Genomic DNA, 221,474 nt, shown 5'->3' with positions numbered 1-221,474 from the left:
ATGTCTTTCACTTTCTTTCCCTTTTTTTTTTCCTTGTTAAAATAAATGTAATTTGTTTTATTTTACTATTAACCTAGTGGTCAAACAAACATACTCAAAAACACAAAGAGAGAAGAAGTGTGGAGACCTGGAATCAAACTTAAGCACCATTTACTTGAAACCACTAGATTGTATTGTATCAACTAGAGACAAATGTAAATGAAATACTAATGTGTAAGAATAAATTGTGGGATTGATCACAAATCGCAATGTCTCAACCTCAACAATTGTACATTCATTAGCCCTTTCGGGTCATGCTAACATGTTACATGTGTCCTAAGGAAGCCATTACTTTATTTAGATTTTTAGTATGTGTCCTATTTTTCCTATAGGAGGATTATATTGACTCTAAGGATAAGTTATAAAAGTTACTCCAAATCATGGTCTTTGATTTTAATATTCATTAATGGCTAAGATTGATTTATCATAAAACACAAAGTGGGACTTATACATGTTCTTATAAAAATACTAGCACAAGATGAACCAAGGCTAAGTGGAAAGAGAACCAAGAACCTGCATATAGCAAAAAACCAACATACTAGCTACACAACTCATTCTACCACCAATCAACCGAAAAGAAAAAACATTAACTATTCTTGCTCTGATCTTTCTCTTTTTCAACCGTTTTGAATGATCCATCTCAATATAAGGTTCACTATTTAATTCCTCGCTAGCATTAGGATCAGAACCTGTTGAAATATTTTCATGAGATGTTTCCACTTCTACTGACATAGTATTCCTTTTATCCCAAAATAATTGTCACATTTTACTACTGCACACTTGTTGATGCACAATTTTAATCATTAATATCTTTAATTGTGTATTATTAAAAATTATGAAAAATTTATATTTTGATAGTAGTCATTGAGACAAATATAACAAGATCTCATAGACTAATATTTATCTTTATACATTAGTAAAAAAATGTGGTCAAAATATCTTGTATGAATAGTACATACAATCAAATTGTGACAATAATTTTGAGACGGAGGGAGTACATGGAACCTCTTCAAAAGCATTGACATCCATTACTAGAAACCTGTTTGTTTCTTCAACAAAATCATTACAAATTAAATTATTAAATTAACCTATTGTTCAAATTTGTAAAAAAAGAAAACAAAAAAAATTGAACTAACAAAAAAAAAGTACTGTAATAAAATAGAAAAGAAAAGAAGCATACCGTAAAAAATCCTTGTTTTTCGGTGTGATCAAAAAATAAATTTTTGCTTAATAATTATTATAAATTCATTCTCTTCTATTTAAAGTATGTTTTGATAATTTTCCAATACAATAAAAAAATAAGTCTCACTTTGTGTTTTATGATCGGCCAATCTTAGCCATTAATGAATATTAAAATCAAAGGTCATGATTTGACAATAATTTTGAGACGGAGGGAGTACATGGAACCTCTTCAAAAGCATTGACATCCATTACTAGAAACCTGTTTGTTTCTTCAACAAAATCATTACAAATTAAATTATTAAATTAACCTATTGTTCAAATTTGTAAAAAAAGAAAACAAAAAAAATTGAACTAACAAAAAAAAAGTACTGTAATAAAATAGAAAAGAAAAGAAGCATACCGTAAAAAATCCTTGTTTTTCGGTGTGATCAAAAAATAAATTTTTGCTTAATAATTATTATAAATTCATTCTCTTCTATTTAAAGTATGTTTTGATAATTTTCCAATACAATAAAAAAATAAGTCTCACTTTGTGTTTTATGATCGGCCAATCTTAGCCATTAATGAATATTAAAATCAAAGGTCATGATTTGGAGTAGCTTTTATAACTTACTCTTGGAGTTAATATAACCCCTTCATTTTTCCTATTCATATTACATTAAGGTCCATTTGGTTCAGGGGTTTTGGAGGGAAGGGGAGGTGAGGTGATATTTTCAATTTTTTATGAGGGGAGGGGAGGGAAGAGGAGGGATTCAAAACACATTTTAGACCACTTTTTGCTTCCCCTCAAATTAGGGGGATTTGGAGGGGAGGAAAGGGGAGGGGAGGCATTATATGTTATTACAATTTTAATTATATTGACATAATTATCCTCATATTTACTTTTAAATACCAAAATCATCCTTACTTGCATTTTTAATGTTGTTAACTTGCTATTTTTTTATTATAAAAAGAGAACTTGCTATTTGTTTACGTTCATTATTATCCATATATATAATTTGTTTTCAAGTTTTTTTTTTGGATTCATTGATATTTCTTATTTCCACACAATTTTCGTCTGTTGCATCGAATGAACAATTTTGTCATATAATTGTTTTGCCTATTACATTTATATTTTGTTACATGTGATTAATTTGTTTTATATAACTTTTTCACCTATTACGTTAAATGTATATATATAATTTTAAAATTTTTTTATAAGATTAAATTTTAAAATTTTGTGTACAGTTTAATTTTATAAATTATATTTATTAGATTAGATCAACCATCAAAATAAAAAAAAATTAATATCAACAAATAATTACATTTGTAGAGTTTCATGTTTATTGAGTTTTTATATTTAAATATTTATAAAGTGAATATTTTTAAAATTATGAGACTCTTATAGATTATAAGGATAAAAAAATATTTTAATTATATTATCACTCCTCTCCCCTCGTGAACCAAACATATTTACAATTAAAATCACTCCCCTCCCCTCCTCTTCACTCTTTTGAACCAAACACATCTGCAATTAAAAATTTTCCCTCCTCTTCACTCTTTTGAACCAAACACATCTGCAATTAAAAAATTTCCCTCCCCTCCCCTTTGCTTGATTTCATCATAGTGCGATGTATATTGGAGTATTTTATTTTCCCGTTTTATGCTATTACACAGTGAATTTGTTCCCGGATTCATTGTTTTTGTTTTTTAGCAATTTTAAATTTATATTGCATCGATATACTCTATCAATTTGTTTCAATTTGAATAAAAAATTTTAGTTAAAAATAATGACAAATAATGTAGTCACTTAAGCCAACTAAATTGATTGAAAGATTAAATTTCATAGTAAAATTGTTTAAAACAACATAACTTGGAACTAGAAAAATCAACTCAAAAGCTATGTGGATTGTTAAAAATAAGAAACAAACACTTGTACAAGTTGTCCATAATCAAATTGAACCATATAAATTCTTCCTAACTTCAATCGAGAGTCATGTTACCCCATGCAATTCTTCCTACTACTGGTATTGTACTTGTTGCTGGTGGCACACCTGCATATGAATCCGAGATTTTCTTTCAATGATCCTAAACTATTCCAAGGTCTTCATCATGAAAGTCAATTAACAGGTACCATTGTTTCAGATCAATTTTACACTAAGCAATACATAATTCTACAAAACTTAAAAGATACTACTAGTCTCAGACATCCAAGGAAGGATAAAAGCAGCACTAGCTCTCAAGCCTGGCGAAGGCGAAAGCTCTTAGGCGGCCACTGCGAATGTTTTGAGAAACAAGCCTTTGGATTTGTCATCATTGAACAATTGAAAACAACATGAAGCAATTCTACAAATGTTAATTACATTGTTGGATTATATACGAATGAGTCATCAGATCCGACGATCCGACGATCAGTATTTAAAGATCCGACGATCAGTATTTAAAGATGTTAAACTTGAGGATACAGCAAAAAAAGTATAATACATAGAAAACACAACAAAATCTCATCATTGTATGATTAATATAAAAGAGAAAATGTGTCTCAGACATCCAAGGAAGGATAAAAGCAGCATTAGCTCTCAAGCCTGGCGAAGGCGAAAGCTCTTAGACGGCCACTGCGAATGTTTTGAGAAACAAGCCTTAAATGATATCATCACAGACAACATTAATTTAAACTAGCAAAACAATAATGTCAAAAACAAAAACTATAAATCAAAATAGACACGTTGATCAGGCTAAAAATATTTGATGAACACACAAATAACTAAAAACAATTCAAAAAATCCAACGAGTCATCAGATAGGAGCGAAAGACTAAGAAATTGTATAATCATGAATTGGTCATTTGAACTATGCTACTAATCATCATATGACTCTCCAAAAAAAACAAACAACCTAGTAATTAAAACATCAATGTTCATAAAAATTACATTTTTATGCTTGTCTAGGAAAACTAAGATCAAAATATAAACGAGAGAAAAATGGCCTCATAAAAATTATATTTTTCCACATGAATTAATTCAGACATATGCTTGTCTATTGATTAAATTATAATCATTGGCCATCAATGAGAAATTTGAAAAAATGAAAGAAAAATTGAAAAATGAAATTGAAAAAATGTGGATAAATATGAAGGGACTCAGAAGAATATGAGGAAGATCGGCAAGGCCAATTTGGCCAATTACGACGAACGAGACCTAATCAATTCATCACTGTCACCTACAAATTCAATTTTGTTTTAAACATAAAGATGAAATAAAATTTGAAAGAACAATATTGTAAACGAATAGAGAAAATTGGGATAATGAAAAAATTTGGAAATTAGGGTAATGGTGATTGGGGCGGCGGTGAGTAACCCTAATGGAAGGATGACAGGAAGAATGACAGGATACAATGGAAAGCTGCTGGGTATAAATAGCAGGGAGTGAGGGAGAGGAATGACAATTTCTACCTTTTTTTTTTTATTTTATTATTGTGATTTATTTTTACATCATTAAAATACATTTTTTTAAAAAAAAAAATTCATACACATTAGACTCAATTGCATTGCATATAATTTTTTAGTGGCTGATGAAATACAAAAGCAAGTATTTTCGTTATATCGTATCCACAGGGACTAGTGTGATATCAATTGTAAATGCACAAATTCCATGATTCTAAGTATGGGTTTGTTTCGATTTGGTTTCGTAACATAAAATTGCAATAAAAGTGCGTGATAAACTTTTGAGATAAAAACTTGTTGGAATTGGATTCCATCAAATCATTTACATGTATCAGTTAACTATTGATATATATATTTCATTTACCAATCAATATCGTCACGTATTACTCGTAGATCATATCCGTGTCCGGAATATGTCTTGAAATCTATTGTATCTATCAACTTTCCGATGTCTCGAATCATTAATCGATAAAATAGCATTAGGCTCTAATACTTTAAGTGACAGTTAAAGCTCAAGATCTATGTCTAAACTTTGAATTTTAACAAATGATTATCCTACCTTTGATTCAAATAACATATGTCTATATCATTTAAATCTTTTAATAAAAGCATGAAAACAAGGACATCACTAATATTGATTGATAAATAAAACACATATAGCAAAGTTAAACTAGATTCATGATCATAATTCAATTACATCCAATCCCAACAAAAGAGATTTAGCTATGAATAGCCATGATAAACTTACAAAAGAGTGAAGATGAGAAGGATTGAAAAACCATTGGGCTTGATCTCTCAAGTTGTGTGGAATCCACCTTCAAAACCTCACTAACAGGATATATCTATGAAAATAGTGTTTTTCTATCTGATATTAACTAACTTGATATTTTACAAAATGATCTGAAATGCTATTTATAGACTTCTGGAAAAAGCCTATTCGCTACGCGAATCCTTGTTCGCTGCGCGAAGAAGTTGCTTAGTTGAAGAGGTTTGCTGACACGTGTATTTAGCTGTGACTCATCCTTTGCTCGCTAGATGCTCGCTACAGCGAGCTTATTCGCTGCATGCTCGCTGCGTGTTCGCTAAGTACCTTGGACTCCCTGCCTTCGTTCGCTGTGTGTTCGCTGTGGCTTCGCTGTAGCGAGTTTGTTCGCTGCGTGTTCGCTGGGTGTTCGCCAAGTACTATGAACTCTCTGCCTTTGTTCGCTGAATGTTCGCTGCAGCGAATGCTTCAGGATTTTGTTTCTTTTCTTTCATATCAGCATGAACCTAACAAAATGGTTGGATTTGATAATTCTTGCGCAATTTCTTAGTACACACTATATTTACATCAAAAGTGATTTATATTCCAAGGATTTGTATTCAATAAGTGCCTTTTAAAAATGCATTTTAACCAATATTTAGCACTTATCAAATCTCCCCAACTTAGGACTTTGTTTGTCCTCAAACAAAAGGTATTTTAACTAGCTCACAATTCATTCAAAAGAGTGGGTTTGTAATCAATCAAAGTTTTCAAAATCTCAGAGCACAAGTAAAGCAATGTCATCTCAAAGACTAGTTCCCAAAACATTCAAAGAAAACAAAGCATGATCATGAAATGATTCCTATGCCTAAGCAAAATTCTCAACATTCTTATCAAACAATCAAGACTCAAGTGTTATCTCAAATTTCTCACCATTATTTCTCTCAAGGGTAAGTGTTTAACTCAATCCAAGCAATGTGCATGCAACAATTCAATTCAAACATTTATCCAAGCAAAATCACAAAACATGCTATCAGTTGTGGATCACTAAGGACTTTATCAAGCTTGTAATGGGGCTGGGCTACAAAAAATCATTGTTTTTCTATGGATTCAAAAAAAGCCTCAAGGATAAGAGAGCACAAAATCTGCAAAATTCATCTCATGATTCATTCACTCCCTTTCTTTTTCCCCCTATTTCCATTTGTGGTGATTCTTTTGTTTTGACACTTTTCACAAAATTTTGTTTTCTTTTCTCATTTCCTTTTGACTTTCAATTGTGTCAAGCAACTCTTTTATTTTTTTATTTTTTTTCACATATTTTCTTTTTCTTTTTCAATCACCACAACACTACCTTTTTCAACCAATTTATTTATCTATTTTTCAACCTACTTCTCCCCAACTTGAATCTTATCAAATAACCCTTATAAAAATACACTTGCTCTCCTATCCTAAGACAAGGGTAGAGTAGTTGTTTTTCTTTTCTTTCGGTTTCAGGGTTCATAAAACAAACAAATTTCAATTTTTACGGCTCAAATGGGGACACAAAAGATCACTATCTCACAGGGTAGGTTAAATTTGGCTAAGTGGTTATCACTCAAAAAGAAACAAGGCCTTGATCATATCCACAACATCAAACACATTAGTGACAGCAAGATTAAGCTAAAATCAAATGAGCATACACAATTGCCGGCACTCTCATATTTATGTAAACAATGGAAAGTTCACACATTCTCACCTGGCTAGATTGGATAACACAAGTTTCAATCATGTTCAACAAAAATAATGAGAATCATCTTAGGACAAGTAACACATTTCAAAAACATGTTAAGTTTCTAAGCCTATTTTGAACACTAATCAAAGAAGATTGACATATATCTCTACAAATCAACTATCATGCTCAACACATTGATTTATCACAAACCTATCTTTCAATTTCAAACATATGTGAGCTAGTTCTTCAAAATGCTAATCACAATATTTCACATTACTAGACTACCATACTACTATATTAAATTACTAATTATCATGCATTAAACTTCAAACATTCATCATATGTTCACAACAAAACACAAAACAAGTGACACATATTCATGCTTCCACATGTTCCACATAGTTAATACAAAAGATAAACTACTAAAACTTAAACATTAAATGACTGAAAGCTTTTAAAGTTCACTCATTTTGGCGTGCTTTTCAGCCAACTCCTTGCTTTCTTCACTCGGATTCAGAACCGGCCTCCGAACCAGATTCGGAGCCAGCATCACTTTCATCTCCTTCTTGCATAGATGCATCAGAACCAGCTTCTCCTTCACTTGCATTATCTCCTTCATTAGCAGCTTCAGCATCTGCTGCATCACCCCCTCCGAGAAAAGTAGGCCTGACCTCAGGCCATGCAACATAGGCCTCGAAATCTTGTGGTGTCATCACCGACTGCCCGGTGTGCTGATTATAAAAAGATTGCTGCATTGCACTCATGGCTCTATACCCTGCATCATTCTGATCATACAAATAAGTAAAATGGTTATAAAAGTTCTGATCATGAACAGCAGAGGTGGAGGCCTGGGGTGGTGGGGGTGGTGGTGGTTGTTGTGCAGCTCTTCTTCTCTTCGGTTTGCAGTACCGATCCACATAATTATCATCAATCTTCCCAATCTCCTCACGTCCAATTTCAGGAATGTGTATCCTATTAGCCGTACACAATCCCATAATTAAGCACGGGAAACCCAAAGGACTGTCGGATCTCACAGCAGTGGACTTAAGGTTTTTGTCAGGGTGGCCACACAAGGTAATCTCTTTCATCCAACCAGAGATGATACCGGCCAAATCCACTTCAAGGCCTTCATTTATGTAATGAATGAGGCCAAGTATATTCATGACAGCATCAGAAGTGTGAGAATTAGGTTGGATGTTATATAAAACAAGTAGGAAAAGGAGTAGGGTGAAGGTGCGCATATCATCTCGAAGGGCCCTCAAAGGTCTGTTGGTTGTGCCATATACGAAGTCATGGTTAGGCCTAAGGAGTTTTCTTCGCATGGTGTCAACGTCCCAAGTCTTGCGGGCTCTTAGCTTCTGAAAATCACACAAGGTTTCATGGGCGGGTAGGGTGAAAGGGTTGCCAAGATATTCATTGATGGCATTTCGGTCAAAACGGATGGTTTTTCCGCGTACCATAGTGGTAAAAGAGAATGGCTCACCCTCAGATGGGTAAGCATTTGCATAAAATTCTCTCACAAAGGTAGAATTGAAATATTTTGGTGGGTCAATAATTCTACCCCAACGCCTATCATTGATGATTGTTGCAAACCTCTCATAGCTGCCATGCTCAAAAATCTCGAATTTCCTTTCATTCCAAATCTTTTTCTTTTCAAGAATTTGGTACCGCTCAAATTGTTCCGGTCCACGAAACCTGCTGGGATCAAAGGCTGTGTGCGATGAACTTGCACCAGTCTTTTGCTTCTTTCTGGTGCTTGCTGCGGGTCTTTTTGGTGCCATTCCTGAAATTACTTCGAAAAACCACATAAGTCTGTTGCTCAGTATTTTAGATAATTCATATGACAGAGCATGAATTTCAACTTTTCACAGTTCAATTGATCGAAAATTTTCGGGTTTTTGAAGTAAAATATAACACAAGGATTTTCATTTTGGCAAACCACAACTATGCACACACAAAGGGTTGGAGTTAGGGTTGACAAATTCAATCTTTTGAAACAAATTTGTAGCATGAGTGAACAAATTTACACAAAAGAAATTCAAAAGCAACTTATTTATTCACAATTGTTCACAATTTTGTCAAGAAGAATTTCAACATGAAGAGATTTACATTTGTGTACCCTAATTCATTGAAGAACATACATGGCTACCCACAATTTCATCAAAATTTTCAAACTATCTATACAATTATGCATCTTTCTACCTATAATATCATGCATCTTTCACTTATGAACAAAAATGATAAAAATTGAAAATTGAAGTTTAAAATTCTGCATACCTGAGTGATGGAGATGCACAAACTGAAAGTAGAAATGAATGGGGTAGTGGGTGTTGTCTTAGATTTGAGATGGTGAAGGATGGAGATGGTGGTTTTGAGAATTTTGTGAGAAGAAGGAGTTTAGAAAAGTGATTTTAGGGTTGAAAAGGGGGAGATTCGTACTCCCCTCTGATTTTGTGGAAGTGGGGTGTGAGGTGGCATGTGAGGTGGCCAAAAATGGCCAGCTGTCACTGAAATATAAAACTGCAGATTTCGCACTGTTCGCTTAGCGAATGGATTATTCGCTTAGCGAATACACACCAGAAAAATTTTTTCTGCATAATTGGCCTGCTGTGTCTGGCCAACTTGCTTCCTTCAAAACAAAAGTGTTTAATGCATGCTAAAACTCATAAATACTTACAAAATTGGGTTGCCTCCCAACAAGCGCTTGTTTTACGTCATTAGCTCGACGTTCTTTTTGGAGCTTCAAGGATCGGAAAGTGGGATTTTGGTAGTGCCACGATCAAATTCACCACCAAAATAGAGCTTCAATCTTTGACCATTCACAGTCCATGTGTCATTGGTAGCTGGATCTTCCAACACAACTGCACCATATGGTTTCACTTCACGGATTTTGAAAGGACCGGACCATTTGGATTTAAGCTTTCCCGGAAATAACTTCAATCTTGAGTTGAAAAGCAAAACCATTTGGCCTGGCCTGAATTCTTTGTTGACAAGCCGTTTATCATGATAGCTTTTGACCTTCTCTTTGTACAGCTTAGAAGATTCATAAGCTTGGCATCTCAATTCATCCAACTGTTGAAGCTGAACTTTTCTTTGCTCTCCGGCTTGGCTTTCATCAAAATTTAAAAATTTCAAAGCCCAATAGGCTTTATGTTCAAGTTCAACCGGGAGATGACATGCCTTACCATATACCATTTGAAAAGGTGTAAGGCCTATTGGTGCTTTGAAAGCAGTACGATATGCCCATAATGCCTCGTCTAACTTCAATGACCAATCTTTTCTTGATGCAGACACAGTTTTTTCAAGAATTTTCTTTATTTCACGATTCGAAACTTCTGCTTGTCCGTTGGTCTGAGGATGGTATGGTGATGCTACTTTGTGCTTGACTCCATAATGCTCAAGTGCTTTGGCTAGTTGAGAATTGCAGAAATGTGACCCTCCATCACTAATAAGCACACGAGGAGTTCCAAAACGAGTGAAAATGTTTCTTTTTAGAAATTTTATCACCGTTTTGCCATCGGCTTTTGGTGACGCAATTGCTTCCACCCACTTAGACACATAATCTACTGCCACAAGAATGTATTCATTTGAAAATGATGATGGAAAAGGGCCAACAAAATCAATACCCCAGCAATCAAATACTTCAACAACATGCATGTTTTGAAGTGGCATTTCATTGCGCCTTGAAATTCCACCAATTCTTTGACAGTTATCACATCTCCGAGCATGTTCATAAGTGTCTTTGAACAAACTCGGCCAAAAGAATCCTGACTGCAAAATTTTTGCTGCTGTTCTCTCTCCATTATAGTGACCTCCATATGGTGAGTTATGACAATGCCACATGATGCTTGTGGCTTCCTCTTTGGTAACACATCTCCTCAACAAGTTGTCAGCGCCAATTTTAAACAGATAAGGATCATCCCAAACATATTGATTTGCTTCACGGAGGAACTTTTTCTTTTGGTGCCAATTGAAATCATCCGGTATTAATCCGGATGCTTTGAAATTAGCCATATCAGCAAACCATGGCCTTTCTTGCACCATAAGCAGTTTTTCATCGGGGAATTCTTCAAGAACCTCACGTTCATGTTTGGTCACCTCATTGTTTACAAGTCTTGATAAGTGATCAGCTACCAAGTTTTCTGTTCCCTTTTTATCTTTTATCTCAAGATCAAACTCTTGTAATAAAAGCATCCACCGAATGAGTCTCGGCTTAGAATCAGCTTTTGTAATCAGATACTTGATAGCTGCATGGTCAGTATACACAACAATTTTTGAACCAATCAAATAAGAACGAAATTTCTCAAATGCATATACTATAGCAAGCAATTCTTTCTCGGTTGTTGCATAGTTAACTTGTGCATCATTTAATACTTTGCTTGCATAATGTATAGCATGAAAAATTTTGTTCTTTCGTTGTCCAAGGACTGCACCAACTGCATAATCACTAGCATCACACATCAATTCAAATTCGAGTTTCCAATCGGGTGCTATGATTATGGGTGCAGTCACCAATCTTTCTTTCAATTCAGTAAAAGCAATTAAACATTCATCATCAAATTTAAAAGACGTACCTTTATTAAGCAAATTGCTCAATGGTTTGGCAATTTTTGAGAAATCCTTGATGAATCTTCGGTAGAAACCGGCATGACCTAGAAAACTTCTGATTCCTTTGACATTGACTGGAGGAGGAAGCTTTTCAATGACCTCCACCTTTGCTCTATCCACCTCAATACCTTTGGAAGAGATCTTGTGACCAAGAACAATGCCTTCGGTCACCATAAAATGACACTTCTCCCAATTAAGAACCAGATTTGTTTCAACACACCGCTTCAGTACGGTGTCCAAATTCTTCAAGCAATGTTGGAATGACGGACCGAACACGGAGAAATCATCCATGAACACTTCGATGCATTTCTCTATCAAGTCAGAAAAAATTGCTTGCATACACCGTTGAAATGTTGCCGGTGCATTGCACAATCCGAAAGGCATTCTTCTATAAGCAAAAACACCGAAAGGACATGTGAAAGCTGTTTTTTCATGATCTTCGGGGTTGACTGAAATCTGATTGTACCCCGAATATCCATCTAGAAAGCAATAGAACTTCTGACCGGATAATCTCTCAAGCATTTGATCCATAAATGGTAATGGAAAATGATCTTTTCTGGTTGCTTTGTTGAGTCTCCGGTAATCTATACACATCCGCCACCCGGTGACGGTTCTTGATGGAATTAATTCATTTTTGTCATTCGCAATCACTGTCATCCCTCCTTTCTTTGGAACCACCTGGACTGGACTAACCCAAGTACTGTCGGAAATCGGATAGATCATACCAGCTTCAAGTAACTTTACCACTTCTTTTCTTACAACCTCCTTCATTGTTGGATTCAATCGACGTTGAGGTTGTGCAACTGGCTTATAATCATCCTCCATCATAATACTATGCATACAATAAGATGGACTAATACCTTTTAAGTCGGATAATGCCCATCCTATTGCTTCTTTGTTGTTCTTTAGCACTTGGATCAGACTTTCTTCTTCACCTTTTGATAGAGAACTGCTGATTATTACTGGTTTTTGATCATCATCTCCAAGGAAAACATACTTGAGGTGTGATGGTAGTGTCTTCAGCTCAAGCTTGATTTCTACCGGCTTTTCATCCTCCTTTAACTTTTCAATCTCAACTTCAGGTTGAGGTACTTCTTTAAGAGCATCAAGTTGCTTCAAGAAGTCCTCAATCTCTTCTTCTTTCTCAGGGTCTAGTGTTTCAAAAGTATCGGTCAAGGCTTGTTCAAGAGATGAAGGCCTATGTGCTTGCTTCCTCACATCTAATATGGCTTCTTCAGTTGCATCAAGTTTGAAACACATATCTTTCTCATGTGGATGCTTCATAGCTTCCCACAAGTTAAAACTAACCTCCTCATCTTGAACTCGAACTTTCATCACCCCGTCATCAATATCAATCATCATACGAGCTGTTTTCATGAACGGCCTTCCAAGAATTAACGGAACATCATCATCCTCTTCAATGTCCATCACCACAAAGTCTATAGGGAACATAAACTTATCAACTTTTACAAGAACATCTTCAGCCATTCCCGACGGACGAGTGATGGATTTATCAGCAAGTTGCAACGTCATTCTTGTACGGGTGATGTCAAGACCACCAACCCGTTGAATCACTGATAAAGGAATAAGATTGATGCTTGACCCTAAATCAATAAGGGCTTTTCCAACATTCACATTACCAATGGTAACCGGCAACGTGACTCTCCCCGGATCTTTTTCTTTTGTCGGAAGAGTTCGTTGAATAATGGCACTACAGCTTGCATCAAGTTGAATAACTTCATCATCATTGTACTTTCTCTTCTTGGTAAGGATTTCTTTCATGAATTTTGCATATGTTGGCATCTGCTCCAAGGCTTCGGAAAATGGAATGTTGATTTGCAATCTTTTAAAGATATCCATAAACCTTGCATATTGCCTTTCTTTATCCTTCTTTGATGGAGCATGTGGATATGGTAGATGTTGAGGTAAACTACTCTTTTCTTTTCTCACTTCAACCTCCTTCTCTCCCTTTTCTGCATTTTTTTCATTTTTTTCTGTTTTTTCATTTTTTTCTTTTTCAACTAATTCTTCCTTTTTATTCTCTTCTGCTTCATTCTCACTTTCTCCTTCCTCCTCTTCATCTGCTCGTCTCATAACCTCCTCTTCCTTCCTCAAATTATCACCTATTCCCTTGCCAACTTCCTTACCGCTTCTTGTTGTAATTGACTTGCATTGTTCTTTTGGATTCGGTTCGGTGTTGGCTGCAAATGATCCTCCTTGATTTTTGTTATTGGCCATTTCTTTTGCTATTTGACCAATCTGAGTCTCGAGATTTCTTAACACCGCATCATTTCCTCTTTGGTAGACTTGAGTTTCTTGCACAAACTGATTTTGTTGTTGATTCATCACATTTTGTTGTTGATTCTGTTTGGTCTGCATCTCTATGAATGATCTCAAAGCTTCTTCCAAATTTGAATTATGAGTTTGTTGTACCGGTGGTTGACTGTAGCTTTCATATTGTCTTTGCCTATTTGCTGAGCCACCATCTTGTTTCCAACCTTGACCATAGTTTGAGTTGTTTCCCCTTTGATAGCCAGCATTATTCGGATACTGACTTTGTCTTTGTTGATTTGCCATGAAGTTCACCTCTTCATGAGATGGAGGACAATGACCAGTTGGATGATTTCCGGTGCATAATTCACATGATGCTACTTGCTTTGCTTTCCCCGATCCTTCTTGAAGAGTCATCAATTTTGACATTTGTTTGGATAACTCCTCCACTGTGTTGGTAAGAAGTTTATTTTGAGCCAATACAGCATCTGACGGATCAAGTTCAAGAATCCCAGGCTTCCTTTGAGTTTTGCTGCGTTCACTTTGTCGATCACTAAGTGACATTTTCTCAATGATAGTCGTAGCATCTGCAGCACTTAATGATAAGAGAGAACCACCTGCTGTTGCATCTAAAAGGAGCTTTGAATCCTGCAAAAGACCATTTCTAAAAATATGAATTTGGGTTAGTTCATCAAATCCATGATTAGGACATTTACGCAGCATTGCTTTGTATCGATCCCATGCTTCACATAGAGTCTCATTGGAGCCTTGAGAAAACACCGCAATTGATGTCTTTGACTCCATGAATTTATGATGTGGAAAGAACCGATCAAGAAACTTCTCTTCCAAAGTATTCCAATTTGTCATGACTTGAGCTGGTAAATCAAGGTACCAATCTTTGGCCTTTCCTATCAATGAATGTGGAAACATTCTCATGAACACCGCTTCCTCCTCCGCTTCAGGAGCACCAAGTGAACCGGCTATTTCATAGAACTTCACCAAATGATTGTATGGATCTTCATGTGATAAACCTGTAAAAGGGTTAGCATAAATCAGTTGCAAGAGACCGGTTTTCATCTCCGTCTGTCTTGCACCTCTGGGAGGTCTTGCAAGATGAGCAAGCCTTCGTGGACTGTTGTGACAAGGCCTCATACCGGCACCTTCGTTACGTGGCGGATCTTCAGCCATCTCTTCGGCTATTGAGGATGTTGAAGAAATAGAAGCAGAATTTTCTTCTTGCAGCCTCTTTTGTTTGGCTAATTGTTTCCTTTTCTTTCTTTGACTGTTATTCCTTCGAGCTGTTCTTTCGATTTCTGGATCAAACAGTAAATTCTCTGCAGAAATCTTTCCTCGCATAAACAGGATAACAACCTAACCAGACAAGTTAGCGTGCACAAAAGATAACGAATAGTAACTGAAATTAAAAAGTACAAAATTGCTTAAAACGATAGAAATTGCGATTAAACAACTAATATCAAACGCCAGTCCCCGGCAACGGCGCCATTTGATGAAATACAAAAGCAAGTATTTTCGTTATATCGTATCCACAGGGACTAGTGTGATATCAATTGTAAATGCACAAATTCCATGATTCTAAGTATGGGTTTGTTTCGATTTGGTTTCGTAACATAAAATTGCAATAAAAGTGCGTGATAAACTTTTGAGATAAAAACTTGTTGGAATTGGATTCCATCAAATCATTTACATGTATCAGTTAACTATTGATATATATATTTCATTTACCAATCAATATCGTCACGTATTACTCGTAGATCATATCCGTGTCCGGAATATGTCTTGAAATCTATTGTATCTATCAACTTTCCGATGTCTCGAATCATTAATCGATAAAATAGCATTAGGCTCTAATACTTTAAGTGACAGTTAAAGCTCAAGATCTATGTCTAAACTTTGAATTTTAACAAATGATTATCCTACCTTTGATTCAAATAACATATGTCTATATCATTTAAATCTTTTAATAAAAGCATGAAAACAAGGACATCACTAATATTGATTGATAAATAAAACACATATAGCAAAGTTAAACTAGATTCATGATCATAATTCAATTACATCCAATCCCAACAAAAGAGATTTAGCTATGAATAGCCATGATAAACTTACAAAAGAGTGAAGATGAGAAGGATTGAAAAACCATTGGGCTTGATCTCTCAAGTTGTGTGGAATCCACCTTCAAAACCTCACTAACAGGATATATCTATGAAAATAGTGTTTTTCTATCTGATATTAACTAACTTGATATTTTACAAAATGATCTGAAATGCTATTTATAGACTTCTGGAAAAAGCCTATTCGCTACGCGAATCCTTGTTCGCTGCGCGAAGAAGTTGCTTAGTTGAAGAGGTTTGCTGACACGTGTATTTAGCTGTGACTCATCCTTTGCTCGCTAGATGCTCGCTACAGCGAGCTTATTCGCTGCATGCTCGCTGCGTGTTCGCTAAGTACCTTGGACTCCCTGCCTTCGTTCGCTGTGTGTTCGCTGTGGCTTCGCTGTAGCGAGTTTGTTCGCTGCGTGTTCGCTGGGTGTTCGCCAAGTACTATGAACTCTCTGCCTTTGTTCGCTGAATGTTCGCTGCAGCGAATGCTTCAGGATTTTGTTTCTTTTCTTTCATATCAGCATGAACCTAACAAAATGGTTGGATTTGATAATTCTTGCGCAATTTCTTAGTACACACTATATTTACATCAAAAGTGATTTATATTCCAAGGATTTGTATTCAATAAGTGCCTTTTAAAAATGCATTTTAACCAATATTTAGCACTTATCAGTGGCTAGAAATTTCATTCTTAAATTAGATAAATAAAATATTCGGGATTAATAAAACATATTGAGATGTTCAGGTTCTTTCATGTGGGAAATAACTTGTTGATAGCTTCAACTAGCTTGCTTCCATCGAATAAATGTTATTTGAATATGATTTCACATGTTGAACTCTAGATGAGTTTTAATTTCTTACATAAAAATCAAGCAAATTTAGAAGTGATACATGAATAATTAAGCATCTTATATGGCCACACTGTGCAAAACAACAGTCTCAATGGTAAGTCCAGGTCCAAAGCCGAACAACACACCCCAGTCAAGTCCTTCTCCTGTGGTTTTGAGTCCATTTTGAGCTGATTTCTTCCGCATCTCATCTAAGATGAACAATACACATGCACTTGACATGTTACCATATTCACTTAGAACTTCCCTAGTGGCCCTCATCTTTTCAGGCTTCAATGCTAACTTTTGTTCTACTTGATCTAGGATTGCAGGTCCACCCGGGTGTGCAATCCAAAAGATTGAGTTGTAATCAGAAATGCCTAACGGTTGAAAAGCCTCAACCAATGCCTTATCAATGTTCTTTGAGACAATCCCAGGAACATCTTTAAGAAGATGAAATGTTAGCCCAGCTTCACGAAGGTGACCATCAATGGCACCTTCACTGTCTGGAGCAATTGTTTGTGCGGTCCAAACCATCTCAAATATAGGCTTCTCAATTTCTGGCACTGGATCAGAACCAACGATAAGTGCAGCAGCTCCATCTCCAAATAATGCTTGTCCAACAAGACTGTCCAAGTGAGTGTCACTAGGGCCGCGAAATGTGACAGCGGTGACTTCAGAACAAACAACAAGCACACGAGCACCCTTGTTGTTCTCAGCCAAATCTTTAGCCAAACGAAGCACCGTGCCTCCTGCAAAACAACCTTGTTGGTACATCATATACCTTTTTACATACGGGCGAAGACCTAAGAGTTTTGTGAGTTGGTAATCGGCACCAGGCATGTCAACACCACTTGTGGTGCAAAAGATTAAGTGAGTAATCTTTGACTTTGGTTGACCCCATTCTTTAATAGCTTTCACTGCAGCCTCCTTCCCTAGTCTAGGTACCTCTACCACAACCATGTCTTGCCTAGCATCCAATGAAGGTGCCATGTATTCACAAAGACTAGGATTTTCTTTCAAAATCTCTTCTGTTAGATACATGTATCTACTCTTGATCATAGATTTATCACCTGAATTAGTTATAAGAAAAATGACATTAATACAACAATTTTTGGATAATAGTAATACCAAAGCCAATCACAATGACATATATAATATGTAGTTTGATGCAAATAATTTGCATAAATATCAAGAGTTGCTTCAACAAAGAATACTTACACATGCGCTGGAATTTCTCTTTGAGTTCAACCTTATGCTCACTGTTTGTGATTTTGAAGTAAAAATCAGGATATGTACTCTGATCAACCTTGTTAGGTGGATTAGCAGTACCAATGGCCAAAATGGTAGCAGGGCCTTCAGCCCTTTGAGCCTTACGAATTTCAGACACACTAACCATCTTGATAGATTTAGTAGTTTCTATGTAGAAAAACAAATGTTGAAGTGTGTTGTGGTGGAAAGATGTGTGGGTTGAGATGGTTTTATAGGAAGGGAAGAGTGGAAGAAGAGTTGATAATGACTATGAGTCTATGAGTATTGGAGGGTAGCTGAATGAACATCACGTGCTTTCAACTATGGTTGCTTGGTTGTGTTTGTGACAAGTTGTAGGGAGTTTTGTGGAAAATAGCAGCATGACTTCGAAGACCCTCTAAGTCCAATCCCCTTTTATTTTTGTAAACAATTTGACTAGTATTTTGTTTTATTTAAGCACTTATTTTTCTGAAATCTAAGTCACATGCAACACAATCGGGATGCAATTAATTAAGGAAAACGTTTATTGGACACTCTGAGGATGGAAAAAATGGCTACAGATCAGTGCCTATGCCTACTACTTAATTTAGTCACCAATGCTGCTTAATTACTGAACAACGACATTAATTCAGTCACCAAAGCTGTCATAGTCAAACTGTTAAAAAAAATCCTACAAAACATTTTCAATGGCAACTACTTAGAACTAGAAGAATCAACTCAAAAACTACGCGCCTTATTAAAAATACTAGTACAAGTTTATACTCGAATCGAAGACCATATAACTTATTCCTAGTTTCATAATCAATTGAGGACCATAATTCTTCCTGCTACTGGTATAACAGCTGCAGTTGGTGGTACTCCTGCATATTTGGCAGATTTCCTTGCAACTATTTCACAACATATAGAGCAATTATCAAGGTTGACACATCTTGAGACATTTATCTCTGCATAAATAAAAAAGATATAAATTTCACAACATATAGAGGAATTATCAGTATGCAAAAACAATATGACGCGTTATGTTTCAAATTTCAATGCACCACCAACCAATAGCTAATTACTCAATAAACGATGTTATGCGAAAGCACAATTAGTGCCAAAGTAATGCAATAAACGATGTTATGATAAACTAGTTTCAACGTTCCACAACATCATCTTATTTCAGTAAACTATAGTAGAAACATTTTATTTCAAATATTAGTGTTCCATTCCAAGCAGCCATACATTCTGCGCATATAACATTTGTGTGAACATTTGAAGCAAGTTCACTGTTAGAAAACAATGAACACATTCACAATAGTCAGCTCATCTAGGAATAGCATAATGCTGCCCGAAAATGGCAAGCAGGAACACATGAGCTTGACTAATCTATATATGCTTTTGATAATTTGAACAATACTTTGAGGGAATGGAACACTAGTTAAATGCAGAAACAAAGATAACAGCTCATGAGAATGCAATGAACAGGCACGGTTGCAGAAACGAGCTCATGAGAATGGTTAACACAAATGCAAAACAAGCTTATCAACAAAAATAAGCAACATTGTCTACTGTCAAAAATGGCCAACCACTAATAACAAATCAATAAGCTATTGACTCTACTGTTTGGAGCATAACATTATAGCAACTAAGCAATTTTAAGACTATTGGGAAATTTAAGCAACTAAGCAAAATCGTTGGTCCCCTTTACATCTCCGCAGCTACAGTTCGAGCAACAATTGCTCTTATCGCAGCTTCACAAGCCTGTTTTTACACCTTAGCTTTCTCCCACAAACCAGGAACATATCAATCCCTGAGCTATCTCAGCCTCACAAAGAGTAAGAACTGGTTTGACAAAAGCACATCCCCAATCAATAGAGTTAAAAGAGCACATTACATTATTGCATAATATAGTAACTCACTGGTTACAATCATATTCATCGTCTTTAATATGTTAGCACAATTTTCTTACTAATAAAAATAAAAAAAATATATATTTTATCACATAAATAACAATCTTAGAATACAAAGTTAATCGAAATATTATGTTCATATGATTTTACATGTTAAACTCTAAATGAGTTTTTTCATGCTTACATAAAAATCAAGCAAATTTAAAGTGATACACATGAAAATGAAATAATTAAGCATCTCAAATGGCCACACTGTGCAAAACAACAGTCTCAATGGTAAGTCCAGGTCCAAAGCCGAATAACACACCCCAATCAAGTCCTTCTCATGTGGTTTTAAGTCCATTTTGAGCCGATTTCTTTCGCATCTCATCTAAGATGAACAATACACAAAGCACTTGACAGGAGAAACTCACTTTATATTTTCAACTTGTTTCCGAGGATGGACAAATGACGGTACAAAATATGTACCTATAACATGATATAAAAAAATAATACTCCATCCGTCTCAATTTATAAGTAAAAAGAATAATTTTTTCATGTTCCAAATTATAAACAAAAAAGAACAATATTATTTTCAAAATCTAATTCTCGTGAAATTAAATGCAACTTATACTCTATCTTATTTTCCCTATAATTTTTTTTCCTGTTTGCTAGTTGCTTCATGACATTGACCGGATTTATGGCCATACTTGCCACAAGCAAAGCAAATTATATGGAGTCCCTCATATAACAATGTGAGGAGCCAAAACTTTTTCTAGATCAATCTCAACACATATACGTGCATATTGTCCTCTAGATCGTGGATGGAAGTTAGACGATCAATCTTTAGCATGGTTCCCAATGCCGACCCTATCCTCCATAAGAACCTACTATTGTAAAGTTCTAGCGGGAGTCTAGGAATACGGATTCAAACTGCCACTTTCTTAATATCATCAATATTCTTAGAAAATAGATGTCTCCATATTTTGGATAATTAAATAATGGTCAGAAACACACCATATCGGAATAAGTTGATATTACGTCTTTTAGACCAAGACATGATGTAATCTACTTCATCTGTAAAGTGAATGGAAAAGAAACCATCCGCCATATCGGAGATATTGATATTACCTCTTTTAGACCAATTTTGCCGCAAATAATTTTCCAAGACCTTGTAGTGGATCTTCTTCCCTAAAGTATTAACAATTAATGTCTTTTTTTTTCATGGTTGAGCTCATTGTTTCTTCTAAGGAGAAAGTGTTAGATAGGCACAACACTAAATGACACATGTTGGGCACATACACACAAATGAAGAAAAAATAAAAATAAAACAATTTAGTCACATCACTTAATATTAACCCATCACTTTATCTTTAAATTTTTTGAACTCGTGTGTGTGCTCAACATGTGTCATTTAGTGTTGTGCCTAGGTAAGTGTTGCTCTTCTTCCATGATGCATGTTTTGAGATTATCGTTAACATCATCACAAAAAACGTTAAGTAGTTTTGTCGTGCATGAGCTTAAGCCGTTAAGCATCTCTTTATCACTCTCGGTTCATCATGTTAGCATTTTCACTTGCCCTAGGAGACTTTAACCATAGTGTTTTTTTCTAAATTGAGAGTGGCTTATCATTAATAACTAATAAATTTTATCTACATATTCTCATTCTCATGGAAACTTGTTTCAAGAAAAACACAAAATATTATATTACAAATTATTATATTTTACATTTTTTTAATAAATGTAAATTTTTTCATCTAATAATCACAAGCAAAAAAAACAAGTTTAACATCTTCACATTTTATAAAATCTCCAATCAATACCAAGATCCAAATTCAAAAATCTAAACTAAAATTGTAAGGGGGCGACTACCCTTGCTTTAGGGTAATGCATGGCAAAACACAACCCATTCAACTAATTAATTTAAAATATTTTGTTTCAACACACCAAAAAAAATTAAGGGTCATGTTAACTTGTGCCCTAAGGGCACATGTTAAACTACCTAAAAATAGAAATATAACATTTAATGATACAAAGAATTTAATGTTTAGATAATTAAATAGGAGTACACCACAAGTTCAATAAATTTTTTTCACATTTATCTTCTTAACATGTGCACTTAAGAACATAAGTTAACATTCTCCAAAAATTAATCAACTAAAATACTATGAATCAATTTCTATTGGAGTAAGAAACAAACTATTTTAATTTAATATCATGTAATCATATCATATTATTAAATTAAACTAATAAAAGAGGTATGTTTTTAACGCATAGCCTTGTCTTGTCCTTTATACCCAACACATAGGAGTGTAAGTTTCTCTATAGGCGATGTGGGACATTATATGTAGAGGCGCTACATAATGAAAAAAAAGCAGAAGCAGTGACAAAAATCAATGGTTAGTCCACAAGTATATTTAATCCTTTTAGCTCTTTATTGTTATCTCTAATTTTCTCTTCTCATCTAATTTAAGCAAATCTTAATTGTTTTTTACACACCAAATTAAAGACTCGGAGCTTCAGCTTCTTTGAGACACCAGTGTCTTTCATGTGTGAAATAACTTGTTGATAGCTTCAACTAGCTTGCTTCCATCCAATAAATGTTATTTGAATATGATTTCACATGTTGAACTCTAGATAAGTTTTAATTTCTTACATAAAAATCAAGCAAATTTAGAAGTGATACATGAATAATTAAGCATCTTATATGGCCACACTGTGCAAAACAACAGTCTCAATGGTAAGTCCAGGTCCAAAGCCGAACAACACACCCCAATCAAGTCCTTCTCCGGTGGTTTTGAGTCCATTTTGAGCCGATTTCTTTCGCATCTCATCTAAGATGAACAATACACATGCACTTGACATGTTACCATATTCACTAAGTACATCCCTAGTAGCCTTCATCTTTTCAGGCTTCAAAGATAACTTTTGCTCAACTTGGTCTAGAATTGCAGGTCCACCTGGATGAGCAATCCAAAAGATTGAATTGTAATCAGAGATGTTTAATGGTTGGAATGCCTCAACAAGTGCTTTATCAATATTCTTAGAGACAATCCCAGGAACATCCTTTAGAAGGTGAAATGTTAGTCCAGCTTCTCGAAGGTGACCATCAATGGCACCTTCACTGTCTGGAGCAATTGTTTGTGCAGTCCAAACCATCTCAAATATTGGTTTTTCAATTTCTGGCACTGGATCAGAACCAACAATGAGAGCAGCAGCTCCATCTCCAAACAATGCTTGTCCAACAAGACTGTCCAAGTGAGTGTCGCTAGGGCCACGGAATGTGACTGCAGTGACTTCAGAACAAACAACAAGCACACGAGCGCCCTTGTTGTTCTCAGCCAAATCCTTGGCCAAACGAAGCACCGTGCCTCCTGCAAAGCAACCTTGTTGATACATCATATACCTTTTCACATATGGGCGAAGGCCTAAGAGTTTTGTGAGTTGGTAATCAGCTCCTGGCATATCTACACCACTTGTGGTACAAAAGATCAAATGAGTAATCTTTGATTTTGGTTGGCCCCATTCTTTAATAGCCTTCACTGCAGCCTCCTTCCCTAGTCTAGGTACCTCTACCACCACCATGTCTTGTCTAGCATCCAATGAAGGTGCCATGTACTCACAAAGACTAGGATTTTCTTTCAAAATCTCTTCTGTTAGATACATGTATCTACTCTTGATCATCGATTTATCACCTGAATTATATATGAAAAAAATGACATTAGTACAACAATTTTTGGATAATAGTAATACCAAAGCCAATCACAATGACATATATAATATCAGAAGTTGCTTAATACTTACACATGCGCTGGAATTTCTCTTTGAGCTCAGCCTTGTGCTCACTGTTAGTGATTTTGAAGTAAAAATCAGGATATGTACTCTGATCAACCTTGTTAGGTGGATTAGCAGTACCAATGGCTAAAATTGTTGCAGGGCCTTCTGCCCTTTGAGCCTTGCGAATTTCAGACACACTAACCATGTTGATATCTTTAGTAGTTTCTATGTAACTTGAACTCAAATAAATAATGGTTTATTAAGGAAGTTGTTGTAGAAAAGTAAATGTTGAAGTGTGTTGTGGTGGAAAGATGTGAGGGGTGAGATGGTTTTATATGAAGGGAAGAGTGGAGGGTTGATAATGACTGTGAGTATTGGAGGGTAGCTGAATGAAAATCACGTGCTTTCAACTATGGCTGCTTGGTTGTGTTTGTGACATGTTGTAGGGATAGGGAGTTTGGTGGAAAATACCAGCATGACTTCGAAGACCCTCTAAGTCCAACCCCTTTTCTTTAATTATTATTTTGTAAACAATTTGACTAGTATTTTGTTTTATTTATTCACTTAATTTTGTGAAATCTTAAGTCACATGCAACACAACCGGGCTGCAAATAATTGCAATTAATTAGGGAAAATGTTTATTTCTGAGGAGGGCAAAAAGGGGTTCGGATTGGTGCGTACCGTACAAGTATTGTACGTGTACCCGGTTACGGCTACTTCGCCATTTTAAGAGTATCTATGTTTCTTAGGTTGCAGTATATGGGTGATGTTGATAAGAAAGAAAAGAAAGAAAGAATGAGTGTTGAAAATTACGAGTGTCCAAATATCATTGTTGATTAAAGGTCTGTTTGAATTTACTTATTTAAATTTTTTTAGTGAGATAAACATTTTGACACTATTCTATAGAACATATAATTTTGGATTATTGGTATGTTTGGATATGCGGTTTGAGTTACATTTTCGTGTCCCGAGGACCGAGGTAATATTGACGTGTTCTAGTACCAAACATCCTATATAACATGTTCATAAATTGTTTTCAACTTATTTCCATAAACTACCATTAATAGTAGAATCTCCATAAAGCAAACCAATGTTGGTTTCCATTCAATTAATTTCAAGCAATTTAAACAACGAAGTGAAAAGATTAACATGGACAAGGACATTAATTTAGTCACTAAAGCTGTCATATTCAAATTGTAAAAAACAACATACTACAAAACATTTTGTATGGCAACTACTTAGAACTAGAAGAATCAACTCAAAAACTATGTGCCTTGTTAAAAAAGCTATAGGACACGTTTATATTCAAATCGAAGACCATATAACTTATTCCTAGTTTCATAATCAATTGACGGCCATGTAATTCTTCCTGCTACTGGTATAGCAGCTGAAGCCGGTGGTACTCCTATATATTCGGCAGATTTCCTTGCAACTATTTCAAGGTCCATGATCCTAAATTAGTTCAAGGTCTTCATTATCAAGTTTGACGCATCTTGAGACATTTATCTCTGCATAAATAAAACCGATATAAGTTTTCACAACATATAGAGAATATTTATCAGTATACAAAAACAATCTGGCGCGTTATCTTTCAATGCACCACCAACCAATATCTAATTACTCAATAAACGATGCTACGCGAAAGCACAAGTAGTGAATATAACATTTATGTGAACATTTGGAATAAGTTCACTGCGAGAAAGCAATTAACAGAACCACAATATTCAGCTCATCTAGGAATAGCATAATGCTGCCCGAAAATGGCAAGCAAGAATACCTAAGCTTGACTAATGTGTCCTACAACTGATAGGTACACCAATATATGCTTTTGATAGTTTGAACAATACTTTGAGGGAATGGAATGGAACACTAGTTAAATGCAGAAACAAAGAAATGAGCTCATGAGAATGCAATGAACACAAGTTTATCAATTTTGTACCTTAGTTCCTTTGGTGAGAATGCAGAAGCGAGCTCGTGAGAATGGTTAACACAAATGCAAAACAAGCGTTCGACTTATGTGACTTAAAACTGCTCCCTAACACTTTATTATAAAAGAATAGCTTATCAACAAAGAATAAGCAACATTGTCTACTGTCAAAAATGGCCAACCACTAATAACAAATCAATAAGCTATTGACTCTACTGTTTGGAGCAAAACATTATAGCAACTAAGCAATTTTAAGACTATTGGGAAATTTAAGCCACTAAGCAAAATCGTTGGTCCCCTTTGCATCTCCGCAGCTACAGTTCGAGCAACAATTGCTCTTATCGCAGCTTCACAAGCCTGTTTTTACACCTTAGCTTTCTCCCACAAACCAGGAACATATCAATCCCTGAGCTATCTCAGCCTCACAAAGAGTAAGAATTGGTTTGACAAAAGCACATCCCCAATCAATAGAGTTAAAAGAGCACATTACATTATTGCATAATATAGTAATTCACTGGTTACAATCATATTCATCGTCTTTAATATGTTAACACAATTTTGTTATTAATTATAAAATATATTTATCACATAAATAACAATCTTATAATATAAAGTTAATCGACCAACAGTGAAGAGTTTTTCATGCTTACATAAAAATCAAGCAAATTTAAAAGTGATACATGAAAATAAAATAATTAAGCATATCAAATGGCCACACTGTGCAAAACAACAGTCTCAATGGTAAGTCCTGGTCCAAAGCCGAACAACACACCCCAATCAAGTCCTTCTCCCGTGGTTTTAAGTCCATTTTGAGCCGATTTCTTTCGCATCTCATCTAAGATGAACAATACACAAGCACTTGACATGTTACCATATTCACTAAGTACATCTCTAGTAGCCTTCATCTTTTCAGGCTTCAAGGCTAACTTTTGCTCAACTTGGTCTAAAATTGCAGGTCCACCTGGATGAGCAATCCAAAAGATTGAATTGTAGTCGGAGATGTTTAACGGTTGGAATGCCTCAACCAATGCTTTATCAATGTTCTTGGAGACAATCCCAGGAACATCTTTAAGAAGATGAAATGTTAGCCCAGCTTCACGAAGATGACCATCAATGGCACCTTCACTGTCTGGAGCAATTGTTTGTGCAGTCCAAACCATCTCAAATATAGGTTTCTCAATTTCTGGCACTGGATCAGAACCAACGATAAGTGCAGCTGCTCCATCTCCGAATAGTGCTTGTCCAACAAGACTGTCCAAGTGAGTGTCACTAGGGCCACGGAATGTGACAGCAGTTACTTCAGAACAAACAACCAAAACACGAGCACCTTTGTTGTTCTCAGCCAAATCCTTGGCCAAACGAAGCACCGTCCCACCTGCAAAGCAACCTTGTTGGTACATCATGTACCTCTTCACATACGGGCGAAGACCTAAGAGTTTTGTGAGTTGGTAATCAGCACCAGGCATGTCTACACCACTTGTGGTACAGAAGATCAAATGTGTAATCTTAGATTTTGGTTGACCCCATTCTTTAATGGCCTTCACAGCAGCTTCCTTCCCTAATCTAGGTACCTCTACCACCACCATGTCTTGTCTTGCATCCAATGAAGGTGCCATGTACTCACAAAGACTAGGATTTTCTTTCAAAATCTCTTCTGTTAGATACATGTATCTGCTCTTGATCATAGATTTATCACCTGAATTAGTCATAAAAAAATGATATTAGTACTACTATACAATATTTGGATAATAATAAAGTCAATCACATAATAGTAATGCAAATAATTTGTAACAATTTGGTAGGCAAATACTTACACATGCGCTGGAATTTCTCTTTGAGCTCAGCCTTATGCTCACTGTTAGTGATTTTGAAGTAAAAATCAGGATATGTGCTCTGATCAACCTTGTTAGGTGGATTAGCAGTGCCAATGGCCAGAATGGTAGCAGGGCCTTCAGCCCTTTGAGCCTTGCGAATTTCAGAAACACTAACCATGTTGATAGATTTAGTAGTTAGTTCCTGCTATGTATGTAAATATCACAGGAAGTTTTGTTGTTGTGGAAATATGTTAGAGGTGAGATGGTTATATAATATATGAAGGGTCAGAAGGGAAGAGTGGAAGATGAAAAGGTGATAGTGAATATTGGAGGGTAGCTGAAGGGACTTCACATCACGTGCATCAAACACAACAACTTGGCTGGCTGGTAGTAAGTGGTAGTGTTTGTGACATGTAGGAGTTTGGTGGCAAATACCCGCATGATTTTGAAGACCCTATGTAGTCTTCTAAACCCACTTATTTTGAATATTTTATAAGCAATTTGACTAGTATTTTGTTTTATTTATGTACTTATTTTTGTGAAATCTCAAGTTACATGTATCACAGCCGGCTGCAAATAATTTGCCATTAATTAAGAAAATTTTAAATATAAAAATATAGCAAATTTTAAAAAAAAATTCTTCTTAAAATGAAAACTGAATATATTTTTCGTCTTCTCAAAATTTTCGGTTTCATTTTTTGTCCATAATGACCAAGTTATAATCATATTAATGTTAAAGTTATGACATTTTTATACTTAAGATGTGTTCATATTATGTCCTTAAACTATTGTACGTATATATTATGTTAAAAAAATATATAAGACATATCAACATTATGTCTTAAAAAATATGTCAATTAAGAATCAACAACAAAACAGAAAATTTGATGAAAACAGAAACATCTTATTTTTATTTTTAGGGATTAAAATTCACTATATATTTTAAAACAAAAAACTTATTTAATGTTTGATGGGTGTTTAAAAATTAAGTATCCAAATATTCTTGTTGATTAATGGTCTTGTTGAATTTAACTTGTTTAAATTCATCTACTGACATAAACGTAACAGTTTAGAACATGTTCATAAATTATGTACCAAAGATAAATAAATCACCATAGTAGAATTCAACTTCCATGAAGCAATCAAATGCTGATTTCCATTTTAATTAAATTTCAAGCAATTTAAACAACAAAGTGGAAAGATTAAAAGGGATCAACAAAGACAAATAATATAGTCACTAAAGCTGTCACAATCAAATTGTTAAAAACAACATACTATAAAACATTTTGTATGCCAACTACTTAGAATTAGAAGAATCAACTCAAAAACTATGTGCCTTGTTAAAAATACACTTGTAAACGCGTTCATACTCAAATTGAAGACCAATATAAACTCTTCCTGGCCAAATAATCGAGAGGTATGTAATCCTTCCAGCTACTTGTATTGTAGCTGCCGCTGGTGGTACTCCTGCATATGAAACGGGAGATTTTCATGCAACTATTTCAAGGTTTGTGATCCTAAATTATTTCAAGGTCTTCATCATAATGGGTGACACATCTTGAGATGTTATCTCTGCGCAAATACAAAAGATATAAATTTCCGCAACATATAGAGAATAACTAACAGTATGCAAAAACAATATGGCCCGTATTATTTCCATGCACCAGCCAATATTTAATTATTCCATAAAAGATGCTAAGCTATAGCACAAGGAATACCAAGGTAAAACAATACAGAGCTTAGTTCAGTAAAACTATAGTACTAACCAACGCACTCTAAAAACATACCAAACCGCCACATTCAAACAATAGCAAGCCTGTATTTAAGACAGTAAGATTAATTCAACCCCAAATCTCCTTGCTATCACACATCAAATATTTAGTGTCCCAAACAGACACACATTTTGTTAATGAAAGACTAGATTTGCATATTACTTTAAAATAAAAAAGACCAAACACACCAATGGGACATGCAGTATCAAAGAAAAACTGAAACTAGATTTTACTAACACGTCTATTTGAAACTGAAATTCTGCTACTGGCAGAATTCTGAAAAACTAAAACCGGATTTTAAAATAGCAACAAGTTCTCCGTTCTACCAATTCTGCTAGCAGCAGTAGCTAGGGCAGTGTATGGTTGGATATTTTTAAAAACCTAACCATATCCATTTATAAACCACTTATGAAGATTAGGATTTATAATCAAGTCCAATTTTTTTGTTTAAAAACAGTTAAATAACCAATTATTTCCCAAATCCAGTTTTTAAGACCACTTCTAAAAAATAAAAACCCTAGATCTTTAGTCTAACAGAACAAACAAAAATAGCATAGCATAACGGAACAAACACAGATTTTTCCATTGAGCAACACATATCCAAACACACTTTAGATACATACATGGTTGCACAAAGTAACTATAGTTAGTAAAGAAACAAGTTCACTGAGAAACCAATGAACTGCCACAATAGTCAGCTAACCTAGGATAGCATAATGCTGCCATAAAATGGCAAGTAAGAATACATAAGCTTGATTAATGTGCCCTACAACTGATAGGTATACCAATCTATATTATATATGTTTTGGATAATTTCAACAATACTTGATTGAATGGAACACTAGTTAAATGCATAAACAAAGAAACGAGATTATCAATTTTGTACCTTAGTTCCTTTGCTGACAGGCACAGTTGCAGAAACAAGTTCGTGAGAATGGTTCGCATAAATTCAACAAGAATTCGACTCATGTGACTTACAAGTTACAACTGCTCCCTTTACCCTTTTTAGAAGAATAGCTTATCAACAAGAAATAAGCAATGTAGCCTAATTGTCAAAAATGGCCATGCCAATAACAAAACAATAGCGCTATTGACTCTGCTGCTTGAGCAAAACATTATAATTATAAGTATAACAATAAAAACTAAGCAAATTTAAGACTATTGTGAAACGACATTATTAGCAACAGAAGTTACAGAAATTTTCCTAGCAGGACGACTAGACTTTTTCACATAAGAGGAATTCCAGTCTCCTCCATCTTGAGCATAATAGTCCATCGGATAATCCCCACCAAAATCTTGAGTGCCCTTTGCATCTCCGCAGCTACTGTTAGAGCAACAGTCACTCTTATTGCAACCTGTAAAATCTTCACAACTCTGTTTCTGCACTTGAGTTTTCTCCCACCAACCAGGTATCAATCCGAGTGCTATCTCGGCCTCGAAAGGAGTAAGAACTGGTTTGAGAAAAGCCTCCCCCCAATCAATAGAAAGTCTAGGACAAGCAATCTGAATCCAAGCATCCACAGAATCTTCAAACAAAGAGATCCTCGTAGGGCTTAACTCAGACATTAAAACCACAGTATATTCAAATCCTTTATCCCTCATTTTCTTTTCCAATCTCTCCAAAATCTTAGGATTCCCTTGCCTACCCAAAGTCCCTAAAACAACACCCCAATTCCTAGCCTCCCCCGCTTTCAAAATCGCATCTTTCCTCGACCCCTTCATACCCACATGATCATATTCCTCCAAAATCAACTTCCCCACATAAGGGTCATACCTAAAAGCCTTAATCCCCGGATTCGCTATCATAAACGCTTCAAGATGAAACCTTCCATCCGATACAAAAACCAAAACACTCTCTCCAATATCATCCACCGATTTCACCACCTTCGGCGCAGTACACCCTAAAACCTCACCAGCCGACAACGGCTTCGACTGAGGAATCAAAACCCTAAACCCTAATTTCTCTAATTCCGGCTTCACAGCCCGAATCCCAGACGCAAACTGAATCGTCCCAGCAATAATCAAATTCTTACCAAGAAACCCTTCATTCAACCTAACAGTATCAACTAAATGATCAACATCAATCTTAATATCAACAAAAACATAAAGACAAGGAATCGTAGTTGAATCAATCGGAACCAAACAACTATGACCATAATGAATAAGCAAATCAGCACCAAGTGCAAGAGCAGAGAAATCATCAATACAACAAGCACCATAAGTCACATCACCGAGAACGTAACAGTGAGTAACGCCGGCGAATTTGGTGAAGATATCGGAAAGAACAAGAGAATACATAAGAAGACCTTCAGGGAATTGAAGTGCGACGCGTTTAGCGGCGGTGGAACGGACGCGCCAAACACATTTGTGAACTTCGAAATTGTAGTTTGAAGGAAGAATTGAAATTGCGGCGTTGAGAAGTGGGTCGTTTAGGATTGAATCTGGGATTTGACTTTTGATGAATCGTTTTGGTTTTGGTTTTTCTTGTTGTTTTGTGACAGTAACAGTGACAGTGTTTGTGTTGTTTGGTTGTTTTTCAGATTGATTCAACAACTCCATGGTTTGAATTTATCAATGTTTTTTGTTTCGTGACAGTGTTTGTGTTTTTGTGTTCCAAGTTTGCATCGAAGAAGAAGAATAGTGTTTGAAACGCAAATATATAAACCCTAACCCCTAAATCAGTTTTTCTGTTTTGTTTTTTGTTTTTTTAATTGTTCTCTTTTGTTTGGTTCGAAATAGAAGGAGGGGAGGGGAGGGAAGGGGAGGAATTTTAATGGAGGGGAGGGGAAGTGAGGGGAGGGGAGGATAATATTTATGTTTGGTTCAAAAGAGGGGGAGGGGAGGTGAGGTGAGAGATTTTTACTAAATATGTGTTTGGTTCACAAGGGGAGGAGAGGGATTCTAAAATTAATTTACTTTTTTATCCTTGTCATCTTTACAAAATCTCAACATTTTAAAATTATTCAGTATTCACTACATAAACAATTAAATATGAAAACTCAATAACCGAAAACTCCAAAAATAATCAAATGCAAAATTCTAACAAAATTTTTTATGTTCAAAAATATTAGAGCACTTCTAAAATATAATGTGTAGAATATGAAAATATGTATAAAACAATTTATTGATAGTTAATTTTCCTAAAAAAACTTGTTGATAGTTTATATATATATATATATATATATATATATATATATATATATATATATATATGTATGTATGTACGTACAGTGCAACGAATTAAAAAGTGTTCATTTTATTATATATAAAAAAAAAGTATTCATTCCAAAAATGTTGTAGGATAGGTAAAAAATAAAAACAAGTATCTTGTAAAAAAAAAGTACATTAAAACAAAAAAATAAAAATAGTACAGGTAAAAAAATAAACACAGGATGTTGGCAACGTAAAAAAAATGGCAACAAGCAAATAACTTAGTATGATTTAATATAAATTTTAAAAGGAAAGTTTTGGTATTTTCAAAATTTAATATAAATTTTAAAAGGATAGTTTTGGTATTTTCAAATAAATATGAGGATAATTATGTCAATGTAATTAATATTATAATAACTCATCTCTCCTCACCTCCCCTCCCCTCCAAATCCCCCCAATTTGGGGGAAGCAAAAATTGGTCATTGGAGGGATTTTGCTCACCTCCCCTCCCCTCCTCTCCCCTCATAAAATTTGAACCAAACACAAAACATTTAAAATATTCCCTCACCTCCCCTCCCCTCCCCTCCAAAAACCCCGAACCAAACATACCCTTAAATTATCTAAAAAGGATTACGATTTCAAGCAAAAAATAAAAAGGATTATGATTCTATGTAGTTACAATGTTTTCTAATTTACTTGATCTCTCTTTATTAGTTGTTCGATTAAAATTAGACGATCTTAATTTAATTTTGATATTTTAATCGTTAAATTTGGTATTTTAGTCGTTCGAAATTCTCTACTTATCCTTTTTAAGAGGTGAAAATTTCCTACTAAATTATTTGGAAAAAAATAAACAATTTCTTTCAACTTGAACGAATGAATGTGAGAGGAGCGAAAAAAGGCCAGCTCCCTAACCTAATGCAGCACCAGGTTCAGACCACTGGGAACTGTAGCATGAGAGGATAAAGTGGACTATGAAATTGATAAACATAAATATTTGTGCAATTGCAACAAAACATCGATAGATTTTCTTATTGGCTATTGGTGATGGTATTTAAACTCATGCTTGATAGAGTTGTCGGATAGAACCTGTACTAAGAATATGTGAGTTAGATGTGAATATTCCTATTACTTTAATACATGTTTTTGTTAATAATTTGTGCATAGCTGAACATGAGTGGAATTGGGATCTGTTGAGAGGGTGGCTACCTGAAAGTATTTTGTAGAAACTATATGTCATTTCGCCTTCATCTATTGATCACAGTATAGATAAAAAGTCGTGGCCAACAAGTAAGAATGGTGGTTTCTCTGTAGCATCAACATACAACTTGTTGTCGCGGATGAGCATCAAATGTGTGATGTAGTGTGGAGTAAGATATGGAAACTGCAAGTGCCGGAGCAAGTTAGGAGTTTTGTTTGGTTAATGAAACATGATCTTTTATGCAGCTAGGCTCCCCAAATTGCTTATTTTGTGGAAATATTATAGAAACAGAACTACATGTGTTAAGGGATTGTGTCCGAAATGCATGGTAGTATGGTTGCACAGTGTGGATCCGCTGGCGTGACTTATTTTTTAATTCTAGTCTCCACTAGTGGATAATGTTAAACATCACTAGAGCTATTGGTGGTATTGGTATTGAGAATTGGCCAAGTTTCTGGGTTGTAGCGTGTCACTCAATTTGGAAGTGGCATAACTTCAACAGACCAAGCAATCCTCATATGATTATAGTCAAATATACTCAAGAGTATGAATTGTCCAAGAAGGCGGATAGGACAATACACGTCCGAAATAGCATTGAACATCGAGTTGGTTGGCAACCTCCAAGAATTGACTAGGTTACAGATAAAGCAAGGATGAGAGCAGATAGATGTGGTTGTAGTGGAATTGTGCGAGGAAGTACTGGCAACTAGATGGGTGGATATGCAAGAGGACTAGGGGACTATAATGTTATAACTACTATGCTTTAAGAGTTTGGGATTTCGAGATGTGAAGTTAAGGAGTGATTCCAAGAGTGTGGTGAGCATGTTGAAAAATGAAGAAAGAGCTTGTAGTAAAGGATGGAGTGTGTTGCAGCAAATTAGAAGACTTTTGCAATATTGGATTCGGAGGAGATAGTTACACACACATATCATGAAGCAAACTGTTGTGTTGATGCCCTTACGCATATTATGAGTCAAGCCCGACTTAAATTATGCATTTTTTTTTATGACAAAGCTGAGATTAGTATTGCCAGACTAGTTTTGGTGTAATCCTTCTTTGGGCTTAGGCCCTACATTATATCAACAACAAAAAAAATATGTAAAAGTTTATTTATTTGACTTAAAAGCGGCAATACTAATGAATTGTAAATATAAAGTAATATTTAGAAAATAAACTTTAAACTTTTTATAGTTGTTCCTTATTTGGGCCTTTAGGATCATTTTCAATCCAATCTAGCCCATAACTTTTAGGTTTTCAGTATATAAATATCGAATTTAGGGTTTTCTTTGCTTCGTTGTCTCGGGTTCTTTGGATTTGGTATGTGCGGCGGAGGCTACTAGTTTCGATTTCACCAACTATGTAATGTCTAGATCTCGCTCCAGGTCAAATTATTTTGTTCAATGCATGTTAATTAATTCAGTGATTGATTTGCTTTTATTGTTGATCTTGTGTTGTTCCTCTTTGCTTGCGCATTATTAAAGAAATATTTTCATATCGACAATGAATTGGTATAAGTGATAAGGGTCTTGGACTTATTATGCAGGTGGTCAAGGGTAGGGGTTCGATTTCCAACACATGTGTAGAGAAATAGTTCAGTTGAAAGGGGAGACTCCACCTAGGGTGCTCCACAGATTTCCCGGTGGAGATTAATTATTAATCACGGTGGAAACTCCATATCTTTATCATGGTAACCAAAAAAAATATTTATTATTTTCTTTTAAGAAAAATCTGAATTCGATAAAGAAATGTTGTCTCTTTCATTATCTTAAAGCGACAAGATAAAAAAAAATGTGTATTTTTGTTTTGTTTTTGTTTTATTATTGTGACCCGTCATTTTTCTTATGTCAGTGATTTAAAATAGTTGTCTTGTTTTGTCTTCATGTTAATTATATAAATATTAAAAATATGTTTGTTTAACTCATATGATTGTAAGACGACTTAAATACGCGGCGGAGTATTGTAAGTGGTAGAGTGGTCTTGCTACCACGATCTACTAAGATTCAGCCCTTATCGCTTCAAGTCGTCCCTCAAAAAAATAAAAACTCATATGATTGTAAATTTTAACATTCATGCATCGCTTTATAAGCATGGGCGGAGCCAAGTCCTAGGAAGTCTGGACAGTTGCTCGGGCTCTGACTAAAATTTTGGTATTTTTAGAGGTTAGTTTAGAGTAAAATTAAATTTTTGGGGTTAGTTTTGGCAAAACTAAAATTTTTTGTTTGACTGTTTATATATCATATCACATATGAAATTTTGCTAAGACTCCATAATTTTTCTGGATAGCATTAACTTCAACATAGACTATATTAAAAAAAAATCAACATAGACATTAATTTTTTAAAGTTTATCTTTGATATATTTTTTCCTGTATAAATGTTAATGTAGTGTTGATGAAATTGATTCTGATTGGGATTTTTTTTTTTTTTTTTTGTGTAGATTTTAACCGTAACGAAGCTGATGAAAGTAAAGATGTATTTAGTGATGAAATTGATGGACCTAATCTAACCAAATTGGAAAATGTTGAAGTGTATTTTTGGGAGTCTAAGATTAATGAAATTGTTGTTAATGGGGAAAGAAATGTTTTGGTAAGTATATATTGATTTATTATGTGAAACATTTTAATTTATTGGCAATATATATTATGAACTTACTTTTTGTTAATGGTTTTTGTAGCATTCTCACAACGAATTACTCAAGATTACTTGTATAAAATCTACAAGTAATCTTGAGTATCAATGGTGAATTCTTAATACAAGTGGTGAGGACAAGGAGAACAAAAAAAATGAACAGCGATAAAAACAGGTGAACAAAATTCAAATCTATGGTTCAATCGCATATTATTTTCCTAGATTAGATAAACTAAAGCTTGTTAAATTTTTGCTTAATTTTGTTGTTGTTGTTGTTGTCCGAAACTAATACAACTGCAATGTTACAAATTTGAACTCGGATGAAAGTGTCTACCCTACTTAATAATATCAGCATTGTCGGTTAAGCAAGATCTTTTTAACTAAAAACAAGACCTTTTTTTCAACTTATGGTGCATTTAACTTAACAAAGTTATCAGCAACATTTTGGTTTGTAGATGATATCAACAGTGATATTAATCCTTCAAGTATGATCCTATGTTGCTAATTGCACAAAATTGAGTTTCTGCAATACAACTTTTGTCAAACAATCTCATTTCTGTAGAGTATAGAAAGTAGGAGACAGGAATGTTAGTTTGAAGAGGAAAAAAAATACATAATTTAAATTGCTGATGTTTTATACCAAAAATTTTTTATCAACACAAACCAAGATAAAAACTACAATACCTATCAATCATAAAATATAAGTTGCATTTAGGGTCCAACAAAAATGGTTTTTGCATAAAGTATTGCCACAGAAAAACAACATCCTGAGAATTGTACACTACAAAAGAACAAAATAACTTCATGCATCTTCTGTTTATGTATCTACAAGGACGAATTTGAGGTCTATACATCAAATTCATCCTCAAAATACCAACAATCAATTGAATAAGTTTTCTATTTTGCTGGAAACAAGAAAACCAGCAACTTGGTGTGCCACCACTGCAAGATTATTACTCTAATAATATAACAATGTACATGTAACCTATGATCTTTTCTCCACGCCAGTATTCAACACATTAGTAACCTAAGATCTTTTCTCCACGCCAGTATTCAACACATCCGCATTAGTAGATGCTTTTAAAGGTGGCCTATTAATCTTCTCAAGTAATCTACTAAATACTAATTTAACTGGTATGCAAGCCACAGTAGTGATCCCTGAGACCTCTGGTTTAGTCAACTTACCTGTCCGATTAAAACTTCTAGTAAGTGATGATTTTCTATTAAGATTATCTTCAATAGATAAAGAGGAAAGGGTTCTTGTTTTCTGACTAGATGTCAGGTTCAGTTTTTTTGCACCCTTTTTAGAGGCCTTTTTGTCAATTGAAGGCCCAGCATTGTTAAGGCCACTCTTCTTCCAAAGGCTTGCATTGTGACCGGAACTTCCACCATTTAATTTCTTATAATCAATATTTTTTTCTTGATCTAATGAGAAGTCCTCATCAACATTTGATGACAATATATGTGGTCGAGGGACACGAAAGTTAGCTGTTCTCCTTGCAGCTGTTCTCCTTCCAGTCGTTCTCCTTGCAGTCCCCCAAGCTAGTGGAATTGGAAGCACACTTTTTCCCTCATATCCAACCGCATCGTTACTGAAGTCATCAATCGCAGAAAATAGATTGTCAGTTGAGCCTTCCTTAAGGGCTTCAATTTTGATTGGGTGCCCAATTATAGACCTCCCATCTATCTTGCTCATAACAGATACAATAGGGACAGGCTCTTTCCGGTAACTTGTTTGAACCTTTATGTCTACATCTACCAGCATTGACCCATTCCCCCCATCATAATGATAGAGATCACTATCTAATGGATCAAACTCTTTAAAATTCGAATATCCTTTCAAACCAGGCTGATCCTCCCAAGGCCATTCATCCCAATCAACACCATGGCAAGTTTTATTTTGACCTTTTGCAACTGCTTCAGGAGTTAAAGAGTATTCATCTTCCGATCCAAACATTTGATCACTATCATCGGGAGCAACAACAGACCTTCTTGCAAGGTTAAAGCTATTCCTCTTTTCTTTGAATTGCCATTTGGGTAATGCTTCACCCACTGTTCTAGGTTCCCGCCGATAGAGGTGAGGCATGTCACCGGAAATTGCTAACACGCCAGGCTCCTCACCGCTAGTGCTTTCTTGTTCCTCAGCATCATGACTACTGTCTGCAGTTATTGTAAAGTTACATCAGAAGAACAAAAGAAAAATGATGTGATATAGAACTAAAACTAAACAGTCCAACACAAAACTCAGAACAAATTCAATACAGAAATATTCACCAGGAGCAAAAGAATAATAAGCCCAAAAATATAAGACATTCTAAAATCTAAATGATGACCAAAACGAGAGGGAGGAGGAATAGACTATAGCCATAGGGATTTTAAAAATGGATTCACGAATACAAATTCCTAACGCCAAATTTATGGCCACAGAAATTCACATTACAAGTTATAAAGGAAACCATATATGAATTCCAACCCACATAGATTATAGAACTGGGTAACTTTAAAGCTTACTCCATTGTATCTATGTCAAGCTTTTCAACTCTGTCTCTCTGTGATATTCAAGTTGTCTGTAATATTAGGTGAGTTTATGTTATCTATGTTATGTTTTTTAAGAGTACCCTTGATCCTCCAGCTATGTACTTATTGTATTTTAGAAAGGATCCTTCTCAACTGAAAACCATAAATGGAACGAAAGTAGCCATCTTCATACAAATTTGACGAAAAACAGAATCTTCAAAACTGTCACCTAAAATTTTCTTTATACACAATTGTCCTAATTTTAACCTCTAATATTTTTTTTTGAGTAAACAACCTCTACTACATTGACTAGACACATTGTTGAAGTATCACTACATGATGCAACAAGGAACACAAATATACCATCCATGAATTCACATATAACATTTGAGAAATGATCGGATTAATATATAATATCCTGAGTTCACATATATACCATCCATGAGTTCACATATATAATTTCTTTAAAATTTAAATATGCTAACCAGATTGGCTGTGGATCCGGTTTTTAAAACACTATTCATAATATCATTTAGTTAAGATATATAAGGATAGAAGAAGTACAGTAAATGCTAAACCTGAAAATGTATTCATTTCTTCGTCATTGTCTGTTTCAGAAGAATCTGATTCAGAATCCATAGAAGCAGTTTCAGAAGAATCAGATTCGCTCTCCTCATCAAATGAACTTTGATAAGGATACTCCCCTCCAAGTTGGGAAGATGTTACTGGAATATTGGGTGGAGTTTCGTTGTAATCCAGAGAATCACTAGACTCAGCTGGTAAGTACACACATCTGCTCCTCTTCGCTCTGAATGCTGCGCTCATTTGCCCAGGTCCTGAAAACAAAACACACCAGGTTATAAGATACACCTAATTTTCACTAGTTTAAAATTCAATATACATACACAAACGACTTCATTACATATTTCTCAATATTCCTCAACTACTTTTTCCCTAAATTCCTAATAATTTCCTAAAGTTTCTGAAGACGTGTGACTAAGCCCTTCATAACAGTATTATATGATCGAAAATTGGTTTAGTCAGAAGCAATACCTGATTTATACTGCTTCTTCAGCATTTCCCTCTCGAGCATAAGAGCGTGGAGAATAGCATCTTCTCTCCGGGCATACTTCTCCCTTTTCTTCAAGGGCATACCCTGGGCGCACTCCGCCCTTTCAATTAAACCATCAAATTCGCCGCATCGGAATGCCTTCACCCGCTTGGATTTCTCCAAATTATACCATTCTCTGTAAAAAAATAATACCAACACAAACAATGAGAAAAATCAACACAGACATCAGTAATATCAGTCAACAATCACTTCATTCCATATTCACAAAATTAAGTCTTCATAATTTCATGACAGAAAAATCAAATTTTTTTTGACAAATATCTACTCTGCAGTGTGAAATGAACTAAAATGAAACCAAAAAAATTGAATTTTGAAAAAATAACTAGTAAACAGATTAAAACGAAAAGCACTTACACAATAGCATCTTCTCTTCCGAGAAGCTTAACCGGAGTTCCGGATCTAGAAGAGGTCGGGTTATCAGAACCGGTGACGTCGTCGGAGCAGAGTATCTGACCCGGCCACCAGGAACCATTTCTTCGTTGGACCCAAACGAGGGATCCAACGGCGCTATCCAACGGGCTTAACCCTTCCATCTCCTCCTCCTCCTCCCCTCTCCTCTTCACTTTCTTACGGTTCCCCAGTTTTGCTTTCGTTTTTTCCGCTGAAAAAATGTATAGAGACGGTGGCTCAGCTGCCGCCGGTGCAGAGAAATGATGATGAACGGAAGAGCTTGTCAGTGAGATAGTGGTGAAAATGAGATGTGGATTAGGGCACAGAATTTTATTTAGATTTGGGGAATTTCGTTTCTAGGGTTTTTAATTTTGACTTTGGTAAGTAGGGTTTTCAATTTTGACTTAGGTAAGGTGAATGAATGAATATTCTAGTAGGAGCGTGGTTTTTGTTTTTTAATGATGTGGGACCCATGCCCGCGGGTAAGACATGACGATAAAACTCATACCCGCGGGTATCCGTTCAAATCATACCTACTTTGATGGAGAAAACTTGAGTTGACTGAGTTTGAGTTCGGGTTTGCGTTTTCATCGATTTCAAAAGATGGGGTTGGGGTGGGTAATGAGTACATTTATACCCGTCCCATTTATACTAAAAATTAGATTTCACATATTTTAAATTAGAAACGCTTAAACAATCTCTTAAATTACATTCATATGTTTATTTGTTATTTTTAATTTTACTATTAAACAAACTATTTTTTCTATTTTTTTTCTTTATTTTAAAAAAGAAATTATTGAGAGAAAATAATTTTGGACATTTAAATTCTAAAATACTCAACCCCCCGTTGGGTATGAGTTTGGGGTTATATTTTTTATCCCCGCTCGAATTTAGGATGAGTTTGGGAAAACCCAAACTTTATGGGTTTGGATTTTGAGAGAGCAAAATTCGTCTCCGCCCCGTCCCATTGTCATGCCTAGGAGCGTGGTTTCTATTGATTAAGTAAAATATATATATATATATATATATATATATATATATATGGTATATTTTTTTTATAGAGAAAAAATATATAAATGTTAAATAATTGAATTTTTTTTGACACATTAAATAATTGATTATACTATGGGCATGGTTGGATATTTGTAAAACCTACTCATATATTATATGAACAATTTTCTATGGACAATTTTCAAAAAAAAATCTATGGATAAAAAGACGACAACTTAATGTCCTGAAATGTGGAAGGATTATTTTAGGTGAGTAATGCTTATAAAACTATAACAATAAATTATAAGTTGTCGTATAATATATGAGAATATGAAAGTATATATTATTATCAATTTCTTCCTCTAAGTAAAATAAAAAAACATTTGGCTTTTTGGATTGTTCTTTTATGGAAATATAGTATTAAATTACAAACATTTAAAGTTATTTTTCTTACTAAATATTTTTTTTGATATAATTTTTGACTAAATATTTCGAGTAAAGTTATATATACTAAATATTTTATTAAATAGATTTATAAATTGAGGTAACGATGAAATACAGAATAACAAATTAACAATCTATAGGCTAATCCTCCTCAAATATAATACGCTCCCCTCCTCTTGGCTTAAATAAACCACACATTCTCTTTCTTTTGCCAATATGAATATTGAAAAATTGCGTGAATGGGCGTTTCGTCACAACATAGTCACAAATACACACAACCATTCTTCATCCAACGTTAAATCTTCATCATCGTTGTCATCATTAATAAACAGTAATATGGATAATGTCACCGATCGTTTGTTGCTACAAATGGTGATGAATATCGGATATGATGTTGGCTCTAGTGAGTGTGATACTAAGCCTCCAAGGAGATCTGGATGAATAGAAGCAACATAAGCATTTGTCATCATCATGTTTTTGTTGGTGACATTATCCATATTATTGTTTATTAATGATAATGACGACGATGATGAAGATTCAACATTGGATGAAGAATGGTTGTGTGTATTTGTGACTGTGTTGTGGCCAAATGCTCATTCACGCAGTTTTTCGATATTCATATTGGCAAAAGAAGGAAACGGTGTGGTTTATTTAAGTCAAGAGGAGGGGATTATATTTGAGGAGGGTTGATCTTTAGATTGTTAATTTGTTATTTTGTGTTTCATCGTTCCCTCAATTTATAAATCTATTTAATAAAATATTTAGTATATTTACTTGAAATATTTAGTCAAAAATTGTATATAAAAAATATTTAGTAAAAAAAAAACACTTCAAATGTTTGTAATTTAATACTATATTTCCATAAAAGAACAATCCAAAAAAGCCAAATGTTTTTTGATTTTACTTAGAAGAAGAACTTATAATGTTTCGATAATAATATATACTTTTGCACCTATAAATTTCGGGTTTCCATCATCATGTCCTATCATTTACCGTATTCTATCTTTCTTTATGTATGGTTCCTGAAATGTGCAAAAATTATTTAAAAAAATTTAAAAGTGACATGAATATATAAATTGTCGTATTTTTATTTGAAAGTTATTGTTCAAATAACATTTTCCTTTTATAAATAAATAAATAAACCACTTATGTAAATTATGATTTATAACCAAATTCACCTTTTGTTTAAAACTTTGTTACAAAATGGGATATAAGTCTACGGGTAGAGAAACCATGGATTAAGACATAGGTGGAGCTTACATTATGTGAACATGAATGCATAATGTTTTACTAACTTACCATTTGGTGTATAATGGATAATAACTCAATATTAATGGATTAATCTAAGATATAGGTGGAGCTTATTAGGGTCTTGAACTATCCATTGAGGAGCCTCTCTCATCTACATTTTTAGATATTGTGAGTTTGTTAAGGAGATTGTGACTCTAATCCACATCTTATTTTATGAACTATCCATTGAGGAGCCTCTTTCGTTCATGATCGTTGTTAATGGTAGTTGAGCTACCGTATCTATTCATTTTTTCGATGAATAAATATAGCAAAATCTAGGAAGCGAATGAAAGTGATGAGGAGAGGGCAGGAGGAGGAGGAGATGGATGGTTTAAGCGCATTGGTTAGCGTTGTTTGATCCCTCGTTTGGTTTCAAAGAAGCAACGGTTCGTGGTGGCCTGGTTAAATACTCTGCTCCGACGACCTTGCCAGTTCTTATAATCCAACCTCTTCTCGATCTGAAACTCCGGTTAAGTTGCTCGGAAGAGAAGATGCTATCGTGTAAGTGCTTTACATTTTAATCTGTCAAAATTCAATTTTTTTGGTTTCAACTTTTAGTTCAATTCACACTGCAGAGTAGATATTTGTCAAAAGAAAAAAATATTTTTTCTGTCATGAAATTATGAAGGCTTGTTAATTTTGTGATTATCAAATGAAGTGATTGTTGACTGTTATTAGTGGTATTTGTGTTGATTTTTCTTGTTATTTGTGTTGGTATATTTTTTAACTGAGAATGGTATAATTTGGAGAAATCAAAGTGTGTGAAGTTGTTTTGATGCGGTGAATTTGATGGATGCATTGAAAGATTAGAGTCTGCCAAGGGTATGCCATTGAAGAAAAGAGAGAAGTATGCATGTAGAGAAGATGTTATTCTCCACGCTCTTGAACTCGAGAGGCAAATGTTGAAGAAGCAATATAAATTAGGTATTGCTTATGATTAAACCAATTTTGGATCCTATAATACTGTTATGAAGGGCTTAGTCATACATCTTTAGAAACTTCAAATACTTTGCTCCGACGACCTCATTTTCACATCATCTGACCTCTCCTCGATTTGAAACTCTGGTCAAACTGCTTGGAAGGGAAGATGCTAGCATGCAAGTGCTTTTCATTGTAATCTCTATACTAGTTTTGGTTTCAATATCCAATAGTTTTGGTTTACGCCAACCCCGCTTCCACTTGGTCTACCAAATTAAGGATCTTCTCCGACAGTTATCTTTTGCCACTAAGACAAAGTGATGAAGATGGACAGAGTGACTTTCAATGCTTATCAGCCCTTAGATTTGTTGAATCCCCAATGGGACAAAGTGATGAAGGAACAAAATGACTTAATGTGTCATCCTCAAAAATACCAACAATCAAATAACAAAATAAATTCTACTTCTAAATTATTTTATTAACTACCACCTAATAATTATTTAATTAACTACTATCTAATCCTCTATCAGAATTTTTATCAAAAACAATGGATTTCACAACCACCTATCATTTTTATTTACTCGAGGGTTTATTTTCTCATCATTTTCATTTACTTAAGTTTCAATTGACAGTTTATTCCAAATTTTTACCATGACCATAAGATCTAATTGTCAATCACAAATAGTTCAGACTCAGCAAGCAGAAAAAAATAAGCAAGAAGACCGATATACGTGGTTCATCACAAGTGGTGTGACTACTCCACGGGCAAATGAAGTGTTGTTTTCCACTATTATATGTTACATACAATGTACATTCAAGTCTCATAAAAACAACTCCATCCTCTATATTTACACATTTGCTTTTGCGGCTACTGTGGAGTAGATGTATTCAACCAGAAAAAAACAACTTGGTTTTCCAAACTGTTTCAAATATTGCTGCTTATCGAATGCGATTAATATGTGAAAATGGCTCAGCTCTCGCTTTTGGCGCAGCTTTGGCAACTACTTTTGGAGTGCCAAAAGCATTCCAAAACCTCAATGTTTCGTCTGCGGCTGCTGTTGCCACTGTGCAACCATCCGGGCTCTGCGCCATATAAAGAACTCTTGAAGTGTGACCATTGAGCTCTCCCATCTTCACCATTGAAGGATATTTCCAAAGTGTTAGCTGATTCTGTGTAAATCCATGAGAGCTGAGCAACTCCCTCTCATTCTTGTTCCACAACAGGGAACATACCTGAGACCCAGTGTCAACTGAGTTCAAGCATGCACCTGTGTGTGTATTCCAAAACTTGATGCTTCGATCGCCACTACCTCCACCAGTAGCTAGCAAATTCCCTTGGAAAGGACACCAAGCAAGTGCCTTTACTGCAGATGTATGATCCTCAAGCCTGTGAAGCCACTGTGTTGGGGAACTAGAAGATGCTGTACCTCTATCCCAGATATAAAGTAGATTATCATTCCCTCCACTGGCTAATTGTTGACCTGAAGCAGACCATTTCAACCCACAAACTTCTTGCTCATGCCCTCTGTATGTTTCAACAATGGGTGATCTAATTCTTACATCATTATTGATGATTCTACCATCCATCCCTCCAGTTGTTAGTATGTGATTGTTCCATGCCAAAGACCCCACACGCTGCCTATGCCCACCTCTTAAAGTTCTCAACTGTAGAAACATAACAAGAATAACAAACGACATTAGTAAACTAGTATGAACTGGATAATCAATCAATATAGTTCAAAATGTTGATTTTTAAGGATAACACTAGACAAGTATAAAATACCTGCTTATCCGAAGCAGTATCCCACAGTTGAACTTCAGAGTTGTTCAAACCAACAGCAATATGACGCCCATCAGGAGCCCAGCTTACGGATGTGATCGGGCCGTTTTCGTCATCCACGGTAACGAGTTCTGAAGTGGAACCGTTTGATGCATCCCACAAATACACTGTGTTTCCAAGTGCTATAGCAAGAACATTGGCACTTCCCCAATCCAATAAATTGAGGTAATAATCATCCACAAGGTCAGGAGCATCCAATGTCCTCTCAGAAGTCTGAAAAACCAACAAATCAATTAGCACAAAGTTGCATAAAATTGTGGTTTCACACCAAACAAACTACTAAGAATTAAGAAAACAATTCAGATCCATATGAATTTCAAAAATTTCAAATCAAATTGGAGTACATTCATGCAATCAAAGAACCAAAATGAATAACTATAACTAATAATGACATAATATGGGGAATATCAATCAGATTTCAATAATGCACCTGAGGAATAATTCGCCTTGGCTTGGCGGTTCTATCTTGTTGATGAGTTGATAAAGTAATCTCATGAGGGATCAAATCAACTGGTGTAGGCGGCTTGTTCTTGAAAGCTAGAATTCTGGTCCGGTTCATGTTCAAAGATTCTGCAAGTAGCTTCCTGTAAGCCTCTCTGGAAGGGGAGCACACAACTGGGTTTTCCTTACCTTTAGCCCCTTCTGTTAGCATGTAGTGAGCATAATCGAAGTCCATTGCGGATCTATTCGGTATAAATCTGTCCAACTGGTGACAAAACAATCAATCAATAAAGGATCAAATACATGATTTTTATAAACAAATTCAGAAAGTAAAGATCTTGTTTATTCTATGAAAAATGTTTTTAAAATATTCCCAGTTTCAGTTTTCAAAAAAATATTCCCAGTTTCTTCTAGATTCTTGGTGCTTACTTATCCAATTACTGACAAAACCCCCAATTTGTTATTAAAATCTGGATTTACAAACCCTAATCGTGAAAGATTTGCATAATTAGATTAGATTATTTACTTATCCAATTACTGACAAAAGCCCTAATTTATTTTAGAATTAAAACCCTAATTATGAAAGATTTGCAAAATGGTGACAAACAAATCAAACATTTAAAGGGTCAAAAACTTGATTTTTATAAACAAAAATTCAGAAAGTAAATTATCAGTTTATCATGTAGATGTTTGAAAATCCATCGACAATCTGTAGACTAGTTAGTTATACAAATAGTGAGAAAACCCCCAATTTGATTATTAAAATCTGAATTTAGATTGAAACCCTAATCGCAAAAGATCTGCATAATTAAATCCGTAAATTGATGATTAAAAGCGTAATTAAGAAAGATTTGGAGGCAGAAGGAGAAAAGGTTGGTTTGTTACATTATCTTTGGAAGTCTTTCTCTGAAGAGGATAGCGTGATCCAATTTTGACGGCGGAAGAACTCAAAGATCCTGAATCCATTGTTAGATGAAAAACAAAAGAAACAAACAATATACAAAATAGAATAATAACAAATGAAACAATAAAGAAATTAAAATATTGAAATGAAATAAAGAATCAAAAAACGAAACCCTGCAAAAGAAATGAATTAGACAAAATGAAAATCAAATTGAATCGGTTGTTACGATAGCGATTAGCGACTAGATAGATTGTAAGAGAGAGAGATTAGAATGAATGATGTTAGAAAAATGAGAGAGATGTATTGTATATATATAGCATAGAGGAATTGGGGAATTAGGGTTAAAACTCGCAACGGCTATTTCTAGATTTGTACGTTATTAAGAAAACTCTTACCAAGATTTCACTCGCAACGGCTATCACTAGTTTTGGTATTTCGATACAATTACTATGCACACCGTCACCAAGTCAACAATTATATAATTAGTAAAAAAAAAAGTCAACAATTATTATTTACTATGTACGTAAGTTTTTTTTATCACACGATAGTGATACGAAGTTTCCACATCGTCGTTAGCGATGATTAAATTTTATCAGAGAACCTGTGAGACATATAAAGTGGATTCTCCTCTCTCAACCGAATTTTCTCCATACACATAAATTAGAAATCAAACCTCTACCCAGATAAGGGGACCAAAATTCTTACAACTTCAACCAATTCTTTGTTGGTTTATGTGCGTAAGTTCTAGTTTAACCAATAAAAATTCGACATTATTAGGTCGGACGTTATAACCGGGCTTCGAATTTCGGCTTTCTTATTTGTGGGTGAGTTTATTATGACTTTACCGTTTCGTCTACCTATAAAAAGAAAAATTATATTAATTTATAATATACTACAAATATTTATATTGTGAGATGTCATGTTTCAAAAATTAGGCTTAAATGCAGTTTTAATCTTTAAGTTTTATAATTGTGCAATTTTGACCTCCAAATTTTAATTGTACGATTTTAACCCCATGAGTTTCACAATTGTTTAATTTTAGCCCCTCAAATTTACCCCTTTTGTATTTACTAAAGTTACATGTAAGTTAAATCTTTAATTTTTATTAAATTTCATTAATTTATAAGTTTATTTTTTTAAAGTTATCTTCATACATTTTTTTTACACTGAAGTTTTCTTCATACATATATATACTTAGAAAATAAACTCAATTTAATTGTACTATTTATCAAATAAAATTTTTGATTAAGAGAGAGGCATCTATAAAAAATGGGGAAGAATTGTCCTACTCGTTACATACTAATGAATCTTAAACTTTAAATCAAGTTGTTGATAACTTGTTTTCATTATGTTAAATTACTAAAATAGTAATAATAATAATAATTAGTAGTAGTAGTGAAGGTTGTTGGAAGTCAACAATAGTAAGGGCATCACATTTTTGTTCAAGTTCTTCAAGGTCTCTTGGTAAAATGGATCCATGGCAATGAGAAAGTAATGCAATACTATCAGAATCAGTTTTTCATTTGTGTTCCATGTTAGTAATATTATGGATGCATACATTAAAAACTTGAAAAATATTACCATAAAGACAATTGAAGTGTTTGTAAGAATTTCATATCCTCAAATACAAAAAAAAAACCACGCAACTAATGTTCAAAGCATATAGGATAAAACCTTAACTAATGTTCAAAACTTGTTTAACCGAGAAATGGATAGTCGGTATAACCAAGAGCCGGATCAGATGTGTAGAACGTCTTCCGGTTATAATTGTTGAGAGGAGCATCGAGTGCAAATCTCTTTGGTAAATCCGGATTAGCTATGAACAAACGACCATACGCAACAAGATCTGCCCTATTTTCAGCTATGGCATTGATCCCATCTTGTCGCGTATATCCTCCGGCAACTATAAAAGTGCCATTGAAGGCCTTTCTCATTGGTAACAAGCTATGAGAGCATTCAAATTTTTCAGTCATGGTTTTCATTCTTGGTTCCACCATATGACAGTAAAGAATATTGAATTTATTGAGAGCATTAACCATATAAAGTCCCAATTCTTCGGGATTTGAGTCTCCGCATTCTCCATATTCTGCGAAAGGTGATAGTCTAATTCCAACTCTTTCTGCGCCTATCTCATTCACAACGGCTTCAACAACTTCCAAAGCAAATCGACAACGATTCTCAAGGGTTCCACCATATTTATCAGTTCGGTCATTCACTTTATCTTTCATAAATTGTTCAATTAGGTAGCCATGAGCCCCATGGATCTCAACACCATCAAAACCTGCAATTTGTGCACCACCACAAGCATGTTACATGATTTGCAAAATGCACCCCTTAAAGAACAAACATTGTATTATGATTGAACAATTCTAACCAGCTTGAATAGCATTCCTTGCAGCAAGTCTGAAGTCATTGACAATATGAGGAATTTCATCGGTCTTAAGCTGCCTTGGTGGTGTGAACCGTGCTATATCGATGCCATTACTTCGAGTTTGTGGTTTGAGTGACTTGTTAGTAGAAGATATTGGTGCTTGCCCATTTGGTTGATAACCTGTTCAAAATAATATGTCAATAAACTGACAGATACATTATTGTCCAATTTCTTGTTCCCATAAATTGGCATATAAAACGATCCAACTAGATCGCCTATAGTCACAATCCCATGCATTCACATAGCCAATATATCCGTTGTTATTGGATCGCGATGAGGCGGTCATAAGCTCGGTACTTTTATCTAAAAAAAATCAAAATTGTATTGAAACCTTGACCATTTGATCTCGACCCAACAACCACTGATGTTCTGACTGCATGAATGCGTTAAATTGTTGAGCATAAGCAAATTAACCCCGAACAATATCAGCTACTTATAAAGGACTAACTTAAGACAGACACAACTCATAGAAATCACAGACTAACTAATATAGGTTTGAACCAATAGAAACATGTTAAGATATTTTGGCCTAAATTGCAAATAAGAATAGGTTAATAGCTATTTTGATTTGGTGAGGAACAAATTAACAAACCTGAATTAGAAGCCCTTCCTCCATGCCAAATCTGACAAAAGAAGATACCTTCTTTGGCATGAACAGCATCTACAATGGGTTTCCAAGTTTCCACTTGATCTTTTCTCCAAATGCCCGGCGTGTTTGGATACCTTCATTCACATCATAATCCAAACTCAACTACTAATGTGATGTCTTTAAATTATATTTTTTTACTTAAAAAAGTTCATTGATTCACAAAGATAATAATTAGTTTTTTTTTCCTTTAACCACCAGTATCCGGTCTATTTGGTCAAGTCTATAATACACAAGTCTTTTATCATACAAAACACAGAAAAATAGGAAGAAAAGAGGAAGTAGAAACATGAAGATGTACCCTAGAGAGGTTTCAGAAACACCAGAAGATTCAGCTATGAGAAGTCCTCCTTGAGAAGTCCTCTGAGAGTAGTAAAGGATAGTATGGGGTTGAGGAGCATTGTGGTAGAATCTCTGTCTAGTCAACGGTGCCAAAACAACTCTGAAATCGGAACGGTGAGGAGACCAAACATTCAAAACAAAAATGTTTCGTAGATATTATTTTCCATACACGCGCAACATCTAGTTAATTACGGGCAAAAATGTGCTTAATTCAAATGACTGATTCAATTCACGTTAAAAATTGAGATGAATTCATTCAATTGTATTAACTACAATTTTGGCCGTGAATTAAATTAACCATATACTCAACTAAATTAATCATATTTTTAAACGTGAATAATGAAGTGTCTTGCGGACGTAAAAAAGTGGATGTGCATATGTATCAAAATTTGAAATAGAATGGAATAGTAAGTATAGTAGTGTGTGTGAAATTTGCATATATACCTATGAGATAGATTGAATTTTCCCATCTTGTAAGGAGTAAGAAGAGGAATGGGATCAACTATGGATGCACCACCCATTTCCATTTCTTGGTTGCTTATTATGTTCAAAGATACAATAGAACAATCCACTATAATGGGGTTGAATTTATACTAAAAAGTAAGAAATTGGTACCATATATATTTTTCTTAGTAGTCATTATTATTTTTCTTTGAAAATTTTAAAAAACAATTAGCCTCTATGTAGGTGTCTCTTGCAAGGTGCCTCTTGCAAGGTGCCTCAATGCACTTACTTGGCTTCGAAAGTTTAAAAGGACAATTAGCTTGCATAGTGCCTCTTTGTAAATAATGTTCATCTCATCAAAATATAACTAAATTTAAAAGATGTGTTCATGCATTTGCAAGTTAAATATAATGTTTTATGATATTTTGCAATAAGTGTCAATTTAAAAAATAATAATTCAAGTCATCTTATTTAACCTGATTTAATATAAAGACAACTTTTTTTTCTATATAAAAATTGTGTTATATAACTGAGTCATTCGATTCAATCACAACTCTCATTGTCATGCACCAACAATCGCGCGCACAAACAACCCAAAAAATAGCTTCTTGATGGCACGAATGGAGTGTCTTGTGTGACACTATAAGAATCGATTGGGGTGTACATATTCAGTATAATTACGTGTGTGAGTGTGTGGCTTTTTAAGGAGGACAAAAGATATGCTTCTCAAATAAGCTAATTATAATCGTAATGATATTATTTCTTTTCTAGGCAATTATAATTATATTACTATTTAACATAGTCAATATTAATTTGCTTTAGTTTTTTATTAGAAAATTTAGTTGACACAATGCCTCTATGTAGTTGTTTGTGCTTGATTTTTTAATTGCAATTAAGGTGCCTCTATGTACACTACTTACTCTCCCGTGAGTATATTTCATATGAGGTGGTCCAATTGATGTATCCACCATTTAGTCTTTCTTTTTAGATTAAAATTGCAGCTCTTAAAATAAAACAAGGGTTGAGATTTTCATTGTATAAAAATGTCATGGGTAGATGATAATTATCGATACTTTACTTGTTGCTTTTATTTTTGGGGTGCATTTGATCTGCTAAAAAATAAGGACCGGACATGACAACTTCAACGGTATTGTATTTGATTGGAAAATGTTGATGACATTCGGACAAAGAATGGCACAAAAACCGAGGTGTGAGGAAAAAGATATTTAAAAACTTCTAAACCCTATGGTTACAATACATTATACGATGTCTAGTGTTAAAATTTGTGTTCCTAAATCATTCCCACAAGCCTTAATTTACACAATTGTCTTCTAACACAACACCATGCTTCACTACATCTAAACCCTACACAAAATAAACAAACAAGTGAAATCTAAGTCTAACAAGTAATAGCATCTAACTAACACAAACTCTACTATTTATTAACAACTCAAGTAAGAACTAAAAAGGACTTAGATACCTCTTATTTCATAAGCTATCACATGTATTAAGAAAATTGGCAGTGTAATTTATCTATAGATGTATTTAATTTTGATTTTTCATCTTTTAAGATAAATTTTTAGTATTAATTACATTAGACATATATTTGAAAAAAAATATATTAAATACATCTAATAATGTAATCGAATGTCTATATTTGAGAAAATAATATTGATTAGAGTTGTGTTAATTAAACACAAATTTGGTCAACACGTATTTGAAATCATATAAATACAAGAGGAAATAAGTATACACGCAAATCTATAAAGAACATTACTATATTATTTATAAAATAGAAAGGTGTATATTTGTTTGGTTTGTGTATAAAATTTGTGTTGATATATAGTATTGATTATAGCTTTGTTTAACAAGTTTATAATATTTGAGTAAAAAAAATTATTATTATCTTTGGTGTACAAAACAGAAGGGCTTGAGGCCATATGGTGAGGTTCATGTCATGTGTCTTCATATCATCCACCAGAAAAATATTATCTTTTGAAATTAAAAATAAAAATATGTCTCTCCCAACACTACCAACTCAACCAAGCTTGTGGCTACCACAGATCATCACACAAGAGATCACTGCAAGGAAGAACCATGTCAGCTATGGTTGCAGGTACTTCTTCTTCATGCTCTGCCACCTTCACCACAAGGAGTAATCATTCCATCAAAAACTCTCACCTCACACCTTCCAAGACACTCACTCTTCCATGCCAGGTACTCTTCTTTTCTTTGCATGGTTAGCAGAGAATGACTCTAGTAATCCAGAGTTCGTCGAGATATAAATAAAATATTATTTCAGTCAGAAAATTTAAACTCAGACTCTTCCGAACAATTTATTTTTAACTGAATTTATTAACCATTTGAACTCGATGATTTAGTTAATTACTAGTTACAATTTAGAATTGTGTCTTTAATACTTTTTGTTCTTGCTCTTGCAATTGTAAGTGCAGAAAACATCTTTGCTAGGCCTTTCACTTCATGAAGCCAAAAGGGGTATTTCAGGATCCTTCTTAAATGTCAACAAAAATGGTTCTTCCTCCATTGCTAGAAGGAGACTTGAGATCACTGCAAAAACTGCTGGAGCTTCAAAGACAATTGAGGCTGAAGTTGACAAGCCACTTGGTCTCACTTTAGGCCAAAAGAGTAATGGCGTTGTTGTCATAACAGTAAGTATCTTGCATTCAACGTTATCGATACTTCAAATTACAGATGTGTCTGGTGTCTCACATGTGTGATGTGTCAGTGTCCAACATGATGCTGATACATATGGTTACATTCCAATGTTTTACTTTCTCAAAATGTTATTGGTGTCGATGTGTCAGTGTCAGTTGTATGAGTCGGTGCTTCATAGATCTATTTTGAAGGGAATTATTTCAATTTGTTAATGAAGATGGTTATTATCTTGTTTAGGCTGTTGAAGGTGGGGGGAATGCCGCAAAAGCAGGGTTAAAGTCAGGGGACCAAGTTCTTTATACTAGCAGTTTCTTTGGAGATGAATTATGGCCAGCAGATAAGCTTGGATTCACTAAAACTGCAATCCAAGCTAAGCCTGATTCTGTCTACTTTGTTGTTAGCAGGTATTTTCTTGCCTTTTGCTATCAAGCTTTGTTCCATTTTCTTTAATTGCATCAGTTATGTTACTGACATAGCCGGGCCTAGCCACAATGCATTTGCTGGATGTGCGACGACATCTTGAGCCCTATAATAATAGTTATATATTATCAATGTTCACAAATTATCAAATGTGCATCAGTAGATTAGTGGTAGACTGTGATGTTTGTGTATACAAGGTCTTAGGTTCGAATCTCAACATTGTTGTCATTTCATGTTTAATACTCAAGCAGGGCCTCCAAATATTTGGGGCCAGCCCTGGACATAGGTCATTTTCCCCTTAAAACACTACCTTTTATACAAATGTGAAATAATTGGTACTTTTAAAGTTGTCACTGGTCTGCAAGGTATCTTGCACAAGTAATTAGAATAAGATATCAAAAAGTGAAGAATATATCGTAGCACTTAATCTGTTTATCAGTTACTTAAGAGATCATGTTTTTGTTATGAAGAGGTGTTGAGGTAGATACTAAAAGGCTTCCAAAGCGTCCTGCTCCTCCTCGCTTCGGGAGAAAATTGACCGAGACTCAAAAGGCAAGAATTGTTATTCATTTTCGATCGTGAATTTAATTCCTGCCTGCCTTTTTTTCCAAGTAGTATTTAATCGTCATCAAAGCTAAAGATGTTTATTTTACACGATTCAATGGTTAATCAAAATCATGCAGGCTAGAGCTACTCACATTTGTCTTGACTGTGGATACATATACTTCTTACCAAAATCTTTTGATGAACAGGTAAGTCCATCATATATGTAAAAAGTTACTTAAAAGTATATCCATGTTTGAATTTCAAATCAACTGCCAAGATACATTATCTTCTTGATCTATATAGCACACATCGACACTTCAAATTGAAAGTGTATCTGGTGTCTGACACGTGTTAGTGTCGTATTTAGTGTTTTGTGATTTGAACATTATTTATGTATGCTATTACAGCCGGATACATATAGTTGTCCACAATGTCAAGCACCAAAGAAGAGATTTGCTGAATATGATGTTAACACTGGAAGAGCTATTGGTGGTGGAGGCTTGCCTCCTATTGGAGTTATTATTGGACTTGTGGCTGGTTTAGGTGCTGTTGGAGCTTTGCTTGTTTTTGGTCTTCAGTAATATACATTGATTTTCTGTACTCCAAAGTTGTCCAGTGTAATAATCTTGGGAGTTTGTATCTCAGAAACTTATTGTATGAGATTGAACATGTGCTGCAAAAAGAATTCCAACTATTAGCAGTTTTCAAAGCTACGTGTATATTGAAACACAACTCTATTTTGTTCATGTTCCGCGTAGGTAGCTCGGTTGATGATCTACGGATATTGAAAGAGTTTTGAGGAGGAAGTTCTAGGTTCGATTCCAAAAACTAACATAACCACTAACTTTACTGATATTTGTCTATAAAAACATCTCTTTTATGTTCATATCGTTTTTATTTATCAGCTTTCGACGATTTTCGTCAATTTATGCACAAGGGTTATTTAATCGGAAGAAAAGTTTAAAAGAGCTTGTTTCACATAACTCTTATATTTAACTTATAAAATGATTTGTGATTAAGTTCAAATGAATTTCTGAGCATTCTAAGTTATATAGATGTTGAAAATAATAAATCAATGATAAAGACCATTACCATTTACAATTATTTAACCATACTACAAGTGTCTTCATCTTGTGCCTTCATATTTTTCTTTTACGATGTGAGATTGTTATCATCGAAACCATAAGAAACCAACTATGAAATTAATTAATTAATTAATTAATAGGTAAAAATTCAAGAACTAAATTACTTATTTACTCGAAGTTAGATATGTAAAATAGGTTTCAAGACCAAAAGAAAACAAAAACAATAATAAATTAAATGTGAACATAATTAATAAACAAAATAAGATGTGAAACTTTTAAAAAATAAAGCGATTTCGGTAGGGATGGCAATTTGACCCATACCCAAAGGGTACCCGCAAAAATTACCCACAACGGGTAGGGTAAAAACCCGCATTTTGGGTACGGGCACGGGTATGGGTAATTACCCGCAAAAATGAACGGGTATGGGTGCGGGTACGGGTACCTTAGTACCCAACCCGCCCCATACCCGCATAATATATATGTATTTATTTTATTTATATTATTATATTATAATATATGTAAATCAATTTAAAACAATACAACTCTACTAAACTATTACATATTTTTAATAAAAATATTTATTTATAACACAATATAAAAATAATGTGAATATTTAACATAAATATGAACTTTAACATAAAGTTAGTAATAATTTTGTTTATAATTTTCATTAGTCAATATTAAAATCTTTGAAATTTTTTTAATTCTATTAAAATTATATGATATTTTATAATTGATCAATTTAATTTTAGTAAAAATGCGGGTAACGGGTACGGGTATGGGTACCTAGGTACCCATAGGGTATGGGGACGGGGGCAAAAGTTGTTACCCACGCGGGTATGGGGATGGGTACGGGTATTTTTTCAATCCGCGGGTATGGGGATGGGTACTATAGTACCCTACCCATACCCTACCATTGCCATCCCTAGATTTCGGCACGTATCTTCCGAAACTTTTAAATTTTTTTTAAAAAAAACCTTTCCAAAATAGACCTATTTTGGATTGTATGATCCCATTAAGGCCTTTATTTCGGACCCTATCTTTCAATCGCATTCAAAGAACATTTTCGTCGATTTGGGGGCATAGGAGCAATTCAGGGGGCCTTAAAAGCAATTTTCCTCTTCTTATTCATATAGAAATTGGGCAAAATCGGACTAGTCCGTTAAACTTTGGGCCAGACCACTATCAATAAACTTTTATTAATAAATTTTAGGCAAATGCTAAATAGTGCCCCCGGGGCACTCTTTAAGCCCTTAAATAGTAAGTTTTTTATAGAATTTTTATGGGAATGCGTAAAGTCAACGCATTGGAAATTGTAGTGTTTAACTTTTTGAATAAAAAGTTTCTTTAAATAGAATGTTTAAAGAGTGCCCCGGGGGCACTCGTTAGCAAGACCCTAAATTTTAATTTCATCTAGATTAAAATTTATTAATAAAAGTTTATTTAAGCCTAATGTTGTTTCTTATTTAAGTAGGAAAACTTAATAAAAAGAGAGTATCATTTGCCGAACTAAATGATCAAGAGAGTTAGGATATCTTCCAGATTAAAAAAATAGTGATTTTGATGTAAAATAATTTAGAAATTAGTTTTTAGAGAATAGAAAAGTTGAATTTACTTGTGTTTGTTTATGATAATAAAAATCACTTTTTTAAAATAAAATAATTTTTAGTTTGTTTCGATACAACATGTAAAAGTGGTTTTTTTAATTACAAAATAACTTTCTTCTTTTAACATTTCGTTTCTCCTCTAAAAAAAACTATTATTTTAGAAGCTACTGTAGTAGCTTCTCATTTTTAGCTGTTTTCTGATTATTTTTAACTTCGGATTATTTTAAAAATTTGTAACAAACATATGCAAAACATTTAAAAGTGATTATTTTTATAAAAAAAAAAGTAATTTTTTTTCTAAAATAAGCTATAACAAATAGTCTTGTAAACCAAACAACTATCTATTTTATAATCTAAGTTTGTTATCCATTTTGAGTTGTGTAAACAACTTGTTGTACATTTCAAATATTTTTGTTAAAATAGTAATATTGAAATAATATGAGTCGGGCTGCGAGATTAGTGGAACGGTCTTACTTTCATTTAGTACATTCAAAATCAATTGACTTTAGATTGACATATCAAAGTTCGTCATATTTAGATGGAGGACAATCATTGTGTTAAATGACTTATTTTCTGGTAATTTTAAACTTTTTATGGGTTCTTGAAAGACTCCTTCTAGCAAACTAAGTAATTTTATTTTTTTTGTCAAGTGACACCGTAATTAGAAATTTTACCCTTAAGCTAAATAAGTGAGCTGTTTCGAATTCAAATTATTCTCACGTATATACAATGTAATGTCTATATCAAATTAAGTGGACAGGAAGTTAGGAACAACCAAGTAAGGGTCTCGGTCTCCTTAAACTTGTGGTCAGAAGTTCGATTTTTGACTTAAAAAAAAATCGATTGAAAATAGAGAATCCACATCATATGTCCTAATTTGGTAACCCGACTTTATTTATGATATTTTTGAGAGTTATATGACTAGAAAATTATAAAGAAAAGAGTTATTTCAATTGATTTGAAACGGCAAAGTATGGTGGCTGGCTGCTTAGCCTGCATTGGTCAAAAACTGTCTTAGTCGATTCAAATGAGTAGTGATGATGACAAACATTAACAAACAACGGTTACTTCACTATTTTTGTGGACCATTTTTATTCATTTCATATAATTTCTCATTCTATTTTTTGCTTAATACTTATAAACCTTAATAGTTAATATATCACTATTTTTCTTCATCATATAATAAATCTAACTTCATCAACCACACATCAAAAATCCACAACAAGGTATCATATCACTCACTCAAATCTTTCATTTTCTGCTCATTTATTATTTTTTCAAACTTAGAAAAATATCAACTCAAATTTCAAAATTTTATGTGTGTGGAAATTTACCTAGTCAATTTTCAAATTTCTTTTTGACGAAAAGTCAATTTTGAATTATTCAAAATTAATAATTCCGTATTATTAACGTTTAATCTACATAATTAATCCTTTTTTAATACATATTGAATTTGTTTTATTTTAAGAATGACGATTTAATTAAATTTTAAATTTAATATAAAACTATGACATAGAGAGATTATAAAATACTCCGAATAATGAATGCATTATAATTTGACTTTTAGTGATGATTACTTACACATGACAATTTTTTAAAAAAATTCTTAAAAACTCTGGCATGATTTGGGTGTTCCTTGAAACAGATCTCTGTGTTCCAAATTGATGATAATGATGAATTCATGATGAAGATTGTAACTGAAATTTAGCAAAATTAATAGTAATTGGGTTGCTTAATTTGTTCATATATAAAGTGTACCCAAACAACAACGATTCAGTAATCACTTTTCACTCAAACGCGCTTTTCAACTTCAACTTTTTCATCATAGATTCTCGGTTTCAGGTAAAGAATCGTTTTTTGTAATACCCTTTAATAGTAATTAAGTTAAAGATTGTTTCTTTATTTTGTTGCTCTTTATCTGTTTGATGAAATGCCCAATTTTGTTAGTTCAATTATGGTTTTTGATTTTCTTCAATTTGGGAATTAAATGGGTTCCTTCATATGTGATATGTTTGAGATAAATTTTATATCTTTGTTGCACCTTGAGATAAATTGATGGTATTTTACTATTTTATAGAAAATTAATTGGTTAGTACTTGAGGATAATATAAAAGGAAACTGTATTGATGTCTTAATCTGAAAATCTATGGAAGTTGATATTACCATAAAGTAGGATATCCGTAATAAAGAGGATTCCATTTTCCATTTCAACTTTTTTTTTTTCCTTTTCTTTTGATTGTAAAGTAATTATTTGAGGTGGCTTAACTTATTCATGTACAATTGTTGTATAGATTTTAGATGTTTAAGTTCCAACTGAATTTGTTCTAAAGAAACAGTTGATAGTGACTGCATAACTAGGTGGCAGTGTTATTATGCTCTTTCTTGTTCTGGGTCTGCTCACAAATTCTGTTTTAATACTTACTTTCTCTGTTTTTTGTTTTTTAATTTTTTTTAATATATTCTGCAATGATTTCTCTTGATGTACATGGTTTTAGTAATTGAACTTTAGGTTTAATCTAATAACTTTCAAACACTTTTTAATGGTCCAGAGTGGTTATTTGAGGGCTGCTGCTTCATGTTGCTCTATTTTCTTGTGTTATTGAAATTTGGAAGATCATATGATTAGTTAAATTCATATTACTAGATATTAGGGGAGGAAATTGAATAAAAAATAAAAGGATTCTTTGTCTGCCCCCGTGCAGACTTATTAATAAAACCTTACTGTTTTGATAATTAACTTCGACATAGTTTATGGAAAGGTTAACTTTTAAGTCCCACAGCGGATAAACTTGCCGCATGAACTTTTAACAATCACCACTTATCCTTGGTCATAAAGCAACCCCCAGTTATTGTTGCTTAACCACAATTTCTATTTGATACTCAAGTGATTAGATTAGATTAGATTAGATTAGATTAGCTGTAGTTGTATGTTTTAGGCATAAATATGTTTTCATTCTTATGAGACTGGTTGAGAGATGTGAATGCATTAAAAACAGCAATGGACTTTCTCTCTAGAAAGTCTATATAAATATTAATTGTAACATTTTCCTGTTTATTTTCACATTTGGTTAGGTAAAAACAAGTTTGTTTGGAGTGTGTGTTGCCATTGCTGTTCTCCTGTTACTCCTCTATATAATATATAGATTGATCCTCTGTCCTGTTTACATCTCTTATGGTGGCTGGAAGGTAGACATGCACTTGGAGTGATGGCGATTATGACTCAACCAGTGAAAACAATAATTTCATCCTATCGTGACCACGACAAGAATTCCCGTCTTTCTCCTTTGTCTCCTTGTCGACACGGGAGCCGTCAGTGGCGCAAGATTCGTACTGGTAGCTTGGCTGTTGCTATAGCAGCACTTCTCTTGTTTACTACTGCTTGGCTTTCCCTTGTCTTCTCTGATGCAACTACTTGTTGCTTTCATCGCATAAAAGATTGGGAAGGTAGACACCACTTTTTCCCTTGGAACAAGTGCACTCCGCTCCGCCTTTCAAAAGTAGTAACTTCACCTCCCGTCTTCCAACTTGTGACAACGAAAGATCATCTTCAAAATGGTAGCAGTACCATTGAACAAGGAGGCTTGTCTGTTCAACATATTGTTTTTGGCATAGCAGGATCATCTCAGCTTTGGAAACGGAGGAAGGAATATATTAGACTATGGTGGCGTCCCAATGACATGCGTGGCCATGTGTGGTTAGAGGAAAAAGTGGTTGAAGAACAAGGTGATGAGTTATTGCCCCCTACCATGATTTCTGGAGACATCTCGTATTTCCGCTACACTAATCCCATAGGTCACCCTTCTGGCCTCCGGATTTCTCGCATTATCAAAGAAAGCTTTCGCCTTGGCCTCTCAGATGTGCGTTGGTTTGTCCTATGTGATGATGATACCATCTTCAACGTGAATAACCTAGTTGACGTTCTCAGCAAGTATAATTCCTCCGAAATGATTTACATAGGTAGCCCTTCAGAGAGCCATTCAGCTAATACCTATTTTAGCCACTCAATGGCCTATGGTGGTGGCGGGATTGCAATAAGTTATCCACTTGCAAAGGCTCTATATGAGATTCTTGATGAATGCATTGAGAGGTACCCTGGGCTTTATGGTAGTGATGATAGACTGCATGCCTGCATCACTGAACTTGGCATTCCGCTGACCCGGGAACATGGTTTTCACCAGGTACTTTGTAGATATCCATTCTTTTGGGCTTAGGCCCCTTTCATTTTAAAAAAAAGTTCACTTTCTTCTTTTCTTTATGAAAATTTCTTTCTATTTTCAGGGAAAAGAAACATTTATCATATGTATTACATGATTATTATAATGCAGCCATTTCATCACTTAGAATTTGTAATTGATCAGAACCACTTTTTTCTTTTAATCTTTCAGTGGGATATAAAGGGTGATGCTCACGGTCTTCTATCCTCTCACCCAATAGCACCATTTGTGTCAATTCATCATGTTGAAGCTGTTAATCCCTTTTATCCTGGTTTGAGCTCTTTAGATAGCCTGAAACTTTTTACAAAGGCCATGAGAGCTGAACCCAAAAGCTTTTTGCAACGTTCAATATGTTACGACCATTCCCAGCATCTAACATTTTCAGTGTCACTTGGTTATGCCATTCAAGTCCTGCCTAACATTGTTTTTCCCCGTGAGCTGGAGCGCTCCGAACGAACCTATTCTGCTTGGAATGGTATTACTCAAAGGAATGAATTTGATTTTGATGCTAGGGACCCACACAAATCTGTGTGTAAAAAACCCATTCGCTTCTTCTTGAAAGATACTGGAAGAGATAGTAACACTTCTTGGGGTTCATATGTTCGGAGTAAAGATAAAGATGATTTCAAAAGGAAACTTTTCTGCTTTCCCAACTCTCCCCCTCTGCTCAATGTGCGAAAGATCCAAGTAGTGGCTCAACCTTTGAGCAAGAATTGGCATCTGGTATGTTTCATAGCTCTTGAACATTTCTTATGATCTTATTGCCTGTTTTCATTCATAGTGACATTTCTGGATTCAACTGTTTGGTTGTCCTAGGTACCGCGTCGTCTCTGTTGCAAGCAAATCCAAAGTAGCAAGGAAATGCTCCAAATCTCAGTTGGACAATGTGGGAATTGGGAAGGGGCCTTTTAGCTCTGTATACTGATTGTGTAGGTTGGTTGTGAAATGGCAGTTTAGGATTACTCTATTGTGTTTTTCACATGATTTGGCCTTCTGAGTGGAGAGCTAGTTCCATGCGGCATTTTTTTCACCTTGAATTGAGCTTTCTTGAACTTCTAATTTCTATGTAGAGAAAGGTTTCTAACACCAAGATGTGAGTATTCAATTTTTTCCATATATCTTCTCATTTTGTCCTTTAATTTTTTTTTCTCTTCAGAATTTAGAACAGTTTACTAGGGATTTGAGTAGGATACCTACCAACCTAGGTATATGCTATAGGAGAAAAACAAGGTTCTAAATTCTAATACACCTTCTGTAAAGTCACAATACCGTTATAATTCAGTGATAGCAAATGTGTGCAAAGTTGCAGGAAAATGGAGGTTTGTTTGGTTATTCCTAAAAAGTTTCATATTGAATACTTAGTCACTGAAGAAAGTTCAATGTTTATAATTTGAAGATTGTAATATTTTATCCAAGTTAGGAAAAAAGGATTAGACTTCAAATTAAGACAGTCATTTATGACATAAGATGTGGCTTCAATAAAAGTACATATAATTTTTTGTGCACAATTTTATATTTCTGATATTTCTCTTGATCCCAACCAACCCTAACCACAAATTATAGATATCAGTAACACTAAAAATTACATTAAAATTATATCTACTGATTGGTGCAATCAGTTGGTTTAAAAGAGACGGTCTTTCTGTCTAAATCAAATCCAATCAAAATGTTAGATTGAGCAAAATTGCCAAATATATACTCTCCATCAGTAGTGCCTGCCATTGCAAAGCAAAATACCCCATCTTTCGGTGGAATGAAGGTTTGTATTGGCATCAATTGCACATCTGCCCCCTCAAAATGAGCGGTCAAGATTGGCCCTTCTAAATTTGTCTCATGTCTGTAACAAAGTTGTGTGCCTAAATCCGGGTCATCGTCAATTGGTATCAGGTTACTCTGTACTTTCAGTTCCTCTACCAAACGGCCATAAAATTCTTGTGGTATATATGTTGCTGGTGTACCTGAATCAATCATTATATTCCCCTTGGAAAGTGTCTCGGAAGAATTAAATGTAATAAATGTGTCTCCAACACTTATGCCTTCGAGTGTGACTAAATAAGAAGTTTGACCTTCCTCAGAGACCAAAGGAGTTGTAACTACTCCTTCACCTGAAACATCACTGTCTTCACCAAAACTGATTGATCCTGAAGTGTGTGTATCTGTATGGAAAGGAACCAGGCACTGGGAGAATCTCTTGCTCCCATAAAGTGTGCCGATTTGTGAAACAAGTGACAGAGGCCCTCCACCCATTCCAATGATTCCCATATCGTTTTCATTGAAAGTTCCTGAGTTGCTGTGTCCGCACCCGAATATAATGTCTCCGACAACAACAGGGTTGTCGTCTGTAGAACCAAAGGTGATTGTTTCCCTTGCAAGCACCCCATTTGTTACTGATGAATCTGCATAACTATAACTATAAGCACATATCTTTTGAGGAGAGCAGGAGTAACCAAAGAATGAACACTGCTCTGAATCACATGGAATAGGACTATAAGTTTTGGACCTTAGTGGCTCGAACATCGGACTTTTCTGCTGATAACATCCGCGACAAGGTGCGCATTGTGCCCACACTAGGTCACTTCCAGTGTCAACCAAACCATATATGTCCACCGGTGGTGATCCCAATGTGACCTTCATGAGATAGTCACCATTGTTGGATGTCACTCTAGTGTGAGGACCTTTCTGGACAAGTGATTTCCTAGGTCCTTGGTAAAATGAGCGAGGTTTGTTTCTATGGTATTTATCCAATTTGTAGAAGGGAGAATTGGGTGAGTTCTTATGGATTAGTTTAAAACTGAACCCTGTGTTGTAAGCTTCAATTGGTGTTTGAAATAAGAACATACACAGAACAAAAAGGAATAAATGGAAGCAGATAATGTTGGCCATGGAATTTAGCAAGGGATAAGGTCATGTGAGAACTGAGAAGTATATGAAATTATGTCCTACATATATATAATATATATAGCCGCAGCATGTGAGTGTTGAATTTGACAGGTTAGTCACAGGACATAAACAATATCAGCATGTGAATGATTTTCTGTCTGATACACAAAATTCAGAGAATGTTATTCCCTTCCTTTATACTTTCAATAAGAAAAGGGTTCAAATACCTTTCAATACACTATAGGGATAGCTCCATAGAACAAGTCCCGTGTTAATTGCCTTTCAAAGATCTCCAACTTACAACAGCATTGTTGAAAAAACTGAGGAAACGTCATTTACACTATAAAGTAACAGGAAATAACAACAAAGTTGTTAATAGTAAATGGATTTGTATATGGAAGATACATAAAGTCAAAGTTAGAAATACCAACCAAACCAAAACAACAAAAATATACCTAAGATGTGTTTTTTTTCTTTCTAAAATATAATAACTTCTCATTCTAACTAAGAACATGAAAAGTGAAGATGCAGTACTGTCTTTTATTTACCCTTTTTTTTTCCTACCCCACTGAAATGACATTTTTACCCTCAATATGCGCCCAAGTATCCCGGCTTGGAAGCAAGTTGGTCAATCTTGTAAGTAGACTTTCCTTTTCCTATACAGCTAGTAGGCGGAAAAATTTACTTGCCTGCGGCTTGAGGTTTTTGTGTATCCTGACCTGAGGCCTATCATTGAGTCGATAGTGGGACATTTGATTTATTTTACATGGAGTTGGACTGTTTTTCACATGAATGATTCTAGAAATCAAATTATTTACTCTTTTTTAGGTCAAATCAAGAATCAACATTACAAATTTGCAATCATAATAAAAACAACATATTTAAAAAAGTAGCATGAATTGTTTATGGGTGAGGTTCCTCTCCGGTAAAATTTCGTGGGAGAGAATCCCCTCCCATTATTTATGTGGTTTGGTAATACATTTCCTATTTCTTTACCTAATTCAAGTTTCTAAAGTAATCAAAGGTAGGTCATTGTTGGCTTCTATTTCTTTGTCTATTCGTTTATCATAGTCCTTTTCTTATATAAATTAAATTGGGTATTCTCTGCACGTAACTACAAATAAGCGACAAACTTTTCACTTCTATCATAGTCATTTTCTTATATAAATTGGGTATTCTCTGCACGTAAGTACATAAACTAATCTCTCAATTGTAAGACACAAATAAGCGATAAGTTTTCCCTAGGAGTTTTATCTCTGCTGCATGTGCAAATCAATGATCGAACTCAGAACATTGGTTGAGGTGAAAAAGATTTACATAATCACATCGCTCTTGAGTTAGTCAAAAGCTATTCAGATTTTCTTTTAAAACGTTATACATTAATTACCAAAAGAAAAAGTTCTACATTTGGCTACTATACTATGATTCATTAGGATTTAGCACTACAATAAACAAGAACGTTTAGCTCACCAAAACCATAATGTGACACAATGTTTTGACGTTTTTTCTCCAACATGATAATGCATAAGACATTATTAGACACTGTATATGATTCACGGATGAACAAAGTCCGTGAATGATTTGGCATACACTATACAATCAAAAATTACTCCTATAATAATAATATAATGTTAGTGAACAAAGCCTCAAATACACATGGAATACGTTATTTTGATTTTCTTTCTCCCCTCTACGGTCAGGATCTTGTTTTGTTGGTGAAATTTGAACCTTCAAAATTGAATGTTAATGTTATATATCCTCTTTAATTAATCTTAAGCCATAATTTATTATTGAAAAGTTGTTATACAAATACATGGCTTAAATTTGATTAGACTCTAATGTTTGATGCAATCCGTTGGCTTGAAAGATACTACTTGTTTTTCTAGATCAAATCCAATTAAGTAATTTGATTGCGCAAAATTACCATAAATTCCACGATCACTACTAGTATTATTGGTTAATGCCAAGCAGAAAACACCGTCTTTTGGTGGAATGAAGATTTGGGTTGGCGTTAAAAGTACATCTGCATCTTCAAAATGGAATGTTAGTGTTGGCCCATCAAGATTATTTTTTGTACGATAACAAAGTTGAGTACCAATACTAGGATCATCTGAAATAGGTTTCAATGGAACCCTATTTCTGACTTCAGTAACCACACTATCATATAGTTTTTGTGGTAATATAGTTGGTGGTGTTCCTGAATCAACCAACATGTTACCCTTTATAATAGGCTCTAGAGAAGAAATATTAAAGGGTAAATATGTATTTTCCACACTAATACCTAATAATGTAACTAAATATGGTGTTGGATCATGTTCAGGAATAACCATAGGTGTAGTAACCACACCATCTCCTAATAGTTCACTCCCTTTACCAAAACTCATTTTGCTTGAAATGCTAACATCAGTGTTAAATGGAACCAAACATTGTGACATTTTTTTACCTCCAAATAAAGGGCCTATTTGAGAAACAAGTGACAATGGTCCTCTTCCAAGACCAACTATACCCATCTCATGATCATTAAAACCACCTGTGTTGTTATGTCCACAACCAAAAAAAAAACCTTGAAGGGAAACATCTTTTCTTGTATTCGATGTTAAGGTAATTGTTTCTTGTGCAAGAACGCCATGTGTTGTGGAACTATCTCCATAACCATAAGTGTAATTGCAACGCTTCTCAATAGAACACCCGCGTGTTTCAAGTTTGTTACACGCGGGTGAATCACATGAGATATTTTTGTAAGTGGAAGATTTTATAGGATCGAACATAGGATTGATTTGTTTGTAGCAACCAAAACAAGGTACACATTGGACCCATATAAGGTCACTTCCTGTGTCAGCAATACCTAATATTTGTATTGGTGGAGTTCCAATATACAACTCCATGAGATATTGACCTTGCATATATAGATGCTTGTACAATATTGTCATTTTGGGCTTCAATGGATGAAAAATGTAAAATATGGAACAATAGAAAAATGATGGCTAAGTATGTATAAAATGATTGTGGAAAAATCATGTTATCTTATTCTCTATACGTGATAGAAGAGAAAGAGATTTTCAACATGAATTAATTTGGACAAAGCAAAGCAATGAGGTTTTTATATATGGTCAATATTTTTGTTGTTGTGTGCATTGATGACCTAACCAAATGTATAAATTGTTATAATAGTTTTTTTGTTGACTAAAAGATTGCTATAATATGTGTCAAAAAATAAATAAAGATTGTTATAATAGTTTTATTGTTTTTAGTAAAAATAAAATAAAATAGTTTTGTTGTTTCAACATTGAAATATAAAATTTGATCAAAAACAACATTGAAATATAAAAATACCATGTGTGAATATATCTATTTCATTAATATTTGTTATATTTATTTTTCATTAATATTTGTTACTATAAAATTAATCATTATTTTCCTTTTTATTTTTTTGACCAGAATAATTGTTTCCGATTGTAGAATATTTGGTTAGATTTGTACCAAAAAAAAAAGGATAAAAATCAAGAATATTTTTTTGATGACTTTGCTTATCATGTGTTATGACCAAAAAAGGTAACTACATATAATATCCGACACGCCTCAAATAGACTTACCTTCGATGAAAAAAATTCCATGATAATTTATATATACTATGAAATTAATATATCTTACTATATTTTTAAAAATAAATAAATTGTAAAACGAAGAAAAAATCAAGAATTTGTTTCCATGATAATTTATATAGGGGTTTTCTAACTTAGACCCTAGTTAGGTTTAAGTTAGCAAGGTGCACCTTTTTAACTGGACTAAAATACCCATTCTTTTTAATTAATTAACCAAAATACCCATTAATAGACGCGGATCCAGTGTCGCGCGCGTACCGAAGGACCATGGTTACAGACCGTTGATTTCCATCAGACAGCCAAGATCTGATCTCATCAAGACTGTCTGATCAATCAGACAGCCCAGATCATCCTGATCCATCAGATTCCAGCGCGTGCGCCACACTGGATTACACCCTGGAGAGAGAAAAATTTGCTTTTTAAAAGTAGGACACGTGTCACACAATGGTTGGCTGGACGTAATTTTTGTTCATTTAATACTTTGAACTCAATTATTTCGTTGTAAATTAATTTTTTATTTTTTTATTTTTTTATTTTTATACCAAAATTCATAATTTTTTTTTTTCTACAAATAGAGACTTGGTTCGTTTGATTTGAACACCGAAAAAAAAATACAATTTTTCACTACCTTAATCTCATTTTTTGTCTACTAAATACGTTACTTGTGTGTTGTAATTTAACACGCACCACTCAACCAACTCACTGAAACCATTATACCAGGAAAATAATAGATAATATTCTGGAACTTTTGGTATATTTTATGAAATTTTTGGAGACCTGAAACTATTTTTAGTTAATTAAATGAGATAAAACGGTAATTAAAAACTAATGTTTGCTTCTGAAACCATTTTACTGGTAGAATGGTTGCACATAGTTGTATTCTGAAACCATTTTACTGGTAGAATGGTTTCAATGAGTAATTTATTAATTATGTTTTCTTCTGAAACCATTTATCTGGTACAATGGTTTCAGAGAGTTGTAATCTGAAACCATTTTGCTGGTAGAATGATTTCAGTAAGTTGATTATTAGTTATTTGCTTCTGAAACCATTTAGCTTGTAGAATGGTTGCACATAGTTGTACTCTGAAACTATTTTACTGGTAGAATGATTTCAGTGAGTAATTTATTAATTGTGTTTGCTTCTGAAACCATTTTGCTGGTAGAATGGTTTCAGTAAGTTGATTCTTAGTTATTTGCTTCTGAAACCATTTAGCTGGTAGAATGGTTTCAGAGATTTGTACTCTGAAACCATTTTCCTGGTAGAATGGTTTCAGTGAGTTGATGTAAGGTAGTGAAAAATGAGATTAAGGTAGTGAAAAATTGGGTTTTTTTTTTCTGTGTCCAAATCAAACGAACCAAGTCTCTATTTGTAGAGAAAAAAAAATTATGAATTTTGGTATAAAAATAAAAAATAAAAAATTAATTTACAACGAAATAATTGAGTTCAAAGTATTAAATGGAAAAAAATCACGCCCAGCCAATCAGACAGCGACACGTGTCCTGCTTTTAAAAAGTAGATTATTCTCTCTCCAGGGTGTAATCCAGTGTGGTGCACGCGCTGGAATCTGATGGATTCGGATGATCTGGGCTGTCTGATTGATCAGACAGTCTTGATGAGATCAGAGCTTGGCTGTCTGATGGAAATCAACGGTCTGTAACCATGGTCCTGCGGTACGCGCGCGACACTGGATCCGCCTCCATTGATGGTAATTTGGTTAATTAATTAAAAAGAATGGGTATTTTGGTCCAACTGAAAAGGTGCACCTTGCTAACTTAGACCCAACTGGGTCTAAGTTAGCAGCCCCCGTATATAGGGTTGGGAACAGGCCAGGCCAGGCCTTGACAGGCCTGAGCCTGGCCTACGATTTTTTTTCAGGCCTGAGCCTGGCCTGTGGCCTATCAAATGTTATTTTTTTTGGCCTGGCCTTGTAGCCTGTTTAAAAGCCTGTGTTACATTAAAGCTTCTCTATATAGTTTTTTTAAATAGGCTAAACAGGCCTTCAAAAGTTCACATTTAAATTTTTATAATTTCTACAACATTAAGAAAAAGCTAATAATATGATTAACACAATAATTAAAAACTAATAAAATAACAAATACGATTACGAAAAGTCGCAATAATTAAAAGCTAATAATATTTATATAAATAATATTTTTTTATAAGATATAAATAATAATATTATATAAATAATAATTATTATAAACAGGCCGGCCTATCAGGCTTCGTAGGCCTTTTTAGAAGCCTAAGCCTGACCTATTTATGTAAACAGGCCGTTTTCAAAGCCTAAGCCTGACATTTTTAATAACCAGGCCAGGCCAGGCTTATACAGGCCAGGCCGAAGGCCCCTGTAGGCCGCCTGGCCTATTCCCAACCCTACCCATATATACTATGAAATTAATATCTCTTACTATATTTTTTAAAATAAATAAATTGTAAAACGAAGAAAAAATCAAGAATTTGAAGACTAAAATATGTTCAATTTTTTCCTTCTGATAACACCATTTTAGTATCCTAGTAGTTACATCCTAAACCCTATATGAAATTAAATTCTCAAAACCAAACCATTTGACCCATTTTTATTTTCATGTTTTTCTCCCATTCTTTTAATTCCTCTTCACTTTCTCTATATAATTAAATAGAATTTTCACACATAAAAAGTTTTATGGATTGCACAAAGAGACATAGAGGAAGGGAAAATTTTGATGCTTCATTTCGAATTCTGTTTTCCACTTTCCATCACCACCCCCTTATCAACACAATCTTCATCTCAAAACTTATTTGCAAAACCCACAAGTTATAGAGGAGAAATAAAAAAGAAAAAATGGAAAAGTTGTTACATAATAAAATGTAAAAAAGTTGTTAAATATTATTCTCTTTAGTCTTAAACCATATAATTCATATCATTGAAACAACATCAAACAAATTACAAATAGTATAAAAAGCTCATATAATGATAAATCACTTGAATTTTTCTGGACTCTAATGTTTGGTGCAATCTGTTGGCTTGAAAGAGACCACTTGTTTTTCCAGATCAAATCCAATTAAATAATTTGACTGTGCAAAATTACCATAAATGCTTGGATCATTACCACTATTTTTAGCTAATGCCAAGCAAAAAACACCGTCTTTTGGTGGAATGAAGATTTGGACCGGCGTTAAAGTTACATTTGCACCTTCAAAATGAAACGTTAGTGTTGGCCCATTAAGATTATTTTGTGTACGATAACAAAGTTGATCACCAATACTAGGATCGTCCAAAATAGGTTTCAATGAAACCCTATTTCTAACTTCAGTAGCCACTCTATCATACAATGCTTGCGGTAAATAAGTCGGTGGTGTCCCTGAATCAATCATAATGTTACCCTTTGCAATATTAGTATCAAAGGGCAAAAATGTCTCTTCCACACTAATGCCTAGTAATGTAACAGAATATTGTATGTCTTGTTCCGTAGAAACCAGAGGTGTAGTAACCACATCAACCCCTAATACTTCACTCCCTTTTCCAAAACTCATTTTGCTTGAAATGCTAATATCAGTATGGAATGGAACTAAACATTGAGAAAACTTTTTTCCTCCAGATAAAGGACCTAATTGAGAAATGAGTGACATTGGTCCATTTCCGAGACCAATGATACCCATCTCATGATCATTAAAATTCCCAGTGTCGTTATGTCCGCAACCAAAAAGAATTTTTGGAACGCCAACCGATTTTCCTGTGTTTGATGTTAAGGTAATTGTTTCTTGTGCAAGAAGGCCATTTGTTACTGAATTATCTGCATAGCCGTAGTTGTAATTGCAAATATTCTCGGGAGAACACCCATGTGAGTAAAGTTGTTGACACAAAGGCGAATCACATGAGATATTATTGTAAGTAGAAGATTTTAGAGGATCGAACATGGGATTAATTTGTTCGTAACACCCAGGGCATGGTACACATTGGACCCATACAAGGTCACTTCCTGTGTCTACCTCCGCCAATATTTTTATCGGCGGAGTTCCAATATACAACTCCATAAGATACTGACCAAGGTAGGCCTTTGTAGGTGCTTGTACACCATTTGTAATAATATTGTTAGGCCTTTTTCGAATCAGGTTGACGGTGAATCCGTCATTCTGAGCTTCAATGTATGAAAAGTGAAAAAGATTGAACAATAGAGAAATGATGGTTAAGTATGTATAAAATGATTTTGAAAAAACCATATTGTCTTGTTCTCTATATGTGATAGAACAGGAAGAGATTTTCAATAAAATTAGAATTTTGGACTGAGCAATATGGTTTTTATATAAGCTCAATAAATGTTTCCTTGTTAAAATTAGCAAATTAATCAGATACGCTTTTAAGGGGATATATGATCTAATATATATGAGCATAGTTATTACTTAAAAAAAAAGTTGTTACCAAAAAAAAAATGTTACTATATAGTTTTTATTTTCTAAAATCTTGTTTTGAATAATGAATTAATGATTAATAATGGTATTACTATATAGTTTTTATTTTCTAAAATCTTCATTATAAAAAAAATTCCTTTTTCGTGTTTTCACCAGAATAATTATTTCCATTTTTTTTAAAATAAATTTCCAATTATATAATATTTGGTTGAATTTCACAATCATATTCTCCCTCTAGTCCTTAATATAAGAGGAATCTAATATATATGAGCATAGTTATTACTTAAAAAAAAAGTTGTTACCAAAAAAAAAATTGTTACTATATAGTTTTTATTTTCTAAAATCTTGTTTTGAATAATGAATTAATTAATGATTAATAATGGTATTACTATATAGTTTTTATTTTCTAAAATCTTCATTATAAAAAAAAATTTCCTTTTTCGTGTTTTGACCAGAATAATTATTTTCATTTTTTTAAAATAAATTTCCAATTATATAATATTTGGTTGAATTTCACAATCATATTCTCCCTCCGGTCCTTAATATAAGAGGAAGTTTGCTTTTTAGATTCATTAAAAATTTAATGTATCTAGCTTGTAATATAACTAGATATATTATATTTTCGATGGATCTTAAAAGTAAAATTCTTTTTATATTAAGAACTGGAGGGAGTATTATTAGATTATTAGATGACTTAAAATATATAAGCATTCATCCCGACAAAAAAAAAAAAGTACTCATTTTATCAATAAAAAAACTAGGTGTAATTACTTTCATAATTTCAAATAAATATTATTTTATTATATTTTATTCTATATTTTCTATGAGTTTAAAGAATATGCACATACAATGTAAAATGAGATTATACAGACGTCTAATAACATTCCATTATTCCATGTCATTATCACCACACCAACACCACTTGTACAAGCCATTTGTTCTCCACCATACATACACCATTTTCTTCATATCACCACGTTTGACATATCCTTACCCCCGTTCTAGTCGGTGGCCCATCTCATCACCACCACCCCCATAATTTCTAGTCACCACTAAACATATTAAATTCACCGTAAGAATCATTAATGAGGAAATGAAATGGCGAGTTTGAGGAAGATTAATTCTCATGGATTGTGATGAGTGATGATTTCAGAGAAACAATGATGGAAGAAGATGAAAGTGAAGGATCGAGCTATTAAGCATAACTGAGTTTTGATTTGCGCAAAGAACTAGATGACTTCGATGATGAAATCTGAAACAGTTACGTTGGTGATAGACTTTGGGTACAGTGCCTCATGGTAGAGAAGGTAACATGCAAGACACGTTAACACTCTAATACTCAAGTTAGTATGTGATCAGTGTGGAGCGAAAGTGAAAAGCAATTGAACTGTGTACCTTGGCGTCAAAGTTTGTCTTTATATATGGGGAGATGTTCTTAATCGTCTGTGCCCGCTGGAAACAATTGTCATTAGGGGTGACGATGGGCATTAAGATGAATCTAACGGTCATGCGGGCGTGTAAGGATGCGTATTCGCTGCAGGAGATATACAATAGTTGTTATATTCGTCATTGTTGGCTTGCATGAGAAGCCTCATTGAAGGAAAGAATTGGGCTAGATCTGGAGCGATTGGGCAACATGTATTAGGTCTTGGCCCGGTCCAGAACAAGTTTCAATTATCAAGTTGAACCGAGTTGCTCGTGAGCTTTAAACAAGTTGAGTTCAAACTGGAAAAAAAGTATGTGGCAAACTAAAATCGAATTTTGAGCTGATCAATATTTTATCAAGTCGTGGCAAATTTGACTAAGTTTAATTCAGCTCGACTCATTTTCAACCTACATATAAATCTAAAGGTTCTCAATTTGTTATTGCCAACTAGAATCATAGAGAACTACAAGGCTGAAAATGAAAATACTTTCTTGGCTTCGACCAATAAAGCCCATTTCATATGCATATAGAACTGAGCTAGCTGGATTGGGCTCGGACAGCTAACATAATTGAAGGAGCTTTACTTTTGCCACCTTATTAATTCTGTCGCGCGCTTTATGAATTTATCAAAATATCTTCGTCCGCTATTTAAGTAGCGGACGGTATTTTTCAAAATAATTCATTTTTATAACGTCCGTTACTTAAGTAACAAAAGGGTAGCATGGGAAAATCGTAGGGCGCGCGAGTAACCGGTTGGACGGCAAATGTAAAGCTCTAATTTCATCTTAAATGTGGATGAGTGAAATGTCTGGGGTTCGAACTCCGACTCCTACATAATATATGCGATGTCCCTGCCAACTGAACTAAATTCACAAAGACTGATCAACATATTTAACTTAATTTAATGTTTTAAACAATCTATTTTCTTTTAGCAAATTCATCGAATATTATATTTGAAGTTATAAAGTTTTTATTGTGAAATTGATGTTAACACTTCATATTTTTTTTTATACACTCAAATTTATTATTCAACTCACTTTTACATGAATGTATCCAAATATAAATTGTAGCCTTTTTTTAAGCAAAGGAAATATATATTAAATAAAACAAAAAGATACAAATATTGGGGGACATTAAACCTGACCCAAGTAAAAGAAATACATTGTGATAAATCAAAACAATCCTAAAACAATCATAACAAACGTTCACTCTTCTCAAGCGCAATCCAGCGAACCTAGCACAATCCTAAATCCAAATATAAATTATCTTACATTCAACTCAATTTTAATCAGAATCAATTATACAAAATTAATTTGTCTAAATTCAGAACCAAACATACACAATGTCGGGTTATATCACAATTTTTAAGCAAAAGTTTATTATTTAATGGTCAATCAATAGAATAACTTAATTTGTAAGAGATTTAGATTTCTTAAGTTTTTTTTTTTTTTTATAATCATTTAGATTTCTTAAGTGATGGTTAGAGATTTTTCATTTTTCTATAGAATTAATTAATCACACTTAAATAGAGAGGTAGAAATGTATTAAAAAAGTTTTAAAACAAATACTACTATTCACATATCAAAACGATAATTTAATGACCAATTGATAGAGTTAATAATTTTTAAAAACTCATTAATTTTTTTGTGCTGATCATGGTGTTAGTCATGCACTTTGCATGCCCAACCAATGAGGTAATGTAAATTTCAATGGGACATAGGAAGGAATATTCCGAATTTCATTCCCGTGTTCAAAACGCGTGTTCCTTGAGTTTTTATTTTTTTAATACTCCAGTTCAAACATAATTTGAAAAATAAAAAAAATAACAGAACCTTGAATTTGAATATACTTTTGACGAATATTTTCTGAAAGAATGATTAAAATGTGCTGATCTTTTTTTAATAATATGTATTGATTTTTCTTTTGTTCAGTTAAGTTTAAGAAATACTCTATCCATCCCAAAATATAAGTAAAAATTGGTCAATAAAAGTGGATGTATTTGATCTAAATCTTTAACTAAATACATCAAGTTTTTTCAACCCACTTTTACTTATATTTTGAGACGGAAGAAATATGTAATCCTCGTTTGTTTTAGTGTTGTAAAACTAAGTTAGAAGTTTATCTCTCAAAACGAGACTTTAAGCTAGGCAGGTGTTTTAGCTAGTAAGATCATGTTAGTGTCACACAATAAACCAAATAAATATTTTATGCAATTTATCCCTTTATCTTTTTGTTTTACTTTATATTTATGCATTTATTATCCGAATAGCTCGAAAACACCTAAAATTTGTACTTAATACATTTTGGAAGAGGTAACAAAAAAATCCAAAAATGAGGGACAAATTTCCTTCATTAGTGTAATCACTTGAAATAAAATCACCTCGTTGTCATGCCTATTTTTCAAGTTATTGTGGAATTTATTAATTTAATAGAAATGCATTGTTGATAAAAATTCAATGACAATTCAATATATTACCACAAAATCCATTTAAAACCTAAAAGTCATGCTAATAAGTGTTTCCAGAATTTATGTCAAGGGAAAAAAAATTGAGTAGAAAATATTCTATTTTAAATATTCTATCAAATACTACTTTCGTCCCTAATTATAAGACTCTGTTTGACCACTGCATGTACGCCAATACACAATTTTGATCACTAATATCTTTAATTGTCTATTAGTAAAAATTATAAAAATTTAATATTTTGAAAGTACTCATCAAAACAAATTGAACAAGATTTTATATGCTACTACCTCTGTCCCAAAACAATGGTCCTTTACGCATACCAATGCATAATTTAAATCATTAATATATTTAGTTTTCTTTCATGAAAATTATAAAAATTTAATATTGTGAAAATATTCATTGAGACAAATTAAACAAGATCTTATTTGATAATATTTGTCTTTATACATTAGGAAAAAAAATACGGTAAAAAATAAATGTCAACAATCAACAGGGACAATTGTTTTTGGACGGAGGGAGTAATATTTACATTTATATATTATTAAAAAAATACAGTCAAAACAAAGTAAATAAATAATACATTTTTGTCAAACAGTATCTTATAATTAAGGTCTTAAAAATGTAGTACTTATTTTTATTGAGTAAAAAAAATAGTTATTTTTATTGATTGTCCGTGTTAAATATACATAATTAATGAGTACATTTTTTAAATATATATATTTGACGCAATTTGTTTTTGTCAATATACTTTTTTAGGTCCTAAATATAAAAGAAAGTTTGTTTTTATTTTTTTATACAAAAGTTTACTTTTTTAGATTTATTAAAAATCTAATGTATTTAATATATATTATCTATTAGATACATTAGATTCTTAATGAATTTAAAAATTAAATATTCTCTTATATTTAGGATCGAAGAATATTATACTATTTCTTCTAGATACATTATAAAAATGATGTATTTAGACTATAACATTGTCTATATACATCAATTCAACAATGAATCTCGAAACATGTAACCAAAGAATCTAGAAACTAAATTTTGTCTTATATATAAGAGAGGAGGAAATACTTGTTTAAGTCATCATCTATTAATATTTTTTTTTTGTCTTAGATGAAGTGATAATCCTCTTAAATTAAACTCATATAATTGTGAGATTCCAGGTTCGAACCCTAGTCACGACGTCCGACCTAACAATTTCATTATTTTTTACTAGTTGAGCTAGGACTTATGGAACTCATTTATTAATTTTTTAAATATAGATAAAAAAATTAATTAGAAAATAAAAAAAATCAGTTAAGAAAAATAGTTGAGTCAAGAATTGCCAAAATAGTTACTTTACCAAAGAAAATGATTGGCTGGTTGTCGATTTATTTTACCAAATTATCCACATCTGTTACAAGTAAGAGTCATTGAGTCAAAACAAAGAAAGAAAGAAAGAAAATCCGTTAGCTAGAAGTAACGGCGTGGGTAAAGAAATTAGAAATGAACAACGTGACGTTAACGAAGACTGTTAGTTCTGTTAAATCGTACGTGTTAGGTACGAAAAAAACAAACGGAAAATTGCGCACCATCTTTTCATTTCATTCATCACACACAGTACTGTCACCTCTACCTTCCCACTATTCCTCCTAACCAATTTTGTGTATAAATATATCCATTCACAAATCACAACTACTCATTTTTCATCACACAAAAACAAATCTCTATTCTCTCTCTCTCTCTTTTTCTCTCTCTGTTTCTTCATCTTCTTCTCTTCGTTGATATCATTGTATGGCAGCCAATTCGAATGTCCGATCGATCACTGGCTTCGGAAAGCAACTCATCAACCAGATCTGGAGGAATAACTCTGCATCTCCTCCTCTTTCACTTGCATCTAGGTATCATTTCAATTTCCCTTAATTTACTCTGTTTTTGCTAATTTTGTTGTTTATTGTTAGTAATTAATATTGTGCTACTATAAATTGAACTCTAATTGAATACTTTTGCTAATTAATGAAGCTGTTATTTCAATCTATGAAGAATTTACTGTGATCTGTTCGGTTTAATTAGTTTGATATTGTTTATGGAGTTAATTTGTGATTAGTGAAGATTTTTCTTGTTTAGTAGTACTAGTTCGTTGCGATATTAGTGCATGATTTTCGGAGATCACTATGCGATTTTGTAATATTCCGATTCGCGTTCATTTCTAGGGGGAAATTCTCCAAACAGTGTGAATTCGAGTTGTGGAGATTATAGATTTTCTAGAAAGATTCTTTCGTAATTGAGTAGTACTACTACGAGTACCTTTGTTATTATATTTGATTCCTTTTTTGCTGAAAAAATTGAGCTCTAGGTTGAACGTTGAAAACAATATTCCGTTAATTTGTTTATTAGCTTCACTGGATTTCCTTACCGGAACTTTTTCCTTTTTCGTATACTCCTCTTTTTCTGTGAAGCACGGAGACAATTTAAGAAAATGACACAATTCAATGTAATTATAAATGTCGTGTAGGTGTCTGATAGTGTTTGACATCTGTATCTGACTGATATTGAGAGATGCCTAATTCGAGAAATGTCCTTGCTTCAATACTTTTTTCTTGGTGCCGTTCTTTTTTTTTGTGATCTTTCTTTCCTAACCTTATCTGATTCCTCTTTAACCTTTTTCTTTTCACTGACATCATGGCTAGTGTGTAGCATTGCCTTTCTGATTTTGGATGCTTTCACTTTGTTTTTTTTTATATAGTTTATTATTTTATGAATAATTAATGCTCATAAGTCATACTAGTATCCTTCAATCTTGGAGCATCTGCATAGGAATTAACTTTCCAATCAATAAAAATCGATGTATCTATTTTATATTTTGAATCAGATACATTAATTTTTTTTTTTATCTAATTTTAATTTTATATATTTACAATGGGAAGGAATACTTTTCCGATGAAATGTTGTAGTCATCCTTTGCATTATTAAGCAACAAGTAAAATGAATAAATAAAAGGTACTATGCTCCTTGATTGCTTTTTATCTTATTGATAATGTACGTCAAAGTTTGATTTGACAACGGCAAATACCATCCCTTGCTTCCTTTGTCGGAGACGAAAGAGAGGGATTTGGGTATCTTTTTTCCTACTCATCCATCCAACTTAACCCACCATGTCACTTTCCATAGTATATGACCCTTTGTACCCTGGCAGTGGGAACCGGTTGTATTCAATCAAGGCTATTATGCTTTTCATATTACTGTTCCAAATTTGACCTTTTTTCAAAAAAGTCTATAATTTTCATTTCGGTCCTTAATTATAATTATAAGTAAATATTAATTTTTTAGATATATTCCGTATTAAATAACTGTGTATGATGTGTTGTTTTTTTTGTTAAATAGTTTAGTGACTAAAAATTTCACTCTTAACTAAGAAAAAAAGTTTGAGTTGTGTGTATGATCTATTTTTTAATTTGAGTTTAAACTTTTTTTGGTCAAGTAGTTAACTACCTGATTTGTCAAAAAATCCTTGGTTAATGAATAAGAATTTCTTTTTATATACAAAATAAAAAATTCTTCAAAAAAAAAATTGACCGCATTTTTTTTTCTTGCAAGCGATTTAGTTCACAATCACAAAGTTAAATGTCAATTTTTTTTTAGGCAAATGCTAAATAGTGCCCTCGAGGTACTCTTTAAGCCCTTAAATAGTAAGTTTTTTATAGAATTTTTATGAAAATGCGTAAAGTCAACGCATTGAAAATTTATAAGACTTTTTTTTTATTACAGCTAAATGTCAATTTTTGACCTCACTTAGTCAACATGGATAAAAAATCTTATTGGTAGACAGCCGTTATTTTCTTATTTGGCCTGAGAGTTTTGCCAACGTGGAAATTATGTATACTATTATGGATAAGACCTATACATGCGGGGTCCAAGTTATTTCCTTTATTGCTTTTTAGCTACACATGGGATGGGACTATGGGAATTTGTTTTTATCTGATCAGAATTTTTTATGGTCCGTTTGTTTGAGTATAAAGAAAATGAGAGAAAATAAAATTACGAAAATTATTGAATGAATTTAGACACATTTTAGTCCAAGTTCATTCATTGATTTTCGTAATTTTATTTCTTCATATTTCTTTTCACTCAACCAAACAAATCCTTACGAATCAACAAAACTCTCTTCGTGCTGCTGTTTGTTAGAGGTTTTTTTAGTAATTTTTCTAAGATTGAAAAATATACTATGGCTCTAGCCTCTAAGCCCATCCAACGAGTGTAGACTATGCTCTATATTCAACTTTGAACTATATTCAACTTTGAAGTTTTAAAAAATTAAATTCAAATTTTGGTAAAAAAAATTTAAATTCAAATGTTTTCCCTTATTTTGGGTCTATTCTGAATGATTTTTCTCTTATAATAACTCCAATCTTTGAAATTGGTTTCGTGTAAAATAAGTAAAGTGATGAAACTAAATATTGTTAGTTCAAAAATCTATATTTGATATTATTGACTTTATATTTTAAAGTAAGTTATTAAGAGTGAATCTCAAATATTGGTACAGGCATATGTTTACACCGTAGCTTTTTATTTTACACTTTAGTTACATATATACAATTTTAATGGACAGATCTATACTTTTCTCAAAATTTGTAATTATAACTATAAAAGGTTTTTTTAAGTAAGGTAAACTCGTACGAGAAACACCTAAATTTTGTAGTTATTTGTATTTATAAATTGTAAACATACATTGAATAGCTTATATATGTTATTTAAAAGTGATATGCTTATTCTGGAATATATACAATTTTATTTCTTTTTGAACATCTTTAGAATACATATTCGTGTGATCAATTAATTTTTGAATGGCTAGCTTTAATGGAGGCACAATGTCCATCAAAGGTGCCATAAGTTGTTTGCCAATGTACATGAAATAAGTAAATTATTAGTAGGATTATTAGTATATATTAAAATCAAATATGTTCATTGACCAAATTAATAACAGTAATGGTACCAGTGCCCGCCCTGTTTGTTTTATTTGTTTACTTGCATGCATCAAAGCACTCCAAAGACGCGTGTTCCATGCTCTCAATAAACTTGTAGCATTCAACCCTTGGAGTTTGAAAATTCATTTACCTAAATGAAACTCCACCAGTTGGTTATGGCCATAAGCTATTTTAAAATTATTTATCTTGTTTCAATCAAATGTATGGGGATGGTGGGATGGGCCGGTGGGGATAAGGTGGTCACGGCGGTGTGATATGCTTGCATTGTAAGTTTTATTAACAATCACATTTTCATCTAGATAAGGTGTTGTTTAAGACGTATCTCTCTCTATCTTTTTCTTATAGTTACATTACATGTGTGCGAATAATGTCATATATGGGATGAAAGGTAAGACTTTCTTATCCATGTGTATTTATTAAGATTTTTAAATAAGTTTGTTTTTAAAAATTATGATATATAAAAACATTTCTTTTTATATATAGATAAAGCATATTTGTTTCAAACTGTTAAAAAGAATATGTAGAATAATATATATTTAAAACCTTAATTGTCGTTTTTGTCCAAAAAATAGAAGTTAATTGACTTAATATTTTAATTGGTAATTATATATTAAAAAAATTAAACTTCGTGTTATTCGTTCTAAATCGATGGGCCAGGAAAGATGAGAGCGTGGAAAATGCGGGCAGAATTTTTAATTGCGAAAAGTTGGTGGACCGGTGGGTGGTCCAAATCCAAACCTTATTAAGGTCATATATACCCATCACGTGATCACTAATCTTTGCCTTGACAACTAACCATCTTATCTGTATATGCCATGTTGCGGATGACTCATTTATTATTCATACCCAGCCGTTAACAGTATTGTTTATCATGTGATGATCTCTAAGTCAAAGATGATTTGTTTTTTATAAACCAAAAAAAAAAAAAAGATGATTTGTTTTTTGATGCAGTACACGGTTTAATATAATTTTTATTTGATTGGGAAAAAATAAAAAAATTTAAGGTTATTTTTTTTATTTTTTTTTAGACTTTTAAGGTTATTCCTTTTGTTTAAATTGATTAACATTATGATATAAAATCACTGTGATTGGTCAATTTTGTCTAGTAATAAGGCTTGAGTATAGTGAAGTCTTAGTTTAAACCTAGTTATTTCCATTTTACACTAATGTTCCCATTATTCTTATTGTATATAGTATTAAACTTTCAAAATGTTTCAATGATGATATAATAATTTATTGAAAACAATATCCTAATGTTGATGAAATTTTATTGGAATACAGGAGGGCAGCATACAGTTCAGTGTATGACAAGAACGCTGATGATCATATCCGCTCTGAGCCAGTCCCTGATGATGTGATCCAGTCAACTCAATCCACCAAATACTGGGCTCCACACCCACACACTGGTGTATTTGGGCCCCCAGGAGAGCATTCCACTGATGCAAGTGCTGCTGCTGCAAGTTCAGTGCTGGAGGAAAAGGCTTGGTTTCGTCCCTCCAGTCTTGAGGACTTGGAGAAGCCCCACCCTACTCACCCTCAATAGTTTACTACTATCCCTTTCCTTTAGAACATAATATATCATATGTATATGTGTGCGTATAAATAAGGGCAGTACTTGTGACCGGCCGAGTTGAAGTGGTTGTGTGTGGTAATTATAGCTTGTGTATATTTTGTGCTGAACTTCAAAGTGTGCACAGACTGCACTGCAGCCTGCAGGTTTATGCTTGTTGAAGAGTGTGGAACCAGAGCTTTTGTTATACATAAATAGCTAGACATGAACTGCGTTCATATGCATGTAAGCTTCTTGTTTCTGTTTTCATGCAGCTTTAATATTAGACCTATGGTTGTGCTAGCTTATTCTGTTGGCTCTTTAATTTTCTTCTTAGCAGTAGCACTAGAGAGAATTCTAATTCGTGTTTTTAAAATAGCCAAAGTTAGTGGATGACGATCGACTCAACACCTTATATCTTATATCTCCCAATTCCCAAGTTCTTTACCCAATACCAGGAAACTATCTTATTATGACATGAAAAATAGAGGTACTAAAAGCAAAAAGTTGTTTCAAAATAAATTGTTTTATTGTTGGATTTGAACAAAACAAACATAAAATCAAATATTTTAATAAAAAAAATCAAAATTAAAATAAAGAAATTGGATTGAATTACATCTCAAATTCAATATTGGGATTTTATACTCTACCCAGTACATTCCCATTCCTAGGAAACACCAACTCCAGTAAAAATGTCAATAGTTAAATTTATTCAAACGATCAAAAAACTAAAAGAGAATGCTCACAAAATTGTTAGTCAAGTGAGAGTGATGGGAACAAAAGAGGGGAACTTTGATGACTCAGCCTCTGATAGGGGTGGCATAGGTCTCCTTGAGCTTCTTTGATGGTGCTAAAGGTGCTAGTGGAGGATGGAATATTTGAGGTAGAAATGGTCGGGTTGGCAGAGCTACCGGTGTTGTTGGGAGGTGACGACGAAGGTATGGTAGCAACCAAATTGTCAAGCAATGTTGTTCAGAGGTGATGAGTAAGGCATGCATTTGGGGCGACAAAGAAGTTCATGGTGTAAAAACTTGAATGGAGGGAGTGACGAGGGAGGATTGGATAATTTATTATTTACACACAATATTCAAACAAATGTTCACACATGTGCCCCCTTTTCTGGAATTTGTTGTTTGTAGTGATTTAAGGAGTGAGTTAATATAGTATAGTTTCAAACTTTCAATCGGCCAACATTAACAACAACACATGCCTTCCAGTGTTTTGCATAGTGGTGGTTTCCAATTTCAATCCTACAAAATCATTTAATTACTTTGGCCTTGGCAAAATAATTGGTGAACCTCCGCCGCTGATCTCGTTAAACAAAACTGGTTAACTACAAGGCAAATGAAAATGGCACCTTTAATATGAGCTGAACACCACCCATGAAAAGGATATATGATCATAACACAACAACATTCAGGTAACAAGCTATACTTTATTAAAGACTAATCAGACAGGTTTACATACAGACATGAAACTTGTGTGAATCTTCACGTTTCGTTGATGTTGAAGATCTGAAAATGCACGTATCTATTAGATTATTGCTTGTTCCTCTCTTCATCATCACCATCTATGACATCATTCAAGCGTTGTTGGTGTTCTAAAGGCCTTTGAGAATCTTCCCAACCCCTAATGTCTCTTGATTGTTCTTCGGCAGATAGTAGGTTTTTATTTTCATCCTTGCTTCCCTAAATCACAATTTACAACAATCGAGATCCATGAAATCTAACTGATGGACAGAAATACACATCATGCACTACTTTAAGTTAACTTTAAGTTAACACAGTGAGAAAAGTACCTTAGACATTTCTTGATGCCGATTCAAATGGTTTTTCTTCTTCGTACTTGATGACTGCTGACCCAGTACGTTCCTAAATAGTTGAAACCCCTGAATATCTCCATTTCTTAAGCTTGCTTCCAGCTGCAATGTACATTATTCCAACATTACCAAGAGTTCCAAAACAATAAAAGCTTCACTTCAAAAGGATTGGTCTTAGACAAACAGCTTGATACTTAATATTTTCAAGTCTCATGATCAAGCAGTAAGAATTTTTTTGTTTCTTTCAGTTAAGCAATACATCAGCTAATCATATACCAACTAGGATCGGTCATCTCAGAGACCAAATATAGTCGATTTTTTGCGCGAACATGTGCAAATATCTTTTTTCCGGAGTTGGATGCCATCAAAGACTGTGGATCTCAAATTACTATTGACCTTCGGTCATATGTTGAAGAATTTAGTCAGGTTGTTAAGATTTAGATTTTGGTTTGTTAACGCTATATTGTCGGATGAAAGTTTTATATGTATCTTTAGTGAGTATTTAGCTATCTCCATCTCTTGTATTGTTGCTATTTTAACATATGAATGAATGAATTTTATTGTAAAAAAAAAAAAAAGAATACATCAGCTAATCAAAGTTCAAAAGTAGAAAATACCAATACTTGTAAATGAGCATAGCAAGGGAAATGTAACTACAAAAACAGTGTGATAAGCTAAGCTTAAACCTGAATGTGAACAATGCAGAAGAGAATGCTAGCAACTGGCAACCAGCTATCCTCGGGCGAAATTGATAGATTTGACCTGAAAGTGAATCAATACATCACATGTCACAAATACAAGTAAAAACCCATTTATTTACACATTAAATTCAAATACTCTTCGGGTGAAGGCAAGAAGAAACTTGGCCTATTATTCTTCAGTCATCACGCATAAAATGAAAGGTATAAAAACTTGAACTTATACTAGAATGTAGTAATAAAAAAGTAACTTGGCTTTTTTGGCACATAAATGAAAATCTCGGATTCCATGCAGTAAAAAAATCTTACTGTCACACAGTCGGAAGAATATGCACACTTCACGATGGCTGCACTCATCATAAATTTGTCAAATCAATTTTTATCGTACAAATTTGTGAACAATCATGATCACAATTCACAATTGCAATCAAAAGCAATTGAAGGGAATCCATTTCCATAAATGAAAAGGATCTCCCAAGAAAACTAGCACCAAACAAACACAATGAGATATAGATTTTTACAGCTAATGTCCCAAATGTTTCATTAACCAAATAGGAAAACAAAATTCAGTTTACAATGCAATCCAAACAAACACAAAAAAACAGTTAAGGAATCAAATCACCAGTCCACATCAGCATGGGATAAGTAGGACAAAAAAGATCAAACACTGAGACTGCAATTGTAAGAAAAATGAAAGCAGATAATAAAGGTACATCAAAATGCAGACACAATATATGACATTGTATGTGTTAATCTCCATCTCTACCTCTCTTACTAGTACCTGTTAATCTCTATGAAGCACAGACACTCCTCGGATTTGGCATGTCCGGGTGTCAGACACCGACACTTATAATTCATTGAATTGTGTCATTTTCTCAAATTATTATCGGTGCCGACGTGTCAGTTATCAGTGTCGACGTGTTAGTGTCATGTCCGTGTCTTACTTCATAGTTTTTTTTTATCTTCTGTATTTTAAAAAAAATTGATCATTTCTCATAAAAAAAATTGAAAGATTTTTAATCTTCCGAGTACAAAGCAATAGATAAATCAAGTGATAGTGTCTGACATAAAAAAATTGATCATTTCTCATAAAGAATAGAAATACTACCTGAGGTAAGGAGCCAAATAAACAAGTGAGTAAACAGCATAACGTCGATTACCAGTATCAAGCCAAGCAAAAACCCAACTCTACAATTAATCAAATAATCAACAAAAATTCAAACTTGTTGCAAAAGGGTAAGTGAATATGAACAACAAATTGCAAAAAAAAAAAACTTTTACTTACAAGCCAATTAAAATAAGGTATGAAACTCATTATCCCCATAACTGCCAACCTTGTATCAGTTGAAGTGATTGCAGATTCTTCCTCTTCTTCGGTGGCGACAGGTACTGGAAAAACTAATGAAGTGAGCATACAAGCACCGATTGCGGCGGCGAACGGTGCATCATCGGCGAATACTGCTTTGCAGGAACTTTGTCTATGATCGCTTTTGAATTTGAAGTTGGGTTTGTGTTTGATTACGAAGGAGGAAGGTGAATTGGTGAGAAATGGTTTGAATTTGAAACAAGGGCGTGAATCGAAGAGGATCATAGTTGAAGAACAAGAACAAGAATTCATGGGTATGAGGTACGAGGTTTTTGTGTCTTACTAGTTTTGAGCTCAATTTGATTTGATTGAAGTGAGTCAAAGTAGAGACAAAAGGCACCGAAAATTTGTTCTTTGGAAAACCAAACGTAGAATACACAAATACTGGTCACAGTACACTTAACAGTATACTCACTCTGTCCCAAAAAGAATGACCCATTTTGAATATATGCACTATTCATATATATTGTTTTGACCATATTTTTCTACTAATAAATAAAAATAAATATTAACATATAAGATGTTGTTAGATTCGTCTCGATGAGTATTTTCAAAATATCAATTTTTTATAATTTTTACTATTATACAATTAAAAATATTAGTCACCAAAGTTATGCATTGGCATGCGTGTTTCGGTCAACTGGGTCATTCTTTTCGGGACGGAGGGAGTAGTATAGTACTCTTACTTTTTTTTTTCTTTCTTTTCCACCACTTGTATCCGGTATTCCGAACTGTATAATCTGGTTTTGGAGATCAGTTATGACATCAAATGATTTCAGTCATTTTCAATCGCATTTGTGGGGATTAAACTGTGGTCCTCCCACCAATTCTAGCGAGATCGCTAGTCTGTATAATGGCTAATGTTCTAGTATTGAAGTCGATTAGGCAATAACAACCTTTGGTGAATCACATGTAGTTCAGCATGTTGGATATCATAAAATTCGAAAAGGAACCTAGAGAAGCCTATGATCCAAGCTCCGAAAGTGTAATGAATAAGTCCTCCAAAACCGAGTCAAATAGGGTCACCGATATGATTGCCATCAACGTTCAAAAAGTAAAAAGTTGATTGAAGGAGTTTCATTTGACCTGTCTATCCACAAGTCTCGCGATATTAGAGTTTTAGAAGCAAGAAAAGAAGGTGCAAGTCAAATTGCAAGTTTCCATAGCAAGACGATAGTTAAAGATCGAAGTATTAGAGAAGCATAAAGAGTTGCGATTGCGCCAAGTCATCAAATACCCACTGTAAAAAAAAAATTGACAAAAGTAAACAATTTTTTTATTTTTAACAATAGTAAACAAATTTATTTAAACACACATAATAGTACATATTATTTAAAATAAACAATTAAATAAATACTACTAATATTTATCCCTGAAAATGTATGTATTGAATAGAAAAGATTGATTTTAGAAACGGAGAAAGATTTTGTCAAAAACAAAAGAAAACTCAGTCATTCTTCGTTCTTCATCATCCTAAACCATCCATTCAATTCAAGGTTAATCAATCTCATTTACTATGCTTTTATCATCGATTCTTCTTTTATGTAACATTAATTAATTATCAACATTTTAATTTCACCTTGGTTTCGCTTAATTTAATTTCCAATCCATTTGATTTCAAGATCGTGTGTTTGATAATTTCGCATTTATCAGCAAAAAAAAACATTATCAAGATTTTAATTTCAGCTTGGTTTGGTTAAATTTCATTTTTTTCAGATTTATGGGTTTCATGATTTTGTGTTTGATAATAATTGCTTGTAAGTAATTAATCTGAAAAAGTTTTTTCTTTTCTTTTTCCATTGTTGTAATAATAACTAAGAATTATTTGTTTTTGTTTTGTAGAAAGAAACAATTTCATTATTGTTGCAATATGAAGAAGAACCAAGGTGGTTATGTGCCACCTGCATACATTCCATTGGGGCAATCCGATTCGGAGGAAATGAGTGTCCCCTTGCATCATGGTAGTAGGAGCAGCAGCAGCAGCAGCAATGAATCCAACCAAATGCAGCAGCAGCAGCAGCAGGCTCAATGGTCTTCTGGAATCTGTGCTTGTTGCGATGATATGCCAAGCTGTATGCTACTTCCTTTTATCCTGTCTGTCACACTCATTTAATACCAAAGGTGCTTCTTGTTTGTTTGTTTGTTTGATTGAGAATATTTGCTTGTGTTCTTGTTCTTCTTTTAATCCTAAATCTGTTAAGTATCACTGTTTTTAAGAATATTAACTAATATAGACCTCGTGCGCATTTAGGAAGAAAATGACGGGAATTTTAAGTTTTAACTAGTATGGAGCATGTGTGAAATTTCATCATGTATCTTTATGAGAAAAATTTCCTAGATTAGATAGATGGATAATCGTGTTATTGTGTTAACTATCTTAAGAATATTAACTAAAATAGCTTGTGCAAGATTGCATGAATGTAGTAGGTAGAAAATGCCGGGAATCAGATGTGTGAAATTTCAATACATATCTTTAGGAGAAGAATTTTCGTATATTAGATAGATATATGAGCGGATAAGTTCATTGGTTGGTTGAAAATTGAAACTACTTTATAATGTATATCTTAATAACAAAAAAGAAAATGGAATTGAAGTTGTGGGTCACAAGTTGTAGTAGTTATGGAATCAGTCCTTTGAAGATGAATTGGGAGACTGGCTGCCATAGACCCCACAGCAAAATCAAAAGGAATGTGTGCCGTCACACCACTCAAAATGCTATTTTTAGGATAGGTGGTGTGGGAAAATATCCTATCCCACCGATCTTATGTGTAAAATCTCCGATTGCACGTGATCTTACCAGTAGGATCAATATTTTGACTGCCTTGATAATGAGGATTATAACAAGAAGTTCTGAATTTTTGGCACTGGCTTTTGATAAACTTTGGCCTTTATCTTGCGTTAAACTTTATCAACTACGTGAATTCTTAACTCATTGAATGAATTTATGGTCAGTGGCTAATTTTTTTTAATAACTTTATTCCCCTACTCATATCAGCAGTTATTTTATGTACATACGAAGGCATGGATTAAACAAAATGAATCAATATTTAACCCCTTAATTGTAAAATGTTTTTTTAGCTTGTTGATTAAAACATTAAAATTTTGGTAAAACAAGCTCTTTTTTTTCTTTTTCCTTTATGTTACAAAATGTTTGTTTTGTTCTTTTTTGATAAACTTGCTACTGAATAGATTGGTTACAAACTTTTGGCATCTGTGCAGGCTGTATAGGTTGTCTTTGTCCTTGCTACGTTTTTGGGAAGAATGCAGAATTTCTGGGTTCTGGCACGTTCATGGGATCATGTGTTACCCATTTTATATTGTGGAGTCTTTTTAATACAGCCTGCTGCTTATTAACCGACGGCCTGTTTTGGGGATTACCTGGATGCCTTGTTTCGTGTTATGCTTGTGGCTACCGCGGGATCTTAAGATCAAAGTATAATTTGCCGGTAATATATTACAATCATGCTTTACATCAAGTTTTATAACATGGTTTTTCACTTTTTCCTTCTATTTTCCATTCCGAAAAAACTTTAGACACTTTCTAATGATAAAACAACTGTTTAGATATGGTAATAGGGAAATAGCAAGAAATCCCTAGCTTTTCACTTCCTATAAACAGCATGTAGCAACCTTGATCCTTGCACGTCATTTGAGACCAGTGAATTTAAAACATGTCTAAAATTTAGATGAGATAAAAACGAAAGAAATGAGATCAACCTTGATGTCTATACCAATGTAGCCAGGTTCGGGATCCTACGTAGGATCGGTAGGCTGGTGGAGGGTCGTAAGGTCGGGATCGTAGCTCGATTCGTAAGAACCTACTTAAGGGTAAAATGGTAACTTCACATATATACATATACACAGAACCACAAAATAATAATAATAATAATACATGAACACAATAAACTTAATTAATATTTCATAAATATCATTCCAAATGTTCATAACCAATGTAGTTAGGTTCGAGATCCTACGTAGGATCGGTAGGCTGGTTGAGAATTGTAAGATCGAGATCGTAGCTGGATTCGTAAGATCCTACTAAGGGTAAAATTGTAACTTCACATATATATACATATACACATAAACACACAAAATATATAATACATAAACAAAATAAACATAATTAATTAATATTTCATAGAGATCATTCCAAATCTTCATAAATTCATAACAGAGGGTTGGAAGAAGCAACAACAAGGTTAAAAAAACAAAATGAAAACCGAGGGGTTTCATGTAGGACAGAGGTTTGAGCGAAAGAGATGGTTGAAAGTGAGAGAGGAATGAACCAAAGTGAGAAAGGAGTGAGAACAAACATACACTAACCGCCGTCGAGGTTCACAACGACGCCGTCTAGAGCTCAGGTAAAGAAAAACCTTTGGGATCGTAAGAACCTATGACCCGGTGCGAGAACCTGACTACAGACAGGTCAAAAAAGGAACCTACATGGGTTCTAAGCTCGTTTGGCCTTCACGAGCTCGTAGGATCGTAAGAACCTAAGACCCGGTGCGAGAACCTGACTACATTGGTCTATACCACCAATTTTCACAAAATAGAGTATATCTGTCATGTTGCAGAGTTAGATAATGTACGTTGAAGGATGTTTTTGAAGTACAGTTGTTCATGCTTATTTAGAAGAAAAACGAAATGTACATGTAGGACATGCTCTTCATTCATAATTCAGAATCCTTTTAAGTAGTTCAAGGGAAGTTCTCAGACTTTAGGGAATGCAAATTTCTCTTGAAAGCGTTCCCGATACAGTGGAACATTTCTCAACTGGTCTTCGCCTAAAGTATTTGCCTTTAATAGAGAAATTTTAGCACTTCATATGAATTTCCTCACCTAAAATTTGTAGATGTAATAATAGTGAAAAGAAACTTTGCAATCATGCGATGCATAATGATATTTTTTTCTTCTTTTTCTAAGGAAGCACCGTGTGGAGATTTTGTTACCCATTGTTGCTGTCATCTGTGTGCCATTTGTCAAGAGTACCGTGAAATACGAGAACGAGCTGGGGATTCTGAAGCTACAGATATGAAGCTGGCAGTAGTTACAGCTCCACCAGTCCAGACAATGAAATCAGATTCCGGGCTGTAATGCCACAACCCTGCTCCCCCTATCCCTACACTATGCATGGTTTGAGGATTGTAAACATGGGGAAGAATGTGGTTCACACTATAAGTCAATGTAGTTATACTCTAGATTATCGCATTTTCTCACATCAAATTTTTCAATTATTTTTGAGAAAAACTAGAAGAATATCAAATACTCAGCTGTAAATAAAAATTTAGCATGTTTAATATTACTTCATCAATCCATCTTTACTACTTTATTTTCCTCTTTCAAAATTAATGAAACTACTTATCCCCGTAGGATTACTTCATTATTTCTATCGGGTAATTCCAACGTGTAATTTTACTTGGTGATTTGCCTCTCCTGGAGCAGGATTCATGTTTGATATTTATGTTATTGGTTACCAACATAGAAGTCATGCCTTTAGCGGTAGTATAATGATGATCGTATGCCTTTGGGGAGGATGTTGTTTGTGGTTGCTTGCCTGCATGGTACAGCTTTTGTAAAATCAAAATGCACGAATCATCTAAGTTCACACTGTTAATTATTTTTCTGTACTCAGACAAATAAAGGATTGGAACATGCAAGAGAGGAAGCTTTAAAGTTGATAAACAAAGTTGCAAAAATTCGTAGTATATGAAGCTAATCTAAGAGGTTTGAACCAAAGAGAATCTATGACAAGGAATATACAAGACTTGGAACTTGAATTCTGATACCAAAATTTATGAATATCATCAGTGTCTTTGTGATTCATCATTGTCTCTTCTAATGTCATTTTTTAACATAATTTTGAACTGTCAGGTTTAACTCTGTTGATTGAAAAGTTATGAATATCATAATCCTTGTATGGGGGAAACTGTTGAATCAGCTGTTACAATATTATTTACATTTTCTCCATTGAAAGGACAATGTAAATTTATGTGCCCAATGAATGGGATAACCATACTGGATACATATGGAATAACCATAGTAAATGAAGAAATATTGTTATTTCTTAGTTTTTACCTAATCTTCACATCCCACAAACTCAACAAGTTGCAAACACAGTGTCTTTGCACTATCCTTTAACAAGCTGTGAGCTAAAGCAACTTGACCAAAGGTATGTTAATACATTCAACAATAGGTGGAATAGAATGAAATGAGATAAGATTAAATACAACTAAGTAAAACTATCATTTCATTGATTCTATATTTTAATGTTATGATGAAATTGAAATAGATGGAATAAAAATAAAGATTCCATCTCATATTCCCAAATGGGGGAATGCAGGTGGTATGTTACCAATAGTCATTACAAGAACAAGCTGTGTATTTGAAATGGTGAAAGCGATTCGAATCTCTTACAACAATCTCCTTCTGAAATAGTTTTGATGCTAATTTCATGAAGTTATGACAATCCACGCAAATACGGATATTCTTCATTATTTTAATGACATTTCCACCACTGGTAAGACTTGCTTCATTCATTATAGCAAATACCAATGCCATCTTCTCACTATGATGAAACAATTGGTCTTCTATGTGCTCCAGTTCAATGTCATGCAATGGTGAGCTAATCTCTGGAGCATAGCCCATTTCTTTCAATTGTCCGATCAATGTCTCGAGCCGGGTCAATATGGCCGCTCTTTGTGGATGATGTTGGCAACCAGATGTGAACTCATGAACTTGCTTCCCAACTTCGACCCAGCTTAAACCTGGTCTTTTTCTCACTTTTGAGTCTCTCATTTCCTTCCTCATAAGGCCAGCTTCAATGAAACTACCTCCAGAGGAATATATGTTTGACATTTGTATATATGCCAACGAGTTTTTAGGATCTAACTCTTTAAATTTATCAGCTGCCAATTTGGCCAAGTCAGCCTTGCCATGCTTCCTGCAAGATCCGAGTAATGAACTCCAAATCACAGAATCAGGTTTCATTGGAATTTCGCGTATCAACTCTTCAGCCTCAAATATCTTCCCAGCTCGTCCGTAAAGGTCAACCATGCAGGCAAAGTGATCTAGTTGCGGAGAAATACCGTGAATTTCAGTCATAGAGTTGAAAATTTTCACTCCTTCATCAACTAGTCCAGCGTGACTGCAAGCTGCGAGAAGCGCAACAAAGGTTGCAGAATCTGGACGGACATCCATTTGCTTGAAGAGCTCCAATGCATCTTTAGCTCGACCGTGCATGGCATAAGACTTGAGCATTGAATTCCAAGAAACTAAATCATGGCAACGCATTTCATCAAATGCTTGTTTAGACAAAGCTAAGGAGCCAGACCTCCCATAAGCATGTATCAAGGCATTTGAAACAACCGTGTCTTCCCGAAATCCTTGTTTAATTACTTGTGAGTGAACTGCCATTGCATTTTTCTCAGTCACAAAGTATGCGCAAGCTTTTAAGGCGATTGAGAATGTATACCGGTCCAACACAAAATTTTCCCGATGAAGTTGACAGAAAAGAAGGAAAGCTTGCTCAGGATCTCGCTCTGCAAACACAGAAATAATAGCAGTCCATGACACAATATCATGTTGGCCACTTGTATCACGGAACAGCCTATAACAGTCAGAAATGTGACCCCCTAGATTTGCATAGGATTTTACCAATGCAGTTGCCACTTCAACTTCTGAAATAAGACCACTTTTAATAGTGAGACAGTGCAATTGAGTACAGTTCCTCAGATATGTGTTGTTGATATCATCTAAAGTACTACTGCATTGATTCAAAGAAGAGAAAACACCAAGTAACGTGGCACTATTAAACCCAATTCCATTGCAATACATGTGTGCAAACAGACCAATAGCTTTGTCCCCAAGTCCACGGAATTGAAAACCTGAAATCATTGAATTCCAAGATATAAGATTTCTATACTCCATTGACTTGAACAAAGCCCACGCATCATCCGAAGTTTGATCACAACATCTACTGAAACCACCAGAACACTTGCTATACATTGTAATAAGAGCATTTGCAACATATACATTGAAATCCAATGACATTTTACAAGCAACAGCATGTACCTGCAAGCCATATTTGATATCACACTCCTCACAAGCACTAAGCACGCTTGCAAAAGCAAATTCATTGGGGCGAAACCAAGCCAACATACCCGAAAATAAAGCAAAACACTCTCTGATTAAGCCAAATTGAGCATACCCAGAAACAAGAACAGTCCAAGAAACAAAATTTCTTCTTGGCATTTGATCAAACACGTAGCGAGCATAATCAAGTTGACCACACTTGCAGTACATGTTCAAGAGGTTATTAGTGATAAAAAGATCATTTTGAATTGTGGGGTGTTTTTCAAGTATGTAATTGTGCAATGCCATGCCTTGTTGCAGATATTTTTTCTGAGCACAAGCATGGAACAAAAAGGCATAGTCTTGAAGGGATAGAGAAGGGTTGGTGTAAGCAAATGAAAGTGCTTCTTCAAGTTTTCCTTGTAAGGAAAGATTGTGGATTTGTGTGTTTACATTTCTAGCTATGGTTTTTGTTTCTGGTTGTGCAATTGAAGTGTAAAGATTCTGCAATATACAAAATTTTGGTAATGCATAGTGCATAAACTTTTTGGATTTCAACATCAATGTAGTGAAGTTATTTGCACCAACAAGTATCATATTCATAGGGAACAAGATTACAATTGATAAATAGAAACCTCCCACATTTCCAATTGATAAATGTTATTTTGACACCATTTTATGATGTAGATACAAATTCATTTTTAATTAGTTTTTTTTTCGCTAGTAGGGAGGCCGTTAGGCCAAATTACAAACGAACACTACATTAAAGTAAATATTGGCAACATCTAGTCAAAGAAGGTTCACACAATCGAGGGCGGATGACTAAAAAGAGGGAACCCGTAGGTATAGAAAAAGCAAAATTTGCAATTCAGTCTGCGACTTGGTTTGTCTGCCTGTAAATGTGAGAGATTTTAACATGTTGGCCCTTCATCTTAAGACGATTGATGAGGGCGACAATGGAAGCACAAGGATGAGAGGGAGGACTGGCCGAGTCTAATTGGAGAGTCGCGAGAATTCCCACAATCCAGCCATAAGTAATGTACACGTCCTGAGATTGCACGCCACACCACCAAGCCAAGCCCCCAAATCATCACCGTCATCGTAGGGACCAATGTTAAAAACGGCAAAAACATGGAGACTCAAAATATAATATAAAAAATATAGGGACGTTTTTAGAAATCTGCTAAAATGTGAAACTAAAGACTTATTTTTTATTTTTATTTTTTTAGTGATTATCTTATCTTTCTTAACCTTCATGAATTGAACTTGGGTTCTCTCTCACCCCGCCTAGCAAAATATCTATACTCACACAGTTGTGTTGAACTGAGCTTGTAATTGTATCCTCTCATTCCACATTTTCTTCACTCCTTTCCTTACACAATCTCAAAACCAAACCTTTTAACATACAACAAATTTCATCCAAATGTTGTTGTTGTAACCAAACATGAAAAGAGGATACACCAAACCCAAACAACAATCATGTCTCTCTCTGTCTCCACAGGATTACTAACTCTTACACCCTCCTCCACACCCACACCCTCCTCATTTTCAATTTCAAAGAGACACACTCTTAACATCACCGCTTCTTCCTCTTCAAATTCTTCTTCAACCCAACAAGACACAACAAATTCCTCTCCACAACAACTCAACAACAACAATGACAATAAAACTGTCACTGTTGCTAAATTCACCTATAGCAGAGCATCACCTTCAATTCGATGGCCCAATTCAAAACTCACTGATATGTACCCTTCTACAGAGACCCAATTGTCTCAAAACGATGTTTTTGTCAAAAAGACTCCAACTTTGGAAACCCCAGATGAAACCCACAAAGGGGAAGAAGAAAAAGAAACAGGTGAAAATTTTATAGGAAACCGTAGTAGGAAGATGAAGGTGAAAAGGATGAACAATTTGGCGCTGAAAAAAGAGATGGATTGGAGGGAAAGAGTGAAGTTTTTAACTGATAGGATTTTGGGTTTGAAATCTGATGAGTTAGTTAGTAATGTGTTGGCACAACATAGAGTTGTGATGAGACCAAGTGATTTTTGTTTTGTGGTTAAATCGGTTGGTCAAACTCGTTGGCAACTCGCGCTTGAGCTTTATGAATGTTTGAATATGCAGCAATGGTATGCACCTAATGCAAAGATGGTTGCTACTATTTTGGCTGTGCTTGGAAAGGCTAATCAAGAAGCAATTGCTGTTGAAATTTTCGCGAAAGCTGAGCCAAATATAGAAGATAATGTTCAGGTGTATAATGCTATGATGGGTGTTTATGCAAGGAATGGTAATTTTGATAAGGTAATTGAGATGTTTGATTTAATGCGTGATAGAGGGTGTGAACCTGATATTGTTAGGTTCAATACTTTGATAAATGCAAAAGTTAAGTCTTGTGCTATGGTGTCTGGTTTAGCTATGCAGCTTTTGGATGAAGTAGGGAAGTTTGGTCTTAGACCGGATATAATAACTTATAATACTCTTATAAGTGCTTGTTCAAGAGAGTCTAATTTGAAGGAAGCAGTTTGTGTTTATAGTGACATGGAGAGGAACCATTGCCAACCGGATCTTTGGACTTACAATGCTATGATTTCGGTTTATGGTAGATGCGGGATTGCTTTGAAAGCAGAACGTCTTTTTGAAGAACTGAAGTCTAAAGGATTTTCACCTGATGCAGTCACTTATAACTCTTTGTTGTATGCTTTTTCAAAAGAGGGAAATACAGAAAAGGTAAGGGATATTTGTCGTGAAATGGTGCAAATGGGGTTTGGCAAGGATGAGATGACATACAACACTATCATACACATGCACGGAAAGCATGGCCGGCTTGATGAGGCATTGCAGCTTTATGGAGACATGAAGTCATCTAAAAGGACCCCAGATGCGGTTACATATACTGTTTTGATCGATTTGCTTGGGAAAGCAAGTAAGATTGAGGAAGCTGCAAAAGTAATGTCGGAAATGTTGAATGCAGGTGTTAAGCCCACTTTGCACACATACAGCGCTTTAATTTGTGCATATGCAAAGGTTGGGAAGCGAGTAGAGGCCGAAGAGACATTTAACCGCATGCGTCAGTCAGGGATCAAAGCTGATCATCTAGCATACTCAGTTATGTTGGATATCTTTTTGAGATTCAACGAGATAAAAAAGGCTATGGTGTTGTATCAGGAAATGATACAGGAAGGCTTCACGCCGGATAACGGTCTTTATGAAGTCATGCTACCTGCACTTGTGAGGGAAAACATGGGGGATGTTGTTGAAAGAATTGTTCAAGATATGGAAAAACTGAGTGGTATGAATCCACGTGATATTTCATCGGTTCTTGTTAAGGGGGGATGTTATGATCACGGTGCTAAAATGTTGAAAGTTGCCATCAACAATGGCTATGAATTAGACTGTGAGATTTTTTTATCCATTATAAGCTCATATAGCTCATCTGGTAAATATTCCGAAGCTCGTGAACTTCTTGAATTATTTATAGAACACACTCCCGAGGACTCCCAAACGATCGCAGAAGCACACATCATTATACTTTGCAAGGCTGTAAAGTTAGATGCAGCCTTGGAGGAATACAGAAGTAGAGGAGAACTTGGTACTTTTAGAAGTTGTACTATGTATGAAACCCTCATTCAGGAATGCGTGCAAAGTGAACAATTTGACATAGCTTCTCAGCTTTTCTCTGACATGAGATTCAATGGTGTTGAGTCATCTGAATGTCTGTACCAGAGTATGGTGTCTGTCTACTGCAGGATCGGCTTCCCCGAGACAGCACAACATTTGTTGTTTCATGCAGAGCAAAATGACATTATACTGGATAATGTAACTTTTCATATTACTGATATCATTGAAACATATGGAAAGTTAAAGATGTGGCAAAATGCAGAAAGTATAGTGGAGGATCTTAGGCAAAAATGCTCAAAAGTTAACAGAACGGTTTGGAATGCTTTAATAAATGCTTATGCGATCAGTGGTTGTTACGAACGAGCTAGAGCTATTTTTAATACAATGATGAGAGGTGGTCCTTTCCCGAACGTTGAATCCGTAAATGGTCTCTTACAGGCTTTAATTGTTGATGGGAGACTGAATGAGCTTTATGTGGTAATTCAGGAGTTGCAAGACATGGATTTCAAGATAAGTAAAAGTTCTATTCTTTTGATGCTTGAAGCATTTGCTCAAGCAGGAAACTTATTTGAGGTGCAGAAAGTATACAATGGAATGAAAGCTGCTGGTTATTTTCCTAACATGCATCTTTACAGAATTATGATTGGATTGCTGTGCAGATTCAAAAGAGTAAGGGATGTAAGAGTCATGTTGTCTGAGATGCAAGAGGCGGGGTTGAAGCTGGATCTTCAAATTTACAATTCTATACTTAAACTATATTCTAGTATCGAAGAATTTCAAAAAATGGGTGTCATCTACCAGATGATACAAGATGCTGGTCTTTCACCAGACGAGGAAACTTATAATACATTAATTATAATGTACTGCAGAGACCATAGACCAGAAGAAGGTTTATCGCTTATGCATAAAATGAAGAGTCTTGGTTTGGAACCTAAGCGAGACTCATACAGAAGCTTGATTGCAGCATTTAGTAAACAACAACTGTATGACCAGGCTGAGGAACTTTTTGAAGAACTTAGGTCGAATGGTTATAAACTGGATCGCTCCTTTTTTCATTTAATGATGAAAATGTATAGAACTTCCGGGGATCATCAGAAAGCTGAAAATCTGGTAGCCATTATGAGAGAAGCAGGGATAGAGCCCACTACTGCCACCATGCATTTGCTAATGGTTTCTTATGGTACATCTGGACACCCTGAAGAAGCTGACAAAGTCCTTCAAAACTTGAGAACAATGGGAGCAGTTCTGGATACCTTACCTTATAGTTCTGTTATTGATGCGTATCTCAAAAAAGGAGATGCGAAAGCTGGAATTGAAAAGCTCAGAGAAATGAAGGAAGCAGCCATTGAACCAGATCATCGAATATGGACGTGCTTTATCAGAGCTGCAAGCTTGTCTGAGGGAGTAAACGATGCTATTAATCTTTTAAATGCACTCCAAGGTGTCGGATTTGATCTCCCAATCAGGTATTGATTAGTATTTTTCACGCAAAAGGATTAGCTTTTTCTAAAGTTGTTGAGAGGAAGATTTGCTCTTTCATATTTCTCCTATTAATTTATTATACTAATTGTTATATAGGCTTCTAAGAGAAAAATCTGAGTTGTTGGTTTCCGAAGTTGATCAATTTCTTGAGAAACTGGAACATGTGGAAGATAATGCAGCTTTTAACTTTGTAAATGCTTTGGTGGATCTCTTGTGGGCATTTGAACTGCGAGCCACTGCATCATGGGTTTTTCAATTAGCAATCAAGAGGACCATTTATCGTCATGATGTATTTAGGTAAGCATCATTAGTCCTTCCTTATAGTTCTTAATAGTAATATACTTTTATTAAAGTTGTAAACTACTAAGACACGGTTTATACTACTTTGGTCTTCAATATAAGAAACAAAAAAACTTATGCTTGATTGTCTAAAATATAAGTAAATGTTAACTAATTTCACCCTATTTAAAGATGTCCTTCCTAAAATATCGTTCAATTAATCTGTTTTCCAATAACTCTTTTATTTCGATAGAACAAGTTTCCATGAAGAGCAGTTTAGAAAATGAAATTTAGTTTTTGATCATATTAAGAAATAAAATGAGAATAACCAACATTCTTAATTTGTGAAAATTTTGTTATTTTTTCTTATATATGGATAGGAGGGTGTATCTTAATGACATTTTCGACTGAAATGTTACTGCCTCTGTTAGGTTACTTATTGCTTGTATCTTATCAATTGCAGAGTTGCTCAGAATGACTGGGGAGCTGATTTTAGAAAGCTATCTGCTGGCTCAGCACTTGTTGGTCTTACATTATGGCTTGACAATATGCAGGTGAATTCTCTTTCCCTTCTAAGTTTCATTCAAAATTGTCTATGGTTTTTCGCTTATAACTTCTAAGGTTCAACGTTTTAAGACAACATGCTCATAATTATGCTGTGTTATTTTCATGGTGATAATACTTCGTTCGCCATTTATTTTTCTCTAGCTTGTCTATGTTTGACCTTAGCATTTGGATTTCAATGCCATCGCAGGATGCCTCGTTGCAGGGCTATCCAGAATCGCCGAAATCAGTCGTACTTACAACAGGAACAGCAGAATATAACATGGTATCACTCGATAGCACATTAAAGGCATGTCTTTGGGAGATGGGATCGCCTTTTCTTCCTTGTAAGACTCGACATGGTGTTCTTGTAGCCAAGGCTCACTCCCTCAGGATGTGGCTAAAAGACTCTTCATTTTGCTTGGATCTCGAGTTAAAAGATTCTCCAAATCTCCCTGAATTAAATTCAATGCAACTTATCAATGGATGCTTTATAAGGCGTGGCCTTGTTCCAGCGTTCAACGAAATTACCGAGAAACTAAAAGTTGTGAGTCCCAAGAAATTTTCTAGATTGGCTTTATTGCCTGATGATAAGAGAAGTAAAGTCATGCAAGCTGATATCGATGGAAGGAAAGAGAAGTTAGAAAAACTTAAAAATTCTGACCCTCGACGTTTTACGAAGATCAAGAAGATTAAGAAAAAGAAGTTTATTCGGGAAGCTATGGTGTACCAAGGAAATTCAATTGGGAAACAAAGAACTTTCAAACCAATTGCTGCAGATAAATCAATTGAAAGAGATAAAAACGACAGGTAAGTTAAGATGGCGAAGTTCAAAGTTAGGTTGTCTGCAATCTTGCTGTGTTACAGAAGAAGCTTTCCCAAAACAATGCTATAACAGAAGCACTATAGCCAAATATTGTAAGCTTATGTTGTACAGATAGGAATCTGCCATAGAAAAATTACTTTGTGTTTTAGTAGTGTTGGTTTAAGATTCTTGGCAAATTACTTTTCGTGTATTAGTTATGCATGTGTTTTAAGGTTTTTTTTTTTAAAAAAAATAAATTATTTTGATATAAATAATTTATTGATTATTTGTTAAGAGATTTTTAAGAAAAGTATGATATTTTGTGTTTTTGAAAATTATAAAGAGGTTTTGTATTTCTTCCTTCTACAGTTCTACTATTAAAAATGAATTTCTTCAAAAGGTAATTAGATTAACGTTTCATTTTCAACATGAAAATAATTTTGTTACAAAAGTTGCTTTTAAAAAAAAGTTTATGCATTGTTGAGTTTTCATAACCATGAAGGAAATTGGATTTCAAAAGTTTGAGAGCTTGAAAATAACAGAATATTCTAGGCTTAAATGCAATATTACCCCTCCAGTTTTGAAAAATGCGGAATTTTACCCCTCCTATTTTAAAATGCGGAATTTTACCCCCCCTATTTTATAATTTGTTGGATTTTGCCCCCCACCAAAATTCTGCACAAAATCTGCTTCTGAGCATCAAGTTCAAAGTTTTGCACAGAACTCAATTTGGATCAATAATTCACCAAACTGGTACTGAAATGACCGCAATCGAGTTATTTTTTCACAGAATCAAACTCCACTAAATTTGGAGTTACAGAGAGAAATTAATTATCATTTTAGTGAAGGTCTATCCAAATTAATTATTGTATGGAACTACTACTGGTATTTTTGTCATGTCTCTCCGTGTAGCTCATTTTTTACTATTATTTACATGTCCAGAAAGCTAACGAAATTACCCTTGTTGTCATTTAAATTTCCTCAAATTTGGAGTTACGATGTGTTTGGTAGACGTCGTTGAATTTGAAAGTCAAAAGTAGATTTCTGCAAAATTAGTAATTGGACAGACCTTCACTAAAATGATAATTAATCTCTCTCTGTAACTCCAAATTTATTGGAGTTTGATTCTGTGGAAAACTAACTCGATTTCGGTCATTTCGGTACCAGTTTGGTGAATTATGGATCCAAATGGAATTCTGTGCGAAGTTTTGAAGTTGTAACTCGAAAGCAGATTTTGTGCAGAATTTTGGGAGACATATCTTCACTAAAATGATAATTAATCTCTCTCTGTAACTCCAAATTTATTGGAGTTTGATTCTGTGAAAAACTAACTCGATTGCGGTCATTTCGGTACCAGTTTGGTGAATTATGGATCCAAATGGAATTCTGTGCGAAGTTTTGAAGTTGTGACTCGAAAGCAGATTTTGTGCAGAATTTTGGGAGACATACCTTCACTAAAACGGTAATTAATTTCTCTTTGTAACTCCAAATTTAGTGGGGTTTGATTTTGTGGAAATATAACTCGATTACGGTCATTTCGGTATACGTTTGGTGAATTATTGATCCAAATTGAGTTGTGTGCGAAGCTTTGAAGTTGTGACTCGAAAGCAGAATTTTAGGGGGGCAAAATCCAAAAAATTATAAAATGGTGGTAAAAGTCCGCGTTTTAAAATAGGGGGTAAAATTCCAATTTAATCAAAACAGGGGGGCAAAACTGCATTTAAGCCAATATTCTAAAAAAGAATCATATTCAAAAGATGCTGAAAAATGAGTACAATGACTTATTTATAGGAGAAATTCTTAGGTGAGTACTCACCTAAGCATTAATGTTTAGACACAACCAATAAATTTTTTACAACTCATTAATATATTATATAATTAAAAATAATTAATAGAGTATTAACAACAATAAATAAACTTTCTTAAAAAAAAACAATAAATAAACTAATTAATAAAATAATTAATAGAGCTAATTTGGAACTTGATAGTTATCAATCTAACTAAATATTTCACCAAAAAAAAACTAACTAAAATTTTGTCAAAAAAAAAAAAAAAAAAAAAAAACTAACTAAAATCCTAAACTAGTAACAAAATTTTATTCTCCTAACTCTTAGCTATCATTATTCTGAACACATGAAAATAACTAAAACATAAAAAAAATGATTTTATTTTTAAGAATCTTAAACAAACAAGTCCTTAATTAAAGAATTTGAGAGACACTTTTTCCACCCCTTAAATTTTGGACAGACAAATATGCAGAAAACAACATTTATTTGTCTAGATTTTTTTTTTCACCACCAATATCCGGCCCACTAAACCACCTCATCAGATTTTGAAGTTAGTTTTGGCATCTAAGTGGTTCCAACCCCTACCAATCGCAATTGTGAGTAATTGAACCGTGGTTCTCCCTACCAAGTTCAACTCCAAATGTATAGGTTTTTAGTACAACACAATACATTATGTCAACAAAAGGTGTGAGTTTTAGGGGGGTGTATTGGATTGGGATTTCATGAGACAATTTTGGCAAAAAAAGTCTTGATGATTTTATGAGATTTTGTTGGACTATATTGATTTTGTGAGATTTTAAAGACTTTTTTACAGAGACTTTTTTACAATCAAGATTTTTAAAACATGATTTGAATGGATTTTGAGAGATTTTTTTCAAAAAACTTTTTACAATCAAGATTTCATAATACTTTATATATTAAGAAACTTTTGTATATTAGGCAAATTTTAAAAGAATCAATAAATTTTAATAAAAGAAATTATATTTTTTTGGGAATCCAAATTTTTAAACAAAAAAAAAGCCTTACATTTTTTTCACGTATATGTTTCTAATCACAAATAAAAACCATTATCACCATTGATGGGAAAAGAAGCAGATGAAGGTAACGAAAAAAAAATTGGCGTAAAAAGTTGTATTGAATCAAAAGTTTGTAAAAAAGATGTAGAATTTGTTAAAATATTTTTTTGCAAAAAAACATATTTGATAGAAGAAGAAGAAGAAGAAGAAGAAGAAGAAGAACTGATATAATGATGATGAAAGTAAAAAATCTTGGAGAGTTTGAAAAAGTCTCAAGTCTTTTGGTGAGATTCTTGAACAAGTGAACAAAGAAAAGAAGAAGGAGTGCAGTGATGATGAACTATGAAAAAATAAAGAAAAAAAAATTTGATACAGTGATGATGAAAATAAAAAGTCTTGAAGATTTCAAAAAAGTCTCAAGGCTTTTGGTGAGATTGTTGAAAAAGTCTATCAAGTGTATTTTCAACTAAAAAGTCTCTCAAAATCCATTCCATAGAAGAATCCATCAAAATCGGTAGACTTTTGAATACCAGTAGACATTTTAAAAGTAGTACCAAATCTCAATTGAATACCAACGGATTTTATTGCCCTGAAAAAAAAATCATGTTTGTCTTAATTGAATACCACAAGATTTATTTAACTTTTGTAAAAGTCTTGATTGAATACCTCAAGATTTTTTTGTCATAAAAAAGTCTTTTAAAATCCCATGAAATCTCAATCCAATACACCCTCCTTAGAAAATTGGAGGATTGAAAAGTAGACCCGAAGAATTTAGTTTTTTCAGTTTCCATTTCCGAGCCCATGCCCAATAAGCCCAAATACTCCTGAGCCCATTTCAAATTCCCTTTCTCAATTCTTCTTCCAGAACAACACCACCACCACAAAGCTAAGCACCTAACGAATCTGCATCCAACTTCATTGCTATAAGGTAAAGCAAATTTCCTCCTACAATTTCAATTTTCAAATCGTGTATTTATTTTTCCCGTTCTGAACAGAATAGAAATCACTGAAAAAATATTTGTTTGTGGCAGAGAAAAGAAGAAGAAGAAGATGAAATGGGAGGAACCAAAGTGCAAAGACTTTCTGGAATGCAAAAACAAGTACTTAGTTTATACAGAGGATTTCTACGTGTAGCACGTTCCAAATCTGAGGAAGAACGCCGCAACATTGAATCGGTAGTGAATCAAGAGTTTCGGCGAAATTCGAAGGAAGTGGATCGGAAGAATTTTCAATATATTGAATATTTACTTCGCCGTGGTAATAAACAGCTTGATCAGCTTCGGAAACCTGGTACAATTGGGTTATCTTCCTTGCAAATTGATTTCTCAAAGATTAGCTAATTAAATATAGCTCTTCAAATAAATAAGATAAACATACTTTGTTGTTAGCTATTATTATTATACTTTTCATTGACATGTTGTTCTCAATTTTTTATTATTATTATTATTATTATTATTAATATTGTTCACAATATTGAGATGCTTGCTTTTTTTTTTTTTTATAATATAGTGAGAAATAAATATATCGGATTTTTTTTGAAAAAACTAAATTAGCCCACTCAAATTGGTACCGGCGAGAATCGAACCTCAGACCTCACTCTCAGGCTCCAAGTCAATGATGTTTTCTCTCCCCACCCCCGTGATTCTTTTATACCCCTGAATTTCCAATTTTACCCTTGCAAAAAACTTCGGTTTATAGAAACCGAAGTTTTTTTGCCTTGAAAACCGAAATTTACTCAAAATTTGTACTAGAAAAAATTCGGTTTCTGCGAACCGAAGTTTTTTGCAAGGGCAAAATCGGAATATTGGGGGGTATAAAAGAATCACGGGGGTCGGGAGAGAAAACATCCAAGTCAATACCACAATACCAAACCAAATAGGTTAAATATATTGGATATTGACTTGTCTCTTTCTTGTTTTGTACAACTTGTAAACTTTCAAATTGATAAAATACATGATGCAATACAAATTCAAATTTACTAAAAATAAAAAGGATGAATCTACGAACAAACTCACACATCCATTCATATTAATAGCATAAAACGACAAATTACGTTTTTGCTTGTTGATGCTGCTAAGCTGCTTTGTCGTCTCACTCAGTGAGATAGACCTACACTAATATCATGAGTATTGCAATACATCATAATGCTTGAGACATGGATTTATTTCTAATGCCAATTTTTCCAAAAAAACTCTTTCATTCATGTCTCGTTTGTCAAAAAATTGGATATATAAGGAAAAAAAGAATAGGACTTCCACATTTTTCTTAATAAATTCCTACTTTTATAGATATTACGGTTTGCAACTGCAATACAAAATTCCGCTGATATGATAGTCTAACATAATTATATGGACTAGAAACAATTAGTTGGCAAAAGACACCTGTTAGAACACAAAATGAAGTTGAAACTGTTACTTAAATATAACATGACTTGTTATCAGTATTCACAGATTTAATAATATATAACTTGCTTAATACCAGTGTAGTTAACATTGGAAGAATTACGTAATATCTCAACATGAGAATACGGATTTCCGCAAAGCATAAACCTTAGGTTACAGGTCAATTATAAAGCATAAATGTTATGGGTCGATTTTGTAAAGAATTTTGTAAAAAGAAAAATCTCTCCGCCACATTAAATGAATCTCTAGAAACTGCAACATCAGTACATTCAACGGAAGAAAAATTAATTTAAGTTCACAATAATAAAAAGCAGTACATGTTACAAGAAAATGAAAAACAAGTTACATGAAAGGGGACAATGAACTAGAACACGCTAATACTAAAATATTGTAGTTAATACCAAAAAAACAAATCATCGAGGAGCACCATAAACTTGGGTGGAGTCATACTGGGCATAAGCGGCGGGCTGAGGTGATACGGTCTTGCCATACGCAGCTTGAGCACTTGCTGCTGCTGGTACGGCCGCATAAGCTGCTGGTTGTGGGTTAGATTGGTCATAACCAGTTTGAGTTGGCGTGGGTTGAACATAACCTGGCTGCACAGTTGGAGCTGCACTATATGCTTGTGCAGCGCCACTGCTGTAAGCAGGATCTTGGGGTGCTTGGTAGCCATAAACTGCATTGTTAGAGGCTGGTTGTTCAGGGTAAGTCTGCTGAGATGGGTATGATCCGTAACCGGTGGGTTGTGCATAACTTGTCGCGGCCTGGGCACCTGGCTGCCCATAACTGGGCTGTCCACCAGGCTGGGCATAAACTTGTCCAGGTGCAGACTGCTGGTGATTATAACCATCTGCAGCTGGTGCAGACCCGTATGTGGGATACGCTGCTTGTGATGGCCCAGATGATGCATATGGATATGGTTGCTGCATTGTGCCATATGATTGTGCTGGAGTAGAACCCTGATATGGAATCTCACCTGGTTGAGTAGCTCTAGGGTGGCCATAAGATTGTGGATGTTGTCCTTGTGAAGGTGGCATGCCATACAATGGTGGCTTGCCATACTGCTGTGGCGGTGCATAATTTGCTTGAGCATTGGCTTGAGGGTAGGTTGGCTGAGAATTTTGATGTCCTCCATATGGGTATTGTGCAGGGGCACGGTTTTCGTACTTTGATTCATCATAACCTTGTCCATAACCTTGTTGAGGATGTCCTGCCTGCTGATATGATGCCTGATGGCCATAATCCTGGCCTTGAGGCTGTCCATAATTGTAATTCATCTGGGCTGGGGATGGGCCTGTGGGGGGGAAAGGAGAAGGACCGGTACCATGTTGGGGGACTGAACTGGGATGCTGGGCAGATGATGGAGCCTCAGATGAATGACCCCCTTGTCCACCATAATAATCATAACCACCATTGTGTGACGGTGGCCCCTGCAAACTCTGGTGAGGCCTTTGCTCCCAACCAGAACCATAACTGCTTCTTGGAGCCATATGTTGAGGATAATTTCCATAAGGAGCAGGTGCATATGATTGATTATGAGAAGGATATTGCCCACGCTGCTGATAGTCATATGATGGCGGGGGGCCATAATGTGAACCTCTCTGACCCCATTGGGCTGGACCACCAGAACTTCGAGGCGGACGGTAGGCCTGCTGGCCAAAACCACCGCTTGATGACCTGACAGGCTATACAAGCACAGCATACAAAAGTAAGTAAACAGGGAAAAATCTAATAACAAGAATAATATCAGAATAAACTCGGTCAATAACAAGGATGCATCTATTGTGAACCAATTAAATATTAAATCAAGTTGCCATGATAGTGAAGAGAAAAATTTATTAACCCTGCGCACCCATTTAATTGTGATGATAATCAAGTCCAGTTGAAGGACATACTCCACCAAAAACAGTAGAAAGGTACAAATAATTTTCTCAGGACAAATTCGAAGGAATGCAAACATTAAAAATATGTGGCATATAAACTATGACATCAAAACTTCTACTGAATGTCAAGTGGCAAAATAACAAGCCGCAAGCTAGATAATGCAATATCAATAGCATGTCATATCATCTCAGAGCTCAACTGCAGTACATAATGAAGTAAATGGCTACACAAGAAATTGTTTGATATTATCACAGAAAAAATACCTCACCTCAGCAAATAAAGGAAAATGAAAGAAGCCTGACAATGCAAAAGCAAAACTAAAACTAAGCTAAATTTCAATCAATCAATTCAACAATGACTAGACAAAGATGGTGAATCTTACAAGAGATGACAGGTTGATATAATACTTCTGCTGCTTTCAACATACCAACATGTTCTATAAAAAATATATTTAAAGATAGAATAAAGTGAAAACTGAACCAGGTTGATACAGCAGTGATCACTAAACGTACAGAACTTGTCAAATTTGTCTATAATCACCAATCAGTCAAGTTTTATTTAGCCAAAGGTGATTGACCAGGTTTCTTTTATCTGTTGCACTTAAAACATCAACTTATCATTCATCAAATATATGCTAGTCTTTGCAACCAATAGTTTCATCAGGTCATAGATATGTTTGAAAGCAGGTAAATCAACACAAACATATTTGTACTGGCCCTTTATCATATGGCTACCATAGTCTTTTCAACCAATAGTATCATCAGGTCAAAGATATGTTAGAAAGCAGGTAAATCAACACAACATATTTGTACTAGTCCCGGATCACATGACTGCCTTAATTAAAATTTCCCCAACATCAAAACAGACCAAACGACAAGAATTACTTATTATGGTTTTTCTCATTACTGAACTAGAGATAGAGGAATACAGTTAAAATCATCAGACGACATGACTTCACCAGGTATGACTCTTTTCTTCTAAAAGGTCTCATACAAATCATACAGCTGCTCTTTTTGAGCGCCAAGGCCAGCACAATATAGTCTTACTGAATCATTATTTTTAAGTCTTGAAGCAATCTTACCAACCATTAAACATCCTGCAATCGGAAGTTTTAATGCCTGCCACCTCTCTTCAGAGCATGAAAGTGAATATGTTGTCTATGGCTCTATGCTACATCAAGAAAGCAATGCTGACCCCAGGGAAAAAGGCAATGGCCAAATCTGCATTTTTAAAGCCAACCAATTCGAAATTGGCACCTCAAGATAAATAAATCATTGCAACTGTCATCTTGGTTTACATATACGATCTTCCTATAAGATTTAATTGACCTTGGCATGGATTATTGTTCAATTTCCAAACTTATGAACACTGATTCAGGTGATCTATCTCACTTGCATGGCAACAATTGATACAATACTTCCATAAATTAATCAAACAGGCATCAAATACATGGATACTCCCGTGCACACAATCACGTTTTGTATTGCTTTCACAATTGCAACTGTAGAGCAACACTGAACCCAAATAGAGCAAACATATAAAGTTTGTCCAAAACTCTATTTTATGCATGCAAACAAGGGAAATGTCTACAGCTTATTAAAAAAAAACGGAAATGTCTAGATCACTATTGCAAGAGATCATTATTCCAAACTATTATTTCTTTGCATGATGGAGAATCAAATGAAGCAATAAATAGAACTCATAATTACAAGAACAATGTCAAAATCAGTCACCAATTAAAAATCTTAACCGGTGATTCATACTTTCAAGCAGCTGCAAAACATGGATAAACCTTCCATATACTACTCCAAATATCTTACCCAATACCATGATACTAATTAAGAACGACAGCACATATCAATCAATTTAAGCTATGCAACCCAGTCTCTCCCCAATCAGCATGACATATAAACCTCAGTCTACCATAGAGAATAAGCATAAATTGACATAAATATGGGTACAGGATGCATACATGCAAAAACTTAGTGCAATTTACTACAGAAAATTCAATGAGTGGCTAAATGAGTTTAGGCAGCATTTTTTAACATGAAACTACAATAGAAAAACCACAGCATAAAAAGAGATATCGATAATACATTGAAAACGCAAAATGTTAGTATTGCTATAATAACAGTATCAACACAAAAATAAGCACATATAATATCTAAAGTATCAAATTGCAAACTTTATCATCACAAAATATGTTTAGCCAAACAGACCTGACTCAAGACTTCTTTTATCAGATCTTGAGCAATTTCAATTTGCCTCTTATCACCAGTAACTTGGACGGTCCTTTCTTTAGAATCATCGCCTTCCGGAAGATGTTGAGGTATCAACTAAAACAGTCAAAATAGCATCATCAGCGTCCATGCTTTCAGATTAGGAAAAAGATAACACCGTTGTAATTAAATGAATTGGATTGGGAGCAATGAGCAAACACTTCTCTTAAAAAAATATGCTTTTAGACGTAGTGATATGCAAACAACTTTATGTCAACATTGTTTTCTTTAATATAAAATCTGCTACAATCATATTTATTGATCTTTTAGCAGGTTAATTCATTTCTAATTTAGTTACCATATGCATCGACTGTTTAATATAAGGTAAACAATAACAACTACCTGGATGCGTGCCCCAGTTCTGGTCTGCAGGCTCTTGATTGTTTCCCCACCTTTACCAATGATTAACCCCACCTGTGTCAAATTAATGTGACTCAAAGCTCATTAACATAAAACATAAATAATGTAAAACATAAATAGACTGATATTATCAGTCTATCACCTTCTCATTTGGAACTTGTATCTGAATTTGATCGGATCCCACAATAGCCTGAGCAGGGGAGAGGCCTCGAGCTACAAGTGCAGGAGAACCTCCAGCATCAGCCTGAGCAATTTCAAAAGGAAAACAGCATAAGAACTTTATAATAATAGCAAGAGAAGGAACAAGAAGGCTTATATAAAGATTGGATATGGTATATAACCTCTGCGATTACGGCATTAATTAGCTTTTCTGCCTTATCTATACTTTCCAAAGTTCCTATTAGTTCCACAGGCCTTGTTGAAGAGTGAGGGTCAGCTTCAGCATCCCTTGTGATCTGGATCTTTGCGCCCGAGTTATACTGCAGGTACCGTATAGTGTCACCAGACTTGCCAATAAGAACGCCAACCTGAACATAAATGGCATACATCTATGAAGTTAAACTGCTTCCAACCCAATAAGAACGCAGCGTTTAGTGAGGATGTAAGAAACAAATATGCCTGTCTGAAGTTTCATTATTAGCAATGGTTTCATAGGAACCAAAATTATGGACAAAAAAAAAAATCATTCAAAAGAAGTCATTAAAGAACCAGGGACAAAAAGAAGGAATGCGATCACCCGTTATCGATAACATCAGGGACAGAACCATGCATAGAAACCAAATAATCAAAACTTAGGATGTGTAGATGACCTGCTAAATGGGGTTTAAGCTACGAGAGATACATCCACAAAGACAATTTCGACATAGTGAGGTCATCAACGTTGATCAAACTATCAATGCCCTATTATGAAGAAAAGCGATATAAATTTAGATCTTCATTAATTATTTGGTATTTTTTTTATTGATCTCCCTCTACCTCTATTAGACTATCATCTATGTGATCTAGTGTATGTTTGATTTTCAGTTTGGAGCCCCTATATGTAGGTTGAAAAAGTAAAACTGAAAAAAGGTGGAAATATCTGAAGTGCATCATATTCTTCAAAGTTACATTGTAAATAAGCCTATAATCCTAAGAAAATGAACATACCTTATTGCTAGGAACCTCAATTTTTCGAGTTGTTGTGTCAGATGCAGATATAGGTTGCTTTTGCCCAGAAGAAGCATCTTGCTGAAAGCAAGTTTGAAAATTCAAAGATATAAGCAATGGTAAAACTTCAGAGCTAATGTAAATGAATGAGTACAAATAAGCAAGGTCTCAGTATCTATAAATCTATGGTAAGATATCCTATAAGAAATAAACCGAGCTTCATAATCAAGTATCAACACCTTATTATCAGGAACCTCCTCATTTTGCGAGGCAGGATCAACAGAAGCATCTTGCTCAGTTGACTCCTTAGATGGTTGTTGAGTTTCTTTAGAAAACTCCTTGTCATTTTCCTGTTCTGAATCCTCAATAGGAATCTCTTTAGCCTCCTTGACAGGAACCTCTTTTGAATCCTCAATAGGAACCTCTTTGGCATCCGCAGGTTCAGCAATTTCACTAGAAGTGTGTTCCTTTGCAGATTCTTCTAAATTCTCCGCCGGCTCGGCATTTTCCTCCGTTTCTTTTTCTGGCTCATCAACCTTCTTTTCCTGATGTCCATTAGTACCAGCTGCAACACCAAATACATAACATCAACAACACAAAATTCCTTAGAATTATTAAATCATATTGTATATTATATATATCAAAGCATTTTCAACAAACTTTAGCACTGATTATTTAGAATGATAGTGCATGTCAAGTGCAATGATGATAAATTAATCAGCAACAATAATATCAAGAAAAAATGTAGTACCTAGGTCAAATGATTATAGAGAATGAAAAAATGGAATAATTAGTAATTAGGAAGATTTAAGAGCATGAATGCAGTACCTAGGTCATTCTGGTTATCTTCATCGAGACGAGGACGTTTGTTCTCACCCTCGTCGGCGTCGGTTTCAACACCGTCGATGTTAGATTCAATAGGTTGGTGTTCAGAGTGCAGATCTTCGAACTTGCGCTTGCAATCGGAGGAGGGAACGGGGCTTGTGGCGGTTGCAACAGCAACTTCTTCTTCGGCCATGATTAGGTGTGAAAATCGAAGCGCGGGAGTGAGGTGAGTGGGTGATGATGAAATGAATGAGACGCGAGTTCGATCGAGATGAAAGGATATTTTATCTGTACTACTGGTTCAGATTTTAGGGTTACGACCTTGGCTCGCCGGTCAAATCTGTGGGCTTAAAATCCCTTTCTTTCTTCATGGGCTATTGGGCTTCTTCCAAAATTATGAGATTCATCAATCGACAGTTTCTCAACGCACCCACCATTTTCTCCCGCACTCCCCAAAAAATTCGGAAAACATTTCCCGAATTTTTTATAGTGTAAATTTTACACTAAAAAACAGTTCAGAACGTATTTTCCGAATTTTTTTGGTTGCGCTAGGGAGTGCGGGAAAAAGTGGGTGGGTGCGTTGAGAAATTTTCCCATCAATCGTTCAATTACTTTGGGAGTAAACATAGGGAGAATTACTTTTTACCTCTAACGTGTTTCTTGCGCGCCTTCCGCTATTTAAATAAATATTGAATGTTATAAAAATAAAAAAATTTATCTATGCACTGTTTGGTAAGTCCAATAAGCTAGCTTATAACTTATTGAACTAGTTTATAAGCTTGTTTGGAAAAAATGTAAAGTGTTTGGTAACGAGATTCTCTAACTAGCTTATAGCGTTTTTTTAGGGCTCTGTTTGGTAACACAAATAAGCTAGCTTATAGCTTATTATATGAGCTTATAAGCTTGTTTCAAAAAATTAGAGGTGTTTGGCAACAAACTTTTTGTACTAGCTTATAGCTTTTTCTCAGATGCTATTTCAAGTAGCATTTGAGCTTATAGCTTTTTACACTTTATTCCATTTTTACCCTTTAATTTAATAACTACCCACTATAAAAAATAAACTACCCACTATCAATTATGTAATTTTATATTTAATAACCACTTTAAAAGTTAATTTTACCAAACACTTTAATTTCAATAAGCTAGCTTTTCAGCTATCAGCTATAAGCTAGCTTTTCAGCTATCAGCTATCAGCTAGCTTATAGCTTATTTTTACCAAACAGACCCTAGATGTTATTTCAAGTAGCGTATGAGCTTATATCTAATAGTTTTTTCATTTTATTCCATATTTACCCTCATTAATTTTATTTATTTATTTTTTAAAAAATATAATAACTACCCACTAATACTTAAAAAAAAAAACTACCCACTAACCATGTATTTTTATGTCATTTTGTACTTACAACAGCTAAATTTGCCAAACATTTTAATTTTATTCTACTAGCTTTTCAGCTATAATCTACCAGCCATCAGCTATCAGCTATAAGCTAGCTTATCAGCTAGTTTATAGCTTATTTTTACCAAACAGAGCCCTAATAACTTTGGAATAAGCCTGGTATATTTTCAAGGTGAATGAATCTTAAATTTAGTCTCTAAGGCTATGTTTGGATTGATAGTACATAACAGAATGAAGCAAATGGAACATAATGGAATTGAGAGGAGCGAGACGAAGTGAAAGTGTGGAACACAAATTCCGTTCAATTATTTGGATATTCAAAGATGGAATGAAACAAAATTATCATTCTATCGTTTGGGGTGTGAACGAAATGAAATAAATTATAACATTTTTATTCCAATTTTTTCGGGAAATAACTCAAATGCTAAAACACACAAAATATATGAGCATTATATGCACACCACTACAATTAATTAGCATATATAGACAAATATCCAATAAGAAGGAAATAAAATGAATTCATCGAGATCATACAAAAATTGAACTATAGCTTCAAAGACCTACACAGAGACGCCAAAGTTTGCAATGTTACTTAGCCACTAGCAAATTTGCATCCAAAACAATATCTCTCTAACAATAAAAAAAAAAAAAAACAAAACAAGATATCCGAAGATATAATATTGAACTATTAAAGTACAACAATAATATGTTGTGTGTTCAATATACATATAAGCACAAAAGAGTAATTGTACACTTGATTCTTATCACATAAAAATTGCGTCCTACTATACATAAAAATAATGCGTTGCAAAATACTACTCACTATTTATAATATTAAATTAAATAAATTATCTAATATGATTATGATTGACAACCTTACAACAACGTATTGAGCTCAATTTTATCTCAATATTAACCCACGTCATCTTTTTTTTTTTTTAAAATTAAATATTAGTTTTTTTAAAAAAATTACTACTAAAATTAAATCCTTACAGGATACATGAAACTAGGAGTAAATAGAAAAGTAAGTTTGGTGGTTTTACAAAAAAGAAAAAGAAAAAGAAAATATAGAAGTGTTGTCGTGCTTCCGTTTCACAACACATTCTACAATCTGCAATAGTAGTGAATTCAACCTCGTAGATCAATCGATCGATTGATACGTCTAATAGAAAGAGATTGCGATGGATTCTTCTCACATGACATCACTTCCCGAAGACATCACCGACGATCAACCTCCACAACCAGCTTCCGTTTTCGCTTCCGTCCCTCAACGTCCACCAACTAAGTAACCTTCTTCCACTTCGATCTTCGTTTTTTTCTCACACGCGACGTCGTTTTGATGCTTATTTATTTTGTAGGAGTTCTTCGGAAAAATACATACCCTTAGATTGGTCTGTTTATTTTGATAAAGAAGATGATGTTGCTATTCCTGAATCAAATGATGTTAGTTTTTGTAAAATCAACCATCTATTTTTTCATTCATTTTTTAGATTTTTTTTCTTCTAACGTTTTCATTTTACTTATATTCAGGTTTTTCATGTTTACATGGCAGGAACTGAGGGTCCTGTTGTTTTCTGTTTACATGGTGGTGGTTATTCTGGGTATGTATGCTGCTCAATTATCACCTCTAATGTTTCTCTTTTTCCTTAATTTATCTCATTTATAATATTTAATTATTATACACCATCAATCGATCATAGTCGTAAGTCGTAACTGGTAGATCATTACAAACGTTTGACTGTCATTCATTTGATTGATCTTGATTTGCTAACAGTGTAAAATGACGGTGTAAAACACGTCACTGACCCTGTATACAAATTAAATTCATTTGTAATGTTGTCCATGAAGTGACATGGAAATTGGAACATTGTCACTTATTAAAGTTATCATAATGCTAACCAAGTGATTGAGCTCAAGTGGTTAATGAACTCCCTCTAAGGACAAATCGTTCGGGAGAACCCGAGTTTGACTCATGGGTGGGACAAATTTTAGTCGGACTTTACTTACCTCATAGCCGAATTCCGGACTACTAGGGTCCCCTTCCCCTGAGAACCGGAGGGTTAACAAAAAGAAGTTATCATAATGCAAATAGAAAAACTTTTAGAACTTCAGAGTTATAAACTCTTCTTCCGATCTAGAACACAAACCTTGGAGGCAATCTTCAATGAGAGGAGGAGCTCTAGGGTTTATAGTGCTAGAAGCTTAGTCTCCTTTTTATAGTGCTCCATGCTAGGGTCTTTAGTGGCCTTTGGGCCCTTCAGAGTTCAGACATTGCTAGGCTCAAATCCAAATGAGGTGCGGATTAATGTCCCTCCTGGTCGTCCCTGCGTGCTCGCTCGGTAAGCACTTGGGCCCATCCGGCCAGTTGTCAAGACCATATGCATGTGCTTTTAGGGTACCAACCTAACGGTATTGTACAACTCTATAGGGGTTTCACATTAAAAAAATAAGAATGAAGGCATGCATGGTTAAATACATTGATATTAATCATCAAAAACTAGTAACTAAAAGCTATTAACTAAAAACTAGGAAGTAGTAACTAACATCAAACCAAATAAGTAAATAACATAATCAGAAAACTAACATCTAACAAGATGTTAGTGATGGATTTCCACCATCACCAGCTTGATTTTCATCACACATGAAAGATCTGTGCTAAACCAGTAATAGCAGAATTGTAGAACACCACACCAGCATTCTATTGTTAGTTAGTATTACGCTCTGAACTTGCTTTCTGCAACTCAAGTGTGCACACATAGTATAGATACTATATATTCATGTACAATCGCAAATGTTTTCAACAATTATTGCAAGTAAGCAGTCTGATAAAAGTCTCCAATTATTTCACAGACTTTCGTTTGCTGTGTCAACTGGTATAATTAAGGAGAAAGCTAGGGTGGTTGCGATGGACTTGAGAGGTCATGGAAAATCAGTGACAGATAATGATGTTGACTTATCTGTTGAGGTACAAAGTAATAAATAGACTAAAGTGAACTGCATTGTTCATTTGTTTGTGAAAATGTGTGCCATGACCATGTTCAGTTTGCCGGTTTTTGTTATTTTCTCATGTGATTGCAGTGGTGATCATTATTTTGTTGTGCAGACCATGTGCAATGATGTATTGGCTGTTATAAAGGAATTATATGGCGATTCTCCTCCTGCCATTATCCTCGTTGGTCACAGGTGATTTAAATCGACTGAACTTATGTTATTTTATAGTCTATGTTTTTGCATACACAAAGAGGTCCACTTTATTGACAGGCTCGAATCTCTGTGAAGCATGTTGGTCTCTTAAAGTAACCTTGGATTCTTTTGCAGATTAAATGCACAAAATCTTCAATTCTGCTGTTGATTAAATGATGATATAATATAACTCTTGGTAACTGTGTCAAAGTTTGGTGTTGTATATTTGTTTTAGCACTGAATGGGGACAAATTTCAGGGTCTTTTAGTTATTTTGTGGTGTAGAGTCCTGTTTAATGACAATACTATTAATGCTGAATTTTTCGTGGGAGGGGGGGGATGGATGAATAACCACTAGAACAGACTAAGTTGACAAAAGAAGAGAACTTTTAATGTTTTGTCTGATGTGAAGAAGCCATACAGCTTCCCTTTATCTGAATAGATTTATCTTCCTTCAATCATTACACGTTTTTTCATAATCAAAATGTATCGGCTGTAGAACTGCAAGGCATAGCTGTAGAAATGTTTTGATTTTGTTGTATGTGATTGTTCAACTTGGTATCAACTCAAAAGATATTTGTATAATGAGGCTAGTTTTACATTTGCTGTTGCAGATAGTAATTTGTCTCTATTTAATTTAATTGTGTTTTTATCATGCGGCCTTTATTTTTCACTTATAATTTCTTTCTTCAATGAATTTAATTCCTATAGAAATATTTGGTGAATCTAACCTGACTAAATTATCACTTTCCCTTATATAACTGATGATTACTTTTGGTGTATAATATTAACTATTAACTATTAACTACTATTGATTAAAATTTTATTCATCATCAAAGCATGGGGGGGTCGATTGCTGTGCATGTTGCGGCAAGGAGATCATTGTCAAATTTGGCTGGGTTGATTGTTGTGGACGTTGTAGAGGTTGGTTTTTAACTTTCTAATAGTTAAGTTCCTTATAGCTTTTACTACTACTTACTCATCACGGGTGGGCACTGAAATGTTGATTGTCACAAGAATTTCAGGGAACAGCAATGGCTTCACTAATTCACATGCAGAAAATCCTATCAAATAGGATGCAACATTTTTCAAGCATCGAAAAAGCTGTAAGCTCTGTATCCTTACTTAACTGTTTTCATTTTCATTTTAAGTTATCTTTTACATGGTTGACATTACTGTTTTTCATTTAGATCTTATTTATTTTCTTAACCTTTTTTGTTGTTTGTTAGATTTTTTATTATTCTTAAAAAAGCTTTTTCTATGTCATCCTAATTTAATATGCACCGCTTGAACATCAGTGCTTGCGTGTTGTTTCATTTGTATTGGTGAAGTTTGAACGGAGTTGAAATTGCTTGTATGCAGATTGAATGGAGTGTCAGAGCTGGCACTTTAAGAAATGTTGATTCTGCTCGCGTATCAGTCCCTGCCACAATAAAATATGATGATTCAAGGAAATGGTTGGTACTTCTCTCCTTGCCTTTCATAACACCAGTAGAATAATCCAAAATATAATCCTTTATCCAGCCTGAACAAGCTGGTTAAAAAGACTTCGTTTTACACTTAATTGACATGCTCTTTATTTGATGCTGCAGTTATGTTTATCGAACAGAGCTGGAAAAGACTGAACAATATTGGAAAGGCTGGTATGTCTTGTCTTAATCTTTTCATGCTTACTACGTTTAAGAATATATATCTATCCACATTATTAATCATGATTATATCATAGGATATGTTGAATATCTTATATTATCTTTTAGGATTGGTTGCCATGTTTCGTTAAATATAATAATGATTTGTTTCCTTATTTAATAGTGAGGGATCAAGAGTCTAGTTCTAGAACCAATAAGGATTTTTGTTGTCTTCTGTAATAAGGTCTCATTCACATCAAATCTTGAAGTCACTACCACACTAAATCCCACCACCGCTCCAAGATTGGAGCTCTGATTCACATTGAAAGGAGCCAGCTCAGATTATAGTAGACACGTGTTTATTGATAAAAAATAATAGTAAACTCCAGTTATTCAAGAGACCGGGTTCTCTCCTCCCCTCTCTAAGCCCCGTACAAAACCAAAGATCCTCTATCTAGTCTCTCCTTTCTATTATTTATTGTAGCCTTTCATCTCACACTAGCTAATTGACTAAGTAATTCTCTAAGCCCTTTACAAAACCAGAGAACCTCTATCTAATCTCTCATTTCTATTATCTATTATTTATTATAGCTTTTCATCTCACCCTAACTAACTGACCAAGTAATTCATTATCATTAATTAACAAACCAACTAAGAGTTACCTATCATTTAATTCCTTTATCACTTTAAATATCACCGTATCTTTCCTTGTTTACTGAGGATCAAGAGTTCAATAAGTATAAATAAGGAATACTGCTTTGTCTTCTTTCTTCTGTAATTTGGTACACAATATAATTTTATTAATCTGAGTTTTTCTTTTTCTCCCTCAATACCTAAAAGACAATATAATTTTATTAATCTGAGTATTTCTTTTTTTTCCTCAATACCTAAAAGACTAATTCTACAACTTCCAGTCCTATCCAATGTAGTCAGGTTCGCGCACCGGTGCGTAGGATCGTAGGAACCTACGAGCTCGTCAAGGCCAAACGAGCTTAGAACCTGTTCTGGTTCGTTTTTGGGGCATTTTGTAGTCAGGATCGCGAATTTTGGGTGGGTGCGTAAAGAAAAAACGATCCTAGGCCATTTACTTGAAAAAAATGAGTTGGGCTTGCAAAACAGTTCGGGTCCGGGTCGGGTTATCCAAAATAAACAAAAGAAAAGAAGGAAACACGTGTTTTCATTCAAACCTAAAACAAAATCACGCAGCTTTCCTCACTAATTACCAGTCACCACCGCTTCCTCACTTCTCCACAGTCGCTGTCGCCAACAATGAAAGCTGTAGACGGCGAAACCTAGTGGACCGTCACTGTTTCCTTCCTAACCTTCGGTTTCGTTTCAAACCCTAGACTTTCTCTGTTTCAAACATAACCTCTCCTTTGTTTCCTTCACTTTCGTTTGTTTTCATCTCATCTCTGTTACTCTGTCCTTCATCTCATCTCTCTGTTTTCATTTTTGTTCTGTGTCTTTCTTTTGTGAATGATGCATTGCATAGGCCTTTAATTGTGAATGATAAATAGGCCTTTAGTTACTTGTTTTATGAACTTAGTACTTGGTTGGTTATGAAGTTATGAACATTTGGAATGATGTCTATGAAATATTAATTTAGTTTATTTTATTCATGTATTATTATTATTATTATTATTATTATTATTATTATTATTATTGTGTTTTTGTGTATATGTATATATGTGAAGTTACCATTTTACCCTTGAGTAGGTTCTTACGAATCGAGCTACGATCCCGACCTTACGACTCTCCACCAGCCTACCGATCCTACGTAGGATCCCGAACCTGACTACATTGGTCCTATCCACAGTTTTTAACAAATACTATTCATGAAACCAATGGCTCTTTTACAAATCCTGGACTAGTTGTTTGACCTTGCATCTGTACTTCAGATGGAGGTTATCGTCGATTATTGTTGGCTAACTGCCTAATATTGCATGGATTGGCACTATAACACTTTCCATCAAACATTTTCATCTTTATTTTCCCCCCTTCCATTGACAAGTTATATGTTGATATACATCCTTACTGTGCAAAATATGATAACTTGATTCTAAACAGATAAAACTAAGCTAAAAAATTTATCGAGTTGAAATGAAAGTAAATCGTATGGTATTTTTATCATCAGATTATACATTATATATTTTTTTCTTACAGGTACGAAGGTCTCTCTGATAAATTTTTGTCAAGTCCTGTTCCGAAGATGTTGTTATTAGCAGGAACAGATAGATTGGACAAGTAAGTTTTTGGTTGTGCTTTATATTTTATTTGTTGGTTCCCGGAAAACCTATTTTTATTGTGGTTTATCAATTTTAATAGTTAGAATGGAATTAAACAATTGGATGCAATTATTTTTCTAACTTAATATCTTATATACAAAAAATGTTTTTCTAACTTAATATCTTATATACAAAAAATGTTGACGATAACTGTCTGTTCCAAGTAATAGAGCAGATTGTGATCAAAGGTGTAATGAGTTCAATTTTATTTTGCTTTACTAATAGCTGCAATTCAAATTCATAATCTGGAAATGATAATTATCTAAATGTTCCTTTAATGCTGTACACAATGATAGCATTTTATGTGAAAAATCCTGAATTCATATTGTAATTACTTCAGCTTTAGATGAAAGGCAACGTCATTTATGTTGTTCATTGAAATTAAAATTTAGTTCTCCTTAGATTGAAACTTTTTTTATGTGTTTAATGAATAAGATGGATTGATGAAAGCTTTAATATGAAGGTACCATACATTATTGAGATACTAATATGAACTTTTCACATGAATAACTCCGGTAGAAATAGCTTTTTATATAGTTTTATTCTATTTCTTTTCTTATTTCTTTCCCGCGTTTATGAGAAAACAGATTTGTTCAAGTGGAGTTCTGATTTTTTTTATTGGCTCTGTTTCTGTAACAGGTCTCTCACAATTGGTCAAATGCAAGGAAAGTTTCAGATGATTGTTGTCCGACACACAGGGCATGCTATTCAGGAAGATGTACCTGATGAATTTGCAACTCTGGTTATCAACTTTATTTCTCGTAACCAAATAGGCCCTAATGGAGTTGTGGTATGTATCTTTTTCATTTCTTATCAATGCTGTTTATAAATGTTCTGCAGACTGTACCAATTCTATTACAGTATTAAACTAACCAGAGAGTTTTGTGGCTCTGTTTTTATTGTATCAATACTATAATTATTAATTACACATACCGGACCATATGCTATACATTTAAGTATATCTTTTAGATTTAAAATGATTGTCACACTACTTGCCCTTTTGGTTCACATAATTTTTGATAAATTATTTTGCAGATACCTGGCCTCCGCAAGGCTGCCTTTTCAAAACCATGAATTGGGTGTAGATAAAACCAAGAATGGCTACTGCTGCAGGGTGATAATGGTTTTCTTATCTGACATTTCTTTAGTTCTAGTGTTATTATGAATGCTTACATGTTTTGGTAGGTGGAGCTAGTATATGTTTTAGATTATGATATGGTGAATGTATTATTACCCCAATTAATCTAGGCATCTCATATCAAGGTACAATGGAAGAAAAGCTTAATTTGTATTAGGTTCTAGATTATAAGGTACAATGGAAAAAAGGCTTGGTTTCTGGCAGGTTCTAGATTATAAGAGTTATTTAATTACAATAACTTATGGTTCTTTATTTATGAAAACTCTTATTGCTTAAAAAAAAATCTTTACTATTTGATTTGCAAAACCGATAATATAAACACACTTTCACCTCGACATCAATAAAATTACACCAAATAGATATGCGTAGAGATATTTTATCAACTACTGTTAAGAAATGTCATGATAATATGATTTGATGCAACTGTAATTTTTTTTTTTACAATGTTGATGTATAAAAATTAATTCCATAATATTCTAGTAATATCAATAACTATGCTTGAACTTGAAGTGTTTTTTTTTTTGTATAACAAGGGAAGTTAATATTATGTAGTTATTCCATAACAAAAATTGCTGGAGCAAGCTTAACTTAATGTGTTTGATCACATCACCAATTCATCATATCTATCACACATCTCTATTTCTTCCTCTTTCAATGTGTTGATGAGATGTATAAATATTCAAATCATAATTTTACCGTGTCGCTACCACATTTTATAATTGGCCCCCTTCAAATATATTCTTGTAATGTTAAATATATATATTTTTTCATAAGCTCCTTTTATTTGAGATAATCATATTTAAAACGTATTTTTTATGTTATTAATATATTTTTTTTTGTGAACAAGTTTATGCTATTAATATTATTTACAATTTACACGAAGATCATTCTTTTTTGAATTTTCTATATATTTTTTAATTAAAGAATCAAATTTTAACATTGAATTTGTCTAATAACGAGAGATTTAGGTAGTATACATGAAGTCCTAAATTCGATCTCCATTATCAAAAATAAAATAAAATTGTGAACCTACCTCTAAATAATTGGAGTATGTATGTCCTACTATGGACCCATCTCAAATAACCCAAAGGAATATTGTGATCACCACCTTTAGCATGCAGAATCAGATACTACGAATATTAAAAGCTTAACAAGATTCACCTAAAATCACATGCCAACCATGAACCACCAAACTTGACTTTTGCCTCAAACTAACGCTATTTTTATTTTTTTTATATAAATAAAATAAATTAAAAATTAAAAATTGAAGAGCCAAAAACGATCCACGTCAGCGAAAAAAGTTAGGGCATTCTAGAAAGTACCGTGGCGACCGCGTTCAATTTTCCCGCACTATAAATACTCTCAACACTCCAAATTTTCCTTCGCTTCTAATAACCTAACAAACCTTAATTTTCTTTGCCGAGAAAAATCAATCAATCAATTCAATGGCGTCGTTTGAACAAGCACCTCCCGGTGATGCCAAATCCGGAGATAAAATCTTCAGAACCAAATGCGCTCAATGTCACACCGCAGAAAAAGGCGCCGGCCACAAACAAGGTTATTAGATCTCCATTTATTTTTTCATTTCAATTTCAATTTTATTTGGATCTCTATAATAATTCTTAGATCTATAATTAATCGCTGATTTTGCATTGTTTTAACCTAAATTTATGTGTATATGTACTATACTTGTTGTTATTGTTATTGTTATTTTTCATTGTTCATGTGTTGATGATTAAATCTGTTTTGATCCTTGTTTATAATGTAATTATTTAGTCCTAATTCAATTTAGAATAATCTATTGATGCTGTTGATTTCGACATATGGTTTCATTTCATCGAATAATGTTTTCTAGGAGAATATTTGATGGATTTATTTGTGTAATTTTTCCAAAACAGAATTGAAATTTGATCAAAGCTTTTGTATGTAGGGACAGTATTGTAAATACATTGATTTCAAATTTTCAGTGCATATTGATTGCGTTTATTAAGCAATTGGGTTGGTCCGGTGGTATTGGCTTAGGGGCTAGGGCCTTAGAGTGTGATCCTCCTTAAGGTCTCAGGTTCGATTCTCGCTGGTGCCAATTTGAGTGGGCTAATTTAGCTTCATTAAAAAAAATCAGTATTTAAAGATGTATTTTGTCATTTACTAGTTTACTACATTAGCATTATGATTAATCAATAGTTATTTCAGTATTTGATTCATTGATTTATTGACGCTGTAAAGGTCCTTGCAATATTGTTGATATTGATGTATAAAGACTGATAATATCATAAGTTCATTGTTCCCAAAATATATATATGTATACCTTTTGATTATGCTTTTGCTGGCTCTGAGTTTGATCATAGTTTCTTGTATCGAAGTTAGTTATTTCTGTGTTGCATGTATGAACTTATTGAATAATGTGATTATCTATTAAGTCTAAAATATTTGCCTTATTGTTGATAATCCCAGGACCCAATCTGAATGGTTTGTTTGGAAGGCAATCAGGCACTACTCCCGGATATTCCTACTCAGCAGCTAACAAGAACATGGCTGTGACTTGGGAGGAAAAGACTTTATATGATTACTTGCTTAACCCCAAAAAGGTACAATACAATCTAGTATCTCCATATTGATCGGCTATTAGTCATTGTATCTGAAATGAAATTTACAGCTAATTTGGATAAACTTTTCGATGAACACTTTCAGGAAAATAAAATTGAGATAATATTATTAATTTTGTAACTTAGAGGACAGAGCATCATCTTGCATAAATTGAAATGAAATTTTTATCTCACATTTTTAGACGCTCTGTTCCATTACTACCTATAACAAACAAAGACTTTTTTGTTGGTTAAATATCTTTTACTTATTTCAGTTGAGAAGTTCTCAGAAATTGTAAGCTAATCCAAACTGGCCATATACATGTTCACCCTGCTTTATATGATTTTAATTACGGGATTTAACGTTTTCAAATGGTTTCCATACATGCATACATATAATGGTAATATGCTAATACTGCTTAGTAATAGTGAGAAACTTGCTTCCACCACAATGTCACTGATCTATCTATGTTATGCTCTTGTGCAGTATATTCCAGGGACCAAGATGGTGTTTCCGGGTCTTAAGAAACCCCAAGAACGTGCTGATCTTATTGCATATCTGAAGGAAGCCACTGCATAGTGGCTATTTATTTATACACATTCAATTTTTACAGTGATTTTGAAGTTCTGGAGGTTTAATTTTCAGACATTTAGTTGTGCGGAGCAGTTAGTACTGTATCTTTGGCAAATAATGTAGGCTACATTGGTTTGCAATGCTATTTTGTTCATTTTGCATTGCTTCTCAAAAAGCTGCCAAATATTGGTTGGCTGAAGCTACACTCAATCAAATTATCAATTGAGAGTTGAAACATTCTTATTTTTTTTTTTTTTTTTTTTTTTTTTGGTCGAAGAGTTGAAACATTCTTATTAATTTGGTTAATTGGAAGCATAATTCAATTATTTGCTTGGCTTTATATATTGTCTTGTAATGTTTTAATGTTTTAATGTTTTAACATTCATTCGCTTAGCTAAATAATTAGTATAACGGGAAAGGTAAAAGTGGTATGCTATATTCAACCTTGTGATTATCTTGAGACTTTGGCAGAACTATTCTTACATTTTGTGTTATATTCATCAACTTTTAGCATTTTTTGGTCCTATATCTTGTCATCTTGCAAAGACAAATTAGATTTGTTTTGGTGGCAACAATGATTGCGAAAGTGTATTTTGGAATGGGAAACACGGGAGGTAACTGTAGATGCATACTTTTGTGTGTATTTTGAATGTATAACTGACCACAAAATTATTGGTGTAGGTATCTTAATTAGTTCCCAACTGCCACATATTTTTCACAAGGGCAAAATTAGTTCATATCATTAGCAACAATACAATCATAAATATCGCACTACTCTCGTACATCCTTCCAAAGAACATTGAAACGGAGAGACACCTTTGTTTTCCATTCGGGCGAAAAAGAAAATAAAAAAAAAGTGATTGATAATGTAAAATTTCTTTACATTTACGGTGGTGCATATTAAATTATTATAGAAAGACTTTAAATAGTGTAGTCACCAAGACTATTTAAATAGTTTGCACAAAGATTTTAAATAGTCATTTTAAACTCTTTTATATATTGACGGTGTAAATTTTTGTTAGTACATCAAAACCATCTTAAAAATGATGAAAATGCTTAAAACACTTATCAAAGAATTTTTTTTAGAAAGATAATCTAAAAAATAACACATTAAATATCTTAAAATTTCTTTAATTTTGAGACAAAATAGGCAACATGCATATATTGTTGGTGATCGAGTGAAGGAGATGGTAGAGAGAATAAAAAACAGGAAATATGTCGGTTACCATGTATTATAAAAAAATTGGAATCAATTTATTTAATTTTACAACTTAAGAAAAGCGTGATGGTGAGAAAATATATAAGTAAAAAACATGCCTTTTTTAACCGACATTTATCATATGTTACTTGGATCCCAAGGTTCTCTCTTTTTATCATATGTTACTTGGTTACCAAGGTTTCTCTATTTTATATAAATAAACTCAAGAGTCGTCAAAAATTCAGAAGACACGAATTTTATTCTTCTTCTACCGTACAAACAACTTCTCTGTGCCGACAAGACAAGGTACTTGTCTCTTTGTTTCTTCACCGCTGTTAATGGTTTAAACTTGTGTGATGTTGTCAAAGTTAATTAATACTTGAAAATGTTTGTCTAGATTGATACACATAGTCTTTTTTTTTTATAAGAGACAACTTAATATGAATTGGATACATCGGAGAAGGTATCTCACGAATTCTCAACATCATTTCTTAATTATTTGAGAGTAACAAATTATGAAACACGGACACATACACATTGATTGATACTCTCTCCGTCTCAAATTATAAGGAAAAAACAAAAATCACAATTATTAAAAAAAGTAAAACATAATAATTTGAAATATGTTTTTGTAAATTTTCCTTGGAATAAGTTGCATGAGAAGATGTAAAAGTAATTTTTATTGGTTGTTGTATAAACAATTAGATGATTGAATGTTGAATATCATATAAAAAAAAACTTTAAGATATGGCAGTGTTCATATTTTTACATTTTTTCCAAAAAATAAAAAACATTTATTTTGATGTTGGAACTTTTGGTTGTTCAACTATAAACATATTTTTAATATAAAACTATTTTAATATATAGTGCCAAATATAATATAATTATTTTGTCGGAATCTTATTTCATATATATGTTCAATTTTTTTGAATCACATAAAGTCAATACCTTAAAATTGTGAGAAAATTTACACACACTTTTTTTTTTTTATAAAAATCTTTTTTATATATTTTATTCATTATTCAAGATTATTTAAAAAGATTGATTCAGACATAAATTCGTCACAAAAAAAAAAAAAAAGATATGACATAGATTATTTTAATTGATTACCTATATATAAAGAAATCATGGAATATTTGGTTCTTGTACATACTTGAGAAAAAAAAGGAAAGTGAACATTCAAAAGACACGCTGGTTTATGTGTGTGTGTCCCTAACTCATTTTAATTAATTAGTTGTGTTTGTTGTAGATTTTTAATCTTGGTTTGCAAAACTTCAAACCGAAAGTGTGGTAAAATTCTCTCAAATGGATATCAAGGTTCATCTTTTTGTTCTTGTATTGCTCTCTTCATCATTAAGATGTGAATCATGGGGATGGTTTTCATCATCTAAGGAGAGTCACTCTAATGGCAATGAAGGAAGCTTTAAAGGTTCAAGTGCTGAATTCTCGATCGAGGCTTTTAATAATCCGAAAGGAATGAAGCTTATAGAGAATGCTAAGAATAAAATGGTTGGCTCAAATAGTTGTTGGCAAAATGCTTATCAAAATCTTTTTGCTGGATGTTCCGAGATTTTGGTCGCCAATGAGAAACGGTCTAGATTTGCTTGGCATTTAAGTGATTGTTTTCAAAAAGATTCTGGAAGAGCTTCGTTTCCTCATTGTGACTCAAAAACATCAATTTCTTCATGTCTAAGAAACTTAGATGATCTTGCTCATAAGGTTTACCTTGAATTCTACCTTGAAACCAACTCCCTTTGCTATCAATTACAGTTAAGTGTTCACTTTTTTTTTTTCCTTCCAAATCTTTTGTTAATTATTTACTCCCTTCGGTTTTATATATAAGCACCTATTCCTTTTTCAAGTTACTTGAATAACTAATGTATCAGATCCATAAGTTATTCAATGGACCTGAAAAAGAATCTTTGCTTATATATGAGACCAGAGTCGATATTTGACTCTTAAGGGGTGATGTTTTTGCCTAAACTTGAACTAAGTTTTGTATATTTGTGTAGGAACCATGCATTTAAACATGAAACCGAGAGACTTGTGACCGAACTAAAAAGTTCGGCTCAATATGTCGAGGACAAGTTAGATAGTATTGAAGAGAAATCAGATCATCTATTACAAGACTCAAAACAGATTTCTGATTCTCTTGAAATTGTTAATAGTCACACACAACTAGTAGCTCAAAATGTTAAGAATGTGGAAGGTTATATTGATGTGGTATTAAGGCATTCCGAGAGTGTTTATGATCAAACTACGAAAATTGCAACTTCACAATCACAACTAAAAGAAAGCCAAGATGACATGAAGAGGACTTTAGAAGACGGCGTAGCATTAGTCAAGGAATCTTATAGTCATTTCGGCAACGAAATAGAAAAGTTAAGAGAGGAAGCCATTGTGATCGAGAATGAAGTAATCAAAGTTGGAGATGCTATGTCATCAAAGATGAACACTTTGCAAAGTAAAGCTGAAGATATTGAGAATAAGGCAGGAATTTCCTTAGATAAACAGCAACAACTTTTAGATGGACAATCCACGGCCCTCGAGGGCCTAAATTCGTTGAACGAGGTTCAATCCAAAGCGCTAGAGGAAAGCAGGTAATATTTGATTAAATGTCAGAAATTTGTAGTCAGCAATTTAATTTAGCAAAATATATATTAGTTAACCACATAATCGGTGAAATGCGCAGGAAAAGCCTACAATATTTTGCTGAATTTGGACATAAGCAACAAGAAGAGTTTATACGGCGACAAGAAGAAATGAAAGGAAATCATGATCGACTAATGGAGAATTTGAATAAATTAAGTTCTTCTCAGGTTTGCAACTTCTCGTGAGCTATTGCTTTTTCGTGTTTATTCTAATATACACATCCTTGATGATTTTCATAATGTTTGTATATTCTATAGGAATCCTTTGAAGCAAAACAGGCTAACATGTTTATAGCTTTGGATAAACTTCATACTTTGCAAAATACCATTTTGTTTGAATCAAGATGGGTTAAAGCTTTTGTCATTTACTTCGTGTTGATTTCAATCATCTTTCTGTTGACTAGCACAAAACTAACCTACAATGCTAGACCTCCACTTTACATAGGTAAGTATACTGATTAATGCTTTTAGTTTCTAAATCTCAAAAGTGATTATTGGTTAAACATAACATGTTATAAGTTGTTTATCTGCAGGGGCATGTGCTTCTCTTTTCGTGGAATTTATCGTTATTCGTTTAACGAATGACAACATGGAGCGACAAACATGGATAATAAACAACGTCCGATTAACTTTCTTGATAGCTGTTTTAGTTAAAATTGTATATGCAATCTGCACATACAAGTAAGTGTACAACTATTAATAATTGGATATTTAATATCTAAATTTTCTATCCAATATCGATTGAGAACATGGAAAATAATAATTTGTTTGTTAATATTGATGTAGGGACTTAGAAAAGTTGAACTATCAAATGTTACTAACATTGGTTAACATTAACAACAAACAAAAACTAGAAGAATCATCGTCATGGGATATTGATGATGCTGATGACGACGAGGTGGATTGGTCTCGATGGATAGATACTGATTTACCTGATGACTTGGATTGCCTTGATGATCCGAACTTTATAATTCCAGAAGACGTTGCAAAGAATTCGATCATAACCTCAACAACTACAAAAAGTTATAATCTACGCTCGCGCAACCGTTTACAATGATTTTTTCTCATCATTACACTCACTATACTATTTTTGTAGTAATTAGTTTTTATTTTCTTAATCTATTTCATGATTTTCTGGATTATATACTAGTACTATTTCATGATTTTCTGGAGTATGTAACTATTAATGAAACTGTAGCTGAAGGTTGGTATGCTAGAGAAAAAGATTGATATAAATTTATTTTTGTATATTTATGCAATTAACATTGTTGAATTAGAATAAATTCAATGATTCATGTACTAAAGTTTAGTTTTTGCATGATCCATTATTATAATTCTTTTTTGCAAGTGCTCGTACCAAAAATTCAGTATATTGAGTGTTCTATGAATATAATGATGATGATGATTGGAAAGCCTTGATGAGCCGTTAATGCTCATCATTCCGGTGAAATCTGCCGTTACAAGTGATCCAGGAATATAACCGTTAGAACGTCGAGCATCCGTTATATGTCAGCACATTAGGGGCTATCTCGGCTATATAAGCTCGTAGTGATTGGGTTTCCGAGCTTATAAGCTCGGTCCAGAACACTATCCAAAATGACATTTTGGGACTTACTCAGCTTATAGCAGCACAAGAATTGAGAAAATACTTTGATATTCAAATGATATAAAAAAATTGTATTTATTTTCTGTGTGAGATGGGGGTGTATGTTAAGTCAAAGATGCTTATCTTATAAGGTTTGATGCTTAGCTATTAATCCTCTGGTTTTGGGCCTTATCAAAGGTTAGATTGTGGAAAGAGTGTTTCTTTTTGCACCCTTATATTTCTGGTATGTTCTCTAGATTTTCAGAAATATGCCCTCACATAATAATTAGTGAAGGGGGCGTAAAATTTGGAAAATATAATTCGCTACTTAAAATGCAAATTTACTTAGCACTTTAATTATTTAACCTTATAAAAATTTAATATTTTTGTCCTATCATTCCTTCACCCCTTCTTGTACGCCCTATTCGTTTTTATTTTTATCATTTTCGCTATTTAAGTAGTAGAAACGAACACGGCGCACGGGAAGGATGGGCGTTGTCAAAAGAAATTCTCCGAAAAGTGTCATCTTTCTAACAATTTTGGTGTCCTCGAAATTGTGAAGCCTTGTGCTACGGGTCTAGTTGCACAGCCCATTAGCCGGCTATGTTAATGTACATCCGATTTTGTGTGTGTAACACGTTTCTTTTTATGGTTACCGTCCAAAGTAACTTGAATTATCTCTTATACTTTGCGTACATTAATTCTACATTTCAACGAGTCAAACACACGTTTTAAACCTTCAACGTAGTTCCAATCTTATGTGTTGCCGATGACGTTTCGAAATTGATTCTCTCTTCTGAAATTAATCGACTAAAAGTTAGGAATCATGAATTTTGCGGTGAACCCCAAATCAAATATATGATTTCTTTTATTTCTTCATTATCTTTTATTGTTGGTTGATAATTACGGATCTGGATTCCCTGCTGTTGGGAATCACACAGTTTCACGCTGTTTTGCATCTCAGCCATCCATTATCAGATCGGACGGATCAGAACAATTCATTTACAAAATTACTCAAAACGATCACAGCCACACGATTATGATCGGACGGTCCCTAGCTGTTACAGCGTCCTGCTGTAACAGCAGGAAATCCATTTCCGATAATTACTAAGCATCATTTACAAATTTCCTTGTAAACCTTCTTTGCTCCTGCCCCTCTCAAGGGTTAGGGATGAAGGAGGAACCATGCTCTAAAAGTCATTAATTAAGTAATTGGATGATTATAAAACAAACATATTCAGAAACAAAGTAGCAAATGAGAAAAAACATGTGACAAATAATATGTAAGAAAAATTGACCAAAAAATTAATTAAATCAATCCTTGCCTTCATTGAATCAGTCATACTTATATATGGTGGTTTCATATAATGGTCCCTAAATGGAGGGTACAATAATTATTAATTGATTATTATAATTAAATAAATCTAGTACTACTATTATATGATTCATGACTAATCACTAGTCCCACAATGAGTCATACTGAATTTCTTCCCATTCACTCAACTCTAAAACATTATTATCATCATAAAACATCATCCTAGATTCATCATATTCAAATCCAAACATCTTTGGTGAATCAAAAGGAAACTCATTAATCGCTTGAATTTGAGAAGGTGAAAGCCCAACTCTCACAGAAGGAACAACATTTCCATTACCATTGCTATCGCTATTGCCACCCCCTTCGGAACCTGAAGCAGAGGATATTCGTGACAATGTTCTTGTCTTGAACTGCAATGCGGCTTGTTGAGCTGCTACACGAATATCCTCTGCTTCAGAACTTGAAGGCATAGGAAGTTTCTCAACCAATTCAGGAAAATTTAGCCTCGCGGCACGACCTTTGAGATGAAATGCTGCTACATCATAAGCTGCTGCTGCCATTTGTGGTTCTTCATAGCTTCCTAACCAAATTCTACTTTTCTTACCTGGTTCTCTTATTTCTGATACAAATTTCCCCCATTTTCTTTTCCTAACTCCTATATAAGATGTTGTAGTTGGTGTTGGAGGAACAATTTGAACATGTTCTTGATGCATGCTGTTTGATTCTTGCATATTGGTTGATTGTATTTGATTGGAGAAAACAGTGAGAGAGTGAAGATTATATAAATAACAAAGATTGTGTTTGTGTTTTTAAATAAAAGAGATGTAAGCTTCGTAGGTACTTACATGAGTGGAAAGTGGAAACATGCTGTCAATGATAGAGCAATATAAGGTAAGGCCACGTTTACTTGGTTTTTGCATTATTAATTGAATATACTAGTATATAGTACATTAATATTGTGATGTCACATATAAATTTGTATTTTTGTTTTGTTTTGTTTGAGACTTCAATTTTGTTGTGATATTAGCTATTTAAATCATCATATAATATATGTCAATTTAGATATTTAAATTAAGACGATTAATCAATTCTCCATAGGACGAATCGTTTGAATTTTGGTAAGAACAATCTTAATTACTTACTTTGCGGCTTAACTCTAGATCGAGGTCCCCTTTCTCAATATATGACATTTAATTTTGGACAATTTTATCTATGATTATATTCTTACTCTCTCTTCTTTTCTTTCCCCCGCCCCAAAATAAGAATAAAAAAGAAGAAAAACTTGCTTAGACACAACATCAAATAAGATGTGTTAGACACATATACATGACTTCAAAAAATATAAAAATAAATAAATTAATTAATATTAAATTATTTGACTAAGTTATTAAACATTTTTTTTCTTCACTTTTGTTTGTGTGCGTCTAAATATTTTATTTGAAGTTGTGTTCAACTAAGAATTTCTCATGAAAAGAGTTGTCCCAATAATTATCCCAAAATTTATCGCGCAAATACTCTTTATAAAGTTGAGTCAGAAGAAACTCAAATTCTAACAAAAATGAATTTTTGTGATGTCACAATCACTTAAAGAGTAATATTTTTTTCATCCAAGACTTCGATTTTGGTGGTATATTAATTAATTAATAAATTATATCCTGAAATTTCACTTGGGTTGAACATGTAGGGAAAATGTACGTAATTTAATATTATATTATTATATTTTCTTAAAAAATTATTATTTTAGCTTTTAAAAAAGACCGATATCTTTATGTATAGTATTTCATGTTTGTGGTCAAGGTTTTGGTGAGTGCATGAAGCTAGATATTAATTTAATTAATCGAATTCAATCATATTATCATACACGTACGCGTGTCAAGTTCACAAAACCTAGATCGATCGATCGATCGATCAATCGATTTGTCTTTCGTCCATCTGCATGGCTCCACGCGCATATAATTCTCTTGTGTTAACTCAACTCAACCAAGACAATGTAACCAATTAATAAATCTCATTATATTATGGGTATGGGTATATTAAACTCTTCAAATTATATTTGTATTTGTACGTAGTACGTACCTGTAAGGAAATGAGGTGCAGATGAGACCTTTAATACTTAAGAGTTAGAGGAGACATAAAATCTGATCTAGTGAATGCAAAACAAATTTCAAATGTGTAATACTTAGTTCATCTTTGTTTTTTCTTTTTTCGAAGCACTTAGTTGATCTAAATGATAAAGACTTCTGGATGAGGTTAATTTAGTTGAGATCTTATCTTGTGTGTTCCATAAATTTTCTGATAAATTTTAGTCACCACTAAACAACGGTGATTTGGATATGTTAAATAGAAATATAGAAAGGTGTACTATTAACTTTTTATTTAATTTAGCAAAGTCCTATATGTACATGTGTGTGTGTTTTTTTTTTATCAATAAGAAAATAAACAAGAAAAAACTAAGGTCTAATTCTCATGAGACCAATAGCATCACTCGAAAGGGTAATAGATAGAGCAGGAGGACAAGATTCACAAATCATTAAACCTTGGTCCATATTAAAGTCATACTTGACAAGCCAATCTACACAAAAATTATCTTCTCTCAAGGTATGTTAAAAATGGAGACCAAACATGATTCTTGTAATTTCGAATACGGTTCACCACATGGGCATAAGAGTGGATATTCGGAACCCTCGATCATGCATAATATGTACATGTGTGTGTAAACAGGGAGGAGGCTTTGGTACTAAAGTAAATGGCGGTGTTCATGATGCATTTAATTACCTACCACTCAACAACACGGTGGATATTTTGTGGTCGTTATGGTTTTAGTATTTAGTAGTAATAGTAACATACTAACATTTGTTGGATATATAAAACTTTGTTCATTGTCAAATTAATAATTAGTCAATCGCTGAATTAGTAAAAGTAAAACCATGTATTATGGTCATGGTGCATGCCAATCACTTCAATTCAACTAAAGTATATAGTAAGTAAGTAGCTGTTAAAACTCGTTTAAAGACTTTATTGCCTGTTTGGTTGCACACGTTTGGTAGTGCCGCGCGTTTGCTAGCTGCAACTCAACTTAACTTCATTCTAAATTACTACTCATTATTATGTTTTGCTTTAAAATTCAACTCAACCTCATAATCCCAACTATAGTATATGAGTATATGGTTTTGGAATTGAACTTGTTTTATGGCTTGTATTATTTTTGTATTTCTGTGCCATTTCTTTAATAAATTCTTTTTTGCCCCTTAAAGAAAATATTCAAACCGACAAATTTCTACTCCAGTTTGATTTTCTACAGTTATTTTAGAAGTAGAACCAAATTAAACTAAACCAATTACAAGAGAATAGAGATTATATAAAATTAAAAAGACATTAACATAAATTTAAATAAATCATATGATATGATGAAAATAAGAAGACACTGAGATAAATTTATGTTGGGTCATCGAGAGGAGGTCTCACTGAGTTAGAAGGACATTGAGCAATCACAAAAGTGATTTTGACATCATACTTTCACTTAACATATTAAGGCATTGAGTTTATGGATCATTGCACTTATGTGTTGCTCAATTTCAATTCTTCCAATACTAATGTGAGACTTTTTACTCACACTTGACAACATCTTAACAATTTAATTAAATAGATTAGAAAACTTGGTCCTTGACAAGAGAGCTAAACCTCAAAGGATTCTTCCGAGAGATGACATCGAAAATCTTGCTAGGGTGTGAGATTCTTGGGCCTCCTCCAAAGTGATTGTTTTTTCGTGGCAAATCCTTCAGGATAGGGTTCCAACTAGGCAGAACCTCCGCGGGCGAAGGGTGTTGTTATAGAGACTATTGATACCTCATTTTGTATTTTGTGGGGCGGTTGAGGAGTCAGTCGACCACCTTTTTGTTTCCCGTGAATGGATTTCTCCGATTTGGTATCATATTACTAGGTGGTTAGGGATCGAGTATGTGTGTCCGAATAGAATAATGCAAGTTTTTGAAAGCTTCTTTGGGATGTGTGTGGGGCGTCGCGTACGGTTAGATATAGTTCTATTGTGGCATGTTGTTGTGTTGTCTATCCGGACCTCCCAAAATGATATTATCTTTGTCGGTGGGTCTTCAACGATTGATAATTTGGTGGATAAGGTGAAACTTTCCTTCTGAAAATTGTTTCTAGGTAAAAATCTTGATAGCCCCTACTCTTTCTACGAGTGGAAAGTGCAACCTCTTTTGTGCTTCTGGTTCCTGTTAAGTGATATCTCTTGCGATGTTCGCTTAGCTTTTGACATTAACACTCATATAAGAACATGATAGAGTGAACTCGTCCCTATTGTATATTGAACGGTGGATATGAAGCCCGTTTTAGGATGGGCCTTGGCCCAGTCCAAAATCACAAATATTATTATTTTTTTCAAGAACACACACCTATTTTAAGGATATAAACTATAAAGTTCCTTTTTGAATTAGCAGGATCATGTGGAAAAACACCAAAATTTCACATTGACCATACATTCATGAACAAATTAACACAAGTACAGAAGTACTAGTATTTCCCTTTGTCAAGCTTTGTACGACCGACGTCAAATGTTGTTTATGGAGACTTCTGTAAAGGACAAGTTTTAATCCAAACACCGTCATATCCTTAACTAAGGCCCACATGATCCTGTACATATGACCACCGGCGAGAGTGCTGTATGGAGTCAAAAGCAAAATAATGTCGTCTATCATCCAAACTTAAACTACTATTAATCTCTTACTAATCACGCAGTCAATGCTGAAGATGTGTTTTGCAGCTGTTTCCCTCAGGACAAATATATTGATTACTGATTAGGCATCACACTTCAAGTCGAGTAGGACAAGAGTGATCTATTCTGTCCCAAACCTATTAATCGTAGGGTATGTTTCATCGGTTTAAAGGTTAAGTACCGAACATAACAACACAAGACAAATTAAAATAACACACGAATCTTGGTAGAATAATATTTAAGAAATTTTTATAATATTGAATAATTTTTTGTCTTATAAGATATTTGATGAATAAAATAGTATTTTATAAAACTTGTATTTTTGGATAAGAAGTTGTGATGTGGTTTAATGAGGGACAAACAAATTTGTTTTTATTCGTCTCTTATTTTTTAGCAGATCAAATGCACTTGCAGAGTGATATTAGCAACACTTTTTTTTAACGCTCTCTTTAACGAACATTTATTTTCTAATCGATTGAAATATATGGGGTTTCTCACAAGAGGTTTTGGAGGGTGTACAAAAGGAGCGACCACATAAGATATCAAAATTTTAGAGAACCAAATTTTTATCTTAGTGTGTGTGCACGCTCGTGTGTGTGCAGAGCCTTTTATGAGATTTTGGACCTGTTCGAATTTTGATTGATCCAATCTAACTCGCAAACACTCCTGTTCATTCACACATATTAAAAAAAAATGTATAAATAAAAAAGAGAAAAATATTTTTAGTAAAATATCCGTATCATAGGGTAGTCACATATTAATAGTACAAATACAAAGTGAATCTTAAGTGAAAGACATTAAACTTGAAGTGATGCAATTATGCGAATAATATTAATTAGACAATACTATAATTAGAGAGAAAAGATGATGTTGTATTGAAAATTGAATGAGACATATATTAAGCCAATTTAATCAAGGATCAGTTAATGTTGAACAGATAGACAATAATATAGTTAGGATAATATTATAAGAGCTTGTGTACAAACATACTTTAATAAAAGATACTTCTTAGTTCTTATGTCTTTGAATTCACTGAATGTTGGAGATTCAGTATGGATATCATCCCAGGTGGGGTTCTGTTTTCATCTTTTTGTTTTTAAAGACTTCAATAAAAAATTAAGAATTGTTTTAAGAATCTATAGTTAAAGTTAATGACTTAATTCATATATTCCACATAAGAGTCCAAAAGCAAAACAAGTCGGTGAAACCAAAGATTTGAACAATATAGGTGACAAATTTTGAATTTTTTTTTTTTTAAAAAAAATTCAATATCCAGTCCAAGGGTTGACTAATCCGAGAGAATCAATCTCACTGTTCACTTACGCGGTCCCGTTAGAGCCAGAGTATTTTTTACTCTGTATGGACTAGCTCACCGAAATTGACATAAGGAGGAATCGAACTTAAGACCTTAAGATGAGCACCCTCCAATGTCCCAATATTCAAATATTTTGAAAATATTTGAATATTTTTATAATTTATAATTGAACTTTAATAAACTTTTTTTGACAAAATTGAACGTTTATAATTATATTGTAGTTTTCTCTACCATTAAATAGTAAATTACAGGGTCTTGAATAAAAAGTTTAACTACAATGAATCTTTTTTATTGGTTTTTAAATTATAAAAATTATGAATAAAAGTTTAACTACAATGAATCTTTTTTACAGGGTCTTGAATAAAAAGTTTAACTACAATAAAAAGTTTAACTACATTGAAAATATGAATTTAGAATGATTAAAATTTATTTATATATTAACCAATGTCTTAGGTTCAAGTGATTAAAGAGCTCCTCTTAGGATGAATCATTCGAAAGAACCCGAGTTCGATTTCTGGTGAGAACAATTCTTGATAAGAAAAATAAAAAATGATTATCATTCTATAGTTATATACCCATTGAGCATAGTAGCAACTAGTATCCTTTAGAATAATATGAGGCTTCGATGGTTAAAACACATCCATCACAACTCAAATATTTAGTGTAATAGAGAATTAGGGGAAAACAATATGTGAGTCAAAGAAAATCTAAGGAAAAACGCGGAATTCGTACGGTATACTATAATTTAAATGAAGCATAAGAGTTCATATCATAGCTCTCAAATTAATTCTATCTAGTATGTGCTAATAGTTTGAAAAGTACGTTTTGTGTAAGTAAGTTCTTCTGATAATGAAGTGCCTATTAATTTATTAGACGGGATTTTGTTGAATCTTAGCATAATCCAGCTGTTCTCAAACTTAAGAGAAACCACCATTCATCTTGATTTTCTTATTAAGCATGGGCACCAATTATATGGAAAATTAGTATTGATCATTAGCTACATATATAAAATGTCGATACCTCTTAAAAATTAAGGCATTGACTTTAATTTATTGCTATTGGTAGCATATGGAGCCCTCTATTTTTATAGTATGATAGATTCACTTAATTCTGGTTTCACGTTGAGAAGTGAGCATTATTAAAGCTTTTCTATTAACTTTGTATGAGACAAGGGTACATGAATTTAGATGAGATATTTTCTATTATGAAGATGAGATAAAACTAGCAAAGGGTACCCTTTGCAAAATCGTTCTATATATATAAAACCACTTGAGCGCACCATAGCCTACCATGTCTTGTCTTGTGTTTCTCTAATTCAATTTGGTGTGTCGTAAAAGCGCATCACTGAATGTGTTTTACTCGTTTATTCTCTCGTTTACCTGTTCTTATAACGTGACCACTATACCCTCATTGTCCCATGAGCTTAACTCAGTTAGCAAAGACATTGCATTAGACTATTCGAATCTTGGTGATTCCACTTATCCACCTTAAGGGTGAAATTTCTAGTCAGTAAACTATTTGACCTAAAAAAAACCTATACACTCATTTTCTTTAGAAAAAAACAAAAAAACTATACCACTATATATGATCATTTGTTGTAGTCCACTAAATTCAGTGCGTTGTACTGCGTTTATTCACTTTTAAGTTCACTCTTAACATAAGTTACATTCAAAAGCATAAATAATCTTAAAAGTTGACATTCTTAGAAACCAATCACAGTTAGGGAAACATATGCGACCATTAGTTGCTGTAATCATTTTTTTGGGTTACAAAGTTGTTCTCATCATTTGAAGCATAGTAGATGTCTACATGTCAAAATAAAAATTGAAGCATAAATGTCTAGGATGCATTATTAATTGTATAATTAATTTGGACATGTAAAAATATATTTTATTAGTGAATTATTTGTTTATAAAAAATTGATCAGTGAACGATTTCCATATTAAAATATTGGACGTGGACTTAGGGTTAGAGAGGAGTGCTCGAACTGAGTCAAATTTAAGCTCGATAAGAATTGGTTCGACTTGAAATTTGATTTCCGTTTAATATGAACTATTTGTTTAGTTTAAAGTCGATTAGTTTGATTTTATAACAACTCGATTCAATCTATTGACTCCAATCACACATGATTCAAAAGTTTTTTTTTTTGGTTTACAATGAATAGGGGATCGAACCCAGAACCTCTAACATACTACTTAGACCTTTCACTACTATATAAAACCTAATAGCTTAAAAAGAACTAACATTTACTTGATAAGTTATATCCGTCGTTATTTTATAAATCTTAATTTGACCTTTTTAAAATTAGGGTTAAATATGGTTTTAGCCCCTATAAATATCTCAAATTTTATTTTCCATAAAAAATTTCAGCAAGTTTTCATGTCATGATTTTTCGTCCATACTTTTCGGTCAACTCGTACATATCATTTGAAATTTAATTTTTTTTCTTGCGGTCATCTTTAGTACATTGTAGGAATCTCTTTTGTAAAAGTTTAATTATTTGTTAACAAGGGGTGAATTAAATATCAATTTTTTATTTTTTTTGCACATAAAAATTCATACATAATTCATCTTATGTTAAAAAGCTCTAAATTTTTGTGGGAGAGGTTCTTATAATATTTTAAACATGAATACAAAAAATCATTGAAAAATATAAAAGTACACAAGAATTTGATTAAAGGTATTGACCAAAAGTCGTGATGAAAAATATTCGAGGGACCAAAGACATAAAGTACATGATTATTTTATGTTAGTGGATAATTATTTTATTTTAAATAAAAATAAAGAAATAATAAAATTAAAATAATAAGGTTAAATTTGGAATATGTAAGTAAAAAAACTATAAACTATAAGTTCAAATGCTACTTAAAATAGCATCTCAAAAAAAGTTTTAAGCCAGAAAGAAAAACTCTTTGGCAAACACATTTTATTTTATTAAACAAGCTTATAAGTTAATCTAATAAATTATAAGCTAACTTATTTGTGTTACCAAACAAACACTAAATGTAAATATGGAACTTGAGAGAACAAACAACCAGAGAAGAGAAACAACTCAAAAAAAAAAAAAAACAGTATAAATAAGGCAAGAAATTTGACTCAAGTGATTAATGAGTTTCTCCTAATAGTTCGGAAGAACCTAAGTTTGATTTTTGGTGGGAACAATTTTTTGTAAGGTTTTACTTATCACACGGTCGAACAATGGATTACCGTGGTCAGACTTTACTTATTTCATGATCGAATTATGAATTATTGTAGTCAAATTTTACTTATCTTGCGGTTGAATTCTGAATTACCAAGACTCTTTCTTCGAGAACTGTAGGGTTAAAAAAAACAGTATAAATACACATAATCGTATCAAAATTTGTGTATAAAAAAATGTTTCTCTTTAATATTACATATCCTCCCTTTTTGTTTGTTTACAACGAAGCAGATAATAAACTCAGAATCTCATGCATATTACCTCTCTTACGATTAGGCTTAATGTTATATATCCCCCTTATGAATAAGATAATTTTCATTTCTCTATTGTGATTAATTAATGATAAAAATCTAGATCACTATTAGTAAATGATTTCATAATATCACATCGTTACGTCATCCATAAAGTTTGTTTGTATCTGCATCTAGGGCTGGGCATCGGTTCGGTTCGGTTCGGTTTCGGGCTCAAACCTTAGAACCAGTCGAACCGATGGGTGACATATGCATAACCATATCGAACCAATTAAATACTCGGTTTGGTCGGTTTATGGTTTTTCGGATTGACTCGGTTTCGGTTCGGTTCAACGGTTTAAACCATTTTTTAAAAATTTTGTTTTTCTCAAATTTTTAATTAAAATTGGCCCAATATAATTGCAGGTTACTTGTGTCATTTTTTGTCCAAACGTTTTTTCCCCAATTTCATGGCCTTTAAACTTAGCCATATTCTTAGCCCATTATTTTCTATTTTTTTATCCAATTATCTTGTCTAAATCTTTGGTCTAAATTTTTAATTACTTATTTTTTTAAATGATTATGCTGTTAGTAGCTATATGCTTGATAATAATTAATAATTAATAATAATAATAAATTAATAACGGTTCGGTTTCGGTTTGCAATGGGCCGAAACCTTCCAACCGTAAACCACCCATTCAATGCCTTAATATCCACGGTTTACACAATTCCAATCCGCGGTTCCACAGAAACCGACCCGAATGCTCTGTTTCGGTTTGGGCCGAACGTTTTCAATCGGATTGGGTCGGTTGTGCCCAGCCCTATCAGCATCCAGTCAAAAAACAAAAATGGTATCTGCAAGAAAATCTTGGGTCTCACAAGACAGTACATGAATGAATCTTATAGTTTGTATTAACAAATAAATACTATAGAGTAATACACATACATAATTAACAAAAAAAAAAAGTAATACACATATATCTCTTTTTGCTGATATAAGATTTCCAAATTAAAACCTTAATTATATAAGATTCCATGAATTTAGATTAGTGGTGTTTCAAAAAGCCCATGACACCTAAGTTCTCAAAACGCGTTCTTAAACAGAGAACTTACTCACTTGTCACTTAATCCATTCCTCAAATTTCATCTTCAAAAGTGGTCACACTCACTCACACATGTCACTCTTACATTAATTACCATGTTTCCAATTTCACTTTCAATCAACATTAAAATAATCTCATCCGTGCTATTGCATATAAGCATTTCCTCAATTAATTAATTAAACTATGTAGATTAAAATTTAATCAAAATTAAAAAATGTAGCAGCATACAAACATAGATTTTTTTTTGCACCTACTAGGAAGGTCACTTCCAAAATCACCTGAAAGCTAGGCACACGCACAAAATCACATTATCAACATCTATAAATACCTTCTATAGCTTAGACAAAATTTCACATTAGAAAGTAACAATATTAAGTACCAACTATAACATTGACATTTATATATTTCAAAAAAAAAAAAACTATAGTATATAATTTGCATTAAGAATGTCTTCAAGTGGTGCTGCTAGTTCTGCATACAGAGGAGTCCGCAAGAGAAAATGGGGGAAATGGGTATCCGAAATCCGCGAGCCAGGTACCAAAACAAGAATTTGGTTAGGAAGTTTCGAGACACCGGAGATGGCTGCGGCTGCATACGACGTCGCTGCTTTGCATTTTCGAGGACGTGAAGCTAGACTCAATTTCCCCGAACTCGCAACTAGTCTTCCTCGTCCGATAAGCAACAATGCCGACCACATTCGAATGGCAGCGCACGAAGCTGCTTTGAGGTTAAGAGCCAACATGATGGCGCCACCGGATAACAATGGAACAGGCTCTGCCAGTTCCACTAGTTCAGTGGCGCCTTTGACCGTGAGACTCTCTCCGAGTCAAATTCAGGCGATTAATGATTCGCCGATGGATTCACCTCCTACATGGATGCAAATGTCACACCCCTTTATGACTGATGATCCAACCATGTTGTATGGTAATCATGGCTATGAATTTGATGAGAATTATGAGTGGGAGGATATGCAGCAGAATGATTCTCTTTGGGATCCTTAATTGATTAACTGGGTAACGTACGTAATGTACAATAACTATGCTGATCATATCATATATTTAATATATGCATCATCAATTTCGTATTTTAGTATTTTAATGTTAATTAATTAATTGGATTTATACATTTACGTATTTAATGTATAATGTAAAAATTCAATTAATTATTATATGGTTGTGATAAATTGATATTATTAGAGGGGGGTGGTGACACCAATTCCACTTAACTCTTGTCCTGTTTTTTGAAAATTACTAGCAAAGGATGAAGCAATATAGTTTGGTTTTATTAATTTTCTTTCTTTCAAGATGAAAGAAACAAGAAAAGGACGGTGGTGATGAGGTTTGATAATTATTCATGATCACTTCATATTCAGAAGTGGTATACAGCAATATTGAATTGTGGAGATATATATATGCAAGTTATTATTGGCATAAAATTCCATTTGTTATAGGGAGGTATATTACCATATGTGTTGTTTAGATAAGGCAGTATTTTTTTGGAGGGGTCCATTAATTTAACTATTTTTGGGTATGTGTATGGCTAGATTTAATTAGTTAATTTATTTAATTATAGTGGGTGGTGTTACTACTCATATTCATTTGTATTCCCAAATGGGGCACCAAGTCTGTTTTTTATAGGCTGTGGGGAAGGGAAGTGTGTGCTGTGTGGTGTGATTTATTTTATTAATATTAATTAAATAATTAATTTTGTTATTATTAAATTAGTGTTGTAACCAAAAAAAATTTAAAAATTAGTGTATTAGAACTTAGAAGTCCATTTGTCAAAAAGATGAAGCTATATGATCTTTGCTATGACCTCTGAGATGATTTCTGGTTTGATTATTTGATCTCCTTACTCTTTGTTACTTTTAATTATTAGTATTAAATTCTATAGAATAGAAGATACTCCGTTTTTTTTTTTGTTAAAGGAGAGAAAACTAAATGAAAAAGAAAAAGAAATTAAGATTTAGAGATAGAGATATAAATTTCATCAAACACTACTTATATAATGTTACATAAAAAAACTTTTTTTTTACAAACATAAAAAAGAGATTTTATTCATATAATTTTACGCAAAAGAAGTAATTTTATTTAGTTATCCTTTAACCAACAATTCGTCCAATTAAGTAGATGAAATTAGCTATGATTAATGACGAGGGAAATTCTGTACATATAAGGTAACTAAAAAATACTTTCAAACTAAGTAAAAACACTCTCTTCAATAACCAAATTATCCTCAAACAACTTTCAAAGCAATACTCTACTTATAACATTTATTTTATAAATAAATATTAGTTATGATTTATTAATTTAATTCTTGAATGGTACATAACAAGTTTTTAAACTGAATATAGAAACTGAATAGTTCATATAATGTGGATTTTGCCGTGTTGAGGCAACCATCTATAGACAACATTACAATTAAATAGACAACGTTACAATTAAATGTTGTGGAACATAATCAAGTTTTTATGTGGATGTTATAAATTAGAGAAATTTACGGCATGATCATTAAGAAACATTGACAAAGACTTTCAAATGTTGTTGAGGAGGCATTGCGTAACTTGGTTAAGGCTAAGATAGAACAATGTTCATGTACCGCTTGACCTTCTCTTTAATGTACACAAAGGGTTCACACAAGTTTCACAACATGATTTGCATTTACGGGATTCTGCAACAACGTCAAACTAGTTCACGCAATTGCTACATCATTCTTTGAATATTCAATTCCTTACCATTCACATGATTTATTAATTTTCTTCATGTATTTTATTCTCTATTCTCGTATAATTTTATTTCATTTTATTTATTTTAAACACAAAATAAAATTGAGAGAGAGAGGCAATTGAGATGACCTATGCATAAAACCTAAGAATATAAAATTGAGATATTGAAAAGTGGAAAGATAAACCAGTCAGTGTGTAATTATAAAATTGTTGGTATATACAAAATGACCTAAAATTATTTATAAAATATTTATTTATTTATTTTAGAAAAAAATCGGGCTGGGCTGGTGTGGTCCGCCCCTGGAGTGCCCCATGCAAACCATATATTCAAGAAAGAAAAAGATACAAAATAAGAGGGAGGGATCGGCCTAAAACCTCAGGAGAAATATCGAAACCTGTACATATAGGGAGGCCGAGCTTAAATTTTAAGTCAAATGTTAGTATTTTCTTCACAATAAAAATATATAATGGTACAATTATATATATATATATATTACATGAAAAATCAAAGAGAATGAATTCTATTGTATTAGCGGTGTTACATCTATATATATAAATCCTAGATAGTTGTCCAATTGTCTATCTAAACCCTAATCAAAAAACCAATAAAAACCTTTCATTTAGCCACATCACTTACATCCATTTAATGTGTGGTACTAATTATAATTATAATTATAATTGTTTTGGGTTATTATCCATTTTAATTTTATTATTTTGTGTATTTTATTGTTTTTTGTTCAAAATAGTTAATGTTTTTGTTAATAATCTTTTGTCCATTATTTGTGTATATAAGGAGTTGGTCGATTGTTAGGACTACTTCCTAATGTTAGTAAAAAACAAAATACTAATGGTTGGTATGCCCGACCTGATTTTTATCATATTCGATTTTGAGTATGAGTTAAGTTGGTTTATCTTTGCTCCAATGAGTTTCAGATTAATATAAATGACAAATTCGATAATGAAGTAGTTTATCCAACTCAGAATCATGCATTATTCAACGCCAATTGTTTTTCATGGTCAATTATATGTTGTCATTTTCAAAGTTATTTTAAAGAATGAGTTAAAAATATTGATAACCAATGTTAAGGAAGAAAATACCAAAGTAACTTCAAATGTGATGTATAAATAAATAAGTTTTTAAAATGTATAAATACATATTTAACATCTATATCACATTTAGATAACTTTTATTGTTATTATTATTTTGATAATACCTATTATTTCAATTTTAAATTACTACTTATACAAATAAATTTTTGACGTTATAATATAAAATAGAGCATAAGACCCGTGCATCGCACGGGTAAGCGTCTAGTATGTACTAGTTGGTTGAAAGTATTTTTGGTGATTTATATACATGATTTCAAGAGTTATATATAATACATGAGCAAGAGGAAAATTCAACGTGTATGATTTATAAATGTTCAAATTTTAATTTCATAATATATTGGTGGTGTCATTCATGTAATTAGTTAGTAGTGTTCTTTGTGATTGATATGTATGACTTCAATAGTCATATTTAACAAGTGAGAATGAGAAAAAAAAAATAAAGGAAAATGTTAACGAGTGCTCTTAAACACTCTTTAAACATCTTATATAAGAGCAAAACTTTCATGGTCACATGATCATATAGTCACACTCACGTAATTTTTCACTAGTTATGAAATAATTAAAAAGGTGAATAAGTGGAGTAATTCTTCTATCGACACAAACCCAAATAATATTTGGCCTATTAATTATTTAATGAATTTGAAAAGAGAAAAATCTCTTATAAAATAGACCGAAAATAGTAAGGTCATAATGTTATCTCACGTACTAAAAAAAAATGTGTCTTTTAGAAATTTCTCTTCAAATGAACTTATTAGAGGGTATAATAAAAATTATAGAAAAATGATTATGAAACGAGTGAAATGTCAAATACCTCCTGAAATTTCAAAATTCGTCAAATATCCCATTGAAATTTGGAAATAGACAAATACCCCCGAAATTATAAAACGTCAATCAAATTGCTCTCATGCTCCGTTTACTCAATCTATTTTGATGAGGAAAAGATAGATGAGACAAGAATTGATAAATAGTATGATGTTAGTGATTGGTGTTTCTTCTTTGGTTATGAATCTGATGATTCAAATTGGTCTATTGGGTGATTAGAACCTCTTGATTATGATTTTGAAAGCAATGATAATGACGATGAGGATGATTCTTGTGATGATAGTTTTGTTGTTTTGGTTCTTGTTGCAAGGAGCTTGAAGACTCAAATAATGTGCTTTTGAAGACTCAAAATAGACGGAGTAAACGGAGCAGAGATAATTGATTGACGTTTATAATTTCAGGAGGTATTTGTCTATTTCCAAATTTCAGGGGTATTTGACGAATTTTAAAATTTCGAGAGAGTATTTGACATTTGACTCTTATAGTATTATTATTACAGAGCTATGAAGCTCCGATACTCCAAAAATGGCGAAGTATCATGTCCGATACCGATACTCGTTTGATACGTCCTGATACTCGTACCGGAAAGTATCGGGAAATTAATATTATTTTTTTAATAAAAAATTATCAAACGTGTCAGATACTTCTCCGATATGCGTATCAGAGAAGTAACAGACAATTAATATTCTTTGATGATAGAAATGAAGGAGAAGAGACTGATACAATATGCGTTTCTTCTTAAATAGTAAATGTTAGAGTATGATGTTGTTTATGGATTGTCAACTACGTCTTTTTTGGTGGTACCGATAATGTTTCTGGTACTAATTATGTTTTTTTTTGTAGTACTTATTTAACTTAAGATATGTAATTGTTATTTGTTTGCTCGGGTTGAGTAATTGAATGTTAATTTATTATCATTGTCAATTTTAGTTATGTTTAGGTAAGTATATTTAATTTTAAATTTAAATGTTAAATAACATATCACCGCCATATCGTATTGAGAATTTTGAAAAAAATTTCAGTATAGTCGTATCGGTATCATTTCGGTTATCATTTCAGTTAACAAATAACCATTCGCGATCGTGATAGTGAGTTACACGTCGTAGAAGCAAACACAGCTTTCTCATGGCATTTCGGAGAGCATTTTCCTCTACCTCCCAATTCCGCCACACCTCTCCCGGAAATCTCAACATCAACGGCAAAGACTCCACCCTCTCTCACCTTTCCGACAACCGCAAATTCGAAGAACTCATTGATGTTTTTTGTCAACAGAAACGCATCAAGGAAGCTGTTGATTTCCTCCATCGCATTCATCAACCTTCTCCTCGTGTATACTCTAATCTCATTGCTGCTTGTGCTCGTAATCGATTTCTTGAATTGGGTAGGAAGGTTCATGCCCATACTAAAGCTTCTAACTTCATTCCTGGTATTGTCATTTCCAATCGTTTGCTTCATATGTATTTCAAATGTGGGAGTTTTATTGATGCCCAGATGGTGTTTGATGAAATGCTGCAAAAGGATTTGTGTTCTTGGAATACCATGATATCGGGTTATGCTAATCGTGGTCGGGTTGAACAAGCTAGGAAATTGTTTGATGAGATGCCGCGAAGAGATAATTTTTCTTGGAATGCTGTTATATCTGGTTATGTTAGCCATGATCGACATAGGGAAGCTTTGGATTTGTTTAGAATGATGCAGGAGAATGAGAGTTTTAATTGTAATATGTTTACTTTGTCGAGCACTTTAGCGGCTGCTGCTGCTATTCCGAGTTTGCGTCTTGGGAAGGAAATTCATGGTTATTTGATAAGGACGGAGTTGGAGTTGGATGAGGTTGTTTGGACTGCTCTTTTGGATTTGTATGGCAAGTGTGGTAGCTTAGATGAAGCTAGGGGTATTTTTTATCAGATGGCTGATAGAGATGTTGTTTCGTGGACTACCATGATTCATAGATGCTTTGAAGATGGAAGAAAGAAAGAAGGATTTTCCTTGTTCAGAGATTTGATGGGGTCAGGTGTTAGACCAAATGAGTATACATTTGCTGGTGTTTTAAATGCATGTGCTGATCTTGCTGCAGAACGCGTGGGAAAGGAGGTTCACGGATACATGACACGAGTAGGGTACGACCCATGTTCGTTTGCTGCGAGTGCTCTTGTCCATGTATACTCCAAGTGTGGGAACACTGAAATTGCGAGAAGGGTGTTCAACCAGATGCCTCGCCCAGATTTGGTATCATGGACGTCTCTAATTGTTGGGTATGCTCAGAATGGTCAACCTGAAATGGCTCTTCATTACTTTGAATCGCTACTTCGATCGGGTGCAAAGCCGGATGAAATTACCTTCGTTGGGGTTCTTTCTGCATGTACTCATGCTGGATTAGTGGATAAAGGGTTGGAGTATTTCCATTCAGTGAAGAAGCATGGATTGGTGCATACTGCAGATCATTACGCATGTGTTGTTGATTTATTGGCACGATCAGGACGATTCAAAGAGGCAGAGAATATTATCGATAACATGCCCATGAAGCCTGACAAATTCCTTTGGGCATCCTTACTTGGAGGATGTAGAATACATGGGAACATTGAACTAGCTGAAAGAGCAGCAAAAGCATTATTTGAGATAGAACCAGAGAATCCAGCTACCTATATTACCCTGGCTAATATTTATGCTAATGCTGGTCTTTGGACTGAAGTTTCCAAGGTTAGGAAGGATATGGACAATAGGGGAATAATAAAGAAGCCAGGTAAGAGCTGGGTTGAGATTAACAGACAAGTGCATGTTTTCTTAGTAGGAGATACATCTCACCCCAAAATAAGTGATATACATGAATACTTAGGAGAACTCTCGAAGAAAATGAAAGAAGAAGGCTATGTTCCAGACACAAACTTTGTGCTACATGATGTGGAGGAGGAGCAGAAAGAGCAAAACATTTTTTACCACAGCGAGAAGCTTGCTGTTGCTTTTGGAATCATTTCAACCCCAGCAGGAACTCCGATCAAGGTTTTTAAAAATTTAAGAACTTGTGTGGACTGTCACACTGCTATGAAATATATATCAAAGATTGTTCAAAGAAAAATAATATTGAGAGATTCAAATAGGTTTCATTGTTTTGAGGATGGAAGTTGCTCGTGCAAAGACTATTGGTAGTAGTAGTAGTAATACACTACAATAGAAGCATTGTTTAGCATTGAATACATCGTTACTTTCAGTGTATCACTGTGGAAGAAAACACAGCTTTAGACGGTTGCATTGATCAACTTCACTTGCCTTCTTTTTATTTCATTTGAACGACATTGCTTTCAAGCAGAACTGATTGTTTGAAAGGTATATGCTCTCCTGAGGCAGGTGGAATGGTTATGTAGGAAGATGTTAGCAGAGGTCATGGGTGGCTAATGGCTATTCGCATTTGGTAGGGCGAAAAAATGAAGGAGGATGCAAGTCATAGTGCATGTCAATTATTGTCATCGCTTGTTGAGTCGGCCTTAGAGCATGCATTACAATAGCAGTAGATAGATGGGCATGCTATCACAAAATGGGATACAGCTCTTTAGCGAAAGCTAACTTAATGAGTCAAAGTCTTACCAATGTGTATGCTCTCCATAACACAACTAAAAAAATAAGGGTGTATTTGATGGTGGCTTCTAGGGTGAGAGTCTAACTAAGTCCCTCATCCATGTCCATCAAATTTGATTGTACAGTACATAATATTATCAATGACTGAGATTTTACATCGTCACTTAGTACTCTCAGTTAAAAAAAATGTAAAAATGTGGTATTTCTCCCATTCAGTGCCGTTTTCATAATTTGGATAAAATTTCAATGTTTTCAAATTGCACTCCAATTTTGTTGTCTCTAGATAAAGTTGTGCAGCCCCAAGGTAATGGATCTACAACGATTGTTGGCCGTGTGTTCTGTTGGATGTGACAACAACTGTGAGAACAAATGGTGGTTGTGTTGCTCACTTAATGGTGCTTTGGTACCTGGAAGATGAGGTCTACGGCGTTGGTTTGCTCTTCATCTTCCTCAACGCCTTTGCTACGGGTAAAATTTCCATTCTCTTTCGCATGAGCGCTGATTTTGTGGTCATAGATTTGGGACTGGTTTGTCCCTTTTGTGATTTGGTTTTTGTTAGCTTGGTCATATTCACTATACTGTTAGTTTTGAGTGACCCTAATTTCGCATTTATTTGCACATTTGTGGTGTGTTATATTATTTTTATGTCATTTATTTGCATCTGCTCGCCATATAAATAAGCCCCCTATGCATAATTTTATGGATATTCCTATAAGGTTACCCACACGTTTTGCTTCCTCTTCCTTCAAACTTTTATGCCTAGAACATTGTAACTGTGTATAGTTTATACTTCAGGTTGTTAATCTGGTTTCATTTATATAAATACACAGTCTTAATTCCTTTTATTCTATTTTTCAAGCTTTGGTAAAGAACTAGTTCCCTTGCTTCCCAGCATGACCCGTGCAAGTGGCCACTGAAATGTGAAAAGTAATAGGGTGGCCAAAGGGAGTTCACTAATTTCTACTAGGTAGCACTAGCAGTAGTTGATGTTTATGTGCTTCAAACTCCTAATTGAAATTCCGTTGAATATTGAGTGCAGTTACCTTTGTGCACAGGAAGACAAGAATAAAGTGAACCTTCAGTTGATAGCCGGCCCCTCTGAGTACACTTACCTTTTCGCTGTGCTTTATAAGTTAAATGTGTTTTTTTCCAAAGTTTTGATAGCTTATCCCCCTTATATTCTTGCAGGATGCAATTGAAAAATAAACTTCTTTTATCCCCAATTTATGCCACAATGGAAAATTGACGCCATGCAGTTGGGGAGGATTGTGCTCTTCTCTTCATGAAGAAGTTTGTGAATGGTTAAGTCGATGAGCTAGAGTTCTTGTCTGAGCTATAAGATGACTCCCAGCATTACTAATATTTCCCAGGTTGACTTTTAAATCACGACCTTCCTTCTATTGTACTCTAACCACATTCTACTGTGTTTAAGAAATGGAAAGAAGTTCAATTACCAAATTTATGTGTTATCATCATATCACATTCTTATTGGTTCTGTGTAATGGTGGATGCATTGCACTATGCATGTTATTACTAAAGGAAAAACAGTTAAACAAGACACAAGTTCTTGAAGTATTAATCAATTGATGGCACTCAACTTTGGACTAAACTCACATCTCCACAATTTAGGAACAGAAGTTCATTCTCAAGAACAGAATAAGCTTATAAAAAAGCCAAAATCAAAATATTGTAACTTATGAGCAACACTACCAATAAAAATGTAAAATTCTTTAAGTCATGATTCTTTAGATGAAAGACTGTGCAAGCATAAACTGATGAACAATAGGCATACATAATTCCAACAATCGTACGTGTAAATTGTGATTGTATGAACTTTGTGAATGACAGCACAACTGATGAACAATATGCCAAGACTTCGACTAACTTCAATGCTAGACATGCGCTAAAAAACTTGAACATATTAGCACGATTTGTAAAAACAACCTGATTCAAAACTAGGGATTTGAGTAGTGGAAAATTAAAACGGAATTTGAGATCTCCCAAAGTAACATTGTATAATTTGAGAGTAACAAGAGTTTCGCAATAATAAAAGACATTAGGCAATAGGATTGAAGTGGAGCCGGTCATGCGAAGATCGAGTTGCTGGATTTCACGCTTCCACGCTGCATGGAGAAAGATTCTGAGATAACCCTTACCAAAATCATGCTGGAAGCCAGAAATAACGGTTAAGGATTGAAGCGGATGGCATTTTAAGGATAAGAGAACGACATAGGCGAAATCGCGAAAACTGGGAAAATCAGGATGATATGTTTCATCGAAGTGGAGTAACAGCTTCTTTAGTTGGAAGAAAGGAAAGGATGTGAATTAGAACAGTGTCAGGAAGAGACTCGATCGTCGTCGTGGATGACTAGCCGGAACACTTATTCTTCTTTTGAACACAGGACATCTTGGCGCCTGTTTTTGAATTTACTCTCTTGAGTTGCTATTTTTGAATTTGTTTCAACAACTCAAAGAAGAATATATATATATATATATAGGACACTCAATTTTCAAATAATGAGAGCAGTTAAATATTTGACTAAATACATGGTACGTAGATAAGGTTTGTTTTTTATTTTTTTAGTTATTTAGTTGCTAAAAAATCAGTAATTATATGTTTAATTTTTTATCTATTTTTAAATGATTGTTTTTTTATATAGTATAAATTTTTAACTGGTTATTTATCAAAAAAACATATTACTCCAATGGTTTTTTTTTTGTTACAACTCCAATGGTTTTTTAATTTTGCATAAATATATTTATGCAAAATTAAATATTTGCTGAGATATATATCTCAACAAATATTTGCTTATATGCTTATATTCTTCAAACAGATTTTTTTGTTTTCTTTCAATTTAGATATACATCTTTCAACAAACTTTTTTTACACGATCTCTCAACAAACTAATCAACTATAAAAAAAAAAATCAAAAACAAAAAAAAACTATAAAAATAAATCTCTCAATAAACTACATGTATTACTTTGATCATTTTCACTAAATATTTTATTTTATAATTATTTTTTGGTATATTTAATTAATGAATAATTTAATTGTATCATAGTTTATTTCCATGCATTTAATATTTTTTATTATTCCCGAATTCTCAATATTTTGTCACTTTCAAATTTTATTATATTTTTTTGTTAAAAAATAAATTTATTTTTCTTTCAAATTAGGCATAAATATTTCAACATACATTTTATTTTCATTTCTACTTTTCAAAACTGGTTCTTTTCTTCTATTATATATAAAAATTTCAACAAACTATAGGTATCATATGTCCACTTAATATTCACTTAATTGTTAATTATTTTTTGGTGAAATAAATTAATGTTTAACTTTAATATTTTATAATCTTGCTTAACGTGGCCTTGTTAGTTGTTTGGTAGGAGAGAAAAAAGAAGAGAGAAATAAAAACACATAAATCAATGTATATACTTGGACTAACTTTAATACTATCAAACCTACTAAATTACCCTAAATATTCTTAATAAGATTTATAATTTTTTATTAAAAACATACACGGGACCATTATTTATCACCGAAACATAAAAAATTGAATAAATTAATTTATAAGAAAAAACACAATAATTCCACTTATATTTTAACAATATTATATAACAATTTTTTAATTATTTAATTCAAACAAATTTTTCTACCTTAATATAATGACAAACTTATATATCGAATAAATTAAATATACCCATATTTAAACTAGCCAACCATAAAAATAAGATGTTTTCTCTTCCGACCCCCGTGATTCTTTTATACCCCAATATTCCAAGTTTGTCCTTGCAGAAAAATTCGGTTCGCATAAACTGAATTTTTTCTAGTGCAAATTCAGAGTAAATTTCGGTTTCTAGAAACTCGAATTTTGTTTTCAAGGTGAAAAAAATTCAGTTTCTAGAAACCAATTTTTTTTTGCAAGGGGAAAATTGAAAATTAAAGGGGTATAAAAGAAACATGGGATGAGAAAACATCTAAAAATAAATCTTTGGGCCGAAACCCATTTAAAGCTTAGGGCTTGAAGAATTGAAACAAAACGAGCCTAAAACGGCAGATTTAATCCTAAAACGACAGGCGATTTTCTAGGGTTTAAAGAAAGGGTTGATTGAAAAAACACTGACGTTGGTTCTCATTCAATTTTGACATTCATTCATTTTCACAATGGGATTCTGGGGTAATTCTTCTATCATCCTTCTCAACATTCTCTATTTTCATTTTGATTCTAACTCTTAAGTTTTGTGTTTCTATGTGAAAATTTCAGCGTTTCTTTAATCACTTATTTGTGTTTTTGTGCTTATTAGGAATTGAAGTTAAACCTGGCAAACCGGTTCCTTATCATACTGATAACGTGCAAGGAAAACTTCACGTCACTCAGGTTCGTTCCATTAACTTATTTCTTGTAATTGATTTTCAAACTATCGGAACTTGTTGATAATATATACATTTTTTTTTTTGTGTGGTAACTACCACTTGAGTTTGAAGTTTATTTGCATGGAATGTTGATGTGTTTTCTTGATGTTAAATAGAGTTCAAAATGATTCATTATATAATCTAGATTTATTTCTTGTACATCTTTATGTTATACTTTAACTCATAAATAATATTTGGGGTCACAATATGATTCATCATAGGAATAAACCATCAATTTCGTTGTTAAACGTTCACTCTCTAGTTTAGTCCCTAAAATCTGTCATTTTAGTCCTTGCTATTAAGATGTTAGGGATCAAATTGATGGTTCTTTTTATATACTTTAGGGACTAAATTGACAGATTTTAATTAGTTTAGGACTATTTATTATATTTTTAAAAATTTTGGGACTAAATTGAAGAGCGGGTGATAGTTTAGGGACTAAATTGATGGTTTATTATAATATTTTCATTCCCATATAATTATATGTGTATTTACTTGCAATGGCACTTGAGGGGTCTGAAATCTGTTCAATGAGATATATTTTTTTTAGTCAAATAAGGTTTTATCCATAAATTCAAGGCTTTCATTTTGGTCATGTAAAGGATTTAACTGGTTTTGTTTTGGTGATTGTTGTCGTTCATTGGTTTGAAGTTTACTAGGCACTTGGGCTATGATTGTGGAATCATCATCAATTTTCTAGATGTAGTCTTTTTGTCCGTTGTTAAGAATGATTTGTTTTGCTCTAAGTTTAGTTTTTAGATATTGACTTGTACATTTATCATGCTGCATGACTTGTACATCAGCTGATAAGAAAGCTTCATTATAGTGTAGCATTTTCCTTGCTTTGTTGGATTTCAATAAAATATTGGAATTCCTATATAGTATGTATTTATTTGCAATGGCACTCGAGGGATCTGGAGTTGCTAAATTGGTTGTTGGTATACTTAAGTCCGATAAAGTTTTATGGTTACGAATAACTACTCTACTTTATCTTTTCCCATCCTGTAAAATTTCAGGCTACTCTAGGAGATGGTGCACCGTCTGGTAAAAGCATTCTTCAGTGTTCTTCTGGACACAAAAATCCAGTTTATGTGTGTACTTTGCTGCCTAATAAGGTTGAGACGTGCTCTTTGAATCTTAAGTTTGATGAGGAAGACTTGGTGGCATTCTCAGTCATTGGTTCCCGAAGTATCCATCTTTCTGGTTATTTTGTGGCAGATGATGGGGATGACCTAAGGGATGACTATGAATAGTATCCTTTTTGAAGTACTAGCTTTTGTTGGTTTTTTAATTTAGAGTGCTTTCCATAGTTTTGGATTAGACATAGTTATTTTTATGTGTTATCTTATTGAACTCTTACTACAATGCAAAAGTGATTCATTGGGAGAGGACGTGGGAACGGATTCAGAGGAGTCATCTGAATATGATAGTGAAAATGGATACGATGATCATTTTTTTGACGATAGTGATATGGAAATGTACCCATCTTCGCCCGTCCCTAATAGTGGAGGTATTGTGATTTTATCTGTGTTTTCTTCAAGCCATCAAATGATTATACTTGAGTGCTCTTTTCTTATTATTATGTAGTGTTTTCAAACTAATGTTCATGTGATGTGTTTATTTATTTGTTTATTGAAACATATATATTAACTTGGTCAAATATTATCCAATACTTGAATATATGTTGTTTTTTCATGTAAAAACGGGTTCAGAATGATCTCGTTGTGTTACATGCAGATTCATAAATATATGATAACCGAATAACATATATGCTCTTATCCCCATCATACATTTCTCACTTTAATTATAATGATATAGTTTTTATCGCTATACCCACCTCATTGTTTACTCCCACTCATTCCTGGTGCATGAAAATACGAAAGAAAACTGGAAAATACAAATACATGGAAAATATTGTGTGAAATTGTAATGCTTTATAGTCCTCAAGAAATTTTAATTGAAATCAACATGAAAAACACTATATATGATTTGTTTGTTTGTTTACCTGTTTTAAAGTTGTGATTGAGGAAATACCCGATGACAAGCCTGAAAATGGAGATGATCCAGCAAAGCAATCGAAGAAAAAGGAACAGCCAGCTCTCTTGAAAGAGAAAGCCAGCAAAAGTTCTCAGCTTCCAGATGTCCCTAGTGGTGACAATAACCTCGTTCTGGAAAGTGAAGATGAAGATGGTTTCCCAATTTCCACCTCAGAGAAAGCTAAAAAACAAACCAACAAAAAAACTGGGAAATCCAATAAGAAGGAAAAAGATGTTGATCCCTCTGCTAGCTTAAAACGAAAAGGCCAAGCTGTCGAAGAGGATGAGCAGTTGCAAGATGGGTAAGATGCATAACTGTTTACTAACCCATGCCATTTGAATTGATTTTAATCTGACATTTCTCCCTAGTCCCAATCCATCATTTCTCTAGAAAAGGAAAGAAAAAATTGAAAATAAATGATCCAGATACCTTGTCTCTATTTGTGTGTGTTTACATCTAATGTTTCTGATGATGGTTTCAGGAAGAATAAGACAAAGAAAAATAAGATGAAAGATCATGCTAAGGAAGAAATTGCTCATGTAAAGGAGACTAATGTTACTTTGCAAGATGAAAAGCATTCTGAGGGTGAGGAGGTTAAAACTACAACCAACCAGAACAATGTTTCTCATGAAAATGCTGGAGATGATGTAAAACAATCAAATAATGAGTAAGAACCTTCATTGAAAAACTATAGTATCAGTTGCATTGCTCCATTCTCTGTTTTATATTCTTCTCATTATATATTGTGTTGCTAACTATTAGATTTCGTGGTGTTTTTGGCAGAGTCCTCGTTGAGAAGAAAAACAAGAAGAAAAAGAAGAAAAAGATCAACGAGCCTGAAGGAGAAGCTGCTGCTAATGAAATTACCACAACTGTTGAAAATCAGAAGGGTTCCACCTCTGAGAAAAAAGGGAAAGGTCAAACTGAAGCCAAACCATCTAATGTGATTACCTATCCAAATGGGTTGGTTATAGAGGACAGATTTATGGGTAAACCAGATGGCAAAAGAGCTGATCTTGGAAAACAGGTTACACCTCATTGACACAACTTACTAATCAGTAGTTTTGTTTGAGTTCAATTTCTGATGGGAACTCCTTGTTTGATTTTCAGGTCAGTGTTAAATATATTGGCAAGCTAAAAAAAGATGGGAAAATATTTGATTCATGTATCGGAAAAGCACCCTTTAAGTTTCGCCTTGGTATGTATTATATACTGTGTGATGGATTACGTAATTAGGAATTTTTGTTTTTATACATACCTTTATTTTTATTGTTTGTGCAGGTGTAGGACAAGTCATCAAGGGGTGGGATGTTGGCATCAATGGTAATTCATATGAATAAGATTTTGTGTAGTTTTATCAAGTTATTCTTGTTACTTAATGCATTTATCTTTTATTTTCTTCAGGGATGAGGGTTGGGGACAAAAGAAGACTTACAATTCCACCATCTATGGGGTATGAAATCGCCCAATTTCTTACTGTGATTTATTTGATTAATTTGGCTAATGTTTTGTATTGTTTTAGATGCCATTTTCTTTGTTCATGACTTTGATTAGTTTATTCTCATGTTTTGTTCATTGTTCTGCAGATACGGAGACAAACGCGTTGGGCTTATACCACAAAATTCATGGCTTGTATTTGATGTTGAGTTGGTTGGTGTTGGTAACTAACTTCAAAATTTTGCAGTCCTTCAGCTTCTTTATGGTCTGGTCTGGTCCAAAGAGGGTGACAGAAACGTTAACCGCACATCATTCATTTGCCATTTTCTCCGAAGTGGTTTTTCGCTGATTCTGTTAGAGCTGAAATTTTGTAGGAAATTCACAGCTCTATGGAATAAAAAACATGCAATATATGGTTACAATTTCTTCATCCGTACAATGTTGTTGATCATGTGGGGGTGAATTTGATGGAATATTTTTATTAGAAGGTTGAATTATATATTTTTGGTACAATATTTGAAGGTTTTAGATCTCATTTTGAAGTTTTAATTTCATCGCTGAAGAAGAAATTCTCGTCCAGGATGTTTTAATAGGATAGAGTACGAAAAAAACTTATTCCTAATAAAATACTGGTATCAAAGGCCTTTTTTGACTTTTTTAACAAAAAAAAAAAACGTTGAAAAAGTATGTATGGGGAAGTAATTCTAAAATGGACAAAGGAGTAAAAATGAAAAAAGTGATCTACGGTTAATGGTGCATCTTCCATGTAAAATCATTTTCTCTCCTTTTTCCCCCTCTTCTTTTGCACCTTTTTTTTCTTCCGGTGATGTTTTCGACCATTGGCACTCTGTTGTTCAGTGTCAGCTGTGGAACCACCCTATGAAAGAGGAAGAAAAAAACAACAGTAAAGATGGTAATCAAACAAATTTGACTGGATTTTGTATTTGTTGGGTTTAAATGCGTGTTTCCTTGTACATTTACGATGTTTTCTCTCCTGACCACCTTCTTTTTTTTCTATCTTCTGAATTTCCATTTTTGCCCTTGGGGGTACTTTGGTTTGTACGAACTGAATTTTTTTGTCATGCTAAAAAAATTCGGTTAATAAAAACCGAAATTTTGTGTTCCAATTTTTTTTTTTCAAATTTCCTGCATAAATTTAGTATCAGACCCTCAACTTCCACAATTTATTTGGAATACTAAACGATGTCCGATTTGAGTAAACGACCACTCGTTGAAAATCTAAGGGTGTCAAGATCACAGAAAAAAACAGAAACTTTTCTCAAACTTGTAGGTAGATTTTCTCATACTATACTTAATGAAATTTAATAATTCCGGTGTCAATCCTGTAGTAAATTTTGTCTTCTTTACACTAGATTAAAAATCATTAGCATACGACTTATATTCAGAGAGATATGCTAAATTTACCACAGGTAGCTCTACACGAATTTTCACATAAATCTGTCTTATTTTCTTAACATTTATGTTATTTCGGTTTATAGAAACCGAATTTTTTCCATGTTTAAAAATTCCGAATTTTTTCCATGTTTAAAAATTTCGATTTGTGTAAACCGAAATAAGTCGGCCAATTTTTTTCAAACCGCAAGGGATAAAATGAGATTTTTAGGGTATAAAAGAAAGGCGGGGTCGGGAGAGAAAACATCTACATTTATTTGGATTTCATGCGACTCAAAGATCTCTTTCATTCAGATTTTAGAATAGGGTTGTTTGATCGAACGTAACTTGAATGACTTCATATATTGAGCTTCGTTTTTACAAGGATGATAGCCGAAAACCAGTGAACTAGATGCTCGGTTCATATGCCATTAAAGCAACCAGTAAAGATGTTGGCATTAATAGCCATTGTTACAACCGTCTTTGAGATGATTTGAAATTTCTAATTTCTAATATCCAATGGTTGAACAAAAATGATAATTATAAATTTATAAGGTGGCTATTAAGGGCTTGCATTCTTGAATTATTCCATCTTCATTGAGAAGTTGCTCCCAACTGAGAATATCTATATCCAACCAAATGGTATCCACCTACAACACAATACACCAAATAACAGTAAAATCATTTCAGCTATACAAATCGAATAAATATAATGCTTATTTGAAAATTGAAACCCCAAAGAATACCTGCTATACAAAAAAATACTAATAGTAAATGATGGTTCAGAATTATTTGAACTCAAAGTCAATAAAAATGGAGAAACAGATTCAGCAAAGATCTCCATGAAGAACAGAAGAACCGTTAACAACGTTCTTCTCTCCAATGTAATCTTTGATCCTCATCCTCTAAGCCATGAAATCCATTTCTTGTACCATTAACAACCTTCTTATTTCCAATGTTGAGGACAAATGCCATGGAACCTACAGAAATTTAACAAAGTGTTTTGCTTAATTTATAATCACAAATTTTCTGAGCGGAAAAGACATCATAACACTGAAAATGCTTTGGTTCTGGGAATTCAAGGAATTATCTTAGCAGTTCGGAGTTAGGACTTCAAAAAACTGAAAAACAGAATCCAACTGTAAAACCAAACCATACTACACTAAAAAAAACAAACTGTTTCTGAAAGTTCACGAACTGAACTGGTGTTTCAAACACAATTCACCAACAGAATCCGAACTACAAAAATTGAACCACACAAACGGTTGCTCTCACTTATTTTCAAAACAGTTTAGTTTTAACAAACTGTACTTTTTAGTCAAACGGTTGCTACATAGTCTAATTGTAATAACCCGCAAGAAAGAAAAGTATGTGAATGCAGTCCAAAATTAAACAAACTCACTTTTCATGTGAAGGAAACTTAACCTCGGGTTGCTCAACTTGCACACCAAATTGTCCATGACCTACTTCCAATCAAGCCAAAACTTCAATCAAATCAATGGCAATAGACAAAATTATGAATAAAAGTAATGCCAATCAGAAAAGTATTAATAAAATAGCAATAGATAGACAGCAGATAGAAAATTATGTGCTTTAAGAAGTTATAGACTAAAGTTATACACATAATAGAACAACCACATACTTGTAATCTATGAACAGAAATGATAACTCAACGAACTCAATTTTTTAACAAAACATGGAATATCTTTACGTTAACTTCATTCCTAGCTTCATTTAATAGGAACATACAGATGGCTCTATTTCATTAAATTCCATATGCAATTACAATTAATCATCATATTATAGTAGGAAGATAAATTTTAGAAGCCAATTTGACTCAAAATATGTAACAGGGCAGGAAGAACAAGTCCACTCTTTTGTAACCACACCACAAAAAGATGCATGAACAAATGTATAAAAAAGGATGCTTTGACATATATGATAAGGGAGATGAAATAAATAAGCAAAGAAAAAAAAGTTTTTTCACATCACAATTTGAAGATTAGTGATAATAAACACCATTGCTTATAGAGTGGAAATGGAATAGAAGATGAAGGTATTTACTAATCCTTACTTTCATAGCTTACTGCATTAACATAATTGATTGTGACTGCATAACTGTTAAATTAAAACAAATGCAATTAAGTGAAAAAATAATAATCATTACCTATGTACTTTTCAATTGTGCTACTTGACCTGACAACTGATCAAGTAATTTGTGCTTAGTAGGTCGTGCATGTGGGATTGTAACTTGTATTAAAAATCCGCATCATGTTTTATATACAAGAAAAGCAATCTAAAAATATGTTTAACTTGTATTCAGCTTACGTTCCCTACAACATTCATCTCCTCAAAATCTTCCTCGGATGACAAAAGCCCTTCGCTAGGTACATACCCAGCATCTTTCATGAGTTCATTCAACCCATCCATCAAGTGGTAAATCTCACTCGAACGATGGTTGGAAGTGTCCCCAACTAAAAAGAGAGAAGACTCCCTGCCAACATCAACCCAAGCATAACCAGGATCCTTTCTCACACTCAAATCCCTCATACAAGTCCTCACTTCTGCTAGTTTGCTCCAACAACCAGCAGCTGCATACATATTTGCAATCAACACATAATAACCTGAATGAGCAGGCTTCATTTCCAGCAATTTCCCTGCAGCCCATTCCCCCATCACTGTATTTCCATGGATTCGACAAGCTCCTATTAGAGTTGCCCACATTGTTGAAGTCGGCTTGCATGACATCCCTGTAATAATCTCCTTAGCTTTGTCAAGAAGACCAGCCCTTCCAAAGAGATCAACCATGCAAGAATAGTGCTCAATCCTGGGATTTATTCTAAAGACTTCTATCATCTTTCTAAATAGGAATTGCCCTTCCGCTACAAGGCCGGACTGACTACAAGCTATTAGAACTGCAACCATTGCCATATGATCCGGTATAATATTGAACCTGCACATCTCTTCAAATAGTTTTAGAGCCTTTTCTCCATCCCCCCTCCTACCATATCCCATAATCATGGATGTATACGTGACTTTATCTCTCCTACTTAACGAATCAAAGACTTTCCTGGCTTCTAAAACTTTGCCAGATCTTGAATACATCTCCACCAGTGAGTTCCACAATAATAAATGGCCACTAAACTTTTCTTCACGCTTCACCATGTAGCAATGAAACTCTTTACCATGTTGTAGATTTGCTTTTCGAGCGCAAAGGGGAAGGACACTTGCAATGGTCACAAAATTAGGCTCAACACCCTCATATAGCATTTCTCTAAAAAGGAAGGAGACTTCCTCGGCTCGATCCATATGAGCAAATCCAGAAAGCATAGAATTCCATGTGATCAAACCTTTCTCATCCATTTTTCGAAACAACATATACGCATGATATAGGTCTCCACACCTGGAATACATTGTAATTAATGCATTTTTTACGTTGTCAAACACATCAAAACAAGTTCTTATAGCATGACCATGAATCTCCTTTCCCAATTTAACAGCTCTGATGTGTGAACATGCATTTAATCCAACAACCATTGCAACAGAGTCCAAATGAATCGACGCTCTCATTTGAGAAAGAAGCTCAAGAGCCCCCTTGAAATCCTCCTTATGCAAGCACACTCCAGCAATGGTGTTCCATATAATAACATTCATTTCAATACCCTCCTTTTGCATCCGTCCAAATAACCAAAGTGCTTCGTCCCACAAACCCCTATTGGCATAACAACTAATTATAGTATTCCAAGAAACATCATCTCTAACCGGCATATTATCAAACAAATGGCGAGCAACCTCTAACTTCCCAAACCTACCATACATAAAGATCAACGCATTATGCATAAACAAACTCCACTTAATGGAACCATCTTGAATACACTTATGAACCTCCACACCAGTATCATAATCTAATAACTCTCCACAAGCCTTAATCACAGACGGATAAGTATAATCATCGGGTTTAACACCCTTAATCAACATTTTCCTATAAACCGAAATGGCCTCATCAAACAAACAATTTCTAACATACAAAGAAATAACCATATTCCAATGCAAAGGATCCAAACTATTTGAACTCTCAGTAACAATTTGAGCATCACCTAATAAACTAACACTTCCATAAAAATTAACAAGCTTGGAAATCAAGATTGAATTTTTATCAATACCCAGTGAGATAATTTGAGAATGAAGTTGTTTACCTTGTTTCAAAGACTTAAGATTTGTGCAAGCTGATAAAAGATCTCTAATGGGTTGAAAAATAAGATCAAAAGAACCAATTGAAGTTGAATTTGAAGCATGGTGTTGAATGTGAATGAAGGTTTTGAATGCATTTGATAAATGGTTGTGAGTCACAAAATCTTTGAGGGATGCAATGAGAACACCAACCATGGAAGAAGATGGTGATGAATCAGAAGAAATGAGTGGTTTGTGAAAGGGTTTTGTGGGTTTTTGTTTTTGTTTCAATGAATTTGGAATACACTTCTGAAGCTGAGAAGATAATTGGTTTTTAGGTACAAAATAAGTACGCATCTCTGAAGTACCGGCAGGCCATTTTGGTGGAGTACCGGCGGTGGTAGTGGCGGTGCGGCGGTGTTCAGATTGGTGCGGCGACGGTGTTGCTTATCGCTCTCGAGTTTAAGTACTTTAGAAATTTGATTAATCTTTTCTTGGAAAATAATCTTTCAATTTTTTTATTTTTTTTTTCAATTTTGTCCACAAAGTATAAAAATATACTAAATAATTTCAAAATTATTAATAATAATATCTCAAACGATAGTATATATAAACTTTCAATTTAATTGTAGATTTTATAAAATTTATATTCATTAAAATGTTATTAAACAATATAACATTACTCACCGGTATAATTTAATCATTCTATATATATATTGTTAAATTCCAATAATTATATATTGGATGCTTTTGAGTTTTTAGCAAGAGACCTGAAAAAAAATCATATAGAATAATATTGGACACTTTTGATTTTTTAAAAGAATTAATTTTTACATTTAAAAAATATTAACCACACAATTTATTGTTCGTTTGCATTTTATTTATGTGTAATTAATCTCAATTTCAATTTGCTTATAAAAAAAATCTCAATTTCAAAGCAGATATTATTATTTTTAAAAATGTTGGACATTTGCTTTTGGTTTAAAATATAATTTGATTTTTTATTTAATAAAGAACATAATATCACCAAAAAATAAAAATAAAAAGAATTGAAATCTTTTAGGCCGATTCAATATGAATTTTATTTGACTATTTATAATTAAAATATTTTTTCATGTAATAAATTAGATTTGTCACATTAAGACAATTTTTTTTATTTACCTCATGAGCTGATATTTCCTAAAATATTAAACCTACTTTTTTTTTTTTTGTACAAAAGAGGGTCTATGCCCAATATTAAACCTACTTTATCAATATATATAACCAGAGTTTAGAAAATTGATGAAGGATACAAAAAGGAGAAACGAGGACAGAAAATATTGAGGAAGTTGGTAGGTACGCCTTTTACCCTCAAAATTTCTTGCTTGTTGCTTTCTTTTTTTATGTGGTTAGCTTTTGCATGTAAATTTATGGCTTTTGTAACATGAAATAGTTGATCAAGTCGGGATGATACACCACTTGTCAATAACTCTATAACGAATACGAATTTTAGAAAATTCACTTTATACAAGATAACTTTATTTATTATAATTATAATAATTACTTATTATAATTATAAAAAATCACTTTTGGACTCAAAATTTATATCACACAGATCATCCATACAAATTTTTTAAAAATTATTTGATGTGTTATTGAGACCCAGTAAGATTAACGATTTATGAATTTTTATTGAATACTATATTAAATTTTTTTTAAAATTGTATAAATGATTCATATGATATAAACTTTTAATCCAACAACAAATTTTATAAAATTCTTATATTGACAAGTGTTGCACCGTGCACCACTTGATGACATATAGAACCCGCCCGATAAATCATACTTGTACATTTTATCAATGGTTAAATTTAGGGTGAGTTTGACAGATTCACAAATAACCAATAAGAGTCACTTTGTTTTGATTATTCACCGTGATTTTGACAAATTTATGATACCAAACATCACTTATAAATGTACAAAACAAAAAGTGATTTTTTTTTCCCTTATAAATTGGTTATTGAAATTATTAATTGTTATTACTTGGTTGAGTTTTAAGGGCATTCTATGATTAAGCTAATTTGTGAAAGATGTTATTTGTACAATGCAGGTTGAGAAAATGGCAAATCAAAGTAGTAACGATGGTGCACCAAAGGAGACTAGTTTCAACAACAGAAAAGATGAACTCGAAGAGGACAAGCTTACGAGGAAATACAATCTTGTTGAAGAAATGAATTTCTTATTTGTAAGGATTGTAAAGGTCATAGACTTTCCTAATATCCCTAACCTTTATATAGAAGTCAAACTTGGAAACATGAAGGCAACAACCATTTACTCAGAGAGCAAGTTATCATGGAACCAAGTATTTGCTTTCGAAAAAGACAAAATACATGCCGATAACTTAGTTGTTTTGGTGAAGGACAAGACAATGCCTATAAACATGTTCATCGGTCGTGTTCAATTCATTGTTGGTGAAATTCCGACAAGGAGACCGACAGAATCTTCATCGGCACCTCAATGGTATAGGCTAGAAGATCAAACTGGTGCAAACCTTGATAGAGGAGCTCTCATGTTATCTTTATGGTTTGGTACTCAAGCAGATGAGTATTTTCCTCAAGCATGGTGTTCGGATACAACTAGGATAAGTAGCGACGCAATTGCCTATACTCGTTCCAAGGTATATATGTCACCTACCCTTTGGTATCTAAGAGTCAATGTGATTCAAGCTCAAGATTTGTTACTGAGATTTCCTCCTGAGAGTTCAGAAATTTTTGTCCAAGCTGATTTAGGGACCCTGCGTACGAGAACTTGTTTTTCGAAGAATAAGAGTGCAAAACCGTTTTGGAATGAGGATTTGATGTTTGTTGCACAAGAGCCTTTCAATGAAAAACTTGTCCTAAGTATCGTGCAACGGACACCGGCTAATCATGTATGCTTAGGAACATATACGACTAATTTGAAAGACGTGCAAAAGAGAACAAATGATATGCCTGCAGAAAGTTTTTGGTACGACCTTGATCAGCCTGGTATGATTGGGACTGCACCTTATGCGAAGTTTGCAAGTAAGCTTAATGCTAGGATCTCTTTGGATGGTGGTTATCATGTATCGGACGAACCTATCGAATATAGTAGTGACTATAGGCCTTCATCAAAACAACTTTGGAATTCTAGTGTTGGAATTTTAGAGGTTGGAATCCTAAAGGCAACTGATTTGTTGGCAATGAAAATGGGAGGGAGAACCGATGCATATTGTGTGGCAAAATATGGACCGAAATGGGTGCGAACAAGAACAATTGTTGATAGTCTTTCACCAAATTGGAATGAACAATATGTTTGGGAAGTGTACGAGCCATTCACGGTCATTACGATAGCTGTAGTTGACAACAATCAATTAGATAGTGGAAGTAGAGCTAGAGGTACAAGAGATACCATAATGGCGAAGATAAGGATTCGTCTATCAACACTCGAACGAAACAAACTCTATACACATTCTTATCCTCTTATAGGTTTGCACCCTTTTGGAGTTAACAAAATGGGAGAAATCCATTTAGCAGTGAGATTTTCTACTGGAGAGTTTCCTTGGTCATTCAATATGTTTCGATTTTATTCCACCACGCCTTTGATTCCTTCGATGCACTTATTATTACCGTTGTCTCCTAAACAATTCGATAACTTAAGAAATCAAGCCGCTCGTATCATAGAAACGAGTTTAAGCAGAGCGGAACCACCACTTGGGAGAGAGGTTGTGTCTAATATACTTGATATGAGTTCAGATGTATGGAGTATGAGAAAAGGAATAGCAAATTATTGCAGGATCATGAGTCTTACTAGTGATTTTATAGCATTTTGGAAATGGTTAGAAGACATAAAACTTTGGAAGAATTCATTTGAATCATTTCTTTTTATTGTTCAATGCTTGATTTTTGTTTTGTATCCAGAACCAATGTTACCTTTGGCGTGTTTCTATTTTTTCGTAATCGGTTTGAATAATTATCGGAAAAGGCCTGGATATCCTTGTCACATTGATGCAACATTGTCTTGTGTTGATACTGCTACTCAAGATGATTTACAAGAAGAATTTGATTTGGTTCCAACTCAATTCGGAGGAGAACATTTGAGAAGACAGTATGATCAGTTGAGACGGATCGGTAGGAATGTACAAATACAGGCTAATCATTTGGCTAACTTTATAGATAAGCTGCAATCTTTGAGTAGTTGGAGGGATCCAAGAGCTACACTATTGTTTTTGGTATACTGTGTTTTTGGTTTCCTTGTGACATTTTTTGCTCCTTTTAAATTTAGCATGACCATTTGGATTCTCTATTATCTAAGGGCTCCAAGATTTCGAAACGTTTCGATATTTTCTGTCGGGAACTTGTTCGACAGAATGCCCTCCAATGAAGCTTTTATACTGTGATGACATTACATATCTAGAATCTAGAATGGGATGATCTTTCTAGCATTGTTTAGTATAGCTTATATTTCTAAACATTCTTGTTTTTATTGACTTTATTTATCATATATGGTTTTTATTTTGATTACTATTTTTTATTTATTAAAACTAGAATTAGTTAAATTTTATTTATCATTGATTTAATGATTAGATTACAATTAGATTAAAATTGTTTGTCCTTGGTTCGATGATAATTGACGTCATACTTTATAGAGACGTTGGACTTCGAGAGCTGGAAATACTTAATGCTATAACTGAATATGCACTTTAATCAGTATCCAAAACAAATAAATTCATGTTTCTAAAATTCATAACTATATCCAGTTTGACATTAAATTGAATGAAGTAGTATTCTCTATATTGATTTTGGATTTTTTACAAAATTCACATATTTTGTTATGAATATATCAATTAGTGGATGTCCATCCATTAACCTTTCATATACTTGTAACTCCCACTAGTGAGTGTATTGTAATATTGTCATTCATTTTCATTTACTTATTTGTGTTTATAGATCCTATTGCAATGTAATGATACACTTGTGAACTAATACAATATACTCTTTTGTTCTCTCTTTATTGGATGTGGATTGCATGCGGTCGGTAAATGATGCATTCATGCAGTCAGCTTGTTTTGTACTTTTTTGTACCCTTGATCATATCTGATGGCTGTTATTCACCTGCTGCCACTTTTTGACTGCAGGGAATCTAAATCCCTCTTTATTCCTTTCTCTCTATTTTTCTATACTTTACGATATCCTGCAATACATTTAATTTGACACTCTCTCTGATTCTTATATAAGAGACACTTTATTTTTTAGATTAATTACAAATCTAATGTATCTATTAAATAATATGGACTAAATACATTAAATTCTCAATGAATTTAAAAAGTAAAATTTCTCTTATATTAAGGACATGAGGGAGTAATATGTTATTGTCTTACCCTAATTTTGTCCTACCCTCTTTTGAAATTATTTTTCATGCTATTTTCTATTGTTGATATTATTACTATTAAAAAATCAAAAAAGAGAACTAAAGGAAAGGAGAAAAAAAAAACAAAGTCTGTACGCATAACAACAACTTGCAGCAAGCATTTCTTTCACTCCCCTCCGGACATGGATACAGTTCAATCACCGTGATGCAGTCAGTGCATTACAGTTGTCTGATTGAAATCAAACGGTTCAGATTTAAATGCAGTTTAAATATAACAATTCTGATCATTTAATATAAGTCGTCCGATCTGGATCCAACGATTTTAAATTTACTGACTGCACATGCAGTCAAGGGTGTTGACTGCACTCAATCCAGGTCCCTCGCCTCCACTACAAACCAATTTTTCTAACTTTTTTCTCAAATAATATCAAACATTTCTAAACAACCAAAGTAGTGGTCTCCTCTTCCCTTTTTTGTTGACATCAAACCCTAATCTCTGCCTATAAATGCAACCAAATCAGAACCAGAGAAGGGGGACGATGGAGAGGAGAAAAATAGCCAAAAAAACTCATCCTTTTTATCACTTTTTCAAAAATTCGAAATCCATTAAAACCACCTCCAACATTTAATTTTCTTCAACCAAATCACTCCAAACACTTCCTAAAGCTTAAAACCATCAAAAGAATCAAATAAAAGCACCCAGAAACGCATATCCAAAGCTCAAAATAGCTAAAGAAAAGAGTAGGTGTTAACCCACCAAAGCAAAGCTCGAAACTAGTATGTTTCTAAACGTTTTTTGCTTATAAATACTTACCGAAGCTTTTCAAATCCTTGATTTTACTTAATCTGTTCAAATCTAGATTTTAAAATTTTTTGGGTTTTAAAGTTTCAAACTTTTTTTAAGATACAAACATCTTTTGAAAAATATAAGTTTATATTCATAATCTACGCAAGATTTCGAGCAAAAAGGTATATAATATTTTATTTTTTGATGAAGTTTTGATGTTGATGTTGTTGCCGACCGAAGCTCTTGATTTTGCCCGACTCGTCATTGGCTCCCTCCCAAGTTTAAGTCATGTCCGTCAGATTTCATTTAAATAATCCAAGGGCTGTTACATGATGTTTAAATCCTAGCCGCCTGATTCAATCAAAAGGCTTAGATTCGTGACGTCTATTGTGCGCCTCTGTTCTCATGCCACACTAAATCCTCTCTGTGTATTTTGTTTGTTTGGACGAATTTGAGTCTGGGCTGGGCTTTGGTGTTGCAGATTACTATTGATTCACCCCCAGACCTAGTTTACACCCTCAGTGGCGTTTTTTATTTTCTTATTCAAATAAGAGCTTATTCACATAAGTGCTTATTTAAATAAGTGATTATCCATTGGAAATAATTATTTGAGTTATTGATTAATTGGTTAATTAATTAAATACTTGATTAAGTGAGTAACCATCTAAGTTGATTTGATTAAAAACGCTTAAATTACTACGTACTTAAATGGTTAAACACTTGAATAAGTGATGATTGATTAAGTAATTAATTAATTACTACCTCTCAAGCTTATTTTAATAAACTCATGTTTAATGTTTGGATTGCTTATTTGATTTAATGCTTTCATCTTAAGATCATTTCTCAAAAGCACTTCTCTACTTTAAAAACCCCGCAACTTAACTTCTTTTTATTCAAATAATTATGATTAAGCAAAATCGACAAGTTTGACATAAGCTTCAGTTGGCGCGTATATGTATATATTGTCTATATTCTGTTTGCTTGGCTTGTTTCTGCTTTGTCTTGCCTAAATTATTTCAAAATCAATAACTTGGAATGAAAAAGGGGGAACTGACGTATAACTTTCTCTCTCCGAGTGATTCCGAGGTCCTGACGTATGACTCGTACTTTGGATCACTCTCATTCCCAAACACTAAAAAACATCATCCTCTTAATCTTTTCTTTTGATTTCTTTAAATCAAATTAAAACAACTTAATAATATACAATGAAAAGGGGGAACTGACATATGACTTTCTATCTCCGGGTGATTTCGAGGTCTTGACGTATGACTCGTACTTTGGATCATCCTCATTCTCGAAAATTTCACAAAAACTCCTAAAATCCACTCAACACACTCAAACCTTTTCACAAAACGGATGACGTTTTCGTCCATTATCCGTAATACAAACAATGCTTAAGCCATCATTATGCGAGCATACAAGCAACGTTTAAATACGAGAATGCGACTTAGACGTCACGCGTCTAAAAGCAACCAACCCACAAACATTTTTTACCCTGAACTATGAAACCCTGATTTTCCCATTGCATCTGAGAATACGTAGGAGCGAGATTCAACATCTTGTCGGACACAATAATAAAAAACAACTTTTTCCCCCATATTCGTAATCATATTAATAACAATAATAAAACAAACTTTTTCCATCGATGAAGCAAAAACAAGTAATCAAGCAAACATTAAAAACACATTAAAGCAAACAAACAATCTCTCTCTAAAAGGTTTCCGTTGAGTACAACGGATGTAAGGGGTGCTAATACATTCCCCTCGCATAACCAACTCCCGAATCCTTTTTCTCTCCCCTCAAGATTTTCTCGATATTTTCTTTTCTTTAATTTAGGATAAATAAAATTCAGTGACAACTCTGTTATTTTTCGAGTGTTTACACTCGAGATATTTTTTCGACGTAAAAATATGGAGTTTGCTTTATCTTTATGCGCTAAAAGAACATGTGATAATTGAATCACGTTTCTATTGAGGAAATATTAAAGGTATGCAGTACTTTTTTATCATATTATTTAATATGCTTCAGGAATTCTACGCTTTATTTAATACTGATGCACGTCGGTTCTATATTACTTAATCATTGAATCTTTCTTATAATATTTAGTTAACTATTACAGTATTTTTTATTAGCAAAGTGGCTGCTACATGCTTTTGATTATCTTCATGATCGATACTGTGAATAGAATTTTTTTTGGTCACAACCGATTCATATGGTTATACTTGTATTTCCATTTATGTGATGATGGTTGCTTTAACAAGTAAGTTTTATTTTAATTTTATGTAATATTTCGATGTTTAATTTTATCGTATCAGAACTTAATATTATATGATTTAGAATTGTAATTTCATTGTATCATACTTTAGCCAAATTAAATTTACACATACCGCAAAAATTGAATTGAATTGATGTTAGAACTGACCCTCCGAACCAAAATTCAATTGGTGGTGGAAAAAAAAATTGAATTGAGGTTTTAGGTTGTAATTATTTATTCCTTAAGCATGCTCCAAAGTTGTGATATATTATTATGTTGATTAAAATATCATAATTGGATTTAAAGCTAAATTTGATTGTTTATTTTATTATCATAGTTGTGGTATTTTTTTCTTTAAAGTTATGATATTTATCTTACATGTCGTATCATAACTCAATATTATATGATTAAGAACTCTAATATGATTGTCTATCTAATTTATACTAAAATCTTTATTTTTATAAGAACGTATATCTCTATACATTTATTAATATGAGAGATTTTTTTATTAATTTACGTAGGATACTGCTATATTAATCGTAATCTCATTATTAAGTAAATATATTGCTTAAAATTGATGAAGTATGATAGACATCACAAAATAATTTAAATGCAACTTTACATGTTGTTTATTGAAAAAATTTATACAGAACGAAATAATAACCTAATTGGTTTACACATATTTATTAAAAAAAATTGTATTCTTACATTAATTAATATGATAAATATTACAAACATTGACAGAACAAAAACTATGTGAATTTAATAATAGAATTTTAAACCAAATTAATTTAAATCAAATTACTGAAATATTTAAAACAAAATAGATAAATATTATTAAAAATAAAAATCCCATGCTTACATACTACTCCCTAAACTGATTTAAAGAGTAGTTTATTTTGATAAAAGATGATTTAAAGCCTCTAAACTGTACTATAAATAATAGACATACAATAAACCCTAACAAAACAAACCATCAAAAGATGGGCCAAGCCCAAATAGAGGTTCCAATCATTAACCCTAGAAAATACGTCAGGTAAAAACCTAAAAGCCTGAACCGCCGCCGTTCTGCCCTGAACCGCCGCCGTTCTGCCCTGAACTGCCGCCAGCCAGTCTTCTACAGTCATTGTCGAGATCTGTTCGTTATCTCCCTCTTTTGGACGAAAACAACTTGTTTTCTTCATCTCCTCAACTATCTCTAACTTTCTATACTAACAAAAGTAACAGATCTGGTGGTACATTTCACGGAGAATTTCTAGTTTCATCAAGCGTTAACCACGTAAGGATCTAATTTTCCCTCATTTTCTTTTATGTTGAATTTTATGCTATCTTACTATTGTTAATATTCGATTTTATACCTATGATGCAGCTCTGTTAGATCTTTCTCTGCTAGATTCTCTGATTTGAAACTTAATACTGTAAGTCATATTTCTGAGGAAGTAGTTAATATTCTTTGATTTGGAATTATTATTATTATTAATTGTTTTGACGGCTTGGAATTATTTCATGTATTTGTTTGGTAAACTCACTTATAAAAAGGAGAATAAGGGCACACGTTATGGAAACAAAAATAGAAAGTATTAAATGTTGAAGCATTAAATTTTAAGCATTAAATTTTTGTATCATTAAATGTTAAATTTCTATATTAAGATACTTTGACATGAGCCCTATATGCACATGTTAACAACGCCCTTATAAAAATGTATTTCATGTAATTTTGTTAGTTTCGATAACATTTATTTTCCTATGACAATAATAGGAGTAGACCAATTTAATTCTTTATTTAATTTATTATTAAAAAAATGACATGTGGTAGGTGGGATAAATTTATTTATGAGAAATGTTATACAAACACAATAATTTGATAAATATACAACACATATTCACTTTTTATGGAACCACACATTACATTTCCACCTATGTTGTATATTTGTCATATTGTGTTTATATAACACACTTCTCTTTAATAAAAACTTCGCTTTTTGTTTATCGAATTTATTTTGTCTTAAAAAAAATTCGGTTTTTGTTTTCTGAATTAGAAAAAATTTCAATTTCTACTAACCAATTTTTTTTCAAGGTAAAAAAGAGTCACGGGCTTAAAGAGAAATTATCCCGAAAATAATTGAGCGCATTTAAACTTAACGTTTGGGCTTAGTAAGGAGTAGATATTGGGGGCCCATTTAAATGCATTGTAAAAAAACAGTGGGTTGTAATATACAATATGTACAACATGTTCGGTAGCAATTTAATTGGTCAAACCGATTTAACCATGGCCTAGATGCCATACCAGTTCGATTTTTTATCCAGTTTTTAAAACATTGATTGCAGGAAAATAATGTAATAAATAGTATATTAAGAAAAATAACATTTATTATTTATTGATATTATAAAATAACTTATAATTTCAAACAAATTTTTTCTCCAAATCAACTTATAATTTAAAATGGATGGAGTATGTTATATTTGTACAACTTTTTTTTTCTTTTCATAATAAAATAAAAGTTTATTTGTATGCTAAAATGAAAACAATTCAAGACGATTATACTGCTAAATGTACATATTAAACTTTCTTTTATCCAACAATATAACATTAACAAATATAATGTTTTAACTCTTATTTTTAGGCACTTCTTGTGCCTCTACAAAGCATTAAGAAGGAAGGCTGAAGTCTTGGTGGGAAGTAAGGTGAAATGGCATCAAAAAAGGACAATTTTTATCACTCAGGTCCGTCACATTTAGTTGGCTTGAACTGGTAAGAAATAACACCATCTTTAACTATGTTGAATGACACTTGTTAATTTCAACAAAATCAAGAGTTAATTTTATATTCTAGATTATGCTAAAAATGTTAAGTAGAAGTATAGACAAAATAAATTAAACATGTGTTTTGAAGTATGTGTTTTTATATTTTTCTTCAAATAGATTTCATGGAAAGATGTACAAATGAATTTTATTGCTTATTGTTTATTAATAAAAGTGGAAAGAAGGAAAATAAAATGCAATTTGCATTTAATTTTATGAAAATAAGTAAATTTTATTTTTCAATATAATAATGCGATATATATAGTTTTGGTCCATTTAAATGTAATAAATTTGGTTTTTAGTCTCTAATTTTTTTAATTCCTCTAAATTTTCTGATTTCATTTTTAGTGTATGTCTTTACAAAAACCTGTACTCAGCCAGAAATGATATGGCCAAGATAATCCACAAACTCACAGCCAAACTTACATTTCTTCTGATTGGCCACAAAACAATTTTGTAGCAACATACTCAAAACTTGGTCTAGATGGGTGTAATGATCAGACATAGTTTTACTGTAAACCAATATGTCATCAAAAAATACCAGAACAAACTTCCTTAAGAAAGGCCTGAACAGATCATTCATAGTAGCTTGAAACGTTGCAGGTGCATTCATCAACCCAAAAGGCATTACTAAATATTCATAGTGTCCATTGTGTGTTCTAAAAGCTGTCTTGTGAATATCCTCTTCAAGTACCCTAATCTGGTGATACCCAGACTTAAGGTCAATTTTTGAAAAAACTGTAGCTCCAAATAACTCGTCAAGTAATTCATCCACAATAGGAATAGGGTACTTATCTGGGACTGTAGCTTTGTTTAGCGCCCTATAATCCACACACATCCGCCAGCTATTATCTTTCTTTTTTACCAATATCACAGGACTAGAAAAAGCACTCATGCTTTGTCTAATTACTCCAGCTTCTAATAACTCCTTGATTTGTCTTTCAATCTCCTCCTTTTGATGATGGGGGTACCTGTAAGGCCTTACATTGACAGCACCATGGTCAGGGAACAACTTAATTTGATGTGCTTGAGATCTCATAGGAGGCAATTGAATGTTGTCCTGGAAAATTGCTGCAAACTTGTTTAACAGTGGTTGTAGCCCTGTGTTCACTCCCACCTCCACATTTTGCTCTTGCTGTGTAGATTTCAACCACCATTCTTCTGCATCACGCCTATTTGCAAGAAAAGAATTCAAGTAACATTGTTTCTCTTGATTCCTTCCTTGACCTTGTAGGATAACTGATTTCCCTTGATGCCAAAATTGCATTGTTAATGACTTCCAATCCATCAACACCTTCCCCAAAGTACATAACCAGGACACTCCTAACACCACATCCAAACCACCCAGTTCCAGAACCAATGCATCTACCCTGACTTCCAGACCTCCCATCAATAAGGACAAATTTTCACATATCCCCTTGCTGACTACTTTGTGACCATCACCTAATTTAATCTTTTTTTCAGTGACCTGTTTGACCTTCAAACCTAGTGCAGTTGCTAAGTTTGGTGAAATGAAATTGTGACTAGCACCACTGTCAATTAACACAACCACATCAATGTTTTCAAGCTTTCCTCCAATCTTCATAGTTCTGTACTCCCCCATATTTCCCAAAACTCCAATAAACTTACACTCTGCCTCAGACTCCTCTTCCTCCACTTCTTCTTCTACCTCCAACGCTACAATTTCACCATCATCATTCAACGTTTCTCCTTCCCCTAGAATCAGCACACGCATAGATCTCTCAGGGCATTTATGAAGTGTAGGATGCCATTTTCCTCCACATTTAAAACACAAACCCTTGATTCTTCGTTCGTCCATCTCCTCGCTGCGCACCCCTCTCCACCGATCGCCAACACCACCGCGACGGTCACCATCATTTTTCCGTCCAGTTGAACTCATAGATGTGTTCGCGTTTGAATTTGAGTTGGAATTCGATTGTGAACCTGTTTTCTTTGACGAATTATTCCAACCTGAATAACTGGACCGGGTCACCTCTTTTTGGGTCGGGTTAAATCTGTTGTGAGATTTGGATCCAAGCCCAACTCCTTCACTACGGCCCAACGATTTTTTTCCCCATATTCTATCTCCGTCATCGTCTTCATCTTTGAGTTCTTCTTCCACGTCTTTGGCCATACGCATCAATTGCATACGATTCGACGGGTTTAGGGTTCTCACTCTACGACGAATTGACGTCTTTGGCCATACGCATCAATTGCATACGATTCGACGGGTTTAGGGTTCTCCCTACCTGCGAGGACAGCAATTCAAAGGCCTCGACAAACTCTTCTACACTTCCAGTTTGACGAAGCGTAGATAATTCTTCAAAAGGGTTTTCCAGCCTCCTTCCACCATAGCGCGCAATAAGCGCTTTCTTCAACTTTTCCCAAGACAAATTGTCCTCCGTTTCCATTAGTAAGTTGAACCAATGGATGGTAGGACCTTCCATACTCAAACGAGAGAGCTTCACTCTCATGTCATCAGCTGTTTGTTGTACGTCGAAGTAAATCTCAGCACGAGTAATCCACGCGACGGGATCGTCTCCTTCAAACAAGGGAAGTTTCACTTTCTTTCCGGCGAGACGAGATTCATTCATGTTCGAAGCCTCAACGGATTCTTCTCTCACCCCTTCATCGCTTCTCTGAATGATAGGTTCTTCCGTCGGGTCAGGTATGTTCACTGAACTGGATCTCTGTTGGACGAGCAGAGCCATCTGCTTCACCAACGTTTCCAATGTTCCCTTCATCTCTTCTACTGAAATTTCAAGCGCTGCTACTCGATCACCCATTTTAGGTTTCCGTGGCATTAATTGATAACGGCGATGGTTTTTTGATCCGGTAGGTCGGACCAATTGATAGACTTATGAATGTAAAATGTAGACAAATAATGAAACAGTGAAATAATAATGATGGAAGAGAAGTTATATTGATTGTAATACGAATGAAATCTGGGTACAATATGGTGGATAAGCTGTAAAAGGAAATAACAAACTATCAATCGTGAAATTGACAGCCCTCAAAGCACGGACGTGCTCCCTAAATCATCACAATGATGACCCACTGACTCATAACAGAAAACAAGTCTAATTCTCTTCTATTCTTCTTATTCCTTATATAGCGCTATTGACATGTATTCCACAAGCACATGCCACCTCACACACCTGAACTTGCACAAGCTTTTACTTAATTACCCTTTTCTTTGTCCTTATTCCAACGTTTTCTCTTATAAACCATCTACTTCTTAGGCCCAACTTTATTATCAAGGCTCATATCTCTATCAGAAACAAATCAAAAGAGAACCGAGAAGTTTTTCTTGGCAAAAATCCGGACATTCTAGTAACTCAGTTATGTTTTTTGGTTATTAATTAGGATTTCTGTAACACAAAATAAGATTTCAATTTAAATTCTATGCAGGGATGATGCATATCATCGAAAGTCAGTTGCTGCAAGTTTAGTAAGTGGTGCTTACGTTCTAGAAAGAGACCGTCAAACAAACCGAAAAGGTCCCGATTCTCTAGCATCTCCTTGGTGGACATTCTTCGATTTTCAGCTGCTTCATACAATAGTTGATGACGTTGATAAATCCATTTTTGGCGCTATTTATGAGTTCAAGCCTCCAACATCAATAGGCAACAACACCTTACACAGAAGCCCGCGTTATGTAATTGCCTTTCGAGGGACTACAATTAAACGAAAGTCATTTCGTCGTGATATGAAGTTGGATCTAAAAATTCTGAAAAATGGTCTTCATCAAGATTCACGCTCGAAGAAAGCTACCGAAGCTGTAAGAAAGATGGTACAGGATAGTGTTGGTGGTAATGGTTCCAACATATGGTTGGCTGGTCACTCGCTAGGATCAAGCATAGCTTTGCATGCCGGCAAAACAATGGCTAAAAGTGGCATATTCATTGAATCTTTTCTATTCAACCCACCATTTCCATCTGCTACTCTTTATATGATGTTTAAGAGTGAGAAAACAAAACAAAAGGTTCGAATCGGTGCTAGCGTCGTAAAAGCTGTACTCAGCAGTTTTATGAATTCGGGAAGTTCATCCTATGATTCATTCTGTGCTTTGTCAGTTTGGATTCCAAACTTATTTGTGAATCCATCTGACCGCATATGTTCGGAGTATGTTGGATACTTCAAACATAGAATACAAATGGAGGAGATTGGTGCTGGTAGAATTGAAAGGGTAGCAACACAAAACTCATTTGGTTCTCTAATGAAAAATGCTTTTGGAAAGGATGCAGAACCTCTGCATCTCATCCCTTCAGCTATTTTGACAGTGAATATGACTACTCAACAGAATGGCCATGGTTTGGACCAGTGGTGGACACCAAAATTAGACTTGAAATCGGAGACCCACATTTTCAAATACGAGTAACTCTTCTTCTACTTATTATATACTCAATTGCTGCATGTATTATTGATTTAGCTATGTTGTTTGTTTATGATTTTCATACATATAATATATAGTGGTGTGGTGTGGTGTGGTGTGGTGTTAACAGCATATAAGCAAACGGTGATGATAAACTTTGTATCAGATTAAGGGGCAGTTTTATATCGTAGAATAAGTGGTTTTGATTACAAATCTTGTATTATTTTTGGATTGTATGTTTTGGTATATTTTGTCCCTTCCATATATTTAATATTTATTTGCTTTATAAAAAAAAATATGCAAACAAAGTAATCGTGTTTTTTATTTTTTTATAGTAAAACAAAGTAATCGTGTGTTTCTTGCTCATACCATGCTTTGTTATCGGAACCAAATCTTATATTGGGTTGACAGGTAACTATATTTTTATTTTTTTAGTGGTTATAAATATCTCAAATTTAATTTTTAATTTCTATAGAAAATTTCAACTAGTTTCGATTTTTCGAATATTTTTTGTCTCTATTTTTAAATCAACCCATGTGTATTATTTGAAATTTGGATTTTTTTTTTCTCATGGAGTTATGTTTAATTCATTATAGAAATCTCTCTTGTAAAATGTTTAATTTTTTTTAAAGAGATTACTACTCAATAAGAAAAAAAGATTACTACTCAATAAGAAAAAATTACTACTCAATCTGTACCTATTTATAATAGTCTTTCGACTGAAAATGCATATAGAGATTGTTCTAGTTGTTTTCGGATTTTTAAAAAATCAGTTAAAAATAATTTTTCAACCACCAAAGAGATTAATGGGTTGAGTCGCGGACTAGATCTGTCCAAAATTGTGCAAGCAGACTATCAACCACGAAATCCCAAGGATAAAATTGCTCAGTTACAACTATATATTGATTTGCTACTGCATGCTAGAAATCGGTCAAAGAATACACCTCTCGAATTTATACTACGATACCACTCGTATTGATGCCACAATATCAATATATGATACTACCCTATTGACACTACAATATCAATATCAATCAATATATGATACTACCCTATTGACACTACAATATCAATATCAATCAATATAATGGCACTGAGGCCACTCACTCTAATATGGTACTAATACCGATCTTAAATCAAAAGGATTATGGTATAAAGATACAAATAATGCTAAATCATTCATCCATGATCACCAAATTAATTTATTTGTAGCCTCGGATATACATATTAGTAAGAAGACGCCATCAGTATCGATCATTGTTAAAAGAACATTGTTAAAAGAACAATGACAATCTTAATATCAAATTATCCAAAATGGACAACCTAGTTCAAATAGGTTCACATAGGTGAGTGCAAGAAGACATTCAATACATGATTTATTGATTTCTTTTCTTTTCTATCTGTTTCTTAATATTATGAAAAGCAATAGTTGAAAAATCTCTCATACCTACCAGCTAAACTCGAAAGCTTAATTGCAAGATGTAGTTTTCTTATTTGACATACTGACAGTCAGGTACTATATATATTCATAAGCAATTAACTTAGTTCAAAATCTTTGATTGAATTACAGCCCCACTATATGTATATTTAGAGAGTGAAACATAGATATAAGATAATCTATATGAATAACTAACCTCACTGTTAGTGCGTTGCCTACAGTCAAAATATGCACGATGATGACCAAAGAACACAGCTGGTTCGGCAATGAAATGCAGTGGAGAAAAAGTATTGTCAGCCGCCACACTTCTTTTTCAAAAACTAGGTTTTTTGCTCAGGCCAGGTCAGCCTATTTCTTTAAATAGAGCAGACCAATGCTTTTTTATAAGCCTATTTAGCTAAAAAGGCCAGGCCGCAGGCCATTAAAAAAGTCTTTGAGGCCTACTAGGCCGGCCTATTTAAGTTAACATGAATAATATTTTTATTACGATTATTATTTATATATTAAAATTTATACTTTGATTAAATTATAAATCTATTAACTTTTTAAGTAATTTAAGTTTATTAATCTACATTAGTTTTTAACATATATAAATGTATTATTATAAACTAGAATTGAAATATGATGACATATATAGTCAAATTCTCTAAAATATCAAATGGAACATTATTTTATTAGTTCATAAGTATATTTCAAAATAAATATAATTATTTATTTAAATATGTTCATATGAAATAGGCTTTTAAACAGGCTAACAGGCCACATCAGACTTTCAAAAGGTCAGGCTCAGGCCTAGAATTTAAGCCTATAATAGGCCACATGCCAGACTCAGACCTTCGATTTTTTGACAGGCCAGGCTCAGGCTTGGCAAAGCCTAGCTCGGCCTAGCCTATTCCCACCTCTAGATACAACTAGGATAAGTGGCGATGCAGTTGCCTATACTCGTTCGAAGGTATATATGTCACCTACCCTTTGGTATATAAGAGTCAATGTGATTCAAACTCAAGATTTATTACTGAGATTTCCTCCTGAGAGTTCAGAAATTTTTGTCCAAGTTGATTTAGGGACCCTGCGTACGAGAACTTGTTTTTCGAAGAATAAGAGTGCAAAACCATTTTGGAATGAGTATTTGATGTTTGTTGCACAAGAGCCTTTCAATGAAACACTTGTCCTAAGTATCGTGCAACGGACACCGGCTAATCATGTATGCTCGATCAAAACAAATTGAGTTAAAAAACGTATCCAACTTCATAGAATTTTGATCAATATTTTGTGAGGCAATATGAGGATGATGATGCTGTTGGATGTGAAAGAAGGTTTTGAATTCATTTGACAGAACAAGTGGTTTGTTGTTGTTTTCATGATTTTGGAAGATATGTGATGGTGTGAAGCTTAGAGAATAATAGGTTTTTATTTTTATTATACTATATTTTTTATTTATTTAAACTAGAATTAGTTAAATTGTATTTATTAAGATTGATTTAATGATATTCAGAAATCCTAGCTCAACCGACAAAAAATTGTCGAAATTGTTAAGTCGAACGCTATGACTGGAGTTCGAGCTCCAACTCCTCCACTTATGTGTGCGAGTTTATAATAATTTTATCGTTTCGTCTCTAAAAACAATTATTGATTTAGTGATCAGACATTTAGATTATATTCTATTTAAAAATTTAATTATAATTGCATTAATAAACAATTAGATTAAAATTGCTCGTGATTGGAAAGTCCCCGCGTATCATACTTATGGATTGAAAAGTTTCGGTGTGTTATACTTAACGTGAAGCAAATCGGTGTGTAAATGCTCCGGCAAATTTGGGATGCCATCAATAAACCAAATTGATATATTATAGGCATTATCCTGATCAAGTTAGTTCGTTATTAGCTGATTTTATGGAAATTGCTATCCCTTTAATTTTAATTTTTGTTTCGGGCTCTCTTTTGTTTAAAAAGGAAATCATATTTTTCGATAATTTTTCATGATAAATTTACATTACCAAGAATATTTTTTTATGTAGATTTTTTTTTATTTTTTAAAAATAGACAAAATAACAAGTTATTCACCGATCATTAGTTGAAGTAGTGATGATTGACATTAGACTTGATAGGGAGGATCACAGTTTGATCCCGTAATTATGATCGAGAGGGGACTAACATATATAAAGGGAAGAAATATAAAATTCAAAAATCAATTAAAACGTTCAAACCTAACATTTTTTATATTTTTATCGGTTGAGTTAAAATTGTGACCATAATATCGGCAATCCTGTTGATACAGAACCACAGCACGTGTTAAAGGACGTGGCAGCGGCCCACAGTTGATACAGTTGGGCATTGGCAATTCACAAAGAATTGGACGGTGCTGCATTTTCAATTAAATTGAACTAAAATATTCGAATTCTTTTCTATTTTTCTGTAAATAAAAATTATTTTCTACTCCACATACACCAGCTGTCACAGAAGAAACACAAAGCATGCAATTAAAATAAAACTAGTTTAACTTACCCGTGCGATTGCACGGGTTAATGTCAATGAAAAATATAAATTATTAAAATTTTCTTATTTTGTGATTTTTTAATTATTTATAAAATTATTTTTTTATTTAATGTAATTTATTTAAATATAAAAAATAATACTTTTTTAGTGATTTTAAAAGGGAAGCAGGGTGGAGAGTGATCTTTCACTCCCATGTTATTTTTTTTTGCCAGTCGCAACTCTAACTTTTTTTTATTATTTAATCATTTAAAATAATTATTGTGTTAAATTTATATATAGTTACATCGATAATTCAACTAATAAAAAATTTCCATAAAAATATTTAAAAAACAATTGGGGAAAAAGACAAATTAATTTCCTTGATTTTATGAAGTTAAATTTATGTTCCTGAACTATCATCTCAACTATTATTTACATAGGATAAAATTATATAATCATGTAAAATTCTATCAAAAGTTTGTGTAAATTAAATATTCATTCCCCGTATGTTGTAAAATAATCGTGTGAAATATTCATTCTCCGTAAATTGTCAGAAATTAGAATAAAGATCGAAATAGGAAGAACATCGAAATTGTAAATATGATTTAATATTAATTTTATAATAATTATCTGATTAGTTAAGTCTGTGTTTGTCAAAAAAAATAATAATGATTATCCGATTGATAAATTATAGGATAAAATGATCTTGTTTCCAATTTTTTTTTTGTAGAGTCTTGTTTCCAAACTTTAATAGTAATTAATCATATTAATAATTAATTGGGATTGGTTTAATTAAATATATTTCAAAAATTAGTGGATTAATAATTAAAACTTTCCATATTTAATGTTTCAATTGAATCATGACATGAATATAGACATTGTTCATATAAAATAATCTGGTCAATAAATTATTTGATTTATTCTATATTTGATATTTTTTAAGAAATTTACAATAATGTGCATGAATATCTATTTTTTGGTGGAGCACATTAATGTAAATTAACCGACAATAAATAATTAAAAAAAATCTAAATTGGAAATAACGATTTTTGCCAAATAAAGTAGATGAAGTCCAATTTTAGAATTTGATTTATAATGATAATCGTCATATTGCCAAATAATTGACTTTATAAAAATTAATATCGTACATGAATTAATGCTAATTGAAAAGGTTGTGAGAAAATGGCATCTCAACAAATGCTTATAGAGAACATCCGCATCATTTTGAGGAGGAATAAAAATTATATAAGAAGTGATGATTAGTGTTTTTTCTCGTGAGATCTTGAAATTGAACTCCAAACTATAAATATTGGCTAAATTACAAAATACAATCATTAAACCTAAAACTACAAATCGTTCTATATAATAGACATAATTAAATTATTGAAATCTAGCATCGAATTTCTTGTTGCATGAAAAATTATGCTTGTAATTGTTCCATCTAAAATAACGACTATGTCCTTAGGATCATGGATCAATATGGATTTAACGCATAAAAAATCACCTGAATCACATGAAAAAAAAATTAGATCATGAGAAAAAAATATGAAAGAAAATACAGAAGAATAAAAGAAAGAATGAATGATGGGAGAAATTTGGAAAAAATGTATCAGAAGAGTTGTTTATATTTATACCAAAATGTGGAATACAATATTAATTAACATTCCTTAATTTGTCATTTTGGTTCCTACCATGATATAATTAGTAACAGAGTATTAAAACAATTAAATAGAAAACATGTAATAATTAAGACAATTGTGAGAATGGTGGTAGTGATTGATTAATAATATAAGATCAAATTAATTAAGAAGATAAGATCGAAATCAAAATCAACCAAAATTGGATATGTAAACCTTAAGCAGTTTTAACCAAACGACAAATAAGCAAATGTGGTCTTAGAAGATGCCATGTAAGATTAGAAAAAAATTAGTTGATCAAGAGAATGCCATGTATGAAAGTTTTAATGAGAAAAAACTCCTAAACATATAAATAATAGATAAATAATATTCACACATTCTATCTCAACAGGTGAAAATATCAAAATTGTTAATGTCGGACGGACATTATGACTGAGTTTGAATCCATCTCTACTTTGTGTGCGAAAAAATATTTATTTGACAGTAAAATAAAATAGAAAATATTGAATTTAAAGAAAAAGCGCGTGAGCGTTGAGCTATATTGGCGGCTCCTCTCTTTCTCCGTCAGTGAGGTTCGGACGGAGACACCATTCTTCGGTGTCTCCATCTCTCTCTCTCTCTGAATCTCCATTTTCATCAGACATGCCGCTCTTCATCAATTCTTCCTCCTGCTTCACCGCCACCACCACCGCCGCCGTTAACTCCTCCGATCGGAATTCCACTTTTCCCTCCAATTCACGCAAACTTGCAACACCTCGCATTCTCCACCTCCCTCAGGTACATTTCTTCTTATTTTTATCTACTATTTACTTCGATAATTTCTATGCTTCAAATTTCTCATATATCCGATATATATCGCTACTTATTTAGATTCATCATAGTTGAATTTGAGCTTCGCTTGTGTAATTTCAACTATTTCAGTACTTGAATCGGTTTATATCATCAATTCGATTGCTAGTTTTTGTGTATGACGCTTTGAACTTTGACAATTTGAACATTGCGAATTATCTATTGATCTGTGATTTGTTTCTTAATCTAGAATGAGAAATTCAACGTCTCTGGATTGTCTCTTAGTCACTCTAGCTGTGTAGTTAAAGATAGGACCGTATCAAATGCATTGGTGCGCGATACGGTTGGACCAAAGGAAGATGTGGCTAGTTCCTCTAGCATTTTGGTAAGTTAGAGTGTATCTAATGATTTACTTTGTAGTTGTACAAAAGAATTATCTAATTTTGTCATTGTTTATCGCAACTGAGAGTATTTTTTGTGTTTTTTTTTATGTCTCAGGCATATGATTTGATTCAAGGGGCACTTGTAAGTATTATTTATTTCTTGGTTACGTTTATCAGGAATTTGTCTGTACGTAGGAGATAGTTAATGTTCTCACTTTCTAGATGTATTAGTATTATTGTGTTCTATTCAGTCCATTAAGGCGTAGGCGAGTGTGTGTGTTGTAGGATTATTTGTTTCTAAATTCATACTAGTATCTTGTTTAGTTGTTCTTTTCTGACAATAAAAAAACATCTACTCTCGTCAGTGTTCACGTCACTCCTACTGTGTTGGTTTAGGATGAAATAAGATATGTTATTTTAAGCTGGGATGGTTTCGGGTAGAATGTTAGACATTAATTATATAAGCATCCCATATGTAAACAAAGTTCTTCTACTAGGGAATATTTGGAGAACCTAAAAGTGTATGTTATGGAAAAAAGAACAAGAATAATGAATTCACTGTACTGGTCCTTGGAAGAGGACGGTTCACTATTCATCGTTTTTCTCTCATAGAGTCTCAATTAGAATTGCTACTATTAAGCTGTTTCCTCAAACAGTATAATGATATTAAATACTGACATGTATACAATAAATTTTAAAAAAAATACTCTAAACCATTAGTTGGTATGAACATTTCAATAGACTAATATATATAAATTATTTTGATATACACTATACAGGTGAGGTGGAGTTCTGTTATGGACAGATCTTTACCTGATCCACCAACAGCTGTCTTTCTGCACGGGATTCTTGGGTGCAGGAAAAACTGGGGTGAGTGCTACTGTTTGTGTATATTGTGCATGATTATTGTGTTGCAGCAATGTATTCCACCTGATCAAACTTGTCTTCTATGGGATCTCAAAACTCATAGAATTTTAGATTACCTGTTGTCTTGTTGGGAAATCTGCAGTGTTCATGGTTACTGTGTGATCGGTCATTTAAAAGTCTTGCTTTCTTATTCAAGAAAAAATGGATCAATGTTTTACTGCTTTTATTGTTTGAGTTTCAATGATCAAGATGTATCCATGTTTACTTCTCTCGCTGTAGTTCTCATTTGGTTCTGATATTTGGGTTACATATTTTGGCATAGTTGTTAGCAAATTTAAATGGGAAAGAAGTTTTTTTTAGTTTTATAATCATTGTTCAAAGAATGATATTTCAGGAAGTTTTGCAAAGAGATTGGCAAGAGAGTTTCCAATGTGGCAGGTATGTTGCTGTACGCTTTTGTTTCAAGTTTTGTTATATTATACTTCCCATATAAATACTTTATGGTTATAGTGTGCATTATGACTATGGGTTTAGTTTTCATCTACTAAGAGTATAGATATATTTACACTATCAAGGAACCTTGTATTTCCATGATTTTGAAAATTTAAAATATGTTACAAAGTGTAAACCTTAGTTGCAACAACAATGGTCACATTCTTGTTTATCGATGAGATGGAGGGAGTAATAAATAAGTATGGATTGAATTATTAAACTCTAGTATTAGGCGATATTTTGTTTTTATGTTATCATAAATTTTGATCATTGGGATTGCAATTGAAGAATGTAAATCAATCTGAATCGTGTTTGTTTCTTGTGTTTGTATTAACAGTTTCTTTTAGTAGACTTGCGATGTCATGGCGATTCAGCATCAATGAAGAAGAGAGGTCCGCATACTGTTGCATCTGCTGCTCTTGATGTTTTGAAACTGGTATGTGTTTTTTTTAACATGTTTCACCAAAAATATTTATATGGTGGGTGTTTTATAGAATGGGGCAGGGTCTATATGACTTTCACACTGCGCTCTTCTGGTTAAACCTTGGTTCTGTGAGATGGAATACCCAGTGCTCAACCATTTGGATGTCTTTCGTGATTTATGGCCTGCATCTAGTTTGGGCAAATACCTGAATTATTTTTGGCTTACCACTTTATTTCCCTTGATTTTTAGTTGCAATAGATTATCCTTTCTTTGACGTAAATGTTAAATGATATCAATTGTGAGAATGAGAACCCTTTGTGTGTGTTTTCTCCATCTCATTTCAAATATGTTTTCCACGTTTGAGATTTATTGTACTTCCGTACAAAACTTGTATTGCTTAGTCAAACTCTTTGCTGCACTTAATAGATTTAGTTAAAGAGAAATTATTAAACTCATATTGTTATGTACACATGTAAATTATTTTCTGTTTCGTGTAACGTCATTCTCTCTATTGTTAGGTTCGGGATCTAAGAATAACACCTCGTGTGTTAGTTGGCCATAGTTTTGGGGGAAAAGGTTAGTTATTCAATATTACTTTTTCCTATTTTCAATAGCTTTGGAAGTCATTTCTACTTACATTGTACTGCATGTTCAGTTGTTTTGAGCATGGTGGACCAAGCTGCAAAACCTCTTGCTCGACCAGTCAGAGTAAGCCCAAATTTGGTTGCCTTTTGCTGGATTGATTTTGGATTAACTTTACTGTTTTGATCTTTTTGTTAAATTTATGTGATGTGGTGTACACATTATTTTGTGTGTGCCTATTTTAAGTACTGTGCAAACTACAAGATTTAATGAGACTTTTAGAGTTATGATAGGATAGGAAAAATGGGCTTCCCTTAATCATCCTAATACTTCAGAATATATGCCTGAGATTATATTTCCCTCAAATCTTAATCATCTTAATAATTCAGAATACATGTCTGAAAAGCAGAAATGTAGGCAAGTAGACCCCAAGGATTCCGTAAGGAATGTAGGAAAAGGACCAAAGACGCCAAATACAGGCCAAACAGCAGAAAAATGCAGTGAACAGAGGTCCAAAGTTCAGAAGATCCATGCAGTTGCAGTGAGTCTCTCGGAGAGTGGTGGAATAGATTGGAAAAGGACTTTGACCTCTCTTGCACAAAAAAATGGACTGGAAAATGCTCAGTCAAAATAAAGAAAGAGCTTGATTGGGGAATTCAGACTGGCTATACTGCATGGTGTGTGTGAATGAAGATAATAGTGTGTCCTAGCTGGCATAGTGTCAGAGGGTGATGCCATCTGGAGGTTGGTGCAGCTGGGAGTGTGATGGAAGCTTATAATGTGCAAAAAACTATCTGGTTAAGTTTCAGTGTGAGGTGATGTTAGAAAGGCATGACAAAATAGATAGAAAAGGTGCTTGAAGAATATGATGGCCAGAAAGAACCATGTAGTACACTCACTGATGTGTGGAAAATGTGTAGAGATAAAATGCACACATGTGGGGCTGGTGCTGACATTAGAGGTTATGCAACTTGGGGGGTAGGTGGATCATAGGATTCTTCCAATTTGAAGTTGTTTAATTCTGATCAGTGTTGTCAATAATGCACTATAGCGGTGTAGGGAAGTGGAGTAGAGCAGCCTCTGGCCGCTACAGAACACGCAGTAGAGGAGCTGTTTAGTGTAGTGGCTAAAATAACAGATGTGACAGCTTCTATAGCGCCGCACTTTAGAACGAGTTAAAAATGTTAAAAACAAAAGCCCTTAAAATTCAAAGTTGACAAGGATTATAATTAGATTTCCTATTCTTGTTTGCTTTACTAGGCTATACTCTAAGTCTCTAACATTCCTATGATCTTTGAAGGCTTGGATTCTGGATGCAACCCCCGGAAAAGTTCGAGCAGGTGGAGATGGAGAGGACCACCCAGCAGAACTCATATCCCTATTAAATACACTGCCAAAGGAGGTAGATCTTTAGTTGATTCTTCTATTGATTTGTCACTTAATATTGTATGTCTTTTCGAGTAAATGAATGTAATGGTGATCTTAATTTGATTTAACATGTTGCTGTTGGTTTGGTTTCTCCATGTGTAGTTGTTGGGTTTAACCTGAAGTCTTGTTTTCATAAGTATTGAAAATTCCCTATTTCGTTGGTATATTCACATTGCATTTTTTGTTTTGTTGTTGTATGGTATTTTCCTCAAGGAAGGTCTCTTCAAAGAAGGATGTTGTCAAAGCTCTTATTCAACAAGGGTTTTCCAATGATGTAGCACAGGTACAGACAGAACCATGGCTTACTTTGTACTGACGACTTTTCTAATTGTGCATGTATTAGTGCTTGGTTATGTAGTATTTAAAGGTGAAGCTAAAGTCTAAAGTTAAGCAAGATATTTGATCATACCATCCCGTTTAATCTCCTGCTCTTCAATGGCTATCCATTTTTATCTGACATTTGGTCAATCCTCCTATGAAAAAATGGCATTTTATGCTAAAATGCAACTAATTATAAACTGCTATAGAGTTTAGCTGGTAGACATGCAGTGGAGTTGGAGAGCTTCCCTGTATTGCTGTTGTTAGTTTAGTGCTCTTTAATTTCTGTTTTTAAGGGAATATTTTATAACCCTTATTTTCCTTCTAATAAAATGTAGTCCCTAAACTATCACAGTTTCTTCAGTGTAGTCCCTGCCTAAACTATATAAGTATCATAATTAGTTTGATTTCTGAGTTCTGACTTTGTCATAGTAATCATTTCATCAGATGCCTGATTAATTAAGTTATTAAAATATTTTAGAGTTTTGGTTCCTTGATGAATAAGTTGGAGATTACAAATAAGACAATTCACAATAAAACTAACAAAGATAAAATAGACATCCTTTTTTTTTTAATAAAGGAAGAGGCTGAGGCCCAGAAATAGATGTGTTCTTTTGATTGGCAATTTGTGTTTATTATTTTTTTAAATTTTTTCCTCCTGTTTTTCTTGTAGTGGGTTGTGACCAACCTTCGACCTACCAGCTCTCCTAACTCACGCTTCTCATGGGTGTTTGACCTCAAGGGGATATCAGAAATGTATCAATCCTATGAAGAAACAAATTTGTGGTACTTACTGTGATCTGTGATAACACCACTAGCTGTAATGTATTGATTTATATAAACCCTCTCTAGTGGAGTAAAATAGGGTTCTGTCTAGTGTGTGATTAGAATGAATGCATAATAGTAAGCGGTTCTGCATGTTTGTTAATTTGATATTTAATACGTACTACTAAAGAAATAAGTTCCATGGTTAATGCATATACTGATGCTAAAATTAACAATAGGTGCAATTACTTTCAATTTTGAATTGAATTGTTTTCACACCAGAAGATTATTGTGGATCCTGTAATATCTTATGATTCTGTTCATAGGAAAATTGTTGAAGATGTACCTCGGGGTGTGCACATAAATTTTTTGAAAGCAGAGAGGAGCCTACACAGATGGGCTCTTGAAGACCTTCAGCGGATCCATGTTGCGGAGGAGGTTGCTTCCGAGGAAGGAGGTGGAGTTGAAATGCATGTTCTTGAAGATGCTGGCCACTGGGTATGGTATATGGTTATGTTTTTTACAGTATGGTCCCCTTATTTGCATGCCTTTCACCTTACACAGTCCATTTGATATCTACTAGAATACTTTCAAATAATGTGAGTAGCCACTAGCCCCATAGCATTATAGATGTTAGGGGATAGTGTGGGTGGGGACACTGTGATTTTAATTATTTATTACATACTCTTAGAATTTGGGTGTGACGTAACTCAACCCCACAAAACTGACTTGTAAGGGCATGATTGTCCAAACTTTATAAGCACTACTTAGGCCATATCTCTAGGAAATGTGGGACTAAACCCAACCCTTCACACCCGACTTATTGATGGTACTGGATAAGATCTTTCAATATTTGAAGGGGCTGAACATATTTTTGACCCAGATCATCTGCAGTTAGGCAGCAGGTGCACCCAAATCTTGGTTGTTAAACCAAGGTACAATCCACATTTGGTTGCACAGAACACTAACCGCTGTTTCATCAAGGGGTTGGTTATATTATATATTGATGTTACTAGTTTATTGGTTCTCTTTCTCCAGGATTGGTTAATCAAAGTCTAAAACTATTTGGTTTAATATTAAAAAGCTCATGAGTGTTGATTTAATTAAATGTTTGCCAGAATTACTTGTTCATGTTTGTAGTGATTCCATCGTGGTTAGATTCTTTCTTTGGAATTTGTTTCATGTGGATACATATTGAAGATGAAATGATGATGGATTGTGTTTTGCAGAGCTTGCTTGTGACATTATTCAAAATAGTATTTAACTTTGTCTATAACAGGTACATACCGATAACCCAGACGGACTCTTCAGGATACTGTCATCCTCTTTCCAGGGAAACAGCAGGACGTGACTTTACTAGTAGTAATTATGTATTTTCTATTTTGTTCTTGGTGCAGTTGTCATCACAGCTTGATGTTATCAATTTTTTTTGTTTCCTAGTCATTTTCACGTTCATTTTTCTCCTGTTATCACTTCTGCATATACTATTATTTTTTGCTCTCTTCTTGTGCATCATATCTTGAGAGTTACTCTATCAATTAAATCTCTCCAACACAAGTAGTTGGTACATCATGCCCTTGGTTTTTAGCAGCGCATTGTTTCTAAGTACATATGATACGAGCACAACCTTTAGGAATTGTTTAGTATGCATTCACGGTGTTAAGTATTTCAACATATCATGAATCCATCCCAACCTTTAGGAGTTGTTCACTGTGCAGGCATCATGAAGAGTTGTATAGTCAATCTTTCTAATATGATTGACATATATATTTTTTAAGAAATTAATTTGATTGCCTCCTCGTAGATTAAAAGGTGTCTCGATAGAGAATAGAGTGTGTAAGTACCATTAGCATTCCTCTTTGATTGTTCCATGCCAAAGACCCCACTCGTTGCCTATGCCCACCTCTCTCTCATATCCAAGGCTTCAAGCTGAAAGCACTCTAATTTCTTGTTGTCAACATAGTAATATAGTCTTCTTTCTATTCCTATGAACATGGCATTTTCTTCTTTAAAAGTCTCGTTTGTGTGTTGGCTATTCTCATCATATTTTTCATTTTCATCTTAGGTGAGCTTTTGAAGTTTAGAATTGATGATGAACTTTTTTTACTTTTAAGATGCTCACATCATAATTTTCTTCACTTTGATGTTAAGTCGTGGAAACTGTGCCTTCAGAATGCTCGTTTACCATGATTTTCGACTTATGCTGCTCTCGTGCTCTTATAGGAGGAGCGGTTGAATTGATTGGTCACAACACCCGCAATTTTATAAGCGACAAGACTAGAGTATCATCTAACGCATACTTGCAACATTTGCAAATCAACAAGCCATCAGGACGCTCCCTCGATATAATGATTACTGCTTGCCAGAACAATGAAAGTACAATTTATTTTTTTTATTGTGCAATCAACCTCCACATTTTTTGGCTTCTGCTCATGTCCATCATACAAAAAAAAAAGGAATTCATGTCAATCTCAAACTTTAATTTGGATAACTAATTCATTTTTAGGATAATGTTTGTTTAATTTTTTCAATAATAATCAGCAACTTGTTGTCTATAACATTTATCAAAAACTAAAATCAGCAACTTGTTGTCTATAACATTTATCAAAAAATAAAATAAAATCAGCAACTTGTTGTCTACAACATTTTGTTAAACAGATCCAAATGTTGAACATTTCGAAACTAACTGCGACTCCATTTTCAATTTTACAAAACTAAAATAAAATCAGCAACTTGTTGTCTACAACAATTTTGTTAAACAGATCCAAATGTTGAACGTTTCGAAACTAACTGCGACTCCATTTTCAATTATATTATGGTCATATTTTTGTAAGATTGCTACAAAACTATTGTGATATGATTTTACTAAAGTTGATGCTACTATCTATTGCATTTAACTATTTTTTTTTTACGGGAAATTGTATTTAACTATTGATATTAGTATGAAATTGTATAATATTTTTGGATGAAGTTTCTTTACAATGACACGGTGTATTATCTAATGTTTTTGGATGACAATGTTGGTTTTAAGACCCGGAGGGGTTATTATATTATTAAATGAGTTTAATGGAGGAGTTTAATTGATGTGCACCGTCAGTGTAAAGATTTTTTGCACATACATACAATGATGCGTTGCCACATCATCTAATGAATGTGACACTTCATGTATTTTTAATGTCATACATGATGTGTCGGTATATTATTGGACGCATGTGTAAAATAACTTTACACTGACGGTGCATATAAATTAAATTCTTTGAAGAAAGTGGGGTGAAGTGAGGTGACATGGCAGAATACATGATTGTCATTGGTTGACAGTATAAAATAATTTTACATTGTCGGGCATATTCTTTTTCTCTTATTAAATTATTACATCCTATGAATTTCTTCTTTTTGTCTACGACAACGTATTAATCTTTTCCTTTTACTAAATAATACTTTTTTTCCACGTAAAATGTGATTATTATTTTTTATTAGAGATTAAACTTAAGGTTTCATTTCTGGTGTCAATTTGGATTGGATAATTTAATTTCTTAAAAAAAAAATAAATTGGAGTGAACAAAAACTGTGAGTAGTAAAATTGAATTTTACTCTAAAGGATACTATCATCATCCTTACATTTAAATAGATAAAATAGTTTTTTTTTTGTCAAAAGATAAAATAGTTTTTCTTACAATATAATTGAGATATATATGATATGATTATGTGGTCTCACCTTATCCAGATATAAAAAGGGAAAAAGAGTCCTATAAAACAAAAACAAAAAAGGTATAGTAGTTGGGGGGTGTATTTTATAGCAATCAAGTTGAATTGAAAAAGAGCGGTGGGTGGGAATAGTAATAATAGGAATAGGAATACGAATACCTGTTTTGTTTGTTTGTTTTGTGGTTAAAATCACGAACGGTGACGTGGCATATCCAAACTCCATTCTAAGTATTAAACCCCCAAATCTCATTCTTTCCGGTCACCGTTCTCTTTCCTCCGTCGTCGTCGTCACCGGTAATCTCTCTCTCTCTCTCTCTCTCTCTCTCTCTCTATGCAAGTATGCAACTAGTTTCTCACTCCTAATATCATCATTTCCTCATTATTGATGTGAAACTTTGATTTTCAGGGTAAAAGTTTCTTCTGAGTTTGTGGAAAAGCTTTAATTAATGTACTACAGAAGCACCAATATTGCGGCTAGGATTTTCGATCGTCAAATTTGCACTCCTGCTCCTGGCACTACTGTAACTAATTTCTTCTTCTTAATTACTATCATTTCTATTTTATATTTGTTCTCTTTTTAGTTTAGTGTACTTTGTTTGGTGTATTCATTCATTTTTCAATAGCTAATGTGTGTGGAGTAATTGATGTAAACAAATGCTTAAGATTTAAGAATTTTTACATGGTTTATGCTTAGCTACATGAGTTTGTAAGGACCCTGTTTAGATAAACAGCTTATGTATAAGCTATTTTTATAAGCTATCCTGGATATTTTATATGGAAATAAGCTGAAAACAGCTTATGGCATGTCCTAAGTTGTTTGTTTCCATAAGCTCTCCCAACGAATCTCACTAATGTTTATGCTAGGAGATAAGCTCAAATAAGCCAATCTAAGCAGACCGCTGTTTGGATAAACAGCTTATCATGATAAGCGGTTATGTATAAGCTTACATAAGCTATTTTTTATAGCATTAGATAAAATTAAATTAAATTGTTTTTGTATATGTTATAGGCTGTTTTCATAAGCTATCTTGGAGAAGTTATAAACATAAGATGAAAGAAGCTCATGAAAATTTCACAAGTTGTTTTTCTAAGTTCTGTCAAACAGTCTCACAAAACTTATGTCAGTGGATAAGTTCAAATAAGCTCATCACAACAGGCCCAGTCTTTCTAGTCTTTTGGTTGGCAGTTGGGGTTGTAATTGTAAGTGTAAATATCCAATAAAGGATATTAGGTAGGAAAATAAGGGTAAGTGATTTATGCTATTTGCATTACTGTATTTTTTGGATATGCAGAGAGATTTAAATAGTGTCAGGCATAAACTGATGATTCTAATGTTGAAATATCCAATAAATACTTTTGAAATATCCAATAAAGGATATCAGGGTAGGAAAATAAGGGTAAGTGAGTTATGCTATTTGCTTTACTGTATTTTTTGGATATGCAGAGAGATTTAAATAGTGTCAGGCATAAACTGATGATTCTAATGTTGAAATTTCAAAAGTATATATGGTGTGCCGGTTTGGAAAATTTGCTTGCTTATAGTCAAGTAGAGAAACTAGCATATCTTTGTATTGTTGTATTGTTCCTCTGGTGAAGGAACCTGAATTGAATATAATTTTTGCAGGTGTAATTTAATTCTTGCAGGTTCATCATGCTCGGCGATTCTATGAAAATTTGGTTCCAAGTTACACAATATATGAGGTTGAGTGCCCAGACCATTCATTTCGTAAATTCACAGAGGATGGTCAATACCTTATAAGTTTCAGCAGAAATTATCAAGAGTTGATTGTTTATAGGCCTAGATGGCTTTCTTATTCATGCAATGATGAAGATTGTGATAAACATGATTTGCCATCAAAAGCAAGAAGATTTGACAGTTTTTTCACCCAATTATATTGTGTACCACTTGCTTCTTGCAATGAACTCATATGTAAAGATTTCTTTCTTTACATGGAAAGCAATCAATTTGGACTGTTTGCCACTTCTACGGCCCAAATTCATGATGCACCTGCTGTTGGAGGAGCTGTCCAGGGTGTTCCTTCAATAGAAAAGATAACTTTTCACCTTTTGAGGTACTTTCTTGTCTTCCTTTATATTTCGAGTTTTTCTTTTTGAGATCTTCAAAATCGAAGGACAAATCATATTCTGATTATTCTCAACTATTATATTTAGAATGGAAGATGGAGAGATCCTTGATAAGAAAGTCTTCAGTAATGACTTCGTTAATTTGACCCATAATATGGGTGTCTTCTTGTATGATGATCTATTGGCAATCGTATCACTTCGCTATCAAACTATACACATTCTTCAAATTAGGGACTCTGGGAACCTTGTTAATGTACGTGCTATTGGGGAATTCTGCCGTGAAGATGACGAACTTTTTCTCAATTCAAATGCTCAGGTTGGCTAGCTTTTGGATTTAGCATTATTCTACATGCATCTTGTTGAGTATTCCATTAGATAAATTATTGTTCCTTTTCAACAGTAAAATCTGCAAAAAAATAATAATTGAATATGCTTTTAAGAGCCCCTTTGAATTGACTCAGTTGGATTTGTGGGACATGCAATGAGAGTCCACAGGTTCAAACCTCTGCAATATACTCCATCCCTTTACAGCCTCGTGTGGGATTCCCCCTGGGCTAATATCAGCGGTGGGTCCTCCCTTGAGCCAAAATATAACTTTTTACGAATGCTTTCGCAATTCCTTTTTAAAAATCACAGTGAATTTGTTTAACACCTTTCAAATGCTATTTGAATCTGTTGCACGGTTCAAACTAACAGTTTTATGGCCATCATTGATTGCAATTACATCTTAATCATACGTGCCAGTTTTCATCTGCATGCGTATACGATGTACCTTTATATGTTGCCAACCAAATTTCTGTGTGCAGTAGCTTATGTGTGTGTGTTGTGTGTCATACAAAATTCTGATGGTTTTGTGGAAATATTAAAGGACTAAACTCATAACAGACAATCATTTTCTGACAGGGCATGTCATTGTCTGACAGAAATAAACAGCAGCAGGTACCTGAGAACCGTTTAGAAAATCACATGCATCAAGGTCAGCTTAATACAGAGAATTCGTTTTTAAGTGGTATAAAGCAGCGATTGCTTTCATTCATATTCCAGGGAATATGGAATGAAGAAACAGATGATTCCTTGGTTAGTCTTATAAATTCACTTCTTATTGCACAATATTCTTTTCCCATGTTTTATTTGGCTGTTTCTATGCTTAACATGTTGCAGGGAGTTTATAATATATAAGGATAGAGGCACATAGCTTATTCCCAAACATTAGTATCTTTTGTCCCTTTTATCTTTGATATAGTGAAAGCTTTGGTTTCTTTTCTATTGTTCTCCCCAGCAAATTGTTGAGATGTTCTTGTGTCTTACACTCTCACTGCTTATGGACATTATTTGGTGTTGTATATTTCTTTCTCCACAGGCATACATGTGTGAGAATGCATGGGCTTGTTGTCCCGCTTTGCAATTGTTATGCACACTTGCACTTTTGCAATAATTTAGAAACATGCACTTTTGCAATAATTTAGAAGCAGAAATTATAATAAAAGAGTTCCTGCTCAAGATGTTTCCAGTTAAGTAATAAACCACTCAAGTGATTAACCATGTTCAAAGGGTGGTTGTTGAACGATCACTTAACTTAATAAACCACTTGTATGCTTAGCTGCTCCTAAACTAGAAATATTTTTAACAAGAATTCCTTTTCTATAGTTTTCCTCCCCACATAATATATCATTATTAGGTCATGGTTTTTTATCAGATTATTAGAACATTCTTAAGCATGAATAAGTGTGGAAAAAGAAACATTCTAAAATCTGAAATGGCAGACCCGTAGAAGCTGCTCATTTTTTAGAGAGTACAAACTGGATTTTGGTATGAGTTATATATAGAATTTAGAAGAGGCAAATGATCTGTTTCTAGACCTAATACTGTTGTATAGACTTTATTGCATGGATCAATCATAGCACATAACCCCACCGAGTGGAAAAATTGTTTAGTGGTTGTTGCCATTTCTCATAATTACTGCACTGCATTTTTCACTGTCTCTCATTTCCGTGTTTCTGAATTGTGGTTGTGTTTGATTTTTGGCTATGTATTATATGTGTAGCTTTCTTTTGTAATTTGTATCTTTTCTCAACATGTAAATTCATCATTTTAATACTTTATTTTCTTTTTCCGGTTCATCAGAGGATCCAAAGACTTAGGAACAAGTTTTACTTCCACTTCCAAGATTATGTTGATTTGATTATCTGGAAGGTAGATCCTCAAGACACGTTATGGATCATAACATAACTGGAACTGGTTCTTTATCGCCGTTTTATTTTATCATCAGACAAGACCATTTATTGATTTTTATATATACATTGAGGAATCTAACAAGTTGCATCTATTCAATTCCTGAGCAGGTGCAATTCTTGGACCGACACCACTTGCTAATTAAGTTTGGTAGTGTAGATGGAGGGGTAAGTTCTCTTTGTAAGTGTTTTATTTGTTTATTTTTTTCTAACAATAACATTTACAGACCCTAAGCACATAAAATGAAATTAATTACAAGAAACTGAGAGAGGGCCCAAGGCCAAATTTTAAATAGGAACAGTATCGATCCTTTGCTTATAACTATCTAGCAGTTTCCTTGAAGTAGACCTCTAGCTCTAGCCTCTGTAGGAGTCAACCTCTAGCTCTAGCCTCTGTAGGAGTCAATTGGCTAAATGGCTGCCCCTGTCCTAACTTACCGAAAACAATTAATGTCAAGGATTAACTCTTCTTAAGTCTTGAGCTGGTAGCTAAAGTGGCAATTATCTTCTTACAAGCCCTCTCTGAACGCAGTTTCATCTTGTTATTGAGATTTAATCATCAGAGTTGGGGCAACTAGGGTTGAACTTTTGATCACTAGGTCAAGATATCTCATACCATGTTAGGGACAACTCTTAAAGGCTTACAACTGTTAATTGGAGGCTCAAGAACAATTTTATCTCTTAACAATTTGATCTACCTTGCAACGATGGGGCACGGCTCAACCTGCTAACTTGAATGGAATCAATATGTTCTTTATTGAGGTAGTATGACAGATGTGCTGATATTCATGTTTTGAAGCCTCAGGTGTCAAGAAATGCTGATCATCACCCAGCTTTTGTTGCTATATATAACATGGATACCACCGAAATTGTATCTTTTTATCAGGTAAATTTGTTTTTCATCATGTGTTTTATTTTCTTGGGTTTTCTCTATTACAGTGTCTTTATATTTTTCCTCCCTGATTCGTCTTTACATTCTATCAGAATTCAGCAGACGAGCTTTACATGTTGTTTGAGAAATTTTGTGACCACTTTCACGTCACATCAAGGAATTCAATGTATATGAATTTCGTATCATCTCATTCAAATAATATTCATGCACTGGAACAGCTACGGAGCATAAAGGATAAGGCAAGCAACTCTTCACAGGTAAAATGTTGTTGCTGGTTGTAACCTTGTAATTGCATGCTCCACTCCTTCGTTACCCTGATAAAAGAAAGGAAGAAAGAAAAAAAAAAAAAGGCGATGTACATGGCATGCTAATGTAAGCGTATAAAATTTGTTTGTTGTTTTGCAGTTTGTGAAGAAGATGCTTGCCTCTTTGCCTTTTAGCTGTCAATCACAGAGTCCTTCTCCGTACTTTGACCAATCTCTTTTCCGGTTTGATGATAAGGTTTACTTCACATGCTTGTGTTCTTGTCTATTTTCCTTGCAATGATAATAGTCTTTTTATAAAAAAAAAATAATCAAAATCATTTGGCGATAAGTTAGTTATAAACTGGTTAAAGTGGAGTTATAGCTGTTAAGATCAGCGATATTAAATTGTTAGTGGGACTGGGGATGGGGAAACCATTTGGACGTCATTATTCATTTGGAGACAGGCTGCTGTGCTTATTGCTTGAGGTATTATGAGACTTTGATGTTGTGGTTTTTAGATAGCTGGAAAGAAATTCAAACTGAGTTTCTTTTGGTGGAGTTGGTGGGAACCTTTGTAAGAATGAAATTGAAAACCGGAATATTGGATTGATATGGTAATGGTAGCAAAGTTCTAGAGATTGATTACTGGTAGAGATTTCAATTTTACTGGAAAATAGAGGGGTGTCTAGCTTCAAGTACAGTTGAAGAATGATTGTCTCTAGGTTCCTTACACACTTCAGGTTACTCATGCAGAAAAGGGATAGGTTTTTTTTTTTTTTTTTTTTTTTTTAAAAAAAATTTCATCGGTAAACTCCAAGGTCTACTTGCCAGTGTTTTTCTTTTATCTGACATGCCCATTGATGCCCCCATATAAAAAAAGGGGTTTGCTTACACACATCTGCAAGATCTGTTGAACTATGAACATAAGTTCTCAGCCATTTAATTCACCTTCTCTATCTCCTTTGTAATCTTTACAAAGTATAACGCTTGCTATGGTTATCTTTTTAATTCTTCCCTTCATTGCAGCTAATTTCTGCAACTGACCGGCATAGGCAATCAACTGACCATCCAATCAAGTTCATTTTAAGGAATTCTCCATACACTCTCAAATTTAAGATCAAACCAGGTGCACATTTTCTCCCTGTTGTTTTGCATTCTAAACATCAAAATGTCAAACAATGTACTTTAGTTTATTGCTAGACACGTGCACACACTTAGGTTGATGCTTATCAATGTTCTATTTGATCTATAATGTATTGGTTTTCTTATATTATTAGTTGTCTTACCAGTAATTCATGCAATTTTGATCTGCTTTTTGAACATTAACTTAGCAAACTTTATTTTATGCTTCAACTTTAGGTCCTGAAGCTGGTAGTATGGATGGTCGTGCAAAAAAGATCTCTTCGTTTCTTTTTCATCCAATTTTGCCCTTTGCTCTATCTATTCAACAGACTTTGTTCCTGCAACCTTCGGTTGTAAATATTCACTTTCGAAGATGATTGTGTAGATTTGCTTTTCTTTCTGTTGTAAACTGTTTTCACTGAATCTAGAGGATTGCAAAATGTATGTCGATCAGATCAGATTCTATTGCTTTGCTCTCGCAATTCATGTTCGTTTTATATTTTCCTCAGATGTAGTTTAGTGAACTTTATTTAAGCAAATACAAAGTAGCTACTGAAAATTTTATCATTTAAAAAAGGGCAGAACTTAAAAGGTCCTAATGTCCTTGTTTTTAAAACAATACTGTAGAAAAGCATATGGGTGATAAGTGATAACTGACTGTAATGATTTATTATGAAGGAAAGAGCTCCTTTTATAGGAGAGAAAATACAAATTCAGCTCCTTTATTTTAGGAGTAATATAATGACTCTTAAATAAGTATAATGACTCTTAAATAAGAAAATAAATAGTACTAAATAGGAAATATTTCAACACCCCCCCCCCCCCCCCCCCCCCCCCCCCCTCAAGTTGGTGCATAGATGTCAATCATGCCCAACTTGCTGATCAAGTATTCAAATGTTGTTCTTCCCAAGCTTTTGGTCAATATATCAGCAGTCTGTTGATTGGAAGGGATAAATGGCAAGCAGAGAGTACTAGAGTCTATCTTTTCTTTGATGAAATGACGGTCGATCTCAATATGTTTTGTACGATCATGTTGAACCGGATTATGAGCAATGCTTATAGCTGCCTTGTTGTCACAGTACAATTTCAATGGGAGTTCTACCTCTATCTTCAGTTCTTTTAGGACTCTGAGAATCCACATACCTTCACAAATTCCTTGGGCCATTGCTCTAAACTCAGCTTCAGCACTACTTCTTGCAACTACTCCTTGTTTTTTGCTTCTCCAAGTCACTAGATTCCCCCACACATATGTGCAATAACCTGAAGTTGATTTTCTATCAATAATGGACCCTGCCCAATCTGCATCAGTGAATATTGCCACATTTTTATCATTGGTCTTCTTGAAGAATAACCCTTTTCCAGGAGTTGCTTTTAAGTATCTCAAGATTCTGTGCACTGCTTCAAGGTGTTCTTCATATGGTGCATGCATGAATTGACTCACAACACTAACAGAGAAAGCAATGTCAGGACGAGTATGAGTCAAATATATTAATTTTCCAACCAACCTCTGATATCTTCCAGTGTCAACTGGTGTGTCCCCTTTCTCCCAAAGTTTGACACTTTGGTCCATCGGTGTGTCAGCAGGCTTACAACCACTCATACTTGTCTCTTGTAGGAGATCAAGAACATATTTTCTCTGAGAAACAACAATTCCTTTCTTTGACCTTGCTACTTCCATGCCAAGGAAATACTTGAGGGGACCCAAGTCTTTGATTTCAAAATCTGCTGCTAAGTTTCTTTTTAATCTCTGCATTTCTATCTCATCATTACCTGTAAGAATAATATCATCAACATAGACTATCAAAACAGTTATCATTCCATTTTGACCTGACTTTATGAATAAAGTATGATCTGCTTGTCCTTGAGTATATTCCTGTTTCTTCACAGACTGAGTAAACTTTTCAAACCAAGCTCTCGGAGATTGTTTCAACCCGTACAAGGACTTCTTTAGTTTACACACCTGTGACCCAAAGGTTTCTTCAAAACCTGGAGGACAATCCATATATACTTCTTCTAAATCACCATTTAGAAAAGCATTTTTGACATCTAGCTGATGGAGAGGCCAATCTAAGTTAGCAGCAAGGGATAAGAGTATTCTGATTGTGTTAAGTTTTGCAACAGGGGCAAAGGTCTCTGAGTAATCTATGCCATAGGTCTGAGTGAATCCTTTTGCAACCAATCGAGCTTTGTACCTTCCGATTGATCCATCAGAATTGTATTTTATTGTGAACACCCACTTACATCCCACAGTTCTTTTACCTGCCGGCAGAGTTGTGGCACTCCAAGTTTTATTCTTTTCAAGTGCTTTCATCTCCTCAAAAACAGCTTCCTTCCACTTTGGAATTTCTAGAGCCTCCTGTACATTCTTAGGAATTTTGACACTAGATAGATTAGAAGTAAATGCAGCAAAAGAGGGAGACAAGTTTGAATATGATACAAAGTTAGACAAGGGGTGCCTAGTACATGGTCTACCTGGCTTCCTATGGGCTATGGGAACATTAAGATCAGTATATTGTTTCCTAAGTTCTATGGGGACATCAAGATCGGTATATAAAGAATTAGGATCAAGGAGAGATTTACCTGTCTGAGTCGGTTGACTTTCACTCGGTTCAGATTCTTGGCTGAGTTGAGGAACAAGGTCTTCTACTACTTGATCATTGTTTCTTCTGACATAAAATTTGCCTTTCCAAATTGGATTTCCTTCCTCAAATCTTTTTTCTGTTTCATTATAAGGATCTTTATTTGGTGCATTTTGATTAATTTCAGAAAAAACATTTGTTTGATCTTTGTTTTGATTTGTTGCCTCGGATTCTGATCGATCCTTACTCATGGAAGGAGTAGGTTCATCTAATTTTTCCAAGGCATTTTCTTTAGGTGCAGATGTACATGGAACAGAATTATGTGATATATACACATCTTCTGAGATAATTAAGTTTTCAAACAATTCAGGAGAATCTTCATTTGTTTTCCCCCCTTGAAGATGATCATTACCAAAAAAAGGTTTGTTTTCAAAAAAAGTAACGTCCATTGTTACAAATATTTTCTTTGTATTAGGATCAAAACATTTATAACCTTTTTGAGAAGATGAATAACCAATAAAAACACATTTGATTGCACGGGGTTCAAGTTTACCAAGATGCTTGTGTTCGTGAACAAAAGCTGTGCATCCAAATATTTTAAGTGGTAAATCAGATAGAACTGAAGCAATTGGAAAATATTTCAAGAAACTTTGCAAAGGAGTTTGAAATTTCAAAACACGAGATGGCATACGGTTTATTAAATGTGCAGCTGTCAAGACAGCTTCACCCCATAAATATTTAGGGACATTGGTAGAGAATAGTAGTGCTCGTGCAACTTCAAGAAGGTGCCGGTTTTTCCTTTCTGCAATCCCATTTTGTTGGGGTGAGTTAACACATGAACTTTGATGCACAATTCCATTTTCAAGAAAAAAATTTCCAACAATTTTATTAAAAAATTCAGTACCATTGTCAGTTCTAAACACTTGTATTTGGGTGTTAAACTGCGTCTGCACCAATTTACAAAAGTTTTTAATTATTTGACCTACCTCAGATTTTTCTTTCAACAAGTATACCCAACAAAGTCTAGTATGATCATCTGTGAAAGTGATAAACCATTTTTTGTTGGATAAAGTACTTGTTCGATTAGGCCCCCAAACATCACTATGAATCATTGAAAAGGGTTTTGAAGGTTTATAAGATTGAATTGGAAAAACACTTCGATGATGTTTAGCAAACTCACAAACCTCACATTGAAGTGACGAAATGTCTTGTTCAACAAAAAGTTTAGGAAACAATGAACTTAAATACTTAAAACTAGGGTGGCCTAATCTTAAATGCCACAACATAATGTCATCCTTATTATTTGAAACAAAAAAGATTTAACAGGAGAAAAACTTATTGGTCCAAATTGATGTCTGGTTTTTGGTTCATCTTCCAAGTAGTAGAGTCCACCACTTTCCTCAGCAGTGCCAATCATCCTCCCCGAGATCAAATCCTGAAAAACACAATGAGTATCAAAGAAATGAGCTTGACAGTTTTTATTTGCGGTTAGCTTACTGACAGACAATAAGTTGCAAGACAAATTTGGGACATGTAACACATCTTGGATGGTTAGTAAGGGAGACAAAACAATAGAACCTTTTCCTGCAACGGCTGAAAGAGAACCATCTGCTATTTTAATTTTGAAATTTCCTGCACATGGTTTATATGAAGAAAATAAACTGGATTCACCGGTCATATGATCGGTGGCTCCAGAATCAACGATCCATGTACGATTAGGAATGACACTAAGATGGGCTGATTTTGGAAAGTTACCTTTCTGGGCTATGGAGCACGAAGGTGTTTGAGACTCGAGGAGTTTGTACATTTGGTCTAGTTGTTCCTTAGTGAATGGAAATGCATTTACGGAAGACTGCGGCTCTTGATCAGAAGTTGCTTGAAGTGCACGACCCTCACCTTTTTTTTCCAATTAGGAGGCTTTCCATGAAGTTCCCAACAAGTCTCTTGTGTGTGATAGCACCAGAATTTACAGTGATCACACCAGAGTTTACCATTTTTCTTACCATATTTCTTGCTGTCTTTATTGAAGTTGTTTATGACAAGGGCAGAACCATCAGTTGCTGAGTTTGGCTTTCCCATCATCACTTTTTCTCTAGCCTCCTCCCTTCTGATTTCTGAAAAAGTTTCTCGGATGGTTGGCAGCGGATTATTTCCAAGAATTCTACCTCTTACTTCATCAAGTTCCTTGTTGAGACCAGCAAGAAAAATAAAGACACGGTCATTCTCCTGCGTCTTAATAAACTGAACACTGTCTTTAGTACACCTCCAGTTATAATCATAACACTGATCCAACTCTTGCCAAAGGGCCATCAATTCATTATAGTAGGTAGTGACATCCATGTCATTCTGCTTTAAATTCCATAACTTTGATTTTAGATCATAAATTTGAGAGAAACTTTTAATATCAGAGTAAGACAGTTTTACAGCATCCCAAACATCTTTTGCTGTAGGCAGATACATGTATGTTTTTCTCATACCTATCTCCATATTATTAATAAGCCAGGCAATAATAGAAGAGTTTTCAGATTTCCAGAACCTGTAATTAGGATGTGTTGTTGCAGGCATCGGAACATCACATGTAAGAAAACCCAACTTGCCTTTGCCCTCTAGAATAAGTCGAACAGTTTGGGACCATTCAGGGTAGTTTGAGCCATCCAGTTTCTGAACATTAACCCGAAGAGAGTTATTTTGACCTCCACCTCCTGAGTTACTGTAACCACCATCAAATGGGTAGCCATAACCAAACCCAAAAAAGTTGTTGGGATCTCCTCTGCCATAACCAATCCCACCGTTAAAATTGTTGTTTGCCATGAAACTGGGCATTTCTGGAATGACAAATCCACTTCCTCTGCCGGAATTGTTGTTGGAGCTGCCGAAATTGATGTTGGTGCCGCCACCGCCTCCACGACCTCCGGGAGGAGGTGGTGTTTGTGTAGGATCCACCATAGTTTGGATCGGTTGGGTCGGATTAAGAACGGGTCGTCAGATATTTTTTTTTTTTTTTTACAGTATCACCCTAGCCCTAACAGAGCTCATGATACCATGTAGAAAAGCATATGGGTGATAAGTGATAACTGACTGTAATGATTTATTATGAAGGAAAGAACTCCTTTTATAGGAGAGAAAATACAAATTCAGCTCCTTTATTTTAGGAGTAATATAATGACTCTTAAATAAGTATAATGACTCTTAAATAAGAAAATAAATAGTACTAAATAGGAAATATTTCAACAAATACACACTAGTTGCTACTTCTAGGCGAATGTATATATATTACACCGTAACATATAACATTCGAGTTTGACCTAAAGGACAGTAAATTGCAAATGGTCTATAGTATACTATGCTCCACAACACAATCCTACATTGCAGTGGTTGTGCCATAAATTCTACGTACTAATGAAGAGGTTTTGAGTCCAAATTCCCCTTCAAAATCTACAATTGGAATGGAAGAAAGAATCAGTTGACTGTTACCACAACATTAGGAGCTCCTGAAAAGCTCCTGAAACCTGACCACTTCATTTGCATGAATTCACTCTTCCTCCAAGGACCTACATACATTTTCTTCTCCTTCATTGATTTCTTTGCAGCTTCACAAACAAGTCGAACAATTGTGGTTAAGTGCTCTGGCTTCCCAACATAAAATTGAGGCAAACAAGACACTAGTTTCCGGTATTCTTCACATGCTTTTGCAATCTGAAACTGCTCCTTGAATTCCAGTTCAATCAGAAGTCGTATTTGTTTCTTCCTTGTTGCTGTGACTGCAATCACTTCGATATACTCGTGCGAGCCTAAAATACAAAATGCAAAAGCAGAAACATAATAACTATGCATTCATAGTATAATATAGTGTAATGTCACTCTACTTTTGTTACTATATTTTAAATGTCTCATGACAGAAAATCGAAAGTCTTCCATTGACGACAATATAAGACTAACTTACACTAATGGTGTATGTCCATTAAACTCGGTCAACTTTGGCGTGTAAAATGTTATGAATTTCTTATACTATGGATCTAATTATTTAACCCTTTAATAATTATAAGATGTAATAATGTCCAACTTTATAATAACCAATTAGGTGGTGTGGGATTTGAATTATGTTCATATATGCACCTCCAGGAAATTTATCTGTGGCTTTCCATTTTGATGTACAAAGATTGGCAGTGAATCCTCTGTCACATAGTATAGTAGCCACTCTTCTTCTCAAACAGATGGTGCAATTGTAAGAGTCATTAGGCTTGAAGCAGCTACAGTAATCAGAAGTTTTGATACTGTTTATGATTCCATCAACCTCTTTTCTCAATTTTGACCCAGTCATTTGGTATCGTTCCAAAATTTCCTAACACAAATAAAGTAATAAAATCATTTACAAAGTATTCTTATACAATAGTGGATAAAATACCATTATCTTTATTTTTAAGATATTTTTTAAAATATATAGTGGAGAAAATACCATTTCATAATCAAATGCACTTGTATGTGTGGTTCAAAATATATTTTACATTTTTTTTTCTGTCTAAGCTTTTAAATTTCACATGTTGATTGAAAGAACGATTGTGTCATGATTCAAACCACAAAATGAAAATATCTAATCTAAGAATATCCTTAAAGGAATACTCCAATACCTAGTTATAACATGTGGTACAAGTTTATGAAGTTGTCACTGATCACCAATAAAAGAAGCCAAAGAAAAAAATACCTATTTTTATGAGGACTAAAATCAAAATCACTTGATATTTTGGGGAAAATGTATTTAAAGAACTCATTTTCGTTCATGTGATCTCGTTCTATTTTTTTTGCAATATTTGAGAATAGTAAAACAGATTTTACCAAGGTTTTAACTTTGTTTAATCCAAACCCAACCAATTATTTCATGAGTTTTTTTATTTTTATTTTTTAACAATGTACTATAAGTACGAAGTTTTCACAATGTTTATTTATAAGAGTGAAACCGTGACTATTTATTTAAAGAGTAAATAATTCACAATAATTATCATATGTGAGACAAATTCTAACTAATAAAAATTTCAAAAAAAAACTATTTTACCTAACTGATATATAAATATGATTTATGTAATTGTTTCTTTCAATTTAAATATTTATAATTGCAACCAATTTTAATTACCAGACTATAACTTAAAAAAATATTGTCCTAATGTCGCAGGGGTCTCTTACTAGTTTATTTAAGGAGTTTGTGAAGCAAATTAATTTATTATTGATTGAATAAGTTCTATAATAAATGAACTTCATATGATCATATTCTCTTATAGTAACGAACATTTTAAAACTATTAAGCTAAAATCAAATTCTTCGAAGAGATTATATATATCAACAAAAAAATCCTTTAAAGAGAGAAAAACAAACAAAGCTATTACATATTTGGATTTTTTTTGTTGACAAATACATATTTGGATTTAAGAACAAATTTAATTAATGCTCTATACTGTTAATTAAATTAAGCTTGTGTTTATGAGATGGAGGTAAAAAATTAGTTTCACCCAACGACATTGACTTTACATGAACTTGATACGTACGTTCTATAGATTCATACTATTGTGTCCTTGATTTCTAATGACGGAAAAAATGTGTTTTACACAACATTTAGATTGCATGACCAGAAGCTGAATCTATAATTGGTTCCATTTTATGTTGATTAGTGGTTAATTAAAAAATACTATACAAGTTAATTAACTTAGTATTTTTTGCACAATGAATGTATGAATGAATATAATAAATAAGATGAAGAGAAAGTATATACCTCAAGAAGTGTCAACTGAGATTCCCAATACAAATTATTTATCCTTTGTGGTGAGTCTTCCCTAGAGTCACTGCTTTCTTCCAAAAACCATAGGTCCCCAAGAGGCTTTGATTCAATATCATTGAACACACATACTTTTTCTTCAAAACTAGCCATGATGATCTTTTTTCCAACAAAAAAAATATTGTTTGTTACCTTCTCTTTGTGATTCTTTTAGAAATACAAAGAGGGGAAGACAGAAGAGTTAAGTAGAGAAATAAAATGCCAACCAAAGTGTGGTTGAAGGAAAGATACAAAGTTGTTCATTTTACAAAGAAAAATGAACATGTGATGAACGTGTGTGTATATATATATATATATAGGATTTGCTTAAAACTCATATCCGCGGATACCCACCCAAATCATACCCGTTTTGACGGGGAAAATCCGAGTTGACTGAGTTTGGATTTTCCCCGATTTCAAAAGATGGGTTTGGGGCGGGTAATGGGTACATTGATACTCACCCCGAACCCGCCCCGCTTATACTAAAAATTAGATTTCACCTCTTTTAAATTAGAAACGCTTAAACAATCTCTTAAATTACGTTCATATATTTAATTTTTTATTTTAATTTGAGTATTAATAAAAAAAAACTAAAATATAATCTAAATTCAGGTGGAAAGAGGCGTAATGGGGATACCCGAAACCCGGTGGGGATACCCGATCCCCGTTGGGTATGAGTTTGTGGTTATCATTTTTATCCCCGCTTGAATTTGGGATGGGTTTGGGGAAACACGAACTTTATGGGTTTGGGTTTGGGGAGGGCAAAACCCGTCCCCACCCCATTGCCATGCCTACATGCAGGTGATGATATTAAATAATGGAAGTTAATTAGAATATTACCCAACATTTTTAATGCTCGATTTGTAGTTTGTTATACATGTATGTATGTCCTATGATATGTGTTTGATTTGGGATTTTTTGGTGAAAATTAGGTTATAGTGGATAAGGTAGTAGATTAAATAAGTGTTTGATAAAATTAACGTTTTAATTAACGGATTAGTGGTACAATTTATTTTTCGCTTGTCTTTTATTTATGTGTAATTATCTTCTTTTTTTAATAACATAGAGAGCTTAAGCCCAAAGAGAAAAAAAATTACACATAAATTAAACGAGGGGTGAAAATCCTCATCCTCGTTACATAAAAAGCAAGTAAAAACTTACTAGCATTGGGCATGTCTCAAAGAAGACCATTCCATACTCAACCAAACATCCATGATTCTCCAAAGCATCCGCACAACAATTTGCTTCAGGATAAGACTATGCTTTGGCAGAGACGACAACTAAAGTTATTACAACTCCAGAACAGCAGTTGGTTTTGCTGAGATGGCAACCTCATATAGCAAGTTGGATGAAAGTTAATACATATGACTCTTGTAGTTTAGGTTTTGTAGTTTGAAATTTGGGGTTTAGGGTTTGGAGTTTAGAGTGTGGGATTTTAGGATTGAAGTTTGTAGTTTGAAATTTGGGGTTTAAGTTTTAGCATTTTGAGTTCGGGATTTTGTGTTTATGGTTTGAGTTTGGGGTTTGGAATTTAAGGTTTTGTTTATAGGGTTTGGAGTTTAGAGTATGGGGTTTCAGGATTAGGGTTTGTAGTTTGAAATTCGGGGTTTAAGTTATAGCGTTTTGAGTTCGGGTTTTGTGTTTAGGGTTTGGTGTTTGGCGTTTGGAATTTGGGGTTTTATGTTTAGGGTTTGTTGTTTTGTGTTCATGATTTAGAGTTTGGGGTTTAAGGTTTGGAGTTCAGGTTTGAAGTTTAGGGTTTTGTGTTCAGGGTTTTTAGTTTGGGGTTTTGAGTTTGGGATTTTGTTTTAGGGTTTTGGGTTTTGTGTTCAGGGTTTGGAGTTTGGGGTTTGGGGTTTTCAGTTTAGGTAACTTTAAACCCTAAACTTCAAACCTGAAATCCAAATGCTTAATTTCAAACCCTAAACCCCAATCTCCAAACCCTGAACACAAAACCCTAAACTCCCAACCCTAAACACAAAACTCCAAATTTCAAACCCTAACAATAAAACCTCAAATTTCAAACCCTAAACACAAAACCCCGAACTCAAAACTCCAAAATTTAAACCCCAAGTTTCAAACTACAAACCTTAATCCTGAAACCTCACACTCTAAACTGCAAATCCTAAACAGAAAACCCGAAATTCAAAACCCTAAACCTTAAATCTCAAATTTCAAACTACAAGCCCTAAACCTAAAACCCCACACTATAAACTCCAAATTCTAAGCTCTAAACCCTAAAGACCAAAAACTACTAAACTCGAAACCTTTAACCTTAAAACTCAAAATTGATGCATGATTTCAATGATATCAATCTCTGTCTCATATTCATACGAATATTTTTATGGTAAAAGTCTTAAACCCTAAAGCTCAAACTCTAAACCCTGAACACAAAATCCTCCCCTAACTTTAAACCGTAAACCAAAATCTTACACTGTAAACCCCAAACTATAATTTAAAACCCCTAATTCAAAACCCATAAGTCAAAACCCCAATCTCATGACCCTGATCCCAAAACTTGGACCTAAAATACATCCCAATCCCAAAGCTCTAACTTCTAAACCCTAAATCTCAAACCTCAAATTCTCAACCCCAGTGTCTAGGAATCACTAAACCTCAAACTCCAAACACAAACTCAATCTTCAGTTGGAGTGAAGCTACTTATTTGCAGGGCAAATCCATAAATTTCTGTGAAGCAAAGCAACTTTGTGGTTTATGTCTACAATGTGGGAATATGAAATGGTGGATAAGTCATTTTTATTTCTAGGTTGACTTAATTCATTTCACTCCAGTTTAGAATAGAATATTATTGTTAAGTTGTAATTTTTTTTTACGCAAGCAAACTTAATGCATTTAATTCAAAATAATAGTAGCAATACAATGAGGAATAACATCAAAAGTAATGTGTGAAGCGTGAGATAAGGTTGCCCTTGCGAGAGCATAGGCGCTACCATTCGCTTGACGCCTAGCAAAAACAACTACAAAATCAGGGTAACTAGAAAGTAAGGTTCTACAATTAACAATAAGAGAATCGTACTCTTAACGATTTGGCATGTCCTTGAACATCATCCACTACCATTTTACAATCCAATTCAAATACTACTTTATTATAGCCCAACAAAGCTATCCATTCAAGACCTTTGTAAAGTTCCCACGCCTCTGCTTCAGCTGCCGCATACATACTACTGTCATGACAAGAGAATGCAGCAACAAAGCTTCCTGGCTCATCTTTGAGACACGCTCCCATGCTCACCTTGTTCTCTGGTGCGAATACTGCATCATCTATGTTACACTTCAGATATTCTGCCAGCGGTGGTTACCAATGAAGCCGTTGGTCTGATTGTGCTTGCATCATTCTTTTTGCTACTTTGTTGTTACAATGATTCCAATAAAAATAATTTTTATTGGTTAATTAGAAATTGGAAAAATAAAATGCAATTATAAAAGTTGGTTGCTTTTTCTTATAATTTAAGAAAAGAAAAAATGATTTTTTTTTCTTATAATATAAGACAGATGGAGCATATACAAACATTTTTTCAATTATAACATTTTGTAATTGTTTTTATAATTTTCGATTCTTATCTAAATTAATATTTTAATTTAAAAGCCTTTTATATTTTTCATTTATACAAAAAAATAATATTATTTTTAAATACACACAACACGCGTCGAAGTGCGCCCTATGCAATAATACGGATGTCGACTAATTTTCATAAATTCAAAAATAAGTCTGTCTCTTGATCATGTCTTTGCCACGTTAAATCTTAACTTATCACTTTATACACATCACAAATTTTGTCACCTTCATACACTTGACAAATTTCAGAAATTAAATTAAATTGATGATAGTATTTTACAATTTGATGCATAAATTTAAGTATTAACCAGAATTAATTAGAAATTAGAAATGTGGCTAAGACAAAAACACAGCGACATTATTCATGCATTATCTTGTTCTGTGTAATTGTGTGGACTCAACTTCACGTATCACAAATGCAGAAACTTTCACTTTCTTTCTCCAACAACACTTTCTTCTCACAAACTCCATTCCATGGCTACCACCAACCCTTTATCCCTTTCTTCCTCTCATACACATACTCCTCTTCATTTCTCTCTTCCTCGTAAACCCTTTCTTTTTCTCTCTCACTATCACTCAAACCACTATGCAAGGTCAAAGTGTCTCCGGCTCACTACCACCTGCAAGGCAACTCAAGTGTCTGTCGCGGAAGAGTCTTCGTCATCCGGAAAAAACTGGGTTCCGGTAGTGCCGGTGTCGGCTCTACCGAGAGGGGAGCGACGTGTGATAATTCAAGAGGGAGAGACTATATTGCTTCTTTGGTATAAAGAAAAAATATTTGCCATTGAAAATAGGTCCCCTGCTGAAGGTGCTTATTCTGAAGGCTTGAAAAATGCAAAACTCACTCAGGTTAGTCAATTTGGTCCTCAAATGCATCATTTCATTTGTTAGTTAGTTTGATCATCAAACATGTCTTCTGTTTATTAGTTTAATCCATAAAATTACTAGCAGAAAACATGTTTAGGGATGTTTTTGTAGTTTTGGTAGACTTAAGGACTACAATGACACTCATACATATAATATAAGGACCAAAATGATTTACTCAATTTATTGATTAGTCTAGTTTTGACAGAAAATGAGTTGATTTTTTTCCAATTGCTTGCTCTATGCAGGATGGTTGTATAGTTTGTCCAACAACTGATAGCACATTCGATCTAAGAACAGGAGAGATCAGAGATTGGTATCCAAACAATCCTGTTCTGAGATTTCTAACACCTGCTTTGAGGAATCTCTTTGTATATCCTGTTAAAACAGATGAACAGAATATTTATATCAGCATCACAGGAGGTTTCAAATCTGATGCTGCTACCGAAATCGTTTTTAGTGGAAAGGCTCAACCTGGTATAACAGCTACTGATGTCAATGTCGACGAGGTAACAACATGATTAACATTGTAATCAATTATTTTTTGACTCATTACAATTTCATTCTCATTCTGATGCTTTTTCTATGAATGTTTAGGTTAGAATGGTGGTTGATGAGAGTCAATTGGGATTTGGTTTCAATAGGAAGAACGAAATAATCAACGGTAAAGCAGCTGTTATCGGATTCCTTCTGTTGTTGGATTTTGAGCTTTTGACAGGTAAAGGTCTTTTAAAAGGAACAGGTTTCTTGGACTTCATATACTCCGCGTCTAATGCTCTCAATTAGACATCGGCCGTGTTTGGATTGTGGTTCGAATTGCAAGCAGTATTCTTTCCAATGTTGGTGAACTGATAAGTAACTAAGAGTTTTTCGCTTCTCGAAATCGCGTTTATTGGTGAGAGTGCTGCAGATTTTAAGTTGTGAAATCATTGTATGTCCTATGAGTAATCATATTTTTCCTTTTGTATGCCTTGTATCTATCTAATAGTGTAAGTACATGGTGAGTTTAGTTTATACCTAATGTACAATGTTTTATGTATTTTTTGTGCATGTTCTTTCAGTATACTATACCCAATTTTCATATATAGTTCACATTTTATAAATGACTTGTCAATTAAGAGCTCCCAAGAAAGTTGCATCAAGTGTTAATGTTTGTGTTCTATTTGTATAATTACTTCTTAAGAGAGAGTCGTCCATTGATGCTCTAAGGTGACGTGTTAGCTTTTTCCTATAATTACTTCTTAAGAAAGAGGCATGCTAGCTATTCAAGGCATCTCATAAGAGAAAAATATAAGTTACTTTACAGGTCAAGTCTAACATGCATAAGCTACTCATGTTGTGCATGGTGCACAAGTCTCGAATAACATTATAACGAATACGATTTGTACAAAATCGACTGTTGGATTGAAAGATTATATCAAATAGATCATTCATAGAAATTTTTAGAAAAATTGAAAATCATTTGATATGTTATCGAGACCCTTCAAAATTAACGATTTATGAGTGACCTTCTACTTTATAATGAAACTGGATACTCTTGTGGCAAGAATCTACAAAGCAAGGTACTTTCCTAAATCCTCTCTATTAGATTCACACCTTGGTAACAACCCGAGTTATTCATGGCGTAGCATTTGGAATTCTAGACAAGTACTCATAAATAGTTGTAGGTGGAGGATAGGAGAGGACACTAAAATTAAGGTAATGAATGAACCTTGGCTCAAGAAGGAAGATGGACTATGGATGCAATCACCACAAGAACAAGGTGTGTATAATATGTTTGTTAACCAACTAATGCTTCCAAATGGGAAAGTATGGGATTGTGATAAGATTAAAACGTTGTTTCCTTTAAATGTTGCAAACTCTATACTTGCTGTCCCATTATTTAATAAAATTGAAGAGGATAATCTAGTTAGGCAAGATGATTTACATGGCATGTATAGTGTAAAATCAGCATATAACATGTTAAATCCAACAGTGGAGGGAAAGAGCAGAAAACGTGGATTGGAAGTGGATTTGGAAGACACACACACCGCCGAAAGCTAAGCACTTGATTTGGCGCATTTGTAAGGGGTGTTTACCAACAAGAATTCAGTTGAAAGAGAGGTTTGTACCTTGCCCATTAACTTGTCCAATTTGTGAAAATGAGAATGAAAGTGATTGGCACTTCCTTTTTGAATGTCAAGACAGTATAAGAGCATGGCAAGCAGCTGGGCTTGTTTCTATTATTTCACCAAGAATTCAAAGGTTTAACACACCACAAGAGTGCTTAATTGACATATGTAGCAACACAGATATGGAACCAAACAAAAGAACACGGACAGCAGCTCGGGAACAAGGCAACATGCTTATGGAACGAATGGAGCACAGTGCAGAATGTCAGGAACAGCAGCAGAAATCGCAACTCGCGAGCTAGTCATGGAATGGCAGAAACCGCAACTGAACTGGTATAAATGCAATATAGATGCGGGGTTCCATCACGAAGCTGGAAAAACTAGTGCAAGCTGGTGCGTAAGAGACTACATGGGTCGGTTTGTATCAGCTGGTAGTTCATGGATTAATGGCAGATGTTCGATCAATGAAGGTGAGGCCATAGCAATGCTGGAAGCCATAAAGGAGCTACACCAAAGAGGTTATACAAATGTAACCTTTGAAACAGACTCGCTAAATGTAGTGAACACAATTTACAATATGCATTCCGGTGTGTCGGAATTTAGTTCCATTGTTTGTAAGATCAAATGTATGTTGTCAAATCGTTGCGACTTTGAGGTGAAGTCTATTAAGCGGCAAACGAACATGGTTGTTCACACGCTTGCTAGAGCGGCCATTTCTTGGCCTAGTCGCTGCATCTTTGAGTTAATACCTTCTTGTATTGAATATTTACTCTATAATTTCCTTTTGTCAAAAAAAAGTTAGACATTTTATCTTTTAAATTACAAACATTGTCTCCGTAAACCTAACTTCATTAGTAGAAATACTACGTTTTATATGTAAAGTCAGAGTTTGAACTTGAAATCTTTCGCTTATTCACCACTTAGAGATGAATATCTAACCATTAAACTTAGGGTAAAAATTGAGTATCTTAAATTTATAAAAACATTGAGACTTTGATCATTTATGTTGAATTTGTATTAAATTAGCTAGCCCTATAGATAAACTTTGACTCCCTAAGGATACGAAGACGGTTTTCCCTATCTTTAGCCCCAAAGTCGTGAGTTGGAGTTGATGATGCCAACCAATAAATGAGCAACAACAAACATATCCTTCTACTTGTTTTGAACACCATTCTCACTCGTACTTTGTGGTTGGTTTCTTTGTCTTCAAACATTAAACATGGTCTTTAATTACTATAGGTGTGAAACAAATACCAAAACAAACAAACAGAAAAGGACAAGTTTTCACTTTTTGAATTTAATGTGAGTTGTTGCCTCTCATCAAAATTTCAAAGTCTAAATTGAACTCTTCAACCATTCTCTCAAGTGGGAGGAAGCATGAATCTCAAGTCTCAACTTGTGAAAAGTTGAGATGGTATGGTAGTGACGGAGCATCAAATTTGATTCTTGACTAAATTTATAGTACAAAAGGTGGGGTAACACAACCTTGCAAACGTTTATTTTTGTCGTTTAGATAAATAAATTTTATCATTGAGATGTGAAGATACATGTTGATTTAATGGTGTAATTTTTGTTATATTTGATGTAAGATTTATTTACTTGTTAGATAAAGTTTTTTTTTTTTTTGACATATAGATAAAGTCTACTACTTTGTACATGATGTAATATTTTTCCAAGACAGTGCACCTCAATACCACGTCATTAAGTAGCGAAGGTGCCACATCATTAAAATTGGTGGAGGATTAAATAAAAATGTTGAGTTTCATAATAGGAGACCAAAAAGATAATTTTAAAAAAAGAGGGACTAGATTGGGCTAAACAAAATAGACCAAAATTACCAATTTTGTAAAACATGAGGACCAAAACTGTATTTAAGTTAACTTTTAAATTTTATTTTTTTTAAAAGGCAAAAATGAAATATATATTAACCAAATAATCTCCTTGGCACAAGGTGTGCCGAAAAGAATACAAAAGTTTAACAATGTCTAAGTCACAACATGAGAACTATAAAATGCCCAAATAAATACACAGGCTCAACCACCAACTATGGGAGTTGGAGACTGTTTAAGGTTCGTAGTCTGCAACCACCGATAAGAATAAATTTTAACTTTGTCCAACAATTGAGATAAGGAACACTCTGAATTTCTGAAGAGTATCTGATTTCTCTCGTTCCACACAACCCACACACATACTAGCCAAATGAACTGCAAGAAAGATCGTCGCGTGCGGGAACCACCCGAAGAGAAAGTAAACCGAAGAAAATGGTCTGATAACTAGTGAGTGTCGACCGATGAGAAACCAATCTAAAATCGAACATTCGACAATAGGGAGCCGAAAAAACTGCAAGAGAGGAATAACTTTTAAAATGTTAAAATATTTTGTATTATTAAATGTTAAATTTTTATTTTTATTTTAATTAAATTTCTATTTTAAATAGTTTAACATGTGTTCTAAAAGTGAATATTATCATAACCTTTTTGTCTTTTTTTATTGGGATTAGATTCATACTAATATAGAGAGACGAGAGACATAGAGCCACAAAAGAAAGAAAAACAACTTGTGCAAAAATAAAAAAGAAAAACAAGTTTTACAAATTCACCGTTGGCAAACTAGAATTAGGACCATTGAAAGAACGTTTCAAAAGAATAAAGTTACTCTGAAAAAATCTTAAAAGATTTTTTTTATTGTTATTTTAATAAAAGAAATCAATAACACGTGTGGTTTTAGTTGAAGTCCTCCCACAACAAAATAGTCCAAGGAAAGTGTTATGCACGGTATATGCAAATGCAAAATATTCAATGCAACTACAAAATGGAGTATGATCTGATCGTGTAAAATAATTTTATACTGTTAATTAATATCAATAACATTTTTTGTCATTTTATCCCACTTTTTTAATATTACATGATAAAATGATAGTTGATTATTGGATAATCGTGTAAATCTATTTTACATGATCGATGATCTACATTAAATTCAAAAATGAAATAGAAAGCATTAAAAAAAATTGGATCCTTTCAATCTTCGTTTATCTCAATTTTCTTTTAACAATAAATCTTAACTATTATATTTAAGGTCCATTTAGATTGATTTATTTTTGAATTTATGCAAGTAAATAAGTTTTTATTTGTATTTGTTTATAAAAATAAATGAAAACATTTGAATTTGACTAGGGATGATAACCTGTGTCCACGGGTGCGGGTTTTACACTACCCAAACTTACATCCGAAATCATTATTCGAACCTAAACTCAAACCCAAAGGTTGTTTGAATGGCGAAACAAAACTCACCCACAACCATTTGACATGTTATATTTTGCTTAATAATTTTTCTTGTTTGAAAAAATTTACAATTTAAATTTATAGTCTTTTTCTTTATAACTTTATTACATCCCCTAATTACATCAAATTTTTTGTCTCAATTTTAGTTATATTTTATTGCGGACAGAGTATTCATGAATATCAATTCTTACCACCAGTTATATTTTTTTGTCTCAATTTTTTTGTCTCTTTTGATTTTTTTACCACTAGTTTAATGTTTAATCTGATTCGAATGTCAATTTTGATATCAAGTGATTACAACATCCTCCCAATCATATTTGCGAGAAATCAAACTGTGATAAATCCTATCAAACTCAGCGTCAATCATCATTAAATTAACTGATAATTAATCATGATCTCTAAATTACAAGAAAAAATCATGTAGTGGTTAAACATACCGGTAAAAAGAAGGGTCATGTTAACATGTGCACAAAAGGCATATGTTAAGCTTCTAAATATAGCAAATTGCATTTAATGTTTGAAAAATATTTAATGTTTAAAAAATTAAATGCACAAATTTCAATATATTATTTCTACTTTTGCTTCCTTAACATGTGTCCTTGGTGCACAAGTTAACATTTTCCTAAAAAGAAAAAAAAAAAAAACTTTCGTTTATAACGTCACTAGTGACGTATTACAATACATCTATAATCACGCGCGCTACTATACACCGACAGGTTTATCCTACAAACTTGAGGTTAAGATCTTATCCACG

The 221,474-nt window shown here is 33.5% G+C and overlaps 32 protein-coding genes, 1 long non-coding RNA gene, 4 other non-coding genes and 3 pseudogenes across 47 annotated transcripts; 18 read left to right on the top strand and 22 right to left on the bottom strand.

Moving 5' to 3' along the window:
- Positions 1-3,398: 3,398 nt before the first annotated feature.
- LOC123911936 lies at positions 3,399-3,522 on the bottom strand. Its single transcript, XR_006810800.1, has one exon. It is a non-coding gene; the product is annotated as a small nucleolar RNA SNORD14 (small nucleolar RNA).
- Positions 3,523-3,738: 216 nt separating this feature from the next.
- On the bottom strand, positions 3,739-3,862 carry LOC123911935. Its single transcript, XR_006810799.1, has one exon. It is a non-coding gene; the product is annotated as a small nucleolar RNA SNORD14 (small nucleolar RNA).
- A 125-nt stretch (positions 3,863-3,987) lies between these two features.
- Positions 3,988-4,077, bottom strand: LOC123912032. The gene has a single exon (XR_006810889.1). It is a non-coding gene; the product is annotated as a small nucleolar RNA snR60/Z15/Z230/Z193/J17 (small nucleolar RNA).
- Positions 4,078-4,334: 257 nt separating this feature from the next.
- Positions 4,335-4,417, bottom strand: LOC123912034. Its single transcript, XR_006810891.1, has one exon. It is a non-coding gene; the product is annotated as a small nucleolar RNA Z43 (small nucleolar RNA).
- A 12,432-nt stretch (positions 4,418-16,849) lies between these two features.
- LOC123905996 (chalcone synthase 2-like) lies at positions 16,850-18,414 on the bottom strand. Its single transcript, XM_045955821.1, has 2 exons — positions 18,142-18,414; positions 16,850-17,993 (listed from the first exon to the last, which is right to left on the bottom strand). Exons 1-2 carry the CDS (start codon positions 18,317-18,319, stop codon positions 17,002-17,004), a joined length of 1,170 nt encoding a protein of 389 aa, XP_045811777.1. The 5' UTR covers positions 18,320-18,414; the 3' UTR covers positions 16,850-17,001.
- A 4,040-nt stretch (positions 18,415-22,454) lies between these two features.
- Positions 22,455-24,133, bottom strand: LOC123905995 (chalcone synthase 6-like). Its single transcript, XM_045955820.1, has 2 exons — positions 23,847-24,133; positions 22,455-23,737 (listed from the first exon to the last, which is right to left on the bottom strand). Exons 1-2 carry the CDS (start codon positions 24,022-24,024, stop codon positions 22,746-22,748), a joined length of 1,170 nt encoding a protein of 389 aa, XP_045811776.1. The 5' UTR covers positions 24,025-24,133; the 3' UTR covers positions 22,455-22,745.
- Positions 24,134-26,307: 2,174 nt separating this feature from the next.
- On the bottom strand, positions 26,308-27,983 carry LOC123905994 (chalcone synthase 6). The gene is made up of 2 exons (XM_045955819.1): positions 27,561-27,983; positions 26,308-27,442 (listed from the first exon to the last, which is right to left on the bottom strand). The coding sequence occupies exons 1-2, from the start codon at positions 27,736-27,738 to the stop codon at positions 26,451-26,453; spliced, it is 1,170 nt and encodes a 389-aa protein (XP_045811775.1). The 5' UTR covers positions 27,739-27,983; the 3' UTR covers positions 26,308-26,450.
- A 695-nt stretch (positions 27,984-28,678) lies between these two features.
- On the bottom strand, positions 28,679-32,053 carry LOC123905992 (2-(3-amino-3-carboxypropyl)histidine synthase subunit 1). Its single transcript, XM_045955818.1, has 2 exons — positions 30,219-32,053; positions 28,679-29,132 (listed from the first exon to the last, which is right to left on the bottom strand). The coding sequence occupies exon 1, from the start codon at positions 31,889-31,891 to the stop codon at positions 30,491-30,493; it is 1,401 nt and encodes a 466-aa protein (XP_045811774.1). The 5' UTR covers positions 31,892-32,053; the 3' UTR covers positions 28,679-29,132; positions 30,219-30,490.
- A 4,931-nt stretch (positions 32,054-36,984) lies between these two features.
- On the bottom strand, positions 36,985-40,776 carry LOC123905991 (uncharacterized protein At1g51745-like). Its single transcript, XM_045955817.1, has 4 exons — positions 40,314-40,776; positions 39,881-40,074; positions 39,406-39,663; positions 36,985-38,470 (listed from the first exon to the last, which is right to left on the bottom strand). Exons 1-4 carry the CDS (start codon positions 40,490-40,492, stop codon positions 37,338-37,340), a joined length of 1,764 nt encoding a protein of 587 aa, XP_045811773.1. The 5' UTR covers positions 40,493-40,776; the 3' UTR covers positions 36,985-37,337.
- A 3,824-nt stretch (positions 40,777-44,600) lies between these two features.
- LOC123905990 (cell division cycle 20.1, cofactor of APC complex-like) lies at positions 44,601-47,476 on the bottom strand. Its single transcript, XM_045955816.1, has 4 exons — positions 47,158-47,476; positions 46,262-46,537; positions 45,775-46,044; positions 44,601-45,656 (listed from the first exon to the last, which is right to left on the bottom strand). Exons 1-4 carry the CDS (start codon positions 47,236-47,238, stop codon positions 44,931-44,933), a joined length of 1,353 nt encoding a protein of 450 aa, XP_045811772.1. The 5' UTR covers positions 47,239-47,476; the 3' UTR covers positions 44,601-44,930.
- A 1,192-nt stretch (positions 47,477-48,668) lies between these two features.
- On the bottom strand, positions 48,669-51,200 carry LOC123905989 (putative 12-oxophytodienoate reductase 11). Its single transcript, XM_045955815.1, has 5 exons — positions 51,040-51,200; positions 50,555-50,695; positions 50,200-50,330; positions 49,551-49,727; positions 48,669-49,457 (listed from the first exon to the last, which is right to left on the bottom strand). The coding sequence occupies exons 1-5, from the start codon at positions 51,120-51,122 to the stop codon at positions 48,874-48,876; spliced, it is 1,116 nt and encodes a 371-aa protein (XP_045811771.1). The 5' UTR covers positions 51,123-51,200; the 3' UTR covers positions 48,669-48,873.
- A 1,849-nt stretch (positions 51,201-53,049) lies between these two features.
- On the top strand, positions 53,050-55,390 carry LOC123905988. The gene is made up of 6 exons (XM_045955814.1): positions 53,050-53,256; positions 53,493-53,708; positions 53,953-54,119; positions 54,606-54,687; positions 54,819-54,887; positions 55,089-55,390. The coding sequence occupies exons 1-6, from the start codon at positions 53,137-53,139 to the stop codon at positions 55,260-55,262; spliced, it is 828 nt and encodes a 275-aa protein (XP_045811770.1). The 5' UTR covers positions 53,050-53,136; the 3' UTR covers positions 55,263-55,390.
- A 3,063-nt stretch (positions 55,391-58,453) lies between these two features.
- LOC123905986 lies at positions 58,454-62,990 on the top strand. Of its 4 annotated transcripts, XM_045955809.1 has the most exons (5): positions 58,454-58,599; positions 59,019-59,215; positions 60,446-61,551; positions 61,759-62,310; positions 62,404-62,990. In XM_045955809.1, exons 3-5 carry the CDS (start codon positions 60,580-60,582, stop codon positions 62,497-62,499), a joined length of 1,620 nt encoding a protein of 539 aa, XP_045811765.1. In that variant the 5' UTR covers positions 58,454-58,599; positions 59,019-59,215; positions 60,446-60,579; the 3' UTR covers positions 62,500-62,990. The 4 variants fall into 4 exon arrangements, with proteins under 4 accessions (XP_045811765.1, XP_045811768.1, XP_045811766.1 ...); XM_045955812.1 differs by having other exon boundaries at positions 58,472-59,215; positions 60,560-61,551; XM_045955810.1 differs by lacking the exon at positions 59,019-59,215 and having other exon boundaries at positions 58,480-58,599.
- A 3-nt stretch (positions 62,991-62,993) lies between these two features.
- Positions 62,994-64,927, bottom strand: LOC123905987 (aspartic proteinase CDR1-like). Its single transcript, XM_045955813.1, has one exon. The coding sequence runs from the start codon at positions 64,468-64,470 to the stop codon at positions 63,187-63,189; it is 1,284 nt and encodes a 427-aa protein (XP_045811769.1). The 5' UTR covers positions 64,471-64,927; the 3' UTR covers positions 62,994-63,186.
- Positions 64,928-66,302: 1,375 nt separating this feature from the next.
- LOC123904731 lies at positions 66,303-67,503 on the bottom strand (annotated as a pseudogene).
- A 3,546-nt stretch (positions 67,504-71,049) lies between these two features.
- LOC123904730 (aspartic proteinase CDR1-like) lies at positions 71,050-72,288 on the bottom strand. Its single transcript, XM_045954356.1, has one exon. The coding sequence runs from the start codon at positions 72,268-72,270 to the stop codon at positions 71,050-71,052; it is 1,221 nt and encodes a 406-aa protein (XP_045810312.1). The 5' UTR covers positions 72,271-72,288.
- Positions 72,289-77,908: 5,620 nt separating this feature from the next.
- Positions 77,909-83,166, top strand: LOC123905985 (late embryogenesis abundant protein At5g17165-like). The gene is made up of 2 exons (XM_045955807.1): positions 77,909-78,230; positions 82,596-83,166. Exons 1-2 carry the CDS (start codon positions 78,124-78,126, stop codon positions 82,855-82,857), a joined length of 369 nt encoding a protein of 122 aa, XP_045811763.1. The 5' UTR covers positions 77,909-78,123; the 3' UTR covers positions 82,858-83,166.
- Positions 83,167-84,228: 1,062 nt separating this feature from the next.
- LOC123905983 lies at positions 84,229-87,136 on the bottom strand. Its single transcript, XM_045955806.1, has 5 exons — positions 86,666-87,136; positions 86,489-86,568; positions 85,369-85,444; positions 84,662-84,784; positions 84,229-84,551 (listed from the first exon to the last, which is right to left on the bottom strand). The coding sequence occupies exons 1-5, from the start codon at positions 86,996-86,998 to the stop codon at positions 84,402-84,404; spliced, it is 762 nt and encodes a 253-aa protein (XP_045811762.1). The 5' UTR covers positions 86,999-87,136; the 3' UTR covers positions 84,229-84,401.
- A 983-nt stretch (positions 87,137-88,119) lies between these two features.
- Positions 88,120-92,057, top strand: LOC123905982 (protein PLANT CADMIUM RESISTANCE 10). Of its 4 annotated transcripts, none has more exons than XM_045955802.1 (5): positions 88,142-88,242; positions 88,463-88,503; positions 88,589-88,818; positions 89,966-90,192; positions 91,670-92,057. In XM_045955802.1, exons 3-5 carry the CDS (start codon positions 88,617-88,619, stop codon positions 91,838-91,840), a joined length of 600 nt encoding a protein of 199 aa, XP_045811758.1. In that variant the 5' UTR covers positions 88,142-88,242; positions 88,463-88,503; positions 88,589-88,616; the 3' UTR covers positions 91,841-92,057. The 4 variants fall into 4 exon arrangements, with proteins under 4 accessions (XP_045811759.1, XP_045811761.1, XP_045811758.1 ...); XM_045955804.1 differs by having other exon boundaries at positions 88,589-88,867; XM_045955803.1 differs by lacking the exon at positions 88,463-88,503 and having other exon boundaries at positions 88,120-88,242.
- A 979-nt stretch (positions 92,058-93,036) lies between these two features.
- Positions 93,037-95,819, bottom strand: LOC123904005 (pentatricopeptide repeat-containing protein At1g71420). Its single transcript, XM_045953706.1, has one exon. The coding sequence runs from the start codon at positions 95,417-95,419 to the stop codon at positions 93,095-93,097; it is 2,325 nt and encodes a 774-aa protein (XP_045809662.1). The 5' UTR covers positions 95,420-95,819; the 3' UTR covers positions 93,037-93,094.
- Positions 95,820-95,990: 171 nt separating this feature from the next.
- On the top strand, positions 95,991-101,724 carry LOC123907382 (pentatricopeptide repeat-containing protein At3g18110, chloroplastic). Its single transcript, XM_045957618.1, has 4 exons — positions 95,991-99,897; positions 100,010-100,210; positions 100,656-100,746; positions 100,947-101,724. Exons 1-4 carry the CDS (start codon positions 96,296-96,298, stop codon positions 101,547-101,549), a joined length of 4,497 nt encoding a protein of 1,498 aa, XP_045813574.1. The 5' UTR covers positions 95,991-96,295; the 3' UTR covers positions 101,550-101,724.
- A 3,371-nt stretch (positions 101,725-105,095) lies between these two features.
- LOC123909132 (succinate dehydrogenase assembly factor 1, mitochondrial) lies at positions 105,096-105,809 on the top strand. 2 transcript variants are annotated; one of them, XM_045959902.1, is made up of 2 exons: positions 105,096-105,271; positions 105,380-105,809. In XM_045959902.1, exon 2 carries the CDS (start codon positions 105,399-105,401, stop codon positions 105,681-105,683), a length of 285 nt encoding a protein of 94 aa, XP_045815858.1. In that variant the 5' UTR covers positions 105,096-105,271; positions 105,380-105,398; the 3' UTR covers positions 105,684-105,809. The 2 variants fall into 2 exon arrangements, with proteins under 2 accessions (XP_045815858.1, XP_045815857.1); XM_045959901.1 differs by having other exon boundaries at positions 105,375-105,809.
- Positions 105,810-107,013: 1,204 nt separating this feature from the next.
- LOC123910015 (far upstream element-binding protein 2-like) lies at positions 107,014-113,572 on the bottom strand. Its single transcript, XM_045961038.1, is given in 11 exon segments — positions 107,014-108,430; positions 109,715-109,747; positions 109,801-109,833; positions 109,835-109,849; positions 110,849-110,965; positions 111,251-111,322; positions 111,411-111,512; positions 111,610-111,795; positions 112,415-112,495; positions 112,654-112,979; positions 113,243-113,572. Coding segments are annotated over 11 exon segments (2,427 nt in total). The 5' UTR covers positions 113,433-113,572; the 3' UTR covers positions 107,014-107,158.
- A 2,071-nt stretch (positions 113,573-115,643) lies between these two features.
- LOC123908706 (protein phosphatase methylesterase 1) lies at positions 115,644-123,160 on the top strand. Its single transcript, XM_045959422.1, has 12 exons — positions 115,644-115,920; positions 115,994-116,078; positions 116,166-116,236; positions 117,486-117,600; positions 117,739-117,818; positions 118,657-118,741; positions 118,843-118,923; positions 119,180-119,274; positions 119,410-119,460; positions 121,609-121,689; positions 122,370-122,520; positions 122,766-123,160. The coding sequence occupies exons 1-12, from the start codon at positions 115,817-115,819 to the stop codon at positions 122,802-122,804; spliced, it is 1,038 nt and encodes a 345-aa protein (XP_045815378.1). The 5' UTR covers positions 115,644-115,816; the 3' UTR covers positions 122,805-123,160.
- A 1,077-nt stretch (positions 123,161-124,237) lies between these two features.
- LOC123911252 (cytochrome c) lies at positions 124,238-126,367 on the top strand. Its single transcript, XM_045962629.1, has 3 exons — positions 124,238-124,425; positions 125,323-125,456; positions 125,941-126,367. Exons 1-3 carry the CDS (start codon positions 124,314-124,316, stop codon positions 126,031-126,033), a joined length of 339 nt encoding a protein of 112 aa, XP_045818585.1. The 5' UTR covers positions 124,238-124,313; the 3' UTR covers positions 126,034-126,367.
- A 2,163-nt stretch (positions 126,368-128,530) lies between these two features.
- On the top strand, positions 128,531-130,964 carry LOC123904729 (protein GAMETE EXPRESSED 1-like). The gene is made up of 6 exons (XM_045954355.1): positions 128,531-128,994; positions 129,238-129,825; positions 129,918-130,044; positions 130,135-130,321; positions 130,410-130,557; positions 130,663-130,964. Exons 1-6 carry the CDS (start codon positions 128,531-128,533, stop codon positions 130,931-130,933), a joined length of 1,785 nt encoding a protein of 594 aa, XP_045810311.1. The 3' UTR covers positions 130,934-130,964.
- A 1,822-nt stretch (positions 130,965-132,786) lies between these two features.
- On the bottom strand, positions 132,787-133,556 carry LOC123909473 (ethylene-responsive transcription factor ERF021-like). 2 transcript variants are annotated; one of them, XM_045960315.1, is made up of 2 exons: positions 133,240-133,542; positions 132,787-133,149 (listed from the first exon to the last, which is right to left on the bottom strand). In XM_045960315.1, exons 1-2 carry the CDS (start codon positions 133,508-133,510, stop codon positions 132,920-132,922), a joined length of 501 nt encoding a protein of 166 aa, XP_045816271.1. In that variant the 5' UTR covers positions 133,511-133,542; the 3' UTR covers positions 132,787-132,919. The 2 variants fall into 2 exon arrangements, with proteins under 2 accessions (XP_045816271.1, XP_045816270.1); XM_045960314.1 differs by having other exon boundaries at positions 132,787-133,556.
- Positions 133,557-143,721: 10,165 nt separating this feature from the next.
- LOC123909563 (ethylene-responsive transcription factor ERF021-like) lies at positions 143,722-145,021 on the top strand. The gene has a single exon (XM_045960422.1). It carries the CDS (start codon positions 143,808-143,810, stop codon positions 144,360-144,362), a length of 555 nt encoding a protein of 184 aa, XP_045816378.1. The 5' UTR covers positions 143,722-143,807; the 3' UTR covers positions 144,363-145,021.
- A 3,977-nt stretch (positions 145,022-148,998) lies between these two features.
- On the top strand, positions 148,999-153,406 carry LOC123910841 (pentatricopeptide repeat-containing protein At4g37170-like). 2 transcript variants are annotated; one of them, XM_045962115.1, is made up of 3 exons: positions 148,999-152,056; positions 152,628-152,690; positions 152,777-153,343. In XM_045962115.1, the coding sequence occupies exon 1, from the start codon at positions 149,144-149,146 to the stop codon at positions 151,160-151,162; it is 2,019 nt and encodes a 672-aa protein (XP_045818071.1). In that variant the 5' UTR covers positions 148,999-149,143; the 3' UTR covers positions 151,163-152,056; positions 152,628-152,690; positions 152,777-153,343. The 2 variants fall into 2 exon arrangements, with proteins under 2 accessions (XP_045818071.1, XP_045818072.1); XM_045962116.1 differs by having other exon boundaries at positions 149,021-152,056; positions 152,628-153,406.
- Positions 153,407-155,607: 2,201 nt separating this feature from the next.
- LOC123908082 (peptidyl-prolyl cis-trans isomerase FKBP53) lies at positions 155,608-159,993 on the top strand. The gene is made up of 11 exons (XM_045958588.1): positions 155,608-155,770; positions 155,898-155,971; positions 157,023-157,258; positions 157,380-157,516; positions 158,023-158,344; positions 158,525-158,710; positions 158,827-159,070; positions 159,154-159,241; positions 159,325-159,366; positions 159,448-159,496; positions 159,630-159,993. The coding sequence occupies exons 1-11, from the start codon at positions 155,758-155,760 to the stop codon at positions 159,709-159,711; spliced, it is 1,473 nt and encodes a 490-aa protein (XP_045814544.1). The 5' UTR covers positions 155,608-155,757; the 3' UTR covers positions 159,712-159,993.
- Positions 159,994-161,469: 1,476 nt separating this feature from the next.
- On the bottom strand, positions 161,470-165,551 carry LOC123908081 (pentatricopeptide repeat-containing protein At1g71490). Its single transcript, XM_045958587.1, has 4 exons — positions 163,040-165,551; positions 162,275-162,335; positions 161,619-161,852; positions 161,470-161,522 (listed from the first exon to the last, which is right to left on the bottom strand). The coding sequence occupies exon 1, from the start codon at positions 165,397-165,399 to the stop codon at positions 163,192-163,194; it is 2,208 nt and encodes a 735-aa protein (XP_045814543.1). The 5' UTR covers positions 165,400-165,551; the 3' UTR covers positions 161,470-161,522; positions 161,619-161,852; positions 162,275-162,335; positions 163,040-163,191.
- Positions 165,552-166,882: 1,331 nt separating this feature from the next.
- On the top strand, positions 166,883-169,438 carry LOC123904727 (FT-interacting protein 3-like). The gene is made up of 2 exons (XM_045954354.1): positions 166,883-166,997; positions 167,112-169,438. The coding sequence occupies exons 1-2, from the start codon at positions 166,883-166,885 to the stop codon at positions 169,436-169,438; spliced, it is 2,442 nt and encodes an 813-aa protein (XP_045810310.1).
- A 7,187-nt stretch (positions 169,439-176,625) lies between these two features.
- LOC123904726 lies at positions 176,626-179,805 on the bottom strand (annotated as a pseudogene).
- LOC123908080 lies at positions 179,691-180,914 on the top strand (annotated as a pseudogene).
- Positions 180,915-186,641: 5,727 nt separating this feature from the next.
- LOC123908078 (abhydrolase domain-containing protein C22H12.03) lies at positions 186,642-193,797 on the top strand. The gene is made up of 13 exons (XM_045958586.1): positions 186,642-186,954; positions 187,217-187,351; positions 187,465-187,491; positions 188,129-188,219; positions 188,611-188,654; positions 189,046-189,144; positions 189,651-189,708; positions 189,788-189,840; positions 191,015-191,116; positions 191,360-191,425; positions 192,134-192,246; positions 192,552-192,723; positions 193,505-193,797. Exons 1-13 carry the CDS (start codon positions 186,820-186,822, stop codon positions 193,574-193,576), a joined length of 1,167 nt encoding a protein of 388 aa, XP_045814542.1. The 5' UTR covers positions 186,642-186,819; the 3' UTR covers positions 193,577-193,797.
- LOC123908079 lies at positions 193,604-193,907 on the bottom strand. Its single transcript, XR_006809553.1, has 2 exons — positions 193,779-193,907; positions 193,604-193,743 (listed from the first exon to the last, which is right to left on the bottom strand). It is a non-coding gene; the product is annotated as an uncharacterized LOC123908079 (long non-coding RNA).
- A 2,109-nt stretch (positions 193,908-196,016) lies between these two features.
- On the top strand, positions 196,017-203,064 carry LOC123908076 (light-mediated development protein DET1). 2 transcript variants are annotated; one of them, XM_045958582.1, is made up of 12 exons: positions 196,017-196,224; positions 196,337-196,451; positions 197,575-198,002; positions 198,103-198,331; positions 198,919-199,092; positions 200,140-200,208; positions 200,358-200,414; positions 201,046-201,132; positions 201,231-201,395; positions 201,544-201,639; positions 202,410-202,509; positions 202,743-203,064. In XM_045958582.1, exons 2-12 carry the CDS (start codon positions 196,377-196,379, stop codon positions 202,880-202,882), a joined length of 1,620 nt encoding a protein of 539 aa, XP_045814538.1. In that variant the 5' UTR covers positions 196,017-196,224; positions 196,337-196,376; the 3' UTR covers positions 202,883-203,064. The 2 variants fall into 2 exon arrangements, with proteins under 2 accessions (XP_045814538.1, XP_045814539.1); XM_045958583.1 differs by having other exon boundaries at positions 196,018-196,224; positions 201,052-201,132.
- Positions 203,065-208,264: 5,200 nt separating this feature from the next.
- On the bottom strand, positions 208,265-211,179 carry LOC123908077. Its single transcript, XM_045958584.1, has 3 exons — positions 210,846-211,179; positions 209,201-209,426; positions 208,265-208,875 (listed from the first exon to the last, which is right to left on the bottom strand). Exons 1-3 carry the CDS (start codon positions 210,999-211,001, stop codon positions 208,544-208,546), a joined length of 714 nt encoding a protein of 237 aa, XP_045814540.1. The 5' UTR covers positions 211,002-211,179; the 3' UTR covers positions 208,265-208,543.
- A 3,595-nt stretch (positions 211,180-214,774) lies between these two features.
- Positions 214,775-216,411, top strand: LOC123908075. The gene is made up of 3 exons (XM_045958581.1): positions 214,775-215,313; positions 215,577-215,837; positions 215,926-216,411. Exons 1-3 carry the CDS (start codon positions 214,939-214,941, stop codon positions 216,112-216,114), a joined length of 825 nt encoding a protein of 274 aa, XP_045814537.1. The 5' UTR covers positions 214,775-214,938; the 3' UTR covers positions 216,115-216,411.
- Positions 216,412-217,701: 1,290 nt separating this feature from the next.
- LOC123904725 lies at positions 217,702-218,241 on the top strand. The gene has a single exon (XM_045954353.1). It carries the CDS (start codon positions 217,702-217,704, stop codon positions 218,239-218,241), a length of 540 nt encoding a protein of 179 aa, XP_045810309.1.
- The last annotated feature ends 3,233 nt before the right edge of the window (positions 218,242-221,474 follow it).

The sequence above is a fragment of the Trifolium pratense genome, linkage group LG2 (assembly GCF_020283565.1).
Source record: "Trifolium pratense cultivar HEN17-A07 linkage group LG2, ARS_RC_1.1, whole genome shotgun sequence".
Lineage (NCBI taxonomy): Eukaryota > Viridiplantae > Streptophyta > Magnoliopsida > Fabales > Fabaceae > Trifolium > Trifolium pratense.
Note: the sequence above shows the minus strand (reverse complement) of the source record. Positions and strands in the feature narration are given on the sequence as shown.

Excerpts from the sequence above, each read along its gene's own strand:
- LOC123905996 (XM_045955821.1), bottom strand. The coding sequence starts at position 18,319 with ATGGTTAGTGTGTCTGAAATTCGTAAGGCTCAAAGGGCTGAAGGCCCT. Across the intron at positions 17,994-18,141 it reads AGAGAAATTCCAGCGCATGT|GTGATAAATCTATGATCAAG; the intron begins GTAAGTATTCTT and ends TAACTAATTCAG.
- LOC123905995 (XM_045955820.1), bottom strand. The coding sequence starts at position 24,024 with ATGGTTAGTGTGTCTGAAATTCGCAAGGCTCAAAGGGCAGAAGGCCCT. Across the intron at positions 23,738-23,846 it reads AGAGAAATTCCAGCGCATGT|GTGATAAATCGATGATCAAG; the intron begins GTAAGTATTAAG and ends TATATAATTCAG.
- LOC123905994 (XM_045955819.1), bottom strand. The coding sequence starts at position 27,738 with ATGGTTAGTGTTTCTGAAATTCGCAAGGCTCAAAGGGCTGAAGGCCCT. Across the intron at positions 27,443-27,560 it reads AGAGAAATTCCAGCGCATGT|GTGATAAATCTATGATCAAG; the intron begins GTAAGTATTTGC and ends TGACTAATTCAG.
- LOC123905992 (XM_045955818.1), bottom strand. The coding sequence starts at position 31,891 with ATGGAGTTGTTGAATCAATCTGAAAAACAACCAAACAACACAAACACT.
- LOC123905991 (XM_045955817.1), bottom strand. The coding sequence starts at position 40,492 with ATGGAAGGGTTAAGCCCGTTGGATAGCGCCGTTGGATCCCTCGTTTGG. Across the intron at positions 39,664-39,880 it reads GAAGAAGCAGTATAAATCAG|GACCTGGGCAAATGAGCGCA; the intron begins GTATTGCTTCTG and ends TTTTGTTTTCAG. Across the intron at positions 38,471-39,405 it reads AGAAATGAATACATTTTCAG|ACAGTAGTCATGATGCTGAG; the intron begins GTTTAGCATTTA and ends CAATAACTGCAG.
- LOC123905990 (XM_045955816.1), bottom strand. The coding sequence starts at position 47,238 with ATGGATTCAGGATCTTTGAGTTCTTCCGCCGTCAAAATTGGATCACGC. Across the intron at positions 46,538-47,157 it reads GAAAGACTTCCAAAGATAAT|TTGGACAGATTTATACCGAA; the intron begins GTAACAAACCAA and ends TTTTGTCACCAG. Across the intron at positions 45,657-45,774 it reads ATACTGCTTCGGATAAGCAG|TTGAGAACTTTAAGAGGTGG; the intron begins GTATTTTATACT and ends ATGTTTCTACAG.
- LOC123905989 (XM_045955815.1), bottom strand. The coding sequence starts at position 51,122 with ATGGAAATGGGTGGTGCATCCATAGTTGATCCCATTCCTCTTCTTACT. Across the intron at positions 50,331-50,554 it reads GTTTCTGAAACCTCTCTAGG|GTATCCAAACACGCCGGGCA; the intron begins GTACATCTTCAT and ends ATGTGAATGAAG. Across the intron at positions 49,458-49,550 it reads AAGGAATGCTATTCAAGCTG|GTTTTGATGGTGTTGAGATC; the intron begins GTTAGAATTGTT and ends CACAAATTGCAG.
- LOC123905988 (XM_045955814.1), top strand. The coding sequence starts at position 53,137 with ATGTCAGCTATGGTTGCAGGTACTTCTTCTTCATGCTCTGCCACCTTC. Across the intron at positions 53,257-53,492 it reads CACTCACTCTTCCATGCCAG|AAAACATCTTTGCTAGGCCT; the intron begins GTACTCTTCTTT and ends TTGTAAGTGCAG. Across the intron at positions 54,688-54,818 it reads AATTGACCGAGACTCAAAAG|GCTAGAGCTACTCACATTTG; the intron begins GCAAGAATTGTT and ends AAAATCATGCAG.
- LOC123905986 (XM_045955809.1), top strand. The coding sequence starts at position 60,580 with ATGGCGATTATGACTCAACCAGTGAAAACAATAATTTCATCCTATCGT. Across the intron at positions 61,552-61,758 it reads GGGAACATGGTTTTCACCAG|TGGGATATAAAGGGTGATGC; the intron begins GTACTTTGTAGA and ends TTAATCTTTCAG. Across the intron at positions 62,311-62,403 it reads TGAGCAAGAATTGGCATCTG|GTACCGCGTCGTCTCTGTTG; the intron begins GTATGTTTCATA and ends TGGTTGTCCTAG.
- LOC123905987 (XM_045955813.1), bottom strand. The coding sequence starts at position 64,470 with ATGGCCAACATTATCTGCTTCCATTTATTCCTTTTTGTTCTGTGTATG.
- LOC123904730 (XM_045954356.1), bottom strand. The coding sequence starts at position 72,270 with ATGGTTTTTTCAAAATCATTTTATACATACTTAACCATCATTTCTCTA.
- LOC123905985 (XM_045955807.1), top strand. The coding sequence starts at position 78,124 with ATGGCAGCCAATTCGAATGTCCGATCGATCACTGGCTTCGGAAAGCAA. Across the intron at positions 78,231-82,595 it reads CCTCTTTCACTTGCATCTAG|GAGGGCAGCATACAGTTCAG; the intron begins GTATCATTTCAA and ends ATTGGAATACAG.
- LOC123905983 (XM_045955806.1), bottom strand. The coding sequence starts at position 86,998 with ATGAATTCTTGTTCTTGTTCTTCAACTATGATCCTCTTCGATTCACGC. Across the intron at positions 84,785-85,368 it reads TCTGCATTGTTCACATTCAG|CTGGAAGCAAGCTTAAGAAA; the intron begins GTTTAAGCTTAG and ends TGTACATTGCAG. Across the intron at positions 84,552-84,661 it reads GGCATCAAGAAATGTCTAAG|GGAAGCAAGGATGAAAATAA; the intron begins GTACTTTTCTCA and ends ATTGTGATTTAG.
- LOC123905982 (XM_045955803.1), top strand. The coding sequence starts at position 88,617 with ATGAAGAAGAACCAAGGTGGTTATGTGCCACCTGCATACATTCCATTG. Across the intron at positions 88,819-89,965 it reads TTGCGATGATATGCCAAGCT|GCTGTATAGGTTGTCTTTGT; the intron begins GTATGCTACTTC and ends GCATCTGTGCAG. Across the intron at positions 90,193-91,669 it reads GATCAAAGTATAATTTGCCG|GAAGCACCGTGTGGAGATTT; the intron begins GTAATATATTAC and ends TCTTTTTCTAAG.
- LOC123904005 (XM_045953706.1), bottom strand. The coding sequence starts at position 95,419 with ATGAATATGATACTTGTTGGTGCAAATAACTTCACTACATTGATGTTG.
- LOC123907382 (XM_045957618.1), top strand. The coding sequence starts at position 96,296 with ATGTCTCTCTCTGTCTCCACAGGATTACTAACTCTTACACCCTCCTCC. Across the intron at positions 100,211-100,655 it reads TATCGTCATGATGTATTTAG|AGTTGCTCAGAATGACTGGG; the intron begins GTAAGCATCATT and ends TATCAATTGCAG. Across the intron at positions 100,747-100,946 it reads TATGGCTTGACAATATGCAG|GATGCCTCGTTGCAGGGCTA; the intron begins GTGAATTCTCTT and ends ATGCCATCGCAG.
- LOC123909132 (XM_045959902.1), top strand. The coding sequence starts at position 105,399 with ATGGGAGGAACCAAAGTGCAAAGACTTTCTGGAATGCAAAAACAAGTA.
- LOC123908706 (XM_045959422.1), top strand. The coding sequence starts at position 115,817 with ATGGATTCTTCTCACATGACATCACTTCCCGAAGACATCACCGACGAT. Across the intron at positions 115,921-115,993 it reads CCTCAACGTCCACCAACTAA|GAGTTCTTCGGAAAAATACA; the intron begins GTAACCTTCTTC and ends TTTATTTTGTAG. Across the intron at positions 118,924-119,179 it reads TTTCAAGCATCGAAAAAGCT|ATTGAATGGAGTGTCAGAGC; the intron begins GTAAGCTCTGTA and ends GCTTGTATGCAG.
- LOC123911252 (XM_045962629.1), top strand. The coding sequence starts at position 124,314 with ATGGCGTCGTTTGAACAAGCACCTCCCGGTGATGCCAAATCCGGAGAT. Across the intron at positions 124,426-125,322 it reads AGGCGCCGGCCACAAACAAG|GACCCAATCTGAATGGTTTG; the intron begins GTTATTAGATCT and ends TGATAATCCCAG. Across the intron at positions 125,457-125,940 it reads ACTTGCTTAACCCCAAAAAG|TATATTCCAGGGACCAAGAT; the intron begins GTACAATACAAT and ends GCTCTTGTGCAG.
- LOC123904729 (XM_045954355.1), top strand. The coding sequence starts at position 128,531 with ATGGATATCAAGGTTCATCTTTTTGTTCTTGTATTGCTCTCTTCATCA. Across the intron at positions 128,995-129,237 it reads TCCCTTTGCTATCAATTACA|GAACCATGCATTTAAACATG; the intron begins GTTAAGTGTTCA and ends ATATTTGTGTAG. Across the intron at positions 130,322-130,409 it reads TAGACCTCCACTTTACATAG|GGGCATGTGCTTCTCTTTTC; the intron begins GTAAGTATACTG and ends GTTTATCTGCAG.
- LOC123909473 (XM_045960314.1), bottom strand. The coding sequence starts at position 133,510 with ATGCAAGAATCAAACAGCATGCATCAAGAACATGTTCAAATTGTTCCT.
- LOC123909563 (XM_045960422.1), top strand. The coding sequence starts at position 143,808 with ATGTCTTCAAGTGGTGCTGCTAGTTCTGCATACAGAGGAGTCCGCAAG.
- LOC123910841 (XM_045962116.1), top strand. The coding sequence starts at position 149,144 with ATGGCATTTCGGAGAGCATTTTCCTCTACCTCCCAATTCCGCCACACC.
- LOC123908082 (XM_045958588.1), top strand. Across the intron at positions 158,711-158,826 it reads GTAAAACAATCAAATAATGA|AGTCCTCGTTGAGAAGAAAA; the intron begins GTAAGAACCTTC and ends TGTTTTTGGCAG. Across the intron at positions 159,367-159,447 it reads GTGGGATGTTGGCATCAATG|GGATGAGGGTTGGGGACAAA; the intron begins GTAATTCATATG and ends TATTTTCTTCAG.
- LOC123908081 (XM_045958587.1), bottom strand. The coding sequence starts at position 165,399 with ATGCGTACTTATTTTGTACCTAAAAACCAATTATCTTCTCAGCTTCAG.
- LOC123904727 (XM_045954354.1), top strand. The coding sequence starts at position 166,883 with ATGGTTAAATTTAGGGTGAGTTTGACAGATTCACAAATAACCAATAAG. Across the intron at positions 166,998-167,111 it reads ACCAAACATCACTTATAAAT|ATGTTATTTGTACAATGCAG; the intron begins GTACAAAACAAA and ends AATTTGTGAAAG.
- LOC123908078 (XM_045958586.1), top strand. The coding sequence starts at position 186,820 with ATGCCGCTCTTCATCAATTCTTCCTCCTGCTTCACCGCCACCACCACC. Across the intron at positions 188,220-188,610 it reads TGGGTGCAGGAAAAACTGGG|GAAGTTTTGCAAAGAGATTG; the intron begins GTGAGTGCTACT and ends ATGATATTTCAG. Across the intron at positions 189,145-189,650 it reads CTCTTGATGTTTTGAAACTG|GTTCGGGATCTAAGAATAAC; the intron begins GTATGTGTTTTT and ends CTCTATTGTTAG.
- LOC123908076 (XM_045958582.1), top strand. The coding sequence starts at position 196,377 with ATGTACTACAGAAGCACCAATATTGCGGCTAGGATTTTCGATCGTCAA. Across the intron at positions 199,093-200,139 it reads AAGAAACAGATGATTCCTTG|AGGATCCAAAGACTTAGGAA; the intron begins GTTAGTCTTATA and ends CCGGTTCATCAG. Across the intron at positions 201,640-202,409 it reads TTTTCCGGTTTGATGATAAG|CTAATTTCTGCAACTGACCG; the intron begins GTTTACTTCACA and ends CCTTCATTGCAG.
- LOC123908077 (XM_045958584.1), bottom strand. The coding sequence starts at position 211,001 with ATGGCTAGTTTTGAAGAAAAAGTATGTGTGTTCAATGATATTGAATCA. Across the intron at positions 209,427-210,845 it reads CTCAGTTGACACTTCTTGAG|GAAATTTTGGAACGATACCA; the intron begins GTATATACTTTC and ends TATTTGTGTTAG. Across the intron at positions 208,876-209,200 it reads CACAGATAAATTTCCTGGAG|GCTCGCACGAGTATATCGAA; the intron begins GTGCATATATGA and ends TTTGTATTTTAG.
- LOC123908075 (XM_045958581.1), top strand. The coding sequence starts at position 214,939 with ATGGCTACCACCAACCCTTTATCCCTTTCTTCCTCTCATACACATACT. Across the intron at positions 215,314-215,576 it reads AAAATGCAAAACTCACTCAG|GATGGTTGTATAGTTTGTCC; the intron begins GTTAGTCAATTT and ends TGCTCTATGCAG. Across the intron at positions 215,838-215,925 it reads CTGATGTCAATGTCGACGAG|GTTAGAATGGTGGTTGATGA; the intron begins GTAACAACATGA and ends ATGAATGTTTAG.
- LOC123904725 (XM_045954353.1), top strand. The coding sequence starts at position 217,702 with ATGTCAGGAACAGCAGCAGAAATCGCAACTCGCGAGCTAGTCATGGAA.